This window comes from Schistocerca cancellata, chromosome 3, assembly GCF_023864275.1.
Source record: "Schistocerca cancellata isolate TAMUIC-IGC-003103 chromosome 3, iqSchCanc2.1, whole genome shotgun sequence".
NCBI classification, from domain to species: domain Eukaryota; kingdom Metazoa; phylum Arthropoda; class Insecta; order Orthoptera; family Acrididae; genus Schistocerca; species Schistocerca cancellata.
This window is the reverse complement of record NC_064628.1, coordinates 775,931,344-776,219,701: the sequence shown is the minus strand read 5'-3', so window position 1 is coordinate 776,219,701 and position 288,358 is coordinate 775,931,344. Positions and strand designations below refer to the sequence as shown.

General features: G+C 43.4%; 1 protein-coding gene and 3 pseudogenes across 2 annotated transcripts; 3 read left to right on the top strand and 1 right to left on the bottom strand.

Moving 5' to 3' along the window:
• The first annotated feature begins 29,060 nt into the window (after positions 1-29,060).
• Positions 29,061-29,178, top strand: LOC126177678 (5S ribosomal RNA; annotated as a pseudogene).
• A 54,266-nt stretch (positions 29,179-83,444) lies between these two features.
• On the top strand, positions 83,445-223,900 carry LOC126175818 (zwittermicin A synthase ZmaJ). 2 transcript variants are annotated; one of them, XM_049922810.1, is made up of 16 exons: positions 83,445-83,595; positions 169,005-169,140; positions 177,692-178,013; positions 185,299-185,478; positions 193,860-194,083; positions 199,364-199,631; positions 201,486-201,653; positions 207,533-207,729; positions 208,936-209,037; positions 209,179-209,269; positions 210,551-210,763; positions 211,168-211,330; positions 212,868-212,993; positions 216,392-216,529; positions 216,682-216,865; positions 223,568-223,900. In XM_049922810.1, exons 2-16 carry the CDS (start codon positions 169,021-169,023, stop codon positions 223,703-223,705), a joined length of 2,634 nt encoding a protein of 877 aa, XP_049778767.1. In that variant the 5' UTR covers positions 83,445-83,595; positions 169,005-169,020; the 3' UTR covers positions 223,706-223,900. The 2 variants fall into 2 exon arrangements, with proteins under 2 accessions (XP_049778767.1, XP_049778766.1); XM_049922809.1 differs by lacking the exon at positions 83,445-83,595 and adding an exon at positions 103,072-103,192.
• On the bottom strand, positions 169,877-169,994 carry LOC126177296 (5S ribosomal RNA; annotated as a pseudogene).
• LOC126177683 (5S ribosomal RNA) lies at positions 205,360-205,477 on the top strand (annotated as a pseudogene).
• Positions 223,901-288,358: the final 64,458 nt, after the last annotated feature.

Below are 288,358 nucleotides of genomic sequence, written 5' to 3'. Positions count from 1 at the left end.
CGACCCATCTCAGAAAAGCGTCCTCTCTCGTCCAAGTCTTCAGCAGCAGTTCACGACTCGGACCCACGCTACTGTTCTGCTCGCCTGACCGCTCACGGTGGGAGCGGCTCCCAACCGATCATCAGCTCAGAATTTTCCCAGTTTAAAGTTTCCGGTCAAACCTCCCTTCTATACAATGGGAAAACTCCCGCGCTTTGCCTCCCAAAGACTGAAACGTAAGTTTTGCAGACTATCCAACCTTCCTACACCTCGCTACAGCCAAAGGCTGAAGTTTCAGAGCTTCCATAATCGCTGCCTATCGACTCCCTGTCGTACACCCACAATCGCTAAATGTCGTTCGATCCTTGTTCTCTCCCCAAACATTCTTCCTTCAATTTTTTTCGCACATTCATTTCTTTCTCCCTCCTGCTGTGGACTCAATAGGATAAGGAAATATAGGAAACAGTGGGCATTCTTAACTTATTCAATCGATAAAATAGTTCGTTTCCTCTGGTCATTCTTTTATTACTTGGTGTTGGTTAGCAGACACCGACAGTACGTCTGTGCTAAGTAAATTAAATTAAATTATTACGATCAAAAATGATATTATTACGATCAAACTCGTGTTCTTAGAATAATACGACGATCAATTGCATTAAATGTTGTGGTGACATTATTAGAAATATAAGTGAGAGTTTCCATTGCTGAAGACAATGGCCACCTCTCACTGCACAGTATTTATTTTTTGGTGTTACGACCTTTTCCACGTCTGTGTGGCTCTAAAACTATACGGCATTTTACTCACCATTAAATTCTGTGTCTGAACAATTAATAACACGAGTATATACCAAATAACTTTATTACGTAATACAGCACTTAACGGTGTACAACGGAAATATTTACAGTTGCTAGGGAAAACACAACCTGAAGTCTGATAACAACAAAAACTGTAGAAAATTTTGGAATTTGCTTATGACGATCTCTTGTGTGCATTCCTTCTTGTGATTTTAATATCGGTCATTAGACTGAACTACCGACCAAGAAACATCTTGTGTTCTTAATTACAGAACCCTCTACATACAACAGTCTCCCCTACGTCCTTAATAACGTCATCGTTGACATATCAAGGGATAAGGAAAAAAGATGATATTCATTCACATAAATCTGAACTTTCGAGTACTCTCAGAAGTTGCAGTAAAAAATGTGAATTGCGTACTTTGACTTGAGAGAAAAGTAATTAATTTTATTCTCTCTTTTCGTAAAAGGTCAACGAAGCCATCTGTATACATCTTCTCTAATATGCAGGAAAATCTGTTGCTGATTCCCAGCGATTGTACTGTTCTTCCATTAATTTATGAAATACAGAAATACGACATCCGAACATCCCCTGTAGAACACAAAATGGCTTTTCTTGTATTTTGTTCGACAGTATTCAGACATAACGAAGATCTTTCGCAGGAGATCCATAGTGATAAAGTTGAAACGTGGAGCTGACAAATAGGAAGCGGCCTAACAACCTACAAATGTTTTGTTTTGGTACCTCTATCGCGTTGTTATAGTTGTCCAAACTGCAGAAAATAAAGGCGTGATTCATACCAGGCTGGAACAGTTTCCACTATTATATCGTCCAGTCTAAGGTCGCAAGGTATGTTCGGACTATTACTTCTGAGGGTTTATCTAGGATGTCTCACTGGCAGTCTAAAAATTAAGATGACACTGCCCACGAACAGCTGAAAGATTTAATTCGTTAGTGTAAAAATGAAAGGATGAGAAATACTAAATAATTGTTTATATATTGTCATTAGACATGTATGCGGTAGAATTCAAACTATCTGACCATCCTCATTTGGATTTCCATTCGAACACCTATGCACTTACAGTACGACAGTCCCTTCCACAGACTATTCTCCCATCACTTTTTCTCAAAGGTATCTTGTGTCAAATAGAAAAAACGTAGACAAAATTCTGCATGATCTGAAACAATAAACCCGTTTTTCAAATGAATCCACCTTTGGAATTTGAATCTCATCTTGACCTGGTCATCTGTCTGTCTGTCTGTCTCTCTCTCTCTCTCTCTCTCTCTCTCTCTCTCTCTCCTCTCTCTGTCTCTTTCTCCGGCCTAGTTACCGACTTCTGGCTCTGCAATTAGTGGTTGCTCGCTCATTACAGAATTAGCAGTTAACACTTTTCTGTGGGCAGATGTGATCCCTGTCTCCATATAATCAAGTTCCTAAACATCGTGTAAGCTTTCCTTTCTGTTATCGCGTTTTCACTATTTCTTTGTTTCGTTTTTGTAAAGAAGTAACTAGCCAAGAATTTGCACAGATTTGTGTGGGAAACCGCCTAACAATCAGTCTCAGAGCAGCTGATTTAGCAGACCAACCGTTGGGTTGGGTTGTTTGGGGAAAGAGACCAAACAGCGAGGTCATCAGTCTCATCGCATTAGGGAAGGAAGTCGGCCGTGCCCTTTCAAAGGAACCAGCTCGGCATTTGCCTGGAGCGATTTAGGGAAATCACGGAAAACCTAAATCAGGATGGCCAGGACTGAACCATCGTCCTCCCGAATGAGAGTCCAGTGTGCTAACCACAGACCAACCGTCGCTAACCCATCTTGTGTTAAGCTAGGTCTGATGGTTTTGATCCGTTCATCTGTTACTACATTCCCCACAGTTCTAAGGATAAGCAGAAAGGTTATAAATAATGATACAGACAAAAATATTTAGTTTTGTCAACCTTTAATGGTGTTAGTAAATGTGTGTTTTGCAAGAAACTGGATTTTCTTCCGTATGTCATGGCGTCTCTCTTTCTTCTTCTTATTGGCTAATAAATGTTTTTTAACTCACTATTTAGAAAAAACATTGCTGGTGTATGAGTGTGATAAGGTAGAAACATCATTATGTTGTGGAGTACTATTGCTCTTCACCGAGCGAGGTGGCTCAGTTGTTAGACACTGGACTCGCATTCGGAAGGACGACTGTTCAATCCCGCGTCCGGCCATCCTGATTTAGGTTATCCGTGATTTCCCTAAATCGCTCCAGGCAAATTCCGGGATTGTTCCTTTGAAAGGGGCACGGCCGACTTCCTTCCCCGTCCTTCCCTAATCCGATGAGACCGATGACCTCGCTGTCTGGTCTCCTTCCCCAAAACAACCCAACCCAACCAACTATTGCTCTTCTAAAATTAGAGGAAAACACGTAAGAACCATATGAGCATTTACTTCCATCTAGTAGTCCACTCGGCTATCCTACTAACGGCATACATCGGACGTGCAGTAATTTAGGGAATGTCACACGTACCTTCCTCTGTCAGTTAATTTATTTTTTTACGCAAATCCGTTAAAAAATAAAAAGCAAAGCGTAACTTCGGTCTGTGTGGGGAAAAAATCAAAAAGAAATAATATGAGTCTGTGCAGGATACTTTCTTTTCAGAGAACTAGGAAAATGGTGTAAATACTTTGCAAGAATATTAAATTTATGTCTGAGCTCTTTTTCTACTAAGTGAGGTAACCGGATGTACTAGTTATGTGTAACGTCATTTTAGAAGTTGTTTCTGTTTATAGTGCCACACTTCCAATTCGTTAAGAGCTAGTAATCCTTGAATTAACGACTCCATTTTTTTCTCCTTTATTGTATTTCAATTCCCCATCCAGGCGGGCTGGCAGCAGCATATGCGCTGCTCTTCAGCTGAAAGACATAGATCATACAATAGGAGATATTAAAAATAACAAAAGAGAAAATACGGTGTACAGAGATATGAAAAAGGGAGGAACATTATGAAGACAATAGACAGAAAAGGGGCGACTGTAAAACGGAGATTAAAACCAGCACACACAAAAAAACCACACACTGGGACAGTTAAAAGAACACAAGGCGAAGCATGACAGGAGCATAAAAGTATCGACGGACGGCATAACACATAACAGTCACTGACAGTAACAGTATGTACAAGTCCAGCACACAATTAAAATCACAGCTCTCGACGCACAGGAGAACAGCACCAAACACAACTGACGTAGTACACTGATGTTGAGCAAACATGATCTGCCAGGCGCGTGGAGATGAGGGGGAAGGGAAGAAGGGTGGGAGGGGAGGAGAGGGGGCAGACAGGTGGGGGCCACGCCGAAGATACTCCATGTTTTTTTTTTCCTTTATTGAGTTTCGATTCCCCCTAAAGGGGGCGGGCTGGCAGCAGCTTATTACGCCGCTCTTCAGCCTACAGAATTTGTTGTAAAAAGATGAAGATAATAAAAAAAATAATAATAACAGTTGGCGATAAAATCGGTGACTTAAAGGTAAAATGGCAGAAAATTCTGGAGCTTAAAACATAAAACACAGGGTGGATGATGCTAATAAAATACACAGGAAGCAGAAAAGTAATAGACAGACAATTAAGAAACACGGCGACAGTCTGCGTTCTGTTCGCAAGAGATATAAAAAGCACACCCAGCGACAGCATGATTTCTGTTCGCAACACTGTGGAAGGACGCACAACACTGAACACTCACTTAAATACTGCACGAAAAAATTGGCACAAATATGACATACCACACCCGAGAGCAACTGGGAGGAAACTGGTCAGATGACGGGAAAAAGGGGGGGGGGGGAAGGAGAGGAAAAGTGAAGGAGGAGGGGGGAAAAGGAGCCAATGGAAGATGAGGATACATAAGAGGGGGGGGGGTGCTGAGCAGCCGTGTCAGGGAGTGGGGAAGGCAGAGGAGGGGAGGACAAAAGGACTGGGGGGGGGGGAGAAAGGAGATAGGGAGAGGGTAGGCAGGGAGAAAACACAGGATGGAAGGGGGGGAGGAAGAGGGAGCCCAGGGAAAGGACGGAGGAAAGGAGGGGTGTGACGATCAGAGTTGATAGGAAGGATAAATGGAGGGAGAGAGGGCATCATCTGGGAGGGGGAGTTGATGGAAGCCACCTTGGGAAAGGAGATGTAGGGTGTAGAGATGGAGGGTAGGGGGGACACAACGGTGAAGACGTGGCAGGGGGATACTCCATGTTTTCCCAAAGCTTGTGTTTAGTGTAAATCAGTTCAGACATTCAATTGAGAAGACTTGAAAATATGCAAACTGTGTTGTTTTCAGAAAAGTATAGAAAACAATGTTGAACGATTTACACTGCGTAGACTCTATTTGGCACTGTTTTCTCAAGAAGTAACTTCTGATACTAATAACGAAAAACATCAGGCCGTGCGGAGTGGCCGCGCGGTTAGAAGCGCCATCTCGCTGATTGCGCGGACATGTCCGAAAGAACAGACACCATATCCACATAAGTATGTAGTTCTGACAATACCGGCCATGAGCGGATGCACGCATATTACCCGAACTCTTACGGGGCTTGGTAAGAATGTCTTCCACTACTAATGAGTGTATTGGGTAGGGACACTACGAATGTAGTATGTGGACATATAACGTGAGAATACGGGTGTCGCGGGAGGCGTGCGCGATATAGTCCCTGCAGTCGCACTTTCCTCTGTGCCCTCTGTGGCTCAGATGGATAGAGCGTCTGCCACGTAAGCAAGAGATCCCGGGTTCGAGTCCCGATCGGGGCACACGTTTTCACCTGTCCCCGTTGACATATATATCAACGTCCGTCAGCATCTGAAGGTATTAATATGTAATTCTAACTGTGATTCTTTCCGTAGCGCATGAAGGGATACATTCAACGGCCAATTTCATCGTGGCTTGCCTATCGTACACGATAGAAAAGAGAAACAACTACCTTTGGGCTACTACAGAAAGTCGAAGGTGTGTCTATTAAACAGGATCTGTGTTTATGAGTTGGCGGTTCTTGGAAATGTTATTCTCAACAGCCGTTCCCTTTTTCCCGGGAAAACCAACACTCACTGAAACACGACCGCCGCTTCAAACTGGTGCTCTGTCGCAACTTAACGCCTGACGAAGTCACTTAAAGCGAACAATTAATGAGAAGCCTGTAGTTCAAACTTAAGTATATAAGTTTCCAAACTAAAACCATTCCCCTGTGAAACCGCCTATTCAGCAGGTATCTCTCTTATTAATTTAATCACACAGGATAAAGAAATTAGGCATTGATCACGCTAAAAGCGTTAACACGGCTTTCAGCATCGATAATGGCCTTGATTCAGCTACGAAGATAGATCATAAGTTTCTTCAGGTTATTCAGGTAAGCTATATCCAGTTGAACATAAACATTGATGGTTAGATCTCATAGAGATACCAAAGTGGGAAGATGTTGAGAGCTACGTTTAACACGCTGTTCCAGATAGACCAAGACATTTTTTCATGGGATTAAGAAAGTGTGAATCAGTGGATCAGTCGAGAAGCGATAGTATGCATGAGTGTTCGCCAAACGTATTTCTCCCGCCTCCTTGTACATGCTCTTACCGTTCTACAGAACAGAACGAGTCCAACATTCTGGCGCTTGGACGCCCTCGCCGTTTCCCTACTCATACCTCAATAGCACAACACCAGTTAAGCCAAAACCTGTCGTCACTCCCTATCGCTCCCCTTCCGTTACCACTTAATAATCACAGTTGTAAACATTTTCCTCATGCACAGCGCAGACCTCTACCAGCTTGCCAATACAACATTGAGTTTTACTGTATGTGGCAGAGCGATTGTATAGGCGCTAAAAGACAATGCCTTTTATACGGTATGTTTGCTTTTCTGTGCTTCATATATGACTTGAAATGGCATCAGTCCGAATTAGAACATGTCATTCTCTGTGCTAGAAGCGAGAGTATGAAATTTCCATCAGCACCACTCCACATCCTGGCAAGCAATTACCAAATTCTACAACACACTTGATGAATAACGTGTCGAACTGGAGCACGAGGACTATCTTGGTTCAGTCCTGGGCTATTAAGAGTTTGTTCTACCTTTAAATTTTACTGTCCGTCTAGAATGTTTATCACGTACATCCAGATGAATGTGGGGTCTATGTTATGCTTTACGCCAAGTACCCAGAACACGTAGCTGTCAATACAAAATTCTTCAACTTTAATAATGTCGCTCAAGTTTAAAAGTAGAGGGCATGAAAACAACGTAATGCATCCATTAATACGATCGGATATTTTTTTGGAAGAAAATATCGCGATATAAAACGTGCGACAAATAAGTTAACTCTTGGAGACAGATTCCTCGCCCCAAAAGATGAAACGCAGACTGAAATATCCCCCTTTACGTATACACGCCATGGACTGTCACAAAATTTAAAAAACCTCCTGATTGCGTCAAACATCTTTGTTTGTATCCATGACGATTTGACGAAGTGTCTACACGTTAGGAACGTCCACAGTGTATACTAAGCGTCTTAGGCAGCACCACAGATAATATTGAAAAATATTGAAGTCGGCGGTAATCATAGCACTAGGCCTCGCCGACGTATCCACCAGTCATCGCAAACATTATCCTGTGCCTCTACAATAATATGAGCCCCACCATGCACAAACTGCATGTTTCATGTATTTCAGGGGCTCATCCAGTGGAAAGTCTTCAATACCTTCCCGTAAAGTTCTTTCAGACAGCTCCTGTAACACGTGCAGGGGTTAATGAACCTACCAAGCAGTGACCTACAATTCCCGCTCATGCACTACCCAAAACCGCTGATGTCTAGACCGATAAAAACACGTTTTTGTCTGTATCTCCTCTCCGATTGGAATTAGTAGATTCTCACCCCCATAGTTTTGACACTAGTGAGCTTTGCTTTTTGTGTACCGAATTTGGTTGAAGTCGATACAGGGGCTAGGGAGGAGATGCTGGACATACAGACACATGTGCTGCTTTGTATACACACCAGCTGACAAATCCAGCACTTTATGGGTATTCATTCTGCCAAGCTCCTGTTAGAAACAGAAACAAAAAATGAACTGTGGTTTTAATGTAATATCGAAAAAATTTCATTACTGTGTATTTGTGGAAATACCTTTCAAATTATGAAACAGTCGTATAAAGAAATATGCATAGTGCACAAATGTATAAGAACAGCTGCTTCACATATCTACAACGCGATTTTGAATTCGTCTCTATGGCAATGGGTCTTCAGAGCTCTGTAGATGGTTGTTTTTGCGCATACAACCATTCGTGCTCTCAGTCGAAAGCTGCCAAAAGTGCTGGCAGTTGTCAGAGATTTCTTAAGCTGGCTTGACTATACGAGTGTCTTAAGAGCAAAGAATAACTGCATTAAAACTTCATGCATGATGTTGCGTTTTTCACACACCTCAGCGTTTAATATGTCATATCTCTTGAACTATGTGTCGTACAACGATGTATTTGTTTTGGTACATTTAGTGGCATCTGCGGGTATTCTCCGAAAAATATGTTGCGAATAGAGTTGGTAGCACGGAAGTAAAAAATATAAACGTCATGCAGGGTGCGGCAGTTTTTCATGCATCTCATTGTTTATGACCTCATATCTCCTGAACTATGACAGATAGGTTGTTCTTACACCAACAGCGATTGTGACTGACAGTAAGGGATATGAGTACCAAATTTGGTTTAAAGCGATCCACTGCTTTAGAAGGAGATGTGTAACACACACACACACACACACACACACACACACGGTTTTGTAATATGCATGGATATTCAGATTTCATAACTTGTTGAGCGTTTTATTGGATACTTTCCCGATTTAATTATATATAAATACCACAAGAATATAATTTGAAATCATTTACGAATGAATCATAAACAGACAAATTAATTATTAACTAACCATCACTTTTATTATAAAAGCGTGTATTTAGCATATACCAATGATTCACGTTTTCCTTTTACATCTCACAATAATCTTCATATAATAATGGTAGTTTTATAATCTTGCCCCTTCCCCCTCCTCCCCCCCCCCTCCATAATATAATTTCTCAGCACACACATGAGAGGTTATACAGTCTCAGCACCCAAGGAAAATTTTTAAAACATGCAGCATTCCTTAAATCATATAGGGATTCAGTATTTTAGCAAGTTGTTGCAGGTGATTCTCGTAGATCTCAAGTTCTTCTAGACTGTTCAAAACATGTGAACAATATGATGCGAGCGACTCAGCAGGAACATTCATCTACATCTACAAGGATGCTCTGCAAATCAAATTTAAGTGCCTGGCAGAGGGTTCATCGAACCACCTTCACAGTTCTCTATTATTCCAGTATCGTAGAGCGCGCGGAAAGAACGAATAGCTATATCTTTCCGTACGAGATCTGATTTCCCTTGTTTTAGTGTGGTGATTGTTTCTATGTATGTAAGTAGGTGTCAACAAAATATTTTCGCATTCGGAGGAGAAAGTTGATGATTGGAATTTCGTAAGAAGATTCCGTCGCAACGAAAAACGCCTTTCCTTTAATGTACAGCCCAAATCCTTTATCCTTTCAGTGACACTTTTTCCCATATATCGCGATAATACAAAACGTGCTGCCCTTGTTTGAACTTTTTCGATGTACTCCGATAATCCTATCTGGTAAGGATCCCACATCGCGCAGAAGTATTCTAAAAGAGGACGGACAAGCGTAGTGGAGGCAGTCTCCTTATTAGATCTGTTATATTTTCTAAGTCTCATGCCAATAAAACGCAGTCTTTGGTTAGACTTCCCCACAAAATTTTCTATGTGTTTCTTCCATGATCTTCTTTGATCTTCTGATGACATTATTAGTCGATAAACGACAGCGTCATCTGCAAACAACCTAAGACAGCTGCTCAGATTGTCTCCCAAATCGTTTATATAGCTAAGGAACAGCAAAGGGTCTATAACACTACCCTGGGGAACGCCAGAAATCATTCTGTTTTACTCGATGATTTTCCGTTAATTACTACCAACTGTGACCTCTCTGACAGGAAATCACAGATCCAGTCACATAACAGACGATATTCCATAAGCAGACAATGTCACTACAAGCCGCTTGTGTGGTACAGTGTCAAAAGCCTTCCGGAAATCCAGAAATACGGAATCACTCTGAAATCCCTTGTCAATAGCACTCAGCACTTCATGCGAATAAAAGGCTAATTGTGTTTCACAAGAACTATGTTTTCTAAATCTGTTGACTGTGTCTCAATAGACTGTTTTAGTCGAAGTATTTCAAAATTTTCGAACACAATATATGTTCGAAAATCCTGATGCATATCGACGTTAATGATACGGGCCTGGATGACGCTGCTAATTTTCTTGAATATTGGTGTGACCTGTGCAACTTTCCAGACTTTGGGTACGGATCTTTCGTCGAGCGAACGGTTGTATCTGATTATTAAGTTGGAGCTGCGAGGTGTCTGCGGCGGTCTAAGCCACATCTGTGCCGACAGGACACAGCTTCAGAGATCAGGTTGGTTGGTTGATTTGGGGGAGGGGACGAAACAGCGAGGTCATCGGTCTCGTCGGATTAGGGAACCATCCCGGCATTGGCCTGAAGTGATTAAGGGAAATCATGGAAAACCTAAATCAGGATGGCCGGACGCGGGTTTGAACCGTCGTCCTCCCAAATGCGAGTCCAGTGTGATAACCACTGCTCCACTTCGCTCGGTCACAGATCAGGTCACAAGGTCTTAACTGCAACAGTATTAGTCCTCTGTGCATCAACTTAACTTGCACTATCAACTTCTTTCTTCTTGCATTTCACTTCCGCACAAGTACTCCCCTTTTTCCTTCTTCCAAGCATCTCGAAAGACCTCATATTCCTTATTCCCAGAGAAACCTACTGATGCTCGTTTTAGTCAACCATCATAAAGTTCTTTCTCCTTCCCCTCTGGGTGCTCTGGAGTAACTGTCCTGTGCAAAGTTATGTTCGTTTTCCTAACATTCACTTTCTCCACTATATCTGCCCACACCACTCCTATAGCCGTTATTTGCTTAGACACATTTGCAACTTTTTCCCCATGGCAGCCTCTTGTAGTGTTGACGACGAAATGATTGTCCCTTAAACATTTAGCTAGCACTTGATTAGAATTTAAAAGCAATACTGTTATAACACTCCTTACTGCACCTTAACTTCTGTGCCTGGGTGGGCTGCTCATATTTACTATTTATGCAGACTAATAACAATTCCCCTCACTCACGCCCAAATACACTACCCGTTCTGAACGGTGCAGTACCTCAAGGGACTAATTCCTTCCGTCTCGGAAACACCCAGTGTCTCAGACTATGACAGTGTAGGGACTTTATTAAATAGAAAGGGCGTTCAAAAAGTTTTGCACAGTCGTCTCTAATTTTTCTATTTTTTGCAGCAGGAGAATGAAAGTTTTTGTGAACATACATGGAACATTTAGCTATAAGTTGGTATATAAAAGTATTTTCTTTTATTTACAGGTGAGCCATAATGGACCATGAAGTATATGTCAGGTTACAGCAACGGTCGGTGATGGAATTCCTGTTCAAGACCGGCGATGACTCTTCACCATCGATACATATGAAGTTGCTCCCTCTTTATGGGGGGGGGGGGACACAGTGGACTGCAGCATTATCCAGCGGTGGTTCCCCTCGGAGGAAGAAACCAAGACTTTCACGAAAAACAGGCCGTAAGGTGGTGGCCTCCTTCTTCTGGGATCAGTGTGGTGTCGTTTTCATTGACTTTTTGGAACCTGGCTCCACAATTAACCGGGACCGTTACTGTTTGTCATTGGACAATCTGCGACTTGCCATCAAGACCCACAGACCATAACTTCAGGGTCAACTCATCAGACTACACCATGACAATGCCAAACCCCTACAGCTCTTACGACGCAGTAGAAAATCAGGAAAATAGGTTGGAAAATTGTTCCTGATCGTCTCTACAGTCTGGACTTGGCTCCGTCTGATTTTTACCTCTTTGGTCGTCTGTAGGCCCACCTGCGTGGTAAAGCATTTTATGGTGAGAAAGACATTATTTCGTATGTCAAGCGATGGTGTAAAAGTCAATCCCCAGAATTTTATCCAAGTGCATTTACATCAAGGAAAGAACGTTGGGCCAGATGCGTCACAGCTGATGGAGGCTACATTGAGTAGGCTCAATGTATAGCTAAATGTTCCAAGTGCGTTCACAAAAAATTTCGTTCTCCTCTTGCAAAAAATTAGAGACGACTGTTCAAAATATTTCGAACGCCCTTTGTAAATATACCAAAACAAATTTACAGGCGAAAAATGACAACGACACTTAATTGTAACCCTGTTATAATCCTTCTCGATCCAAGTCAGGTTCACCTCTGGAAGCAATATAAACAGTTATATACACTTTTAGACAAAAGTCACAGCCCTTGCCCATGGTAGGACCTGCTGCCCATACTAACAAGACGAAAAATAACGTTCATATGTACACATTCTCAGGAAGTTGTCTGAGTTTACTTGCGACACTTCATACATGCAAACGTAATTAAAACTTGGTAGAAGATAGACTAACATGACATGATACTTGCAGGCGAAAAAGCACAAAACAAACAGTCAGTGCATTCACCCCAGTGCGTTTTGATACTGGATGTTGTGGCTACAGATGTGGCCATGGACCCAGCTGCAGACGCCAGTCCCACATCTGACATCACATTAATGGCTGAGGGCGAGCGGCCGCTGCAGCGGGTGATGGAACTAGTGTGTGTGTGTCTCGAGTCGATAGTTCACCACCCTGGGCGGGATAGCAGTGGAGTGGTGGGTGGAAGCCTGGTAACTGTCCCATGTGTCGACATGAAAACATCATTGATTAAACATACATTTTATTAGTGAACACGCTACAACAATCCAAATGACGCTTTGCAGTGGCAACGCCCTTCAGGGTGGATGCTGCAGACAGCAGATGTGGAGGTGCTGGGGTAAGCGGGCTACCTGCGGTGTGTGGCAGCTGGCTGTGTCCGTCTTTGAGCTGAAATCTCACTCACTGGAGTAGGATTGTTTTCAGTGATGAGTCCTGCTACTAACTGAGCTCCAATGACCAGCCAAACTGAGTAGCTGTTTGCATAAGAGCCAGAGGAGGACTACCACCTGCCCAGAGAAACAGTGATGCCAGAGAGTAAGAGGAAATGATGGTGTGAGGTATGTGTGGCAGCCTTGGTCATATGTGCGCCAACTGGCTGCAGCATCACAGGTCAGGACAAGACGCACTGGGAGGTGTAGAAGTCTACCATGGACCCCATGCCGGAAGGCAGCTCTCAGTAGTAATCATCTCCCTTGCAAGCAGAGGTGGACAGCGACAGTATGCCAGCATAGGCAGCAATGGTTGGGCAGCTGCACTGTGCCAGTCTCAAACAGTGGCTCTTGAGTGCAGGAGGCTGACAGCGATGGGAAGTAGGCCGAGAAGTGGCCCTTCGGCTGGAAGGCAATGATTTCACATCAGCCTCAGGCTTGCAGTTACTGGAGACCAAGTCTCGTGCTGGCAACTTGCACATTCATGTCGACTTGTAAAGTAGAGTGGACATCTTCTCGAAGCTTGTGGATGCCAGACTGCATGCATCTATGTACAAATGAGGGCAATTTACGTATGTGGACTTGGTGAACACTTGATTTGTTAAGGGTTCGATTCCTGGCCCATAACATCAACAGAGCTTATGGCATGGATGTTGTAACGTGGAAAATTATTACGAGTTCCCATCTTGCACTGAAAGCGTAGCTTACCGTGGATCCAGGGGGAGATGATCTGATTGGATGCTTAACATATAGCTAATAGGAATTCAGCATTTCCCTCGCATTTGAGTAGGGCTTCGTGCCTCAGATCTATGAGTCGAAATACACTCCTGGAAATTGAAATAAGAACACCGTGAATTCATTGTCCCAGGAAGGGGAAACTTTATTGACACATTCCTGGGGTCAGATACATCACATGATCACACTGACAGAACCACAGGCACATAGACACAGGCAACAGAGCATGCACAATGTCGGCACTAGTACAGTGTATATCCACCTTTCGCAGCAATGCAGGCTGCTATTCTCCCATGGAGACGATCGTAGAAATGCTGGATGTAGTCCTGTGGAACGGCTTGCCATGCCATTTCCACCTGGCGCCTAAGTTGGACCAGTGTTCGTGCTGGACGTGCAGACCGCGTGAGACGACGCTTCATCCAGTCCCAAACATGCTCAATGGGGGACAGATCCGGAGATCTTGCTGGCCAGGGTAGTTGACTTACACCTTCTAGAGCACGTTGGGTGGCACGGGATACATGCGGACGTGCAATGTCCTGTTGGAACAGCAAGTTCCCTTGCCGGTCTAGGAATGGTAGAACGATGGGTTCGATGACGGTTTGGATGTCCCCTCGACGATCACCAGTGGTGTACGGCCAGTGTAGGTGATCGCTCCCCACACCATGATGCCGGGTGTTGGCCCTGTGTGCCTCGGTCGTATGCAGTCCTGATTGTGGCGCTCACCTGCACGACGCCAAACACGCATACGACCATCATTGGCACCAAGGCAGAGGCGACTCTCATCGCGACTCTCATCGCTGAAGACGACACGTCTCCATTCGTCCCTCCATTCACGCCTGTCGCGACACCACTGGAGGCGGGCTGCACGATGTTGGGGCGTGAGCAGAAGACGGCCTAACGGTGTGCGGGACCGTAGCCCAGCTTCATGGAGACGGTTGCGAATGGTCCTCGCCGATACCCCAGGAGTAACAGTGTCCCTAATTTGCTGGGAAGTGGCGGTGCGGTCCCCTACGGCACTGCGTAGGATCCTACGGTCTTGGCGTGCATCCGTGCGTCGCTGCGGTCCGGTCCCAGATCGACGGGCACGTGCACCTTCCGCCGACCACTGGCGACAACATCGATGTACTGTGGAGACCTCACGCCCCACGTGTTGAGCAATTCGGCGGTACGTCCACCCGGCCTCCCGCATGCCCACTATACGCCCTCGCTCAAAGTCCGTCAACTGCACATACGGTTCACGTCCACGCTGTCGCGGCGTGCTACCAGTGTTAAAGACTGCGATGGAGCTCCGTATGCCACGGCAAACTGGCTGACACTGACGGCGGCGGTGCACAAATGCTGCGCAGCTAGCGCCATTCGACGGCCAACACCGCGGTTCCTGGTGTGTCCGCTGTGCCGTGCGTGTGATCATTGCTTGTACAGCCCTCTCGCAGTGTCCGGAGCAAGTATGGTGGGTCTGACACACCGGTCTCAATGTGTTCTTTTTTCCATTTCCAGGAGTGTATTTTGGTTCTCACGATGGCACAGCTGAGTCTGGCTACTGGGCCGAGCGCGTCGTGTATTGCCTAATGCTTCGTACAATACGTTACACATACTCTCCGTGAATCTGAAGAAGTACTACTAAATATTAACTGATGTTTTTCATACTTAGTATACCAAATAGTATGGAAAACACGACTGCACTGCTAAAATTTCAAGTCAATATCTTCAATACTTTCGGAGATATAAATTTTGACCTGAAACATGTAATAACCGTGCCGACATTGTGAAACTGAGTTAGGGACTGTAATGCTTTCATCTACAGTACCGACAGAAACTACAATCAAGAGGATAGGTTCATATAATCTAATTTTCTATAGTTTCATTACCACAGATTTCTGACGCAATTAAAAGTACTTCGGAAAATTATTATTTCATCCTGTTTTGGTTTTGTGGGTGTTTTGGAGAGACTGTGAGAGTGAATCGAGGATATACCTAAAGTGAGAATGTGATGTTTTATTAACGCTACGTAAATGTACGCGTGAAAAAGTTGTTGTGCGATAGGGGAATTTATAACGTATGTCCGAGTGAGCTTGATTTTGTAAAAGGCAGCCAAAAGGGGCGTTGAGTATTAAATTTATTAGTAATTTATATTGTGGAAAGGAATCGTATTTTGTTTTCATTAAGTTTTATGTAGTTTGGGAATTACGAGATTTCTAGTCTAAATTACTTGTGGTAATCTGCTTGGCAGACATTAAAAATACCGCGAGTATAGAAATGCTCGAGATGATCTGATTGGATGCTTAACATATAGCTAATAGGAATTCAGCATTTCCCTCGCATTTGAGTAGGGCTTCGTGCCTCAGATCTATGAGTCGAAATAGTCGCCCGGGAGTCGTCTTCTGGTAAACACCCAAGTTAAACCGCGCCGATCAAACTTGTACCAAAATGAAGAAATTCGCGTGTTTCTTCGGTTTTCGTGTCGTTGGCGACGCAGTATTATTTTGTGGGAGTTTGAGCTTTGTGAGTGGTTTATTTTAGGAGATTCTCGCGTGTGAACATTTCATGTCGTACATAAGTTCCGCGTGGCGTATTTCATGCAGATTACGAGACATTATGGGGAGCACTTCTTTACAAGAAGCCTATTGAACGACTAAATGTGTTAACTCGCAAGTAGTCGTGGGTCAGTGACTGTTTAGGAAGTGCAAAATATCGGGTCGTACTGAATATCTTCTGGCTGCTTTCGGGTGTGAACTTGTTAAAGACACAGTCAGCAACATTACATAATTGATGTCGGGGTATTAAATACGGACTCTATAGCCATTTTCCGCGTTTTAAAGACAATAAACCAACTTAAAGAAAATTTTAGATTTTTTTTTTTTTTTTCAAACGACTAATGCAAGAATCCCGAACGCTCGATAGTTTAACAACTTTTAGCTTCTGCCCATGTTACGTGGAGTTACGTGGCCTTTCCGTGGTAGGTATTTAACGCTGCTTTTGTCGGCTATACAAGTGACTACCATCGCAGAGTGAAGAGGCAGACAGCCTGAGACCTATCCACGTAGGTGGACGGATTGTTTAAAGGATAGTGAGAGACCAACCCGACCCGCCGCAACTGTTTTGTGGTGTCTCTGGCTTTGTACTGTGTCGTCGTCGTCACGACGTTGTTCCTTGCCTTTTCTATTGTAGTAACAGCTGGCGACGTAGCAGCAGTACTTGTATCAGCATGTCGCCCCTGATGTAACAGCGTCTGGTCAGTTCCAGCCTCTTGCTTTACATCTACATGGTTACACTGCAATTCACACTTAAGTGCCTGGCAGAGGGTTCATCGAACCATTTTCATACTACTTCTCTACCATACCACTCTCGAATGACGCGTGGGAGAAAGGAACACCTAAATCTGTCCGTTCGAGCTCTGTGTGACAGAGGCGTTATTTTGTTCATTAGCGCCAAAAATTATTGGTAGCGCTATAATGTCCGCATGTTACAAGGCCTAAGTTTAGCTGCCGTAACACTTCCTAACAATTCTCGCTTTGCAATGTCCTCTGAGGTATTGTTTTCACTCATGCATGACATTGCACAGGGTGTGCCAAGGAAATGCATCTAAAGGGTACAAATGCAGATTTTTTTATATGTGGTACTTTAATATGTACATTCATCAGTGGATTGGTTGTTTTTTCTCTGCGTCGACCAGTGTTACCACAAACATGTCACAAATTTTATTGCCTGATGTCTCCTTCTGGGCCGTAACTGCAGCACTAAGTGGACTGTGCCTGTCAGTATAGACTAAACATTTTGCGTCCATGTGTCCACACTTCAACATTTTACCTGCTGCCCAGGGGAAAATAAGCGTTAACGACTTGATCTTACCATAGCTACTAGGAGGTACGAGGCCTGTTCGGAAAGTAAGGTCCGATCGGTCACCAAATGTAAACCCCTGTGAAAATCAAAAATGTTTTATTTGCAACAGTTAGCTGCACCATCCAGCTTCTTTTCTACATAGTCGCCGCTCCCATTTAGACATTTGTCGTATCGTTGTACCAACTTTCCAATACCCTCGTCACAGAAGGAAGCCGCCTGCGCTTCCTGCCAATTCTCTACGCTGGTCTACAGCTAGTTGTCTGTGCCAGAACGTTGTCTTCATAGCTAGCGCTTCATGTGATCAGAGATGAAACTCAGGGAGAGTCAATTACAGGCTCTATTGTGGGTGATTAAACACTTCCCACCGAAAACGTCGCGGGAGCATCTTCATTGCCCCTTCAGAGTGCGGCCGAGAATTGTCATGCAGAAGGAAATGCATGACAGTTATGTTATGTGGGCTGCATGATATCAGGCGAAATCTCACACCATGCCTTCGCACTTGGCTGGAGACACTAGTGTTCTAAGCATCTTTACGTGCTCACTGTGCGCTCAGAACTAAAAAGAGCGACATGACGCGATAGACGGGCATACTAGAGACATTGCCCAACACATCTGTGCAAAGCTTCATCGGATTTTCACTGGGGTTTCCATTTCGCACCCCATCGGCCCTCGTACTAACCAACTTAAAAGCATACTACTCCTAATAGCTGCTATTATTAGCCTGTAAATGTAGTAAATACTGATGTAATGTTGTTCAGTACACCGTCCTCTGTCACCAACAGAAATATTTGCACTTGTACCTGTTACATCCTGTATATTCTACATAAATGAAGATAGAAACCTGTGAATTTTAGTTTATGAATCGAAATTGAAAGTATACATTAGTGACTGTTGTAAGCTCCCAGATCATGTGGTTCCCAGTATATAAGTCTCCCTAATGCAGCTAGCAAACCAGTTTAATTGTTCGTTACCAAATGCATGTCAGGTCCAGATGGCAGTAACACTGCGACAAAAGACGTTTTCCAATATCCGTTTCGAGAGGCGCAATTCTGTTACGTCTATACCGCTCGATTTTCCGTCGAGAGCATGGTCCTGCATTTCCTACAGCTCATAGTACTCGACGATGGCACTGGCAGTTTCAAGACACCGGTTGTTTATGTAGAGAAATCTACAGGTCAACTCTGTGTGCTCGTTCAAGAACGAGAGCACATTCTACAGTTTTAAACCTAGACCAGTGTCTGGAAAGTCTTGCGCCGATGTTTGTGTTTCAAACCGTACAAGATTCAGTTGCTACAGGCCCTTCGTGATGGTGATAAGCAACAATGTTTTAGAGTTAGGTAAATTCATTATGAACGTGTGATTGAAGAGAACAACTTCATCTCCCGTTTAGCGTTCAGCGACGAGGCTACGTTTCATTTAAGTGGAGAAAACCGAACAGTGACAACGTAAAAATATGGGGAACACAGTAGCCAGGTAACATACTGGATTACAAGACTGACTCTCCTAAGCTTCATATGCTTTGCACCGTTTCATGAGAAAAGATCTACAGCCTGCTTGCCCGCATCTCGTGGTCGTGCGGTAGCGTTCTCGCTTCCCACACCCGGGTTCCCGGGTTCGATTCCCGGCGGGGTCAGGGATTTTCTCTGCCTCGTGATCGCTGGGTGTTGTGTGCTGTCCTTAGGTTAGTTAGGTTTAAGTAGTTCTAAGTTCTAGGGGACTGATGACCATAGATGTTAAGTCCCATAGTGCTCAGAGCCATTTGAACCATTTTTTTACAGCCTGCTTGTTTTTGCGGAAAGTACACCTGTAAATGCGGAAGTCTGTTTTTAGAAGCAGTGCCATCTGGCCAAAACACACTCCAAAGGAAACGTATCTTGCATCAATAAGTCGCTCTCTGAGAACACTTGGCGACGGAAAGTCCATGACCTTGCATTCTGTGAGAAGTGACAGACCTACATTGTGGATACGGACTTACATCCCTTCGTAATGCTATGAGCCGACTTTCCGGCGCCGTTTTTTGTAGGGTGAATAAAGTCTAATCTAAAATATTGTAAGACGGTTTCTCACTGGTTAATCTAAAAAACAGCATATTAGGAGAAATCAGGACGTCAGTTTCCAAGAAATGCGGACATGGAGTCGATGGTAATGGCTGAAGTAGAAGACTTAGTAGAGGAGGGGAAGAGTAACTCAACATTGTTTGAGAACTGAAGATAAGGGTCTGTAGCTATTGGTTACTGTTGTGAAACATTTTTTTGGAGAGGAGGTAGTTATCTTGTTAGTAGGAGTCTCATTGGCCAGCGTTTTGCAGAGCCTTTTTCATTAATGTATGAAAATTGCGTGGACTTTTAGAGAGAAAAAGGACTCTGTGTCGGTGGACAACGCACTTCGGCTTTGAACACGGTGGAGAAGACTTCACGTGGGGCCTGTGAAGAGAAAATTTGGGCCATACACTTCGTCCAGAGATCCGACAGAGAGCTGCTGTGTCGCAGTCTGCAGCAGAGCCCAGCGCCCTCTACATTCTATATAACTGAGTGCTGAATGTGGTGAGAAATCGCTCTTTAAGCAACCAGCATATGAGAATTACCGTTTGTTTGTAGGCGCATTATTAGGATTAGGTGTATTTCATGATCCTAATACTTTTCTTCACTAACTAAAGGCTCATTAATGGCTCAGTCAGAAATGTTATTTAAATGTGTAGTCTTTAATTCTTCTGACACTCATATAATCACTGCGTCATCGCCGCTGAATTGTTTTCTCGTAATTCACACACACATAACTGTCTTGTCTCATTCAACATAACTGACCAATCTTTACTGTGGATTAGTACTGTTACATGTCAACAACTGTCAATTATTTTTTTATTCTCTGTAATTCTTGTGATAAAATAGCCCTGTGCTAATTTGTTATTCATGTACGTCAGCAGGAAACTCTGTAATAAACAGGACCTTTGTTTCAGTTTATAGTTTTTATATTTAGAATACTACCTCGTTTGTTCTCCTTTTTTGAGCTACGCGGGGCGTTCAATAAGTAATGCAACACGTGTTTTTCTGAAAGCAAGTTGGTTTTATCCAGGATTTGAGTACACCATATTGTTCCCTATTCTTTTGGCTACAAAATTCTATTTTTCATAATCTTCGTTCAATGCGACGAACTTATGCCATCTTACTGGGAGGGCCTGTATGCCAGCATGGTATTACTCCACTGTTTTACGTCGGAGCCAACGTCTTGCTGCATCAATAACCTGCCCATCACCCACGTACTGCTTCCCTTGGACTGTATCCTCCACTGGGCCAAACAGATAAAAGTCGGAAGGTGCGAGATCCGGGCTGTAGGGTGGATGAGGAAGAACAGTCCAATGAATTTTTGTGAGCTCCTCTCGGGCGTGCAGACATGTAAGAGGCCTTGTGTTAACTTCGAGATGGAGAAGTTCGTTGGTATTTTTGTGGCGACGAACACACTGAAGTCGTTTATTCATTTTCCTGAGGCTCGCACAATATAATTCAGAGTAGATCGTTGCTCTGTGAGGGAGAACATCAAACAGAATAACTCCCTCAGAGTCCCAGAAGACGGTCGCCTTCAGTTTACCGGCTGAGGGTGAGGCTTTGAACTTTTTCTTCGGAGGAGAGGTGGCGTGGCACCAGTCAATGGATTGACGTATTGTTTCCGGTCCGACATGATGAACCCATGTTTCATCGCCTGTGACGATGTTCACCAAACTACTGTTACGATGATCCTCTTAACGAGCAAGCAATTCCACACAGATGGTTCTTCGTTACTCTTTATGGCCTTCTGTTAGGCAGCGAGCATCTCAGTGGCCACACACTTTTGAGTACCCCAACTGGCGGACGAGTGTATGAGCATTACCAACAAAGATGTCCAGCTGTGCAGCCATGTGTTTGATTCTGAATGATAGTGTCCCCACGTCCCAACATAACTCCTTGCAGCCGTGACAGCTGTCTGCGGCCGCCCAGCACGCAGGAGATCGGATGGGTTTGCGTGACATTGTTGCGGTGATGACAGACGCCTCGCCCAACGACTCGCCATGCTTTTGTTCACTGCCAGCTCTCCGTAGACATTCTGTAAGCGTCTACGAATATGTGCGATGCTCTAGTTTTCCGCCAAAAGAAATTCAAAGAGAGCTATCTACTTGGAACGCACCTCCGTTACAAATGCGATTTTGAAGGCTACATACTAAGTCACCTCCAGTCGGAATTTCATGAAGCTACACGGGCTCCAGAGGTAATATTCGACATTTTTTCAACTGAAATTGGCCGAGGACAATGTGTTGCATTACTTATTGAAAGCTCCTCGTACATCACCCAAGTCTCTTTTTTGTTGCGGTCCTGTCCTATTAGTTATTTGTTGCATGACGTATCTTTTGTTGATTGCTTGACTCCATGGAGAGGGACTGATTATGGGCCAGTCCAACCGATTTGGATCATTCTCACATCCACAGGAGTATTCCGGAAGCTCAGTTGGACCCTCATAATGTCACTGAAAATCGCGTAACGTTCCGACACAAAAGTTAAAAAAGATAGAACTAACACATCAACACGTAGGATATGCAATTGCCGTCGTCCGACCTTTGAGCTGACTAACCCAACCAATTATAGGAGGTTATACAGTTTATCGTACACTCGAAACCATGGTATAACTCGGCATTTTTCGTATTTACAAACATTGCTACAGGTAAAAGAAATGATAAATGACCGTAGTCTGTCGCAAAAGGCGCGGTAATTCTTCACTGTCTGGCCCTTTCCATAGTCCAGACGAATGCTTACACAGACTGCAAAGTAATGGCAGTTGAGAATGAAAGTGCACCGTCAGTTAAGTGAATTGTATATTCAGCACGACATTGTGAGACAGTTTCAAGTATATCCGAGCAGCGTGGCGCTCACAGTTCACCTCTCCTAGCTCTGGCAATCCCTTTGTGCCGAAGGCTAGAAATAGCAAATTCTTACCTGCAGTGACAGCGCCCTTGCGTCGCTTGCAACGTTACAGAACAGTGACAGCCAAAGACCCTAGAACTGACCGGGCATCAAATCTGTAGCATTTGGATCTGTAGTCAAAAGTCTTTTATTGTGCTTACATACTATTACACACAGTATGGTAGAAATATTGATCCATAGTTTAACCATTATCAACAGATTCTTCAAGTTTACAAAAGTCAAAAAGTCAAAAATAGGTGAACCATACGCGTGTTGCAATCGATTTCTGCCGCTCACGAAACTTCTTTGTTCGGCGTTTCCAAGCGATGGGTCGATCGGCATCTCACCAGAGGACGCAGAGTCGTTCGTCGAGCTCACATAACATCTGCACTCCTTGGTCTGAATTAGAGTTGTAAAACAACCACAGGCTACGACATGCAGGCTTAGACTACGGTAGCTTTCCTGGTAGCCTTGGTCAGTCAAGATCGTAACCGTGTTACCTGAGCGAAGGTGTGATGCAAACTCATCGGGCGTTACCTCATTTCGATCGCTTTGTTTGCGTATGCAGTCTGTGTCTTACAAGATTCCCCTAGAAACTGGAAGAGGTGAAATGTCTAGAAACTGAGTGAGAATATATAAAGAGCCGCGTAACACAGGGACCATGTTTCTTCTACGTAGTTATACTCCTGTCTGTTACTTAAAAATAAACAGTATTCATAGCAAAATTGAAATTGAAACTCCCGATGTTTAACTCAGGTTTTATTCAAAAAATGTTCATCTGTAACGTATTGGGATGTTGTTGGAAAACGAAAACAATACAGATGTATCATAAAGCCCTGTAAAACACAATTTATTCAAGAAAAGTAAAACTGAAAGAAAAACGCAAAACAAAAACATGTCAAACACACCTTCAATCCTTCTTTGTCTTATATAAAACATGTTTCTGTTTTTCATAAACAGTTTTCGCATTGATCAGTAATATTGTTTTTGTGCATGTAAACTGTACTCGCGTCAAAAGTAATTACTTTGGTTACATAATACCGCAAACGTAAAGCGATTAACTAATTTTTATTACATAGAAAATGCAATTTATATTTTATAAGGATATAAAATGCATAATGAACTAACACTGAACGATGTGCCTTTCTAATTATGTACAAAACAAACAAACAAAAACAATGAGAAGTTGTCGGTTCGCATTTGCTGTCTCAAACATTAATTTATGTTTCTTTCTTACCAGTGCTACCAATGCTATCGGTAATTCTACCATCTACTACGTCATTTATGTATGAAACCACCGAACCGTAGTTTTAACAGAGCTCAACTCCAGTCTCAGTGTTCGTCTGTCGTTACGTCACTGACGACGGTGGTCGGATGCGTCATGTTATCGGCGGCTGTGGAAACGACGTGCATAAGACAGTTGAAGAATCATTGCTTCCTTCGGCCTGTATGGTCGCGAATTTGTCGTCGGAGTTGGCACGTTTCTTATTCTTGGTGCCTTGGTTTTGGATGCTGTGCTGTCGGGCAGAACTTACAGCCAAACATAGGCGTACCAATCAGACGGTGAGTCTCTGCGATATGTATGGTTGAAGAGCCTAACAGGCTGTTGTCATTTGCGAAACCCCATGTTCGTTGTGCGAAATTCAGATTGGGCTCTCGCCTATAACGCAGCTCACCTTTCTTCAATGATTGTTACATTTGCCTAGATTTTTACATAGATCTGCATTCCGGCCGAGTTATTTTCAACCCACTTGCAAAGGGCAAACAGAATTTTTATTTTAATGTTGATTGCCTTGCGTAAGTCTTATGTCTGTATCTGTTCATTTACGAGAAATCGATTTTTTTGCTTTTTTTTAGATTATGCGCTTTTGTCTAAAGATCCCTGTGTTAAAATCGGCAATCGTTTTGCATTGTTTAATCCTTTTAAACTGATGCATTTCAAATTACTGTGCCAAGATGTGCAAACTGATATGGTCTAGTTAAAGTTGGAAGGGCCTTGTAAGATCCTTTGGTGTGATATTTTTAGTCATTTCGTTCGAATGGTTACGCTGTGTGTGTGTTTTATATTTAAAGGAATCTAGAGATATCTGAGATAGTTCAAGCTGGTAGCGTGATGTTAACAAACCGGTTGTAATCAGCTCTTTTGTGACTTATTTTTTAAGGATTGTTAACGTTGATTCTTTTGCTGTTTTTCGTATCTGAAAGTCATGTGTATAAGCTTTAAAGTGTTTGGCGAATATCATTTTCATGGTTGGAATTATTAACGATCTTATAGTGGCTGTTATAACGGCTCTTGTGACTTTCTCCTCGGTGTTAACATGATGTCCAGGCAAATAAATATTGTTTAAAGCGTTATTTTAATTTTAGTTCAACACTTTACGATTCTCAGACCAAGTTCCCTATCATTTCAGTAGGTGAGAATACCAGTGTACATTCTTTATCCATAATAATATAATTTTTTTAAACAACTTAAATATAATTTAATTTACAATTACAGAAGTTTTTCTCTGTGCTATGTTGATAGAGATGTCGTAGAAACGGTCACAGGTGTAAATATGGGCACCCCTCCCCCAAGGGTGTATGGAAGATACTGCAGACTGGATGTAACGATTATAAACAGTGCCATCTGTTGATAACAGTAAGCAGTTGGAACCTTTCTTTGAAGCAATGTGGATGAACCGTCAGTTATAGTGCGAACTGGTATTTGCTCTGGACTGCAAACGTTCGACGGCCATGCGAAATAATTTTCATTATATGTACCCTTGGTTACTTTAAAGCAATTTCACGGTGATACCCGGAGAACAGAATCCTAAGCCATTTTTAGAAACTTTGGTCACCCACATCTGTGAGTTAAAAATGACAGTGGCCTCTTACTTAGGACGGGTTGGTAGAAATATGGGCTGTCATTTCTACATCGCAATATTTCCGGCGGACTTTAGATGCAGATTCTCTGTTCGACATATCTCCCGTCCCCAATATTAAGAAGAGGACCACCACTCGGGAATCCAGTGCAGCAAATGCCAGCCTCATCACTGGAACGTCGTTGACCAAGTTCCTGGACAAAAGTGCTTTCAAAATGAGATCTTTTATTTTTTTTGCAGCTGGAGGCCGGTGGCGTAGCAGTGTTGGAAGACCAATGACCTACGGGAAAAAAAATTCAACCCACGAACCGATCTGATTATTCATCCGACTCCTGCAATCCTCCCCTTTGTAATGTATCAATTGTAAGAGTATGTTTGAAAAACGACGCAGTGCCAATCACGCGACAACAATGACAGAACAATTTTATTTAAAGGCAAATTCACTGTAATCACAGGTGTATATTCTTAGACTGAGAATACCGCTTACAGTATCCCTGGTGTAACAGACGCCAGCACTTTACAATCGCAACAGGGCGGCGAACGTAAAGAACATGTAAACAGCTGTTTATTTGCTGATAAAATTGTAGTAAGAAGTGGGGATAAACTGATATAACTACATTACCTTCAGAGTTTTGACATAATGGTGAATAAATGCGTCGCCTGTGGCTAAAATTTTTAGTATAGCAGACGGAAGATGCGAAGAAATGAATACGTCTCGATGCAAGTATAAATGGAAACATCTTAACGTATATTTGCTATTGTACAGTATGTAAGCCTAAATAAATACATTGCTTGTCTTATCTGAAATAGCGGCACAATGGTCAATAAATGCGTCGCCTTTGGCTATAACTTTCTTGTGGCAGACGGAAGATACGAGAAAAGGAACATGTCTCCATGAAAGTATAAATAGAAACATCTTACGTATTTTTGCTTTCGTACTGTATGTAAGCCGAGATACACTACTGGCCATTAAAATTGCTACACCAAGAAGAAATGCAGATGATAAACGGGTATTCATTGGACAAATGTATTATACTAGAACTCACATGTGAGTACATTTTCATGCAATTTGCGTGCATAGGTCCTGAGAAATCAGTACCCAGAAAAACCACCTCTGGCAGTAATAACGGCCTTGAACACCTGGGCATTGAGTCAAACAGACCTTGGATGGCGTGAACAGGTATAGCTGCCCATGCAGCTTCAACACGATACCACAGTTCATCAAGAGTAGTGACTGGCGTATTGTGACGAGCCAGTTGCTCGGCCACCATTGACCAGACGTTTTCAATTGGTGAGAGATCTGGAGAATGTGCTGGCCAGGGCAGCAGTCGAACTTTTTCTGTATCCACAAAAGCTCGTACAGGACCTGCAACATGCGCTCGTGCATTATCCTGCTGAAATGTAGAGTTTCGCAGGGATCGAATGAAGGGTAGAGCCACGGGTCGCAACACATCTGAAATGTAACGTCCACTGTTCAAAGTGCCGTCAATGCGATAAAGATGTGACCGTGACGTGTAACCAATGGCACCCCATGCCATCACGCCGGGTGATACATCAGTATGGCGATGACGAATACACGCTTCCAATGTGCGTTCACCGCGATGTCGCCAAACACGGATGCGACCATCATGATGCTGTAAACAGAACCTGGATTCATCCGAAAAAGGGACGTTTTACCATTCGTGCAACCAGGTTCGTCGTTGAGTACACCATCGCAGGCGCTCCTGTCTGTGATGCAGCGTCAAGGGTAACCGCAGCCATGGTCTCCGAGCTGCTAGTCCATGCTGCTGGAAACGTCGTCGACCTGTTCGTGTAGATGGTTGTTGTCTTGCAAACGTCCCCATCTGTTGACTCAGGGATCGAGACGTGGCTGCACGATCCGTTACAGCCATGCGCATAAGATGCCTGTCATCTCGACTGTTAGTGATACGAGGCCGTTGAGATCCAGCACAGCGTTCCGTATTACCCTCTTGAACCCACCGATTGCATATCCAGCTAACAGTCATTGGATCTCGACCAACGCGAGCAGCAATGTCGCGATACGATAAACCGCAATCGCGATAGGCGACAAGCCGACCTTTATCAAAGTCGGAAACGTGATGGTACGCATTTCTCCTCCTTGCACGAGGCATCACAACAACGTTTCGCCAGGCAACGCCGGTCAACTGCTGTTTGTGTATGAGAAATCGGTTGGAAACTTTCATCATGTCAGTACGTTGTAGGTGTCGCCACCGGCGCCAAACTTGTGTGAATGCTCTGAAAAGCTAATCATTTGCATATCACAGCATCTTCCTCCTGTCGGTTAAATTTCGCGTCTGTAGCACGTCATCTTCGTGGTGTAGCAATTTTAATGGCCAGTAGTGTAATTACGTTACAGTTTGTCTTATCTGAAATACTGGCAGTGTTTAAATAGTTTGTTTATATTAAGAGGTTTAATAAATCTAATATTAACACACGCAGTTTAATGCTGGCCTGACACGATTCTATAATATATGTGTTAAACTCAACTAGTACAGAAATATACCCTCAACTGCAGAACTTGTTCATAATTCCCTGTAAAGCTTACAACGCCATTTCGTTTCAGAAAATCGTAGTAGTACCATATACAATGTTGCGACTCGCCATCTTACCTCACTAAACGTCAAACTTCAGTGAAAGATGCGCCTTTACCAGTCTGATAATGTATGTCTTTGTCTGTAATCGACTATTCAGGTACAGTCGCCTAATTGGAAAGCTTTTCCTTTATCCTCCGAGCCCGTAGGCACCTTTGCGTCACGGAATATGAGAGCTGCGTATGGACGTGTATCTGTTAATTGTTGGTGATTGTAATGTTGCGTGTGTAGTGCAGACACTGCAGTGATGTTTGGAATTTAAACCAGAACATGGGCACGAGGACTGGTGATCAGGAACATTATGCCACCCCCTCTCCTCCATTTTCCGACCAATTACTGGCAGCGAAAATTTCATCCACCACCAGGATTCGAATCGGCTTACCCTAGAGTCGGGGGCCGCCGCACAGGTGGGGTAGCGACCTCTGCTATGGAGGCGCGTATTACACGTAGAGAATTGCTATGAATGCTACGAAACAATACTACTTGTGCAAATAAACAGAAATATTGTTCAAAGGTGAGACGATTACTAAAGCTATCTCGACGTATGGATTATCTAAGAGTTAGATGCTTGATTTTGGACTCCAGGAGAAGGGATCGCCCATACGAGCCTGCACGCTGTCTAGTTACGTCGAATTAGGAATTCTCTTAAGCGGAATCGTGTTTTATTTTGTCCAAATTCATGTACTCGAAATCGGATGTCAGTGATCATTATTCTGGAGAGCAAACCGTATTGCACTAAAAGGGTTCAAATGGTTCAAATGGCTCTGAGCACTATGGGACGTAACATCTATGGTCATCAGTCCCCTAGAACTTAGAACTACTTAAACCTAACTAACCTAAGGACATCACACACATCCATGCCCGAGGCAGGATTCGAACCTGCGACCGTAGCAGTCGCGGCTCCGGAGCACTAAAAGGGTCTCCGACGTATCTATCGTGCTGCTTTGAAGAGTCAATTTGAGTTCTAGAAGGTCAGAGAGTTCCCTAGCTGCAGCAGGGTGGAGAAAAAGAAGGTTTTCACCATGTAGCAAATCTCATTCCATCTAATACACTATGGTCGACTTGCATCTAGTAAGAAAGCATAGATCTGTTCATTGCTGAATCAGAGGCTAAGAGTGAACTTTTGTCACAGTTTTGATACCTAAGGACTTGTTATTAAGTCCAAACTTTTAAACTCCTTTTATACTCGTAAAACAGATTTGAGAGTGACTGAGTTTAAATTTCCAAGTTCAGTGAAAATACTGTAACTTTCTCTAAGTCTAGCTAACTTCATCCAACAGCCTTGCCGCAGTGGTAACACCGGTTCCCGTCAGGTCACCGAAGTTAAGCGCTGTCGGGGTGGACTAGAACTTGGATGGGTGACCATCCGATGTGCCCAGCGCTGTTGGCAAGAGGGTGAACTCAGCCCTTGTGAGGCAAACAGAGGAGCTACGTGATTGAGAAGTAGCGGCTCGGGACTCGTAAACTGACATACGGCTGGGAGCGTGGTGTACTGACCACATGCCCCTCCATATCCGCATCGAAGTGAGGCTGAAGGTGACACGGCGGCCGGTCGGTATCGTTGGGCGTTCATGGCCTGTTCTGCAGGAGTTTAGTTTTAGCTAACTTCAAGATGGTAGCCTCAGATAATTAACCCTGATTTTTAAGTAAAATTTTTATCCAGAGTCGTAGGTCGATTAGACCTTGCAGACAGAGATGACAACGTGGATATCAATGATGAGGATACACATAACTTGAACGATGCAATCTCCATCTGTTGTGATAATAAGTTTTCTCAAATAACATGCGGAGAAGTGAGGGATAAATGTGTTAAGTGCCAAATAAGGGTACACTCAGATTGAGTCGTGGCTGAAAGTGCCATTTACGTCTGCGATTTCTCTAAATTATTTTTCATTTCATGTTCAGTTAAAATGTTTATACCCAAGTTCCTCTTTGTAGACTGGCCTACCAACTATCATATTATGCAGTTTTATTAAAACATTTTAAAATATTATTTTGAGGAGGGCTCATATTTCCGCCCCATTTCAGTGCTATTTTACGACCTTTCTGTGAAACTTTGCTTTCGAACAGAAATAATTGAGAATATTCTTTGTCTTGTCCCCTACCATTTAGTAAACATTGCACAGCTGTTATAGAATTTTTTGCAAAAGAAAGTATTTTCGAGTAAAAAAAAGAGATAGTGCCCACATTTACACCTCTCTATACCGGGTTATTCGAAAAGGAAGAACAGATTTCAATTGTTTATTACAGAAAAACTGTGAAAGATAGAAGCACACCGCGCATGTCACTGGATAGATGAAGGATCGCCGGCCACGGTGGCCGAGCGGTTCTAGGCGCTTCAGTCTGCAACCGCGCTACCGCTACGGTCGCAGGTTTGAATCCTGCCTCGGGCATGGATGTGTGTGATGTCCTTTGGTTAGTTAGGTTTAAGCAGTTCTAAGTTCTAGGGGACTGATGACCTCAGATGTTAAGTCCCATAGTGCTCAGAGCCATCTGAACCATTTTTAGATAAAGGATCAAAGTTATATGTTCGCAAAGACACTATGCCATACACTCAACATGAGCACCATGCTTTTGCACAAGAAACTACGAGACGGTAGTCCATTTCATTACACACGAATCAAAACGTCCCTGTTTATTGAATCGACAGGTTCAAAAATTCGATTTCTCAGCTCTCAATGAGTAGCTGCCATAGGTGGGAAAATCTTTTATGTACGCGCCAGAAAAAATCTCAATGTGTGACGTCTGGTGACCTGGGATGCTAAAAGCAATCAACAAGATCTTGTTGTCCATCTTCTTCCAATCCAACGTTGTGCAATGGTATTAAGATAATGCCATACCTCAAGGTGAAAGCCAGTCGAGACAGGCTGTAATGCATAAAAATAAAAGCATTGGAATCTTCGTGAAGCTGAGGGAAGTTCAGGAAACAACCAGTTTTGCATCATGTCCAGATATTACATTACTGTCACCGTTTCCTCCACAAAAATATAAGGTGCATAAACGTTGTGAAAAGAAACGGCACAAACTACATTCAGTTTCGGTGAGTCTGTTTCATGTTCGACGATGACGCCAGGATTTTCTGACCCGCAAATGCTTACACTACGGCGGTTCACCCTACACGGTAGATAAAACGCCGATTCGTCGGAAAATATGAGTCGTTCGGAAAAAGTGTTCTCTGCCATATCCTGGAGAAATGGAATGCAAAATCATACCTTTTGTTATGGTCGCCAGGACACAGTTGTTGCAGAAACTGCAACTTGTCAGGCTGAATATGCACGCGTAGTTTCAGAACACATCCCACAGTTGCTTGAGGAAGCTCAAGATCCTGGTCTGTTTGTCTTGTCGACTTCCGAAGGCTCCGTGTGGAAAAATGGTTCAAATGGCTCTGAGCACTATGGGACTTAACATCTGAGGTCATCAGTCCCCTAAAACTTAGAAATACTTGAATCTAACTAACCCGAGGACATCACACACATCCATGCCAGAGGCAGGATTCGAACCTGCGACCGTAGCGGGCGCGCGGTTCCGGACTGAAGCGCCTAGAGCCGCTCGACCACATCGGTCGGCGCTCCGTGTGGAGGCATCTCGAATATGCTCGACATTTTCATCAGACGTGCGTGATCGATCACGCTCTTCTCTTTGCATATGCAACCAGTTTCCAAGAATTCTGTACGCCAGTCATAAATCTGCTTTTGCAGAGGCGGCTTCTTGCTGAATCGATGGCGGAATGCAGGCTGCACTTGAACAATGGATTGATTTCGCGCAAATTGCAACACACAATATGATTTCTCTTCTGGTTTAGTCACCATGTTTCTAAAAACAAACAACAGTGCAGCTGTGTCAGAACTTTGAACCTTCCTCTACCCAGTGACATGCACAATGTGTTTCTATCTTTTATAGTTTGTCTGTAATAAGTAATTGAAATCTGTTACTTCTTTTTGAATCGCCCGGTATTGGTTGAACGGCTTTAAGAGGTAAATTAAAGAAATCAAATAGCAGAATTGCAACAGCTACCTTACAATATATTTATATTATCCTAAATTAACAATTTCACGTGACAATGGTTCAAATGGCTCTGAGCACTGTGGGACTTAACTTCTGAGGTCATCAGTCCCCTAGAACTTAGAACTACTTATACCTACCTAATCTAAGGACATCACAGACACCCATGCCCGAGGCAGGATTCGAACCTGCGACCGTAGCGGTCGCGCGGTTCCAGACTGTAGCGCCTAGAACCGACGGACACCCTGGCCGGCCAGGTACCAATGAAATTGGTTTTTGCGTCTATCGTTACGCTGTTCTTCCGGTTCCCAGCAGTACAAGTGAAGCAGCGGCAGTTCCCACGTACACATGGAAAGCACCGGACGAGGCCTGGGCCTTACCATACAGATAGCGCAACGGCTAGAGTGAGTGGCCCACAATTCCAGGCCAGGGGGAACCACCGTTGCGGACAGCGGTACGTCGAGAGCGTCACCTCGGAAGCACGCTCCCGTGTTTACGCTTCTGACGCGTTGTGACGTACGAAGTCCTCTGGCGGGGAAGAGTTATGTCACACGCGGCCGCTTCACTCGCTGCAGCAGCCTGGCTCTTCTGGTATACAGAGTCAACCCGAACTTCACCGAAAAAAATTCACAGCTCATTCAGGGATGGTTACTGAGTGGTTTGGTACGAGGGACCAGAGATCTCCGCTCGCTCGTTACGGAGTATTAATGCAGTTATAATTTATTTGGTTTTCTATCCCAATTACATTTGTTTCTGTTAAAATACAAGATGCGCCAATGTAACTTCGTCATTTTAAAACGCAATTCAAATGGTTCAAATGGCTCTAAGCACTATGGGATTTAACATCTGAGGTCATCAGTCCCATAGAACTTAGAACTACTTAAACCTAACTAACCTAAGGACACCACACACATCCATGCCCGAAGCAGGATTCGAACCTGAGACGGTAGCAGCAGCGCCGTTCCGGACTGAAGCGCCTAGAACTGCTCGGCCACCACGGCCGGCTAAAACGCAATAAAACCCAATTTATGAATCATAATTTTCTTTATTTTTTAATTAAATAGCTACATATCTATTTAAAGTTTTGTTTTACACAGTTTTTAAAATCATATCAGGTAGCTAGCGACATAACTTCCTTGTTTGACATGAACGCCATTTAGGCTGTTGCGGTCATTGCGGGGAGGGAATGGTCGCATTAGACACCCGTAGTTCTCAAACGTTGTTCTCTTTTAGGTCAGTCACCATCACGTGCTGGAACAGTGAGGAGCGCAGGTTTGCCGTCGAGGCCTACTATTCGATCGGATGCGTTGGGACCGCACATCCAACTCCCCTTCCGAAATCGCTTCGATGTAGCCCCTTTTGGGCCTTGTCCCGGACCGGAAATCGGTTGTTACACGGGTCAGACAAACCGCGAGTACGATAAGACGAAGTTCCGCGGCCCATCAGAACACGTTAGAATATTGAGTCAGCCAGAGGTTCGATCTCGCAATCCCCACGACGTTCTGCACGCAGACATGAGTCTGCGCTTGGACTTCCCGTTCGTTCGGTCAGGCGAATACTTCACGATGACCTTCATCACCGTCCGTAGAAATTGACCGTTCTGAAGTAAGTCCGCGGACGCCACTTCACTTCTCGGAGGAATACATGTGAGGCACTCCTCGAAAACGTTCCTGAGAACGCAATTTTTTTTTTCCTGCGACGAAGCCCGTTTTCGTTTGATTGGATGCATCAAAAAACAGAACATGAGCTATTGGGCCGACAACATTCCCAGAGAATTCCATCAAACGGTCTGCAGTCATCTAAAGTCACAGTGTGGTGTGCAATTCCATCAGTTGAGATTGTTGGTCTCTGGTTTATTGAAGAAAATGGGTTTACAGTGACACTGAATTCAGACTGGTATGTGAGCATTTTGAGTAATTTGTTTTTCTACGACTTGGTGATTTGGTCCGCCCCGATAGCTGAGTCGTCAGCGTGGCGGTCTGTCACGCCAAGGGGCCCGGGTTCAATTCCCGGCTGGGTCGGAAATTTTCTCCGCTCAGGGACTGGGTGTTGTGTTGTCCTCAACATCATCAGTGGAAGGCAACGGGAAACCACCACTGGAATCACTTCCCTGGACGCTCATGCGGTGGACCTCTCTGACGAGGTTTCCCCCATGACAAGACCTAACGTACGGCAGAACACAACGTTAAGTTTGATGAATTGAACTTAGGGGATATTTGGTTTCAACAAGACGGAGCAACGGCTCTCACTTCAAGGACATCAATGGCTGTTTTGAGGGAACTCTTCCCAGAGAGCCTCATCTCGATAAGGGGCAATTTGGCATGGCCAGCCCGCTCCCCAGATTTGGCCCCTTGAGATGTTTTTTTGTGAGGTTCTTTGAAATCCTGCGTTTCTATCAATCGTCCAGGGGCCGTTCAAGACCTGAAGGCCAGCATCCGGGTAAAGGTGATGAGAAACGCCACAGATCGACTTGCTTGGTATGTAGCCAATGGGAGGTGTACCTACCCGACATGACTACAAAACTGTGTAATACAAATTTTAGTTATGTACCAACATTATTAAAGAAATGTAAAAAAAATCCGATTCATAAAATGGGTTTATTGCGTTTTGAAATCAAGAAGTTATGTTGCCAGACAACAATGAGAAACACTGTGATATTTTCCATTCTGACATGGAATGATCTCTTTCTCGTAGGCGTCTGTGCAGAGATGTAAAATTACTGTGATACATTTGCTGTCGATGAGGGAACAGCTCAACATAACGTCTTCGTTCAGCAGCTCCATTAAGTGATCCCATAAAAGATGCACATCGGCCAACTCTTTATCAGTAAACCTGTCTATATCTCTGTGTGTTACTGTTAACGTACAACTAACACAGCCAGAATATCAAATCCGAAACAGAACCGGGCAGTACCGAAAGCAAGCTTGAGGGTGAAGGGTAAAGTGGATATTAGTGTCGTCAACGAGTCAACGAGATGTGTCGCGTGAGAATAGTACCAGTTTATATCCGAACAAGTCACACTGCGTTACCGCCGACATTTTCAGTTCTGGATTATGAAAATGTGCTCAAAACAACATCTCTGGACTTTGGAAAGCACACATGGGGTGTGTCTGCATCGTACCAACGCTGTGAAAGCTAGGTTGTAAGTAGACTGTATAGGTTTTTTTATTGGTAACGCCACGTAGCGCTCTGTACGAAAATCACTGGCTGTGCTGTATGCAGTCTGTGGCTGGTTTGCATTGTTGTTGGCTATTGTAGTGTTGGGCATCTGGATCTTTAACAGCGCGTAGCGTTGCGCAGTTGGGGGTGAGCCGCCAGCAGTGGTGGATGTGGGGAGAAAGATGGCGGAATTTTGAAAGCTGATGATCTGGACGTGTGTCCATCAGAGAGAGTAAATTTGTAATACTGGATTCATGGACTGATACATATATTATGACTTTTGAATACTATTAAGGTAAATACATTGTTTGTTCTCTATCAGAATCTTTCATTTGCTAACTATGCCTATCAGTAGTTAGTGCCTTCAGTAGTTTGAATCTTTTATTTAGCTGGCAGTAGTGGCGCTCGCTGCATTGCAGTAGATCGAAGATTTTTGTGAGGTAAGTGATTTGTGAAACGTATAAGTTAATGTTAGTTAGGGCCATTCTTTTGTACGGATTTTTGAAAGTCAGATTGCGTTGCGCTAAAAATATTGTGTGTCAGTTTAAGCACAGTAATGTATAATTGGTCAAAGGGGACGTTTCAAGGTTGTATTCCATACATCAATTACACGATTTATATCGAAATTCTGACAACTAGATAGTTAACGGCCTACGTGTACATGACCTTTTCGTGTATGCGGCATCGGGGTTGTCTGCTTACAGATTATTAAACAACATAGTGGCTAAAATTTAGTCTGACACTACAAAACTACAAATGTAACAACAAAAGTAAAAATCTCTCCCTTCTGTAAGCGACATTCAAATGAAAACCGAACACCCGTCACAACGCGATCTTGGAATAGCTCCATTCATAAACGATCACCACACTCGTTAACAAATTCCCACTCTTGCACTTCCTCGTCCAACTGAAACCGACATCCCGCACGTCTTTCTTCAAGTCGCCAGAAATGTGAATATCACACAATGAAAGATCTGGGCTGTATGGAGGATGTTGCAAGGTTTTCCAGCCAAACCGCTGAAGTGTGGCATCGGGCGTTACCGTGCAACAGGGGGATTGTATTCGACAGCATCATTTCTGGGTGTTACGACTTTATGGCGCGTCGTAGTTTCTGCAAAGTCTCTTCATACAGCTGCATATTGTTTGTGATTTCAGTCGGAATTCGACGAGAGCACAGTCGCTGCAGTCGAAGAACGCCATCATGGCCTTACTGGAACTTGCTTGAACAGCTTTGAGTTTCTTTGGCGGTAAATGGAAATGAGCGTTTGGCGTCATTGGCCGGGAGTCGCCTTACGGTGCCCCCTACGGCTGCCTTGGTGCAGGTCTTATTACATTCGATGCCACATTGGGCGACCTGCGCGCCGGATGGGGATGAATGATGATGAAGACAACACAACACCCAGTCCCTGAAAGGATAAAATCCGCGACCCAGCCGGGAATCGAACCCGGGCCCGTAGGACGGCAATCCGTCACGCTGACCACTTATTTTTCTTTTTTTTTTATTTTTATTTTTTTTTCGTTATTGATCGTTGTGTTTGGTCGTTGCGGACGTCGCAAGACATCCTGTTCAAGTTCGGTGGTTGATCCTTCCACTCAGTTTTTTATTACAGAGGCCAACACGCTGAGCTACCGCGCCGGCAAAGCCACGTGTTCTGTTTGATCGTTGCGGACGTCACATGACAGCCGTTATAGTTCGTTTGTTGATCCTTCCACTCAGTATTTTTATCACAGAGGCTAACCAGCTCTCCGACCGAACACGCTGAGCTACCGTGCCGGCACCGCTAAGCTATCGGGGCGGACTCTTTGGTGGTGGATGTGTGGTATGTTTCCAATGAAGACTTTGCTGTTTGCCCTCGGGTTGTCAGAATGCTGCCGGGCGGAGTCATCCTATTGCACGATAACATCCGCCGCCACAATGGCAATTGGGCGAAGAGTACGCTTCAGCGATTTGCATGAGAAACACTGCCGCACCCTCCGTGCAGCCTAGATCTTTCACCGTGTTACTTTCACATTTTTGGCGATCTGAAGAAATACATGCGTGGATCTCTGTTTCAGTCGGACCCGTCAGCGGCCGACGGCGTTCTGCGAATCAGTAACTGATCTTCTCGTCTCCCAGTGCGATAAATGTCTAAACGCGTGTTGTGATTACTTTTGAATAGAACCATTTCACAGCCCCATTATAGCGGGTGTTTTTTTTTTCATTTGACAGTCCCTCATACCTTATGGACAAACTACTAGTTTCTAATTGATCATTAATGAATGTAATGGAAACAATTGTCCAGCTTAATCGACTCCTTCGCCATTTAACAGGCGATTCTGTGTTTGTGCGCAAATGAATACAGATTTTCGCGGCTCCATACCGAACAGTTTCTGGACTACAGTGAATTTTGGTACTGAGTAAGGGAGGTCATTTATTTCTTTTAGTGTTGTAGCTGTGTACGTGGCTATTCTTTTAAAATTGTGGTGTAGCGTGTATGGCGACTTTCGTTATCGAATATGACGGCAAGATTAGAACGCCTGACTCTTTGAAAAGGCAGCTATAAAACATGCATAGCTATCCTACAAGGCAGCAAGAAGTTTAACCTGTCCTAATGAATTATTTTCATAGGCGCTCCAGTTTACATGACGTACCGTTGGGACTTCAAGGCCTGTTCTGACAGGGCTTTTTTTTCTGTGTTAGCGAATCAGGGAAGCCGAAAAGCGACGACTGGTTAGAATCAGATATTTCAGCTGGGGTAGATACGAATGGGTAGATACGAATAAGAGATATTCTCCCCCTGTCGACAAATTCTTTTTCGTAGGTCTGAGACCATTCGCAAGTTTGGTTAACTGAAAATATGGAGAAGGGTTTAAATAAGTGCTGCGCACTACATCAGGGCTTTTTTAAGCTAACGCGAAATCGTCACAGTAGTTCTGAACAGTTGCCTGTGGGGGATGTTACAAAAAAGGCACTGTGCTACACGGAGAGCACTATTCTTAAAATTTAAACATGAATCGAGAATCTCATTACTTCTTCTAATTTATATCTCGCATAATGATCTCAAGGGTCAAACTGCAGGAATTTGGCAGTATGTAAATGGATAAAAACTACCTTCTTCTCGCACTGTATGGGAAATGATATAGAGGGAGGGTTTATATGTAACATGTGTTAAAGCACACGTTGTTCGCATTTTCTTATACATTTGCACGCGAACATCAGGATTTTGTTTCGTGATAAAAGCTACCGATGGACAAAAGTTAAAGATATTTGCACGTCATAGAAAGTCCCTGAGCTTTTGTGAGAGCACAGTTTCCTGTTTAAAATGACAAAGAAATGTAGAGCCTTTCATTAACATGAAAACTAAGTAACAAAAACAGTCTTTCGAAACTAAAATCATCATTATCTTTGATGCAGACTACGGAATCAAACTTACTGTTGTGAATAGAAATATCCCGTTGTGGATTTAAAGGATTGTGAACTAAATATATTTTTTTCTTTCTTAGACGATATGTAAAACTTTAACCCAGCTGGTAACCATATTTTAGCAGAAATATAATATTTATCACGAAAATAAATTTTTGCCCTGCCTGTGCTATGCGACTTTATCGATGGATCTGATTCAGTAATTCATCTCTTCTTGACATGTCGCCATATCTGCTACACGCAACTTTCTCGAAAGTCCGCCATTAACAGCTTTCTTTATCGCATCTTCCTGTGCCAAGCAAACTTCCCCTGATAACGGCTCAAAAAGATATCACTTCTTTCTATTATGTTTGAGTATAGACATCCTTCTTGTCTTAAGCATTCTAGAATCTCTTCAATTCATCCTCTAGCTATCCATTTCTTTTTTATAGTCCTTAAAGGAATATATGAGAAACGCCCAGAAAGTAATGCACCGTAATTTTTTTTCTCAGCCGAAAACAATGCTACGAATGCGAAACGTTACGTATGTGTTATTTGAAGTCTCCTGAGTGAGCGCGCCAAGTTTCCGTCACTTCCGACAGATAGCGTAGCCGCAGGACAGTCTCAAAATGGCGTCTGTAGGTGATGTACGTTACAAGCACTGCAGAGAAACTAACTGTGGGGAATATTCACAAACGCTTGTGCAAAGTCTATGGAGGATCTGTTGTCGGCAGAAGTACAGTTAGTCGCTGGGCACGGGTGGTGCGGTCATCAGAAGGCGGTTCGGCGGACCTCCACCATTTTCAGCGACCAAGGAGATCAGTGATGGCTGTCATGCTGCAGCGAGCTGATGCTGTCATTCACGAGGACAGAAACATTACGACTCGGCAGTTGGCGCCACATCTGTCAATCACCAAAGAACGTGTGACTTCACCGCCAGGACAAGGAATGGTACCTAACAGGGCATACACGCACTTGTTTCGCACTGGAGGAAGTCCATACAAGGTGCATTCAAGTTCTAAGGCCTCCGATTTTTTTCTAATTAACTACTGACCCGAAACCGATGAAACTGGCGTTACTTCTCGACGTAATCACCCTGCAGACGTACACATTTTTCACAACGCTGACGCCATGATTCCATGGCAGCGGCGAAGGCTTCTTTAGGAGTGTGTTTTGACCACTGGAAAATCGCTGAGGCAATAGCAGCACGGCTGGTGAATGTGCGCCCACGGAGAGTGTCTTTCATTGTTGGAAAAAACCAAAAGTCACTAGGAGCCAGGTCAGGTGAGTAGGGAGCATGAGGAATCGCTTCAAAGTTGTTATCACGAAGAAACTGTTGCGTAACGTTAGCTCGATGTGCGGGTGCGTTGCATTGGTGAAACAGCACACGCGCAGCCCTTCCCGGACGTTTTTGTTGCAGTGCAGGAAGGAATTTGTTCTTCAAAACATTTTCGTAGGATGCACCTGTTACCGTAGTGCCCTTTGGAACGCAATGGTTAAGGATTACGCCCTCACTGTCCCAGAACTTGGACACCATCATTTTTTCAGCACTGGTGGTTACCCGAAATTTTTTTGGTGGCGGTGAATCTGTGTGCTTCCATTGAGCTGACTGGCGCTTTGTTTCTGGATTGAAAAATGGCATCCACGTCTCATCCATTGTCACAACCGATGAAAAGAAAGTCCTATTCATGCTGTCGTTGCGCGTCAACATTGCTTGGCAACATGCCACACGGGCAGCCATGTGGTCCTCCGTCAGCATTTGTGGCACCCACCTGGATGACACTTTTCGCATTTTCAGGTCGTCATGCAGGATTGTGTGCACAGAACCCACAGAAATGCCAACTCTGGAGGCGATCTGTTCAACAGTCATTCGGCGATCCCCCAAAACAATTCTCTCCACTTTCTCGATCATGTCGTCAGACCAGCTTGTGCGAGCCCGAGGTTGTTTCGGTTTGTTGTCACACGATGTTCTGCCTTCATTAAACAGTCGCATCCACAAACGCACTTTTGACACATCCATAACTCCATCACCACATGTCTCCTTCAACTGTCGATGAATTTCAATTGGTTTCACACCACGCAAATTCAGAAAACGAATGATTGCACGCTGTTCAAGTAAGGAAAACGTCGCCATTTTAAGTATTTAAAACAGTTCTCATTCTCGCCGCTGGCGGTAAAATTCCATCTGCCGTACGGTGCTGCCATCTCTGGGACGTATTGACAATGAATGCGGCCTCATTTTAAAACAATGCACATGTTTCTATCTCTTTCCAGTCCAGGGAAAAAAAATTGGAGGCCTTAGAACTTGAATGCACCTCGTAGAACGGGATGGAAATTACGTGGAAAAATAGGGTGTGTAGATAAAACACCATTCTTTCGTGTGTTCAATAAAGAACTGTTGAAGAAAAAAATGTGGTGCATTAGTTTCTGGGCAACCTTCGTAGTAATATTAGAGTGGTCTGGTTCCAGATACCTACAATCGTCAAGAGAAAGCCGAGCGGTATGCCGTGGTGAAATCCTAGTTACGCTCTGGAGTACCAAGAAAACATCATTGACAGTGACACATCTATTATGCAGAAATACAGGATTATCTTCCGAAGCGCTGTGCCACGGCCAGGTCGGTGAAGTAGCGCCTTGTCAGCAGCAGAAGGCCAGCTTGCACTTGTCTTGCAATACAGTCAGCACAGCAAAGGATCGGATGGCAGCTTCTAGGTCATGGCGGCCTACGACTGCGGAATCTGGCAGCCTCCAGCTCTGCATTTTGATCTCCAAAGTGCTCTCATGGATGTCGAAGATTCGTGTTCAGGAGTCTGGCCCCAGGTCCACCTGAAGCACTCGCTGCCTTGCAGGGGTCAGTTCTTACCACCCATTTTGGAAATAGGAGCCGACAGCATCAGTGTCTGCCACAGAAACCGGATGAGCAGCAGCGGCGCCCACCCACTAGAAGGAGGATGATGGACGGCGTCCAAATGACGCAGGTCAACCATCCAGCAGGTCTGCAGGGTGATGGTGGCCTGCACCCCCCAATCAGTGTGCCGGCCGGTGTGGCCGAGCGGTTCTAGGCGCTACAGTCTGGAACGGCGCGACCGCTACGGTCGCAGGTTCGAATCCTGCCTCGGACATGGATGTGTGTGATGTCCTTAGGTTAGTTAGGTTTAAGTAGTTCTAAGTCTAGGGGATTTACGACCTCAGAAGTTAAGTCCCATGGTGCTCAGAGCCATTTGAACCATTTTGAACCCAATCAGTGTGGCCTCGGAAGTTGGCAGCGCAGGTGGCAGCAGCAACGTCATTCTAGCCAAATTCGTGGTTCCACAGACGATCGGCGACAGCTAGGTATCCCGAGGGTCGACCTCCACAGCCTCCCCTCTCACTGGACAGCTGGAACTGACACAGTTGAGACTATGCACTGGGCAGCTGGAAATCAGCGCTCAGTAATCAGACATTTGTTAAGAAGGTTGAGGTCTTTATGTCTGCGCTTCCCGTGTACTCTGTGGCAGTGGGGATGGCTATGACATCATGTGTCCTGGTTTTTCCTCGCTGTCAGCTCTCCTAATGACTTCAGACTTTTGCAACTTCGCCTTCAGAGGCTCTTCTCTGCTGGCTCAGCAGCAGAATACTGAAATTTGCGTTGTACCTAGCCTTCCTTACGAGATTCTGCTTTGTCACTAGAATGACAATATCTCTCGGCTTCCATGACGTCATTATCCTTCGCTTGCAGACTTGGGAGCTCGGCCGTTCTTCCATGTTCCGATAGCGTCTGTGTTTCCCGCAACTCGTTCAGCATTCCCCCCTAGCTGGCAGTCTGCTGGTCATTGACACAGGCAGTTCGCCTTCCAGATCTACCAAGGTAGCCCTAGCATGGGGAATAACACTACAGTAGTTGTAAAATCCTAAATAACTCTTTTGCTTTGCAGAAGTGTGCGCACCTTATGAACCTTACCGACAGCTTGTAACTGTATGCCGGATAGTACACTGAACCTGCACCTTTACATTTCCTGGACAATAATTTTGTTGACTAACCTATCCAAAAGTGCTACTCCAGTACGCTGCACAAGGAGAACTTTTCAGCAGGTTGGAAAGTATGAGAGAGGCACTGGCAAAAAATCAAATTGTTCAAATGGCTCTAAGCACTATGGGACTTAACATCTGAGGCCATCAGCCCCCTAGACTTAGAACTACTTAAACCTAACTAACCTAAGGACATCACACACATCCATGCTCGAGGCAGGATTCGAACCTGCGACCGTAGCAGCCGCGTGGTTCCGGACTGAAGAGCCTAGAACTGCTCGGCCACCGCGGTCGGCGGCACTGGCAAAAATGAAGATTTGAAAGCAGGTCCCGAATCGTTCCCAAGCAGCAGCTAGCGAATAAATATCTTGCGTGTTAACTACTGTGCCAAAGTGTTTGCTGTATTCGTTTGATATTACAGGTACTGTCGCGTGAAGACAGCCTTACTGAACTATTCGTTGGTGAACTTCGATCACATGGCTGTCTAAATGTCACTCACTAGTATTTCTGAGTATAAAACTAGCCCGCTCCATCCGTGATTTAGAGCTTAGTATTCAAACATTTCCGCAGTCTCATCACTCCACTAAGTGAGGAGCTGGAAAAGTAGTTTGGAGAGTTAATTCCTATTCTGGTGAGTTTGGATCTAAATCCCCATCCAGCCATACAGATCCAGGTTTTCCGTGGTTTTTCCACATCGGTTAATGGAAATGTAGGAATCGTTCCTTTGAAGAGGACACAACCGATTTCCTTCCAAATCCTTCTCCAGTCTAAACTCGTGCTCGGTCTTGAGTGATGTCGTCGGTGGGATATTAAACAATTTACCTTCGTATATTTTACGAAGTAAAGGAAACTGTTCGAAGTTGTTTCCGGCCTACACGTTACTGTTTGTGTTCGTAAAGGAAGAGAGACATTAGAATTTGTTCCATAGATGTTGAGGTCAACAGAGACGCAAGTATTAGGTGGGAGACAAGAGGGGAGCAAATCGGCTATGGCATTTCAAATAAACTACCCAGTCATTCTTCAAGTGATTTAGGGAGAGCTCCTTTCATCTGTATTAAAGCGCCCATGAAAGTCAGACCTTGACGATTGTGGGTAGCCCTAGGAACGGCATCAACATTCCACAAGCTGCGACATTGTGGCGAATAAAACAGTGACCCGTGTATACAATAAGTTTCCTTTAATTTACGTCTATGGTCACAAACTTTTTGTTAACAGATTACCGGTTTCGGTCTATAATGACCATCATCAGATCTGCAGCAAAAAATTGGAAAAACATAAATACACTCGCAGATTGTCTACAGCTTAAAAGCAATACATAGACCATAATGAAAAGTACTATTGACAAAGATATGCATTTGTGCACTTTAAGTATGAAGAGGCATACCTGTTTTATAAAAACAAAATCCTTATGTACTATAGCCATAGCGGCATCTTCAAATGTCAAATGTAGAATCAGCACCAGCATCGTCAAATATATATAAATAAAATCATATGCACGAGTCATGTTGTCAGTAGCACTACTGTTCAAAACAAGCTGCCGTGCAGTAGCCACAAGATGTTTGTGTTGTAAGTTGTCGCTATCAAAGGTGTTTGTTACTTATGTCATCATCTAGAATATTGGCACTAGAGCATATGTCAACTACTGTTTCTTAACTCTTCCTCTTTTTAACAATCTTACTTTGTCGTGTTCTTTTTATTGCTTTTTATTACTGTAATGCCTTTTAAACGTTATAAGCTCATTACAGACTTCAATTATTGTATCCCTCTTTATTTTCGATGTTCAATTAATTATTGAAAACTAGTGTATGCCGACATTAGCGACAACTGATGAACTTACAAGACAAACATCTTGTGGCTACTGCACGGCAGCTTGTTTTGAACAGTAGTGCTACTGACAACATGACTCGTGCATATTATTTATATGTATTTTACGATGCTGGCGCTGATTCTGCATTTAACATTTGACGATGCTGCTATGGCTGCAGTACATTAGGACCTTGTTTTTATAAAACAGGTATCCCTCTTCGTACTTAAAGTGCACAAATGTGTATATTTGTCAGTAGTACTTTTCATTATGGTCTATGCATTATTTTTAAGCTGTAGACAATCTGTGAGTGTATTTATGTTTTTCCCATTTTTTGCTGCAGATCTGATGATGGTCAGTATAGACCGAAACCGGTAATCAGTTAACAAAACGTTTGTGACCATAGACGTAAATTAAAGGAAACTTATGGCATCAACATTTCTGCCCGACACATGTGCAAAATGGCTTATGCTACAGTGAACGTGCTGCAGTGTTTGTAACCTGGTTTGTGTTCAGTTTGTGCTAGAAGACGCCAACAGACGATCTGTGCGCAGCATCGATGTCTCAGAGATGAGTAGCGCTCTGAAGTATATGAGAACTTTCTGTTGCGTCATGTGTTGTTTTATCACGCTGGACATCCGGGCCACACAGTAGCTGTGAGTCATGCAACACAGCTGTGTAACTTCTCTCTTCTTTTCCTTGTTGTTGTATACGGCGCCAAGACATCCATTGATACAGATAGAGCGCGTGTCACTGAACCACGGGTTGGTGCCGTGCGATGCGTTTACTAAACGACTTCCCAATGACCCGACGCATGGAAAGTCCGCCCGCCATTCTCGCGTCTCTCGTTTATCCTAGAGTACAAACTCGATCCCAAAAGAAGCTTATTAAGAAGCTCCCCCTTGGTACATAAAGTGTCCCAAACCCGCAGGTTCAAAAGTACATAGGTATCGGAGGATCTTAATCTGAGTACGTTGAGACAAGGAAATGAAATGAATATTTTTTTATTGACCACAACGACTTCAACTTTATAGCGAAAGCTTCAGCTCGTAGAATCTGTATATATTGCAGAAAGTTCGGCACCGCAGAACTGTGCTGGATAAACCACTGAGGGGCATGTTCCCTCTTCAAAATCATTTCGCGTCAATACATGTACACCGTAACTACTCTTGTTGGGGATACAAAGGCCCAAACCTCTGAAATCCTGGAGAGAAAACATCTTTTATTTGTCTAGCTCCGGAGTTTATGAAATAATATGACCGGCTTCGATTTTGAAATCAGTCATCTTCAGATAATAAAATATCATTGTAGATCGTGACGTGTCATATGTTGTACTGAGGCATTAAAATTACTTAATAGTAAAACAATAGCCACAGATTCGCACACACACACACACACACACACACACACACACACACACACACAATCACGCAAACGCAACTCACAGACACGTGTGTTTGCGTGATTGAGTGTGTGTGTGTGTGTGTGTGTGTGTGTGTGTGTGTGTGTGTATGTGTGTCTTTTGTTGACGAAGGCCAATGGCCGAAAGCTTTAATTGTGAGAGTCTTTTTGTTGCGTCTGTCTACGACTCAGCATCTCCGCTATACGGTGAGTAGCAACTTTCCTTCTCATAATATTGTTACATTCCACCCTGGATTTTCCATTGTTTAATTGTATAACATGTGACATGGTTGGATTTTAAATTATTTACGTATTCCGTATTCCCTTCTTTGTAAGACGGTGAAATAGTCGTTGAATTATCTCAGCGTGGGTATTTGTGCGTGCTAAAAAAGTCTCCTATTTACAATATGTTATTTATTACATGGTTGAAACTGCTGTTCCAGCTATGCTCGCCACACTGTGTTCTTCGAACAGTGTGTTTCCCAGACGTGTTGAGGAATCTCCTCCCACACGACTCAACACCATCTTCTAAAATTCTACTAGACGAACTATACATTTAACTACCAGCTCTCTGCGGTTTGAACGGCCTAGTTTCTAATAGAAGTCTATCTGCGACGATAAATTCTTTCCTGTTAAGATGACGCCTTTTTCGACTCTTGTCTCTCCACCTTCGTTCCACTTTCCAGGCATTACATCTACTGCCCTGTACATTAATCGAATGTTCGTATGTTCCAGTGACGATTAATTGTTCTGAGCTGAAACTGCAACCGCCATTGTTAATGTGGGAGTGACCGAGAGCTGAAACCAGAAGCGCGAACTGACATAGATGAATAAGCAGTAGAAACGTTCTAGCTGTGGGTTCCTCCTACTACAGTTCCATCCAAGTTACTGTAGGAATTGGACAAAAATATTAAAACACCACGAGAAATGCTTGCTCGAACATAAAAGCAAATGCTAGCCAAGTCTAGCGGTTCTGGCGCTGCAGTCCGGAACCGCTGGAATGCTACGGTCGCAGGTTCGAATCCTGCCTCAGGCATGGGTGTGTGTGATGTCCTTAGGTTAGTTAGGTTTAAGTAGTTCTAAGTTCTAGGGGACTTATGACCTAAGATGTTGAGTCCCATAGTGCTCAGAGCCATTTGAACCATTTTTGCTAACCAAGCCTGTAGGTTGCGCTGTTTGACCTGGAACATGCCCCCAATACGTTTCAAGTGTCCGTCGTGCTTGGGACAGTGTTGTGTGATTGTGACTGCATTACGTCGGAACTAAATGAGCAGTTTGTTGGAGCTCGTGTGGTGACTGGTTCCGTAACCAGTGCAGCCGAAGTGCTTGATGTTTCAAGAGGCACCGTATTGAAGATTTATACGGCATACAGGGAAAGCGAGAAAAACATCATTCGCTGAGCCATAACGTGGATGAAAGTGTGTGTTGAGTGATAGTGACAGACGGTTATTTAAGAAGGTCGCGACGGAAAATAACAGGACGGTACATGCGAAAGTCACTGCGGAACTGAATGTCGCACTCTCGCCAAATTGTTAGCAACTTCTGGCCAAGTTTGAGTCCCAAGAGTGAAACATGGCGGGGGTTCGGCGATGATTTGCGCAACCATACCGTGGTAACCCATGGGTCACATAATTACGAGGGTCATTCAATAATTAGACAAATTGGTCAGGGGAAAAACAGTTAGTAGGGCAAGTTTGGTACTTTTGTGGCTTTAAGTTGGCATCACTGGGATGAGCCCTGGCCAGCTGATGTATCAATATTGTTTTGTTTATAACCTCAAAAATACATTTCAAGATGGCGAGTCCGCTTGAAACGTCCAAATTAGTTGAACAACGTTCTGTTATTCGTTTTTTACTTGCTGAAGGCGAGAAACCAATGAACATACACTATAAAATATCTAAAGTTTATGGTGAAGGTTGTATGAATCGTGCAAATTTTTTCAAGTGGGTAGAGCAGTTCAAGAATGGTTGCGACTCAGTGACTGACGAACACCCTTCTGGCCGACCAGTTGCAGTTTGAACTCCCTCTCTTGAAAGCCGAATTGATGATATTATTCGTGCCGACCGCCCTGTGACTGTGGAAATGGTTCAAATGGTTCAAATGGCTCTGAGCACTATGGGGCTCAACTGCTGTGCTCATAAGTTCCCTAGAACTTAGAACTACTTAAACCTAGGTAACCTAAGCACATCACACACATCCATGCCCGAGGCAGGATTCGAACCTGCGACCGTAGCGGTCGCGCGGTTCCAGAGGTTCCAGACTGAAGCGCCTAGAACCGCTCGGCCACACCGGCCGGCAGCTAAAGGAAGGTTATGAAAGAGAAAGTGGGAACTTCCTCAACAAAATTTTAACTTGTGATGAAACTTGGGTTCTCTATTATGAGCCAGAATCAAAAATACAAAGCATGGAGCGGAGCCACACCAACTCATCTGTCAAGAAAAAATTCAAGACCCAAGCATCAGCAGGAAAAGTCATGTTGACGATGTTTTGGGATGCTGAAGCTACAGTTTTTGTGATTATCTGGAAGAGCAGCGTACAACGAACAGCTAATACAACTCGGATTTGCTTTTAAACAAAGTGAAGTCAGCCATGAGAAAGAGACGTTGTGCACCTCAGAGGAGAGGTGTGATTCTCCACCAACACAACGCATGTCCTCATATTGCTCAACTAACCCGTGAAACCATCGACAAAATGGGCTGGGAAGTACTGCCTCATCACCATTACAGTCACCATTACGTGGGAAGACGTTCCAGGACAACGAGGACGTGAAAAAGTTTTTGGGAAACTGGTTCAGACATCAAGATAAAGAGATCTTTGCAACCGGAATGAAAGAGCTTGTATTCCGTTGGAACAAGTGCATAAATGTTCAAGGAGATTATGCTGAAAAGAAGAAAAAGTTTTGTTTTGTAAAAAAAAAGAAAAGAAAAAATGCTTGTTTCTCCAGACAAATCTGTCTCCAATAATGACCCTCGTACTTAGCAAGGTCGCATTACTGCACAAGGATTATGTGACCATTTTGCTGATGCCACGGTTCTATGTTTGTTCCTCAATGGTGACCCTGTGTTCCAAGACGGCAAAGTCCCTATTCATACAGCTCGCTTCGTCCAGGCCTGGTTTTGCGAGCACGAGGATGAATTGTCGCGTCTCCCTTGGCCATCACGGTCACCAGATCTTAATATTACTGAGTCTCTGTAATCTACTCTGGAGCCAAGTGTGCATCATCGCTATCAACTTGCGTCATCGTTCTCTGAACTTCCCACTCGTTTACGGGGAAAATGGTATGAGATTCCCTAGAAAACCACAGAGGATCTGTATTTATCCCTCTCAGACGACTGGAAGCTATTTTGAGTGCCCTCGGATTTCCTACATCGTATTAGGCATGGTAATGAGTCGTGACTGTGGCGTTTCCGTATGCTTATCCACCCTCTGTACGTGGCTGTCTCACTCGGCTGGAACCGCTAAAGACAGCTCTTACTTTGTTTAAACCTGTAACTTTACTACTGTTTATTTTTCGTGAACTGAAACTGGAGTAAACTGACCTGTTAGTGTGATTCTTGAAGTTTTTCCGGCGTACTGAACGTTCGATGAGGTTTCGGAATTGCAGCCGGATCATGTTGACTACTTGCTACGATATTTCGGCTGGCAATTGTCCAGCCATCTTCAGGTGAGTGTGTGCCACTAGAGACTGAAAGTTCCCGTTTATAGCAAAAATTGTCGCGGAAAAGCATGCGCATTGGCGGCCGTCACAGGAGCGTCTTCTATCGAAATCTGCGCCCTGTGGTAATACTGTTCTATCCGTGGCGCGCGGGTGCATGCGTAAGGGTGAAAATTGCTAGTCCGCCCTCTGTCGGAATGCGCGCTCGTGTAACTAAAAATCAGACGTCAGATGTCGCCAGACGTGTCATTATGAAAAAAAACTGTCTTTTCTCAGAAAAAATTAGAGAGATCACTGCGTCCCAAGCCTTGTCCAGCTGAAAACCGCCGTCACGATTTATAAAATTTTGTGCTAGGCGTATTTCCACAGATTCTTTAATTACTGAATCCCAAAAAGTTCTCGCTGGGGCCAGGATTTTCATGGCACAAAAATCCATAGCGTGTCGTGTGGTAATATAATGCTCAGCTACGGCTGACTTCCAGGGCCTCCATCTCTGCGAACGGAAATCATACTGTCGCTGGGTGTGATTTTTTATATCTCTTCCGAACAGAAACCAGACTGCCGCCATGTTTTTAATTGTCTGTCTACTATTTTACCTGTCTGCTCCATTTATCCCTCCTATCAACTCTGATCCTCACCCCCCCTCCTTTCCTCCATCCTTTTCCTGGGCTTCCTCTCCCCCCCTTCCATCCTCTTTTTTCCCCGCCTACCCTCTCTCTGCCCCCTTCTCTCCCCTGAGTCCTTTTGCATTTCCCTCCTCTGCCTTTCCCCATTCCCTCTCCCGTCTGCCCTGCCCTCCCCCCCCCCCTTATGAGTCCTCTACCTCCTTCGGTTTCTCCACCCTTTCGGTTTTCCTCTCCTCCCTCCTTGTTTTCCCCCTCATCTGTCCAGGTCCCCCCCCCCCATCTCCCCTTGGCTATGGTGTGTCTTCTTTGTGCCGACGTTTTAGTGTTGTGTTTACAGTGAGTGTTCAGTGTTGTGTGTCTTTTCCGAAGTGTTGCGAACGAAAATCATACTGTCGCTGGGTGTGATTTTTATATCTCTTCCGAACAGAAACCAGACTGCCGCCATGTTTTTTAATTGTCTGTCTACTATTTTACCAGTCTGCTTCCTGTGTATTTTATTAGCATTACCAACCCTTTGTTTTATGTTTTAACTTTCCACAATTTTCCGCCGTTTTTTCAGTTGAAGTCACCGTTTTATCGCCTGCTTTTATTGTTTCCTATCTTCTTCTGACGTTTTAAAAAGTCTGTAGGCTGAAGAGCAGCGTACTAAGGTGTTGCCAGCCCACCCCCTTAGGGGGGAATCGAAATTCAATAAAGAAAAAAAAGACTTGCAGGGCTGGAAAAGGCGAGTGTGGCGCTCATGTTCAACGCACCTTTCATGTACTGTGCGTGTCGTCTGACCGATGTAAGCTTTGGCACACTGGCACCGAATTTTGTAGATCCCTGCCTTCCGCAGACCCAGATCGTCTTTTACCGGACCGAGAAAGGACTAATCTTCGCCAGTGGCAGGAAGATTACTTTAACTTGATGTTTCCTTAGGATCCTGCTTACTTTAGATGAAAGGTTGCCGATGTATGAAAGGAACGCCCTGGACTTGAACAGCTCCTTATCTTCTTGATGTTGTGGGTGGTCACGTTTCTTCCTTCTTATCGCTGTGTTAATCTGACGTGGAGAGTAACCATTACCTTTCAGCTCCTTTGTAGGGCTGTCTCCATCACAAACAACATGGGCCCGGTGCATCAAGGCTCTAAGGACGCCGGTAGTTTGTGAAGGGTGATGGGAACTCGAGACTTGCAGGTAAAGGTCTGTATGTGTGGGCTTACGGTAGACAGAATGCCCTAATGACACATCCACTTTCCTAGTAACCAAGACGTCCAAAAACGTGTGACCATTTATTCTTTATGCTGTTGTATCTGTGTTGTACTGAATAACGCAAGTGGTGTAACTACGAAAACTCTATTTGATAAAAAATGAGTCGCCAAAACCAACTGTTGTTTTACTTAACTTTGCCAAGGTGAATGGAAAACTTAACTGTATATAAAATAAGACGCCGTGAAAATCTATTGCAGTGCTACAGAGAGTGGCGTCACAATACGTGACTTGCAATTCCAACACACAAAGCTAACAGAATGAAACTGTTACATAAAATTACTAATTGAATTTTTAAAGAATGAATCACCAAACTGTTCCTCTAATATCGCCTGTGAATTTACGTACGTAATCTGACTGAAAAAAATTCCAAACCCTGAGTAATACGCACGCGAATTTAACATTAAACTGTGGGAAAAAGGTGTCTAGTTATAAAACGCATTCTGAAATAAACTTCACCTAAATGGAAGTTTGGAAGGCAAACCTAACTGAATGATCTAATTGTAACCTAACGTACTGTAAAACTGGCCGTAATAAATTTCGTGTGGCTTGCCTGTGGCAGCGGAAACTCGGTACTGCTTGACATGAACATAAAATATACGGTGCAGCAGCAAGTAAGCTAAATACGAGAGGAAGCGTTGCGCAGTGCAGTGCAAAGACATGCAACTATTCTAAACAGGTCATGCTTTGCTTCTAGCCACTGAGTTCAGGAGAGTGCAACGCTGCAACACACATAATCAGAAAACGAAGTTCTTTTGCGAGGAGACGGTGCTGGAATCTGAACCTGTTACATGATTGAAAGGAAACTGACTTTTAAACAACTGTATTGCAAAACAAACGTATTGTCTGACTACAACAATCAACTTCAGAAGATTTATCCTTTATGACAAATGCTACTCTGGCTTACTGAAATGGCAAAGGAGAGATAAATCTGCAGTTTCTGAGTGTAAGCCTGATGGACTGCTAGCTTTACTTACTTACTCACCTCTGAACAATGAAACTGACTAGCCGAAATCAATAAAGAGAGATTCCACTAAAACTTCGCGTTATAATTACGCGCAAGCAAGCAATGCAGCAACACTTAACATCAAAGAAACCTTCACTTCTCCAATAACCTTTACAAAATCATAATTCACAATTAATCCTTCTCTGTATCTTTATCTCTGTTTATTTGCACATTAGCACAGTCACCACCTCACACTCTAACTGCTCTTGGAATGTCTACTTGAACGACAGTACTAGAAACAACGAAAGAGCACAGTGCTTGTACTCCGAAACCCTGTGGCGTAACATATCGACTATCGAAAACTACTGTTTGGAAAACATCCAATATACATGAAAACAGAGCTTACATCACTTTTCTTGAGTACCAAAAATAACCCAGAAACGTGGTGAACGATGGGCCTCTGTTGATCACAGTTCTATCAGGCATGCTGTAAGATCGTGGCTGTTGCCTTCCACTCGTATGAAGTCATAATCCAGCAGTCCCCTAAGCCCGAGAAAGGTGATCAAACCATTCGAACAGGGGCTCCCCACTTTGGCAAAGGAGAAGTAGCTCAGCATCCCCCTCCCCCCCCAATCAAACGCCTTACAGGCAAGAATTGTTAATATTATTTATGCCGAAAAACAGTCACTCGTGGAACGTAAACAGTGATAGGCTCCATTGCAGACAAATCATACATGATTGTGTATTGTTTCTCATAGCAGCTGTACCAACGATGACGAGGCAAGCAGTTGTTTAATATGAAACGTAAGCGGTTCACCGCCAGGTCTGGTGTCTAGAAAGCGAGAGATCGCACAAACGGACCACAGAAAGTTCCAGGCTGTCTCTAGTCTTCAGCTCTCAACGCTGCGAGAAATCGGCAGGAACCACTACTGGTTCGGAGTCCACGTTAAACTGTAGGACTCCTTTTCCCAGTTGGGTAGCTGGGTTTGATTAGGGACATGGAAGTCCCCAAAGTGGCGTCCAATTGAGAGACTTGCATCCGTCCGTTAAGCCACACGAAATTACACTCCTGGAAATGGAAAAAAGAACACATTGACACCGGTGTGTCAGACCCACCATACTTGCTCCGGACACTGCGAGAGCGCTGTACAAGCAATGATCACACGCACGGCACAGCGGACACACCAGGAACCGCGGTGTTGGCCGTCGAATGGCGCTAGCTGCGCAGCATTTGTGCACCGCCGCCTTCACTGTCAGCCAGTTTGCCGTGGCATACGGAGCTCCATCGCAGTCTTTAACACTGGTAGCATGCCGCGACAGCGTGGACGTGAACCGTATGTGCAGTTGACGGACTTTGAGCGAGGGCGTATAGTGGGCATGCGGGAGGCCGGGTGGACGTACTGCCGAATTGCTCAACACGTGGGGCGTGAGGTCTCCACAGTACATCGATGTTGTCGCCAGTGGTCAGCGGAAGGTGCACGTGCCCGTCGACCTGGGACCGGACCGCAGCGACGCACGGATGCACGCCAAGACCGTAGGATCCTACGCAGTGCCGTAGGGGACCGCACCGCCACTCTCCAGCAAATTAGGGACACTGTTGCTCCTGGGATATCGGCGAGGACCATTCGCAACCATCTCCATGAAGCTGGGCTACGGTCCCGCACACCGTTAGGCCGTCTTCCGCTCACGCCCCAACATCGTGCAGCCCGCCTCCAGTGGTGTCGCGACAGGCGTGAATGGAGGGACGAATGGAGACGTGTCGTCTTCAGCGATGAGAGTCGCTTCTGCCTTGGTGCCAATGATGGTCGTATGCGTGTTTGGCGCCGTGCAGGTGAGCGCCCCAATCAGGACTGCATACGAGCGAGGCACACAGGGCCAACACCCGGCATCATGGTGTGGGGAGCGATCTCCTACACTGGCCGTACACCACTGGTGATCGTCGAGGGGACACTGAATAGTGCACGGTACATCCAAACCGTCATCGAACCCATCGTTCTACCATTCCTAGACCGGCAAGGGAACTTGCTGTTCCAACAGGACAATGCACGTCCGCATGTATCCCGTGCCACCCAACGTGCTCTAGAAGGTGTAAGTCAACTACCCTGGCCAGAAAGATCTCCGGATCTGTCCCCCATTGAGCATGTTTGGGACTGGATGAAGCGTCATCTCACGTGGTCTGCACGTCCAGCACGAACGCTGGTCCAACTGAGGCGCCAGGTGGAAATGGCATGGCAAGCCGTTCCACAGGACTACATCCAGCATCTCTACGATCGTCTCCATGGGAGAATAGCAGCCTGCATTGCTGCGAAAGGTGGATATACACTGTACTAGTGCCGACATTGTGCATGCTCTGTTGCCTGTGTCTATGTGCCTGTGGTTCTGTCAGTGTGATCATGTGATGTATCTGACCCCAGGAATGTGTCAATAAAGTTTCCCCTTCCTGGGACAATGAATGATTCACGGTGTTCTTATTTCAATTTCCAGGAGTGTATTATTGTTACGCTAAGATGATAAAAGTCATGGCATACGTCATAACATCGTCTATGATATATTTTTTCCCGGCGTAGTGCAGCAACTCGACGTGGCATGGACTCAACAAGTCGTTAAAGTCCCCCGCAGAAATATTAAGCCATGCTGCCTCTACAGCCGTCCATAAATTGCCGGTGCAGCATTTTGTGCACGAACTGACCTCTGGATTATTTCCCATAAATGTTCGATGGGATTTATGTCGAGCGATCTTTCTGGACAAAGCATTCACTCGAACTGTCCAAAATGTTCTCCAAACCAGTCGCGAACAGTTGTTGCCCCTGTGACACGGTGCATTGTCATCCATAAAAGTTCCACCGATGTTGGTAAAATGAAGTCCACGAACGGCAGCAGATGGTCAATGTTCGGTTCAGATGGACCAAAGGACCCGGTCTATTCCATGTAAACATAGCCCCCCACCCTTACAGAGCCAGCATCAGCTTGCACAGTGCCTTGTTGACAGTTTGGGTCCATGGTCTGCGCGACACTCGAACCTACCACCAGCTCTTACCAATTGAAGGAGGGGCCAGGCCACGGTTTTCCAGTCGTCTTGGGTTCCAACGATATGGTCACGAGCACAAGAGGGGCGCTACATGCGATGTCGTGCTGCTAGCGAAGGCACTCGCGTGTCGTCTTCTGCCATAGCTCATGAACGCCAAATTTCGCCGCACTGCCCTAAAGAGAACGTTCGCCATACGTCCCACATTGATTTCTCCGGCTATTTCACGCAGTGTTACTTGTCTGTTAGCCTTGACAATTCTCTACGCAAAGCCACTGCTGGCGGTCGTAAAGTGAAGGCCGTCGGTCACTGCGTTTTCCGTGGTGAGAGGTAATGCCTGAAATCTGGTGTTCTGAGCTAATTCTTCAAACTGTGGACCTCGGAATATTGATTTCGCTAACGATTTCCAAAATGGAAGGTCCCATGCGTCTAACTCTGTAAATTCCTGTCGTGCGGCCCTAATCACGGCGGGCACCTTTTCCCATGAATCATCTGAGAACAAATGACAGCTCCGCCAATGCAGTGCTCTTTTATACACTACTGGCCATTAAAATTGCTACACCAAGAAGATGACGTGCTACAGACGCGAAATTTAACCGACAGGAAGAAGATGCTGTGATATGCAAATGATTAGCTTTTCAGAGCATTCACACAAGGTTGGCGCCGGTGGCGACACCTACAACGTGCTGACATGAGGAAAGTTTCCAACCGATTTCTCATACACAAACGGCAGTTGACAGGCGTAGCCTGGTGAAACCTTGTTGTGATGCCTCGTGTAAGGAAAACAAACGCGTACCATCACGTTTCCGACTTTGATGAAGATCGGATTGTAGCCTATCGCGATTGTGGTTTATCGTATCGCGACATTGCTGCTCGCGTTGATCAGGATCCAATGACTGTTAGCAGAATACGGAATCGGTGGGTTCAGGAAGGTAATACGGAACGCCGTGCTCGATCCCAAAGACCTCGTATCACTATCAGTCGAGATGACAGGCATCTTATCCGCATGGCTGTAACGGATCGCCGGCCGCGGTGGTCTAGCGGTTCTAGGCGCTCAGTCCGGAACCGCGCGACTGCTACGGTCGCAGGTTCGAATCCTGCCTCGGGCATGGATGTGTGTGGTGTCCTTAGGTTAGTTAGGTTTAAGTAGTTCTAAGTTCTAGGGGACTGATTACCACAGATGTTAAGTCCCATACTGCTCAGAGCCATTTGAACCATTTTGTATCGGATCGTGCTGCCACCTCTCGATCCCAGAGTCAACAGATGGGGACGTTTGCAAGATAACAACCATCTGCACGAACAGTTCGACGACATTTGCAGCAGCACGGACTATTAGCTCGGAGACCATGGCTGCCGTTACCCTTGACGCTGCATCACAGACAGGAGCGTCTGCGACGGTGTACTCAGCGACGAACCTGGGTGCACGAATGGCAAAACGTTATTTTTTCGGATCAATCCACGTTCTGTTTACAGCATCATGATGGTCGCATCCGTGTTTGGCGACATCGCAGTGAACGCACATTGGAAGCGTGTATTCACCATCGCCATAGTGGCGCATCACCCGGCGTGATGGTATGGGGTGCCATTGATTACACGTCTCGGTCACCTCTTGTTCGCATTGACGGCACTTTGAACAGTGGACGTTACTTTTCAGATGTGTTACGACCCATGGCTCTACCCTTCATTCGATCCCTGCGAAACCCTACACTTCAGCAGGATAATGCACGACCGCATGTTGTAGGTCCTGTACGGGCCTGTCTGGATGAAGAAAATGTTCCACTGCTGCCCTGGCCAGCACATTCTCCAGATCTCTCAGCAACTGAAAACGTCTGGTTAATGGTGGCCGGGCAACAGGCTCGTCACAATACGCCAGTCACTACTCTTGATGAACTGTGGTATCGTGTTGAAGCTGCATGGGCAGCTGTACCTGTACACGCCATCCGAGCTCTGTTTGACTCAATGCCCAGGCGTATCAATGCCGTTATTACGGCCAGAGGTGGTTGTTCTGGGTACTGATTTCTCAGGATCTATGCACGCAAATTGCATGAAAATGTAATTACATGTGAGTTCTAGTATAATATATTTGTCCAATGAATACCCGTTTATCATCTGCATTTCATCTTGGTGTAGCAATTTTGATGGCCAGTAGTGTACCTTGTGTACGCGGCATTACCACCACCTGTAGACGTGCATATCGCTATCCCATGACATCTGTCACCTTGGTGTACTATTACTATTATTACTATTATTATTATTATTATTCACGTTTGGGCCCTACTGGACCACGCGAAGTACAATCACGGGGCATTCAGTTATTTTCTTTTAGACTTTCTCTCTGCCCAAATTGTTTTCATTCTCTCGGAATGAGCTCTTTTCCTTTCATCAGACCATGTGGTTCCAGTTTTCTTTGGTTTTTCAGCTTGACCAACTACCCAGTCATGAATTTTTTGCCTAAATAATTTTCTGTCTTGAATTTCATCTTGTTTTATATCTGCCTCTTTCATGTCCTCTTTTATAGCAGCAATCCATTTTATTGTCTCAAATTTAGCTTTACTTCGATTTTCGTAGAATTCCACTACTTGTTTAGTTAGTCTGGTAGCATCCATTCTTTTAATATGCCCATAAAATTTTAATCTGCGTTTTTTCATATCCGAATATATGCTGGTGTATTGTTGAATTTCACTATTTGCTCTTAGCCTGTATGTTCCTTCTTCAGTATATTTTGGACCTAGAATTTTTCTGATTACTTTTCTTTCTCTTTTTGGATTTCTTGAATGTCCTTTTTTCTGTTTAAAATTAGCGTTTCAGCCCCATAAAGGCACTCTGGTTTTATGACCGTGTTGTAATGTCTCAATTTAGAGTACCTCGAGAGACATTTTTTGTTGTAGATGTCTTTTGTAAGTCTAAAAGCTGTCTCCATCTTTTGACAACGAATTTCATTTCCAATTTTTTCTAGACCAGTCTCTGAGATTGTTTCACCTAAATATTTGAATTGCGAAACTCTTTTGATTTTTCCATACTTAGTTTCCAAAAGTTTGGGTGCCAGTTTGTTGCTAGTCATATACTGTGTTTTTTCAAATGAGATTTGGAAACCTACTCTTTCTGCTGTTTCTTTAAGAATTTCTATTTGTTTCTGAGCAATTTGGATGTCCTGCGTTAGAATAACCAAGTCGTCTGCAAAGGCCAAACAGTCTATTCGAATATTTGTTCGTCCTAATTTCACTGGTTGGTCAATTTTGAACTCCAATTTTCGTTCGCGCCACTCTTGTATTACTTTTTCTAGAACGCAGTTAAATAGCAACGGAGAGAGTCCATCACCTTGCCTCACGCCTGTTTTTATTTCAAAGGGTTCTGAAATTTCTCCTCTGAACTTTACTTTTGATTTTGTACCAGTTAGCGTGTCTCTGATAATTGCCGTGGTTTTAGGATCCAGGCCTTGTTCTTTCACAATTTGGAAAAGAGATTCACGATCCACTGAGTCATAAGCCTTTCTAAAATCTACAAAGGTACAAACTAGTTTTTTATTGTAAATTTTTTGATGTCTGAGAATTAGTTTGAGGACTAAAATCTGTTCTGGGCAAGATCTATTTGGCCTGAAACCTGCTTGATATTCGCCAATTTTCCATTCAAGTTGTTGTTGTGCTCGGTTCAGAAGACATTGAGAGAGGATTTTGTATGTGACTGGAAGAAGAGAAATTCCTCTGTAATTATTAACATCAGTTTTGTCTCCCTTCTTATGAAGTGGGTGAATCAAGGCGGTTTTCCATTCATCAGGAATTTTTTCAGTTTGCCAAATGTTTTGCATGATTGAAGTAATTTCTTTAACGGTTTTTGGACCAGCTGCCTTTAAAAGTTCTGCAACAATTCCATCTTCACCAGATGCTTTGTTGTTTTTCAACCTATGAATTTCTTTAATGATTTCCTCTTCATTTGGTGCAAGTGAAACTGGATTGCATTGTTGGGGAATTTTTGGTGGAAATCTTTCTGTGGGCTCGGGGCAATTTAGAAGATTCTTAAAATATTTAGAAAGTTCTTTGCAATTTTCTTGGTTGTTAAGAGCCAACTGTCCATTTTCCTTCTTGAAGCAAAGATTCTGGGGTTGGTACCCCTTTATTTTGGTTTTAAAAGTTTTATAAAAATTTCTGGTATTGTATTTCTGAAAATCTTCTTCAATTTCTAAGAGTTGACTATTCTCATATTGTCTTTTTGTTTGTCTAATTAGTTTTGAAGTGTCTTTTCTAGTTGTCAGGAATGTATCATATGTGTCTTCTGTCTTGTTGCTATTCCATGCTTTAAATGTCTCTTGTCTGGCTTTGATTGCATGATCACAGTTTTCATTCCACCAAGCATGTTTCTTGTGTTTTCGTAAAGGAATTTGATCTTGAGCTGTTTTGATAATCTTGTGTTTGAGTTGTTCCCAATTTTGTGCAATTGTTTTGTCAAATTCGTCTGCTAATAATGATGGTTGGATTTTACTGGTGTCAAATTTGGGGATTAATGGTGTCCTTTTGTTGAAATTTTGGGGTTTTAGCTTTAGTTTCACACGGGTTAAGTAATGGTCTGAGTCAATATTGGCGCCTTTACGAACTTGAACATTTAAAATTTCTTTGTGACATGGATACGAGATTGCAATATGGTCAATTTGGAATTCACCTATGTCCTTGTTAGGTGATCGCCATGTCTTTTGTTTTGAAGGTTTTTTCTTAAAATGACTTGACATAATTTTGAGATTGAAATTTCTGCAAAATTCTACCAGCCTCTTTCCATTTTGATTGGTCCATTTATGTGCAGGGAATTCACCGACCGTTTTTCTAAATTTTCTCTCTTTCCCTAACTGTGCATTAAAATCACCCATTAAAATCTTTACATAATTTTGAGGAATTTTGGAGACTGTATTCTCTAACACTTCCCATGACTTATTTACTTTTTCTGGATTTGTTTTATTCTCCTGGTTGATAGGCATGTGTGCGTTAATTAAACAGTACATTTTATTTGCACATTTCATGGAAATTGTCATTAGTCTGTTGTTTACTGGATTTACTTCGATTACGGAGCCAAGAATGTCTTGCGAAATTGCGAATGCAACACCCAGATGCGGAGTGTTTTTAAGAATTCTTTTGTCTGTTTTACTTTTAAACAATCGGTAGTTTCCAAAATCCATGGTATTCTCATCAGGCAACCTTGTTTCTTGCAGGGCTAAAATTTTGATATTTTGTTCTTTTAGTGTGTCTCCTAATTTATAGAGTTTTCCTGGTGTCAAGAGAGAGTTAATATTGATAGTTCCAAAAAATGTTTCGACCTTGGGCATGAGTCGGTCAAAAGACTTCGATTTCTTCTGGTTTGGGATATAGCGTTTCAGCCTAGTCTCCCCAGAATCCGATAGACTAGTTGCGCCACTGATGGCGGAGGATTTGTTACCACCTGGGGTAATTTTGTAATTACTAAAACGCTCCATAATAGTACTTAGAATCAAAGGGTTGAGCTCAGCAAAGCTCAGTGGTTAAGACTGGAGTGGTTAGTTCCAGAATTTGTATTACGGCCGCACCTCTGGTGAACAGACGCCGACCACAGTGCCGCTTGTTACAAGTCAGACGCAAGGTGGATTTATTGTATTATGTGCCTCTTCCGCTAGTTCCACCGTACCGAGATTCGTTCTCTCCGCATTCACTACCGTTGAGGTCTTCGCTGTAACCCTAGCAAAGGGGCCATGACAGAGTACTATCACCCGGGCCAGGTGAACTCTGGTTTTTTAAACGAGGTTGTTACTCCTCCCCCTCCTCCTTCCTCATCACTTGCATAATGAGGCCCCGGGCTTATTATTATTACTATTTTGTAAACATGTGGTTCAAACGCTTTGCTCGTTCAATTCTTCGGTCTGCCTGAAATGTTCACTATTAAAGAGTTCAACTAGAACTGTTTTTCAGTGTATTTTCATGGTGGATCACCTCCAGGTTAAGAACCTGATACTGGAGTAGTCGTTTCTGAATGCGGTGCACAACAGTCTGGACTACCATAAGTGAAATCTGCCTCTTTGACCGACTAAGGACTCCGAGCTGAAGATGTTTAAGCTTTGTTTATAGTCATTACCTGTCCCATTACTGTGGAAAGAGAAGACGCAGTCGAGAGGCGCGGGCTTCAAACCCAAGTCGGGTCAACTTGATCTACGTTTACCGTTGCTTCCTTAAACTGTTTATGTGTTTTAGTCAGAGTCAATACGTGTTTCGGTACGGTTAACCAATTGATGGCGCAGTCTCGGTCCATTGAGCTTCAGAAGCTGTAGTTTGGTCATTTGTTATAGCTATGCGCATTCGACTACCTAGTGTGACTTACCATTTTTCTACTGCTGACAATTTCAGACTTCCTAAATCACTCTGTGATAGTTTTCTAGATTCTTTGCAGATGTCATAACTTTGAATGGATCAGTGAATACTTTGAAGTTATCAAAAAGGTCACGTAAGTCTGGCCTCAGGATTCAGAACACAGACACGTATACTGAGTTCGAATGTGGAATACGGAATATGATGAATACGACGGAAAGAGCAATTGCTTAATCTAATTGTATCGCCAGTACCGAGTCTGTCGGCTCTACAGCGAACTGGTGGAGACAGTCGTAAATACGCAAAATTTTGCAGGGGCAACAAATTTTGCGCTAAAGTCTTGGTACAGGGTGACAATTATTGAACTATATGAAATAAAATCGTCATAACTTCTGAACGGTTTGCGTTAGCACGTTCAAACTGCACGGTCGGTCGCGGGGCATGACGGGAATTAGTATGCGCTTGCGAAACCCACCGTCATTTGGATGGGTTCCGCCCTTGGTAACTGAGTAGTCAGCTCGACGGAATGTCATACCTAACGGCCCGGGTTCGATTCCCGCCTGGGTCTGTGATTTTATCCGCTCAGGGAATGGGTGCTGTGTTGTCCTTATGATCATCATTTAATCCCCATCGACATGCAAGTCGCCGAAGTGGCGTCAACTCGAAATACAGGCACCAGGCGAACGATCTACCCGACGGGAGCCCCTAGCCACACGGCATTTCCATTTGGATGAGTTCGTCAATAAGCAAAATTGGCGCATTTGGGGGACTGAGAATCGGCATTTTGCGATCAAGAGGTCTCTTCACCCTCAACGGATGACTGTGTGGTGTGCAATGTCCAGTCACGGAATAATCGGTGCGATATTCCTTGATGGCAGAGTATCTATTGAACGGTTCGTGAAAGATTTGAAAAATTATTTCATCCCCATTATCCAAAGTGACCCTGATTTCGACAAAATGTGGTTCATGCAAGACGGAGCTCGACCCCGTCGAAGCAGGAGAGTGTTTGATGTCCTAGAGGAGCACTTCGTGGACCGCACTCTAGTAGTGCGATATCTAGAGGCAAGTGGCGTGGGCCTCGATTGGCCGAAATATTCTTCGGATCTGAACACATCCGACTCCTTTTTGTGGGGCTATATTAAAGACAAGGTGTACAGCAATAACCCGAAAACCATTACCGAGCTGAAAACGGCCACTCAGGAGGTCATCGACAGCATTGATGTACCGACACTTCAGCGGGTCATGCAGAATTTCGCTATTCGTCCACGCCACATCATCACCAATGATGGCAGGCATATCGAGCATGTCATAATCTAAACCGAATAGCTGTAGTGACGTTTACATGTTGAATAAAGTGTGTATACGCCGCTACGTTTTTTCATATAGTTCAATAATTGTCACCCTGCACTTGTTGATTGAGGGTGGACTATCTGTCACCAAGTAAACCGCTATTAATTTTCATCACAATCGGTTAAAAAGTACGCATGTATCCAGGTGTGCATCTTGACGAGAAAAAGTACGTTTGGACGCACATGGCTACTGTTATGGAAAGGATAGTCAAAATTATGCATGTGATAACTTCTGCCAGCGCTGCAGATTGCAAAATACCGCTTCACCTTTAATGCCATAGTCAGCTTTGAAGCGAGAATGGCATATCTAAAGATGTTCCGGCTTTTCAGCCGATCAATTCACCATCCGATATTTCGACTGGACATATGCTAGTCATCCTCAGACGAGCCATTGAAGACTGACGAAGACTGACCCGTAACACAGTTTGTTAGCACGCTGTGTGTATTTCGCGCATCCGTGAAGATCGTGATGACAGATTGACAACACTACCCGGCCGCAGGTCCTCAGTAATGCAGAAGTGCGGAACTCACTGTCCTAGTGTTGTTGCTCGGCACAGCAATCGGCGTGCTCTGTCGTCTTCGTTTAGAACAAATCGCAGAAATTATCGAACTGATATCCGCTATCACCCATTAACCATATTTTGCGCTATGCGTGTTTCCGTAGATTCTTTAACAATGGAGAACCAAAAAACATGTTTCTGTGGCCAAAGTAACTCTTTTGCCTTACTCTGTTGGATGTCAGTTGGAGATACAGTCTTCAGCAATAGCAGATTTGCTTGGTTGCAAAAGGTGAGTGCAGCGCTGGTGTCCCGTGCAGCGTTCGTCCACACATCGTTAATGTGAGAGTGCGAGGATCACAGTAAAGGGGCAGAGGATAATCGGTTACAAGCTTGAGAGCGGTATTAGTCTCTTGGAGACACGTCTGCAGCGAACCTGACGTATGCAGTCGCAAAGCAACTGCTTTGTCGCATCGTCAGTGTGAGGGTACGACGATCACAGTGGAGGGGCAGCGGTTCATCGATTTCAAGGTACTAGAGTCTTGAGGGTGGTATTAGTCGCCTTGAAGCACGTCGGCAGGGAGCCAGCAGTAAGCAATCGCGAAGCAATTTCTCTGTCGCATCGTCAGTGTGAGGGTGTGAGGATCACAGAAGAGGAACAGCGATTCATCGGTTACAAGCTACTAGAGACCTGAGAGCCGTATTAGTCTCTTGGTGATTCGTCCGCAGGGAGCCTGTAGTACACAATCACGAAGGAATTTCTGTGTAGCAATATCAGTGAATCGCAGGAAAGAGGCAGCTGTTAGTCGGTTACATGCTACTAGGATACTGAGGGCGATATTAATCTCTTGGAAGTACGTTGGCAGGGAAACTGTAGTATGCAATCGCAAAGTAGTTCCTGTGTCGCATCATCATCGTGAGGGTACGTGGATTACATTAAAAGAGCAGCGGTATATCGGTTATAAGCTACTAGTGTCCTGACGGCGGTATTATTGTCTTGGAGATACGTCGGTAGGGAGCCTGTGCGAAGTGCATTCAAGTTCCAAGACCTCCGATTTTTTTTCTAATTAACTACTCACCCGAAATCGATGAAACTGGCGTTACTTCTCGACGTAATCGCCCTGCAGACGTACAAATTTTTCACAACGCTGACGCCATGATTCCATGGCAGCGGCGAAGGCTTCTTTAGGAGTCTGTTTTCACGACTGGAAAATCGCTGAGGCAATAGCAGCACGGCTGGTGAATGTGCGGCCACGGAGAGTGTCTTTCATTGTTGGAAAAAGCCAAAAGTCACTAGGAGCCAGGTCAGGTGAGTAGGGAGCATGAGGAATCACTTCAAAGTTGTTATCACGAAGAAACTGTTGCGTAACGTTAGCTCGATGTGCGGGTGCGTTGCATTGGTGAAACAGCACACGCGCAGCCCTTCCCGGACGTTTTTGTTGCAGTGCAAGAAGGAATTTGTTCTTCAAAACCTTTTTCGTATGTTGCACCTGTTACCGTAGTGCCCTTTGGAACGCAATGGGTAAGGATTACGCCCTCGCTGTCCCAGAACATGGACACCATCATTTTTTCAGCACTGGCGGTTACCCGAAATCTTTTTGGTGGCGGTGAATCTGTGTGCTTCCATTGAGCTGACTGGCGCTTTGTTTCTGGATTGAAAAGTGGCATCCACGTCTCATCCATTGTCACAACCGACGAAAAGAAAGTCCCATTCATGCTGTCGTTGCACGTCAACATTGCTTGGCAACATGCCACACGGGCAGCCGTGTGGTCGTCCGTCAGCATTTGTGGCACCCACCTGGATGACACTTTTCGCATTTTCAGGTCGTCATGCAGGATTGTGTGCACAGAACCCACAGAAATGCCAACTCTGGAGGCGATCTGTTCAACAGTCATTCGGCGATCCCCCAAAACAATTCTCTCCACTTTCTCGATCATGTCGTCAGACTGGCTTGTGCGAGCCCGAGGTTGTTTCGGTTTGTTGTCACACGATGTTCTGCCTTCATTAAACTGTCGCACCCACGAACGGACTTTCGACACATCCATAACTCCATCACCACATGTCTCCTTCAACTGTCGATGAATTTCATTTGGTTTCACACCACGCCAATTCAGAAAACGAATGATTGCACACTGTTCAAATAAGGAAAACGTCGCCATTTTAAGTATTTAAAACAGTTCTCATTCTCGCCGCTGGCGGTAAAATTCCATCTGCCGTACGGTGCTGTCATCTCTGGGACGCATTGACAATGAACGCGGGCTCATTTTAAAACAATGTGCATGTTTCTATCTCTTTCCAGTCCGGAGAAAAAAAATTGGAGGCCTTAGAAGTTGAATGCACCTCGTAGTATGAAATCTCGAAGCAATTTCTGTGTCGTATCGTCAGTGTGATAGTGCGAGGAGTACAGTGAACGGGCAGCAATTCATCGGTTACAAGCTTCTAGAGTTCTGAGGCCGGTATTACTCTCTTGGAACTATGTTGGCAGGGAGCTTTTAGTATGCAACCGGAAAATAATTTCTGTGACGCATCGTCAATGTGAGGGTACGAGGGACACAGTAAAGGGGAAGCGGTTCATCGTAGCTACGAGTCCTGAGGGCGATCTTAGTCCCTTGGAGAGTAGTCGGCAGGGAACCTGTTCTATGCAATCGCAAAGCAAATTTCTGTGTCTCTTAGTCAGTGTGGGGGTGCTAGGATTACAGTAAATGGGCAGAGGTGCATCGGTTAAAGCTAGTAGAGTCCTGACGTCAGTATTAGTTACTTGGAGATAAGTCGGTAGGGAGCCTGTAGTATGCAATCGCGTAGCAATATCTCTCACACATCGTCAGTATGAAGGTGTGAGCATGATAGTAAAGGGGCAGCGGTGCATTGGTTAAAAGCTACTACAGTCCTAAGGACGGTATTAGTCTCTTGGAGAGATGTCGGCAGGGAGCCTGTAGTATGCAATCTCGAAGCAATTTCTGTGTCGCGTCGTCAGAGCGAGTGTGGCGGGATCATCGTATAGGGGCAGCGGTTCGTCGGTTACAAGCTACTAGAGTCCTCAGGACGGTATTAGTCTCCTGGAGGTTCGTCGGCAGGGAGCCTGTAGTATGGAACTGCGAAGCAATTTCTGTGTCGCATTGTGAGTATAAGGGTGCGAGGATCACAGTAAAGGGCAGCGGTGCATCGGTTAGAAGCTACTGGAGTCTTGAGGTGGTAGTAATCTCTTGGAGATACGTCAGCAGGGAGCCTGTAGTATCAAATCTCGCAGCTTTTTATGTGTCGTATCGTTAGTGTGATAGTGCGAGCATTACCTTAAAGGGGCAGGAGTGCATCGGTTACAACCTACTATACTTCTGCGGCCGGTATTAGTCTCTTGGAGCTATGTCAGCAAGGAGCTTTTAGTATGCAATCGCAAAGCAACTTCTGTGTCGCTTAATAAGTGTGAGGATGCGAGGTTCACAGTAAAAGGGTAGTGGTTCATCGGTTACAAGCTACTAGAGTCCTGAGTGCGGTATTAGTCTCTTGGAGATACGTGTGCACTGAGCCTGTAGTAGCAATCGCGAATCGCTAGGTCGACTGCTTCCGATGTGACAGTGAAGTGGAAACGTGAAGGGACACGTACAGCACAAAAGCGTACAGGCCGACCTCGTCTGTTGACTGACAGAGACCGCCAGCAGTTGAAGAGGGTCGTAATATGTAATAGGCAGACATCTATCCAGACCATCACAAGGAATTCTAAACTGCAACAGGATCCAGTGCAAGTACTGTGACAGTTATGTGAGTGGTGAGAAAACTTGGATTTCATGGTCGAGCAGCTGTTCTTAAGCCACTCATCACGCCGGTAAATGCCAACGCCTCACTTGGTGTAAGAAATGTAAACAATGGACGATTGAACAGTGGAAATACGTTGTGTGGAGTGACGAATCACAGTACACAATATGGCGATCCGATGGCAGGGTGTGGGTATGGCGAATGCCCGGTGAACGTCATTTGCCAGCGTGGGTAGTGCCATCGGCAAAATTCGGAGGCGGTGGTGTTACGATGTAGTCGTGTTTTTCATGGAGGGAGCTTGCACCCCTTGTTGTTTTGCGTGGCACTGTCACAGCACATTCATGTTTTAAGCACCTTCTTGCTTCCCACTGTTGAAGAGCAATTCGGCGATGGGAATTGCATCTTTCAACATAATCGAGCACCTGTTCATAATGCTCGGCCTGTGGCGGAGTGGTTATACGACAATAACATCCTCGTAATGGACTGGCCTGCACAGATGTGAATCCTATAGTACAAACCGAGCGAGGTGGCGCAGTGGTTAGACACTGGACTCGCATTCGGGAGGACGACGGTTCAATCCCGCGTCCGGCCATCCTGATTTAGGTTTTCCGTGATTTCCCTAAATCACTCCAGGCAAATGCCGGGATGGTTCCTCTGAAAGGGCACGGCCGACTTCCTTCCCTAATCCGATGAGACCAATGAACACGCTGTCTGGTCTCCTTCCCCAAACCAACCAACCTATAGTACACCTTTGGGGTGTTTTGGAACGCCGACTTCGTGCCAGGCCTCACCGACTGACATCGATACCTCTCCTCAATGCAGTACTCCGTGAAGAATGGGCTACCATTCCCCAAGAAACCTTCCAGCACCTGATTGAAAGTATACCTGCGAGAGTGGAAGGCGTCATCACGGCTTAGGGTGGGCCAACACGATAATGAATTCCTGCATTACCGATGGAGAGCGCCACGAACTTGTAAGTAATTTTCAGCCAGGTGTCCGGATACTTTGATCACATAGTATATTTTTTGACCTACAGCGTCCCACAATAGCGATTCGTCCTTCACAGATCCCACAAGGTCTGAAATCTTAGAAGGTATGCGCAAAACTAATGTAACCTAAGAGTTCCGGCGGATTCTGGCTATCTTTGACGAAAAAATGCCAACAAACGGAATAAAATTGATTTTGCCGGCGTACTCTCTTCTTTATCCTGGAATCTGGATTGAATTTATATTGCCCTGTTAATCTGAATGATCTCTCAACACTGTCTTTAGGTAGACCAGTTCTTTAGGTAGACTATCTGGATTCTAGACTGTATGAGTAAAGTGCGCAAGCGTTTTAAGCACGCTCATAATTTGTGACGGGTGATGACAACTCGGCAACTGAAAATACAAGTCGAAATCAGTGAGTTTGCTTTAAAATGAATGTCCAGAGCGCCATCATTCCATTTAACCAAAACGCCCACCAAAGGCAGACAACTTTTTGTTTTTAATTTCTATACTGAATTGGAAGTTTTTATGGATGGAGTTGAGATTGTATAAAAACTCCATTAATTTGTCTCCACCGTGAGGCCACAATATGTAGGTATAGTCGACGTACCACAAAAATACATCTTAGGTAGTCATAACCGCTTCAGCTGTATTTGGTCTTTTATTACTGGATCACTACCGGTTTCTTGGCACTAAAAGGCACATCTCCAGGTGAATATCTGTGTGACAATTCCAGAAGGAATAACAACCATGAAACATACACTTGTATGGTAAGTTATTTTTAGATTTAAAAAAAATTAAAAATTCTAAAAACTTTTACATGGGAGTACGAAAATGTTATTACTCACATAATTAAAACATTAGACTGGAAAATCTCGAAATCTTTTTTCCCGACATTCGTTGTCCCTCAAAACAAAACACCGGTAAAAAACGGTATGTCATACATCAAAAACTGCCGGATTCCAATATAGTGGATGGGTCCATATCAAATCGTAGCGTAGTGATCTATTGGTAAGGAGAAAATAAACTATTAAGACCTAATTTTGGGCCAGAATGAAAAACCAAGAAGTGGTTGTCGTCACACAATGGAGAGCTGCTCTACCTATACAAAAAAGGGGCGTTTGAAAAGTCCGTGCAAAGTCCGAGAGATGGCACCACCGGCGCCTATCGAGGTCATGTTTAGTTAGTAGCAGCTTACGAAAGAACGCACACCAAGTTTAGGCTGCATTGGTCTATTTCTTTGTGTTTGGCATTCGTGTGAATCAAGGAAATCGAATGATTGTCAAAAAACTGACGAAAAATAATTATGTGTCGTGATTAAATATTACTTTATGAAAAGCAAAACGCCTCAGGAGATTAAAGAGAAGCTTGATAAACATTACGGTGACTCAGCACCTTCGATTAGAACAGTTTATAAGTGGTTGCAAAATTTTCGGAGTGGCCATATGGGCACAAGTGATGCTGAACGTTCTGGGCCCCCTGTGGAGGTTACGGCTCCAGAAATCATTGATAAAGTCCATGATAAGGTGATGGATGACAGAAGAGTTGAGGTGCATGAGACTGCTAGTACTGTGGGCATCTCGAATAAACGGGTACATAATATTTTGCATAAACATTTGGACATGAGAAAGCTATCCGTAAGATGGGTTCCGCGACTGCTCACGCTTGACTTAAAACGGAATCGTGTGAAGTGTTGCAAGGATGGTTTGCAGCTGTTCAGGAAGAATGCGCAGGACTTTAAGCGTCGTTTCGTCACTGTCGATGAAACACGGATACATTATTATACACCTGACAGTAAACAGCAATCTAACAATGGGTTACCAAGGGAGAATCTGCACCAAAAAAGGCGAAGACCATTCCTTCAGCCGGAAAGGTTCGAAATGGCTCTGTGCACTATGCGACTTAACTTCTGAGGTCATCAGTCGCTTAGAACTTAGAACTAATTAAACCTAACTAACCTAAGGACATCACACACATCCATGCCCGAGGCAGGACTCGAACATGCGACCGTAGCGGTCGCTCGGTTCCAGACTGTAGCGCCTAGAACCGCTCGGTCACTTCGGCCGGCGGAAAGGTTATGGCGACTGTCTTTTGGGATTCGCAAGGGATAATCCTCATCGACTATCTGGATAAGGGTAAGACTATTACAGGTGCATATTATTCATCGTTATTGGACCGTTTGGAAAGCGAGCTGCTAGAAAAACGCCGGCGATTGGACCGCAAAAAAAGTTCTTTTCCATCACGACAATGCACCAGCACACACCTCAGCATTTGTGGTCGCAAAATTAATGGAAATAGGATTCCAACTCGTTTCACATCCCCCTTTTTCTCCAGACTTGGCTTTCTCGGACTACTATTTGTTCCCCAATTGGAAGAAATGGCTGTCGGGACCAAGATTTTATTCAAACGAGGTGATTGCAGCAACTAATAGCAATTTTGCAGCTTGAACAATTCCTATTATTCGAAAGGGATCAAGAAATAAGAATAGCGTTGGACGAAGTGTATAAGTCTAAAAGGAGACTATGTCGAAAAATAAAAATGTTTACCCCAAACACGTTAGTAGTTTTTATTTTTGCACAGACTTTTCAAACGCCTCTCGTAAATAGCCATTGGCGGAAAAGCAGAACCTGAAAAGCGCACTTAACCGCTTCTCCGATCTACATGGAAACGCATACAGGAGAAGCGGCCGCGTTCTCTGTCATACTGATGGCAATTTTTCTCCTTACCAATAGATCACTACGTTCAATTTGTTGTGGACCCAACAACTGTATTGAACTGTGGCAGTTTTTAATGTACAGGGTGTCCCAAAAGTCTTTCCCTGATTACATAAATTGATAACTCAGGCTAGAAGTAAGATACAAATATGAAACTTGTGTCGAATTGTTTACAACTATCAAGTTTTTTCTGTTTTAGGTTCACAGTACGTAAGTAGTGGATGAGGTGCAGTGCCCAAGAAGCCATGTTAACCAATCAGGAGAAGGCACAGTGTGTCCTGTGGTACCATGAGAAACGATCACCAACCACAGTGCAGAGACACTTCCAGACAACATTTGGAAGGAATCCACCTGATGCCAAGAGCATTAAAGCCTGGTATGAGAAGTTCAAGAACACGGGATCGGTTGCTGACCTTCCGAGGTCTGGTCGACCAAGAACCTCAGCAGACAGGGTGGAAGCTGTAAGGCAGTCTTTTCTGCGAAGTCCGAAAAAATCGGTGCGCAGGGCCTCACGTGAATTACAGATGCCAAAAAGCTCTCTCCATGACATTTAACACAGACGTTTATTGTTTCGTGCATACAAAGTGCAAATCGTTCAGGCCTTGTTGCCCAATGACAGTACATGTCGATATGACTTTGCGGTCGAAATGCTATCACGTATTGAGGACGATGATGGTTATCTCAGACGAATTGCCTTTTCCGGCGAAGCGACCTTTTTTGTCAGTGGAGTAGTGAATCGCCATAATGTGCGCATTTGGGGTTCACAACTCCCTGGCGAGGTCATGGAGTGCACCAGAGGCAGTCCAAAGGTGACTGTTTGGTGCGCGCTATTGCACGATCGAATTATCGGGCCATTCTTCTTTGCTGAGGCTACCGTCACATCTGCAGTGTATCTGGACATGTTACAACTGTATGCTGTTCCTCAGCCGCTTCTGCATCACTCCAATGTCTTGTTTCAGCAAGACGGTGCACCGCCTCATTGAGGTTTGGACGTCCGTGCCTATCTCGATATGACCTTTCCTAGGCGATGGATTGGTCGTGATGGGCCAACGGTTTGGCCTCCACGCTCTCCTGACATAAACTCATTAGACTTCTTTTTATGGGGTTATGTCAAGGACGAGGTCTACCGAACAAGTGTACCAGATCTTGAAACCCTGCGGCAACGGATAACCACAGTCGTTGAATCGATCCGTCCAGTGATGTTGGCTAATGTGTGGACGGAAATTGAATATCGCCTAGATGTGCTACGTGCTACCAAGGGTGCTCATGTGGAAGTTTACTGATGTGTGAAAAAAACTTCGATAGTTTGTAAACAAGTAGACACCAGTTTCATATTTGTATCTTACTTCTAGCCTGAGTTATCAATATATGTAATGGGGGAAACACTTTTCGGACACCCTGTATGACATACATGAAATGGTCGTATGGCTTTATTGACTGGGAGACCCCGTCTGCTGCAAGTCTTTCTATTTGATACCATTTTCGTGACTTCCGCGTCTTTGTGATGAAAATGAGGTGAAATGATTAGGAAAACACCCAGTGCCTCAGCGAAAAAAAGAGAATGACAGGCCAGTAATAGTTGACATTGCCAGAACTGCCTGCACAGTTGCCAAAATGAATCAACCGTTAAATGGTTCTGAGTCGGAAATTGATGTTCAGAAATTAAATAGAGTGGACGTGGGTCGAATTCTTAATTCTTCGCCCCGTACTGGTACGAGGTAAGGTGAATTCGTTGTACAGGTGAGCGCTGGAGGACAGACCCAGGTCTGTCAAAGCGCCGCGGCCATTCCAGAGGCAGCGACCATTGCTGGAGAGCCCAGGTGCGGACACAAAGGCTTGGCCGGAATGGGGGAAAATCCCAGTACGGGGAATTTTGACGCTTAAGAGGACAATGTTCCAAGAAATTGCGGAGTGTCAGACAAGCTGAAAGATGGCTAAACAACAGTATCAGAGATTGAGTCCGCCTTGATGAAAAACATCTTGTACTTCGTTTATTTCTTTATTTTCCCAAACTAGTTTCGGCAACAAATAACAGCATCATCAGTGGGTTTTTTTATCTTATTTAAGCATGTTTTTGAGAATTATCGTCGTTTTTTTTGCCGTTTTTACTCAGCGAACATCATGTCATCAGCAAGTTCGTTGGATGGTATGTAGCTGATTCTATACATATAAAAACAAAACTTCCGTACTTTGTTTATGATAAAGAACATCACGCCAAACGGAAGACTTCCAAGATAAAATTATTGAAAGATGGCTTCTTACAGCACTTTGAGCGTCAACAAAGAATGGTTCAAATGGCTCTGAGCACTATGGGACTCAACATCTGTGGTCATCAGTCCCCTAGAACTTAGAACTACTTAAACCTAACTAACATAAGGACATCACATACATCCAGGCTCGAGGCAGGATTCGAACCTACGACCGTAGCGGTCACGCGGTTCCAGACTGGTGCGCCTAGAACCGCCGGCCACACCGGCCGGCGAGCATCATCAACAATTTAGTCAAATAATAAAGCAAATCTGAATACATCCGCTACCTCAGATAAATGAGGTGTGTACAATAACACAACAATATTTAAATTTATTTAAAACTACAGAAGTTGATATTTCACAGCTAGTAAAAATTTTGACAATGAACCTCTGAATTAACAACACTTAAACATTTCATGCAGTTTCAACATACGATACCTCAGATGATAGCATTACACTATAGCTATCATCTCTGAAAACTGCTTATCTGTATCTATTTTATTTCTTGATTTATTACCTTTTTTATAACTTTCCGTTATGCAAATGTTTCTCCACATTTACACAGAGAATGAGCACATCATCATGACCTCATATTTTGTCATACTTGTGTTTTATTTAATGCACAGTTTACTATTATGCCAGTAATTTTATTTAAATGTTGATTGCAAGTGCTATTAAAAAGAGTGCTAACTTAAAAGTGGTCAATCGGAAGTGTTAGTGGACACCACAGTTGAACAGAGAACCAAAAGACGTTTCCATCAAGAAGACATAAATAATTGTTTAAGCAATACGTAATTATGGTCTCTTATCATTTATCATGAGCACACTTCCGCAAGAATACTGGCTTATGAACCAACTATTACTTATAATTACTGTAAGTTATGTGAGTGTAACCGAATGTTTATGACATTTCTTTATTTAAATATTGTTGTAACATATTAATCTGGGAAGCGCTCATGTTGAGTCAAATCACGTCTGTAGAGCTTAAGAACGATGTACTTCTGATGGGGATGGCCCTCAGTCAATGGAAAAGCAGACAGTATCAGAATACTGTGGGTGTCTGGGACTTTTAGAGTGAAGAGCTCAAGGGAGCGATTCTGACACTTTGTGTCCAGTGCTGGAAGAAGGCAGACCTGGCTATGGTAACGTGCATGATTCAGTTGGATAGGTGACTGACCCTGGATGGTGAACGATCACTGCAGCACTGCAACTTTTGAAGTGACTCTAACTCACGAGTCATCAAATTGTACCCCAGGGTAGAACTCTATTTTTTTTTTTCGCTTGTATTACAGAACTGAGAACAGACAGAATATGAGTTGCTATTCTTTGTATCACAGGTCATAATTTGTAAATAATCATGTTGAATTCTAAACTGTTTTGAGCTGGTGAATATTCCGTGTATTGTGATTACGAAATGTACCCAGTTTTCATGTATATTCAATGACTATTTAATCTGGGGATTTTACTACCATCCTCGTAATGCTCTCAGCATAATTTTGCTGCATTTGATAAGGGCATTTGCTATCTGCATTTCAGCAGAATATCGTAGGGCCACTTCCCATTTATTTAAGATGCCCTTTCTTGAATAAACGTTATTCAACATAATTCTCTGTCGTTTACATCAATTACCGATGATAGAATAAAGCCCTTGTTATCAAATTATTCATTTAACATTTATTTTGTATTTCTGTATATTTTATTAACTCACAATTCTAGTCCGTGCATAGACTATTTACTGCAGAGTTACAGCTACAGATTATTATTTGCAGCGAATTACACTCCTGGAAATTGAAATAAGAACACCGTGAATTCATTGTCCCAGGAAGGGGAAACTTTATTGACACATTCCTGGGGTCAGATACATCACATGATCACACTGACAGAACCACAGGCACATAGACACAGGCAACAGAGCATGCACAATGTCGGCACTAGTACAGTGTATATCCACCTTTCGCAGCAATGCAGGCTGCTATTCTCCCATGGAGATGATCGTAGAGATGCTGGATGTAGTCCTGTGGAACGGCTTGCCATGCCATTTCCACCTGGCGCCTCAGTTGGACCAGCGTTCGTGCTGGACGTGCAGACCGCGTGAGACGACACTTCATCCAGTCCCAAACATGCTCAATGGGGGACAGATCCGGAGATCTTGCTGGCCAGGGTAGTTGACTTACACCTTCTAGAGCACGTTGGGTGGCACGGGATACATGCGGACGTGCATTGTCCTGTTGGAACAGCAAGTTCCCTTGCTGGTCTAGGAATGGTAGAACGATGGGTTCGATGACGGTTTGGATGTACCGTGCACTATTCAGTGTCCCCTCGACCATCACCAGTGGTGTACGGCCAGTGTAGGAGATCGCTCCCCACACCATGATGCCGGGTGTTGGCCCTGTGTGCCTCGGTCGTATGCAGTCCTGATTGTGGCGCTCACCTGCACGGCGCCAAACACGCATACGACCATCATTGGCACCAAGGCAGAAACGACTCTCATCGCTGAAGACGACACGTCTCCATTCGTCCCTCCATTCACGCCTGTCGCGACACCACTGGAGGCGGGCTGCACGATGTTGGGGCGTGAGTGGAAGACGGCCTAACGGTGTGCGGGACCGTAGCCCAGCTTCATGGAGACGGTTGCGAATGGTCCTCGCCGATACCCCAGGAGCAACAGTGTCCCTAATTTGCTGGGATGTGGCGGTGCGGTCCCCTACGGCACTGTGTAGGATCCTACGGTCTTGGCGTGCATCCGTGCGTCGCTACGGTCCGGTCCCAGGTCGACGGGCACGTGCACCTTCCGCCGACCACTGGCGACAACATCGATGTACTGTGGAGACCTCACGCCCCACGTGTTGAGCAATTCGGCGGTATGTCCACCTGGCCTCCCGCATGCCCACTATACGCCCTCGCTCAAAGTCCGTCAACTGCACATACGGTTCACGTCCACACTGTCGCAGCATGCTACCAGTGTTAAAGACTGCGATGGAGCTCCGTATGCCACGGCAAACTGGCTGACACTGACGGCGGCGGTGCACAACTGCTGCGCAGCTAGCGCCATTCGACGGCCAACACCGCGGTTCCTGGTGTGTCCGCTGTGCCGTGCGTGTGATCATTGCTTGTACAGCCCTCTTGCAGTGTCTGGAGCAAGTATGGTGGGTCTGACACACCGGTCAGGAGTGTATTTGTGGGACATGTAAACAGATGAGCACAGCTCGACCCTATGACTACATCGAGCTATTCTTTTTAAACAGAGTCGTGAATAGCCAACATCACACACATCCATGCCCGGGGCAGGATTCGAACCTGCGACTGTAGCGGTCGCGCAGTTCCAGACTGAAGCGCATAGAACCGCTCGGCCACACGGCCGGCCGCGCAATATTAAGTCATATTCTTTTTAAACAGAGCCGTGAATAGCCAAATACGAGTAACCATACGTAGAGACGCAGGTAGTTTGCTCGTATGGGCTGCTGTTTCGAAGAGCAAGTCAGCTGCAGTAACCGTTCGATACCGTCGCAATATCAAGTCATATTGTTGCAGAAACGGAAGGCAGAGTCATCAAAAATATGACTGAATAGCATAGCAAAATTTCCCTAATAGTTTATGAAAGTTCAACAATCGGCCGATTGTCTTCATTGAGTATTTATATTCGAACAGTGGTACATGATACGACGGAACCAACTAATATTTTCCTAGATTTGAGTCAGACAGAATGCATGACAGCTGAAGGTATAACTTGTGCTGTAATGAATCACTTAAAGGCTTCAAGCTTTCACCAAGAGGTTTTGAATGAAAATCTTATTTATGTTGCCACTGATGGCATGGCAGTTATATTGGAGAAATAGAAAGGTGCCGTTGCCTTGTTGAAACAAGCTTTTCCACTAATTTTAAGTTAGCACTGTGCCAGCCATTAACTAAAGCAATCTATTGGTGATGTTAAAAAAAGATTTTCCATCAGAAATTAATATTTTTTATCTTTCCTCGATAATCTGTACACTCTCTGCCATCAGTCGGCCAAACGTGGCAGAGAACTAAAAGCCATGAAAAAGAACTTGAAATCCAAATTTGTAAAAGCTGCAGAGTCTTCGGTACTCAGTGGGTTGCCTCTGGCTTTGCAAGTGTTTTAGCAGTTTGGGGAAATTATGAGGCACTAGTTTCACATTTTACTGAGAGTGTTTTGACCAGAAACAACATTGATCGGAAAATGTTTAAAGGGCTTCTAAAAAAACTCACCAGTATTGACTTCATTTTGGATCTGGGTGCGATGTGCTACAGAAGTTGTCTGACCTTCGTTTATAACTGCAGTCTCATGATATCACACTTCATGCTGCTACCAAAAAAATAAAATCACTACTCAGAGTGTTTCATGTGAGTAAGGTAAATAGAGGTCCACATTATAAAGAAGCTCTCAAAGCAAAGGAGCAATTCCAATTCAAGGGAAATTCTCTTCAGGAAGTAAATGAAAACAAGTGTACTGTTAGGCATAGTTCCAGTAACCCAACATAATGTTATGAAAAATTATGCAACCGAATGGAGGACAGACTTTTAAATGGCGAATGTTATATTTCTCCATCAAATAAAGTATTGGTTCCTTCTTACTGGCGTCACAATCCTGCAGTAACTTTTAGCAAGGAAAAGATAAAAAAATGCCAAAGATTCAGATTTCCTGAAATCGGGAGTTTCCGAGTGTTCCTAAAAAAAAAAATATGCCCAGCTTTTCCACTGCCTCTGATAAACACTATTAACAACATACCATCGTCCACCGGTCAATGCGAGAGGAGATTTTCACAAACTGAAACGTCCCCTTAGAAAAAATTATGAATGACTGTGCTGATAAACCTCTTACATTATTTGATTTTCAAACAGCTGAGCAGAACTGAACGTACTCAGACATTTCGCTCTTTACCTATTCTGATCAACACTAAACTGACACACAATATTTTTAGCGCAACGCAATCTGACTTTCAAAAATCCCTACAAAAGAATGGCCCTGACTAACAATAACCTATACCTTTCATGAATCACTTACCTCACAAAAATCTTCGTTACTCAAACTACTGCAATACAGCATGCGCCAATACTGCCAACTGAATAAAAGATTCTAACTACTGAAGGTACTAACTATTGATAGGCATAGTTAGCAAATGAAAGATTTTGATAGACAACAAACAATGTATTTACCTTAATAGCGTTCAAAAGTCATTATATATATATATATATATATATCAGTTCATGACATCCAGTCTTACAAATTTACTGTCTCTGATGGACACACGTCCAGATCATCCGCTCCCAAAACACCGCCATCTCTCTCCCCACATCCACCACTGCTGGCGGCTCACCTCCAACTGTGCAGCGCTACGCGCTGTGCACATCCAACTACCAAACACTACAATAGCAAATATTGCAACAATGCCGACCAGCCTCAGACTGCACACTGTCAGTGATTTTCGTACAGAGCGCTACGAGTCGTTACCAACATAAAAACCTAAACAGGCTACTTACAAAACGAACCTAGTTTTAAACCCATTAAGAGCGTCACTGCACCTGAAGACTGTTGCCAACTTGATAACCATCAGACTAACAGTACCCCCTTTACATCTGTTCAACCCAGCTGTATGTGAAGTTGGTCCCTGTAGGGGAAGACTCCGGGCTACAGAGAACAAAAGCAAGGATCGGAAACATGAGAAATACGATAAACAACCAGGTTCCTCTGCAATGTATCTCTTTCAACCTTAATTCTAGGTATTATGTTCAGAGTTATTCTCATGCTGAACCGACGTAGATAACGCTGAGACAAGTAATTTAGTGTAAGATACACGGGGGCAAAAATGGACGACAAATGTTGGACGTGTGACGTTATCAGATATCTTTCGTAGCCACAAGTGTAGCTGTTGGGCTTGTCGACCCTACCTTCGCCGATAGGGGGCGGTGCTGCACATGGCTCCGCCAGATAACTCTCTTTTCGAACATCTTTTGTAAATGTAATTTCTTATAAACGTAGAAGTTACAAAATTATTGTCCTCGCCGTAACCATCAAAACCTTTTCTTATTTTGTGTTTCTTTCCTTTTGTTCCTTCCTCTTTTTGTTTGGGACTTTATTTATTAAAGAAAACATGAGTCATTTACTGACAGCGACGAAATTTAGGAGCTTGTACTCATTTTTGTGACGCGGTAAGCTAGGTTTTTGTTGTAGTGTTCTGTGCTGTAAACCAGTGGAAACGGGTAAGTAAAGTAGTAAATCTTACATCAATATAAACACATAATTGTCTAACGCAACGCAAAAAAAAAAAAAAAATAGTGAGTGCCACACGCAAGACACGAACCCTGAGACCTAAGCACTTAAGTTGCGCACGTGGACCTGGAGCCACACCGATGTGAATAACTTGTCTTGCTTTGGGATGATCAGGTGCGACAAAGGCTCAGCCGCTTCACGTGCGACGAGATACGTCATCTGGTGACGTCACGTGTTCGATATTTGTCATCCACTTTTGGGGTATTTCCCGACATTTGCCGCCTCATGTGCCACATATTAAATTACTTGTGGCAGCGTCATCTACGTCGCTGCGGCGGTTTTTAAACGTCCATAAGAATCACCACGTGTAAATCTGATCTATTTCCTTACTTTAAGGTATGCGTTAAAAGTGTGTTATAATTTCTTACAACAATAATGTGCAAACGTTTGACAGTAGAGACACGTCGCTCAAAGTACCACTTAACTTTTTTCCAGAAAAGCATTACTGAGTACAAATAATGATTTTAGGAACAACAACATACAGGAAAAGAAAGCCTGCTGGTGAAAGTTATTACAGCATTTATGAATATTTGTTATTGTTCTTGTGGTCTTCAGTCCAAAGACCGGTTTGATGCAGCTTTCCATGCTAATCTATCCTGTGCAAGCATCTTCATCTCCGCCGGCCGAAGTGGCCGTGCGGTTAAAGGCGCTGCAGTCTGGAACCGCAAGACCGCTACGGTCGCAGGTTCGAATCCTGCCTCGGGCATGGATGTTTGTGATGTCCTTAGGTTAGTTAGGTTTAACTAGTTCTAAGTTCTAGGGGACTAATGACCTCAGCAGTTGAGTCCCATAGTGCTCAGAGCCATTGAGCATCTTCATCTCCGAGTAACTGCTGCAACCTACATTCTTCAAAATCTGCTTAGTGAATTCATCTCTTGGTCTCCCTCAGTGATTTTTACCCTCCACGCTTCCCTCCTGTGTGGCAGTGCCTCAGAATGTGTCCTACCGGCTGATCCCTTCTTCTAGTCAAGTTGTGCCACAAATTCCTCTTCTCCCCAATGCTGTTCAGTACCTCCTCATTAGTTACGTGATCTACCCATCTAATCTTCAGCATTCTTCTGTAGCACCACATTTCAAAAGGTTCTATCCTCTTCTTGTATAAACTGTTTATCGTCCATGTTTCACATCCATGCATGGTTACACCCGATACAAATACTTTCAGAAAAGACTGACTGATACTTAAATCTACACTACTGCCATTAAAATTGTTACACCACGAAGATGACGTGCTACAGACGCGAAATTTAACCGACAGGAATAACATGCTGTGATATGCAAATGGTTAGCTTCTTAGAGCATTCAAACAAGGTTGGCGCCAGTGGCGACACCTACTACGTGCTGACATGAGGAAAGTTTCCAACCGATTTCTCATACACAAACAGCAGTTGACCAGCGCTGCCTGGTGAAACGTTGCTGTGATGCCTCGTGTAAGGAGGAGAAATGCGTACCATCACGTTTCCGACTTTGATAAAGGTCGGATTGTAGCCTATTGCGATTGCGGTTTATCGTATCGCGACATTGCTGCTCGCGTTGGTCGAGATCCAATGACTGTTAGCAGAAAATGGAATCGGTGGGTTCAGGAGGGTAATACGGAACGCCGTGCTGGATCTCAACGGCCTCGTATCACTAGCAGTCGAGATGACAGGCATCTTATCCGCATGGCTGTAACGGATCGGGCAGCCACGTCTCGATCCCTCAGTCAACAGATGGGGACGTTTGCAAGACAACAACCATCCGCACAAACAGTTCGACGACGTTTGCAGCAGCATGGACTATCAACTCGGAGACCATGGCTGCGGTTACCCTTGACGCTGCATCACAGACAGGAGCGCCTGCGATGGTGTACTCAACGACGAATGGCAAAACGTCATTTTTCGGATGAATCCAGGTTCTGTTTACAGCATCATGATGTTCGCATCCGTGTTTGGCGACATCGCGGTGAACGCACATTGGAAGCGTGTATTCGTCATCGTCATACTGGCGTATCACCCGGCGTGATGGTATGGCGTGCCATTGGTTACACGTCTCGGTCACCTCTTGCTCGAATTGCCGGCATTTTGAACAGTGGACGTTACATTTCAGATGTGTTACGACCTGTGGCTCTACCCTTCATTCGATCCTTACGAAACCCTACATTTCAGCAGGATAATGCACGACCGCATGTTGCAGGGCCTGTACGGGCCTTTCTGCATAAAGAAAATGTTCGACTGCTGCCCTGGCCAGCACGTTCTCCTGATCTCTCACCAACTGAAAACGTCTCGTCAATGGTGGCCGAGCAACTGGCTCGTCACAATACGCCAGTCACTACTCTTGACGAACTGTGGTATCGTGTTGAAGCTGCATGGGCAGCTGTACCTGTGCACGCCATCCAAGCTCTGTTTGACTCAATACCCAGGCGTATCAATGCCGTTATTTCGGCCACAGGTGGTCGCTCTGGGTACTGATTTCTCAGGATCTATGCACCCAACTTGCGTGAAAATGTAATCACATGCCAGTTCTAGTATAATATATTTGTCCAATGAATACCCGTTTATCATCTGCATTTCTTCTTGGTGCAGCAATTTTAATGACCAGCCGGCCGTGGTGGCCGTGCGGTTCTAGGCGCTGCAGTCCGGAATCGCGGGACTGCTACGGTCGCAGGTTCGAATCCTGCCTAGGGCATGGATGTGTGTGATGTCCTTAGGTTAGTTAGGTTTAAGTAGTTCTAAGTTCTAGGGGACTGATGGCCTAAGATGTTAAGTCCCATAGTGCTCAGAGCCATTTGAACCATTTTTTTTTTAATGGCCAGTAGTGTATAGTACTCGCTGAAAAATGTGCAAAAGGTCTAATTCTGAAAACCTGAAGTCAGCCGCTGGCCGCATGACAGTTAAACAATGACCAAGAAAGCCGGCCGGAGTGGCCGTGCGGTTCTGGGCGCTACAGTCTGGAGCCGAGCGACCGCAACGGTCGCAGGTTCGAATCCTGCCTCGGGCATGGATGTGTGTGATGTCCTTAGGTTAGTGAGGTTTAATTAGTTCTATGTTCTAGGCGACTGATGACCTTAGAAGTTAAGTCGCATAGTGCTCAGAGCCACAACAAGAAAGAGAAAGCACCTCGCTAGGACCCACGTCTGCGCATTAGCGCGTTGTTCCTTTCTGTTGCGGATGCGCAGATTCAGAAGAGCTTGGAAACGCAATTTCCGCGCGCAGGTAATGTGTCCGCTAATCCACTTCAAGCACTGGGCGCTGTGATCGATGTGATACATCAAGTACATCCCGTTAACGTACTTCAGCATCTACATCTACATTTATACTCTGCAAAGCACTGTAAAGAAGTGCTTCCCATTTCACCATTAACTAGAGCTTCATATCATCCAATTCCCCAATGTCTGCTTTAACACCTTTGTGTGCGCTGTAAATGTTATATTCTTTGTCTCGTGATTTGTAGTGGAGCGATAAAACGAAGAACGATTGGTGTTTAACGTCTCTTCGACAACGAGATTATTACAGTCGGGGAGTGATACGAAGGGGGTGTAAGCGACAACTGTTTACGCCGTACCACAGTGGTGTAGGCGAAGCCGAGACGAACAATTTGATATGAGACACCTGCGGTCTATCAAGCCAGAAAACAACCTCGGATTGGCCTACAAAAACCAAGTAAGCTACAGCGCATGCGCGCTGCGTGAGATTTAGAATATCCCCCAGCCCACTTACGCTACTGGCCTACCGTTTGAAATTCTTTTCTGGCTACAATCGTCGTTGAATATTGAACACATTTCGTTCTTACACTTACAAATTGTGAAATTGCCGCTTGTGTCAATTTTACTCAAAATCTTGTTAATTTTAAGAGCGTAAAACTAACGTTTAAATCGTTTGATTTCTCTGGGCTTCTTACCACGAGACCACTATACTTGCAGAGTTTAAATTTGGCTGCCAAATAACAGCCGCGGTAGGCCTGTTACGTTCGTGGCGGGTCTTCGTGTAATACCTCTTCAAACGAAGTTTTCGTGTCCCTTGAGAGTGACGTAGAGTGCAGTACAGGTGCGTAGCGGTCCCTGGAGATTCGCACGCGCCGGCCCGGCCGCTGACGCAGCGTGAGGTGGTGGGGACGGGGAAGGACGGACAGCCTGCGCCCCCCCCCCCACGCCGCCGCCGCCGCCGCCCCCCCCCCCCTCATCTAGCTGCACTGTGTTGTCTCTCGGCGCTCGTCCTGCCCCTGGCGCGCCTTTCTCCGCAAGCGTATGTCAGCTGCGCGCCGTATATAACGCGACGGCCGCGTGCGCGCGAATGCTTTGCATTCTGCCTCGCCGCGTGGAGAGGGCAACAGCGGACAGCGGCGCCGGTGACGACTGACAGACGGAGCGCTTCGCGGTGGTGGCCGAGCAGTGAGCACAGACCGCAGCTTTCTACTGTCCTACACGCAGGTAAGGCACCGCCGGCTTTGTGTAGTGTACGTGAACCTCACAGCATTACAGAAGCTGGGTCAACGGTGCGTGGTGACGCGAAGAAGACGCGACGAAAATTAGTTCAAGTGACAGAAACTTTGTATCTCGAAAAAGTGCGTTTGAAGTCCGCATACTACTGTACTGTTTTCAGCGGATGGTTCGTCGTGTGCCGGATCATTTGTTTCCCTCTCTCCTGTTCAACTCATTGTTGTTGCGCGAGGTGCAGCAGACGGTGCGGCATTTGACTTGCAGTTGGAAGGCCAATCATGTTAAAGCTTTCTGCAGTCACACCTAGTCGCTTAAGACGAATTCCGAAATTTTGGTTTCGTGAATGAAGGCTACTCTCTTTCTAGTTTTACTCCACAGTTATTTTTTAATTTTTTTAATCGATATCGAAGCGGCTACAGTTGCAGCATCAGGCACCATGGCGCTGTGATTGATGTGATATACTACGACAAGTATTATCTTGTTAAAGTACTTCAGCGTTATCTGATGCAGTAGCTGTACGACATACAAATAACAATTATAAACTAAGCTGAACTCCTCCCGCACAGGCCATGAAGGCCCAACGGCACAGACCGGCCGCCGTTATCATCCTCAGCCCATAGGCGTCACTGGATGCGGATATGGAGGGCAGGAACCGCTACTTCTCAATCAAGTAGCTCTTAAGTTTGCCTCTCAAGGCTTGAGTGCACTCCGCTTGCCAACAGACCGGATGGTCACCCGCCCAAGTGCTAGCCCACCCCAGCAGCGCTTAACTTCGGTGATCTGAAGGGAACCGGTAAATAACAATTATAGCTATCAGATATATAGCTACTACAACTGAGGGGTGTAATCGCCCCCCTCCTTCGTAATTCCAATTATTGTCCACAGTAAGCAAAGTCTTTTACGAAAAATTTAAGACGAGCCAAAATTACAATAAACTTTCTAGTTTACTTAGCTTTTCGTTTAGAGTTGGCTCCAGTTCTTTTTGTCCAGCCGTCTGATTCTTGAACCTGAAATTCTCACATTTTTGGTCCTCGGTTATGAATTGATCTAAATAAATTTGAAGATTGTTATTGCAGAATTTTTGTTGTTAGGTTAGTTTATTTTGTCACATTTTAGTATATCGAACAGTCTTTTGAATTTCGCATTGTTGTGTTGTTGTGGTCTTCAGTCCTGAGACTGGTTTGATGCAGCTCTCCATGCTACTCTATCCTGTGCAAGCTTCTTCATCTCCCAGTACCTACTGCATCCTACATCCTTCTGAATCTGCTTAGTGTATTCATCTCTTGGTCTCCCCCTACGATTTTTACCCTCCACGCTGCCCTCCAATACTAAATTGGTGATCCCTTGATGCCTCAGAACATGTCCTACCAACCGATCCCTTCTTCTGGTCAAGTTGTGCCACAAACTTCTCTTCTCCCCAATCCTATTCAATACTTCCTCATTAGTTACGTGATCTACCCATCTAATCTTCAGCATTCTTCTGTAGCACCACATTTCGAAAGCTTCTATTCTCTTCTTGTCCAAACTATTTATCGTCCATGTTTCGCTTCCATACATGGCTACACTCCATACAAATACTTTCAGAAATGACTTCCTGACACTTAAATCTATACTCGATGTTAACAAATTTCTCTTCTTCAGAAACGCTTTCCTTGCCATTGCCAGTCTACATTTTATATCCTCTCTACTTCGACCATCATCAGTTATTTTGCTCCCCAAATAGCAAAACTCCTTTACTACTTTAAGTGTCTCATTTCCTAATCTAATACCCTCAACATCACCCGACTTAATTCGACTACATTCCATTATCCTCGTTTTGCTTTTGTTGATGTTCATCTTATATCCTCCTTTCAAGACACTGTCCATTCCATTCAACTGCTCTTCCAAGTCCTTTGCTGTCTCTGACAGAATTACAATGTCATCGGCGAACCTCAAAGTTTTTATTTCTTCTCCATGGATTTTAATACCTACTCCGAATTTTTCTTTTGTTTCCTTTACTGCTTGCTCAATATACAGATTGAATAACATCGGGGAGAGGCTACAACCCTGTCTTACTCCCTTCCCAACCACTGCTTCCCTTTCATGTCCCTCGACTCTTATAACTGCCATCTGGTTTCTGTACAAATTGTAAATAGCCTTTCGCATTAACAGTGCTGAAATTAAATTGTTCACCCAAAGTACAAAAATACGTCCGATCACATGAGAGACATGCTACCACTGCCTCACTTAGCGGAAATAACAATATTCCAGAGGGTTCATAATTTTTCTTGACAAATGAATTTCTATTAGTTTCGATTATTATTTTATAAATGAGCCCAGAAATAAACATAATGAACAGCAATAGATTGCCTAATTAATAACAGAAATTTTAAGTGTGCCAAATAATTCGTAATTTCTAATATTTCTAAAAAAATAATTATAACTATACATTCAGAGCTAGTACTTATCGACTGTAACATCGAAAATAAAGTAATTTCTTTTCATAAATTTTAGCTTCAAATATAACATACTGTGTATAAAATTATATGAAAGTTTTCAGAAAAGGAGCTGAGATAATATTGACATGTCCAAAAATTCGAAAAATAATATTGGTATCGACAACTACTGTTGATGAAAAGTGACCGCTACGGTCGCAGGTTCGAATCCTGCCTCGGGCATGGATGTGTGTGATGTCCTTAGGTTAGTTAGGTTTAAGTAGTTCTAAGTTCTGGGGGACTGATGACCTCGCAAGTTAAGTCCCATAGTGCTCAGAGCCATTTGATGAAAAGCAATGCTAGAGGGGGGGGGAGGGGGGGTATGTACCATTACAGGGGGCAGGGGATACTGAACGTATTGAAAGTGCGGTAGGACGAATGGTCACAAATTTGTTGACCCAAGGGAGAGCGGCACGTAGATGCTGAAAAATCTGGACTGACTGACGCCTGAATGTAGACACAAACTAAAGTTTCAGGAACCGCCATTAAGTGAGCAACTATCGAATACAGATTGCAAAGAATGACAACTGCTTACGTGCCACGGTAGTGAAAGGGGAGTCGAGACGAAAACAGCCTATTCAGTCAGATTTTTAAAATTTTTCATTTCATTAAATTTAATAATTTAAAATTTCCCTTCAGTATTTAAAGAAAAAAGACTTTTGTAAACGTTTTGTAGAATCTAAATACTTTTACAATTGCAGCAAAGTGGTAAGAAGCCCACAGAAATAAAACGATTTAATCGTTAATTTTACGCTCTTAAAATTCACAAGATTTTGAGTAAAATTGACACAAGCGACAATTTTACAATTTGTAAGTGTAAGAACGAAATGTGTTCAATATACAACGACGATTGTAGCCAGAAATGAATTTCAAACGGTAGGCCAGTGGCGTAAGTGGGCGGGAGAATATTCTAAATCTCACGCAGCCCATGCGCTGTAGCTTACTTGGTTTTTGTAGGCCAATCCGAGGTTGTTTTCTGGCTTGATAGACCGCAGGTGTCTCATATCAAATTGTTCGTCTCGGCTTCGCCTACACCACTGTGGTACGACGTAAACAGTTGTCGCTTACACCCCCTTCGTATCACCCCCCGACTGTAATAATCTCGTTGTCGAAGAGACGTTAAACACTAATCGTTCTTCGTTTTATCGCTCCACTGCAAATCACGAGACAAAGAATACAACATTTACAGCGCACACAAAGGTGTTAAAGCAGACATTGGGGAATTGGATGGTATGAAGCTCTAGTTAATGGTAAAATGGAAAGCACTTATTAACAGTGTTTTGCAGAGTATAAATGTAGATGTAGATGCTGAAGTACGTTAACGGGATGTACTTGATGTATCACATCGATCACAGCGCCAAGTGCTTGAAGATGAAGCTGTAGTAGCTTCCAAATCGGTAGCAAATAAATAAATAAAAATAAACAAATCTCAGTGTAGGGAAATTCTATAACAAAATATTTATCAGCTTACATTCCCATTTTCCAGGGCTATGGAAACAATAAGAATCGCGATATGGTTCCTTTAAAAAAGGACATGGCCGATTTCCCTGCACCGCCTCGCATGACCTTGTCGTTGACGGGACGTTACGTTCCAGTCTTCATCTCCCTCCTTCCTGTCTATACTTCTCTGTATGTTACCATATTTATTTGACTTTGCGTCATATGTGTGTGGAAAGCAGTAATATAATAATTGATGAGCCTCAGAAATGGTTTCACTGTTTCAGGTTTCAGTTTCTCCTTCCGGCAATTGTCGAGGGTATCTATGCCACTCTATGCCTAACAACCCTGTAAATTTGAACAATGCCTGTTGTACATCTTGTTTCGTAAAGACTTCATAATCACTAGGAGGAAGAATACTCAAGAACAGTGCGTCATGTAAGCATTCCTTCGCTGCGTTTTCTAAAAAAAAGGAAAAGAAAGATTGGGCTAACATTATGGTAGGAATTTAGTTCCTCCTGTTATGGAAATAATTGGCCAAACATGTTTCGGCACGTTTATGCAATTAAACAATGGATCACGTTTTATTCAGTTCTGGAAAAGGCATGTTTTATATAATGATTATTGAAACGAAAATTAGGCCTAAAACATTGATGATCTACGTGGTTATTCTCCTGAAAGTTAGGTTCTGTAGGACTTTTCTTCCACATTATCATACAAATCGAAACGATGATGTATAGCCCAACATTTTCCTTACTCACAATTAGACAATTTATGTCCTCGTTTCTGTTTAAGTCTTTGCTGACAGCATAGCCTGAATTTTTCGAATTTTGGCTAATCTAATGAAGTACTGAGTATGGCTGGACAAACGTGTTATTTGTATAATCAATGTACATGACATTACGTTTGCTTGTGCTTGTAATTAATAGCAGTAAATGCTGAAAACATGCAGGATTTCAATTTCGTCGAAATTTTCTCCGCATATACCCGCGTTCTCCGTGAAGAACCCGAGATTCATTTCAATGTTTTCTCCTGAGCTACATACGTAGCAACGTTTCTGTCGTACTGTCTAGCGGTTCGCCAAACGGTGCGTTCCCTTCTGATGTCCACCCTACGGGAATGGTGTACTGGGTTCTGTCTTCACGAGAAACCTCTATGCCGACGGATGCCCGTAACAGATTCTACAAGCGTGTGTTTTACTAAGCGCAACGGGGAATGGAGCTGGGAGCGAGTCACGGACAGCAATCGTTCCAGCATTCGTGTGAAGCATTTTGTAGATACGACACAAAATAGAGAGCGCAGTAACAAGAGTGGTATATTCTACAGATGTGTTTTCTCGAATAGGAGACCGTTGCTCAACATCGAGCAAATAATTTCGTGCATGTTCAGACTATTATATTCAGTAATTTATCAGACTAACTGTGCAGTGTTTAAGATTCTAGACTTGCAGTAGAAAAAGTAGTTTCAGGTTTCACTGTTATTTAATAAAGCATGATATCGTATCAGTCGAGACTGTATGTCAGTTGAGACTGGGTTTTAGTGAAAGCTCTGGCGGTTATAGAGACGTTTTCGAGTGAACTGAAACGTCCAAACTCTACACAGTTACCAATATGAGTACACAACCACGGTATCTAATCGTGGATTGCACCTTGAAAGAACGATCTTGCACTATAAAAATCGGGATAAACGAAGCTTTTTGGCCGGCCGTTGTGGCCGAGCGGTTCTAGGCGTTCCAGTACGGAACTGCGCTGCTGCTACGGTCGCAGGTTCGAATCCTACCCCGGGCATGGATGTGTGTGATGTCCTTAGGTTAGTTAGGTTTAAGTAGTTCTAAGTCTAGCGGACTGATAACCACAGATGTTAAGTCCCATAGTGCTCAGAGCCATTTGAACATTTGGAGATTTTTGTACGAAAATATGGTATACAGGCTTAAAAAACTGGTTATTCCGATTTAAGTTTTTAAAGAGGCCTTTGGAGAAAATAGAAGCAACTGTATGAACATCAAAAGTTCAGATGGCAAGCCAGTACGTAGCAAAGAAGTGAAAGGTGAAAGAAGGAATAAATAAATAGATGGTGTAGTTAAGGGTAACAAACTTGAGGACTAGGTGAAGATGAGATGGGAGATATGATACTGCGAGAAGAAATTGACAGAGCAGTGATCGATCTAACTGGAAACGAAGCCCCTGGAGTAGACGACATTCCCTGAGAATTACTGAGGTTCTTGGGAGCGCCAGCCATTACAAAACTATTCCATTTGGCGTACAATATATATGAGACAAGCGAAATACACTCAGGGTTCGGGAAGAATGGAGTAATTCCAGTTCCAAAGAGGACAGCTGCTGACAGATGGGAATATTACTGAATCATCAGTTCAATACACTGATGTGACAAAAGTCGGGGTACACCACCTAATATCGTGTCGGACCTCCTTTTTCCCGGCATAGTACAGCATCTCTACGTGGCGTGGACTTAACAAATCGTTGGAAGTCCCCTGCAGAAATACTGAGCCATGTCGTATCTACAGTTGTCCATAAATGGTTCAAATGGCTCTGAGCACTATGGGACCTAACTTCTGAGGTCATCAGTCGCCTAGAACTTAGAAATACTTAAACCTAACTAACCTAGGACATCACACACATCCATGCCCGAGGCAGGATTCGAGCCTGCGACCGTAGCGGTCTAGCGGTTCCAGACTGTAGCGCCTAGAACCGCTCGGCCACCCCGGTCGGCTGTCCATAAATGTGAAAGTGTCGCCAGCGCAGGGTTTTGTGTACGAACTGACCTCTCGACTACATCGCATAAATGTTCGGTGGAATTCATGTCGGGCGTTCTGGCTGGCCAAATCATTCATTCCAATTCTTCAACCCAATTGCGAACAACTGTGGCCAGGTGACATCAGAACGTTCCAGAATGAGATTTTCACTCTGTAGCGGAGTGTGCGCTGATATGAAACTTCCTGGCAGATTAAAACTGTGTGCTCGACCGAGACTCGAACTCGGGACCGTTGCCTTTCGCGGGCAAGTGCTCTACCATCTGAGCTACCGAAGCACGACTCACGCCCGGTACTCACAGCTTTACTTCTGCCAGTATCTCGTCTCCTACCTTCCAAACTTTACAGAAGCTCTCCTGCGAACCTTGCAGAACTAGCACTCCTGAAAGAAAGGATACTGCGGAGACATGGCTTAGCCACAGCCTGGGGATTGTTTCCAGAATGAGATTTTCACTCTGCAGCGGAGTGTGCGCTGATATGAAACTTCCTGGCAGATTAAAACTGTGTGCCCGACCGAGACTCGAACTCGGGACCTTTGCCTTTCGCGGGCAAGTGCTCTACCAACTGAGCTACCGAAGCACGACTCACGCCCGGTACTCACAGCTTTACTTCTGCCAGTATCTCGTCTCCTACATCCCCCAGGCTGTGGCTAAGCCATGTCTCCGCTATATCCTTTCTTTCAGGAGTGCTAGTTCTGCAAGTTTCGCAGGAGAGCTTCTGTAAAGTTTGGTAGGTAGGTGACGAGATACTGGCAGAAGTAAAGCTGTGAGTACCGGGCGTGAGTCGTGCTTCGGTAGCTCAGATGGTAGAGCACTTGCCCGCGAAAGGCAAAGGTCCCGAGTTCGAGTCTCGGTCGGGCACACAGTTTTAATCTGCCAGGAAGTTTGACATGAGAACGTTATTTGGGAACATGAAGTCCATGAATGGCTGCAAATGGTCTCCAGGTTGCCGAACATAAGTATTTACAGTCAATGATCGCTTCAGTTTGAGCAAAGGACCCTGTTCATTCCATGCAAACACAGCCGATATCATTACGGATCCTCCACCATCTTACGCAGTGCCTTGCTGACAACTTGGGTCCACGGCTTCGTGGCGTCTGCACCACAATCGAACCCTACCATCAGTTCTTAGCAACTGAAGTCGGGGCTCATCTGAGCATGCCACTGTCTTCCAGTGGTCTAGGGTCCAACCGATATGGTCAGGAGTCCAGGAGAGGCGCTGCGGGCGATGTCGTGCTGCTAGCAAAAGCACTCGGGTCGGTCGTCTGCTGCCATAGCCCATTAGCGCCACATTTCGCCGCCCGCACTGTCCTAACGGATACGTTCGTTGTACATCCCACATTGATTTCTGCGGTTATTTCACGGAGTGTTGCTTCTTTGTAGCACCGACAAATCTTCACAAATACCGCAGCTCTCGTTCGTTAAGTCAAGGCTGTCGGTCACAGCTTCGTCCGTGTGAGAGGTAATGCCTGACTCTGTGGATCTCGGAATATTAAATTTGTAGTGTCGACAGAATTGCCAACACTGTTTTTAGAGAGGAGGCCGAAATGCACGCGTCCTCTCACGCAGGCTTGCGTTAGGTCTGAAACAGGATACGTAATGAATGCTATAAAGAAAAGTACGTAGCTGCGGGAATACTTAACTTTAATCCATCATTTGCATACAGCATTCTTGATGATACACGTGAGACTCTCTCTAGAAATGGTTAATGGCGCCTCGCTAGGTCGTAGCCATGGACTTAGCTGAAGGCTATTCTAACTGTCTCTCGGCAAATGAGAGAAAGGCTTCGACAGTGTAGTCGCTAGCAAAGTCGTCCGTACAACTGGGGCGAGTGCTAGTAAGTCTCTCTAGACCTGCCGTGTGGTGGCGCTCGGTCTGCAATTACTGACAGTGGCTTCAAAAATGGTTCAAATGGCTCTGAGCACTATGGGACTTAACATCTATGGTCATCAGTCCCCTAGAACTTAGAACTACTTAAACCTAACTAACCTAAGGACAGCACACAACACCCAGCCATCACGAGGCAGAGAAAATCCCTGACCCCGCCGGGAATCGAACCCGGGAACCCGGGCGTGGGAAGCGAGAACGCTACCGCACGACCACGAGATGCGGGCACTGACAGTAGCGACACGCGGGTCCGACATGTACTAATGGACCGCGGCCGATTTAAAGCTACCACCTAGCAAGTGTGGTGTCTGGCGGTGACACCAGAAAATTCCCTAACGATTTCCGGAATGGAATGTCCCATGCGTCTAGCTTCAACTACCATTCCGCGTTCAGAGTGTGTTAAGTCAGTCGTGCGGCTGTGATCACGTCGGACATTTTACATGAACCACAAGAGTACAAATGACAGCTCCACCAACTCACTGCCCTTTTATACCTTGCGTAAACGATACTACTGCCATCTGCATATGTGGATATGGCTATCCCATCAAAAATAGTTAAAATGGCTCTGAGCACTATGGTACTTAACATCTGAGGTCATGCCCCTAGAACTTAGAACTACTTAAACCTAACTAACCTAAAGACATCACACACATCCATGCCCGAGGCAAGATTCGAACGTGCGACCGTAGCACTCGTGCGGTTCCAGACTGAAGTGCCTAGAACCGCTCGGCCACCGCGGCTGGCCGCTATCCCATCACTTTTCTCACCTCGGCGTAGGTCTTGGCTACAAAACAATGACGCGAATTATTAACGGAAGAATGACAAACTGGTGGAGGTCGATCTTGGGGAGAATGAGTTTGGGTTCCGGAGGAATGCAGGAATGCACGAGGCAATACTACCCAACGGCTTATCTTAGAAGACTAAAAGGAAAACGTGGAAGATAGACAACTCGCACAAGAAGAATACAGGAGCTTCTGAGATGTTGTGCTACAGAAGAATTCTGGCGATTAGATTGGTAGATCAGATAACAAAGGAGTTTTGGAAATTTGTGGTAAGGACTATGGGACTAAGCCGGCCAGAGTGGCCGTGCGGTTCTAGGCGCTACAGTCTGGAACCGCGCGACCGCTACGGTCGCAGGCTCGAATCCTGCCTCGGGCATGCATGTGTGTGATGTCCTTAGGTTAGTTCTGATTAATTAGTTCTAAGTTCTGGGGGACTGATGACCTCAGAAGTTAAGTCCCATAGTGCTCAGAGCCATTTGAACTATGGGACTAAACTGCTGAAGTCATCGGTTCCTAGGCTTACGCACTACTTTATCTAACTTAAACTAACTTACCCTAAGGACAACACACACACCCATGCCCGAGGAAGGACTCGAACCTCAGACGGGGGGAGCCGCGCGAACCGTGACAAGACGCCTCAAACAGCACGGCTACCAAGCGCGGCAAATGAGGAGTTATTGAATTGAATTGGGGAAGACAGAAATTTATGGCTCAACTTAAGTAAAAGACGCGGTTGGTTGATATGACACATCTTGAGGTGTCAAGGAATTGTCAGTCTGGTAATGGAAGGAAGGCCGCTGTGGCCGAGCGGTTTTCTAGGCAGGCGCTTCAGTCCGGAACCGCGCAGCTGCTACAGCCGCAGGTTCGAATCCTACCTCGGACATGGAAGTGTGTGATGTCCTTAGGTTAGTTGGGTTTAAGTAGTTCTAAGTCTAGGGGACTGATGACCTCAGATGTTAAGGCCCATAGTGCTCAGAGCCATTTGAACCATTTGAATGGAATGTGTGTGTGTGTGGAGGGGGGGGGGGGAGTTGGAGGTGGAGGGTTTATAATTGCAAAGAAAAACCAAAGGTTGAATGCAGTAAGGAACTTCAAATGGATGTAAGTTGTGATAGTTAAGCAGAGATGAAGAGGTTCCCACCGGATAGAACAGAATGAAGAGCGGCATCGAACCTGTCTTTGGAATGAACACCACAAGTTTCTCCTTCATGTCATCGATCATATCAGCGGAATGCCGACATAGTTTCTGCAATAACGTCTTCCATTATTGGTATATGCTGAAGTTTATGAGGTCAGTTATAGCATACGTCAAGAAGTCGAAATTACTTTGAGAGTTTAGCACTTATATCAGAAAAGGAGATGAACTCGGTATTGTCGAATGAATCGTGTTGGAAAGCTCTTTCCCTACACTTCATTAACAAGTATTTCATTATATTGAGGGCAATGACATGCAAAATATTCGTGAGGAAAATTTGACGGTAATTTCGGATAATTTTATTACATCGTTCGACTTGCCAGTTTTTTTACTGGAACAAATATTTTCATATCAAGTTCTCATTTTTTTTGTAGAAATGTTTGCCTTTTTAGTGTTTCTGATTAAGTTCTGGTCTCGGAAATTATGTTAAGATTTCGCCGTACTTTGGAAATAAATGTGACCAAAAAAGGGAACTTCGCGGGCAAACGGGATAGAACCCAAAATCGCGACGACAAACGACGATCAAATTAAAGTGCTTCTAGTGGAAGTGTATTAAAATCGAGTGACGCTGATTCTTAAATCAGTTTGGAGAAGTGGTGACAAACTATTCTCAATTAACGGTTCACCTGGTATCACAAAGTCCAAAACTTCTCTACCAGTATTTTATGCATCGGTCTTTAAGTGATGCATTTGATGAGATGATTTAATGAAAGGAATCTATGTATCACTGTTGGGAGTATGACTGCCAAAAATCTTCATTTGTCTGCACGTCCTGTTTGTACTGACCGAGAAGACAAGACGAATATGCAGCTTAGCTCTAATGGCTTTTGATGTGAATGTGTGTCATTCGAAGGTATCAAATCATTTGATGTCAATTCTTTTGATTGTGCAGTTGCAGGGTACAGAACGTAAATATAAACAAACTGACTTTAGCGTCCGGAAACTTACTGAGTCGTAATCGAAAGACGCGGGTTATCTGTTGATTTATCAACCTTCGGCGATTTGGTACCACATTAAGGCGACAAGAAGGTCCTTAGTAGGAGAAAGACGTGACGCAAGACGGAGAACAAAGCTCTTTTTGATGGGTTTAACAACGCGGACATTAGGAAGTAAACAAGAAAGCTGATACACTTGTGAGACTTTCAAAATGTCTGTTAGTTGCAGTAAAACATTCCTTGGCACAGTGGCGCACAGAAAGGCCAGTAACGTGTGGGTTGATAATTAGTTACATTTACTAGCAAGTTACATCAACTTTGACTAGAATGGGGATCGTGTGCTCTTTAGACGATATTGTGCTGTATTGTTGTAAATGCCACTCCCAGTGTGATTCTTAACGAGTGGTAGACACCAATTCAGTGCCACACCAACGCTTTTTAACTTAAGTAAGATCATATGCGTTATCAAAAGAAAGTTGTGACTGCTTTGATCATATCATTGAAAGTAGACCGCAACATGCTATCTTGGATGAAAAGTCAGTGACAAATTTAGAAATAATCTCTGGGGTGCCGCAGGCAAGTTTCTTGGGACATTCTCTATTGATGTTATATATTAATAAATCAGCAGTCAATGTTAATAATAACCTCAGAGCTCGTGCAGATGATAGACTTATCTATAATAATGTATAGAGACGACATAGAAATTTAAAAACACACAAAATACTTCAACAGATAAGTAGAAAGAAAAAAGTTGGATAATTAGTCCATCTTAGTGCTACATAAAGCAACAGTGCCAAATCTTCTACTATATAGCTCCGTAACACACATCGGTGCGACTCCGTAATCTGTAGTAGCGGTCGGATGACGTCATAATCCGACCGTTGCGTGGTTACCGATAAACACTTCCGCAGTTTCAACTAACCAAGTTTACGTTTGAAAAGCACCTAACGTCGTCTTTTGAATCTCCTAGGATGCGCCATGTAATTGGAGATGAAAAATTAAGCAGAGAGAAACCTCTTAGACCATAGTCACCACAAAGCCACTGTCATCGAGAATATAATTAGGAGCCAGTGGAGATGGCTAGGACAACTGGGCGATTAGCAATAGCTCAATTGTAGATAGAGGTCACCTGGTCGCTCCAAAGCAACGAAGATACGCCACGTCAACCCATATCAGGTTGGCCTCTTCAATACTGTTAACTTCATTAGCGACGAGACATAATCGGCCAATATTTGCCGACCAAATGGTGTCGAGTCTTGCAGCAACCACGCTTTTTCTCCCACCAGGTGCTTCGGGCCACTGGTAATGAGTGTGTCTAATGCGCGGAAAGGAGAACCTGTCAAGATGCGTGGCGAATACGACCAGTGGACCGTGCCTCAAGGACGCCATGTTCTCTCCAACGAGGCACGACTCATTCTAAACACTGATTCGCAACTCGTGTTCTTCTGGAGAGGAAAAGCAACGCGCAACAGTACATGTAACCTCACAGAAAGGAACCAGTTTGGCGTCCGTAGTGTAATGACTAAGGTCACCAGCTTATTGAAAATACTTATCAAGCGCGGCACGTGTTACAGCGTTTTTTCCTTTTCAAGTTGTGATACTCGTTTATGGTACTTGCGACCATTCAACCTTGTGTTTATTGCGTGGACATTGGCCATCACACAATATAACATCATTAAACAACGCACTGACTTATTCCTTTCATTAACCGCAACAATGAAAAACTTCAGCTCAAGCGCGAACAGAACTGATGATGCAATGCACGCAGAACCTACAGCTGAGTATATGGAACACATACTTAATTTATATTAACAGATGGTTGTGAGCCGATATGGAGAAAAGTATGACGTTTGACGAGAAGATTGTTCAGCAACGCGAGGACAAGATTAGCTTACAATGCGCGCGGAGACATTTTTTGCTGTCTTTCTTCCCGCACTCCATAACACAAATTGAACGGTAAGAAGGTCCGCAGCTCGTGGTCTAGAGGCCTGTGGATCATGGGGTCCCGGGATCGATTCCCGGCCGGGTTGGGAATTTTTCTCTGCCCGGCGACTGGGTATTTGTGTTGTCCTCATCATCATTCCTGACAGTGACTACATTGGACTGTGTAAAAAGAAATCTGGACTGTGTAAAAATTGGAACTTTGTACGGGCGCTGATGACCAACCAGTTGAGTGCCCCAGAAACCAAACATCAAACCAAACCCTAACGTGTTACGATGATCCGTATCCTCTGCCGTGCACTTTTCGGTGGTTGACATCTGCTGATGTTGAGGAAAAGTCAGTAATGTGCAAAAGAAAAATCTGGACACAAAGATGAAACTTCATGGGACACCACATCTCATCTGTGCACTAGCATCACTGGATTCTAATAAGAGGTTTAGACTTGAACCAGTAAAACCTCATTCCCCGAGTCTTTAAATAATCGAACTACCACGTATAAAAGGTCAGATCTCCAAAACTGCACCGAGCAGGGTATCGCAGTGGTTAGTACACCGGACTCGCTTTCGGGAGGACGACGGTTCAAACTCGCGTCCGGCCTTCCTGATTTAGGTTTTCCGTGATTTCCCTAAACCGCTTAAGGCAAATGCCGGAATGGTTCCTTCGAAAGGGCACGGCCGATTTCCTTCCCCATCCTTCCCTAATCCGAGCTTGTTCTCCGTCTCTAATGACCTCGTTGTCGACGGGACGTTAAACACTAATCTATTCCCCCACCTCCAAAACTGTGCGTCGTGCGAAGAAGTAATTTTGCAGGTACATTTAGTGGTATACGTGGACGCTGTAGAGGTAGCACTATATAAGCAATAAATTCAAACGTCATGCCTAATGTGGCACTGTCAGTGCATGAACAGCGGAAATATAGTAAGCGATAGTTTTTTTTTCGTTTCGTCATTTTGTCAGGAGTGTCAGCGAGAAAAAGTTTTATAAAAGTTTGAAATCATGCGTAAAGTTTGTTGGAAGTAGCAAAATTCTCTCATTCTCAAATAGGGGATGAATATAATCTGAGTAATTTGCGCTCCCTGTTTCAAGTTATATACACTGTTTGTTAAGTTTCATACTCTATACATTCTCTTAAACTTTTTACATAAGATAATACCTCTTAATGAAATGACGATGCTGTCATAATCTTTTCATTAGGAGATACGAAGTAATGAAAGTCAAATTTAGCCCGTTTGGTACAGGTACTGTAAATTCTGCTCGCTGGTGTTCCATGTGGTGAACAATAATGTCGCATCACACGTCTATGTTTTCACTGCCGTCGTGGTCTTGCGGTAGCGTTCTCGCTTCTACATCTACATCTACATCCATACTCCGCAAGCCACCTGACGGTGTGTGGCGGAGGGTACCTTCAGTACCTCTATCGGTTCTCCCTTCTATTCCAGTCTCGTATTGTTCGTGGAAAGAAGGATTGTCGGTATGCCTCTGTGTGGGCTCTAATCTCTCTGATTTTATCCTCATGGTCTCTTCGCGAGATATACGTAGGAGGGAGCAATATACTGCTTGACTCTTCGGTGAAGGTATGTTCTCGAAACTTTAATAAAAGCCCGTACCGAGATACTGAGCGTCTCTCCTGCAGAGTCTTCCACTGGAGTTTATCTATTATCTCCGTGACGCTTTCGCGATTACTAAATGATCCTGTAACGAAGCGCGCTGCTCTCCGTTGGATCTTCTCTATCTCTTCTATCAACCCTATCTGGTACGGACCCCACACTGCTGAGCAGTATTCAAGCAGTGGGCGAACAAGCGTACTGTAACCTACTTCCTTTGTTTTCGGATTGCATTTCCTTAGGATTCTTCCAATGAATCTCAGTCTGGCATCTGCTTTACCGACGATCAACATTATATGATCATTCCATTTTAAATCACTCCTAATGCGTACTCCCAGATAATTTATGGTATTAACTGCTTCCAGTTGCTGACCTGCTATTTTGTAGCTAAATGATAAAGGATCTATCTTTCTGTATATTCGCAGCACATTACACTTCCCACGCACGGGGTCCCGGGTTCGATTCCCCGCGGGGTCAGGTATTTTCTCTGCCTCGAGATGACTGGGTGTTGTGTGTCCTTCTTCATCATTTCATCATCATTGACTCGCAAGTCGCCGAAGTGGCGTCAACTAAAAAGGACTTGCAGTACAGCGGCCGAACTGCCCCGCATGGGGCTTCCCGGCCAACAATGCCGTTTCATTTCTTCACTGTCGGCCAATTTCCGCGAAGAATATTTTCTTCCGCCATGGGCATTCGCATCTAAATCTGCACTACATACATATATACTCCACAAGCCACTGTACAGTGCATGGCGAAGTGTCTGTCCAATCAATATTACTGATTTTTCCCCTACTTCTTTAACGTATTGAGAGAGGGGAAAAATGACTACATGCCTCTCTGAGCGCCTGCGTCTGTCTCGTGCAGTTCCAGAGTGTCGTGAACGCAGATGTTCGTCACACTGAGCAACGTTTGTGAGCTGAAACGTAAACAAAGTAGGCATTTAACAAATGTTACCATCTCATGTGGAAAATGTTTCTTTCAGTAACTTATTGGGTTATTTCTCTTCTGCTTATCCTTATAAATGTTTCCACGAAGTTTCCTTGTCCTACGATAATTCGTTTTTCATGGGCGCCCACCCAAGTAGCGAAATTTTAACTATAACCATCTTGTACGATTACGGCGGCCTAATGGTAGCGCAGTCTTCTTCGAACAGAAATTTCCTAAATTCACCGTAGAGTGTTTCTTGTTTCATGGATTCCCATGCAAGTTCCCCGAACGTTACCGTTGCACTATACCGGCCAATTACGATCGTAGCGTCGCGTCTCTTAATTCGATGTTCCTCGTCAAGCCGACGTGATAAGGACTCCAAACACTGGGACAATTGTCCAGAATTGATCGCACTAGCGTTCTGCATGCGGTTTTCTTTTACAGATGCATTCCATTGTTCCAACAAATCTTTATCTTCCATTTACATTCCCTAATACAGATTTTACGTGATCGTCGCATTTCATATCGTTTATCTTACTTCCACGATATGACCCATTCCAAATATTGGCCAATAGTGTTGGAATCAGATACTATCGGGTTCTCTCTCTTTGTTACACTCATTACCTTACATTTGATCACATTTAAAGAGAGCTGTCACTCATTACAGCATGCGGAACTTGGTCCAGCTGTCTATGCAATTGCTAACGATTGTCCGAGGGCAGTGCTTTACTGCAGGCAATAGCATCGTCAGCGAACAGTTTTGCATTACTACTAAAACTGATCATGTCTGATAAATCGTTTATGTATATTGAAAAAAATGAGGCGCCATTGCCGGCCGCTGTGGTCGAGCGGTTCTAGGCGCTTCAGTCCGAAACCACGCGGCTGCTACGGTCGCAGGTACGAATCCTGCCTCGGGCATGGATGTGTGTGATGTCCTTAGGTTAAATTAAAAGGAAGGTCAGCGTTGGCCGTAATATTGATGTTTTATTGATAGCAGAATCGATTTTCGGTCACATAGTGATCATATTCGGTGCTGTACAAATTAAACTCAGACACTGGTATCAAGTTATCAATAACCAAAACTGAGAAGCGATCACAATAACCTCAACAGACGCGCATAATGCGTGTTTTAAACCCCCAAAACTGGTAACCGGATGCAACTCCATGGAGTCGCCAATCAAAGTCATTAGGTTAGTTAGGTTTAAGTAGTTCTAAGTCTAGGGGACTGATGACCTCAGAGATTAAGTCCCATAGTGCTTAGAGCCATTTGAACCACTAGGGGTCATTACTGTCGGACACCCGGTGTTATTTGTTTTTATGGAACATTCGTTATTCGGTATCACACACTGGCTTCTTCTTCTTTCTCTTTCAAAAGGCTGCAACCACAACTTTTTCTCTTCAGCAGCCCTCTCCATCTTCACGTTTTGTAAAAGAATATGATCTCTTAATACGTGTCCAATGAGTTTTGCTTTTTGCTGGCATGTAAGTTTCAGTAGTTCTTTTTTGTTTCCTATTTCTTGCAGAACCATCTCATTTGTTTTTCTGTCAGTGCAGCTAGTTCTTGTAATTCTCCTGCAGAAACTCATTTCCGCAGCTTCGACGTGAGCTTTCTCCTGTTTTGCTAACGTCCAGGTTTCACATACGTATCTCAGGACACTACATAATACACAGGTTTTTATAAGTCATTTCTCAGATATCAGAAGTTCCTTCTCATCCTGGAAGGCGCTCTTGGCAAATGCTATACTTCTTTTGATTTGCTCGAGACAGCTATTCTTTTCCACCACAGTAATGCCGAAACAGTCAAATTTGGTTACTTCCTAGAGCTGCTCACTGCATTTTCTTATGACAGTCTTACCTCCACCTCTTTTTGGCCAATAACCATGACTTCCGTCTTCTTGGTATGCACTTCTGATTTTAGTTTTGTTTTTCTCTTGATTTAAGGCGTTAAACATTTTTATTTACTTCCTTCTCTGGATATGCCACTATAGCAATACCTTCGGCGCTTCTCATGGAGTAAATATGTATATCATTTATTTTGATTCCACTCGTCTTTTCTTTCATTATTTTTACTGTTGTCATTGCCTCCTCGATGAACATATTAAATAAGTATGGTGGTAGAGAGCATCCTTGTCTCACTCCCTTTCTGTTTCTTTCTTGCTACCATAAACGTCCAGTTCAGTACTTTGACTTTTGTATATACTCAAAATTAATCGCCTGTCCTTCCTGTAAAGTTCTACTTTTCACATTCCTCTAACCAATCTCATATGCGAAAATGCTCCTTACGATCGTATCTTTTGTAGTAGTCGACGATGTGGCACATTTTCGAACGCCTTTGAAATCTAGGAAGACGAAATCTACCAGTTAGAGTTGTAAACCTATCATAGGCTGTAGTAGCACATCGTAAGTAAGAGTAAATTACGGTAGTATGTCTAGGGGCATTGGTGAGTTAACATCGTAGCCGCATCATCCGTACGTTAAGTGTGTTTCATGTCTGTCGGCCATTACCTCATTTCTATCGCTTTGTGTGCGTATGCCGTCAGTGCCTTACCAGATTCTCCTAGACACCGGAAGCAGTGAACCGTCTAGAGACTGAGTGAAAGTACATAAATGCCCGCGTAATCCACGGGATATTTTTGCTCTGCATAGTTATCCCCCAGTCTGATACCTACAAATAAACAGTATTCATAGCGAAAGTGAAATTGTCGTTGTTTATTTCTGATTTTATTCGAAAATTGTTCAGTTGCAAGTTGAAACAGAGTGATGTTGTAAAAATGAAAACAACACAAATTTATCATATAGTCCTAGAAAATGAAATTTTCTTAAAAAAGGGTAAAATTTAGAAAAAAACTCAGAACAAAAACATATCAAACATAGCTCCAATATTTCGTCTAGCTTATATGAAACCTGTTTCTATTATTAATACACAACTTTCACATTTATCAGTAATAACACGAAACTCTTGCCTTTCACCATGAAGAAGAACGGTCTATTGTGTACATAATGTGATAACAACAATAAATACACAGGTTTTGCTGTAGCTGTGCATGTAAACTGCTTGCCTGAAAAGTAATTGCTTTGGTTACATGATAAACTACTACTAACAAAATGCAGTTTATATTTTGAAAGGATTTAAAATACACAATGGATTAACAATGGATGATATGCGGTTCTAAATATGTTCAAGACAAAGAAACAAGAACAAAGAGAAGTCGTCGGCTCCCAGTTTCTCTCACACACATTCAATTATGTTTCTTTCCACACTAATACTACCAATACTATCGGTAGTCCTCCCATTTACTACGTCATATATGTATTGCACCAGAACTACAGCGCCATTGTTTCGATAGAGCGCAACTGTACTACAAGTTCATGTATTGTTTGCAAGTGTGGTGCGTGACATCGAATACGATACACCACAGCGCCATCGGCGTCACAGAAATCTGCCGGTTGGCGGCAGCACTGCAGCCTCCGCCAGGTTCCAAGCTTCGAGGGGCGGGCTCGCCGCGCTGCGAAGAGGCGGTTTATTCGCGGACCGCCGCAGTCTGCAAGCGAAGCGTCTCCCGGCGGCATGGCCCGTGCCGAACTCTATTTCCTGCCGCAGCTGCAATGGCGTTCCTGCACCGAGGAGCCAGAGCCGTGAGTCCGAACCTCCGAGCTGCTTACAGTCCGGTGTCAAGTAGTTGGCATTTCACTGCTATCTGGCTGAACTGCTGCTGCCACAAATACACCAGTGTGAACCTAGCTTTCGCCGCTCCAACTGTGCTGTCACTTCCACTGTGCAGCAACGTAGTCTACTTGTTCTCAAACAGGAGAGTTACGGACGCTAAATTTTCGCCTAGTTCAAGAAAAACGAAACTCCAGCCGTAATTAAAATTAAAAGCAGACCCTTGACATGTTTAAAGACGCAATAGATTTCTCTAACATACGTGAATGTCCAGTTTTTATGTGATTTTTTCATTTTATTTTTATTTAGAGGATAGAGACAATAATGCGAGTTTGTTACCACTGAGAGCGGAAACACAGTGGTGGCTGCCTGCAGACAGTACTAATTGAGACATCGTGTTAAACTTTGGATCCCAGATCTCAGAAGGCAACTAATCTCTTTCGCTACAATTTGAGTGAAAGATATTACTGTAGGATTATTTTAATTAAATTCGTCGCCAGAAGTAAACAACATGAAAAAATATAGTTATCCCCGTTTTGTTTTCCCTCGCGGGGAGGAGAGGATACATGCGTCCCCCAGGTACTTTGACGTGGAGCCTGTATACTCCAGTGATGATCAAATTTTCATTTATGATGTATAATTTCGAAAAAGCATTTCCATCATATTTATGATTACAAATATTTGACATTCGGTAGTTCATGCGAAATGGCGAGCTCTTTTATCATTGCGTATAAATTTGAGAGTCTAATGTGACAGCACCTCGATCCTCTTACATGTGATATACGATGTGGAACAGTTTTGGAACAAAGCCATTTGACACAAGCTACATAACAATAACGTGCAGCAAATTCCCATTGGTTGTCTGATAATCTACCGTGAGGCATAAACGGTCCAGTGACAGCGAAAGCATTAAATCAGACTATAGTATTTGCAAGCTGGCGAATGTTCACGATCGTTCCCAAAACAGTTTAATCCGAAGAAATATGTCTGTGAAGGACACCATTTTGAAAAAGTGGCCTCACATCTATATTTACATTCCGTCTATTATTTGAAAGCCTCCTTAAAGAGTCTGATGGAAGATTGTTGGTGTACCAACGTCACTTCCCGATTTTTCTTTTCCACTTGTCAATGGTGCGCGGGTAGAACTGTTGGGAAGTCTCTGTATGACTTCGAATCTCTGATTTTTATCTTCTTGGTCGCTCTACGAGATACATGGACGAGCAGTGTATGGTCTCGGAATTTTAAAAGTGAACAGCTACGCTTAGCGTCTCGTGTGCCACTGAAGTCGGATAAGCATCACGTTGACGCTTTCGGGCTTACTAAACGGGTCCTGCTACGAAACACGCCGCTTGTCTTCTCGTCTTCCGTTTTTCCTCTCTGCTATATAAGGGTAACTGAGGACCAATTTTAAAGTATAGGTCGAACGAGGGTTTATAAAACCTTCTTCGTGGTTGGGTTACCGTTCCTAAGGATTCTTCCAATGAGTCTGTCTGGCTTCTGCTTTTTCTTAGGGTTTATTTTATCCTGTCATTCTATTTTATATCGCTCCTTAAACATACTCCCAGATATTTAATGGATGTTTCTTTCCACTGATTATGCGACAACCTTGTAATCAAACAATGTGGCTTTCAGCCTATTCATGCGGAATTAGATGTTTATACTGAGAGTCGAACGCCACAGCCTCCAGAGTTTTGATCCTTTACAGGTTGTCAAGCTAAAATTAACTAGGCTCCAGAGCACTCTATGTACGACAAAATCACATGCGAACAGCCTCGGAGAACTTCGGATTTACCCGTGTGGCATTTATACATATAAAACTAGCCTTTTTGCACAGCACCAATTTAACCAGAAATCGAAAATTGCAGGTAACATCAAACATTTGAGAAGTACATTATGGTGTACTTAGTGGATACAGCAAATGAAGTTTGAAGCCAAAGTAGATATTTAATTATGTTCTGTGGTATTTGTAGAATCTACATAGTAACTGCAAATTTAAAAACCAAACTTCCCACTTAACGCGAGTCAGATGTACGTCTGTTCTATACATATTACTAAATTAATCACAAGCCGTGTTTTTCTGTCTGTAAGTTCACTTTAACTTACAGAACTACTAAGGAGATTTTGATACGGTTTTCAATAATACAACAGACGATTCACGAAGAAGGTATATACATATATGAAGAACAGCTTATAGACTGTAGTCCTACTCATCTTTTCCTAAATACTGAAATTTTTATGTTTTGTAGGTGTACTTTCGCGCTTTGTTTTGACCTGGATGTTGAGGAAAACCAGGAAGCCATGCAGTTGGTAAACACTTGGCGTGAATACTCCAAATACAGGATGAATCAGGAGGAAAGATACATGCTTTGCTGGGTGATTCTATTGGTGATTCTGAACAAAAGCTTCATACGGACAAATGCCCTATTCCGATGGTTTAAGAGAGAGAACAAATTTAATGTACATTGTTCCTTATTTTCTGTATTCAAACACTGTCATTGTTTACAAGTACCACAGTAGTGTAGACAGTTGAGACGAACAATTTTATACATAACCCTTGTGGGTTGTCAGTACGGACAACTGCATCAAACTGCCCTACAAAATTTTCGATAGTCCCTCGTTCTCTTATCGCAAACTACTAGTCTTGGAGAAAAAAAGGAATAGGATCTTTTTTTGTAGGAAATTTAATGTGGTTTAATTTTGTACTATTGCACGTTTCCGTCGGAAGGTGCGGCTTTAGTTATTAAAGAAAAATGTACAAAAGTAATATTAAATGTGTTCTGTCTCTGAAACCATTCGGAATAGGGCATACGTCCACACGAAGTTTCTTGTCAGAATCAATGTCACTCCTCAATGCATGTATCTTTCCTCCTCATTAATCCTGTACGGCATGGCAGTGTAATTAATCCACGAACGCGACAGGTTATAAAACTGTAATCGTCGAACTAGCACAATAAGTTGTATTAACGTGAGACAGAATACTCGAAGTAGTGCGTGATTCAGCACGCTATTGTTGGGCCAGTGCCAAAGCGACACAGAAATGCTCAGCTAACCATAAGGTGGTGATATAAGCAAGGCGTTGCGCCATTAAGACTTCGAAGTTTGCAGGAGTAATAAATGAAATTTCTGCGACCATTGTGAATGTTTTGTGTATAAAGCCGTGTAGCTCGCTTAATACGTGTGTTTATAACGTCGTTTCGGGTGCTGTAATCATCAGATTAGAACTTCGAACTTGTAAAACCGTCAAGCAGTTGACGCTCCGATTAGGCACACGTTCTGACACTACGCATTATTTTACAGGTTGTAGTTTCTGATGTGCTAGAGGTAGCTGAAACGACGATATAAACAAACAACGTATTAAGCGATCTATGCGAATTTATTCACAAAATATTTCCGGGACTAACACAAGTCAGGGAAGATATTACCTCATCCCACATGTAGTTCTTCAACAAATCGATGTTTAGATCCCTCTGCTAGTATTTTCTTCAGCTGTCTTCTGGTGTCGGTAGGCGGGTGAACGGACGGATGCTGTTTAACAAAATTGGTCGCAGAATCTGTTGGTAAATATTCTTCTCCAGATTACCACTTTCTCGGTTTCGCCATGGATAAGGTGCTAGAGAACAGTACGATAGCAATAGAAAGGTTAACTTGAGGTTCACCATACGTTACCTCAAGAGAAGCGAGTAATGCGTGTTTCAAAATTCCTACAACTGGTAACCGGATGCAACGAACCGCAAATAACGATCGTAAGTTTCGTCAAGAACTAATGAAGGTATACATTTTTATGATTGTGTCAATTTTTGAGTCTCCGATCTTGTCATGGAAAAGAATTTCTGACAAGTTTTCTTGAACACTGTTCTGAGAATATGCTCCATTGTATATATGTGGAAAGTTAAAATATATGTTCGACTAGACTGGATCCCGGATCCTTGGCTTTTCTGCATAGTGCTCTGAGCACGCCTCGCCAGTACACCTAAAGGTTAAAATTAACACAAGTTTGTATTCTTTTTTATTTTTTTATTTTTTTTTGCAAGAACTTTATAACTATTCCTGGTCGAACGAAATAGTTTCGTTTGGATACCAGACTATTTGACGAGGCATAGTCCTCTTGGAGATAGTACGCACTTGCCTTCTTCTGACCAGTGGCGTAGCGTGTCTAGGTAGCTACAAGTGGAACAGAAAAGATAACTGGTAGTCGTACAGGTCCGCAGCTCGTGGTCGTGCGATAGCGTTCTCGCTTCCCACGCCCGGATTCCCGGGTTCGATTCCCGGCGGGGTCAGGGATTTTCTCTGCCTCGTGATGACTGGGTGTTGTGTGATGTCCTTAGGTTAGTTAGGTTTAAGCAGTTCTAAGTTCTAGGGGACTGATGACCATAGATGTTAAGTCCCATAGTACTCAGAGCCATTTGAACCATTTGGAAGTGGTACAGGTTACCCTCCGCCATGCACCACACGGTGGCTTGCGAGATGTGTAGCTACAGTTTAGCGAATTTACGAATTACGGTGCCCAGTTTCGAAAGAAGGGACCAGAGATCGAAATTTGTGCCTGATTGCAACGCTAAACTGTCAATGTCTACTAAAGTTTTTTCGTAATAAGTGTAGAAAAGATAAAAGGCGTTAATTACTGGTAAAATGCTTAAAGAAGCAGTTGGTGACTCAGTGCATCAGAATTTGCGTATAATTAAGAACAAAACAGCTTTGTATACAATACAGACGCGTCTTTTCTGTATCGCCAAAACTTACTTCCTTAGAGGGAGCACATCCACATCACCACAAAATCTGAAAATGTTCCCGTCGTGATTTTTTTCACATTTAGTTTTTCATATCTCTCTCTATATGTAACCTTTTTCTTAAAAACAGGAATGAAGTGTGCTCTAAATGCATATTTATTACAAAAAATGGTTCAAACGGATCTAAGCACTATGGGACGTAACATCTGAGCATCTGAGGTCATCAGTCCCCTAGACTTAGAACTACTTACTAACCTAAGGACATCACACACATCTATGCCCGAGGCAGGATTCGAACCTGCAACCGTAGCAGCAGTGCGGTTCCGGACTGAAGCGTCTAGAACCGAGCGGCCACAAGGCCGCCCCATATTTATTACAGGGTTATCATTATGGCCTCACCAGCAAGCGTTCTTTTTTACTCTTTCCTGTCCTTTAAGCGGCAACAGTTTACTATCTGAACTACATAGTGTTAGTTAAAAACCGAGCGAGGTGGCGCAGTGGTTAGCACACTGGACTCGCATTCGGGAGGACGACGGTTCAATCCCGCGTCCGGCCATCCTGATTTAGGTTTTCCGTGATTTCCCTAAATCGCTCCAGGCAAATGCCGGGATGGTTCCTTTCAAAGGGCACGGCCGACTTCCTTCCCCATCCGCCCCTAATGCGATGGGACCGATGACCTCGCTGTCTGGTCTCCTCCCCCAAAAACCAACCAACCAACCTGTTAGTTAAAATGTCAAGTAACTGTTCTGCGTTCTCGGGCAACAGTACATAACACACCACACGCTCCATCTCGCGTGGACGGCCAACAGTCGCGCCAGCTTGAATGAGTTACCGTCTGCATCGTAGTTACTCGAGCGTTAACTATCTCCCTCTCGGCTCCTTTCTAAGAGAATATGAAACGCTAGAAATCAACGTATAATTGGCAGAACGAAAATCTTGTGGGGCTAAGACAACGGACTGTTAGAAACAGCGGCGCGAACACCGTGTTTGTCGGGAACTTGGCGCAATTTGAAAGTTTCTGGACGCTGTCAGATTTCTCTGCACCGCGTTGCATCAGCGTTGTTCCGCACGTGGCTCGCTACGGCTTTTCCTTTACGCTACATACAGGTGAAGCAATGTTCCGCTTTAGCAAACAAAAGGGAACGCAGTTTGTGGGGCTGTCTCTCAGACAAAGGAAGTTATATTACTGAATCCTGCACTTTAGTCCGTGACGGCAATTTCATATCCACGTAATTATCTAAGCCCTTCACCACCGACAAAAAGAAATTGGAATACGAACTTTCTATTACTTCTTTGAAAGTTAACAGAATATTGCTATTAGCTGTTTTATACGATTTCTTATTTACTTAACACATTTCTTAGAGCCGTTTTCCGTTTTAAATAGTGAATTATGTTTGTTTTGAAAACTGCGTTACATTCTTAGTATGAGAAACTTCATTTTTAGAGCTTTTACGCAGCTGCAACTCCAAAATAGTATAAAATTCACTAATTATAAAGTTCACCAGTACACTGCGAAACTCAAAGCTACGGGGCCTCCTTACAGCTGACACCACAGTGACATAAACTCAGCAAAACAGACTACACATTTCGGTTCTTTCGTAGCAGACGGCGCTTCTTTCCAAAGACTGGATTGTGTAAAACAGTATCAGGGAACCTCAATGGGAGAATGAAGTGGTGTCAATGGCTGTTCTTCGCTATTTTGTAACGGAACTTGAGTAGAGTTACCGTTTTTCTGTTGCACAGCGCACTCCAGCTTTGTAGATCTTGCAGTTTTCCATTGCCTCAGACTGCAGTCGCGAAATACTCGTCAAATGTGACAAAAGTAGTTCACACAGTCACTTTGTGCAAGTAAAGATTTCCAGTCGAAACTGAACGCAGACCGTAGCATCCAGAAATATGAACCGCCTTTATCATTATTTTGTTGTGTAGTAGTGCTAAAATAAGTGTGCATTTGCATAGATTTGAGTTAATCACACAGAACCTCGATTGTTTTCTGCACAGTTATTGTTTCAAGTAATTGTACAGTAGCAAAGTTAGTTAAATTTCAAGAGTATCGCCCATTCCACATTTTATGTGCCATACCTTACGGTTAAGATAAAGCGCCTATATACCAACTCCCTAAATAAAATATTAAATTCTGAAGTTTCGTTTGGAGTGAAAAGTAAAGAAAAAACTGATTTAATTTTAAGGGTAATTGGTTTGCAGTCGGGTTCATAAAACCTCTTACGGAAATCATTCGGATAAAAACAAGTTTATGCACCTACTAAAAATCACAAACTAAGCTTTTCACTTTCCCTGAGGATGAACTCATTTCAAGACACCATTTGAAAAATTTTAATGTTAAATTCCTCCTCACTAGTCTTTTGAAAAACTTCCCACATACGAGTACATGATGCATTTTCATCGCCTGAACTTTTTTCGTCGAAGAAAGCCAGTGTTTCATATTTGAAATCGCTTTAAGATAAAAATATAAAAGCTGTTTACCTCATACGAGTAGCTGAGTCTGGTACATACAAAATTGTGGATCTATCTAAATCTCTCCAAATTTTGGAAATTAGCTAAAAGCTATAACTTACCCTTGCTTCTCAGTGTATCGGATTCATCACCACCTAATACATTAGCGTTGCAGCCTCGTTCGAACGCTTCGATCTGTATTATCTTGCTGCCATTGATACTACCTGCACAGCTTTTTCCGCAGAAGCGCAAAGCATTTTTCGATTTGAACAACCTGATGCGGTTCTACTTCCAGAAAGCGAAGTGTAGGGACATCGATGTTTCGGTGCACCAGAACGTAGTGTTTGGAAATTAACTTCATTCCACTTACTTTCTGCTGTAGTCCTTGACTCATGCTACACGTATCACTTGGAGACACCTGGACATTGTGTGAGTCACTGTACTTTGTTACTGAGCCGAGATAATAGCCCCTTATCACTTACTGACTGGTTATTTTCGTTTAAGCGTTGTTACAACGCTCCTGGTCCTATGGGGATTCGTAGAGGGAACTGTGTAAAAGAGAGAGCATTGAAAAACTAGTTACCTTTGTGCAGCTGAGAATGTACTCAGTGCTATGATTAGCCACCGCATTTCGGTTGCAGTGCGCGCCGTTTCGAGTGGGGATTTAGCCGACAACCGGCATAGAGCTTCTTTTGTTAGAGTTAAAAGCTTCTGCTGTAGAGCGAAATGGATGGCAAGAAACTGCAAGCACACGAGGACTTGAAGGAAAAGAAGAGCGCATTTTAGGAAAGACAGGTACGCAGTATTTACTAAAGTAGCACGGCCGCGAATTCGGGAATGCCCACCAATGTTTCGAACTTTCTATACTTCACTCTTTATTTGGGTAAAACATTAGTTTATCAAAAGTGGACATATTCGTCATAGTGTTATTTCCTGATTAAGTAAAGAAATAGTCAAAGACAAGTCATGCATAGTGAAGAGCACATACAAGAAAGTAGCAGTTTGCGTCATATATTGTTTCTTCTTCATCTCAAAATAGAAATCACGTGTTTCTTAGCCGGACTGCTGCAGTAAAATGGCGCTAATAGTAAGAACGTAAATGCCTAATTCTCAACTCGAATATAGTGGTATGAACCATTGAAACTTGTAGTACTATAATCAACAAGTGACTGACGCAGAAAACCGTTCTATGTATACTCGTATGTCTGGTGAAACAGTCACTTAGAAGCTAACGGGAGAACATTCGGGGATGGACAGAATCGTTAAAATTTGATAAGTCTCCACTTAAAACAGTTTAACGACCGACACAGCGGTGTAAACAACAGCCACATCAGATGCCGCGGCATTCCTCATGAGGCACTGACGTCAGAACTAAAAAAAAAAGCATTCCGCTCACAAAAGCTCGCCTGTAAACTCCCGTTCTTTCTGACTCGTGGGGAGCTGTTTATGAAGTTGGCCAGTAGCCTTTCTTCCAGCGTCTCTTCACTCTCTGATGCTCACCACGTCGCTATTGTTGCAAGGCTTACTTGGAGGCAAGGTGATGAATGACGGACGAAGCAAGGAGAACAAAAAAAACCACACTTGCACTAGCTAAGGGCCCATTTCTCGCCAAAAGAAATCTGCTGATATTGAACATAGTCCTTAAATTGAAAAACTCAGGCATTTCGCTCTTTACCTATTCTGATCAACACTAAACTGACACACAATATTTTTGGCGCAACGCAATCTGACTTTCTAAAATCCCTACAAAAGAATGGCCCTGACTAACATTAACCTATGTTTCACAAATCACTTACCTCACAAAAATCCTAGTTACTCGAACTACTGCAATACAGCGAGCGCCAATACTGCTAGCTAAATAAGAGATTCTAACTACTGAAGGCACTAACTACTGATAGGCATAGTTAGCAAATGAAAGATTTTGATAGAGAACAATGTATTTGCCTTAATAGTGTTCAAAAGTCATAATATATATAGCAGTTTGACATCCAGTCTTACAAATTTACTGTGTCTCTGATGGACACACGTCCAGATCATCCGCTCTCAAAACTCTCTCTCTCTCTCTCTCTCTCTCTCTCTCTCTCTCTCTCTCTCTCTCCCCCACATCCACCACTGCTTGCGGCTCACCTCCAACTGCGCAACGCTACGCGCTGTTAACATCCTGCTGCCCAACACTATAATAGCAAACAACAATGCAAACCAGCCACAGACTGCACACAGCACAGACAGTGATTTTCATACAGAGCGCTACGTGGCGTTACCAATATAAAAACCTAAACAGCCTACTTACAAATGTATGTGTCGATGACAGCGTTGCATAGTAATGACACGTGGACTGTGGGAAAATAAAAAGATAATCGAGGAATGTTAGATGTACTGTTATGACAGGAAGCTCGTGATTAAATGTACTAGAGAGGTGATAAATAGGGAGGCGCTTAGCTGAATCGGCAAGAAGGCACATGTGAAAAATAACTGGGAGAAGCGACTGCATACTGTGACCTGTGCGTAGACATCAGCGAGTAAGTAACATAGTACCAGATACCTAGAGGTAGTCGTAGAGGTCAAAAACTGTAGCGGAAGATAGTGATTAAAATATATACAAGAAACAATTCATGAATTTGGTTTTAAGTTCTACTCTGAGATGGAGATTTGCTTAGCAGAGTAAATCGTTGCGATTGCATGACACTAGTCAGGAGACAGCAATTGTAGAAAGTGGATAGGGACAAATGGTTTATACCTATCACTATTTCCAAAAGGACAATATAGCCTATTCTATTATAAATAAACAGCAAACATGTAGCAATCAGGAAAATTACATGGATCCCGAACATAGCGTTTCTAGATATTTTGGTCACAAACCCATAAATGATTAAATATAGCATTTGATACTGGTACCACGTGAAGGCAGTATGACTGCAGCTGATGTTGGAAAAGGAGTCTCTACTCGGACGAAGAAAAAATTGTCACGAACGTACACCTGCTGCATGATAATGTTACGTGTTTGTCAACGTCAGCGGTGGGCCATCTCGTTCGGTGAAGTTATAATTGTGGAAAGCACATATCTTGAAGATATGATACTCGTTTGGAGTGGTGGCCTATTTCAACAGATGTTACCTCGGAAGGGGCATTTTGGAACAGGTGGACATTAGTTCAATTGGAAAACGACAAACTAGGATTCGACTATGACCTTGGTGACGTCGTCATACAGGCTCTCGTCGGAGGCGAACTTCAGTAAAGGTGCCAAAAAAAAAAAAAACTCGGGTTGGCTGTACGAGAATTGTAACACCGCTCCCTCGCGGTTCTGAAGCCAGTACCTCAACCGCTCACGCAGCAGAGCATGTTTCAGCAGTAACCACTTATCAGATAAGATGAAATAATGTAACAGATGCAACAGCGGTGTAGTTTTATGTGACCCCTTTTGGGGAGAGTAATGTTGGTTTTGTTGAGTCTCTGTAGATAGTGAAAGCAATTTCGACGAGAGGCTGGCTCTTCCAGTTTGAGTGTTCTTTCTAAATAGTCGTATTCTGCTCCCGCTCTACGTACATGCTGACTCAGTGCAGCTGTCCTTACGTACAACACGACGAGCAGGTCGAGTATTAAGATTTCGCTCTCCAGCGACGTGCGCGAATTTTCGTAGCTCATATCCCGTACCAGAGTAGAAAAGTCATTCTGGAAAACTCTGTTGTTGTTGCTGCGCATTTTCTCCGCGACATTTCCTACGAATGCTAGTTCGGGAAGGTCCACAGAAGGGCTCACGGAAAAATAGGTACAGGCAGGTATCGTTGTGGGGATGGTAGTGACGTGCATTTGGATAGTTCAGTTGGTTACGGCATGGGCCATGAAATGTAAAATGTTCGTATACAGGTGCGACATATGCCGTCGTCTGGTCCCCGGTCCGCTTCGGGATCCTGGGAATGAATTCGTTGATAGCCTGGCCAAACTGGCTACCAGTAAACCGGTTCTTGAGATCGGTATTCCGGAAACAGACTTCCGATCGTTATTACGCCGTCAAGTTTTAGGAATCTGGAATACAGAATAGGTCACTCTGCCTTCATCAAATTAACTACGGATGATAAAGCAGACTACGAATCTGTGGAGGTTCTTTTTGCAGGCCTCTCGCAGGGATTCTACCGTGCTTCGGCGGCCCCGCATCGGCCGTAATTGGCTAACTCACGGTCATCTCCTCCCACTGTCTCGTGGTTCCTGGGCGATCGTGGTCCACATTTTTGCTGAACTGTTCCAACCTAACCCCCCTGCGGCGGACTCTTTAATCTTTGACTCGCTGCCCATGGTGTTAGGAGACGATGCCTCAGCGGCTGACTTAGTTTTATGTTTTATTCGCGAAGGGGGCTTTTACCACTCTCTTTGATGGTGGGCACCTTAACCTTAGCGGCCCACTGAAAGGCTGGCAGAACACTGTTGCCTCCTCTGCCCAGACCGAGCTGCAGCTGCCTGGGCTCGGTGGTCCAGCCTGGTCCTCACCTTACTTGCTCTTTTTTCTTCCTCCCTCTCGCGTGGCTTTTTAGACGTGTTCATCATTTCTCTCTGTGTTCTTCTTGCCCTGTCCATGGTGCTAGTCTTTCCTAGGCAATTTCTGAGTGTGGTGGTGGTGGTGGTGGTGGTGGTGGTGGTGGTGGTGGTGGTGCTGGGAGGCGTGGGAGGTAAGGGTATGGTGGGGGGAGGGAGGGAGGGAGGGTGTAGTGGGGGACGATTATGTCCTCTCAGTGTAGTTGCTCTCGGGTGCTTCCTGCTTCTTTGCCTGTCTTTCTTCCTCTGTCTTTCTTCCTCTGTCTTTTTTTTCTCTTTTGTCCCTTATTTCTCCTTCGTTGAGCTTTCGCAGACCTTGGGGTTGTCTTCCTATTTCTGACCTAAGATCATGAAGACTAATGACGCACTAGTTTGAACCTTTTGAACATCCAACCAATAAAGTGCAACGTACTATTTTAACCTGTGATAAAGTTGAGAGGAGCTTATTTTGTAAACGGTAGTTGTCTAAGAAAGAACTACCTGTACATTTTATGTGGCCCCTTAGCTAACGTACGTGAAAGCCAGCACAGATGCGATATGTACCACCCCACTATGAGGCCATAGGGATGTCGAAGTACGTATGGGGAATCGTCTTCATATCAGAACCTAACGCTAGGAGTGAACGGCATTCCATTATTCCCTTTGCTTATACGATTCGCAAAACCGGAATGGATCAATCAAAAATAGTTTCCATTCGAAAGCCGTACAACCCAGAATCTGTATGCTAGTCGGGCAAAATCGTCGTGAGCACTGAGGCAATCATCCCACCGATTTACCAAGTTGAAGACACCCTGCTAGCTAAAAAATTCCGTAACTGCCTGCTGCACATCCTCACCCTACAGGAATCGTAGACCCTTCCAGGCCCTTAAGGGACCGAAGGCGTGATAATCGCATGGAGAGAGATCACGACTATAGGAAGAGTGCTATTGTACCTCACTTGTGTTGGCGTTGACTTGTGCCTCCCAGGTCGACGGCGTCTTGTCGAATCGCGACCAGCACGGAACTTTTACGTCAGAGCGTTTCTGACGTACTTTCGCTAACGCCAAATCTCATGCCAAGCTAAACTGTAAACCGCTGCCCTGGTGACAAAATCGTCGTGTACTTTTATATCCATTGCGTCTTTGATAATACTCCCAGAACACGTTGGCGCGGCACAGGACCTTTGTCCAATAACATAAGCTACACTTACCTACGATCAGTTAAGTTTTCTGGTCGTGATCAGTTGTCCGTTGAAGTACATTTTTAAAATTTCACTCTAGTCTTCACGGAATTCGACTAACTGCAGTGATCCAGCTAAAGTTATTATTAATTGTTCTCAACTGCTATGTCACGACTGCATTTTACTGCCGTAACTGGTGTTTTGCTTACTGTGGTGGTGGTGAGATTATTAGCTGTAATCCTTGTCCAAAATTTTTTTTATATCCGGATTACATGACTTTCGATCCAGTAATTTTTTTTCATTTTAGTTGCGATAGTATAAATTCTAATTCAGTAAAGATTCCATTTACGTCACAAGAAATTAAGATATTTTTCTTTCAAGGTTTATTGTTCTATCAGATTTGATGCAAATAAAAGTAAACTTACCATCATCCTTTTTTCAATTTTGCAAGAGGCATATGGGCCCTAATTTTATGAGTTCCACTATTTGGCTGTTGTAATACCTCAAATTTCTTTGCACATGTCTCTGGATTAAAACATAGCTTAGGAGAATCTTAAATTTGTTTCCTGGGTTACCAGACCTTACCACTCCCTAGTTCTTGCTCACATTTTACCACCAACTGACTGGGTACAATATGGTGTCCCTTTCCTACCAAATTTCAGTGGACAACACATCATGACCACAAAACATGATACATAAGCATAGCCTGTGTTTTTCAGAATATACAATACCAACAGCTCACAGAGAAGGAGCAGTTTAATTAACTGTAAGCGCAACTGATGAGTGGCTATAATCGGAGGCCGACAAGGAGCCAACTAGATGTCAGGGGACACTGCTCAATGTTTTCACCAGTAACAAAGAGCGTGTACAGTCGCTCTGATGTGCTTGTCCTGACTTTTAACATGGTCCTTAGGCCAGCAACGAATCAACTTCAAAACGATCACGGGCGTGTATAACAGAAAACAAGATTTCTTCTCGAGACTGAACCTCCGTGCAAGGTCCCGCTACCAACAGTCACAGGTTACGCATGCGTTGCTGTATCTAGCCGTACCAATAACCTCTGTCAGTCGCCTCCTGACAAAACTCACACTTCTCTCGTAGGCTCTGCCGGAGTGCCCTCCTGTGGTCAAAGAAAGCGAGCGAGGCGCGCTACCCACAGAGCCTTGATAAGAGATCGATTACTTTGATACAATGGGACTGATCCGAGCCCATCCAGGTTCAGCGGCTACTTGGTCTGAGGTGAACGCTCCTCACACGTTCTGAACAGCGCTGCGTCTGGCCGATGTAGCAGATGCCACATTAGCAACAGATGCTCTGTTTGCAAAGTGCTGGAATGCGCGAGCCATGACCGGTTGGTATGGTGGCTCGAATCTCGCCATCTGCTGACCACTGCACGATGTGGATTTCGAGCGCGTCATTCTGCAGTTAACCATCTCTTCACTTTGTCGGCCCATGTCATGAATGGTTTTATGCGGAAATACCAGACTGTGGCCGTGCACTTTAATTTGGAGAAAGCCTACCACACCAGCTGGAGGACTGGTATCCTCCGTACACTCTACACGTGGGGCTTCCGAGGCCGCCTGCCCCGTTTCCTTCAGGAGTTTTTAAGACAGTTTTCAAGGTATTGTGGATTCGACCTTGTCGGACATCTTTATGCTGGAGAACAGGGTGCCTCAAGGCTTCGTCCTAAGCGTCGTCCTCTTTGCTACAGCCGTTCCCGCAGGGCCCCTCCGGCTCCCTTTTTGTCGAAGATTTTGCGATCTGTTGCAGTTCTCCGCTGACTTGTCTCCTTGAGCGGCGTCTTCAGGGATGTCTCTATCGCTTCTACGCGTGGAGTATCGACAATGGTTTTCGCTTTTCCACCGACAAAACCGTTTGTATGAATTTCTGGCGGCGCACTGGGGTCAGTCTTTACACCTTGGACCTGTTGCTCTTCCGTTCGTTGTAACTACGAAATTCCTGGGGCTCATGCTTGGTAGAAAATTTTATTGGTCCTCCCATGTCTTCTACCTGGCCGCACGCTGCACACAGTCCCTCAGTGTCCTACGTGTTCTGAACAGTACTTCCTACGGAACTGACGGACCACCCTCCTGCGTTTTTAATAATCCCTTGTCAGTTCGAAACGGTATGTGTATCTGCTGTAAACTAGATACCATAGGTATCTAGTTTACTCCTCTGCCCGTCCGTCCATCTTACGCCGTCTAAATACAGTCCACCATAATGGAATCCTTTTGGCCACTAGCGCCTTCAGCACTAGTTTGAGAGTTTCTATACAGAAGCTACCGAACTAGCGCAGTCATGTCGGCGTGATGTTCTCAGCAGATACACATACCGTTTTTCTGCCATGCCTTGGCACTCATCCTTTGCCTCCTTTTTCGATGACTCCATTGATGGCCAGTTTAAGGAGCTTCCTCCTTTTGCTACCTCTCAGTTAGCTTTCGGTTGTTGCTCCGGCAGCTTAACTTCACGCTACCTGCCACGTTCCCGATGTGTGTGTGTGTGTGTGTCCTTCACTACTTTGGCTTCGTGCAGCGGCCTGTGTTAATCTCGGACGTCACTAGCTTCCTAAGGAAACTACTTCGGATTCTATCTATCGCTGTTAGGTTTCTCGATCTTCGCGTGCCTTCGTCATTGGCACTGACCATTTTCGGTATCGACTTCCAGAACACTGCTCAGTATTTACAGTAGAGCTCTTCTCCTTCTATCAGGCCACCCAGTACATCTGGCGACACAGGCTTCATAATTTTCATATGTTGCTAGTCTCTCTGTACCTTTCAGAGCCTGTGTGTACTGTACACAGTCCATCCCTTAGTGCTACGGGTCCAAGAAAGCTTCCACTTGCTCGCTGTTGAGGGAGCCGCTGTGATGTTGATGTGGGTCCAGGTCACGCCTGTCTGATGGGAAACAAGGCTGCTGACGCTGCTGCCAAGGCTGCAGTCGTCCTACCTCGGTCCGCTAGCTCTTCCATTGCTTTGGATGATCTTCACGTTGTCGTCTGTCGGCAGGTGGTCACTTTGGCATCGCCACTGGTCTTTTCATGAGAACAAGCTCCGGAGAATTAAAGCTCTCCCAGCGGCTTGGCCGAGCTCCTCTCACTGCAAAGAAATCATTTTTAGCTAGGTTGCGTGTTGGGCATTGTCTTTTAGCCATCGCCATTTGTTAGGTGGTGATCCCCCAACACTTTATGCTCATTGTCGTCAATCTTTGACGGTACACCATTTCCTGACTGAATGTCCTGTTTTTTAACCACTTATGTTCTAGAGCGTGTTCGCCGTTTGAATTATCGGCATTTAAAGCGAACTATGCGCGGGTTATCTATAGCGTTGTGCTTCCTATCCGTCGTAGCAATATGGCGAAAGATATTTAATCTTTAGTTCGGGACCTCCACTGTCTCTACGGGTTATTTTTTGGACCTTCCTTCAAGTAGTAGACCTTATTCTTAGCTCTTTCCATGCGTCAATTTGGCTTAACGAGTACTCGCTTTTAGCTTCTTTTTTCGTATTAGTGTTCTAAGATTGACATGGGCGCCTATGACCTTAGTTCTTGTTTCACAACAAAACAAAACAGCAACTGATCTGTAGGCACCAGGTATCCGTAACCTTTGGCAGTTGTTTGCTGAGTCACGTACATTCTTGATTTTTAACTGTTGAGCGGCAAATGTTTATCTTGTGCTTCTCAATCACCCTGGTAGTCTTAGTTTCAGGTGGTACATCTACTTCCATACTCCGCAAGCCACCTGACGGTGTGTGGTGGAGGGTACTTTGAGTACCTCTATCGGTTCTCCCTTCTATTCCATCTCGTATTGTTCGTGGAAAGAAAGATTGTTGGTATGCCTCTGTGTGGGCTCTAATCTCAAGCGCGAGCTGTACGAAAGCCAAGTGCTTGGTTTCTTCTGCTGGGTTGGTTTCTATCTTCTCGCTCGGCCGGGAGCTTATGTGAGACACCGAGTAGTCGCTCTTGCGAAATATTTCGTGCATATGCTGCAACTCTGTAGGCAGACTTTCTTTTCGCATACAGCTCGCGCTCTGCGTACAAAGGTACTGAGTACAGATCTGCGTTGCGCTGGATGGTGGCAGCTGTTTAGGTACAGGTGCGTCTGCGTCGTCGTGTTCTTCTAGGCACAGTGTCCCAGCGTACCATTGTTTATCAGAATGTCTAGGAACGGCAGGCACCTGTGTCCGACCACCGCCACGGTGAACCTGATGAGGTCGTGCATGTTTAATCGGACAACTCGCTTGAAACCAACTAGTAGGAAACTAGTGTGCAAATTGTGACAAGCCCATATTTTACAACGAACTGGAGTTGGTTAACTGTAACAAGTTTTACCCACCCAGTTGTTGGGCTGCTGTTGGGCTATTGTTGCCTTAACTGTGAACATTTGTTAGCCCCTGCCAGTTCAGTTGCGTGCTTGTATGTGTAACAGTGTGTGTTACTTTGGTTCTCGACAGGAAAACTTTCAATTAAAATTGACATTTCACCTAAGAACTGGGCAAAAGTAGTTGTTCTTCATGAACACACATCTATGACTGAGACATTGCCTCTGTTGTTAGTTTGGGAAAACCTATCGTTTCAAGGCCTATTAGAGGACATAGTAATACGGCCACGTTATCTGCAAAGAGAAAAGACAGATGTGGGCAAAAGCGGGAACGACTCCCTAGAACGTACAAAACTCTACTTAGAAACAGTGCTCATCCTCAAAAGACAAGCAAGGACCTTCAGAGAGATATATTTAGCTATTGGGGTTCAAATTGACTCTTCAGTGATACGGCGTAGGTTTATTGATCGTAGGCGAAAGCCAATAAAGAAGTAGTTGTTAACACCTACCATGAAGAAAAACTGTTAATATGGGTCAAAATATATAAATCTTAAACCTCAATGACTGGAAACGAGTAATTTTCAGTGCTGACACATTCTATTGGTCAAGGATACAGACTAAGGGTTGTCAGATGAAGCACCCATAAAGTAGTAAGAGCTGAGCATCCTCAACAGACTGTAAAATACGCTCCCAAAAAATGTTTCTGGGTTTCTCCACTGGAAGTAGTAGGGGCACTAGTTTGAGCTTACGGTGATAAATTCAACCAAATACATGGAAACCCCTAGGCACAGGATTTTGCATTTTTAAAGACTGTGTCACACTTCTAAAGCAACCAAGACGTTCATGGAGGAAAAAAGCATCAGTGGCCTGGTAATTCACCAGACTTAAATCCCATCGGCAATTTGTGGAGTAGCGTGAAATTGCGTCTTGATAAAACGGACTGTTCAACAAAAGAACGCATGTTAGAAAATGTGGTAGAAGTGTAGTTTCTTGACGGCCAACTACGAAACATGTGCTCTAACTTGGTCGAATTCATGACACAAGCTCTTTAAAGCAAAAGGACAAGGCACTTACTCATAGTTCATTCAGTAAGCTACTGACTATATTATATACGCAGTAATACATTTGTACAGTTGAAGTTTGATATCTTATCCCAATTAATTAGCACACTACTGAATTTGAAACGCTGTGACCATACGACACCACGACTCGGTGATACACAGAAAAGATTTGATCAATGAAATTACCCCAAAAAGCCTGCACTCCTGCGTAATCTCACTCCCTACCCCGTAGCAATGTTCAACACGCCTGGAAAAGTGGGGAGTGTAATTCGGTGGTAGGTACGGCACGGGCTTCCGAGCACATAGTGGCAGTGTGTACAGTTACCGCGAAACAGTTCTGCAGCTGATGAGGAGACGTCAAAGCAAGTACCAGACGGGCTCCCTTACTGGGAAGTGTACTGGTCGTATCTGTCTCTTGTACATCATACACGACCTCAACAGTGCACGCATACAGCAATTCCTCTACCAGTTAACACACTTCTTCAGTAGTGACATAACAGGTCTTCCCGCTCCATCCAGACTCGTAACGATGTCAACAGTTTCCCACGCCACGCCGCGTGCGAGAAGGTGCCCTTAGTAGCTAGTAATCAGACAGACCGCCGTCCATATTTAGTCGGACATGTCTGGTTTTTTATGATCGCTTATGACTAAGTATATGCAAGTCCGGCCTGTGCGGCTTTTGTTGGCATTCATAGTAATGAAGTAGAGAACGTACAAATAAGACCCCTTCCAAGCTAATGACGGAAGCGCGAGTAATACGCGTAAGGATGAATGAATAATTTCGTTCGGAATTATTGAAATTGGCATAATGCTGCTTCAAAATTCCGGGCTGTAATGCTTACGCTGAAAATGTTCCTTCATAAACGCCAATGTACAAAGGAAATCAAATTGCAAACCGACAAAACCGCAACGATGTTGTTGTCATTGTTTAATTTAAAATTATGCTACCAAGAATTCTATTGCGTTCTTGATAGAGGGCTCGAATGAGAAATAGTAATACTTACTGGCAGACTCCGATATTTTTGAATAAGCCTAACTGAAATAACCAAAAGTTATTGAATCTTTTCGTTTTTCCGTCCCAGAAGAATTGATAACTGTTCACTTTGTTTAATGAACACTTTTAGTTTGTTTTGACACGAGATTATCTAAGAAGAGTGAGCAATTAACAAAAATGGTTCAAATGCCTCTAATCACTGTGGGACTTAACATCGGAGGTCATCAGTCACCCAAAACTGACAACTACTTAAACCTAACTAACCTAAGGACATCACACGCATCCATGCCCGAGGCAGGATTCGAACCTGCTACCTTAGCAGTCGCACGGTTCCGGACTGAAGCACCTAGAACCGCTCGGTCACCGAGGCCGGCGAGCAATTGACAGACTGAGCACTTAATTGCTACCTTAACTGCCAAATTATAAGGCTGTTTACTTCCTTTCAGTTTAATCACTTTTAAAGTTTAACTCTAAAAAAAAAGGACTGTAATTGATTATTATTAATGAACGATTGAAAATACCTAGTCAACTTTATTTCTACTTAAAATGGGTTGTTCGGCTTTTAGGGAAAAAAGTTGAGCTTTTCAATTTTTGGACCTGGCAACCCTACATGCAGATGACATTTTGCAGCTGTCGTACAAAAGGCTTGTTCACCGTACATAGGCTCGCACTACATTTGATTTCTTGCACCGACGGCAGACTGACAGAATTGCAGCTTGCAAACATACTGCAGAAATTTATTTTTCCCTGGTGAATGGTCTCCAATAGCTCTGCAACGAACGTATATCAGTTGCCGCTGCCAGCACCTTCATGCATGTACGTCACTGCAATAGACAGACGGGTGTGAAAAATACATTGTCTACTTGTCGTTGCCAAGCTAAATAATTCTCACGTTTTGTAATTACACTACTTGATCAAAAGTATCCGGACACCCCAAAAAACATATTTTTCATATTAGGTGCATTGTGCTGCCAGGTACCCCATATCACCGACCTCAGCAGTCATAAGACATCGTGAGAGAGCATAATGGGGCACTCGGCGGAACTCACGGACTTCGAACGTGGTCAGGTGACTGGGTGTCACTTGCGTCATCGTCTGTACGGGAGGTTTCCACACTCCTAAACATCCTTAGGTCCACTGTTTCCGATGTAATAGTGAAGTGGAAACGTGAAGGGACACGTACAGCACACAAGCGTACAGGCCGACCTCGTCTCTTCACTGACAGAGACCGCGTACAGTTGAAAAGGGTCGTAATGTGTAATAGGCAGACAAATATCCAGACCATCATACAGGAATTCCAAACTGCATCAGGATCCACTGAAAGTACTCAGACAGACGGTAGGTGAGAAAACGGATTTCATGGTCGAGCGGCTGCTCATAAGCCACACATCACACCGGTAAATGCCAAACGACGCCTCGCTTGGTGTAAGGAGCGTAAACATTAGACGATTGAACAGTGGAAAAACGTCGTGTGGGGTGACGAATCACGGCACACAATGCGGCGATCCGACGGCAGGGTGTGGGTATGGCGAATGCCCGGTGAACGTCATCTGCCAGCGTGTGTAGTGCCAACAGTAAAATTCGAGGGCGGTGGTGTTACGTCGTGGTCGCGTTTTTCGTGGAGGATAAAAAATTCAGGCATTACCTCTCACCACAGACAACGCAGTGGCAGACAGCATTCAAAGCGACAGAGGAGCGGTGTTTGTGTAGAGTTTTCAGAGCTAACAGACAAGCAACCCTGCAGGAAATAACCGCAGAAATCAGTGTGGGACGTACGACGAACATATCCGTTAGGATAGTGTTGCAAAATATAAAGTTAGGGAATACAGCAGCAAGCCAGCGACGCGAGTGTGTCTGCTGACAGCACGACATTCGCTGCAGCGCGTCTCCTACGCTGGTGACCACATGGGGTGGACCCTAGAAGACTGGAAAATCGCGGCCTGGCCAGATGAGTCCCAATTTCAGTTGGTAAGAGCTGTTGGTAGGGTTGGAGTATGACGCAGACCCCAAGACGCCATGGACCCAAGTTGTCAACCAGGGCAGCCATGGTGCGAACTGGTGGTGGCCCCATAATGGTGTAGGCTGTGTTTGCTTGGAATGGACTGGATCCTTGGTCCAACAGAATAGATCATTGACTGGCAATGGTTACGCCCGGCTACTTGGACACCATTTGCAGCCGTTCATGGACTTAGTGTTACCAAAGGACAATGGAGTTTTTTAGGAATGGCGGTGCAGCATGTCACCAGGCCACAGTTATTCGTGATTGGTTCGAAGAACACTTTGGACAGTTCGAACAAATGATTTGACCACCTAGTTCGCCCCGACATGAATGCCATCGAATATTTATGGGACGCTTTCGAGAGGTCAGGCCGCGCACATCATCCTGCACCGGCGACACATCCGGAATTAGGGACGGCTATAGAGGTAGCATGGCTCAGTGTTCAGGCAGGGGCTTCCAACGACTTGAGTGCATGTCACGTCGAGTTGCTGCACAACGTCGGGCAAAAGGAGTTCAGGCACAATACTAAGAGGTCTCATGACGTGCGCCACCTTAGTTTACTATTTCGTCCTTTCTCTCGGTCATGATGCATGTAGCTGAAGGTCGTGATGTATGTTGAGATGTCGGCAAGAGGCCACGTTAGGGTGGTGGTGTGATATGCCTGAAGCCCCAGATCAGACAAAGTGGCCATCTAAGAAATATTTTATCTTGAAGAAAATAAATAAGAAATATAGTATATGAAACTTCCTGGCAGATTAAAACTGTGTGCCCGACCGAGACTCGAACTCGGGACTCCGCTGCAGAGTGAAAATCTCATTCTGGAAACATCCCCTAGGCTGTGGCTAAGCCATGTCTCCGCAATATCCTTTCTTTCAGGAGTGCTAGTTCTGCAAGGTTCGCAGGAGAGCTTCTGTAAAGTTTGGAAGGTAGGAGACGAGGTACTGGCAGAAGTAAGGCTGTGAGTACCGGGCGTGAGTCGTGCTTCGGTAGCTCAGATGGTAGAGCGCTTGCCCGCGGAAGGCAAAGGTCCCGAGTTCGAGTCTCGGTCGGGCACACAGTTTTAATCTGCCAGGAAGTTTCATATCAGCGCACACTCCGCTGCAGAGTGAAAATCTCATTCTGGAAATATAGTATATATTAACATATCCTACATATTTAGCTACATAAGGCAATTTTATTTTTATTTTGCCTTTATCTCGGCAAATTTATATATATTACTCTATCCCTAGCCATGAGGTGGCCATTTTACCCGATATGAAATACAAAAATTGAAACTGAATTTGTATACTAAATGAAAGTGTATATTCAAAATAAACACACATTACCATCATAGAAAAAGAAAGTTTCACACTGAGTTTATTTACAAACGTCACAAAGTCATTGCCTTCTTCTTCACACCCGGCACAAGCATCATGTGCCCATCATAAACAGCCCGAACACCTTATCCATCCTTCATTTTCCCTTGACGTGGAATATAGGTCCCCACAATCAGTATCACTCAAGTCACTGTCAGTCATTAAACAAAGCACACTTCGCTGATTCTGATTTCGTTTTCTGCTTTCTTTTAACTTTTTCTTTGCTTCCTTCATTCCTCTTCTGATTCTGTTTTTCCTTTTTCAGTTGCAGCTTTATTTTCTCAAGTCTTTCCTTTTCTTCTTTTTCTGCTTTTGAGGCTACTAGTTCCATCTTGAAAGAGCTTGAGGTCAAAACTGCAGCTGTTCCTTTTTCTTCGTTTATTTTCTCGTTTGATAATATTTGCTTTAGGGATTGGAACAATATCCTGTGGGCTTACAGCAAAAGTATAGGGCCTATTGGTCTTGGAGATGCTAATTAAATCACATGAATTACTGCAATGAGGCAGTGGGCTGGGTTGTCTGTTTGAAACTCTGAATAGTTCTGTAAACAACATACAATACTATTATTATTCAATGAAAATATATTTTACTTTATCGGGCAAAGTGGCCACAGACGAGGACACTTTGCCCTCTTCGCCGCCATTACATAAATGCCACACTACCGGCTAAACCAGGGGCGGGCAGGAATTCTGCACGTGTGCGGTGCACATGCACGTGTGCAGTTAACAGGTGTTCTGCGTGCACAAAGGGGCAAGCTGACCACCCGCTTCTCACCCCTCCCCACCATACCGTCTCTCCGCTTCTTCCCCTGTAATGCGTTTTGTTTCTTGGCCTGCTTTATTAAATGAAGGAATAAGGTTAGTAGGAGTGTTTGAAAGTAATCATGGTTTGAAAGAGTACCTATTACCTACGATACGTTTTAATTATCACAGGTGGAGTTTACAATACGTTTAATGTCTGGAACAAAATTTCTACATACAGACAAACGCAAACAGTTACGTAAATCTTCATTACTGATGTTTGCTCTTAACCGAGACTTATTAATTTTCATAACAGAAAAAAATCTCTCACAAAAGTATGTCGAGCCCTATCTTCATGGCTTCACGATGGAGACGAGGAAACTCTAGCTGTGGAAAGTCGTGATAAAGATCTATTACACGTCTTGCCAAAAGGAACTTGTCTCTGACGAGAATTACACTGTAGATCTATTAATTCCATTTGCAAACTGAGATGAATATCATCTACAGAAACCAGATTCTCTCGAGAACTATTCAAAACCTTGGGATAAGTAAGATATATCCCCAAATCGCTTGAGAAATTCCTCTTTCATTGCACTATGAACGGCAGCGTACTGAAATTTATAATAATGGCGTTCAATATTAAACTTCCGCTCACCAGCGAGAATACTGTCACATATTATACATTTCCAATTTTCACGTTTTTCCACGGAGAACAAATGATTCTCCCATTCCTATTTAAAAGATAGCAAATCTCCAATTCTCCGTTTCCTTGATTCACTCTGCATTTTCCGGTTCTTGAAATACAACGTTCACTACGTGGTGGTCGCTTCGCTTCAACGTCCGCAGCTTAGCCTGGTACTACACTGCCGCAACCTGCCGGCTGTCGCCACTGCCCCAGTCGACGATTGCACGCGAGCAGCACACGTGCAGCGCTGTGCGCTCATGAGCCGCGTGCAACGTTTGCCCGCCCCTGGGCTAAACGAATCGAGCAACGCGTTACACACTCCTCTTTTTGTAGCCTAAATACAACTCTTTTAAGATGTTACTGTCAGTTGCCTTTATTGTGAATAAAAGTTTTATTATAATAGTTAAATACACCTACCTTACATCAGGGCATTGAAAAACACGAAAATATTCAATAACTTTTAAACAAGTCATCAGAACAGCTTCCACCTTCAACACATCTGACAAGGGGAGATCACGACGTTTGGAACGCGGATTTAGCGCTAACTTCGTACACTCTTAGTGCTCCATGAGGACAACAAAATGTGTAAGCAGTAGCGCGTACTTCTCAACCGTTACTGAGAAAATAGCAAGATAATTTCGGGCGTCAGATATATATCTGTGAGTGGCCATCTTTAACCATGAAGCGGCGGCAGCGGAATGGTGCCGGCACGGTAGCTCAGCGTGTTCCGTCAGAGCGTTAGCTACATTTTCTAATAAAAGACTGAGCGAACGGATGATCGAATAAACACAACGGGTGTCATTGGACGTCCGCCCTGAACTCATTCAACGAACAATATAGAACAAAATGATTTTTAAAAAGAAAGTGGTTGGCGTTCAAGCCGCTAGATCGCTGGATCGAGTTCCCTTCGTCAGTTTTTTCTTTTTATTTTCAACAGTCATTTTCTTTACTATTTACATTACAATTGATATAATGGGAAAAATACGTGTAATCGGATGAACTTTTATTAAATTTACAATGTCATTTGGCAGTCTACTAGTTTTTATTATCACAAATAATATAATATTCATAACTATCGACTAGTAAACGATCAAACGCATAAGGTGATACTGAAAATGTGTGCTTGTCCGTGTCTTCAAAACTGTTCGTATTTAATACAAAGAGAACGAGAAATTGCTTCTCGGAAGAAGCTATTAAAATACACTCGATACTGCATAACAAATTATCAACGCCGATTTTTAAGGAAATACTGCGCTATGCATGGTTTGCTTCCAAACTATCGTCTGAAAGAGAGGTTTTTGAAAATGTTAATGAGGTTTGTATTTCCACGGAAAACGTCAAAAGATCATGCGTATGCGGAAACATAGCATTCATTCAATGCACCTGGTGCCGTTTAACTTTGTTTTCCATGTTTTTACGAAAAATACCACCATGGAACTTGTACTCGTTATGTCGAAAGTGACGATTAATTGTACATCTTTCGAAAGCCGTCTGTGCCGGTCAAAACTTGGAGGTAACAAGTCGTTCCGGGCTCCTTCCAGGTATAAGGGATTTCTCAAATCTGTTCACTCAGTTTTTTTATTAGAAAATGTAGCTAACGCCCTGACGGAACAGGCTTTGTTTTTTTAAATTCATCCCATTTTGTTCGTTTTTGTTCGTTGTATCTGCTCGGTGCGGACGTCGTAAGACACCCGTTCCCGTTCGTCGTTGATCCATTCTCAGTTTGTTTATTTCAGAGGGCAGCTAACCCTCTGCCCGAACACGCTGAGTTACCGTGCCGGCACCATTCCGCTGCCGCCGCTTCATGGTTAAAGATGGCCACTCACAGATATACAGGGTGTTTCAAAAATGACCGGTATATTTGAAACGGCAATAAAAACTAAACGAGCAGCGATAGAAATACACCGTTTGTTGCAATATGCTTGGGACAACAGTAAATTTTCAGGCAGACAAACTTTCGAAATTACAGTAGTTACAATTTTCAACAACAGATGGCGCTGCGGTCTGGGAAACTATATAGTACGATATTTTCCACATATCCACCATGCGTAGCAATAATATGGCGTAGTCTCTGAATGAAATTACCGGAAACCTTTGACAACGTGTCTGGCGGAATGGCTTCACATGCAGATGAGATGTGCTGCTTCAGCTGTTCAATTGTTTCTGGATTCTGGCGGTACACCTGGTCTTTCAAGTGACCCCACAGAAAGAAGTCACAGGGGTTCATGTCTGGCGAATAGGGAGGCCAATCCACGCCGCCTCCTGTATGTTTCGGATAGCCCAAAGCAATCACACGACCATCGAAATATTCATTCAGGAAATTATCGACGTCGGCCGTGCGATGTGGCCGGGCACCATCTTGCATAAACCACGAGGTGTTCGCAGTGTCGTCTAAGGCAGTTTGTACCGCCACAAATTCACGAAGAATGTCCAGATAGCGTGATGCAGTAATCGTTTCGGATCTGAAAAATGGGCCAATGATTCCTTTGGAAGAAATGGCGGCCCAGACCAGTACTTTTTGAGGATGCAGGGACGATGGGACTGCAACATGGGGCTTTTCGGTTCTCCATATGCGCCAGTTCTGTTTATTGACGAAGCCGTCCAGGTAAAAATAGGCTTCGTCAGTAAACCAAATGCTGCCCACATGCATATCGCCGTCATCAATCCTGTGCACTATATCGTTAGCGAATGTCTCTCGTGCAGCAATGGTAGCGGCGCTGAGGGGTTGCCGCGTTTGAATTCTGTATGGATAGAGGTGTAAACTCTGGCGCATGAGACGATACGTGGACGTTGGCGTCATTTGGACCGCAGCTGCAACACGGCGAACGGAAACCAGAGGCCGCTGTCGGATCACCTGCTGCACTAGCTGCGCGTTGCCCTCTGTGGTTGCCGTACGCGGTCGCCCTACCTTTACAGCACGTTCATCCGTCACGTTCCCAGTCCGTTGAAATTTTTCAAACAGATCCTTTATTGTATCGCTTTTCGGTCCTTTGGTTACATTAAACCTCCGTTGAAAACTTCGTCTTGTTGCAACAACACTGTGTTCTAGGCGGTGGAATTCCAACACCAGAAAAATCCTCTGTTCTAAGGAATAAACCATGTTGTCTACAGCACACTTGCATGTTGTGAACAGCACACGCTTACAGCAGAAAGACGACGTACAGAATGGCGCACCCACAGACTGCGTTGTCTTCTATATCTTTCGCATCACTTGCAGCGCCATCTGTTGTTGAAAATTGTAACTACTGTAATTTCGAAAGTTTGTCCGCCTGAAAATGTACTGTTGTCCCAAGCATATTGCAACAAACGGTGTATTTCTATCGCTGCTCGTTTAGTTTTTATTTCCGTTTCAAATATACCGGTCATTTTTGAAACACCCTGTATATCTGACGGCCGAAATTATCTCGCGATTTTCTCAGTAACACTTGAGAAGTACGCGCTACTGCTTACACATTTTGTTGTCCTCATGGAGTACTAAGAGTGTACGAAGTTTGCAGTAAATCCGCGTTCCAAACGTCGTGGCCTCCCCTTGTGAGATGGCGTACCAGTGGAATAGTTGACACGTCCGCCGCTGTGTAGCAGCACCGTACAGTGTAGTAACAGCCAGTGGCCACTATGCCCACCCTTCCCCTAGTTCTTTTTACTTCTCTGGCCGGAGGCCTTAACGAGAAGAATGTAGGGGCCTTTGAGTGTCGGCTGCCGTTGCTCCTAGCATGTCCTGCAAGGTTAGCAAGTAGCCGAAATGGTGGCCACGCTGATGCAGACCGAAGGCCAGTGACGCCGCCAAATGCAAATACGGGTGACCGTGCGGGACGCAGCGGCCGGATCGGCGCAGCGCGCTTCCGCTGTCGCCACTCGGAGCCAACGGCCTCGCCCTCTCGAGTCACCTGCTACAGCCGCAGCGGGCGGAGCCGCCGCCTGGTTGCAAGGTCGACCGGTGGTCAGCTGGAGCCGCCGCCAGACCAGAACAGCCAGCCAGCCGGACCGGCAGAAGTCACGTGGCGTCACGCCGAGCCCGGCCGCCGTCACCCCACCTGCCGCGCTTAACGGCCTACTGCTTTAGTGGCCCACACTTACTGGAAGATTCGATGGTCTCGTCTCAAGGTTCCTACGTAGTCCAGCACAAAGACAGTGGAGCAAGTGGTTCTACAGCCCGCAAAGGGGGGACAAAAGTGTGTTACACCTGTTACCAATAGTGAAGTAAACACCATTGTTGGATAGACCTCGACTGCCTACGAAGCAGTACGAGAAGCGAACTGTGATTGTGGGACACTTTATCAATATATCGCCAAGCCAGCTACTGCCAGTTAGATGATGCTGCCAGTCTTTGTATTCGAACAACTTATCTGGTCTGACAAGGACTGATAGGATCCTGCAGCAAACCACCCCACGTCAGAAAATATCAGAGATACCAGGAATAGAACAGAGTTCTTACGCACCAGAGGCAGGGACGCTGACCATTTGGCTACGGAAGCGGTCGCTAGCAATAGACTCGATGTTCCTAGTGCCACCAGATAGGCAGGAATTAGCAATCATTACGAAATAGTGTCAGAAGTTCCGTACGGCTATTCGCGGATGATACTGTAGTATACAGAGAAGTTGCAGCATTAGAAAATTGCAGCGAAATGCAGGGAGATCGGCAGCGCATAGGAACTTGGTGCAGGGAGTGGCAACTGACCCTTAACATAGACAAATGTAATGTATTGCGAATACATAGAAAGAAGGATCCTTTATTGTATGATTATATGATAGCGGAACAAACACTCGTAGCAGTTACTGCTGTAAAATATCTGAGAGTATGCGTACGGAACGATTTGAAGTGGAATGATTATATAAAATTGTTGGTAAGACGGGTGCCAGGTTGAGATTCATTTGGAGAGCGCTTAGAAAATGTAGTCCGTCAACAAAGGAGGTGGCTTACAAAACACTCGTTCGACCTATACTTCAGTATTGCTCATCAGTGTGGCATCCATACCAGATCGGGTTGACAGAGGACATAGAGAAGATCCAAAGAAGAGCGGCGCGTTTCGTCACAGGGTTATTTGGTAACCGTGATAGCGTTACGGAGATGTTCAGCGAACGCAGAACTACTTAAACCTAACTAACACCTAAGGACATCACACGCATCCATGCCCGAGGCAGGATTCGAACCTGCGACCGTAGCAGTCGCGCGGTTCCAGACTGCGCGCCTAGAACCGCTAGACCACCGCGGCCGGCAGTACTCTTAGTTGTCGGGTCGTATGGTGGGCGACAGTCAGCTTACTATCCCACCGCTGTCTGGGGCGTCTCCATACAGGTCTTCGGCCTGTAGTATCATTGGCTGGAGTAGAATTGTCTGCGGGGATCAGTCCCACTTAGGGTTGAGGCCCGATGACCATCGAAGGCGTGTCTGGGGATGCCCAGGGTAGTGGTGGGATAACGACCTGACTGTCGCCCCCCATATGGCCAGACAACCAGGAGTGATACTTTGGGGTGCCATTTGATTTCATACAAGGACCCCTTTGGTTATCATCTACGGCACACTACAGCGCAGTATCGACGCCCTGTTATCTTGCCCTTCATGGCAAGAAATACTGGGCTTACATTTCAGCAAGATAATGCCCGCCTGCACAGGCGAGATGTTCTACTGCTTGTCTTCGTGGTTGCCAAATCCTACCTTGGTCGGCAAGAGCGCTGGGTCTCTCCCCGGTTGAGAACGTTCGGTGCGCTAAGGGCAGGGCATTCCAACCATTCCGGGATTTTGACGATCAGACCTGCCAATTGGGCAGAATTTAGCACGATATTCGTCAACTTGACTAGAAGAAGGGATCGTTTGGTCGGGCATGTTCTGAGGCATCAAGGGATCACCAATTTAGTATTGGAGGGCAGGGTGGAGGGTAAAAATCGTAGAGGCAGACCGAGAGATGAATACACTAGGCAGATTCAGAGGGATGTAGGGTGCAGTAGGTACTGGGAGATGAAGAAGCTTGCACACGATACAGTAGCATGGAGAGCTGCATCAAACCAGTCTCAGGACTGAAGATAAAAACAACAACAACAACAACAACAACAACATTCCTCAGGAGGACATCGAACAAATCAAGTAATCAATGCCAAGCCGAATGACTGCTTTCACAAGGACCAGAGATGGACCAAAGCGTTATTAACTTGCTCTCCTGAATAAATCATCCAATTTTCCTCGAAACTTAATCATTCGTTTATGTGTACTTTTCCATCACATCTACCGGTTTCCGCACCTTTCGGATAATTCCTTCGTGAGTACCTAGCTACGAACAGCATGTCATTGTGAACTGCAGCATCGAAAGCGGCAGCATATGGTTTTAAAATCTACCATATGTTAAAAAAAATACTATGCCACAGAGACAAAAATTTGTAGTATTACAAATAATACTGCGATCGCTAAATACGGGGTGCTCAAAAAGTCCCTGTGCAGTGCCGCACGATTTAGCCGCGCGTGCCGTTTGCCGCAGTGAATACACCGAAATGAAACTCAGTGAAATACAAGTTACTAATTTACTGAATATTCATTTTTACTGAGGTAAACGAAACAGTGAAATTTGGGAGAGTCCACTTGAAGGGAAGTAACCCAGGCAGGCGAACAATCATACGGCACTGCGGAGAGACTTTTTGAACACCCCGTACAAGTGACGATGTCGCCATTTCAAATTAATAACAATCTTTTTTAAAGTGCGACATAAGAGTAATTAGTTCAAATCCATAAAACGCACAAGAGTTGTGGTTCAAGCTAAAATGTATCTTCGAGAAATACGTTCCAAGTAATGTATTAAAAGACGGCAAGGACACTCTATGGCTTAATTCTATTATTCAGAGAATGCTGGGAAAACAGTTATACTGAAGACCACAACAACAACATACTCTATCTGGAAAAGAGGATTTAGGGACACTGGTAAATGGAAACCTAATGGAAAGCTGTGCATCCGTAAGAACAGCTATGTGTGAAACTGAAAGGAACTTCCGCAATAAGAACTAGGCGAAAGAGCGCTCAGAAAATTCCCGGAAATTTTGGAAGTCCATGGACGGATCGAAGGCTTCTATCCAGTATCGTGGATTAGTTTGATTTTGAAACTGAGAACAGACAATGACGAAATATTAAAATCTTAAGTTTGTAAAATGGATTCACGAATGAGGATACTACCTAGCAATATTTGACTGCTAAGCATGCTCGCAAACGAGGAATTTCGAACAAGCAACCAAAACTGCGACTTCTCAAAGCCAGGGAGACATCAGACCCTAGAGGGATCCCAATCAGATTTTTCAGGTACTTCTGCAGTGACTGTACACATTCAGAATTGAGCTGTAAATTTATAAAACGTAACACTTTCTTAGTGAGTTGTGGTTTGTAGACGGTGCTGAAGTATTTTTTACTCTTTCCTTTGACACGAAAATTGTTCTTCGTGGTATCGGTAAAGAGCGTGAAGCGCAAGTGGTAACCTCATTGTGTAAAGATTGTTTTCACGCAAAGACTTACACAAATATCCCAGTGATTTCAAGGTCAACGGAGTCCGATATGTGACGGTAGATAGCTCTATAATAAACATCCAGCCACTGTGTAACAAAGTTAGCAATTGTAGTAAAACTTTAAACACGTTTTTTTAGGGATAACATTGACAAAATACTTCGTGTCAATCTACTTCATGTCTTTTTTGAAAATGGTCAGTGCCCGAAAAGTGTCAGCAAATTAATAAAAAACTTAGTGCAAAGAAAAATTAGAATTCAATTATCTAACTTCAACTATGACCCTTCTCTCATTTCGCGTTCATGCAGTGTATTTCCAATGTAGTAAGATTGCTTTCAGCTGACTAATTAAAAATATTCATTCGTTCGGGATATTACCGATTCGAACTCTACGTAGAGCGTACCATGCACTGCACTTCTTTAGTTTCACTTTGTTAGATCAAATTGTTCTTGCGATTCGGATGAAAAAAAATCAAATGACAGGTATAGATGTAGTGACATAGCAAAGCTGTTTGTTGTATTCGCTGTAATAGCATAGTGGAAAATTGTAAACACGTTATCATACTTGAAGAAAGCAACATATAATTATTTATCTAGTACGTCTGGAAAGTCCGCCTTTTGTGCCCCAAATACAGGCGGTATCAGATATTCCAGAACAGATTTAGCAACAATGCTCATATGACGCTGAAATCAAAGAAGTATCGAGAGATTCATACAAAGTTTGTCCCACTCGTAGAGTTTATCGTTTATTTAGGTATCTGTATAGAGTTGTTTCTCAAAGCTACGGTTGTGCTAGTATTTTTCGTAGGTCTTGTCGCTTTTCGACGTGTACTGAACTTAGGACTCAAACAAAATCTGTGAATCAAGCAGCTGTCTGTTTGCTGTTCCCGCCAGTCTAGTGGATGATAGAAGCACTCGAGGCAGCGACTGTACTGTTCTGGATGGCCATATTGAGTTTACTCTGCCTGGGGCAACTGAGCGGCTCACGCAAGCCGACACATAAATGTCAGTCCTCGTTGATTTTATCAGCGCGACCTTCTGCAGGCAGTAAATCTTGCAACGGGATTGCTGTACAGTTCGTGTGTAGTACCCGTCCTTCTCGGGCAATTATATTCATCAAAACAAGTGTGTTCCTTGCTGCTGTCCCTGTTACAGCGTAATTATAAGGCACAATTCTTACCTTTCCCATTATAAACTGCTTGCGTTCTGTTCATACAAGGTTATAAACCCTGCTTACGCTCTGAAATAACCGTAGACCCACTGAATATGGCCCTTCAATAACGGAACCTGGCTTCGAAGGTTGAGTTCGGACACGGCAAAGATTATGTAAAGCGCAACAAATAGGTCACTCGGAAGTAACAAGATTTAGTTTTAATATAGAATGTTAACTACAGATCTCTTATACTATACGCCCTCGGAGTGCTTTAAAATCGCGCCTTGTAAGACAGGTTAGTGCACGACGAACGAATCGTTAGTTTCACAAACTCGCCAACTGCACTTCGTGAAACTTTCGGGGACCAAAGAAAAAGTTTTATTGTTGATAATTGTTTAGTTTCAAAAATCCGTTAACAGGCTTTCGAAGTAGATATTGCCTATTAATAAATTATAACACAATTTAAAAAAAATATATGTATACAATTCAGTTAAAGGGCTTTTGCAACAAAAATTTTTCCGAACAAATATTTTGAGCCTAAATGACTAATCTTGGTGCTCTATTTCTGTACAACAGCAAATTAGAAACTATCCTTAGAGGTTCTTTTATTTAGTGTGAAGTTTCAGTTACAAATCATCAAATTGACTTTGGCCTTTGTTCGTTTTACCCCTACAATGTACTTCCTCTGCTTACATTAATCTTCGCAAATGTATATTGACTTTTTAGTAACTAACCCAAAAAAATAATTCAAAGTCTTATTTTTTGCTTCATGATCATTTGATAACCTAAATTTACGGGGTTCTGTGGCAGATAACTGCACCAGGAAGAAATTTCGTTGGCACCATTTTTACCTCTGCATTTCGTTTGTAATTGCTTCCATTATTTCATCCTCTACCTTTTTGCTTGAAGTTCATACTCACAGTTCCTATTAGACAATGTAAACAAATTGTGGAACAGCATAAAATTGGAACTGCGCTAGTTATTATAACAGCTCTAGTTTAAGCGGCACACAATTCAGTGATTGTTGAGAAATGACGACAAAAGGTATAGGTGGCCCAACTGGGGAAACAAACAACCAAAGTCGCTAACAGTGCAGTGTTGACAACAGACGTGAAACTTGACTGCAGAAAGACGCTATGTGACATTACTTCATGGGTTTCTACGCTAAACTCAGTATTATGTTTGTATAATCACCCATTAAATGTAATGACAGCTGACTGGTTTCTGCATTAAAATGTGTATTTACAGTATGAATTATCGATACTGTAAAAACACCATTTTGTGAACGTCAGTTGACGGGTTCCCGAATCAAACCATTGCAATGTGTTTACCATCTGTTGCCCGCACTACCTAATAACCTGAAATTTGAGAGCTCGAGTGATAAAAGTAATAACTGACGACGGCGCCATCTTAGCCAACGTATAGCTCGAAGTACTGCGTCAACGTCACCTCACTTGGATTGCTGAAAATGCCTTAGGTGGATTGCTTAAAATTTCTTACGGAAAATAAAAGCAAGCACTGCAAGTAAGCGTATCGTAACCGCTGAAGAAACTGCAATAAAGGTGAATGGAGTACATGTTATATGAAACAGGTATCAAACATTCAAACATGGCGGTAAGTTCCACATGGTAGAATTTGTGAACAAATGAAAGATTTAAGACAGCGAATTCACGAAGTCCATATATATGAAAAATCCTGGGTAATAACGTGGACGTATCCGATATAGTCTCCATCGATGTGTGGTCGGCGCGGTTGACTGCTATGTGCCGGACCCGGGTTCCATTCCTGGTATTCTCAGGAATTTTTCCTTGCCGGGACGACTGGTGAGCGGGGTGCCGACCACCGGCATCTCCATACCGTATCTGGTGACTCCAATGGCAGAGGATGACACGGCGGTCGGTCGGACCAGAAAGCGGAATCTTACTTTTTTTGCCTTTATATGTTGATATACAAAGTCAACCTGACGGACACAATGGTGCAGAATTAGGTAAAAATAATTTTAAAAACTCTCTACAGTTTGCGTTGCGAGTAGGTAAATCTACACTCCTGGAAATTGAAATAAGAACACCGTGAATTCATTGTCCCAGGAAGGGGAAACTTTATTGACACATTCCTGGGGTCAGATACATCACATGATCACACTGACAGAACCACAGGCACAGACACAGGCAACAGAGCATGCACAATGTCGGCACTAGTACAGTGTATATCCACCTTTCGCAGCAATGCAGGCTGCTATTCTCCCATGGAGACGATCGTAGAGATGCTGGATGTAGTCCTGTGGAACGGCTTGCCATGCCATTTCCACCTGGCGCCTCAGTTGGACCAGCGATCGTGCTGGACGTGCAGACCGCGTGAGACGATGTTTCATCCAGTCCCAAACATGCTCAATGGGGGACAGATCCGGAGATCTTGCTGGCCAGGGTAGTTGACTTACACCTTCTAGAGCACGTTGGGTGGCACGGGATACATGCGGACGTACATTGTACTGTTGGAACAGCACGTTCCCTTGCCGGTCTAGGAATGGTAGAACGATGGGTTCGATGACGGTTTGGATGTACCGTGCACTATTCAGTGTCCCCTCGACGATCACCAGTGGTGTACGGCCAGTGTAGGAGATCGCTCCCCACACCATGATGCCGGGTGTTGGCCCTGTGTGCCTCGGTCGTATGCAGTCCTGATTGTGGCGCTCACCTGCACGGCGCCAAACACGCATACGACCATCATTGGCACCAAGGCAGAAGCGACTCTCATCGCTGAAGATGACACGTCTCCATTCGTCCCTCCATTCACGCCTGTCACGACACCACTGGAGGCGGGCTGCACGATGTTGGGGCGTGAGCGGAAGGCGGCCTAACGGTGTGCGGGACCGTAGCCCAGCTTCATGGAGACGGTTGCGAATGGTCCTCGCCGATACCCCAGGAGCAACAGTGTCCCTAATTTGCTGGGAAGTGGCGGTGCGGTCCCCTACGGCACTGCGTAGGATCCTACGGTCTTGGCATGCATCCGTGCGTCGCTGCGGTCCGGTCCCAGGTCGACGGGCACGTGCACCTTCCGCCGACCACTGGCGACAACATCGATGTACTGTGGAGACCTCGCGCCCCACGTGTTGAGCAATTCGGCGGTACGTCCACCCGGCCTCCCGCATGCCCACTATACGCCCTCGCTCAAAGTCCGTCAACTGCACTTACGGTTCACGTCCACGCTGTCGCGGCATGCTACCAGTGTTAGACTGCGATGGAGCTCCGTATGCCACGGCAAACTGGCTGACACTGACGGCGGCGGTGCACAAATGCTGCGCAGCTAGCGCCATTCGACGGCCAACACCGCGGTTCCTGGTGTGTCCGCTGTGCCGTGCGTGTGATCATTGCTTGTACAGCCCTCTCGCAGTGTCCGGAGCAAGTATGGTGGGTCTGACACACTGGTGTCAATGTGTTCTTTTTTCCATTTCCAGGAGTGTATGTCACTTGAATTTACAGATGGTTAACTCGGTGACAGATACACATCGCCATGTACTGTGAAGCAATTGTATTCCTCGACAAATACACAGCAGTATGCACACCAATTTCACATGCAAAAGGCAACACGATAGATAACTTAAACACCGTCGCAGTTTTCAGTCATATGAATGCAGCCCGAATAATAGCAGCTTGCTGCAACCCAACCTTCTGCTGAAAGTTACTGGTCGAATGCGCTCATGGGTAACACTCATTTTACGAAACTGTCTGCAAACTTGACATTTTGTCACACGCAGTAGACAACAGCAGGAATAGCGATCGACTTTGTGACGAGGAAGAATATGAATGTTATTAAGCTGTCCTCAAGTTCCAGCGTAATCTACTTATTTCATCCTTCGTAGGTAACATCGAATATTGCAGAACATAATTGTATTACATTCATGAGTCGCAGATGTGTTAACAACGCTAAGATAAAAAAAAAATTGCTATTGGGCACGAACCTACAGCACTAGACTCCACAAACCACGACGTTATTCATTACGCTAGCACTTGTTCATGCGGTGTTATTCTCCTATTTTGGTTATCATACTTTCTCGTCAAGGATTATATCTTTGTGTTATGAACTGACTTTTAATAATAAGTTTGTCATAAATTTTCAATGCGCCGTCACCTTGAAACAGTGTTCTGCAAGTTATAATGCAAGCATGTTTCATGCTTAATTTGTAACTTATTAACGATAACAACTCACTCCTGAGAGAGCACTCATATGAAAGCATTAACCGTTGATAAATCATTTTGACGTTTGATTATAACAGTAATAGTAATAAATCTTACCAATAACGAAGAGTTCTTATAAATCTCAAATACATGGGCATGAAGTCTGGTTAGAGACCCATATCGAACGCTAACGAAAGTCAATAGCAGTTCTGCAGTAGTCTGTTGAGCATGACGTCACGTTTGCTGAAAGTCTTCAGAAATGCGTGTTACCCGTATCACACAAGACAGTCTGAAACTTTCTGCCTGGGTATGCTGCCTGGGTCGAGAGACGAAAGGAAAGGGCTTTTGTACTTCAAACAACACGAGACGAACAACCAAACTATGCCTATCCAGCATTCTCACTGGGCAGCACCAGGCAAAGACCTAGCAGTGCTACAGCAGATTCCTGTTTGCAAAGATATATCGCTCTCTGACAGTGGTGACTGTTGACTGAGTCGAGTGACTTAAGGCACCCATACACAGGTGGACAACTCGACCAACTTGTTCATTGAGCTATTAATCTGCCCCGACCCATTGGCCTAGGTGTGAGCGACGGGTTCGAAGTCGTGACCATGTTCAGGTGCGTCATTTTGACCAGCGAACCTCAACCAGCCATACGCCATCACTGTAGGCAGATCAGGTCTGACTGAGAGAGACGGAGCAGTGGTTAGTACCCTGGACTTTGGGAGGACAACGGTTCAAACTGGCATCTGGCTATCCTGATTTAGGTTTTCCGTCATCCCCCTAAATCGCTTAGGGCAAATGCCACGATGGTTCCTTCAAGAGGGAGTGGCCACTGTCCTGCTCGACCCTTCCTGCTCGACCCTTCCTGCTCGACCCTTCCTGCTCGACCCTTCCTGCTCGACCCTTCCTGCTCGACCCTTCCTGCTCGACCCTTCCTGCTCGACCCTTCCTGCTCGACCCTTCCTGCTCGACCCTTCCTGCTCGACCCTTCCTGCTCGACCCTTCCTGCTCGACCCTTCCTGCTCGACCCTTCCTGCTCGACCCTTCCTGCTCGACCCTTCCTGCTCGACCCTTCCTGCTCGACCCTTCCTGCTCGACCCTTCCTGCTCGACCCTTCCTGCTCGACCCTTCCTGCTCGACCCTTCCTGCTCGACCCTTCCTGCTCGACCCTTCCTGCTCGACCCTTCCTGCTCGACCCTTCCTGCTCGACCCTTCCTGCTCGACCCTTCCTGCTCGACCCTTCCTGCTCGACCCTTCCTGCTCGACCCTTCCTGCTCGACCCTTCCTGCTCGACCCTTCCTGCTCGACCCTTCCTGCTCGACCCTTCCTGCTCGACCCTTCCTGCTCGACCCTTCCTGCTCGACCCTTCCTGCTCGACCCTTCCTGCTCGACCCTTCCTGCTCGACCCTTCCTGCTCGACCCTTCCTGCTCGACCCTTCCTGCTCGACCCTTCCTGCTCGACCCTTCCTGCTCGACCCTTCCTGCTCGACCCTTCCTGCTCGACCCTTCCTGCTCGACCCTTCCTGCTCGACCCTTCCTGCTCGACCCTTCCTGCTCGACCCTTCCTGCTCGACCCTTCCTTCTGGTGCCTAGCTTGTACTCTCTCTAATGACCTTGTTGTCGACAGGACGTTAAACACTAATCTCCTCTTCCTCCTCCTCCTCCTCCTCCTCCTTCTTCTCCTCCAGGTAGGGTCTGCCAAGCAGTGGGATGGGTTGGCAAGCGAGTCAGTGGACTGGCCGGGCTGTGAATGGGAGGCTTTCTTACACATAGCGCGAGTGCGATCGTGCCACAGTGACTACCTTTCAGTGTGTGTTGCACATCATTAAACGCGTTTGCCAGGGATTGGGTGCTGCGACCTCATCATCTAGCAGCCTGTTTCACCTCCGGTCATGCTGTATCACTATGTCGCTTCCGTACCTGCTATAGTGTAATCATTAGGCATATTTTTTTACCTCGCCCGCTATAAAATGCTTGTTTCTTAAATCGCGAATCACTTTTTCCAGGTATTGGGAGGCTAGGCACCACCACCACCACCCAGCACCTTGTTTCACATACGATCATGAAGTATAAACATCGACTGAGGTGGCACTGGACTCCGTAAATTCGTTAAAATGAATGCCTGGGTGTTTCCCATGAAAACGATATGAGAGATTTTCTTTGCTATACTCGTCCTGTCAGAACTTCAGCTCTGTCACTAATTACCTCGTCATTGGGATGTTTGAGTTTGACAAGATACTCTGATACTAGATGATACCCACTGGTTCTGTCTTTGCACCACACTGATTTATTGAGCTCTTTTTTGGGAAACACATTTCAGATAAGAACTTCAGTGCATTAGCAAATGCACTGAATGACTTCCTGGTTGTTGGCCGGCCGGGGTGGCCGAGCGGTTCTAGGCGCTACACTCTGGCACCGCGTGACCGCCACGATCGCAGGCTCGAATCCTGCCTCGGGCATAGATGTGTGTGACGTCCTTAGGTTAGTTAGGTTTTAGTAGTTCTAAGTCTAGGGTCTGATGACCTCAGATGTTAAGTCCCATAGTGCTCAGAGCAATTTGAATCATTTTTGAACTTCCTGGTTGTCGAATTCAAAAACAAATTTCCCCCAGTTTCTTTCACTAACATGTAAATAAAAATATTCACCTTTCATCTGAAGAAATGTGCTTCATATTTCTTTTACTATCTTGCGTGTAGATGAATTTGTACATTTAATACTGTGTTGGTCTGAAAGACCTAAGTTTACATTTAGAGCCTATCCGTCTTTAAATACAGTACAGTTTGTACAATAATAAATTTCCTCCACAGGCAGGTCAGCGGTGTTTGGACTATAGGCGTATAGTGTATCAGACGTTACACATCTCATAACAATGGAAGCCGAAACGTTCACAATTCGTATTTCCCTGAACACAACACTGCACTGGCAGTAGCGGTCTTCACAGCATTGCTACTACTTCTGATACCAGTTGCGTGAAATAAGATGTGCTAGTAGACTGCTATTGTCCGTTAAAGTTGTTGTATGGCGACAGTTCTTAAACTATTAGGGGAGTTTGTGCTACGAATCCGTGAGAATTTTTTACAGGTCATGCAAATTACTAGAACAGCAGAGTTAAGCTACTATACTGCTTCTGTAGGCATAAGCAATGATGTGATACTGTATGTTACAAAGGATCACAAATTAAAGGTGATAACGTCCAAGAGTATTGTACTGGGTGTCCTAGGAGAAATGGTAAATATTCAGGGATAAGACAGTCCAGTAACATGGGGTGTAAAACGCTTACCTTTAGAGCTTTGGGCACTTCGTAATCTTTGACACTGTGAAACAAAACTGTTCTACAGCAAACTCTTTGCTTTCCATATTTTGAGAGCAGATACGGACCAAAACAAGAAAACGTTGTCTAGTAAACATGGGCTCCAAAATGAATACCTTAAGAGCTGCGAGCATTTCTTCAGTAGAAATGTATTTCACAGTAGTGAAGATGAAAAAGTACTCATGGCGCTTAAGGTATGCGCTTTACTGCCCATCTTTACTGGATATTTTTTCTTGTCCCCTCTCAAAATGTGGGAATCAAAGAGCTTGCAATAAGAGATTTGCGATACTGATTCATATGTCTAAAGAAAAATTTAGTTATATAAGATCTATAGAAGAGATTTCTTTCGCAGTATAGATGATGAATTGTCCATAGCTCTTCAGCTATGAATTTTTACAGCCCATTTTTACTACGCTTCGTTTCGAATAAACGTCCCTGTCATACCCCTGAATATTGATCATTCTTTCTGGGACACACTGAAGAAATCATAATTTAACATGTACAGAATAATGTCAGTATGAGCGGAAAATAGGCTTTCTTATACAGTTCCCAGATATTTCTCTTAAGGAATGCGTTCAAGGATATTAATTTCCTTTTACTTCTTGTCAACTTACTTCCTTTTCGTTCTGAAACAATATTGGCATTAAAGAGACAGGTAAATGGCTTAGCGTATAAAGCAAGAAGTCATTGAAAATGTAGATATCTGATAGCTTCTTGACTTGGGAGCCCCCAAGGGGCACAGCCGCTTTGATTGGGTACAAACACCTTGTTCGCACCTTTCCATTTCGATGTGTATTTCTTTCTTGGGTGTAACTATTGTGTATATACGACAATGCTTACTTGAAGATTGTTAATGGCCATAAGAAAGACGAACACTTACCTTACTCTCAGATATCACTGAGAGAACCGCCGAGCCTAACTTCCCAATCCGATGGACGGATCACCAACAATAGCAACATTACTGTTCCTTACTTTCTGAGATTACGCACAAGAGTTTGGATTTAACCTTGAATGTTGGCATGAAAGTTTGACCATGCAATTTGCGCCGTAATCTATCCGACCAATGATGACCAATTACTTGCGATGAAAACTTTTCATACTCTGCGATTCGAACGGATTGCTTCTAGGCCGATCCTGAACGCACGTGCGTGCTTAATCAACATTAGTTCCAAGGCGAGTGGCATCTCTCTAAAATCGCACATTGGTTTCGTGTAGGCCTCAGTTTAGTTGTTACAGTTCTTATTCTTCTGGGAAATCACAGAGAATTCGAAGAACTACATTCGGTAGAGGGTTCAAATAACTATCGTGCGTGACCAGTCTGCGGTAACATAGATTTGTATGCTAAATTTTGGACGAAATTACTCGAAATGCGGAAGAGATGAGAGATATGTTGATTGGGTGTCTTACGCCGCGGAGGCTGCAGCCTTGGTCAGATAAGTGGTCACCTGTCTGCGCACGTGGCGCCCTCCAGCCGGGTTTGTGACGCCTCCAGCGGGCATCCAGTGGTCACAACGTGGAGGGTAGCTGCTAACCCTTCCATCTTTCTCAGTCTTTTTTTTTTCAATTTTAACTCATTTATTTCCTGTCTCCTAGTAGTAACCCATTCAAACATAATTATATTCCTCAGAGAGTATCGAAACTTGCGTGTAGAAGAACACATTAAGCCCATGTCGTAATTGTTTCATTCTTTGTGTTTCATAACTGGTTTCTTATTCTTTCTTTTAGTGTGTGTCGGTGTTGTAACGTGAACCTGAAAAGTGGCGTGCTTACGAAAAAGCTATCTGATAGTTGCCAAATCCATCGGAAACAGTAATTGCAGTGAACTTTCACCAAAAATAATTAGAAAACGTAAAACTGTATGTGAAATAAACTGTATTGTGCAGTACAAAAAATTGTTCCAATGGCTCTGAGCACTATGCGACGTAACTTCCGAGGTCATCAGTCGCCTAGAACTTAGAACTAATTAAACCTAACTAACTTAAGGACATCACACACATCCATGCAAGAGGCAGGATTCGAACTTGCGGCCGTAGCGGTCGCTCGGCTCCAGACTGTAGCGCATAGAACCGCTCAGCCAGTCCGGCCGGCTATTGTGCAATACAATGAACAGTGCTACAATGTGTCACGTCGTAGTGCTTGTCTCGGTGACAATACACAAAACTAACAATAAAAATCCTACATAGAAGCACAAATAAAATTCGGAAAACAAATCTCCAAAATGCTTTTACTAAAATGCTTTGTAATTTTACGTATGCAAACTGGCTAGATATAGTGCCAACTATTAAGTGATGCACTGTAAGAATAGGACTGACTGCCTAATAAGAAAATTAAATCTTAACTGAACTTTACCTAATCTCGACCCCCCCCCCCGTGACAATTTTGAAAGACAGTCTTAACTGTGGGTGGTTCTCGTGTGTCCTTACTGATGTTAAAGCGACCCTATCAAATTTTCACCCCAGGTACAGCGCAGCAGAAAACCAGCTAAAGAAGAAGACTAAGCCTTGCTAAAGCGGAACGCAAGGACAAACAGCAATGCTATGAACATAATGCTTCACTTTGCGTGTGTTCCGCTAATTCCATTGCGGCGACACACAATCACAAAATTGTTTTCCTGAGACGGTGGTAAACACTGAACTTACTGAATTGAATTGTGTAGATGAGATTAGCATTCAAAAACTGCATTGTGAAATATGAAACTCGGTCCTTCAAAATTACAACCATCTTTTTAACAATCACTATTTTATAAATAACTCTGCCATGAAATTAGTTAACGGAATGATAAGAGTGGAAAATCTGTATTACTGAGGCCAAGCTATGTGAGCAGATAGCCAAGATAAATAAATGAAACGTGCCACCCTAAGATTGCTTATGCCTTAGAGTGGAAGGGATTACGGAAACGCCAGTCACTCAAACCCTAAAAATTGGAACTGTTGCAAGCCTTAGGAGAAAGTGACAAAGAAAAACGGGCTATCAAGAAGTGCAGACTTCGCAGAATTTTTACCAGTTTTGAGAGAATTATCGTTGGCCATAAACCTGCCAAGAAAAAATTGACAGCGTATTCATGTTTATCCATAGGAGCCAAAAATATCAAATTCTACTACCTAGACAAAAACCGTTCAAACAAAACCATTGCGCAGATCAAATTTATTGTTGAATTCCCGCCAGCCTTAGCAATGGAACTTGCCAGCCCGCGAATGTTTCTACCTTCCCACCGAAATTGTCGTCGCGTGTTTTACCGTCTTCGCTGCAAACAATGTACAAGTTTCAGGAGCAGTAATTGTCAAAACCGTCCGCTGTCGCTTAGATACAAAAACAGAACAACTTCGAAAGTACTGCAAGGCTTGCCTTGGAATGCAGACCTTGTTAAATCCACCTGTCGCCACGCAAGGAAGTCACTTTTTCGCGTAGCACTGCTATTACTTAATCGTGTAGGAATGTTGTCAAGAATTTTCAACGAAACGTTTTATGTCGCTATCGTTCACCTCCAAATGTGCTGAGTTCCTTGTGCACCACTACATTTTCTCCCATCTTACTTTACGGGAAGGAAATTGTATTTCTACAAAGCTACATCAACTTTAATCCATTTCGAAGACATATTATTCTCTTTCCAGTATTTATACCATTATATGAACTTCGGTATTTTCCTCGTTTGCCCCTATTCTTGCGTCCGTGTGCAGAACTTAGATGGCATTCATATTTTGACTATTTTTTTGTTGCAAGAACTGTTTATTCAGCGTTTGTCAAGAAAATAAACATTTCTTAACAACAAATAGCGCCGCAGTTCCCGTAGAAAATCACACCGGCAGTGAAAAATTTCCTATCATTTAATCAAGGCAAAATACTGTGAAAACAAGAAAACCATAAGCTATTGAATATATATGTAGAGTTTTCATAACTGAAGTGGAAGTGCGTTCTCTAACATATGACCAGATGAGACGAAAAGCAGATTTTGGCAGGACAGACAAGCAATAAAAAAAATCAGTGACGATACTTTAATACAAAATGTGAAACGCATCTTGAAAGTAAATACAGGGTGATCAAAAAGTCAGTATAAATTTGAAAACTTAATAAACCACGGAATAATGTAGATAGAGGTAAAAATTGACACACATGCTTCGAATGACATGAGGTTTTATTAGAACCAAAAAAACTAAGTTCACAAAATGTCGGACAGATGGCACTGGACAGCAAAACTGCTACCGTGACGGGTGAGAGGTTTGCCGATGTTACAGAATCGCATCATCCCCAGCCTGGCTGATAAACACCTGCTGGGCGTACGATGTTTATGCAGGATGGCGCTCCACCCCATATTGTTAGACGCGTGAAAGATCTCTTGCGCGCGTCGTTTGGTGATGATCGTGTGCTCAGCCGCCACTTTCGTCATGCTTGGCCTCCCAGGTCCCCAGACATCAGTCCGTGCGATAATTGGCTTTGGGGTTACCTGAAGTCGCAAGTGTATCGTGGTCGACAGACATCTCTAGGGATGCTGAAAGACAACATCCGACGCCAATGTCTCACCATAACTCCGGACATGCTTTAGTGCTGTTCACAACATTATTCCTCGACTGCAGCTATTGTTGAGGAATGAAGGTGGACATATTGAGCATTTCCTGTAAAGATCATCTTTGCTTTATCTTACTTTGTTATGCTAATTATTGCTATTCTGATCAGATGAAGCGCCATCTGTCGGACATTTTTTGAACGTTTGTATTTTTTTGGTTCTAACAAAACCCCATGTCATTCAAAGCATGTGTGTCAATTTGTACCTCTATCTACATTATTACGTGATTTACTCAGTTTTCAAATTTATACTGACTTTTTGATCACCCAGTATTATGTTGTTAGGGGTTTTCAGTCCGAAGACGTTTGGTGCACCTCTACACGCTATCTGTGTTACACTCTCCATCTCTGCCTGATTACTACTACCTACGACGTGTGTGAGAAAATAATGAAGCTTAAAACATTGCGAGCTATATGGCGACGCTGTGTTCTACTTGTGTTCTACTTGTGTTGACATGTGTGTTCATCCCCTACAGATGCTCAGTCAGTTCCAGCTCCGTACAGCCGTCACATACTTTTTGAGAATGCCATCACTGAAGTTGTGTTTTTGTTGGGTTACCAAAATGGAACAGCGGAATTTGAGCAACGTCATGCCTTAAAGCTCTGTTAAACTTGGGGAGCCCGCGGGTGACCTTACAAAAGTTGAAACAGACCTATGTGGGTCCATTCCTTATCAAAAGCACAAAAGTTTTCGCTGGTACAAATCACTTTCGCAAGGCCGAAAACCTCGCTCAGTGATATCAACTGAAACTGACGAAAACGTCGAACGTGTGCGTGCCCTTGAGAGAACAGACCAATATTTAACAATAAGGATGATGAGTGACCTGTTATACTCACGGGAGGGATGTAACGGAAACTGTAAACATTTATTTTAAAAAACCATTACCGCCATATTTATTAATGTACAAATCTATAATTTTTAATCATTCACGCACCTGTACAATTCTCCTGTCCAAAGTGTCGATCCTGAAGCTGAAAGCTTATGTTCTTCACTTCAAACTGCTTCCTCTCTTTTGCTGGTAAGCCGATTTCCATGAAATCTTTGTTTCCTAAAAACAGTTTTTCCTCCGTCCATTATGCATAAATCTTGATTGCCACGTAAAGGTATGAGATTCAACCTTCCACCTACTAGGTATTATCATAATGTAAATAAACCACATGCAAGAAAGTTCTCAGGCAAAGATACAGATGTAAGCCAGAGATATAGATGTAAGCCAAAGATATCGAAAGAAAATAGCCTTCACACTGACAAAAATTCCGCTGAAGCAAGCATTTTCCCAAATGTCGGAAGAAGTGAGAGTGGCCGCTAGTGCAGAGTTAATCAGTTTAACAATTTAAAGACATTTCTAAAGCTGCTATCACGATAAAATTCATACACAACTTAGATTAAACTGTGTAGATCAAAAAAACATTCTCGAAAAACGGATTTTGTGGACCAAAGTCCATTGCATCCCCCCTTAAAAATTTTCACTGTACATGAAATTTTGAATGAGGTTTTGCATTTGCGAAAGGTCTGCGCCAAAATGTTCCTGTAAAAGTCACAATTAGGCAGCAGGACAATCGAAAAACATGTACGTTGATCTCGACATGGCCCCATCCGACTTTCATCTGTTTCCAAGACTTAAAGAACACGTTAGTGTTTCACTTTGACAGTGATATAGACGTGCAAGCAGGTTGTGGTTCCATCAAGTCAATCTACAGTGACTGTCAACAAATTGCTCACTCGTTGGCAGAAATGTGTTCGTTGCCAGAAGGACTGTTGAGAAATATATTGACATGAAGAACAAAGGTGTAGAATGTTAACAATATTTGAATTATATAAAAATCTTTGAGTTTTCACAGGAGATTTGGAGGCATTACTTTTCAGCACACCTTCGTAATTCCCTAAGCGTTGTCTGATTTAGACTGCGTTCCTTTTACTCTTGTTCTTCTTTTATCCAAAGGTTTCATTTCTCCTCCTCGAACCTTAAATTCTACTACAAATTTTTCTATAGTTTCCTTTACTGCTCTCTCAGTGTACAGATTGAATAACATCTGAGTTTGGGTACAAGGCTCACTCTTCTCAGCACTGCTTTCCTTTCATGCCCATCAGCGGAACTGCAGTATGGTTTCTATAAAAGTTGCAAATGACTTTCCGCTACCAGTGTTTTAGCCCTGCTATCATCAGAATTTTAGAATGTGCATTTCACTCAACATTGTCTGAAGCTTTCTCCAAATCTGCAAACGCTGTAAATATGTTTGCCTTTCTTCAGTCTGTCTTCTAAAATAAGTCCTAGGTTCAGGACGGCCCCAGGTGTTACTGCATTTCTCAGGCACCCAACTGCTATTCCCCGAGGTCTATATCACAACAAGAAAAACCGGTTTGAATTTGTTCTGAAGAAAAGCGATACGCACTCGCGAAACAGTTTACAGATTTGTAGAATAGCTGTTTATCGCGGTCAGTGCTATAATTCTACTTTCCCCCCTCCGGGACTCCCACCCTACTTCGCGATTAAAGAAAGTAGGATAGAAAAACATACTTTCTCTCCTCTCAATTTGTGAACAGAATAATGCAGGAAGTGTTTAATGTCGGTGCAAAACAATGTACTGTGCAATAGCTAGCACAGCGTTTACTAGAAGTGGAATGAGAATTGTATATTCACAAAAAACCAAATGCACTGAGATCAAAGCCACTATAAAAACACACCAGTATTCAAGCATGCTGTCACAGTTCCCACATAAAAGAATTTACAACTATAAAATAAAAAAACTGTAACCACCATATGCTCTGTGTCCGTCCCATGTGTGTTCAGAATCTGTCGCGTAACTTCCCGATAAACAAAGAGTAAGAAGTTGTCATATGCGCGGTTATAAGTCAAAATAAAGACAATTATCTGCTTTGTGTGATTGACAGAGGCATCTGTTTTGTTTCGTTGTAGACCGCTATTGTTTCCGCTGTCTAAAGGTTAGTTGGACGGAATTACGTTATTCGGCCTTTCATTTTATTATAATGGACCAGCTGATATTAAGCTGGGATTTCTCTAATGGGATAGAGGAGCAACATCTATTTACACGAGAGCAGCTCCCAACGCCTTCTTCCTTCCCCCACCCCCACACCCGCCCCCTCCCCCTGCCGCATCATCTTAACGGCTGGAGACCCCACATCTGTCGGCGCTCCCAAAAAAAAAGGGCTGCACCCTCCTTGTGCCGTAGTTCCTCTCCACGCAGCTTGAGGGCAGCACCGTCAGTGCATCACAGTGCAGCGTGACAACGTGTTGTAAACACGGAGCCATCAGCAAGTTCTGCGGTGCATCATGCTGCCAAACAGGTTATTATGCTATAAGCAACCTTATAAATTTTATCTCTAATATTCCAATAAATGCGCTGCAACGGTAGAGTGTCAAGCCTTGGGAGCAATCCTGCTTGGGTTCCAGAAGTGAGATTCTTTTGTTCAGTGAACCATCGGCTCGGACTACGATGTTGCAACTTCCATTTACATCCTATGCGGGAGGAGCGTAACTTGCCATCAAATTGTCGTGTGCGACGCGCGACCAAATGCGGTTCGTTGGCTATGTGATTTAATTACACTCGCATACCTTACCCTTCGACGAGCTCGATTCAGCTTCGACGCAGAAGCGTGGTGCCCTAAAAGTGTTAACACATACAGGTAGAATTTAAGCGATGAAAATGACTAAGAAACTAGCACACTACAGTCATATCAGTGATTCAAACGCTCATATTTTCGTAACTACGGAAGTACACTTTCGCCTTGAGCAAACACAACTTCTTGTTTAACGCCCGAGCGTGGTTTGGCGAAGTTTTACCGTCAGTGGTTCAATTTTTTTTTTTTTCACTGATTATGTGGCTGCCTGATACTTGCAGTACAGTTGATATCTTGTTCCAGTATATCATTTTCCGTTCATTCCACTTTCTCATGCCTCTGCAGGATACGTAAACTGTGCTTTCTAACAATTACTGTCACTGTTTATCATATGTTCACATGTTCTTCCCTGTCTGATAAGCAATGGCTGTGTGTCTGAGTCACAGTTTACATAACTTGTCGAAGCATGAATAAGCGGGATCAACAAAAAAATAATTACTGGAACAAAATGTGAAGCGTACTGCAAAATTATTTCAGACTGAAAGATCTGGTAGAGGTAGGCAACCGTCATGACAAATATAATACAAATTATTCTAAAAATGCTGACTGGTTGCTAAAAATATCCCGTAGCTCTTTTTGGAGATATTTTATTTCCACATTCACAACATGATTCCGGCCCAGCTCATCGACTAGCATACTGTCAGTAATTAAAATCTGGGATTACAAACTCTTCCCATAACACAAATGCAAGTACGTAAATTGTGAGGTTTAAAACGTACAAAAGCAACAAATCAAAGGTGTCAGAACAGGCAAAAAATGTACATGCCATATGCAATAACATTATCTCAAGACGCAGTTTTAAATGCCATACATAAAGAATCCCATATGGTATATCAGATGCAATAATCCTTCACTCGCACAGACAAAAACCAAATATATCAGCGCCAGAGCATCAGATAACACGCGACGTGGCCGATAAAGGGTATCCTGGGCTAGCACAATGCTATGTTTCGGAGCCACCACCAGCAGAAGGAAATTTAATTATTAGTATATCATTACTGACAACGACAAATTTATTTCTCGTTCGATCTACCAGATACATTTTACAAAGAACAGATAAGATTAATATAAACCACAAAAAACGTTTGGAACTTACAATGTGGAAACAAATTGTATCAGTTATTACATTCCAATTATGTCAGGGAAATTACATTATTACATTAAATGGAACAAAAATCACATAAATTGAAGACAATTAATTGCATAGTAACATTAAGATTATGGAGCGATTTCCTGGCATTGTCCGTTAGCTTGTGGAGCGACATCAGAGAGCCGTCTCTGAAACCATGAACGTTACAAACCAGAAGATGGTCCGACCCCACCACAGTCACAACACGAATCGTCTGTATAGCCCCATGTGGTTGTATGCTGTCTGCATTTTCCAACTCCCGTGCGAAACCTGTTTAGAGCTGACCAGTGTTTCCTGTTGAGACTGAAGCCTTAAACCCTTTCGGTTGGGTCGTGGATTAGGTGATGGTTTTCCACGACGCCTCTTCTCAGAACCTGCCATGCATTCTTCCGTTCAGCATCGAGGCCCTCTGTGCCCAATGTTCTGCTCCAGGCGATGGGTTTCCTGGACTTGAGTCTCGTGGGTCCTCCCATGTCGGCATCTATGGGTAGCCTTGGGTTTGCTTCAGTTTTTTCTACTGTGTCCTGGGTTGCTTTCTCTCTACGTATGGAAGCAGGAGCGATGTTTGCCAACACCGGAAGCCACTCAACGGGGGTTGGTCTGAGAGTGACGGTGACGGTTCTCAGAGTGACATTTAGTTGTACATCCACTTTCAGGTATGCGGGCTTCTGCTCCAGACTGGGGCACAGTATTCTGCAGCGCTATACACCAGGGCCAGTGCAGCAGTTCGTGGAGTGGCAGCATCACAACCCCGAGTGGTGCCTGCCCATCTGTTGAGCAGGTTATTTCTCGTCTTTAGCTTTGGAGCAGTATCAGTTAGGTGTTGTCTGAAAGTCTTGCTGCGATCTAGCTTAATACCGAGATATTCTGGGATATTCTCGTGGCTGACAGCTTTACCATTCATAACCACGCTGTAGAGTTTCCTTTCCTCGGGGTTCTGCCGTGAAAATATAAAATAGAAAATCTGATTGGGTTTTGAATTTTGATGGTTTCAGTTACGGATAAGGTGGACTTCGTATTATTGATTGAGATCGTGCTGTAATTTGACCGTGCATGGCAGACCGGGTCGGCAACACTACAAAAAGCGACTGTACGGAAATAGCATCAGAAACTAATTGAAATTTACCTTATAATCTTGTTAGATACGCAGTATTAATTACAATATAGTCTTCATGGCTGTCCTAATTTCTCTTGTAGGACGACCCGTCTTTCACTTTTCTCCGTCTGTTGAAAACTTCAAGTTGTCACTGTCATGGCCAATTTACAAATTTAGCGATAACCACCTCGAATCACTATTGAAACAACCTCGCTTTGTAATATAATTTTAATTTCCACCCAAAAGCACATTCAACACAGCGCCGAAAAATACACGTCTTTCGTATATAGACAAGAGTGTGTCATCAATTAGTTGATAAAAACAAAAAACCTACGCAAAAGTAAAGAAGACGAACAAAATTATTTATAAAAATCGGTCGCAGGCGCAGCGCTCTTCCGCGTGCGCGATCGTAAATTATATGTTTGTATTGGCGGAGGCGCGGTAGTCAAAGTACCATTACAACGCGCAGTTCCCTTCTCGCTTCCTTGTTGTTTAGATGCATGACTGTGCTCACTGTTTGTCACATTGATTTTTAGATGCCATGTGTCATAGTATTTTTTCAGTGTAGCTAGATCTTCGTTTAGGTTTTCAAACAAGTAACTTTGCGCTGTAATAGCTAAATCATCTGCGTAGGCAAATTTACGTGAGTGATGTTGAAGAGCCAGGGAGCTAAGACTGATCCTGGCGCAAGACCATTTTTTAGGGTATGCACTTGCTGGTTTCACCATTTAATTTGACCCTCAACTTACTTTCCCTCAGCATGTTGTTCATGAGGTTCAACGTTGTTTTGCATTTGACAACGACAAAAGTAAAGCCCAAAGACTGTCAAAATATGACAGCAACTATTACAAATTTGAAAATTAAAGCATATTAAAAAATTAACTCTGAATTGCGGCAAACGTCACCGAACATTTGGTGTTATAAACAATTGCCACAAATAGCACACGGTTTTTACTCCCAATAGCAATTTAAGAAATTATCAAAAATATGAAAAAACCAATCTCTAGTTCCGCTGATGTGCTCAGTAAATAATCGGTTATGGAAGCGCCGCCAGTGGCTTCCAAAATATCCAAACAAACACCGTTATTCTCATAATGGAGAATCTGTAAACTGTTTCCGTTGTCATGAAGCTGAGGTGTGCTCTGGCGTAAATGAGCTCCTAGTGCACCATCACAGCTAGGACAACCACGTTCTCTATTCGCGTTCTGAACTCACTCCCAGTCTGTCCGCTGTAAACTTGTCACAGGCCCCACCACTTACTACTCCTCCTCCTCCTCCTCCTCCTCCTCCTCCTCCTCCTCCTCCGGAACTGCTAAACTTAACAGGCCGCTCTAGACTATCGGAGGAGCTTCCTCAATTTATAAATAGCATTAAAACCTACCACCATATTATGCTTCTTAAACCCATTTCTAATCTTCACAAAGGGTGGGCCAACATACATCATAGCAACATATCTAACTACTTCGTTGTTTACTCTGGTCCCTTCGTGAGTTTGTGATACAACGTTTTCACTCATTTTTCATATCATCACTTTCTCTAGGCCCTTCTGCAATCGCTATCTGTAGAATGGCGGCTATTTCCCTATCGGTGGCTTCTTGATAAAGTGTAAATTTTTTTAACCTTTGGAACATAGAACGAAAAGCGCTCTTCTGTGATGGCAGATGATTAGAATTCGCAGCAATAATAGCAGCTGTTATCAATGTACGAAAAACCTCGTATTTTAAACACTGGCCATTCCTACTTACCTCTAAATCCAAAACGTTTGAGCCCTTAACTTCAAACTCCAAAGCTAAATTTATAGTCATCATTGCTGCGAATTCTAATTATCCCCATCACATACGAAAACATTTTTTCGACCCGTAATCCACAGGTTAAAAGATTTGCACTGCATCGGGAGGCCACCGATAGGGAAATAGCCACCATTATACAGATAGGGGTTGCAAATGGGTTTAGATAAAGTGATATTAGGAAAATGGGTGAAAAATTTGTCAGGCTCGCGGAGGGAATGGAGTAAACAACAAAGTAATTACATATGATGCTATTGTGCATGTAGATGCACCCTCTCTGAAGATTAGTATAGAGTTTAAAAAGCATAATGTGGTGGTAGTTTTTAATGCTATTAACAAATTGGTTCAAAAATGGCTCTGAGCACTATGGGACTTAACATCCGAGATAAGGCTCCTAGACTTGGAACTACTTAAATCTAACTAACCTAAGGACATCACACACATCCATGCCCGAGGCAGGATTCGAACATGCGACCATAGCAGCAGCGCCTAATAAATTGGAGACGCTCCTCCGGCACAGTATAGAGCAACCTGTTCATAAGTTTTGCAATGGGGGTTCTGTAAGATTAAGCGTGGAGCTTGTCAAGCTTTATACCGGCAGACAGGAAGGAGTTCAGAACGAGATACAGGGAAGGCGGTTATGATAGCTGTGGTTGTTCACCAGAAGCTCATTTACGTTAGTGCAATCATCAGCTTCGTGCAATCGAATGAGAGTAAAGGTGTTTATCTGGACATTTTGGAGGACCTACAAATTTTCGTACACAGACGGCGCTTCCAAGACTGATTACTTATTGAGATTGCTGGAACAAGATGTTTTTTTCATATTTTTGATATCTTCAGTTGATACTGGAAATAAAAATCGTGTTTTCTTTGGACCAATTTTATAACACCAAATGTTCGGTGACGGTTGCCGCAATTTAGAGTTAATTTTTTAATATGCTGTTACTTTCATATTTGGAATTGTCATATTTTGCACGACTTCATCTTCAAGCTTTACTTATGTCAGCAATCCTGATATACAACTTTCACTAAATATCTTAAGATAATAGAGATTCCGCCACACAGCACCGTGCTAGCGCAAGGTACCCCGTATAGGCCACGGCGCATGTTACCTGGCGCTCTGGCATTGGTACATTTGGTTTCTGTCTTTGCCAGTGAAAGGTTATTTGCACCTGATACACCATACGCATGTCTCGATATACGGCATTTACTACTGCCTCTTGAGCTTAGTAATCGCACATGGTATGTACATTTTTTGCCTGTTTTGACATGCACGATTTCTATTATTCTTGTGCATTTTTGAACCTTGCAGTTGTACATATTTGCATTTGTATTATGTGAAGAGTTAGTAATTACAGATTTTAATTACTGACGGGTCACCAGAAGATGGGCTGGGACCGAAACATGTTGCGATTGTGGAAATAAAAAAAACTTCAAAACTAGCTACGAGATTTCAGAAACAAGCATTTCTATTCTATTATATTTGAACTGCAAATTTCAGACAGCCACATAAACGTCAGTATGTAATACTAATAAAATAAATCAACCCACTGAAGATGATTAAACTTCGCGGAAAACTGTATGGATGTTAAACAAGAGTAACTTGTCTGCTCAAGACAGAACCGTATTTCCGTTGTTAAGTAAACTCGAGCAAAAAGTGAGCTTCAACCACAAGGTGAAGTCGTATTGTTGTTATCGCAGTCGCGCACTGTACAATTTTAATTAGTGTATTTTCTACCGGCTGCATCAGGGGAATATTAATGTATTGGCTTGTCGGAATGAATAGCAGTAGAATGGGGCTACAAAGTTACACGTTTTTGCCCTGCTACGTCTACTGACGAGATCTTAGTGTTGAATCGAAATTATAGTGTATGATTAAGAGTGGGAAAGCAAATTAACGGTTTTAAATAAGAGCTTTTTACTGTAATGAAATTACAAATAAGCCTCTGACTGCAAACATGGTTTTCAATTTCTTTATTGCATTATTATTACACATCTGCGTTCGGCAGCAGACCACCCTCTGCCGATCGCACAGGTGGGGTTTTGTGGGGTTTTGTGGGGTTTTGTGGGGTTTTGTGGGGTTTTGTGGGGTTTTGTGGGGTTTTGTGGGGTTTTGTGGGGTTTTGTGGGGTTTTGTGGGGTTTTGTGGGGTTTTGTGGGGTTTTGTGGGGTTTTGTGGGGTTTTGTAGGGTTTTGTAGGGTTTTGTGGGGTTTTGTGGGGTTTTGTGGGGTTTTGGGGTTTTGTGGGGTTTTGTGGGGTTTTGTGGGGTTTTGTGGGGTTTTGTGGGGTTTTGTGGGGTTTTGTGGGGTTTTGTGGGGTTTTGTGGGGTTTTGTGGGGTTTTGTGGGTACAGGTTTTCTGAATGTTGTTAGGAGGTGAAAGCAATCTGTGAACCTGAGGAAGTTATACCTGACACCGATTAGATGTACATTACAAGGTACATCTGAAGAGGGGGGCGGTAGTCATGAAATCGACAACGCAATAAAAAGGATTGAAAACCATGTTTGCAGCCAGAGGCTAATTTATTTGTAAATTCCTCTCGTAACAAGATTGTTCCCACCTTAAATTACGATTGAAAATTTAAACTTTCATACTGAAGAAGTCACGAATCTCTTGAGCATGGCAATAAATAAAGAAATAAATATTCTGGTGCAATAGTTCGGGTAACGCCGTTGATAAGGCACTAGAATTTTATTCGAGACTATCTTGGCCCATTCAGATTTTGGATATCCGTTCTTTATCTACTGTCGACCGGATGCCGAGTCTTAAAGACCACAGCCTATTCATTTGCAGATCATCTCGCATTCATTTGTCACAGCCTCGAACTCATCAGGACATTAACATCCTTTTCTTCTTGCATTGTTTGTGTATCAAAGATGAAAAACCATCAACTCCCACAAAGATGTTCAGACAGAATCACCTAAACCTTTTAAAGAGGCGTGTACGTCGTTCATGTAAAAGAAAATTACAGACGCTTCAACGTTTCGTTGCATGAACAACTTAAGAGCATTAAGCATACATTTCTCTGTAGCATCGTCTGTCGAAATGGTTGCTTCAGTATCTTCAACCGTCTGTAAAAGAAGCGTCCGGTGTGCGCCGGACTGACGTACAGGAGTCGCCGCCTGAAAAGTTCGTGGTTAAGCAAAGATTCCAGACTTTCCGAATGGCAACGAAAATATTAAATTGTAAATTTCTAAAATTCTGAGCGGTCTTACCTTACATAATTCACGCTTCAGATTCTATTGGAACTGCCTGAAGAATTTCCCTATAATCGGTTTCGCTGTCTGAAATCGCGGCTGTTGATAGAGTAGAGGGATTTGTTGGTTTTCCGCAGTCGTCGTATGCCAAATACTGTGCTCGGAGTTTTGTTGTGGCACCAGCCTACATCGACGGCACTGTCTGCCCGTCACATGAGCTGATGTTTTGTCAGCACCGCCGCGTAAACGCGACCACTTCAGCGTCCGCCAACGCTGCAAACCCAGCTCGGCAGCGTTCGGCATGCAGTTAGTTTACTTTGCGCTGCTGATTGAGGTGAAGGCGGCCGGGTACCAGTCGCTCACGCAACCGGCCGCGTAAGTTGTTAGTGCTGCCTGATGGGCGGCCTTCTCCCGGGAGTACATCTTACGACGGGATTGTTTGTCCAGTTCTCCTTCAATGCCAGTCACTTTACAGACAACAAAAGCTCTCGGATATTTGTTTTTCTTAATTGTTAATTCATTCCCTCGTACGCCACGGCCGGGGTAGTCTAGCAGGGGTACGTAGTCAGCACATTTCTAAAATCAGTATATCTATATTCACAAATATTCTAAAAGTAGATGTATGTAATGTATGTATGTATGTATGTATGTATGTATGTATGTAATGTTATGTATGTAATGTTATGTATGTAATGTTATGTATGTATGTAATGTATGTATGTACGCACGTACAAATGTTTCCCATCTCCTCCTGAACAATTGGACCAATTTCAACCAAACTTGGTACACGTATCACTTACTGTCAGTCGAGAATCTCTATGGGGGTGAGAACCCGTTACCTGTCAAAGGGGTGGGGGTGAGGCTGAAAAAGTAGTGTAACTCACGAGAGCACTTAATAACTTGCGGCAAACTTGACGCATAATTTCAAACTTTTACGAAACTTTTTCTCGCTGACAAAGCGCAGAAAAAGATGAGAGGAAAAACGTTTACCGCTTACATTTTTGCTGTTCATGTTATAAAATTGCCGCCTCAGGTACAACGTTTTAGTTTGTTTCTTTACGACACATTTTGCAGACAATATTCGCATGTACCCCTGAACGTTCTACCAAAATTATGTCATAAATTAGCTGTATGAAATCAAAACTGAAGGACGAAATTCGCTAGTTACATGTGAAATACGTCTACAAATATGTGCGAAAGCTGTTAAATATATGTGAAATACGTTACATGTGCGTACTCTGGCAAAGCCGCGAGTAAAAAGTTCCTAAGCCCCTGGATAGATTTCAACCACTCTCTGTACACATATTACAGTTTGTGGGTGTAAGAACCAGCAACCTCCCATTGGGGAGGGGTGGTAACGTGGAGAAAGAAGGGGAGTAGAAGAGGGGTAAATAGGACATAGCCACAGATATGAGGGAGGAAGTGATGTACACAGTTAGGGATGGCATCTGCCTTACTGCGATATGCTTCATGGGGTCGTTCCTTTTTTCCAAATTGCTCCGTGCGTATATTCATAGATATTTTAATGTAGTGCCTGTTTGCAGTGGTTGTTCTGAAATTGTGTAATCATACAAGAATCATTCCGTCTATGTATTCGTAATATTTTGCACTTGGTTATGTTGAGGGACAATTGCCAACACCTGCACGAAGCGTCGATCCACTACAGGTTTTCCTCCATTTCGCCACAATTTTCTAGCCTTTAGACTTCTGTGTATACAACAGAATCATCACAGAGTGACTCCGGTATAAAACAGAAAATCAGCAAAACACTCTTGACTGTAACGAAAAGTAATGTTTCACTATGAATGAAACTTCTATAGATGTATAAACATGAAAACACCTCTTTATTATGTAGGTACTGTGTCAGTTGGCTTAGACTTTCTTCTCCTTAAAGCACTTACCACGTTGCAGTTATGTGTTTTGATTAAGCTGTATGGTATAAGATAGACTTACTGCTATGAGCTGAGCTGCACCTCCCATGGGTTCATTAGGTGGCAGTATGGAAACGTGTCGAACGCGATCCACAAGTCAAGCAGCATGGCAACAGTCTGTGTACCGGCATCTACAGCTTTCTGCTGGATCTTGTGGGTGAACAGAGGGAGCTCGGTTTCACTCTATCGTTGCTTTGGGAACCCTTGTTGATCCCTACTGAGACGATTTTCGATCTCCAGAACAGTCATACTACGCGAGCATAAAACTTGTTTCAAAATTCAACTGACCGACGTCCGACATATAGACCTGTAGTTTTGTGCGTGTGTTCGACGACCCTTCTAGTTAACGGGAATGACCAACGCTTCTTTCCAATTATTGGAAATGCTTCGCACCTCCAGCAGCCTACGGTACACTGCTGTTACAAAACGTGCAGGTTGTTTCGCATCCTCTACGTATAACCGTATTGGTATCCCGATCTGCCCCCCCCCCCCCCCCCACGCCCCCATGAACCATAGACCTGGCCGTTGGTGGGGAGGCTTGCGTGCCTCAGCGACACAGATAACCATACCGTAGGTGCAACCACAACGGAGGGGTATCTGTTGAGAGGCCGTTGAGAGGCCAGACAAACGTATGGTTCCTGAAGAGGGGCAGCAGCCTTTTCAGTAGTTGCAGGGGCAACAGTCTGGATGATTGACTGATCTGGCCTTGTAACATTAACCAAAACGGCCTTGCTGTGCTGGTACTGCGAACTGTTGAAAGACAGGGGAAACTACGGCCGTAATTTTTCCCGAGGGCATGCACCTTTACTGTATGGATAAATGATGGCGTCCTCTTGGGTAAAATATTCCGGAGGTAAAATAGTCCCCCATTCGGATCTCCGGGCGGGGACTACTCAGGAGGACGTCGTTATCAGGAGAAAGAAAACTGGCGTTCTACGGATCGGAGCGTGGAATGTCAGATCCCTTAATCAGGCAGGTAGGTTAGAAAACTTAAAAAGGGAAATGGATAGGTTAAAGTTATATATAGTGGGAATTAGTGAAGTTCGGTGGCAGGAGGAACAAGACTTTTGGTCAGGCGAATACAGGGTTATAAATACAAAGTCAAATAGGAGTAATGTAGGAGTAGGTTTAATAATGAATAAAAAAATAGGAAATCGGGTAAGCTACTACAAACAGCATAGTGAACGCATTATTGTGGCAAAGATAGACACGAAGCCCACGCCTACGACACTAGTACAAGTCTATATGCCAACTAGCTCTGCAGATGACGAAGAAATTGATGAATTGTATGATGAAATAAAAGAAACTATTCAGGGAGTGAATGGAGACGAAAATTTAAGTCATGGGTCACTGGAATTCGGTAGTAGGAAAAGGGAGAGAAGGAAACGTAGTAGGTGAATATGGATTGGGGATAAGAAATGAAAGAGGAAGCCGCCTGGTAGAATTTTGCACAGAGCACAACTTAATCATAAGCTAACACTTTGTTCAAGAATCATAAAAGAAGGTTGTATACATGGAAGAAGCCTGGAGATACTAGAAGATATCAGATAGATTATGTAATGGTAAGACAGAGATTTAGGAACCAGGTTTTACATTGTAAGACATTTCCAGCGGCAGATGTGGACTCTGAATACAATCTATTGGTTATGAACTGTAGATTAAAACTGAAGAAATTGCAAAAAGGTGGGAATTTGAGGAGATGGGACCTGGATAAACTGAAGGAACCAGAGGTTGTAGAGAGTTTCAGGAAGAGCATAAAGGAACAATTGACAAGAATGGGGGATAGAAATACAGTAGAAGAAGAATGGATAGCTTTGAGGGATGAAGTGGTGAAGGCAGCAGAGAATCAAATAAGTAAAAAGACGAGGGCTAGCAGAAATCCTTGGGTGACAGAAGAAATACTGAATTTAATTGATGAAAGGAGAAAATATAAAAATGCAGTAAATGAAGCAGGCAAAAAGGAATACAAACGTCTCAAAAATGAGATCGACAGGAAGTGCAAAATGGCTAAGTAGGCATGGCTAGAGGACAAATGTAAGGATGTAGAGGCTTATCTCATGAGGGGTAAGATAGATACTGCGTACAGGAAAATTAAAGAGACCTTTGGAGAAAAGAGAACCACTTGTATGAATATCAAGGGCACAGATGGGAACTCAGTTCTAAGCAAAGAAGGGAAAGCAGAAGGGTGGAAGGAGTATATAGAGAGACTATACAAGAGCGATGTTCTTGAGGACAATATCATGGAAATGGAAGAGGATGTAGATGAAGATGAAATGGGAGATACGATACTGCGTGAAGAGTTTGATAGAGCACTGAAAGATCTGAGTCGAAACAAGGCCCCGGGAGTAGACAACATGCCATTAGAACTACTGACAGCCTTGGGAGAGCCAGTCCTGACAAAACTCTGCCATCTGGTGAGCAAAATGTATGAGACAGGCGAAATACCCTCAGACTTCAAGAAGAATATAATAATTCCAATCCCAAAGGAAACAGGCGTTGACAGATGTGAAAATTACCGAACTGTCAGTTTAATAAGTCACGGCTGCAAAATACTAACGCGAATTCTGTACAGACGAATGGAAAAAGTGGTAGAAGCAGACCTCGGGGAAGATCAGTTTGGATTCCGCAGAAATATGGGAACACGTGAGGCAATACTGACCCTACGACCTACCATAGAAGCTAGATTAAGAAAAGGCAAACCTACGTTTCTAGCATTTGTAGACTTAGAGAAAGCTTTTTACAATGTTGCCTGGAATACTGTTTCAAATTCTGAAGGTGGCAGGGGTAAAATACAGGGGGCGAAAGGCTATTTACAATTTGTACAGAAACCAGATGGCAGTTATAAAAGTCGAGGGACATGAAAGGGAAGCAGTGGTTGGGAAGGGAGTGAGACAGGGTTGTAGCCTCTCCCCGATGTTGTTCAATCTGTATATTGAGCAAGCAGTAAAGGAAACAAAAGAAAAATTCGGAGTAGGTATTAAAATCCATGGAGAAGAAATATACTTTGAGGTTAGCCGATGACATTGCAATTCTGTCAGACAGCAAAGGACCTGGAAGAGCAACTGAACGGAATGCACAGTGTTTTGAAAGGAGTATTTAAAGTAGTAAAGGAGTTTTGCTATTTGGGGAGAAAAATAACTGATGATGGTTGAAGTAGAGAGGCTATAAAATGTAGACTGGTAGTGGCTAGGAAAGCGTTTCTGAAGAAGAGAAATTTGTTAACATTGAGTATTGATTTAAGTGTCAGGAAGTCGTTTCTGAAAGTATTTGTATGGAGTTTAGCCATGTATGGAAGTGAAACATGGACGATGAATAGTTTGGACAGGAAGAGAATAGAAGCCTTTGAAATGTGGTGCTACAGAAGAATGCTGAAGATTAGATGGGTAGATCACATAACTAATGAGGAAGTATTGAATAGGACTGGGGAGAAGAGGAGTTTGTGGCACAACTTGACAAGAAGGGACCGGTTGGTAGGACATGGTCTGAGGCATCAAGGGATCACAAATTTAGCATTGGAGGGCAGCGTGGAGGGTAAAAATCGTAGAGGGAGACCCAGAGATGAATGCACTAAGCAGATTCAGAAGGATGTAGGTTGCAATATTTACTGGGAGATGAAGAAGCTTGTACAGGATAGAGTAGCATGGAGAGGTGCATCAAACCAGTCTCAGCACTGAAGACAACAACAACAACAACAACAACAACAACAACAACAACAACAACAACAACTACTACTACTACTACTACTTTATCATTCTGTGACAAGACCGTGCAAATATGGATTCAGTGTCCCAAAAATGTTTTGTCGTTTGTCTGAGCTATTTATTCATCCTACGTTTAACGACTTCCGTACTACGACTGATGGTAGCTCGGCTACTTGACCTTTTCGGTCTTTAAATTGGTGACAGCTAAGAGTGAGTAGATTAAATTATTCCTGAGGCAGCGCTAAGAGGCCGACGATCTGGACGGTGAGGGGGAGCGGGTGGAGATATGCAGTGAATGGAAACCGGAGTGTCGTTCTTTAGAGTACGTAGGCGAGGAAAAATGGCGCGGTAGTTTTACAGGCGGTCAAGGCGACGTTTTGAAGCACTCAAGAACGGCTTTTAGCCACCAGTTGGGCAAGTTCCACAGACCGACTGGCACCGGGCGAGCCTTCGACAGCCAGGCGTAAATGCAGCCTGCGGCAAGTTGCCTGATAGCCGCCTATGACGGATTAATTCCTTTTGCTGCGCAGGAGGCATAAAATTTTGACAGTAAGAAACTTGGACTTGCCTACTTCGGTACGGTTTGTGAAACGTTGAAGACCATTCTCTGTATATGCGTTCCGGGTCTGTTTTTTCTATATTACAAATGGTTTCCTGAAAGGCTGCGACTGTGAAAACAATAGCTTTGTTTACAAATAAACTTTCTGCTCTAAATTACGATTTTCTTTTATTAACATTTTACACGATGCGTTTCGGGGGAAATGAGTATGTTCAACTGTGTTTTCTTTTTGTGCTAAAGTATTTCTACGCAATGTTTTCAAGGTGCTAAGTTTTGCTTTTAGTTGAATTTACTGCAATATATAAAAACCGCACGATTTTTATTTAGTTATCGATTTTATGTATATTTAGGGGCAAAATATGGAATTACTTGTACTTAGTTTCCTTATGGTCCTTCTGTGCAGTCACTCACACGTCACGCACACCTTTCAGTGCACAGTATACGTCGGGAATCTTACATAAACACAGTTAAAAAGAGGTTTTTAAATGCAGTTTTCGGAGATAATGCTATAGGTCATCCTCAGAGTATTTGCTTTTGTGCAGTAGGTATTTATCTGAACAATATGGATTATAATTTGCTTACATTTATTTTACAATGGTGCTTATTTCTGTGTTACTATTTGTTTCGACAATATACTTACATAAAAATGACGTAAAAATAAGCGCACCATTGTAAAACAGACGTAAGCAATTTATAATAAATATTCTTAAGATAAATACTTTCTGTGGGAAACCTCTAACATTCTCTTTCAATTACATATAAAAATATTTTTTGTAACTTAATGTGAGTTATTCTTGACGTACATTGTGCAGTGAAAGTTGGATATTACTGAAGAGTGCGATAGAAGACTTCGGCTTTGACCAATGGCGTCAGATGTTGTTAGAGCTGATGTAATGCACAGATTAACAGCAAAGACGAATTTTGAGAAACACTAGAATCCAGGGCAGAGAAAACAGATGGTAAACTTATGACGTACATCCATATTTCGAATATGTTAGGTATATCGCTTCTTTGAATCATAGTGTCCCAGTCTTCAGTTGACCTGCATAGCCCAATTGAAGAATGGGATACTAGTGCAAAAAAGAAAAAGGCAGACGTAATGCCAGCATGGAATACCTCAGTTGAGATGTGAGTTGTATCCCGAACTTCAGCTGATCTACGTAGGTTAACTGCAGTATCGGATACAAATTTAATGTACGTAGACTTTTTCGCCTTCGCTAGCACAATATCCTATTCTTCAGTTGGCCTAAGTAGGTCAACTGAAGTACTGGGTACAAATTTCACAGGTGTTGCTTTTTTTCGCCTCCACTACTACTTGCGTTCTATTGTTCAGTTGATATGAGTACTGGCGAAGGTGGAAATACCGACATGAGTAAAATTTGTGTCCCATACTTCAGTTCACCTATATGTATCATCTGAAGAATGATGATGCAAACGAAGACAAAAAATATCGACGCATCTTGTACCTCAGATGAACAACGTGAACACGGAAAAAAAGCGACACATAAAATTTGTAGCACGTCAACTGAAGTATGGGATACAAATTGTTTTTCGCCTTCGATATTAATAGTATAGACTGAAAATTATCATAGTACTAGCGACTGCGAAAAAACTTAAGGCAGTAAAATTTGTGTCCCATATAGGTCAACTGAAGAGCATGATAAACTAAGGTACAGGATGCCATTGTTACATATGTCGCTTTCTTCGTCTTTGCTAGCACTGGTGTCCTTTTCTTCAGTTGATCTACACAGGTCGACTGAAGTACGGGATACAAACTTTTCTTATGTCTTCGTATATCCATAATTGAAACGGACGACTTGGGACGTCAGCTAGTATAATATATGTTAAAAAAATGATGAAAGTCCTCCAGCTGTATTAAGGTGTTGGTTTTATTGGCATCTAGTTCCGATGTTGTTAAATCATCATCTTCAGGCCCATACTTGTCGACAGCAACCGTATGTGTCTAACAGTAGTAGTCAGTGGTGAGATAGGCGTGTTCCATGCGGAAGGAGTTACTACCTGCCTTCCGTATGGAAAACGCCTATCTCACCACTGGCTACTACTGTTAGACACATACGGTTGCTGTCGACAAGTATGGGCCTGAAGATGTTGTAACAACATCGAAACTAGTTGCCAATAAAACCAACACCTTAATACATCTGGAGGAATTTCGTCATTTTTAATATATTATGTCGTCTTTTCACCTTCGATAGTACTAGTATCGACTGAGAAATATCTTAGTAAATTTCGAAAAACGCTGAAACATGTATTTTTTTTATTTATAACCCAGAAATCAAGAACCAGTTCTCATACATATAGCTTTAAAAATATTTTAGTAGTGCTTTCATAATGATTTATATTACAAAAACCGTTTCGTCCACTATTTCACTCGTAGCAGGTAAATTTCGAAAAATGCTGAAATACAATTTCTTTATTTCTGATAGACACAAGATACCAACTTTTGTTTGGATAGGTTCAAAGTGCCTTAACAGCGACTAATTTTCAAAAAAAATCTTTCATCTCATATACACTCCTGGAAATTTAAATAAGAACACCGTGAATTCATTGTCCCAGGAAAGGGAAACTTTATTGACACATTCCTGGGGTCAGATACATCACATGATCACACTGACAGAACCACAGGCACATAGACACAGGCAACAGAGCATGCACAATGTCGGCACTAGTACAGTGTATATCCACCTTTCGCAGCAATGCAGGCTGCTATTCTCCCATGGAGACGATCGTAGAGATGCTGGATGTAGTCCTGTGGAACGGCTTGCCATGCCATTTCCAACTGGCGCCTCAGTTGGACCAGCGTTCGTGCTGGACGTGCAGACCGCGTGAGACGACGCTTCATCCAGTCCCAAACATGCTCAATGGGGGACAGATCCGGAGATCTTGCTGGCCAGGGTAGTTGACTTACACCTTCTAGAGCACGTTGGGTGGCACGGGATACATGCGGACGTGCATTGTCCTGTTGGAACAGCAAGTTCCCTTGCCGGTCTAGGAATGGTAGAACGATGGGTTCGATGACGGTTTGGATGTACCGTGCACTATTCAGTGTCCCCTCGACGATCACCAGTGGTGTACGGCCAGTGTAAGAGATCGCTCCCCACACCATGATGCCGGGTGTTGGCCCTGTGTGCCTCGATCGTATGCAGTCCTGATTGTGGCGCTCACCTGCACGGCGCCAAACACGCATACGACCATCATTGGCACCAAGGCAGAAGCGACTCTCATCGCAGAAGACGACACGTCTCCATTCGTCCCTCCATTCACACCTGTCGCGACACCACTGGAGGCGGGCTGCACGATGTTGGGGCGTGAGCGGAAGACGGCCTAACGGTGTGCGGGACCGTAGCCCAGCTTCATGGAGACGGTTGCGAAGGGTCCTCGCCGATACCCCAGGAGCAACAGTGTCCCTAATTTGCTGGGAAGTGGCGGTGCGGTCCCCTACGGCACTGCGTAGGATCCTACGGTCTTGGCGTGCATCCGTGCGTCGCTGCGGTCCGGTCCCAGGTCGACGGGCACGTGCACCTTCCGCCGACCACTGGCGACAACATCGATGTACTGTGGAGACCTCACGCCCCACGTGTTGAGCAATTCGGCGGTACGTCCACCCGGCCTCCCGCATGCCCACTATACGCCCTCGCTCAAAGTCCGTCAACTGCACATACGGTTCACGTCCACGCTGTCGCGGCATGCTACCAGTGTTAAAGACTGCGATGGAGCTCCGTATGCCACGGCAAACTGGCTGACACTGACGGCGGCGGTGCACAAATGCTGCGCAGCTAGCGCCACTCGACGGCCAACACCGCGGTTCCTGGTGTGTCCGCTGTGCCGTGCGTGTGATCATTGCTTGTACAGCCCTCTCGCAGTGTCCGGAGCAAGTATGGTGGGTCTGACACACCGGTGTCAATGTGTTCTTTTTTCCATTTCCAGGAGTGTAGTTACGTGTCTCAAGACTTTCAATCGTACTGGCAGTGACCAGTACTGAGTTCGCTCTACAAACGTGAGTGAGCAGTCGACTTGCTGCGTGTGCCCACAGGTTCCACGGTCACGCGATGGGGTCGGTGCCGCAGCTGTCGGTGCTGCGCGGTGAGGTGCGGGAAGACGACGCGTCGGCCGGCGCGCTTCTGCACCGCATACTGGAGGAGGCGGCGGCCAGGGCAGACGCTAACCAGGTCAGTGCACCACGCTGTCTCACGTCTCCACGTGTTACTGCCTTCCCAAGAACTGACAAACACCCCACACCAAGAAAGTCAAACACAAAAGCCACATGAACAAGAGCACAAAACTGTGTGTGTGTGTGTGTGTGTGTGTGTGTGTGTGTGTGTGTGTGTGTGTGTGTGTGTAAAATTTACAAAAAACATAAGATTCAATCGACAGTCTGATACGTCTTTGCCCTTCGAGGCATATGACAATACAGCCCATATAAACAATCTGCGAGAACAGATAACCATTACGTAGTCGAAGCTCTTTCCTCGCCCGCGTTTGCCTCCTAATGTATCATAAGAAAATGTGGTTCTGCCTTGAGTAAAAAAAAATTCTCTTGTTTTGCTACCCATTGACGATGGAGTAACTTCTCTGAAACGTGTGGGTAGCAAAACGAGAAAAATTGTTTGATCAAGACGAAACCACATTTCGTTAACGTGCAGAACAGTTGAAAGGAGCATACTGGGGCGCACTTCTATGTGGCACCAGAATAAGATAAAAACCACTCCGCCTTCAGGCCACAAGTGGCCCATCGGGGCCATCCGACCGCCGTGTCATCCTCCGCTGAGGATGCGGATGGGAGGGGGCGTGTGGTCAGCACACTGCTCTCCCGGTCGTTACCATTGTTGTCTTTGACCGGAGCCGCTACTATTCAGTCGAGTAGCTCCTCAATTGGCATCACGAGGCTGAGTGCACCCCGAAAAATGGCAACAGCACATGGCGGCCCGGATGGTCACCCATCCAAGTGCCGGCCACGCCCGACAGAGCTTAACTTCAGTGATCTGACGGGAACCGGTGCATCCACTGCGGCAAGGCCGTTGCCCCAGAATAAGATAATATTCTAGTTCTGTTTAAGTAGTTCTAAGTTCTAGGGGACGGTTGACCTCAAATGTTAAGTGCCATAGTGGTCTGAGCTATTTGTACCATTGTGAATTTCCTTTCATGATTCCAGGTGTAGATATACGGGTACACACACAATCTCTTTCCCCGAAAGTGGAGTGACTTCTGGCGCGCTGCTGCTCTCAGTAGTAAACTTCGCTCAGTCAAGGACACTACTGCAGTTTGGAGGTCTTCCTTCAGCTTCACTGTCTTCAGCCGTCTGCGCATCAGTCATACTAGGTTCACCCATCGTTTTCTCTTGTGTAACGAGCAATCCCTACAATGTGACTGTGGAACCAGACTGACTGTATCCCATATATTTTTGGGATGTCCGCTTCTTTTTGCCCTTCGTACTAAGTGTAGCCTTCGACATTGCTTGTCTTTAATTTTAGCAGACGATTCACGGATAGATGAACTGGTTCAGTTTCCTACGTGAAAGCGACATTTATTTCAAGTTACAAGGTTTTGCTTTACTCCTGGTAGCAGGATGGTTGTGGTTGGGGCCTCCCTTCCCGTTTCCTGCGCCTGGGACCCATGACCACTCCTCCTCACAAAGACCACTCTCTTATCCTTCTGTTATTAGTTTCCTCGCATTATTGTTTCACTCCTCTGACTGGATCCGCCCACTTTCAGTTAATTTTTGAATCGCGGGACCGATGACCTCGCGGTTTAGTCCCGTAGCCCCCTAGACGGTCGATGCAAATTTCGTGGTGGTCTCGATGCAGAGACCACCTGCTGGTGATGGTGCGGGCACACACTGGTTGCACCCTCGGTTGGCAATGGCTGCGAGCGATACGGTATCGCACATAGCAAGGGTTTCGAATGAGACTCAGGCTGAAGCATTGTGGGTGCAACCAGAGATCGACGGAGTGGCATTGCACCGCCCTAAATACCCAACCACATAGACACCATAGGAACTGCTTGCGATCATGTGGCCTGCAGAAGCAAACGGGCCCAAGGAGTTGGTGGCCTCTAGCCATGCTTGCACTGCCGCCTGCTGACCTAGTCAGATCAGAGTACGTGATGGCTGACGAAACGCCTACCGCTTTAGGCCGCACGCATAACACGAGTGTCAGAGGGATTGCAGTACTGTCGGGCGTGTGGCTCATACTTCACAATCTCTCCTTCCCATCCTCGAAGAATAGTTTAATCCGAAAACTGACCTTCATTGCCGGGAAGGATGATTTGCGTGTTGCAATGAAGCTGAGAGCTGTGTCGATGGTAGTGTAGCTACCTGCAGTGTCTCCTAAGCTAAGCAATAGGGACAGAGGAGCCAGACATTGTCGTTTAACATACGGCAGGGGGGTGGGGGGGGGGGGGGCTCTGGAGGTGTGCTGAAGCCAGTTTTCCTAATGGAGACACTCCAACAAATCAGGCAGGTCACGATATCTAAGAGGTTGCAGCGTAATCACGCGACTTGCAGCGCTCGTAGCCCAGCTGGGATTTTAAAAATTACTGGCAAAGTTACATACTGTATATTTTGACTGAGTTTGGGACACGCAATAGCTTAATCCTTGAAAGGACGACGATGACCTTAAAACTCTAAATTTAATTCCACAAACGCTCACCAAAACAAGTCACAAAGTGAAATTCACGGGTGAAACATTTCACTCCTACCTCATCGAACTGGCGTCCCATAGAATGGTCGTCTGTTCAGGGCGGCAGAAACATAACAAAACTGTGTGCCTTCTCTTCGCAGACGGTTTGGCAATATCAGGCAATAACGAGACCACTCCAACTGAACGCAGTTCCTTTCGGGATGTTCAGTCGGAGACTCTTAGAGGTCGTGCATTCTCTGACAACGGCACATGCTGCCGGGTTAAAAACAGATTATAATTTACAAAGCATGGTATCTGTTGGCAGGATCTTTGACTACTGTTCTTAAGCCGTGTTACATAGCTGCGAGTGATACACCATTCCTTGTAGGCACGCGTTGATACACCAGCAAATAGAGCAGTTTTATTGGTGGTGTGGTCACGGATACGTCCGATCACTATAGCTCCTTTTGTGGCTGTTCAACTATACTACTCGCTCTAAAGTTCGTCGGGTTCAGTGGTTCGATCAACTGACTGACCTGAGGAAGTCTGAGTGCTTAGAGATGTAGCTACTGACTCAGGGGAAGCTACACAAAACGTGGCTTTAATAGAAATTACCGTAATTACGATAATACTAGTCTTTAATAAACCGTGACCAACCTCGCTGAAATCTGACTTATCGGAAGTAGTAGAGGGAAAAAATTTGTAACTATGACAGCAAGTGGAAGATTCACGAAAGTGAGTAATCTCACTACCAACTGCTCTCAATCCCGTATCAACGTTTATAATTAAGCTAGAGTCCAAATCACAATAGAATACTACATAACCCTACAATAGGAGGAGGCGTCCACGTCAAAAAATGGCTCTGAGCACTATGGGACTTAACAGCTGTGGTCATCAGTCCCCTAGAACTTAGAACTACTTAAACCTAACTAACCTAAGGACATCACACACATTCATGCCCGAGGCAGGATTCGAACCTGCGACCGTAGCAGTCGCGCGGTTCCGGACTGCGCGCCTAGAACCGCGAGACCACCGCGGCTGGCATCGCCCACGTCCAAATCACTAATCACTTCCAGCAAAATTCAAAATCAACATTGCTATATTCTCTGGGAAGGAATACATCAGTGCGCCACTTAAAATATGTAACTGGATCTCAGTTCTAGCATAATGTTGAAGAATAAATTCACAATTACATTGGAAGAGCAGGAGCAGAAGATGAACTGGGGGTTTACGTAAAAGACCGCGTTTTTACCCCCCTCTGCCTGACACTCTTGAAATCCTGCAACATCGCACTGTTGAAGGTGTGAATTCCATAATGAGAAGCCAGCTGCTTTGTGTGGGGGCAGGAAATGAGCCACAGTTTTGATATTTGTCGTGTAACACACATGGTGCTCACATTAAATGCATAAAAATTACAACTTTTCTCTTTCTAGGTATTTAGGAATTGTTTCTATCTTTCATAGTTTGGAAGCAATGAATGTTCGAAATTTATTCCTTCTTTTTGGATATCCCTGTACATTAGTAGCAACACAGTACTGATTTTTTAATATTTTGTAAAAGTTCCACCTACGGCTGTCGCAATAACGCTCTTTGTCTGGTGCATTCTCATCCAGTCGTCGGCTATACTGTACTGGCCAGTTGCTGGTCCTAAGACTGACAGTGGTGCCTAGCAATACATATCGTGCTTTGTACAACATACTTTTCACAATGATCAAACATAGAATTGTCCCCATTTTTGTCTAGTAGCTGCACTGTCATCCGTCTCTTTATCCGACATATCCAAGTAAGCTGATCACGGGTTTGACTTACGAAGTAAATTACCACGGCAGGAATAACCGATCCTATACACTTTATGCAATTCGTACGTCTCCACGTGTACCCATTTTACAGCGGTGGTTCTGTGCAACCTATTGGTACACACTTTCCATTTTAGTGACGTGCGGGATCGTATGACCGGCAGGCTCTTGCCTATAAAGTGCCCAAAGCGGTCACTGTACTGTTAAAGGGGTGTATGTGGAGGGGGGGGGGGGGTACATAACACTTCGTCCAGTGAGCTTATTTGGAAACCCAAAACTTGGAATCTGGTATTGCTACTGAAGAGTTTGACAGGACACAGAGGAAACACTTGCGTGCGAGGTCACAAGTTCATTCTTTAGTAAAGCTCATTTGAGTCTTGTGTTAACATTTATTACAGGAAAAACATATCTGCTAATGACTCCCCATGTCTATCAGGAGAGCAACAGAAAAGGATTGTCTGCGAGTTTCACAGATCAACTTCTATAGGATGGATGTATTACACCTCACAAAACAGATTTCGTCACGTTCAAGAAATGTTCAAAACAAACCATTAACTTGCACCTTTAACACCGAATCAAAAATAGCGCGCCTCAGTGATCACAAATGTTCGCACCATCAAGATCGATGGTGAACTCTTCGGGAGTTACAAACCATGCAAGATGTCGAGTTAGGTATCCACTGTTACAGAATGCATATAGAATTCTGTTGGGGTAACGGGGTGAAGAGAACTGATGGAATGTCGTGGAATGCAATGAATGAGGAACAGTTCGTCGTGGAGCTTATCGTGAAACTAGATACCCTTTAAGACATAGCTGTAGATAGTGCGATAATATCTTATAGGCATGAAAAAACAAACATCCAGAGGATAAACTTGTGCAATGGTTCCAGGTGGTATGCAATGCAATGTCACACACTTTACAAGACGTATAGTTTGCTCCAAAGGAGCAAGATTTTTACATACCGTCCAGGAACCAAGCACAAGCAACTTATTTTGACCAGCTACTGGCCAAAACCAATGATAGTACCATATCTGTAGTTCCATTGCACCCATTTTATCACTCTTGGTTGCAGTGACGTTAATGTGCCCCACTGCCCTTGCAAGATCACGAACACGACCAAGAATCGTAGAGGGCAAAGCACCTCAAACATCCTGCGGGACAGTAAATAACTTTGCAGCCAATTTGCCATCAAGCACGGATGACGAACTACATAGCTACCCACCTGTTTAACTATCACTTTCATTTGTTCAACACCTACTGATGACGATCGCACCAGCATAGTCTGAAATTTTTATTCAAATTCTATTAATCCATCTGCTGCTCTCCCATCGATTTGTTCCTTCCCCCTCTGTCAAACTACTACTATCTCTCTCTCTCTCTCTCCCTCCCTCCCCGATAGGATGTTGCTGATTCTTATACCCCACAGTATTTCGATGTAGACAGTAAGTTTGGTCGAAATAGATCAAGGGGTTTGTCATTTTTTATCCGCACCTTTACTGTGGATATGTATGTCAGGTGTAATTCACATATTTATTTCACACACATTCATACGTACCCTACGCGCGTGGCTCCAGCTGCCACTGCGCGTTCAAGGTCTGTTAATTCCCGTCGCGCGGCCATAATAAAGTCGGAAACCTTTTCACATGAATTACCCGAGTACAAATGACCGCTCTGCCAGCACAGTGCCCTCTTATACAATGAGTACGCGATAATGCAGGCATTTGTATACGTGCATATCTCTATCCCATGACTGCCACCTTAGTGAAGAGCTTAGGTATTTGCGCGTCATGGGCTACACTACTTTTACATCCCCACTCACCCCGTTTTGGCAGTTAGGTACCTCTTACTGCCACAGCGGTTCCTTGCGAACAGTAAGTAATGGCTGTACACAGTTTGGATGAAGTCGGTCCAGTGGTTTAGAAGATGTGGTACATACATACATACATATATGCGTACTATATACATATATGCGTACTATATACACTACTGGCCATTAAAATTGCTACACGACGAAGATTACATACCACAGACGCGAAATTTGAAAGGAAGACGATGCTGTGATATGCAAATGATTAGCTTTTCAGAGGATTCACACAAGGTTGGCGCCGGTGGCGACACCTACAACGTGCTGACATGAGGAAAGTTTCCAACCGATTTCTCATAAACAAACAGCAGTTGACCGGCGTTGCCTGGTGAAACGTTGTTGTGATGCCTCATGTAAGGAGGAGAAATGCGTACCATCACGTTTCCGATTTTGATAAAGGTCGGATTGTAGACTATCGCGATTGCGCTTTATCGTATCGCGACATTGCTGCTCGCGTTGGTCGAGATCCAATGACTATTAGCAGAATATGGAATCGGTGGGTTCAGGAGGGTAATACGGAACACCGTGCTGGATCCCAACGGCCTCGTATCACTAGCAGTCGAGATGATAGGCATCTTATCCGCATGGCTGTAACGGATCGTGCAGCCACGTCTCGAGTCAACAGATGGGGACGTTTGCAAGGCAACAACCATCTGCTCGAACAGTTAGACGACGTTTGCAGCAGCATGGACTATGAGCTCGGAGACCATGGCTGCGGTTGCCCTTAACGCTGCATCACAGACAGGAGCGCCTGCGATGGTGTACTCAACGACGAATGGCAAAACGTCATTTTTTCGGATGAATCCAGTTTCTGTTTACAGCATCATGATGGTCGCATCCGTGTTTGGCGAAATCGCGGTGAACGGTCATTCGAAGCGTGTATTCGTCATCGCCATACTGGCGTATCACCCGGCGTGATGATATGGGGTGCCACTGGTTACACGTCTCGGTCACCTGTTGTTCGCGTGGACGGCACTTTGAGCAGTGGACGTCAAATTTCAGATTTGTTACGACCCGTGGCTCTACCCTTCATTCGATCCCTGCGAAACCCAACATTTCAGCAGGACAATACACGACCGCATGTTGCAAATCCTGTACGTGCTTTTCTGGATACAGAAACGTTAGACTGCTGCCCTGGCCAGCACATTCTCCATATCTCTCACCAATTGAAAACGTCTGGTCAATGGTGGCTGAGCAACTGGCTCGTCACAATACGCCAGTCACTACTCTTGATGAACTGTGGTATCGTGTTGAAGCTGCATGGGCAGCTGTACCTGTACACGCCATTCAAGGTCTGTTTGACTCAATGCCCAGGCGTATCAAGGCCGTTATTACGGCCTGAGGTGGTTGTTCTGGGTACTGATTTCTCAGGATCTACGCAACCAAATTTCGTGAAAATGTAATCACATGTCAGTTGTAGTACAATATATTTGTTCAATGAATACCCGTTTATCATCTGCATTTCTTCTTGGTGTAGGAATGTTAATGGCCATTGTTGTTGTTGTTCTCAGTCCAGAGACTGGTTTGATGCAGCTCTCCATGCTACTCTATGCTATGCAAGCTTCATCTCCCAGTACTTACTGCAACCTACATCCTTCTGAATCTGGTTAGTGTATTCATCTCTTAGTCTCCCTCTACGATTTTTGCCCTCCACGCTGCCCTCCAATGCTAAATTTGTGATCCCTTGATGCCTCAGAGCATGTCCTACCAACCGGTCCCTACTTCTTGTCAAGTTGTGCCAAAAACTAATTTTCTCCCCAATTCTATTCAATGCCTCATTAGTTATGTGATCTACCCATCTAATCTTCAGCATTCTTCTGTAGCACCACATTTCGTAAGCTTCTATTCTTTTCTTGTCCAAACTATTTATCGTCCATGTTTCACTTCCATACATGGCTACACTCCATACAAATACTTTCAGAAACGACTTCCTGACACGTGCTGTGTACATGTATACGTGCTGTGTACATGTATACGTGCTGTGTACATGTATACGTGCTGTGTACATGTATACGTGCTGTGTACATGTATACGTGCTGTGTACATGTATACGTGCTGTGTACATGTATACGTGCTGTGTACATGTATACGTGCTGTGTACATGTATACGTGCTGTGTACATGTATACGTGCTGTGTACATGTATACGTGCTGTGTACATGTATACGTGCTGTGTACATGTATACGTGCTGTGTACATGTATACGTGCTGTGTACATGTATACGTGCTGTGTACATGTATACGTGCTGTGTACATGTATACGTGCTGTGTACATGTATACGTGCTGTGTACATGTATACGTGCTGTGTACATGTATACGTGCTGTGTACATGTATACGTGCTGTGTACATGTATACGTGCTGTGTACATGTATACGTGCTGTGTACATATATGAATACATTCATATATGGATAAATTTTTATAACATTATGCATTATTGTCAGGTGGCGCTGGTGTGTCCCGGCTCGGTGGAGGACGGTGAGGCGGGCAGTGCGGTGGTGACGCTGCGCGCTCTGGACGAGGCGGCGTCGCGCGTGGCGCGCGCCCTGGTGCGGCGGGTGCAGGGAGCCACTGGCGCGGGCCCCAACAGCGACGGCGACTGGTTGGTGGCGGTGGACATGCGGCCGCGCGCTGGACTCGTCGTGGCGCTGCTGGCCGCCTGGAAGGCGGGCGCCGCCTACCTGCCTCTGGGGCCCGGCTTCCCGGCCGCGCGAGTCCACCACATCCTGCGTGAGGCGCGGCCCGCCCTCGTCATAGCCGACGCCGGTGAGTCTCGCAATGACGCGCGTCAGCTGGAACTCGCCGCTGTGTTCCTTGAACCACTCCTCCACCATCCTGACCTTGGGATATGGCTCATTATCTTGCTGAAAAAGCCACTGCTGTCGGGAAACATGATCGTAATGAAGTGGTGTACGTGGTCAGCAACCCCTTGGCCATCATGGTGCCCTACACGATCTCCACAAGACACATGCATGCCTAGGGTGACCAGACGTCCGGATTAATCCGGACATGTCCTTTTTAGCTCTTTGTCCGCGGTCCGGGCGGATTCTTACAGTGCCCGGCTTTTTCGCAATACAGTTAAATTTAAAATTTGGCCCGTTCTATTGCTCTTTTCTTAAATACTTTAACTATTGGCACAGCCTTCGTGATAAACAAGCACGAAGGCGGTGTTAGTAGGTGGCACCAGGATCGTCGATGCTATCGTTGATCTACCTATAAACGAATGCAAATATCGATTATTTAAAATTTTCGTTTCGTATCTTCGCTTTTTTATTGGCTTGACTTCCTGTAGTGCATGTGTGATTTGTGAGTGCAATTTTTAACTGAGTGAGTTAGGTAAAATATTTGGCTACGCCTAAACGAAAGTGTAAATTTTCTGATGTCCTTTCCTGCAAATATCCGGCTTTAAGAAAGGGAGAAATGAATCTGAAGCGGAATTTAAGATATGTGGAGCTGGAACGTACGTCTCAGTGGCCAATAAAGGTAAGAAATAACTCGACAGATTAACTGTCATGGTTTTATTTCATTGTTTCATAGTCATACAATTTATTTGTATTCGGAAGGTTAAAGTTCAGCTTACATGTCGTCAGCTGTTGCTTGAATTGTAGATGTTGGTAGCGGTGCGTCGAATGAAGGGAGGTGAATGGTCTTACGTTTTTCGCTTTGTAAGCAATTCCGTGTTGTTGACATAACAAAACAATTGACGCCACACTGTCACCACAATCAATGTTTTGAATTTTTTTATATTGCTCAGTTAACCACCACCTGACCATCAGTAACAATTAACTACTAGTTTCACCGGTAATCCCCGGCAGTCACGTGACTCGTCCAGAGCTGACGGGTGGTATCCTCATCTGCAGTTGACCCGTTTGATGTGTCCTCTTTTTTCTTCGTTTGTCCTCCTTTTTGAAGCTGTTTGTTCTCCTTTTTAAACAACTGCATCTGGTCACCCTATGTCCACGTGAATGTTTCCCAGGGCACAATGGAGCTACCGCCAGCTTGTCTGTCCCACAGTACAGGTGTCAGGAAAGGCGACGGATTGACCCCTCCCGTCGGCATGATGAAGAAAGTATCTGGATTCATTAGACCGTGCAACGCTCTGCTACTGTGCCACCGTCAAGTACCAATGCTCGTGTGTTCATTTCAATCGTAGATCCCGATGTTGTAGAGTTAATAAAATAGGTAATTGCTCAAAATTGCCCTGAGGGTAGCTCGCTCTCGGCAGTAGGGTGACTGCCCTCGGTGTGCACCACGCCTTCGCCGTGTTCGTAGTTCCGTTTCTACTGCGTCTGGAGAATTTTCAGTGACGGAGCCCACGCTCCCCTAACAAGGATAAGTTCCTAGCGGTGGGATCGACATTTTGAAAAAATTTATATGGTGATGTAACTTAAGGTCCAAGGAATAGTACACTGCAGCCATTCACCATGGTAGGCCCTGGTTCGCGAGTAATTGACAAAAAAAATCACGGAATATTTTTTCGTCGATTACTCGAAAACGAAGTCTTAACCTAATGCACCGTAGGTTTCAAAAAGTCGATCCCACCGCTGGAGACTTCTCCTTATAACTTGAAACACATTTTCGGCTGCCATTCCTAGATGTTCTCGAACGGAGAAAAACCGGACGGAGCACTGCGGCAACAGCGTTCATCGGAAGAGAACCCACACGGACCAGTACCCTCACGGCTCTAGCTCTCATCACCCGCCACAAATGGAAGGGGTGCTAAACACTTTGCTTAACAGAGGTCGTGTGCTCTGTGACAGAACCTAAAATCCGAACTGGACCACCAAAGGAGCGTGTTGGAGGAAAGCGACTGTAGCGACCGCCAAATTCGTCGCGCCTTCAAGCAAACGATCACACCACAGCCAACTCCCGATGAAGACAAAGCTAAAAAGATAGTCTACATGCCATACGCGAGCAACTTGCCTAGAAAAATCGGTGCAATTTCAATACTACAAAATGTCTGTCTACCGCCCACTGGCGAAGAGCAATTGCTCTTTGAAGACAGCAAAAGACGATCTGGGACTCCGGAATTCTGGAGTGTATTACATATCGTGCGAGTGCAGCTGAAGAAAGGTGCACTAAATACAAACGGCACACAGACCTCCAGCAGCCCTCAAAACCGGTAGTTGCTGAAAATTGCCTTGAAACTAACCACAAAATGAAATACAAAGATTCAAAAATTCTGCACAACACACCCAACTATTGGGATCATGTAGACAAAGGTAGTCATCGAAGTCCGGCTACATGAGAACAGACACGACACATACAAATATAAGCTCCTTGACGGCGTTTAATGACCATTCAGTGCAGACGCACTCCTCGCCCGAACTCTTGCGGGAATCAGCTTGAGGCTGCGAGCAAAGAGGGTAATGGCCAGGAGATGCTACGTATGTTGCGTGCGACAAGTTGGGAATTCGGGATAGATGTGAAGCGTCCTGGGATAGGCGAATCGGGTAAGGTGACCACTCGCGTAAAGCGAGAAATCTGAATTTGAGTTCTGATCCGGCACAAATTTTCACTTGTCGCCATCGAATTTGTATCAATACCCGATAGCGGCTAAGATCGGAATTTCAATTTCCTCATAAAAATATGTTCACTATTGTTAACACTAATCAGATACACCACATACTTTCGATAAAATATTCAAATAATGTCTATGTTCCTGAGACATTTTGAGTCTCAGCTTTATCCGCGATAGTGATGTAGGCTGGTACAAATTTTAATCCATTACTCCGGTCCACACTACTATCATGGATAAATTAATCGTGCAAATGATCTGCGGAACATATAACCGAAAGGTTCAACCGTGTCTCACGGGTCAAAGCGAAGCTGCTGACCCCAATTTAGACAGTTTAGTGTAGCAGTGTAACAAATTAATCTGGATCCGCCAATAAGCTTTTCCGATTAACGTAGCACGTCCCGTAGTTGGTCTGGCGCGCCCACAGTGCGTCAGTTCTGACCGCGGCGACAAGGTTGACTTCGCGCAACGCTAAGACAGCTGCGAAGCAAGGAATGAAGGAACGTTTCGAACCGGATGGACTTCTGACTATCCAATCTTGACAAGCAAAATAGTTTTCCAGATGAGTAAATACTTACGGTCTCTGTCACAGACTTCCCTAGTACAACTGAATTATACTACAATGCACTGCGCGGCCTTCTCTTTCGTCTTTAACCAACTGTGTGTTCATCTTGAGTTAATAGCTGAGGTCCTGCTTCACAAAGATTGTGTAAACTACTTCGTTCTGTGGTGTTTGACGCATTACACTGCCGGAAAAAGAGGAACACCCTCAAAGACACAATCATTTTACTGTCAAGTGAAATGATAGGTAGTTAGCTATTTTAAGAGCACACGATAACAGTTTCAGTCCAAATGAAACAGTCGCAGTAATGGGTGTCCGAACAGTCGCATCAGCCCAGTGTACGCGCCTGTGGCGACGACGCAGGCGTGTATTTTCGCATGTAAACGATCATATAGTTGCCAAATGGCATCCTGCGATAGACTATCCCAAACATCTCGTGCCTTTCGTTGCAATTCGGCAATGGTTCTTGCAGGCGTTGGAAAACGAATAAGTTTGAGACTTTTGCGTCATTTGGTTCTGAAACAACTGAGTAAAACTGAAAGTACTGTGCCTACTTTCTTTACTTTTTCTTATCATGTCAACACTGACCCACAATATCCTAGCGCAACGCAATCTGACTGCTCAAAAAAAGACAATCTGACTTCAAATAATCAATTCAAAAGAATGGCCCTGACTAAAAAGAAATCGTAACAATAACCTATACATTTCGTCAAGCACATACCTCACAAAAATCTTCATTACGCGAACTACTGCAATACAGCGAGCGTCAATATTGTCACCCAAATAAAAGATTCTAACTACTAAAGCCACTAACTACTAATAGGCATGTGGTTAGCAAAGGAAAGATTTTGTTGCAAACCAAATAATGTATTTTTTACCTGAATAATGTGAAATCCGGGTCAAACACGAATATAAATTGTCATCGACATCTAGTACAAAGGTATATAATCATGAATAAAATTCAATCTCAAAGTCAAACATGTTCATATCGTTAGCCTATGCTAACACTTCAGACCTCTACCCTCCATCAATGCCAGCCTCTCACATCTAACATCCATCACTGCCGGCTGTTTAACTCCAACTGCCCAACAGTACTTCCATCACTGCTGGCGACTAACTTCCAGCTGCGCAGCACTACTGGCGATTAACTTCCAACAACGAGTCCAAGTCTCTTACAAAGAAATCGGTCAGAGATCCAATGCCAAGCGCTACACAACGCTGCCATAACACAGGAGCCCCTTAGAAGTTCTCACTTCATCATACCCCATGTATGTTAAATGGGTGACTGATATGGTCGGCTTTCTGGCCAGAGCAGTTGTGTACACCACGAAGAGCACGTTGCGTTGCACCAGGCTATGTGGACTTGCATTGTCCTGCTGAAAAAGCACATCACATTTCTCCCGAAGAAATGGCAGTAGCACGGGAGTAACAACCTGTGGAATGTAGCGGACACTGGTTATTTTGCCCTGCAGAAACACCAGTGTGACCATGAGTTGTAACAGATGGCCTCCCAACAGCATGAAACCTGTAGTGGCACCTGTGCGTCGTGAGTGAATGCATTCTGGCGTAGGTAGCTCAGCAGGTCTACGGCATATGTCTTGTCACCCGCATACAGACGGGATCTACTCTCGTCACTGAAGACAAAAGAGCACCATTCTACTCTTCAGTGAACTCGACAACACTACAGTAGCCGCGCTTGCCGGTGTCGTGTCCGCGGTAGCCTGGCCAGACGCACGCGTGATTTTAATACTGTCGCAAGCAGACTGGTTTCCAAATGGGTTCTAATGACATACCTGGTGTAACATGTGCCCGGATATCATCGATAGATCCACACTGTGATCAAAAGTGTCAGGACACATGGCTGAACATCACATAAAAGTTCGTGGCGCCCTGCGTCGGTAATGCTAGAATTCAATATGGTGCTGGCCTACCCTTAACCTTGATGACAGCTTCCACCCTGGCAGACATACGTTCAGTCAGGTGCTGGAAGGTTTCTTGGGAATAGAGGCGCATTCTTCACGGTATGCTGCGCTGAGGAGAGGTATCGATGTCGGTCGGTGAGGCCTGGCACGAAGTTGGCGTATCAGAACATTCCAAAGGTGTTCTATAGCATTCAGGTCAGGGCTCTGTGTGGGCCAGTCCATCACAGGGATGGTATTGTTGTGTAACCATTCCGCCACAGGCCGTGTGTTATGGACAGGTGCTCGATCGTGTTGAAAGATGTAATCGCCATCCCCGAATTGCTCTTAAAGAATGGGAAGCGAGAAGGTGTTTGAAACATCAATGTAGACCTGTGCTGTGATAGTGCCATGCAAAACAAGGGGTGAAAGCCCCTTCCACGAAAAACGCGACCACACCAGAACACCAACGCATCCGCGTTTTACTATTGGCACTTGACGTCTTGGCAGATGACGTTCACCGGGCATTCGCCATACCCACACCCTGCCGTGGGATCGCCACATTGTGTACAGTGATTCCTCACTCAACACGTTTTTTACACTGTTCAATCGTCCAATGTTCACGCTCCTCTCACCAAGCGAAGCGTCATTTGGCATTTACCGGCGTGATGTGTCGCTTATGAGCAGCCGCTCGACCATGAAATCAGTTTTCTCACGTCCCGCCTAACTGTCATAGTACTTGCAGTGGGTCCTGATGCAGTTTGGAATTCCTGTGTGATGGTCTGGATAGATGTCTGCCTAATACACATTACGACCCTCTTCAACTGTCGGCGGTCTGTCAGTCAACAGACGAGGTCCGCCTGTACGCTTTTGTGCTGTACGTGTCACTTCACGTTTCCACTTCACTATCGCATCGGAAACAGTGAACCTAGGGATGTTTAGGAGTGTGGAAGTCTCCCGTAGAGACGTATGACATAAGTGACACCCAATCACCTGACCACGTTGGAGGTCCATGAGTTCCGCGGAGCGCCCCATTCTGCTCTCTCACGATGTCTTAATGACTACTGAGGTCGCTAATATGGACAACGTGGCAGTAGGTGGCAGCGCAATGAACCTAAAAAAACGCATGTTTTTGGGGGTGTCCGGATACTTTTGATATGTTCAAATGTGTGTGAAATCTTATGAGACTTAACTGCTAAGGTCATCAGTCCCTAAGCTTACACACTACTTAACCTCAGTTATCCTAAAGACAAACACACACACGCCCAAGCTCGAGGGAGGACTCAAACCTCCGCCGGGACAAGCCGCACAGTCCATGACTGCAGCGCCCTAGACCGCTCGGCTAATCCCACGCGGCGATACTTTTGATCTCACAGTGTACATGTATATCATACTCTGCAACCCACCTAATGGTGAATGGCGGAGCGTATTTCTGGTACCACTAACTAATCCTTCCTGCGCTGTTCCATTCGTAAATGGCGCGTGGGAAGAATTATTGTCGGTAGACCTCTGTATTGGCTCCAGTTTCTGGAATTTTCTCGCCGTGGTCATTACACGAGATGTATGTGGGAGGAAGTAGTATGCTGGCAGACTCTCGAAATTTCAGTATTGAACCTCTCTGTAATTCACAATGCCTCTCCTGTAACGTCTGACAATGGAGTCGGTAATGCTCTCGCGCCGGCTAAGCGATCCCGTAACGAAACATCTTTCTTCTATCAGTCCTACGTGATAAGGATCCCATGTTGATGAACAATACTCAGGATTAGGTCGAACAAGCACTTTAGAAGCTACTTCCTTCGTGGATGAGTTAAATTGTGGACGAAACGTTGGGTTTAAATGTGAAGGCCTTTAGAGCACGGCATAGTAGCCCGGAACATTTTAGTCATTGCGTCGTTTCCGGAGTGAAAGTTTACGTTTTACGGATGAGCCACTAACATTACATTCCCTGAATGTTGCACCCTGGTACCACTGAAAAGTCCTTGAAGGCTGTTGCATTTATTCCTCAACAGTGCATAAGCTTGTTGCTTTCTTCCGTCGCTCTTGTGACTGTGGCCTCCGTGTGGTGTGTTGCAGTGGACACGGACGTGCTGGGCGGCTACAGCGCAGTGAGTTTCAGCGAGTTGGAACGCGAGGCGGCCGAGCTGTCTGGCGACCCCCTCAGTGACGCAGAAACCCTGCAGAGCAAGGATCGCAGACACGAGTCGCCGCTGGCGTTGGTCCTCTACACGTCCGGCAGCACCGGCGTCCCCAAAGGTACGTCACACTCTACATTTACACGCGAAGTGTCTTTCCTGTGCCTTGTCTTCGGGTCCACTAAAATGACAACCAGACGAGGAGATAAAAGTTTCATCCACGTAAACACATTCTGTGGTGTGGGGTTGAATTCTGCGCAATGGATTAATCTGAGATGTACCTTTACCCTGTGGCTCCTGCAAGATGCAATTTCCACCCCCACACTACTACAGAAGTCAGACAGACGCTCCTAACGTTCTAAAGAGAAATGCCTGAAACTTTCAGCAATAAATATCTTCTGCAGTCATCCGCTGTAAGGAAATGACACAAAAATTCACAAAATTTCTTACGTAACTAGTGGGATACTTGGGTACTCGAGTAGTGCTAGTTAGTGTAAGAAAAACATGAAACTAACGAAAGTTATTATTTATTTTGCAAAAATTCTGAGAAATCACAATGGCACTTTTAGTTATGAACTGAACACGTTATTTCCTGGTTCTTTTCGGAATGTGAAGTTGCCTGTCAATGATAGGATTCGCTAATGAAATTTCTATACAGAGTTTAAGATGGTTGTTGACTTGGCAGAATGGCTGAGAGGCGCGCCTACACAACTTCAATAATTATCCTTTAGAATGTTGCTAGGTACGGTCGAGGCTGTCGCGTGTGAAATGCAGTGAAGTATACTGTTGTGGAGGAAATATGGGGCTCGCAATAGCTGTAGTGCACAATACCGTAAGCTGCGATGACTGCTGTCTGCGCCGCTCAATGCTGACAAATAAGATAACTCTCATTCTATCTGGGTTGACCTTCGCCAATCACTCTCCATACGCCTTGATGAAGCGAAGTCTAGTCTAGTCTATTGGCGTGGTACACCGGTCAGATAACCAGTCCACCGTGATGCCACTCAAAAATTCGTTCGCAGGCGTTTAACTATAACTCTGTCCATTCACACCCCACAATAAGTGTGTCGGCCAACACAGTGAACAACACTTAATCGCAAGGACTAAATATAGAGTGTCGCACTTCGATTCGCTCTCGACAGAGGTGCTCTCCCAGTGAAGTACTGAGGAGAGACTTGTTCTTCGCTCCAAGAGCGGCAACAGAACGGCCCCTCTCCACCCCAGACGTGAAGGGGTATATCTTTCGGTCTCTTCCATTACTCCTTCAGCTCAAGGCGTCAGAAATATCGTCTGCCAATCAGCATTGCTCTTCTAAAACGGGAGACTTACGTTTTATTTAAGGCGACCAATCTGGAAATCTGTAGTATCGGCGTTTGCTGTCTCGCTCTGAAAGTCTCTGAAACTGCGTGCTATGTGTAAAGAATGCGTAGGCTGGCCGCTCCCACGCATTGTAGCGGAATCTGCTTTTAAGCCAAACACGGGGTCGTTCCTCCTTTCCCTCAGGCGAACGCTGTCTGCTCCACGGGCGTCCACCGGCCGACGTAGATGGGTTGGGACTGGCCTCCTGGCGTGCGGTTGTAGAGTTTGGGTTCGAATGAAGCGTCTTGATGTGCGGAATATGATTGTGAGGGCGGAATATGTAAACAATGAAGGTCAGGAGACCATGACGTCTTAAAACATGACAAAAATTGTCATCTTCGAAGGCATTCGAATTATATTGTACTAGCTCGACTAACTAAGCAGTTCATAACACTTATCACAGCATATAGGGGAATGAATATTCGAAATATCATCTGCCCCAATACGTACACGGGAATGCATACTGATATTATGTCTGATTTACCGATCAGAGTACAGTGTGTACACCCCCAACTTCTCACAACCAAACTGTAGCCAACTTGCTTCTCGTAGACGTTGCCCCATCTGGTTTCTTCTCCGTCGGTCGCGAGCCCTAACGCTTTTGCAATAAAGAGTGGATAATAATGTGGCAAGTTGTTAGATTTAAATGCTAACCATAATAAGAATCGTAAGATCTTTATGATGCCAACTAATTTTATTTATCCAATTGCAGAATTAGTTAAAAGATTTCTAGGGCCAATATATCGTTATTATTCAAAACAAGATTCCTGGACATTAACCATTAGTTTGCGAACACCACAAAAGTCACAAAATGCTTCACACGGTCTTGGAATCCACACGAGATCGCACAAATGTTTCCTGAGGCAACTTACACAATTAAATCCGTCTATACGCGGATTTGCACTTCATACACTAGTTCACTGCTCGAGAACTTAACACATCGCCCAAGTACGTAACCCGAGGTAATGTTTCAACAAACTGTTCAGCCTTTACGCGAGACTAGTAGGGAGTTATTTTAGCAGTTTGGCGCCTGCCCCCTCAGGGCGATCTTGATTGCTCAACCCTTTCCATCAATAAGCAATTACAGTAATTAAAATGTGTAATTATCGTTTCCTGATGAATTGAGTGATTTTTAAATTATTATTAAAAAGTTCTCAGTGCAAGTGACGTCTTCAGTACGGTTAGAGCCGTGTATCAGTATTCAAACAGTAAATCTAAATGACAGACTACCTTCTCGGCGCCCATGGTTGTAGGTAAATCCCCACTGACTCCCTCTCTGCTCCCGTAAGATAAGACGCTTGCTCTCCCGGCCGTTCTCACGCTATGTGGGCATCTGGCGCGTCGTTGGATGAGTCTTATTTGTGTGGACCTAATACTCGCTAGCCGGCCCCCCCCCGTCTCCCCCCCCCCCCCCCCCGTAACAAATTTTTCCTATAGTGTGCGTTAAAACATGGCAATAAAAATTAAATAATCGTGGGCAGGGATGTGGCAAAATCGCACAAGTTGTCTCTTAAGAAATAATCAGATCATGATACTAACAAACGTTTAAAGGCAAGATTCTCATTTCCACTTCATGAACTATTTTGTTTCCCGCAATAAATCATTGCAGACTCAGTGACCTAGTGGTTAGCGTTATTAGGGATAAATATGTAACTGAAGTTGGTTGGTAAAATATGAAAGTTTCGCTCAACAAAAGATTTGTGGTAAGGTCACACGTCATAAAACAAGATTCGAGAGCAGCGATCTTTAGATAAAGCCTACAGCATACTTCAACAATGTGAAAAGCAGTGAAACTTCAGAATATTGACTATCTTCTTAGGGTTTCGTGCCTCAGATGATAGGAGCGCAGTCCTTATACGATCTCTTTGCTGTCTGTAAGTCTGTCAGACCGTTGAAAACCTTTTCCTCAAGAAAGGGTCGGCGGATGAAGTTCAAATTCATGTCACACACTTATATCTACAGGCCCGTGGCACTGTAAAAAGTTCAAACTTCTAAGACAATGCAATCAAAAGATGCGTCCATTTGTCACATTTTTTTTTTACACTCTGTCACTCATCAGGAGCTATAGGGTACTTTCCGTCGGTCTAGAATCATGAAATTTAGCATAAAGATTTAACAGCAAAAGTAAAGGAAAAATCCGAAAATTGTTAATCTGTAATCATATCCCACGAAAACCAAAGTTTTCTATTCATTTATAACTATCTGAATTGTCAGATTCGTAATTGAAGCATTCTAAAATGTCTCGAAATCCCTGGGACCGATATCTTGTCAGTGTCAATGTCAATGTCGATAACAGACAAAAAAGTGATATTCTCGACTTGAGGAATGGATGAAAAATATATAACTAAATTTGTAAGGGTCGTACTCGCACGTGGCCAATTTAAGTTTTTTCTAAGTTTTATCTGAATATAAGAGCCTACTCTTGAAACGTGTCGTCTGACTAGTGACCTTATTGCAAACGGTGATTGTCAGATTTTAATACTTTACTAATTTATATTTCCATACGGCTAAAATGGTGTTCATCTGCTGTTGCAGTTGCACACCCAATGTTTCCAACAAAAATTTGATGTTCTACATCTACATTTATACTCCGCAACCCACCCAACGGTGTGTGGCGGAGGGCACTTTACGTGCCACTATCATTACCTCCCTTTCCTGTTCCTGTTCCAGTCGCGTATGGTTCGCGGGAAGAATGACTGCCGGAAAGCCTCCGTGCGCGCTCGAATCTCTCTAATTTTACATTCGTGATCTCCTCGGGAGGTATAAGTAGGGGGAAGCAATATATTCGATATCTCATCCAGAAACGCATCCTCTCGAAACCTGGACAGCAAGCTACACAGCGATGCAGAGCGCATCTCTTGCAGAGTCTGCCACTTGAGTTTGCTAAACATCTCCGTAACGCTATCACGCTTACCAAATAACCCTGTGACGAAACGCGCCGCTCTTCTTTCGATCTTCTCTATCTCCTCCGTCAACCCGATCTGGTACGGATCCCACACTGATGAGCAATACTCAAGTATAGGTCGAACGAGTGTTTTCTAAGCCACCTCCTTTGTTGATGGACTACATTTTCTGAGGACTCTCCCAATGAATCTCAACCTGGTACCCGCGTTACCAACAATTAATTTTATATGATCATTCCACTTCAAATCGTTCCGCACGCCTACTCCCAGATATTTTACAGAAGTAACTGCTACGAGTGTTTGTTCCGCTATCATATAATCATACAAAAAAGTATCCAGTTCGTGATAAAATTATCGACCGAATTTAAAAGTTTAAAATGCTGTCATAATCCACTCATTAAGATGTATAATCTTACCTTCAGTGTTTAACACAATAAGTTTTGAAATTAGGAAGTTCGTATATCGTTTCCGGCATCGGAAATCGCGGCGCTCAAATGAAGACACTTCATTTATCTAATGAGAGCACTTAGCTACGTCAAACAAACTTTACAGATGCTTTAAAATCTCGTAGAAACTTTCTCTCGCTGGCATCCCTTCATACAATGATGAAACGAAAAACATTTATATATTGCTGGATTTTCGCTGTTCACACTGTAAAACTTCAGCATCATGCATGACGTTTTAATCAGTTACTAATTCACTTCTCTTTCGCAACACATTTTTTCAGACATTATCCACCTATACCACTGAATGCACCTGCAAAATTACGTCACTGTAAGACGCACTTCAGGCTCTGACATCATAAATACTGAGATGCGTGAAAAACTAGCTTTTCTTAAAACAGGGTGCAAATTACCCAGACTATACACGTCTACTGTTGTGTAATGAAAGCACTTATCAACTTCAAACGAACTCATCTGTAAAGTAATGAGACGTTTTGAACGTGTTTCATATGTGGGAGTTTTGCCTCCAGCTGGAATGGGAAGTTCTAATGTAACGAAATTGACACGCAAGCTACTAAAGTGGAGTCAAATAGAAAGGCTTGTACCAGACTGAGTCATGACATCTATTAATTTATAAACAAAAACATCTGTCTTCGCACACACCAATTTTTTAAGTTATGCAGTAGAAGCTCCGGAGCAGTAGATAAAACATACGGTGATCACCACAGACCAGTATAATGATCCTAGGCTAAATAAACTCTGGTGGAGGAACATTCCAACCAAAACCATTCCGTAGCACAAGTTTCAGTATCAGGAAAGCAAGAAAGCAGTCGGAGTGCAGTCCATGAGAAGGAAAACTGCGTAACGAGGAATCAATAAATGGCGTAGCAGCTGTTAATGAGATTCACGGTGAACACAGCATTGGCTGTAAGTTAAAGAACTGATCAATCGGTTTGTACATCGCAGCCAGACGAGCTGACCACACGACGCTAAGAGAGCAACACTCGCAGCAGCAACTGGAAGCGCACACTGGTGGTAGTCAAGACATTGTAAATATAGCACCGAAACGATGGGAAAGAGAGCAAAGAAAATTGGCGCTTGTCTATTCATTGGCGCTTGCTGTGCATACCAAGTAGCCAGCATCATAAATAACAACCAAGTGCTACATCTGCGATTAAAACAGACTTGAATATATACAGAGCACGGGGTAGCTGAAAACAAATCATAACATTATGGTAAGCAGCAACGAATCCAGTTCTTGTAGATCATTGATGACAAAACGTAAAAAACTGTACGGAAACACCATTTTAGTCTATAAGCGTAGTTTTTTGTGCACAATACTATAACTCAACAACCTAAAACTGCAGCCCCATTAGGGTTATATAGTGTGGTAGCGTTTCATCCCTCATCCGTTAAGGTTTCGGATTGCACCTGCAGGAATTGCGCTCAATGACACGGGAATGAAAAGAAGGCATCACAGCAACGGACTTCTTATGTGAAGTCGGTGAAGCAGCTAGGATTAGAGCGCCGATGTGTCTGCGACTGGGTTGAATTGCCAAGATTGGTGGAGAACGATCCAGGATGTTCTAAATCCTTAAAGACGTTAGAAAATGTCCCATCAAGCTGTTCTAGCAGGTATACGTTCCAGTTCAGAAAAGGCGTTGTCGAGACCTATGTGTCAGTATAATATTGGAAACAGATTACAGCGGATCAAGGAAAAGTGGAAGTTACAGAAAGTGAAATTATATTAAAGACTATTCTCACAGAAAACATGAAAATAAAGAGCAAGCGAAAATGGTTTCTTTCATCTCGTATGTCGATAAGAACTTCTGGCTATACTATGGCTTCCATGAGATAAAGTGCTATGTAGGTATAGTAACATTGCATCAGAATCTACGGGATGGTTCTAAAGTTGACTGTGGGAATATACTCAATTATACCTGCGGCTTAAAATTTCCAAGTTCCGTGACGACTTCGTAAACTTGTCTTTTCTGATGCGAGCATAGCTGTGAAACAAGGGGAAAGTACGTGTTATTTTTGCTTATTACTTGCGTAGGAAGCGCTTGCTTATGACGAACGTTCTGTGCTGTCTACTGCATGTCCAGTACGTAAAACACGATCTTCTGGCGACCTCTGTGCCACTGTGTATATTGTCTCTTCTTCCTATGCGGTATATGTCCTGGCTTTTAAGTTCAGGGATAAGGTCAGACTATTGAAATCCTAACTAAGTGGCCGATGGGTACGGTGCGACCTTTCCATGTAGGTCTATTACGCGTACTCATGTTATCGAATGTGTTCTGGTACCCAGAGAAAGTTCACTGGAGTTCTACAGTAACTCAACCATCTTCAATACTATGTTCATAAGATGAATGTTGTATCGCTGCAGTGTTGAGTCGATACTGCAATTAAGTCAGATACAGACATGATCTTGATCAGTCAGTGTCCTGGGCTGAACTCCTCTTCTACTTTCTAATTTATGATGTCCATAGATCCAAGGATAATAGTGTAGACCGAAACTGATTACCCTGTAATTACCACATAACTGATGACAAACACGGGAAAAAATTAGTCTTATGATGGAGATTGAGTCTGCTCATTTATGTTCTATCTTCTTCGGCACAATCATATGTGTACTTCACATTGTCGTACCCGGTTTCGACCAGCCACTAGTCATCTACAGACTCAGTAGATAAGAGATGACAGAGTCGTTATGCAGTTTACATATTGTATACTGATTGTTCGTCGCCTCTTTATGTACAGTCAGTCTGAAAATGACCACTGACTGGTCGAAAAAGTATGAGAGATTGTTAAATATCATGAGTGTATTGTAAAATATAAAAAAATTAAAGGCAAACTTTTGCTGAGCTAGAGTATAGTCGTCGAAGTTGTTGATATATTTATCAGCAATTCCTTACAACTTTTCAAAATTTTTGTCAAGCGTAGTAATCTGTTAAACCGAGAACTATTTTTAGTAATCGTAAGGAATAAAAGGTGTAACTTCAGCACAATAATGATTAAAGTCTTAAAGAGAGGACATGGCTGCAGCTTTTGTTGAAACTGTACCTTACAATGGATCAGTTACCAGCTAACTGGGACTTATTATGGCTATTTTTCTCTGTAAGAGGGTAGTCAAAAAGTTTTAATTATCACCTCGAAAAAATAAAAAGTTAAAAGTTTCTAGATACTTGTCTATTATCGTGGTACACACTGAAATGTCTACACCACAGTATCATAACACGCCGCTAGATGCCAAAAAAATGGCGCAGTTCTATTTTTATCAATGGACTGCGCCATTCTGTTGCAGACTACTGTAGCGGCGTGTTATGATACTGCTGCGGAGGGATCTCAGTGTCTACCTGAGTTACAGAAGAGTACCTATAATCGCCGGCCGGTGTGGCCGAGCGGTTCTATGCACTTGTCGGGGCGCAGGTTCGAATCCTACTTCGGGCATGGATGTGTGTGATGTCCTTGGGTTAGTTAGGTTTAAGTAGTTCTAAGTTCTAGGGGACTGCTGACCTCAGATGTTAAGTCCCATAGTGCTCAGAGCCATTTGAACCATTAGTACATATAATAAGTTAATTATGTAGCTCTTTCTCCTAGGTCACAATTAAAACTTATTGATTATTCCTAAAGAGCAAAGAGTAGGTACTTTGTTAGACTTCCAGAAACACAGAGAAGAGAAATAATGGTACGTTATTTTAAGAGAGCACTGAAATAAGTTGTCATCTGATACTGCAGAACTGTGAGCGATGGGTGGAGAACAGCATGTGAGGTGTGCGGCCTCTGTTTTCTTGCAGGAGTGCGCCTGACGCACGCCACGGTGCTGAACCGCCTGCGCTGGCAGTGGCGCACTTTCCCGTTCTCTGAGGGCGAGACGTGCGCCTTCAAGACGGCGCTCAGCTTCGTGGACCACGTGGCCGAGCTGTGGGCGCCGCTGCTGCAGGGACGGCCTCTCGTCGTCGTGCCCGCACCCGTCACAAAGGATCCCCAGCGGCTCGCGCTCCTGCTACACGACCACCAGGCAAGGCACACGATCACTTCCCTTACCTCCTCTTCTCTCCCTCTCCTTGTCCGATCCTCTCCCTCATCTCCCTCTGCTTGTATCTCTGATCAAGATCTGTCTGATGTTCGCTGTACAAGCACTAGATAAGAGACGGTCGTATCAACAGTTTGCAAATGAACTAGTCCAGATTATTAATGGCTCTGTGAGCTTTGTACACTCAATTGTAATGCTGGTCCCCTACAATCTTGGGATGAAATGTAATCTCAGATTTTTTTTTCTATGTTTGAGGACCTGTCGAGGCAAAAATTTTGTTAGTGTTTCTGGGTTTCCTTATAATCGTCCACCGACGATACTTGGCTCTAAACAATAGCGTAGACACCGAATAGTCTCATAGTGCTGCTAATCCTACCTGATAATTCGCTATGTATAGTCAGATTCTATTACGCTTCCATGGGGAATCCCCGATGTTTCTTTAGTTTCTGTGGAACATTTGCTGTCCAATGTAACATACCGGGTTCTATTAGGCACATTTGTTGAGCCAATCACGTGTGTGTGTGTGTGTGTGTGTGTGTGTGTGTGTGTGTGTGTGTGGAGATATTTCGTATCATTGTGTCTTGGTCTGTAGTCGACAATATGGTACACAGTATCACCTTGTGTTCTCTGGTGGTGGTGGTGGTGGTGGTGGTGGTGGTGGTAAGTTTAAACTCATGGTAGAAAATTGTGCATTGGTAATAATACTTGTTGCGAATATATCCATTTTTATTTGCTTAAAAGAGAGAAAATGAGAGTTGAAAAAATATTAGACATCTAGAACAGATTAAAGATAAATTTTACATTTAGTCCTTAATAAGATACATACACTATGTGATCAAAATTATCCCGACACCTGGCTGAACATGACCTAGAAGTTAGACGCGGCCTCCATCGGTAATGCTGGAATTCAATATGGTGTTGGCCCAACCTTAGCCTTGATGACAGCTTCCACTCTCGGAGGCATACCGTTCAGTCAGGTGCTGGAAGGTTTATTGGGAAATGGCAGCCCATTCTTCAGAGTGCTGCACTGAGGAGAGGTATCGCTGTCGGTCGGTGAGGACTGGCACGAAGTCGGCGTTCCAAAGCACCCCAAAGATGTTCTGTAGGATTCAGGTCAGGACTCTGTGCAGGCCTGCCCATTAAATGCAGGTTGTTGTCCTGTAACCACTCCGCCACAGGCCGTGCATTATGGACAGGTTTTCCATCGTGTTAAGATGCAGTAGCCATCCCCGAATTTCTCTTAAACAGTGAGAAGCAAGATGATGTTTAAAACATCCATGTAGGCCTGTACTGTGATAGTGCCACGCAAAACAACAAGGGGTGCAAGTCTCCTCTATGAAAAATACGACCACACCATAACACCACCGTATCCGAATTTTACGGTTGGCGCTTACACACGCTGGCAAATGACGTTCATCGGGCATTCACCATACCCACGCCCTGCCATCGGATCGCCATATTGTGTGCAGTGATTCGTCACTCCACACAACATTTTTCACTTTTCAATCGTCAAATGTCTACGCTCCTTACACCAAGTGAGGCGTCTTTTGGCATTTACTGGCGTGATGTGTGGCTTATGAGCAGCCGCTCGACCATGAATATGTTTTCTCACCTCCCGCCTAACTGTCATAGTACTTGCAGTGGATCCTGATGCAGTGTGCTGGTCTGGATAGATGTCTGACTTTTACACATTACGACCCTCTTCAACTGTCGGCGGTCTTTGTCAGTCAGCAGACGAGGTCGGCCTGTACGCTTTTGTGCTGTACGTGTCTCTTCACGTTTCCACTTGACTATCCAATCGGAAACTGTGGAACTAGGGATGTTTAGGAGTGTGGAAATCTCGCGTACAGGCGTATGACACAAGTGTCTCACGTTCGAAGTCCGTGAGTTCCGCGGAGCGCCCCGTTCTGCGCTCTCACGATGTCTAATGACTGAGGTCGCTGATAAGGAGTACCTGGCGATAGGTGGCAGCACAACGCAGCTATATTGGGGGTGTCCGGATACTTTTGATCACATAGTGCACGAGTGTGTGAATATGCTCTGGAATGGTGTTGGAGCACATTAACGTCTGTCATAAGAATCATTGTTTCGTGTTTCAAACCAAAAATAGCTATCGATAAGGCAGAGGTATTTGTACTTGTGGACACTTAAAACATTAATATTTATTTCGCGTAGATATTTACTTCGCGTAGATATTTACTTCGCGTAGATATTTACTTCGCGTAGATATTTACTTCGCGTAGATATTTACGTCGCGTAGATATTTACGTCGCGTAGATATTTACGTCGCGTAGATATTTACGTCGCGTAGATATTTACGTCGCGTAGATATTTACGTCGCGTAGATATTTACGTCGCGTAGATATTTACGTCGCGTAGATATTTACGTCGCGTAGATATTTACGTCGCGTAGATATTTACGTCGCGTAGATATTTACGTCGCGTAGATATTTACGTCGCGTAGATATTTACGTCGCGTAGATATTTACGTCGCGTAGATATTTACGTCGCGTAGATATTTACGTCGCGTAGATATTTACGTCGCGTAGATATTTACGTCGCGTAGATATTTACTTCGCGTAGATATTTACTTCGCGTAGATATTTACGTCGCGTAGATATTTACGTCGCGTAGATATTTACGTCGCGTAGATATTTACGTCGCGTAGATATTTACTTCGCGTAGATATTTACTTCGCGTAGATATTTACTTCGCGTAGATATTTACTTCGCGTAGATATTTACTTCGGACGCTAGTATGGCTTTGTTATCTTCGGGTAGCTTTGCCATTGAAGCTGTGTCCCTTTTTTATGCCGCAGGGCTATCTAATTAAATATATTTTACGAAGTAAAATGGGTCGACTCTGTATTTCGGTTTTTATTTTCAACGAGTATTTCAACAGGGTTTCCAACATTCACATCAGACTTCTCATCATGAGCTGGTGAAGGTGTCACACTCGAGGGATGTCTGTATTTATATGAGCCTCACGTGTAGTGTGAGAGTTGGTGGACCTCTACGATGGGTGGTCTAGGAGTTGTTATTCGGGTTTGCCAAGATGGCGTTCATCTCGCCCATCTGGGCGTTACGGGTTCAGTAGGCTAGCGTGGACTTCTGTAATCAGTCTGGAGTATAGCTGGTTGCAGCAAGACAGACAGCGTTCAGGATAACTCGTCAGTGCTGACAGGGTGGCTGGCGATGTAGGTCCCCGCGATTCGGCTGTCGTTAGCCTCGGCGTACAAATGGCGGCCGACAACTGCTGTCCAACTGATGCTACAGGGTTCACCATCTCGGCTGCCATCGTATTATGGTCACCTATTCGAACCTGCCTGGAGGCTCGATCAGCGCCTATGAGTAACGCCCCATCCTGTCTGGCAGCGAAGGCGTGCACAGCCGGTTGCCGCAATGCTGCGACGACTGTTCGCCACCGGAGTCTTGCCACACGTTGACGCAAAGTGTGGGGAGCATCGCAGGTCGGATGCGTAGTTAATCGCGTGGCGTTTAGGACGATAAGTATTACAATGTGTCCCGAATTTTCTTGGCGTCGCAGCGCTCCGTCCGCATAGCAACAGTTGAAAAGAAGCTAGCGCTAATAAAGAGAAACTATATTTAACGATTTTTCCTTCGTTAGACCAGTCATACAGAACTTTTTGAAAGAAATTTCTGACATTTGATGTTAGATTTGTATTCATTCATTCATTCATTCATTCATTCCATCATTCCACACAAACATAATTTCGGGTTTATAGCCATTCTCAAGAGCAATTTGGAGTCTCAAAAAAATGTACGCCTTGACTAAATATTTCATAATCAGAATAATATTTATTTATTTTGTCTTATAAACCAGTAGTCATATTAAGAGAAGAGTGCATATCGAAGACACATAATGATATGGACGTGATGAATGCAGGTTACACAAATCTTTTGGCTGTCAAATGCACATTGCAGTTTGTTTACTATGCGCCATTTGTCGTATTTTGTGTATTTATGTATTCACAGCCTTTAATACAACGACTGGTCTACAAAAGACCGCCTAAATATCATCTCAACGATGACTTGGCATTTAGACAGGTCGGACACTTATTTAGATTACAAATTGTACTTGAGAATGGGTATAAGGCCGGAATCATTATGTGGAATAAATGAATACAAATCTACAGTCAGATGGGAGAAACTTCTTTCAAAACAATCTATAGTGCTTTAAAATATCTCCGTATGGTTAGAATCTCAGGACTCACTAGTGATACACGCTTTCGCAACAAATTTGCGTTAAAGGTTTAACACAACGCGGCGCCGGCCGAGGTGGCCGAGCGGTTCTAGGCGCTTCAGTCTGGAGCCGCGCGACCGCTAAATCGCAGGTTCGAATCCTGTCTCGGGCATGGATGTGTGTGATGTCCTTAGGTTAGTTAAGTTTAAGTAGTTCTAAGTTCTAGAGGACTAACGACCTCAGAAGTGAAGTCCCATAGTGCTCAGAGCCATTTGAACCAGCCACAACACGGCAAGGATTAAATTTAGAAACTGTGTATATGTCTCGAGGAAGCGTAACTCTTCAGTATTTGAGAGTGAGAGCACGTAGCGATTTCCAACTAACTTTACACACAATTTCAAACTTTTACAAACCTTTTTGTCGCTGACAAATAATGAAAGGTTATAGCTTCCTACATTTTCGCTGTTTATGCAGTAAAACTTGTTTCAGGCCTGACATTTTAAGTTATTGATTCTTTATTACTAAGTCCATTCACAACAGTTTTCATACAGTATCCAAATACACCCTAGAATGTACCTGCGGAATTATATCATTCTACGACATAGTCATACAGTTTAGGAGATATGACCTCATAGTCACAGATATCTGAGAGAAAATATGTACTGTTCGCCAAAAACGTCTTACATGAACATACAAAAGGTACAACTTTTCTCGTTTACTAGTTTTCGTTTTGCTTTTGTTTATGGTTCTATAACCCAAAACTATAGAAACCTGGATAGAAGTAGGGTTTTGCGTTCATCCACGGAGTTTTTACAGTCTCAATTTCAGATATTTAACATTCATGCATGTACTGTAATGAGACGTTTGAATGTTTTTTTTTCTCTGCACTCAATCAGGGTGGGGATGGTGGATTTAACGGTACGGTATATTATGCTACTGATCTATTCTTATATCTTACGCATATTTTCCTAAGATGTACGTATCCAGATCTTTCGTAAGTCCTGATTTCATTATGGACTCACAAAAAATATAGCTTAGTTTTCAACTACGACGCATGCGCAGGTGGGCCGCCTGGTACTGGTGCCATCGCTGCTGCGAGCGCTGCTGCTATACTTGGAGCTGCAGCCGCGAGGGGCGCTGCTGTCGCAGCTGCGGCTGTGGGTGTGCAGTGGCGAGAGCCTGCCCGCCGAGCTGGCGCGGCTCTTCTTCCGCCGCTTCCCCGGGCACACGCTCGCCAACTTCTACGGCAGCACCGAGGTCATGGGTGACGTCACCTACCACCTGCTGCGCTCAGAAATGGACCTGCAGCTCTTCGACAAGGTCCCCATAGGTAATACAGGCTCCTCTAACAAGGGAACCTCCCCATTGCATCCCCCCTCAGATTTAGTTATAAGTTGGCACAGTGGATAGGCCTTGAAAAACTGAACACAGATCAATCGAGAATACAGGAAGAAGTTGTATGGAACTGTGAAAAAATAAGCAAAATATACAAACTGAGTAGTCCATGTGCAAGATCGGCAACATCAAGGATACTGTGCGCTCAAGAGCGCCGTGGTCCCGTGGTTAGCGTGAGCAGGTCCGTAGTTCAAGTCTTCCCTCGAGTGAAAAATTTACGTTCCTTATTTTCGCAAAGTTATGATCTGTCCATTCGTTCATTGACGTCTCTGTTAACTATAATAAGTTTAGTGTCTGTGTTTTACGACCGCACCGCAAAACCGTGCGATTAGTAGACGAAAAGACGTGCCTCCCCAATGGGAACCGAAAACATATGATCGCAAGGTCATAGGTCAACCGATTGCTCAACAGGAAAACACGTTGGGTTGTTTGGGGGAAGAGACCAAACAGCAAGGTCATCGGTCTCATCGGATTAGGGAAGGATGGGGAAGGAATTCGGCCATGCCCTTTCAAAGGAACCATCCCGGCATTTGCCTGGAGCGATTTAGGGAAATCACGGAAAACCTAAATCAGGATGGCCGGACGCGGGAAGAAAACGTGTCTGACATAGTCTATAAGACACTGGCGACGCCATGTGCGTCACATGACAGGAATGTTGTCGACCCACCTAACTTGTACACTTGGTGAATGGGTAAAAAGATTCTTCTACCTTGCCCGATTTAGGTTTTCTTGTGGATGTGATAATCACTCCCAAAAAAGTGATGAAGACATAAGAGTTTGTCACATAAACTGCAACAAATGAATGCAACAGTTTCACAGTCGCACAGTTTTCCCTGTGCTCTGTCAAAACATATGTTTTTAACGTTTCCAAATTTTTCCGTGTGTAGACCGTCAAATCCTGAATATGTCCAAGCAAATCTGAACATGTCCTGGAATTTTGGAGAGCGAAGTTGCTTATGTGTGAGTGCCTGCACTTTGAAAATTGACACATGATCACGTAAACAATACTGCTCTGTGTACCTGTGCAGCTTCGCAAAATAATTGTCTGAAAATAAAAAATCAAATTTTCCACTCGAGGGAAGACTTGAACCAAGGACCGCTCGCTCCGTAGCTGCTCACGCTAACCACGTGACCATGGCGCTCCTGAGTTCACATTCTCCTTGATGTTGCCTATCTTGCACAGTTTGTATATTTTGCTTATTTTTTTTCATAGTTCCAGACAACTTCTTCCTGTTTTCTCGAGTGATCTGTGTTCAGTTTTTCAAGGCCTATCCACTGTGCCAACTTGTAAGTACACATCGGCTGGTACATCCAAAGCGGTAACGCTGTCACCAATCACTCACCCAGAGTGGAATCCAGGATTTTGGTCTGAGGGGAAGGGGGACTGAACTCGTAGAACTTTTTTTCGAAGTGCCATCTCCAAGCTCTCTAGAGTAAAGCAAGGCGTTATCCTAATGTGTTAAAATTTTCGAGACTGTTAAGTCTGAAAATTATTTTGCAAAGAATCCATGTCTTTTAGATTAAGAAGAAACAGACGAAGTTCTTGGGGAGAGGGAAGGGAGGGGGTATGCGCGCTGCAGCCTCACAGCACCCCCCCTCCCCCTCTCCCTGGATTCGCCTCTGCACTCATCCAAAATCCTGAACTCCTTCCGTCTCGGTGACGTCACGTCATAAAGCCTCGGAACCGACTAGCAAATACAAGGTGATGACTTAAGTGTGGATGAAATATGCGCCAACAAAACAGCTTGTGTGTTGTGGTGTTTACAGAGCGGCGGTATCTGATCTGCAGGTGTTCCAGTGGACAACACTTTGGTGTACGTGGTGGACACTCAGTTCCGGCCGGTGCTGGCTGGTGATGCAGGGGAGGTGCTTGTGGCTGGGCGCAATCTGGCGGCTGGCTATGTGGGCGGCAGAGACCCACACCGCTTCGTCGCAAACCCACTTGCTGTCGACAGGGGTGAGTGCATTACGCAACTCTGATGGAGCTTCCACCTTTCCAGCTCAGTGCCAAAGACAGAAAGACAGAAAGAAAGAAAGAAAGACACAGATAGTGTGTGTGTGTGTGTGTGTGTTTGTGTGTCCTCAGAACTAGACTTGTAGGTAGCTTCTTTTGTGGGCATGGATTTACATAATCGCCTATTTTTAAATACAACAAGACTTTAACTACACTACTGGCCATTAAAATTGCAACACCACGAAGATGACTTGCTACAGACGCGAAATTTAACCGACAGGAAGAAGATCCTGTCATATCCACATGATTAGCTTTTCAGAGCATTCACACAACGTTGGCGCCGGTGGCGACACCTACAACGTGCTGACATGAGGAAAGTTGCCAACCGATTTCTCATAAACAAACAGCATTTGACCAGCGTTGCCTGGTGAAACGTTGTTGTGATGCCTCTTGTAAGGAGGAAAAATGCGTACCATCACGTTTCCGACTTTGATAAAGGTCGGATTGTGGCCTATCGCGATTGCCGTTTATCGTATCGCAACATTGCTGCTCGCGTTGGACGAGATCCAATGACTGTTAGCAGAATATGGAATCGGTGGGTTCAGAAGGGTAATACGGAACGCCGTGCTGGATCCCAACGGCTTCGTATCACTAGCAGTCGAGATGACAGGCATCTTATCCGCATGGCTGTAAAGGATCGTGCAGCCACGTCTCGATCCCTGAGTCAACACATGGGGAAGTTTGCAAGACAACAACCATCTGCACGAACAGTTCGACGACGTTTGCAGCAGCACGGACTATCAGCTCGGAGACCATGGCTGGGGTTACCCTTGACGGTGCATCACATACAGGAGCGCCTGCGATGATGTACACAGCGACGAACCTGGGTGCACGAATAGCAAAACGTCATTTTCGGATGAATCCAGGTTCTGTTTACAGCATCATGATGGTCGCATCCGTGTTTGGCGACATCGCAGTGAACGCACATTGGAAGCGTGTATTCGTCATCGCCATACTAGCGTTATCACCCGGCGTGATGGTATGGGGTGCCATTGGTTACACGTCTCGGTCACCTCTTGTTCGCATTGACGGCACTTTGAACAGTGGACGTTACATTTCAGATGTGTTACGACCCGTGGCTCTACCCTACATTCGATCCCTGCTAAACCCAACATTTCAGCAGGATAATGCACGACCGCATGTTGCAGGTCCTGTACGGGCATTTCGGGATACAGAAAATGTTCGACTGCTGCCCTGGCCAGCACATTCTCCAGATCTCTCAGCAATTGAAAACGTCTGGTCAATGGTGGCCGAGCAACTGCCTCGTCACAATACGCCAGTCACTACTCTTGATCAACTGTGGTATCGTGTTGAAGCTGCATGGGAAGCTGTATCTGTACACGCCATCCAAGCCCTGTTTGACTCAATGCCCAGGTGTATCAGGGCCGTTATTACGGCCAGAGGTGGTTGTTCTGGGTACTGATTTCTCAGGATCTATGCACCCAAATTGCGTGTAAATATAATCAAACGTCAGTTCTAGTATATTTGTCCAATGAATACCCGTTTATCATCTGCATTTCTTCTTGCTGTAGAAATTTTAATGGCCAGTAGTGTAACTATGGTAATGCTTACATATACATTACGCCCAGTGTTGTTGTTCTTAGATCTTTAACATTGGCAGTGATCATAAAGCACAGACGATCGGCCAGAAATCCCGGCTACTGTCGACTTCTAGGGATTTTATGTCTTCAGGACTAGGGAGCTCAGTCCTGAAGATAACCTGACATAGTATTGTGTGTATGAGGGGCAGTCAAATGAAAGACATATGGAAAACAGTATGTAAACTGTTTATTATTTGAAAAGTAATCGCCGTTATTAAGACATTGAATCCACTGTGAGAGAAGACGATCAGTGCCTTCATGGAAAAATATTTTAGATTCCCTAAGGAACTAGGGTTGTACCTAGGCCTGCACATCTTAGTTCAAAGAAAATAGACGACAAAGACTGTCTTTCTTGAGGGCTTCAAAAATATGGAAATCGCCTGTGAACAGATCGTGACTGTGGAGGATGTGTAAGGGATTCCCAAGCGAAACTTCTGCAGCGTACTCGAAACACGTTGGAAACACGTTGGCAACATGTGGGCCAGTCCAAATGTCTGCTCATAGATGCTCGTACACGCCCAAAACACCCAGGTGCGTTCCGAATGCATTGACAACCAATCACAATTCGTTCCCGAAGTTCATCGATACTATCAGCAGGGCTTCATGAAAACACCAAAGCTTTTTAAATATTCAATCATAAAAAAATTCAGCGGGCTCAGTTAGGAGGATCATGACCGATATACTTGCCGTCGAAACCATTTACTAGATGATAAATTCAAACGAGAGGAGTTTATCGGTGTGTAATTTGCGTCTCACTTGCGGTGCTCCGAAACAAACATCGTTAGATGTTAAGTGTTCTAATATCTGCATGACTGTGCCTGTGTGTGCGGCGTATCGAGAACACCATTGGTTTCCGGATTTGTTTATTAGGATCATTTGTTAGATTCATTGTTCTCTATTCGCCCCCCTTCGTTTGCACCTCAAATGTAAAAAATCCTGTACATGTAGATGCTGATTGTGGCCGAACGGTTCTAGGCGCTACAGTCTGGAACCGCGCGACTGCTACGGTCGCAGGTTCGAATCCTGCCTCGGGCATGGATATGTGTGATGTCGTTAGGTTATATAGGTTTAAGTAAGTAGTTCTAAGTTCTAGGGGACTGATGACCTCAGCAGTTAAGTCCCATAGCGCCCAGAGCCATTTGAACCATTTTTTGATGCTGAGTGTCAACAAACGTAGGATATAAAGCCGACGGACGGGTGCCTCTTTTTATGAGGAGCTCTTGTACTTATTGCATCACACAGGGATAGCGCAATACTCTTACAGCTACGTAACCTGTATGCTTTGTGCGAGGTGAAAGCCGACGAATACGCGTCCCCATCTCTAGCATCATTGTCGTCTTAGTTCCTTGACCTCGTAACACGTTAGAAGAATTGCCATGTACCAGACAGCGCCGGTTGGACAACATTTTTGCACACAAGCTGCCCCCCCCCCTCTCTCTCTCTCTCTCTCTCTTTCTCTCTCTTTCTCTCTCTCTCTCTCTCTCTCTTTCTTTCTTTCTTTCTCTTCCCCCCCCCCCCGGTTCCTTTTCCGTCGTACACGTTCACACGTGTCAGTTTTTCACTACTAATTGTTAAACGCACTGTATACAAATCTTGCACTTCGACGTCCTTTGTGCCTTCTTTCAACTTGGCGCTCCAAGCGGCCACTACTATTATTGCGATACGTCCCGTACAGAAATCTTAAGAATTATGGCGCGTCTGGCGCCCTTTCAACTTTGCGCCTCCAAGCGGCGGCTTTTGTAGCTTGGATCTTTAACCACAAGAACGTACTCGACATCTGAGCTAATTCGTGTCAGTTTCACGGTGAACGGTGAAACAGTTTTGAGATATCATGCAGATGGTTCTTGGCTCACGTGCTAGTAGACCGTACTAGTTACATGTTCTGGCTTTCTTCAGTCTGAGACTGAACTGATACATCTGTCACTTTGGCGGAGCAGACTACGTCTTCGCTTTATGAAGGTATTTCTCTTCCTGGGCGCGAGAGAGGGTAATGGAGGGGAGGAGGAACAGCTGCCCCCTTGCTCCCCAAGCTGGATACGCCCTACTTAGTCAACGGCCTTGCCGCAGTGGTAACACCGGTTCCCGTCAGATCACCGAAGTTAAGCGCTGTCGGTCTGGGCTAGCACTTGGATAGGTGACCACCCGGTCTGCCGCGCGCTGTTGGCAAACGGGGTGCACTCAGCCCTTGAGGCAATCTGAGGAGCTGCTTGATTGAGAAGTAGCGGCTCCGGTCTCTGAAACGGACATACGGCCGGGAGAACGGTGTGCTGACCACATGCCCCGCCAGTGACGCATTGGGCTGAGGATGACACGGCGGCCGTCAGTCCCGTTGGGCCTTCGTGGTCTGTTCGGGAGGAGTTTAATGTAGTCATACGTTTTTATTTTATATTGTGTTCTGGAATACTATGCTGATGACCGCGTTGTTCGTTTGATTGCTATACGTCACTGTGCAGTGTGTGGCAGAGGGTACTTTTCACCGTTGTGTGTATTCCCGCTCCACCACTTGCGAATGGAGCACAGAGAAAATGACTCTGTAAGCTTCCCATGAGCTCCATTATTGTCTTATTCTATTCTTGGGGAGTTTACACGAACGAAACGCGTTAAGTACCAGCTGACAAAGTGTGCCAGGTGCAACCGCGGCGAAGGTAAGATTGCGTTCACAATGGCACCGACAACGCTCGTCAGAAGCAGTCGCCAGAGGTAGCCTGATAACATCGGCGACGGCTTGGTCACGCCATTCGTCATTTTCTGGCAGGGTCAAGCAGATTAGGTTAGGTAAGACTCTAGTCCATGTATGAAGTAGATTAGATTTAAACCTCCAAGTGTCGGGTGGACACAGACACGTCTGTTCTTGGAGAAGAGCGCAGCAATGCGGCGTTTGCTATTGAAGAGATGCACACTCCGCTGCAGAGTGAAAATCTCATTCTGGAAACATCCCCTAGGCTGTGGCTAAGCCATGTCTCCGCTATATCCTTTCTTTCAGGAGTGCTAGTTCTGCAAGGTTCGCAGGAGAGCTTCTGTAAAGTTTGGAAGGTAGGAGACGAGATACTGGCAGAAGTAAAGCTGTGGGTATCGGGCGTGAGTCGTGCTTCGGTAGCTCAGTTGGTAGAGCACTTGCCCGCGAAAGGCAAAGGTCCCGAGTTCGAGTCTCGGTCGGGCACACAGTTTTAATCTGCCAGGAAGTTTTTTATCTCGAAGTTAGTGCTGCACATATCGATTCTTTCGCTGCGACTCAAGTGCATCGCATCCGTTTGTTACCGACAACAATAGCAAAGAAGAAACATTTTTGAAACACGGTATGCGTCCCCATTTTGCAAATTTTTAGAAAATAATCCCAGAAATGCCCCCTTCCAAACCTCTACCAGAAAGTATTCAGAAAATATCAGCGTTCTAACAGTGAAAGTAAATAACTGTGAAACGCAAATGTAGTTTCTCTATACCTTCGATCTTCCCATCATAAAACTGGAATGTTTCAGTTTACCAGTGGTAAACGGGGAGTCACGTGCTTTAAACGAGTGGCAGTGACAATGATTTGGGTTCTATTGTGGTTGGTGTATTGACTTGTTAGAAATAGGAGTAATATCATAAACGCAAAAACTGAACAAATCCAAAATGGCAAACTTTTGCGAACTAAATTGACCAAAATTCCTTAAAGGTTGGTTAAGTTAGTAAATGGACAAGTCATCTACCCAATCAATCAATCATCATACTTAGACAGTGAGAGGAAATGACAAATCAAAATCTGATTGAATTCTCTTCTGAACTTGTTTCATTGCACTAGGTTGTACTATGGATCCTCCTTTCCATCATCATTCAAATGCCAAAATGACAGATATGAGATACATCAAAGAATAAAATCATTCAACAAAGGAAATGAGACTGGAGTTGATGCCAAAAACAGACGATTACTATGGAGATGTAATCTGAACACTCATAAAAACTAAATTAGTGTAATTAATACTTATTTTGATACTACACCACATTACACAACATTGACCTGTTGTTTGTTATATGCTCTGAATTTTCCACTATGTACCCTAATGCAGATGCCCCATACTTCACTGTCTCAATAAATGACACTATTTCTTATCATTCAGTACCTTCGGATGTTATAAGGCAGTCATACAATAATTTAGTTCTTTAAAATTATGCTGATTTATAATGTAAATGTTGCAATGTTTGCACACTTGATGACACTAATAATGGTTTTTCATTGTTTAGATTATTCTCGTCTCTATCGAACTGGAGACTATGCCAGAGTCATTAAAGGTGTGCTCATCTATGAAGGAAGAACAGATTCCCAAATAAAAGTCAGAGGACACAGAGTTGACATTTCTGAGGTTGAGAAAGCAGTTAATTCTGTTTCAGGAGTAGATAAAGGCGTTGTATTATGCTATAAACCTGGAGAACTTAATCAGGTAGGTAACGAAAGAATCCTCCTTACTAAAACAATCATAATGTGATGATGTCTCTAGTTTCTGCAACAATTTACATAAACACTTCTAGTTACTATGAAATGGTCACACCACTTATTTCAAACTTCATGTAGCCTTGTATGAATATTTATGTAGGAATAAATGAAGCTGTAGAGATTTTCAGGCATTTCCTTTCTTTCCTTTCTTTCCTTTCTTTCCTTTCTTTCCTTTCTTTCCTTTCTTTCCTTTCTTTCCTTTCTTTCCTTTCTTTCCTTTCTTTCCTTTCTTTCCTTTCTTTCCTTTCTTTCCTTTCTTTCCTTTCTTTCCTTTCTTTCCTTTCTTTCCTTTCTTTCCTTTCTTTCCTTTCTTTCCTTTCTTTCCTTTCTTTCCTTTCTTTCCTTTCTTTCCTTTCTTTCCTTTCTTTCCTTTCTTTCCTTTCTTTCCTTTCTTTCCTTTCTTTCCTTTCTTTCCTTTCTTTCCTTTCTTTCCTTTCTTTCCTTTCTTTCCTTTCTTTCCTTTCTTTCCTTTCTTTCCTTTCTTTCCTTTCTTTCCTTTCTTTCCTTTCTTTCCTTTCTTTCCTTTCTTTCCTTTCTTTCCTTTCTTTCCTTTCTTTCCTTTCTTTCCTTTCTTTCCTTTCTTCCCTTTCCTTCGTAACATCTATGGAAGAACTTGGCTCTTAATATTGTCTCACCTTCTGCATGTAAATGTATTAATTAAATTTCAGGGCATATTATAATCATTCTTTCTGGCTGGCTTTTGTCTATATTTGGGACAGAAGTACTTCGCAGTTGTCACATAAATGTACCTGGACAGTATATGCATGAGAGCACTCACAATCAGCTTCTATTTTATGTACGAATGAAGTTTCAATGCACTGGAAAGGCTAAGACATGTCCTATCTCAGAATAGACTGAGAAAATTTCATGGGGAGAAATTAATAGTTGCCTCCTCTCACTGTCTGTTACAAACAACTGAAACTGGTGAAAAGTCTGTTTACTGTATAATATTCAATGAGGCAAGCAATAAGAGAGAAATTGCTACAATGCACACTGTTTGTCATAGGAAAGGGTCTTTCCTTTGGCAGTAAATGATACACAACTTTGATAAATCAATTTTTATGGAAAACTGAAGGTATCCTAAAATGTAAATCGGTGTTAATTTAATAATGAATTAGAAAACTATAAGTAATTTAGTGTCTCCTTGTTCCAGGCCCTTCTAGCATTTGTAACAGTTAGTGAAGAAAATCCATTGACTGCAAGTGAAATTAAGGACACCCTAAATGGTTATCTTGCCCCATATATGATGCCAGAGGTAAAAGCAAGCTTCACTTACCTACTTACATTTTGATTCTACTTTTAGTAATTTGCAGCAAATTCTCCCAAGTCAGTTTTATTTTTAAAGATCTCAATTTTCTCATTAGGTTTTTGCATATTTTTTCTGTTATTTTCACAGGTTTTAGTCATTGACAGCATCCCGTTACTTGTGAATGGCAAGACGGACAGGCAACAGCTGCTACGTGATTATGAAGAAATCTGTGTTAATGGTAATACACAATAAAATCACATGTATTGATATTGTTATGGTATTTCTGGGATGTTATGGGTAAATAGAAATACACATTGTACAAAAAAAATTAACATACATTTCAGAAAATTAGAAAGTTGAGAGATCTATTAAATTTGTGCGAACTTAAGATGGTTAATATTAGGCACCTCTAGTTTTCTCAGTTACTACACATGCACAAAACAACCATCTCCATACACACGTAAGACTGTTGTGATTGGCAGGCTTTTGAAGCCAGTGGTTCCTTAGCCAGGCAGAAGGGTTGAAGGGGAAAGAGGAATGGTGAAGGAAAATGACTGGAGAGGTCTAGGAGAAAGGGTAGATTTTGGAAAAGTCACCCAGAACAGCAGGTCAGGGGAGACTTAGCATATGGGATGAGAAGGAAGGAATAGTTGTTGAGGACTGCATCAGGTGAGATTTGAAAACCCTAACAATCAGTCTTTCCTTCTCATCCTGTACGGTATGTCTCCACTGACCCGGATTCTGGTGGATTTTCCCAAACTCTACCCCTTTTCCCAGACCTCTCAAGTCTCTTTCCTTCAGCCTTCTTCCTTCCCCTTAAACTCTTCTGCCTGAAGGAGGAGCCACTGGTTCCGAAAACTTGCCAATCGCAACAGTATTTAATGTGTGTGTTCAGCTGCCGCATGGGATTTATATCTTTCATCTATCCCATTAAATAATTTCATTAATAATTGATTGTTTTCATTGTTATATGTTTATAACAAGTAACATACATTTATTTAACAACATTATAATTTTGATCTCAAGCTAAGAAAAATGCAAGCAACCTCTGTCTTAGTGCGAATGACACTCAACTGCTTTGCACTTTAAAAAAGAAAGCTTAAAATTAAATTTCAGAAATTGTTAGAGGCTTTAAGCTGACCACAGAAATATTGATAAGAATGTAATAGCAATATTATTTTCCTTATAATTCAAGATACACAGGAAAAAATTGATAAATTCACCTGACACCTCAGGACACTTTTTTTACACAAGAAATACCATATTCTGAAGTACATGCAATGTGAACAGACATCTGGCTTCTAAAATGAAAGCATGATACAGATATTAGATTTTACCAGGATAAAACAAATTTGGATCAAATATTGGTAATTATAACAATGACATTTTATCACTATAATGCTGCTGAAGCAAAGTCCCATTTGCTTAGCAAAACAGCAAACTGACTTATGTCATTTGTGTCAGTACATTAAACAGCAAGATAACAACTTTTGAAACAATTTTCTTTTTCGTTTCCCAGGTTCCCAAACCATCACATCTGAAATTGACTACTCAGGAGTACCAGAGAAACAAATGAATGCAGCAGTAGTGCTTTTTGAAACTGTTGCAGCTGTTCTTGGCAATCCTGTAAATGCAAAGCTGAGTCTTGAATCAAATTTTTATGAAGTCGGTGGAAACTCTTTGAATTCTGTGTACCTCGTAACCAGGCTGAGAGATCGAGGATACATTATTGGTAAGTGAAAATTCAGGTGTATTTCCTATAAACAGGTGATTCTATTACTGAAGTTCCAAAACATTTCTTCAGTAATACAGTTAAACATTGCTATGGAGAGCTCATAGTACTATACCGTATGTCATTCATGTTGGACTGCTTTGACAATAAAAGTTCAAATAAAAAAAAAATTCATCTTTGTCACTGAGGTTACATTTGCACAGTGAGGCAGTGGAGTAAGTCATAATAAAGTGCTATTTTTGTCATTCCACTCACTCTTATGGCATAATACGAAATAAATCTGTTAAAAATTCTTTTGTGTGTGTGTGTGTGTGTGTGTGTGTGTGTGTGTGTGTGTGTGTGTGTGTGTGTGTGTGTGTGTGTCACTACACAATAAGTGATATTAAAATCCTTTGTTTCTGAAGGTATCTCTGACTTCATTTCTGCCAAGAGCTTTGCAGAAGTGCTAGACCGTATGTCTCCAGAGGATGAAAGCACTAACTCAACTACTTTGGCTACTAAGTCCACGGTACTGTCAAGATATAGATCAAGAATGCTTGCAAATCCATACAAAGCCGATGTTGCCAGGTTAGTGGAGCACTTTTAAGAGATTAAAGGAATATTAAAATTGAGTGTGATGCATAATCATCAAAGTATTGATAGGCCTGGATCATTTTTCTATGTAGAACTTGAACCCCATACTTGTGAAAACAGTTCCTTGTTTTTTAATTTTTTATAAAATGACAGGAAACAAAAATGAGTGAAGCACAAGTGTTAGGTTTATAACTTAATGCATGTCAAAGAGAGGAAGAGGAAAACAATGAATGGGTTATAAAAGGACATTTTTCTAAGAAACTTTTTCCCGTGCTAGAGAGTTTAGATTTTATGGTAGACAATAAGCTTCTAAAAAGTACCTCAGCAACTATATTAGCCATATTATTAACATATTTTTCCATGTCCAGTGTTACATACTCCATAATGCACCCTGAAGCAAAATGTGATATTTGCACACATTAGAATCAGTTTTGAAACTGTTCAGATCTTTCTCAACACTTTTTTCTCATAATGGTAGTTTTCTTACCATTAAGATAATGAAAAAATTATTCCCATTCAAAATTAAAGGTCTTTCTCCTACCAATGTGTGCTGATTGCATGTAATTTCCTTTTTCTCCTTTTGTCTGACATTTTTCTGTTTTCAAAATGATTAATGGAAAATCTCATATAGAGATGTGAAACAAATACTAACAAAGAGATAGAGGGGCTGGCCAGTACTTACCTCAGCTCAGTACAGCCGATAGATACACACAAAACAAAACCGAACATTTATGTTCCTAGCTTTCGGAACAAATGTTCCTTCATCAGGGAGGAGAGAGGGGAAAGAAAGGGAAGAAGGGAAAGGAGATTCAGTTACTCACAACCCAGGTTGTGAAGCAACAGGGAGAGGAAAATAGTGAGGGTAGCAAGGATGGAGGCATGGTTGTCAGAGGGAAGCCAAAGATATTCTACTGTAGCCAGCTTCAAACCAAAGAGGATGCATACAGAAGTAAAGAGGTATATAGTATAAAGATAAACACAACTATGCAGGATGAAAAGATGCGTGAATGGCTAAGAGGAAAGGGAAAGAGGAGAAGACTGAAGAGTAAATGGGAGTGAGGTTGTTTAACGTAGGTTCAGTCCAGGGGGATGGCAGGATGAACAACCATGCCTCCATCCTTGCTACCCTTGCTATTTTCCTTTCCCTGTTGCTTCATAACCTGGGTTGTGAGTAACTGAATCTCCTTTCCCTTCTTCCCTTTCTTTCCCCTCTCTTCTCCCTGATGAAGGAACATTTGTTCCGAAAGCTAGGAACATAAATTTTCGGTTTTGTTTTGTGTGTATCTATCGGCTGTACTGAGCTGAGGTAAGTAATGGCCAGCCCCTCTCTCTCTTTGTTAGTATTTTTCTGTTTTCATAAATTATGTCATACCTAATGTTTCCAACTTAATGAGCAATTTATACTTTCTCATTTGCAATTTGGTAAGGTTTTGTTATCCATGGTTTTGAAATAATTTGTATTTTACCATTTTTTTCCAAAATTGTATTATTTATGGTGTGAAAAATTCTTCATATCTGCTTTCCATTTTAGGATGGTCACTGACAGTTTTTATGAAAAAGCTGACTTGGAGCAGTGGCTAGTGCCACGCATTCCTAGAAGTGATTACGAGAATCTAGTTGATGCCTTGTGGCAACCACTTGTAGAAAAGAACTTCAGGTATGTGTTTCATTAGATTCAACAAGTTATTTCTTTCACCTCTAGAAAGTATAATGTAATTTGAGAGATAAAAAAATCTACTCTCAGAGTGCTGGCAGGGGTACACATATAAAAGGTATTAAGTGTGCAAGGAGAGGGTTCCTTCTTATCATGTCCGGCAAGTCTCCCCTGACTAGGGACTCCAGGTGACCTTTCCAAACTGGACCCGTTTTCCTAAATCTCACAAATCCTTTTCCTTTGCCCCTCCTCCTTCCCCTTCAACCCTTCTACCAGGAGATGCCACAGGCTCTGAAAGCTTGCATACATAATACCTTTTATATGCGTTCCCCTCTGCCACTTAGTGAGTAGACTTTTGTCTATCCAGGTACATTATACTTTCACAAATTCATTTTTTCTCCTTTGGGATGACAGATTAGTATGCACTGTCTAAAATAAGATATTCTAAACTATCAATTATGTTCAAAACATATGCTTAGTAGCTAACACACCGGACTACCATTCAAGAGAAGCAACATTCAGAGCCCAATGTGCCAGTTAAGATTTATGTTGTCCTTGGTGTCCTTTAAATCAATTAACATGAAAGCCAATATGGTTTCTTTGATTGCACAATTTCCTTCCTCACCATGTTTCAGTTAAAACTGATTCAATTTCTATTAATCTCAATATCCATAGTGTCTAAATTCTAATGTTTTGTTCCTCATTAAATGAATCCATTAATATAATAGAAAACCTATACAAAAGTTTGGGCACTTCATAGTATTCTTTTTCTTGTCTCTTATTACTTTGAGGAATCCAAAGTCATAAAATAACTAAGAATTACAGAAAAAAACATGTGTACGTAGTACACTGTGAATTTTCAAAAATTGTTATTGTGAAAAATAATTTGTAATAAAAGGACATTGGGACGTTGATGGCACCACACAGGAACTGCTGCTGTTGGTGCTTCAGCTACTACTCCCAACACATCCAGCTACAACTACAATTTTCGCCAACACCATAAACTCTGCTCAGGCTGCGTAATTCATTATGATAAATGTCATAGAAATCATTCTCATTATTGAGAAATGTGGCAAAGTGTTTAACAAGCTGAAATCAGTCAGGAGAAATGTATTGGTACCCTGTCAAGTTGTATAGATTTTCTGTTGCATACAAAATAATTCATGTGAATATAGTAATTGTTTCTTTGATAAGCTTATGAGCAATTTCTCCTCAAATACTTCTCCAGCACAGGTAGTGCCCCAGCATGGCACTGAATTTCAACTCAACTTAACAGATGAGTTAATAAGGAAGAAACAGAGAGAACATAATGTGGCAAACAAAATATAAGGATGATTGTTTACATGGCTATTGTCCCTGTTTCTCCAGTAAACATGGACTTAAAAACATTAATATGAGAAAAGAGCAGGTCTGCCTTTGCCATATGGAGAATTAGGTTGATTTGAGAGCCAAAATTTTGAGAGAATCTGTAAAATTTTGGGTGTAAAGACAAAAATGTCAACAAACTGGGATTGACATTTATTTACGTTGTCAGCAGATTGCCTCCTGAGCAGTTTAACTTAGTTTTTCTCCACACATGCACCAATTAAGTGCAACCCCACTCAACAGGTATACACTGATTGACAATCCTCTGATAGCAGCAGTCTTTTTCCCCCATTCTTCTTCTTTTTTACAATTAAATCTCATAAACAGTTAATGAACCATTGTATGACATGAAGTGAACGTTGTATTATCCATCTAAACAACACAATAGTTCAATTTAGAACGATTTTTCTTTTTCTTTTGTGGGGGTGGGAATATAATGGGTAATGAAAGATTCCACAAATCATATTACTCATCTATGGGTTGTACATACATAGTGCTGTCTGTGGAACAGACCCAGGAACACGTTTCATAGTTAAAGCCTGTGGAACACAAAAGCTGTCAAATTTTTTCATTCTTGTGCCATGCAGCCTTTGTGCAACGCATTGTGTGTGTCTACATAGGTTATTCTCCTCACTTGCCATATTTAAAATTTATATGTACCAGATGCTATGATGAAAAAGTTTCCCTTTTGCTTCAAAATTTGCTGTAACTTTGACTTCACATTTCTCAATTTTTCTTAATTATGATTAAGCAATAACTCTGTGTTTATGTGAATGGGTTACATTGTATAAAAATTTTGTTTTCTGAAAAATAGTTTCAATTATACTTGTAACAAATGTGAAATGCACATACATATCATCTCACTATGTCAGTGCTTCTATGGCTATATGAAAGACTAATTTGTTCCAGCAGCAAATAATAATTTCTAGTTTCAACAAGAACACACATTACTAATAATCTGGCACTGAAAGAACTTAAAAGCATGATATCTGAATACATTTCTGATATTCACATACATCACAAACCATTTTAACATACTTTACTGTATTGACGCATAAAAGTTAAACTGTACTGCTCTTTATTCATATGACATCACCAATTACTTCTCCTTGCTGCTCCCATTTTTTTCCTTTTTTCTTCCTTGATTGTAACCACACAGTTAGTTCCTTATCTCCATCATTCCCATTTCATTTTCTGGCACTTCTGCTTTTCACATGCTACTTCACATTACCCACTTTCAGGGTTTTTCCTCAAGTCACCATTCTACCCCTAACCAGTGAACAGCATCACTATATCCTGTATCTGGCAAGTTTCATTTTGTTTGTAATGTTCATTATCAGCCATTCAATAAATTTTTACAACATTGGCCTCGTGAACATGTGAAATACAGTTAATTTCAAACATCTCTAAGTAATGAAAAGTAAGAGGAGCAAAATGCCAGTTACTAACATCTATGCTCACTGTACAGCAAAAAAGGATATATGGTATCTACAAAATGTACTAAGTAACTAGCAAGTACTTAGCTTCAGGATAAGAAATTCTAAATACTGCTGGTAGTCGCATATGATAATAGAAAACTGTCCTCTGTTCAGAAAAGAGAGGAACAGACTGGAGAAGGTTAGGGAGAAGAGGTAGGTCACTCTGACCCTAGACTTGGAGGGAATTCAATACTATTATTCTAGTAATTAAGCATTACAGCAATAGACAACATGAGGACTAAGAATCTTTGTCCACCCCTCCTCCTCTCTAACTTTCTCCAAGCTATACCTCTTTCCCTCCTGAATAAGAAAATAAGTTCTGCTGAGGGGTAGGATAGCTTTTTCTAACTTTCATTTGTGTCTGTCAGCAGTACCCAGAATTTTAATTCCTGAAGGTGTTAGAATGGTTGACTATCTCCTAGTAATGCTATAGTTTTATCAACTGAACTTTCCTTTTAATACTAAAAGATGTTTGCTCACTCTAAAATTTGAAACAATATCTCATTTTCAAAGCAAATTTAAAATTTAAATCATGACAATACCAAAATTATGTTGCAGTTTCATTGTTGAAAACGAAAATGGTGAACCAGTTGGAGTAGCATTTAACTTTGATGCACATGACGAACCACCCGTTGAAATACATAGTGACCTTCTTATCGTATTTGATTTTCTGGAATATTTAGAAGGGCCGCTGAGGTAAGAATGGAAATTTTGAACAATATTTGTCATACATTCATTAAATACAAAACAATAAAATCTTATGTGGCCAAGTGACTGACACATTTAGTTTACATTTAGTTCAATCATACATATCTCTTTACAAATAAAATAATTTTTTCTCTACCTAGGGATCAACAACTACCACAAGGTAAGGGTCAAGTACTGCACAGTTTCATGATGGCCACACATCATTCCTTGAGCTATCAACAAAATGTTGAAGTCATACAATTTATGGAAGAGGAAGTTATGAGACTAGCCAGGAACAGAGGATTTGCTGGAGTATTTACAACCAACACAAGTCCACTAACACAGGTATGTTCTTATGTAGTAACAGTTAAGATAGCAGTATCACAAGTTACATATATAACTTGAGCTGAAATACAGTTGAAATACATACTGCTAATCACTTAAAAGAGACATGGGATTTCAACTCGGGAACAAGCATTGTGACACTAAAGTGGCTTTGGCCCCAGGCAAATGAAAGTAATGAGTTAACAGATAATGCATCGAAGCCAGGACTGTGAAGCTGGTCACAAACACCTCACTCGCACATATATGTCGAGGTTCTTAGCTGGTGTCTCAGGTGTCCTGTACTATGCATGTGGAGTCTGTGGTCTGTTTCTCCAGCAAATGCCCCATTATATCGCTGCCTTTTCTGCCAAACCAGTGCATAACTTGGTGAGCCACAGCAGCAAACATTGCACCTTACGATAATGGTGCAATTATTGGGAAATGTTGTGCAGTTTACACATCACTAACATAGGCAATAAATGTGAACCATTCAGGGAGTTACTATGTCAGAAAGGCCTCAGACAGCACATAAAAAAAATTGTAAGCTTCATGGATTAAATTGGAGAAAGCAAGGTTGAATGAAGAGGAAAGACAAGCTGGGTGAAGCAAAGAAAAGTTCATTCCAAATATTTTCTAAACCTCTCCAAAGGGTAGGGAAACAGTCTCAATTGCAACAGATAAATGTACCAGAAGTTGGAGAAAGAAATATGTGAACTGAAATGACAGCTGCCCTGAATAGTGTTACGAAACAAATTTTAAATTGTGTGTAATTGTGTAGACATTAGTAACAAGCAACTGAGGCGGCAATCTTTCACTGTTTGTTCAGAGTAATCTTTGACCAGCCATGTTCCATTAGCCCAGCATACACTCCGCAAAGACTAAAACAGTTCTGTCTCATTAACTGTTCTAATCCTGTTGGTGAATCATAATTTCCATTAAAATCTATTCTATAACAGGTACTGGCCCCACAGCATCATGAAAGGGTTTTAGTGGAATTTCGAAGTAGTGGAGAAGAGTTAGTATCAAGCAGTACCTGTGAAATTGTTTGGATGGCTCATCTGCTAAAAGTAATACCTATTGAAATGAGGTCTTGGTGAAGGCTGAGTCTAGAACACAGTTTCATGATATTTGGTCTGTAATGAGAATGTCAACTGATGTCTGACAACTTTCATTCTAGTTTCAAACCAATGAAATCTGATATTCCAGTAAATCATTGCAAACCCTCGACCATGCCAGTATCTCTATTTATGCCATTATTTTAGTACAGAAAATAACTGCAAAAGGAGAACACAGCTCGATAGAAGTTAGACCCATGCCTGATTCAAAATCCAATGATTATATATAATGGTATTTCTCTTCTCATAAATTGTATTTGTAAGATATTGAGCTTTTAGAAATCTCCTTTCCTGAAAATAGTGAAACGAGAATAGATGTGCACAAATTTAAATGCTTGAATTATATAGCAAGCCATGCCATATAACACAAAAGTTGTAGGAAATGACAGAACAAAAAAATTTACTTTGGTGTGAGTCCCATCACAATTATTCCCCAATGATCATGGCATCCCTTCCATGCTATGCTCTCTTGTCCTAAGTAAATGTCTTGTTTGAAGTTTCCTCTTTATTAACCTTTACAGTTACAGCTTGTTAATAGGAACCTTATTGTTTGTTTTCTTCTTTTGGCTCTTTAAAGCTTTAAACAGCAGACTGTTTCTGTTGAGAAGCAGCAGTATTTTCCCCACCTTTGATTTGAGATGTATCACAACAATATTTTTCTTTTCCCAGCATTCGATAGTTACAAAAGCTAAACAATATTGATTTTTGATGCTTTGTGGGACATCATAGCCACTTGACCCATTCTTGACAATGCTACAGACAGCACCAACAAGTTATACACAGTAAAAGCATAGCCAGAAATAATTCTAATCACGCCTTAGAGAAAGACTTTCATGTAGTCAAAATATGTGGACAGTTTTTGTATTCCAGTACCTAGAATGCAGAATGTGGGCACTATAAACTGGCAGGTGGCCATGGCTGTAAAAAACATACAGGAATCGAACTACATGGGGAGAGGAGCAGTGTGGGGAAACAAACCCCACTTCCCCCTCACACTACAGCCAGCCTGCACTCAAGTTTGCTTTTTCTGTGAAAGCAGAACACACACATGGTCTCATAAATCGCCAAGCCTTTCTACTGATGTGAGGATCCTTATCAAACTATGTGATGGACCAGGACTGGTCTCTCCACTCCTTTCAACATAAGAAAGGAAAAATGAGTAACATGCAGCAAAAATAATTCTGTGATTGCTACTATGCAATTGCTTGCTCAGGTTGTCAGTTTCATTAATGAGGTAGTTCAAATGTATGTCTACTGGTATTTGACCAAAACACCCACCATCCAAAAGTATCATGTTAAAATATCAGCTAGAAATCAAACTTTTGAACTTCAGCTAGCAGACATACGCATTTCCGTGTTCTAAGGTGCTAGGTGCCAGTGTTGGATCTCGCACTGCATTAGCCGTGTGTATATTGTACAGGCTATTAAACTGGCCATAACTGGTATGGCACCAAGGAGTCTAGCACACTGATACATCTTTGCATTCACACATTTTTTATTTTGCAAACAGTTTCCTATGCACATTCTTTCCAATTGAGCTTTAATAAATGATGTGCAATGTTGTTGTTGTTGTTGTTGTTGCCTTCAGTCCTGAGACTGGTTTGATGCGGCTCTCCATGCTACTCTATCCTGTGCAAGCTTCTTAATCTCTCAGTACCTACTGCAACCTACATCCTTCTGAATCTGCTTAGTGTATTCATCTCTTGGTCTCCCTCTACGATTTTTACCCTCCACGCTGCCCTCCAGTACTAAACTGGTGATCCCTTGATGCCTCAGAACATGTCCTACCAACCGGTCCCTTCTTCTTGTCAAGTTGTGCCACAAACTCCTCTTCTCCCCAATTCTATTCAACACCTCCTCATTAGTTATGTGATCTACCCATCTAATCTTCAGCATTCTTCTGTAGCACCACATTTCGAAAGCTTCTATTCTCTTCTGTCCAAACTATTCATCGTCCATGTTTCACTTCCATACATGGCTACACTCCATACAAATACTTTCAGAAACGACTTCCTGACACTTAAATCTATACACACTGTTAACAAATTTCTCTTCTTCAGAAACGCTTTCCTTGCCATTGCCAGTCTAAGTTTTATATCCTCTCTACTTCGACCATCATCAGTTATTTTGCTCCCCAAATAGCAAAACTCCTTTACTACTTTAAGTGTCTCATTCCCTAATATAATACCCTCAGCATCTCCCAACTTAATTTGACTACATTCCATTACCCTTGTTTTGCCTTTGTTGATGTTCATCTTATATCCTCCTTTCAAGGCGCTATCCATTCTGTTAAACTGCTCTTTCAAGTCCTTTGCTGTCTCTGACAGAATTATGTCATAGGCGAACCTCAAGGTTTTTATTTCTCCTCCATGGATTTTGATACCTACTCCGAATTTTTCTTTTGTTTCCTTTACTGCTTGCTCAATATACAGATTGAATAACATCGGGGAGAGGCTACAACCCTGTCTCACTCCCTTCACAACCACTGCTTCCCTTTTGTGCCCCTCGACTTTTATAACTGCCATCTGGTTTCTGTACAAATTGTAAATAGCCTTTCGCTCCCTGTATTTTACCCCTGCCATCTTTAGATTTTGAAAGAGAGTACTCCAGTCATCATTGTCAAAAGCTTTCTCTAAGTCTACAAATGCTAGAAACATAGGTTTGCGTTTCCTTAATCTTTCTTCTAAGATAGGGCGTAAGGTCAGTATTGCCTCATGTGTTCCAATATTTCTACGTAATCCAAACTGATCTTCCCTGAGGTCGGCTTCTACTAGTTTTTCCATTCGTCTGTAAAGAATTCGTGTTAGTATTTTGCAGCTGTGGCTTATTAAACTGATTATTTGGTAATTTTCACATCTGTCAACACCTGCTTTCTCTGGAATTGGAATTATTATATTCTTCTTGAAGTCTGAGGGTATTTCATCTGTCTTGTACATCTTGCTCACCAGATGGTAGAGTTTTGTCAGCACTGGCTCTTCCAAGGCTGTCAGTAGTTCTAATGGCATGTTGTCTACTCCCGGGGCCTTGTTTCGACTCAGGTCTTTCAGTGCTCTGTCAAACTCTTCATGCAGTATCATATCTCCCATTTCATCTTCATCTACATCCTCTTCCATTTCCATTTCCATAATATTGTCCTCAAGTACATCGCCCTTGTATAGACCCTCTATATACTCTTTCCACCTTTCTGCTTTCCCTTCTTTGCTTAGAACTGGGTTTCCATCTGAGCTCTTGATATTCATACAAATGGTTCTTTTCTCCAAAGGTATCTTCAATTTTCCTGTAGGCAATATCTATCTTACCCCTAGTGAGATAATCCTCTATGTCCTTGCATTTGTCCTCTAGCCATCCCTGCTTCACCATTTTGCACTTCCTGTTGATCTCATTTTTGAGATGTTTGTATTCCTTGTTGCCCACTTAATTTACTGAATTTTAATATTTTCTCCTTTCATCAATTAAATTCAATATTTCTTCTGTTACCCAAAGTTTTCTACTAGCCCTCGTCTTTTTACCTACTTGATCCTCTGCTGCCTTCACTACTTCATCCTGCAAAGCTACCCATTCTTCTTCTAATGTATTTCTTTCCCCCATTCCTGTCAATTGTTCCCTTATGCTCTCCCTGAAACTCTGTACAACCTCTGGTTTAGTCAGTTTATCCAGGTCCCATCTCCTTAAATTCCCACCTTTTTGCAGTTTCTTCAGTTTTAATCTACAGGTCATAACCAATAGATTGTGGTCAGAGTCCACATCTGCCCCTGGAAATGTCTTACAATTTAAAATCTGGTTCCTAAATCTCTGTCTTACCATTATGTAATCTATCTGAAACTTTCCAGTATCTCCAGGCTTCTTTGATGTATACAACCTTCTTTTATGATTCTTGAACCAAGTGTTAGCTATGATTAAGTTGTGCTCTGTGCAAAATTCTACCAGGTGGCTTCCTCTTTCATTTCTTATCCCCAATCCATATTCACCTACTACGTTTCCTTCTCTCCCTTTTCTTACTACCGAATTCCAGTGACCCATGACTATTAAATTTTCGTCTCCCTTCACTATCTGAATAATTTCTTTTATTTCATCATACATTTCTTCAATTTCTTAATAATCTGCAGAGCTAGTTGGCATATAGACTTGTACTACTGTCGTAGGCGTGGGCTTCGTGTCTATCTCGGCCACAATAATGCGTTCAATATGCTGTTTGTAGTAGTTTACCCGAGTTCCTATTTTTTAATTCATTATTAAACCTACTGCTGCATTACCCCTATTTGATTTTGTATTTATAACCCTGTATTCGCCTGACCGAAAGTCTTGTTCCTCCTGCCACCGAACTTCACTAATTCCCACTATATCTAACTTTAACCTATCCGTTTCCCTTTTTAAATTTTCTAACCTACCTGCCCGATTAAGGGATCTGACATTCCACACTCCAATCCGTAGAACGCCAGTTTTCTTTCTCCTGATAATGACGTCCTCTTGAGTAGTCCCCACCCGGAGATCCGAATGGGGGACTATTTTACCTCCAGAATATTTTACCCAAGAGGACGCCATCATCATTACCCATACAGTAAAGCTGCATGCCCTTGGGAAAAATTATGACTGTAGTTTCCCCTTGCTTTCAACCGTTCGCAGTACCAACACAGCAAGGCCGTTTTGGTTAGTGTTACAAGGCCAGATCAGTCAATCATCCAGACTGTTGCCCCTGCAACTACTGAAAAGGCTGCTGCCCCTCTTCAGGAACCATACGTTTGTCTGGCCTCTCAACAGATACCCCTCCATTGTGGTTGAACCTACGGTACGGCTATCTGTATCGCTGAAGCACGCAAGCCTCCCCACCAACGTCAAGGTCCATGGTTCATGGGGGGGTGATGTGGAATAAGAGTTACAAAAAACTGGGGGGTACATTTTTGGTATTTATATACACAGGAAATAAAGCTATGATGTACTGTATCCGATAAAATAGTTCATCTTCTATAAAATAGCAGTTATTAAGTAATTATCCATATTTCCTTGTATATTCACATTTGTCCCAAATTGCAAAATTTTAAACCCTCTACTTATTAATAATAATTTTTTAAGTTTTTTTCCTGTTCTCATTCTATATAGGTTCTTGTTTTAAATGATTTGTTAATTTACAGTTCACCATTTCATTTTATGTCATTTAACTTTCTCCCTTGACCTATCATGGTTTACTCAGACTTCTGTTAACATTTTCTTCCTTGCATGGCACCTGACTCACTGATTCCAGTTTATTTGCTGGTATATATTTTAAATATTTAAAACACGTCATTGCTTCCTATTGAATTCGATATTCCAGCACTTTATCTACACTTACAAGCTGAATTCCAAGCAATTTTTCTTTCTCAATTGTGTACACATTATATTACTTTCACCTGAAAGGACAAATGCTCTCACACTGTTTTCTGATTTTGTGTATAATGTGATCATGTTCTCATTATCTGGAGAACTCTCAATACTCTGCATGTTCTGAGTTACAAATGGGCATTCAAACTATTATTATTGGTGATGGCATATGATTGGATGCCATATGAATTTAATTATAAATTTCAGCTCATTTGTAGCTGTGAAATCTAAATAATTAACTGTATTGTTTCAGCAACTTGGAACTGATGTGTATGATTACAAAGTCCTACTAGACTATCAGGTAAACACTTACGTGGCCCCGGATGGGTCAAAACCATTTGGAGAGGCTCCTGACTGGCAAAGGGCTGTCTGCTCTTGGAGACCTGTTTGAGGAGCAGGGTAACAACTGCAGTTTTTGAACAAAGCTTCAGAACTCGCACAAAAAGACTGTACTGTGCATCATCATCATTGTAAATTACTCCTCCTCCATAATGTACATACAATAAAATATTAGCAGTGATGAAGCAGTATACTGTAGACCTTAGACAAATTGACAAAGGAACTAATTAAATGTATCCTGCACAGATGTATACACTTGAAAATCTTCAGTAGTTTTTTAAATATGTTTCAAAATTGTGTGACAAAGTATTTGTAAGTACAAGTTAAGGACTTCAGCATGCCTGTAATTTCACAGTGCCTTATTTCTGCTAATATTTATCTCAGTGTAAATACTCAGTATTTATTTAAATAGTATTATGTGACTGACTGAGTTGCTTGCAGTGTACATGCAACACCATAAGAGAAAACAATTAGACAAGAACGAAATGTTTTTCAAAGTGACCATAGTGCACTTAAATGCTGTACAATAATATATGTGATATGACTTGCAGCAAATGATGGCAATAAGCAAATAGTTCACTATTTTATACTTGAACTGTAATGTAAATAAAATATTTTCAAGTAAAGGTATACACTTTTATTAGCAATGCTTTCCCCTGTGAAAAAGTGTTTATTTCAAGCGAAGATATAATACAAAACTTCTCTCTTAATTAACAAATAGCTTCTTAACTGACTGCTTACAGTCTGAACCTTCCTAACAAATTAATTATACATATTGTGTGAATCCAGAGTTAAGACACACATTGGTTGGGTGAAAAAACTCAGTTAAGTACCTTCTATAAAAATGTCAGCATTCTGCATAAGTTCTCTCTCTCTCTCTCTCTCTCTCTCTCTCTCTCTCTCTCTCTCTCTCTCTCTCTCTCTCTCTCTCTCTCTCTCTCCCCCCCCCCCCCACCCCCCTCTCCCAGTCTCCCACTGCTTCCTCTCCCTCTCATGTGCCCTTTATATCACTGTGAGGGACTGGTGGTTTTCATTCCTGTTTTGTGTGTAGGTCAATGACTCAGTACTACTGGTAGTCCATGAGTAATCTCCTTTACTCCTAAATTATTTACATTATGCCAGAATTTCCCCTACCGCTTTTACATAAGAATAATGGATCATCTTGGGTGAAAACAAGTACCAAAATGGGGAAATGTAACACATCATTTGCAGCTGCATAGACACAAGTAATATTAGAGAGTAGCTTTATCCTTCACGTTTTTACACTCTTTCTAGTGTAAGTACACTTCCTCTCACATGCAAACACACAAATATGCAAACACTTGGCCTTGTGGTCACTACAGCTGAACATCATGGGATGAAATAAAGTGCTTCAAATTCAGAGGTTTGGAGGGTAGTTACACTGTGCCATTCAGTTGCATAATAGGCCATAACTGTGAGTGGTAGAGAAGAGGAAAGAAGCAGAAATAGAATGAATGCAAAATGGAAAATTATCTGTAAATAAGAATAGGAAGACTGTGACAAATATATGACAAGAAGTTGTGTTACATGAATGGAAGAGAGCCAAATGAGCATCATCACAGTAATGGGAATTAACTGTTTTGACTTGCTAAAGGAATAGTCAGCTTTTCAGCATCATACTGGCTAAGTAAATATTTCTGATTTGTAAACACAGAAATAAGGATGACACCACTTCCAGCAGAACATTGCACATGCATGCTGCTCACATAACCAAAAACACACTCTGAGATGTTTGTCAGCTCCCCTGGACAACATGGTAATGGTACTTTTCTCCAGTTTAGCATGTGTGGAATATTTTGTTGCAGTATTCGGGTTGATTATATTTCTAGCAACGTCAAAATACCAGGTGGGTATTTTTTCAGGAAATGAAGAAATCTCAAATATTATGTAATGTTTGTTTTCCACTAATAACGATTTTATTTGACCATAAATACAAATGTAACTAGTACTGGAAAGGAAAACTTTCAAGTTGTTGTTGTTGTTGTTGTTGTTGTTGTTGTTGTTGTTGTCTTCAGTCCTGAGACTGGTTTGATGCAGCTCTCCATGCTACTCTATCCTGTGCAAGTTTCTTCATCTCCCAGTACCTACTGCAACCTACATCCTTCTGAATCTGCTTAATGTATTCATCTCTTGGTCTCCCTCTATGATTTTTACCCTCCACGCTCCCCTCCAATGCTAAATTTCTGATCCCTTGATGCCTCAGAACATGTCCTACCAATTGATCCCTTCTTCTCGTCAAGTTGTGCCACAAACTCCTCTTCTCCCCAATTCTATTCAATACCTCTTCATTAGTTATGTGATCTACCCATCTAATCTTCAGCATTCTTCTGTAGCACCACATTTCGAAAGCTTCTATTCTCTTCCTGTCCAAACTATTCATCGTCCATGTTTCACTTCCATACATGGCTACACTCCATACAAATACTTTCAGAAATCTATACTCGATGTTAAAAAATTTCTCTTCTTCAGAAACACTTTCCTTACCATTGCCAGTCTACATTTTATATCTTCTCTACTTCGACCATCAGTTATTTTGCTCCCCAAATAGCAAAACTCCTTTACTACTTTAAGTGTCTCATTTCCTAATCTAATACCCTCAGAATCACTCAACTTAATTCGATTACGATTCCATTATCCTCGTTTTGCTTTTGTTGATGTTCATCTTATATCCTCCTTTCAAGGCACTGTTCATTCCATTCAACTGCTCTTCCAAGTCCTTCGCTGTCTGACAGAATTACAATGTCATCGGTGAACCTCAAAGTTTTTATTTCTTCTCCATGGATTTTAATACCTACTCTGAATTTTTCTTTTGTTTCCTTTACTGCTTGCTCAATATACAGATTGAATAAGATTGGGGACAGGCTACAACCCTGTCTCACTCCCTTCCCAACCGCTGCTTCCCTTTCATGCCCCTCGACTCTTATGAATGCCATCTTGTTTCTGTACAAATTGTAAATAGCTTTTCGCTCCCTGTATTTTACCCCTGCCACCTTTAGAATTCGAAAGAGAGTATTCCAGTCAACATTGTCAAAAGCTTTCTCTAAGTCTACAAATGCTAGAAACGTAGGGTTGCCTTTCCTTAATCTTTCTTCTAAGATAAGTCGTAAGGTCAGTATTGCCTCACGTGTTTCAATATTCCTACGGAATCCAAACTGATCTTCCCCGATGTCGGCTTCTACCAGTTTTTCCATTCGTCTGTAAAGAATTCGTGTTAGTATTTTGGAGCTGTGACTTATTATTCAGTAATTTTCACATCTGTCAACACCTGCTTTCTTTGGGATTCGAATTATTATATTCTTCTTGAAGTCTGAGGGTATTTCGCCTGTCTCATACATCTTGCTCACCAGATGGTAGAGTTTGGCCAAGACTGGCTCTCCCAAGGTCGTCAGTAGTTCTAATGGAATGTTGTCTACTCCCGGGGCTTTGTTTATTTATTTATTCCATGTGATCTGATAGTACACAGTGTTGCAGATGTCATTTAACATTGTTAACATGTATTAATGTAAGCCTATAGTATTCTATTGTATTACATTGCTCAATGTTTTCAATTTAGCACAAACAGCAAGATTACTGATCTAAGTATTCATTTACAGAGTAAAAACAGTGACATAACAAATATGACTTCACGGCTTTGCTAAATTTTATGTTGTCTTCGATGGACTTAATACTAGTGGGAAGATTGTTGAACAGTTGGAGGCCCATGTCGAAAACTCCCTTTTTACAAAGTTGAGTGTTTGTACGTATAACATGCAGGTTTGCGTTTTTCCTGGTGTTGTGTTCATGTATTTCATTATTTTTTACGACCCTGGGGTCAGTTGGCACTATGTTTTCTGAAGAATTTTAGAGTCTCAAGAATGTAGAGGCAAGGCAGTGTAAGGATTTCTAACTTTCTGAAGATGGGTTTGCAGGAGTCTCTGGGTTTGCTCCCATTAATAATCCTCAATGCTCTCTTCTGGATTCTGAATGTGCTCAGAGCAGTTGGAGCATTTCCCCAGAATATTACACCATATTTTAGGTGGGCTTGTATATAAGCGTAGTATGCACTGGTTAATGTTCTCAGGCTAGCACATGTTTTCAGTACACTCAATGCATAACAGCCAGTACAAATCCTGGCATTTACCTTTCCTGTATGTGTATTCCATTTCAGGTTATCTTGAACCCACGGACCTAGAAATTTGAAAACAGTGTCGGTATCTATTGACTGGTTATTTATAGTGACAGATGGCTGAGAGGAATTTGCATTTTGTGTTGTGTGGAAGTTCATGGAAGCTGTCTTTTTGGTGTTGATAGTTAATCTGTTGATTTTTGCCGAGTTGCTGAGTTGATCAGTAGCCATGTTCACAGCTTTTTGCACCGCCTCTGTATTCTCCCCTTTGAGGAGTACAGTTGTGTCATCAGCAAAAATTGTTTTGTGTGCATCAACATTCAGGCTCAAGTCATTGATATACAGGAGGAAAAGTAGCGGTCCCAATACTGAGCCCTGTGGAACACCTTGCTTTACAGTTTTATTACTTGATAGTATTTCGGTTATTGAGTTGCTTTGTCTATTAGTATATTTCATGCTGACTCTCTGCATCCGATTGTTTAGGAATGTAGCAATCCAGTTGTTTGCAATTCCTCTGATACCGTAGTGTTCTAATTTTTCCAGTAATATTTTGTGGTCAACAGTGTCAAAAGCCTTTGACAGATCCAGAAATATGCCTGTTATGGGTTGTTTTCTATCTAACAGTTCTAAAAGCGTATTTATGCAATCATATACTGCAGTTTCTGTAAATGTGTTGCTTCTGAACCCATGTTGAGCTAAACTTAGTAAGTCTTTTTTTTTTCAATGAAGTACATCATTTTTTTTGGACATTATTTTTTCAAAAACTTTAGAAAAGCAGGATGAGATTGAGATAAGCCTGTAGTTATTCATATCTTTATCATCACCTTTTTTGAAGACAGGAATTACTTTAGAAAGTTTCAGAGCTTCAGGGAAGATACCTGCCTGGAAAGAACAGTCACAGAGGTGAGTTAATGGTTCAGCAATTGTGTGTTCACAATTTTTGATTACAGCTGCTGGGATACCATCAATTCCAGCTGAATATGAATTTTTTAACTCTCTGAGGGCTTTTGAAACATCATTTTCAGTGACTTTGGTAATGAAAATTGACTCTGCACATGTGTGATATTTTTGGTTTGCTGGTTGGTAATTTGTGTTAGGATTATTTTGGACCAGTTTTTCAGCTATGCTTGTAAAGAAATTGTTGAATGAGTTCACTACTACTTCGGGATTAGATATAGATTCATTGTGGAGTTTGATTTCTATGAAGCTTTCATTTCCCCTCTTTCCTTTTTTATGATATTCCACATTGCTTTTACTTTATTGCTGGATTTGTCAATGTACTCATCATTCTGCATCCTTTTTGCTTTTCTTATCACTCTTCTTAGGATACATGTGTAGTTTTTATAGTATTCTGTTAGTTGGGGGAGTCACTACTTTGTTTACATAACATGTGGAGTATTGACAAGCTGCCTATTGGCTTCTGTCTCGGGTTCTTCGGCCGACGTTCATCTAATGACTTTTCTGACGTTTCGCCAGCACGAGTGGCTGGCATTGTCAAAGCTTCACCCTCCATTGCCGGTGGTGAACTGGAGGCGAGCTCGCGGCCGCAGACTATATGTACCTGGCGCGCCAACGTCCGAGGGCTTCTCCGCGGTCATTTCCGGTGCGGTTCTCCTCTTGCTACCTGCGACGGTCGTTCGCTGCAGTACGGGAAGCCAGGATCCGTTTACCTTAAGGCTTTCCTCTTTCTTGTTGAAACTGTTCGCGTGTTTTTGGATTTCTACAGCTTCTCTGAACAAGCGCGTGTGGTAGTGCTTCTCTACAGCCAGAACTTCCGCGTCGGCGAATTTTATTACGTGGTCGGTCTCATTCAGTGCGTGCTCTGCCACGGCCGATTTCTCCACCTGCCCCAACCTGCAATGTCGCTTATGCTCTTTGATCCTGGTGTTAATGGATCGTCCAGTCATTCCGACATAAACTTTTCCGCATGTGCAAGGTATACGGTATATTCCCGACATTGCAAGTGGGTCTCTTTTCTCCTTCGCCGATCTAAGACACTCTTTGATCTTCCTTGTCGGTTTCAAAATCGCAATATACGGCCGATTCTGTCCGTCACTCTGGGAATGTATGGCAGAAAGGCCGTACCCGACATTTCTTTTTCCGGTTCCTTACTTCGCCGAGTGTTTGGCTCTGTTACACTTCTAATGTAATTTGTGGAGTACCCATTGCTCCTCAGAACAGTTTCCAGGTGTTGCATTTCTCGTTTGAGGTGTTGAGGCTCACATATTCGTCCTGCTCTCGTTACGAGCGTACTAATCATGCCTGTTTTCTGGCTCGGGTGGTGGTTTGACAGTTTGTGCAGGTATTGGTCCGTGTGTGTCGGTTTTCGATACACGCTGTGTCCCAGGTTTTCGCCGTCCCTTGTGACCAGCACATCTAGAAATGGCAGTTTCTTGTTCTTTTCTACTTCCATGGTAAATGTTATGTTGGCATGGAGGCTGTTCAAGTGTCTCAGGAATTCACCGAGCTGCTCTTCACCATGGCTCCATACCACGAAAGTATCATCGACGTACCTGTACCACACCTTAGGTTTGCAAGTCGCCGAGTCCAGCGCCTGTGCTTCGAATTGTTCCATGAAGAAGTTGGCTACCACTGGACTGAGAGGACTACCCATGGCGACGCCTTCCAGCTGTTCGTAGAAGTCGCCATTCCACGTGAAATAGCTCGTGGTGAGACATGCATGGAAGAGCTTTTTGATGTCTTGCGGGAACATGGAACCGATGTGCTCCAGAGCGTCGCTAAGTGGCACTTTCGTAAATAACGAAACAACATCAAAACTGACCAGGATGTCGTTTGGCGCAAGTTTGTTTCTTCAGCTTCTCAATGAAATGTCCTGAGTCCTTAATGTATGTGTCGGTCTTTCCCACGTGTGGCTGGAGCAGAGAGGCCAAGTGTTTCGCCAGTTTATACGTTGCTGAGCCAGGAGCGCTAACGATCGGTCTCAGTGGAACGTTGTTCTTATGGATCTTGGGTAATCCATACAGCCGAGGTGGTAGGGCTTCTGTGTTGCGCAGGTTTCTCTGTATGTCCGCCGGCAGAGAAGATGCCTTGATTAATCGATTCGTATTCAGAGTGATACACACGGACCGATCCCTGCACACTGTCAAACCACCACCCGAGCCAGAAAACAGGCATGATTAGTACGCTCGTAACGAGAGCAGGACGAATATGTGAGCCTCGACACCTCAAACGAGAAATGCAACACCTGGAAACTGTTCTGAGGAGCAATGGGTACTCCACAAATTACATTAGAAGTGTAACAGAGCCAAACACTCGGCGAAGTAAGGAACCGGAAAAAGAAATGTCGGGTACGGCCTTTCTGCCATACATTCCCAGAGTGACGGACAGAATCGGCCGTATATTGCGATTTTGAAACCGACAAGGAAGATCAAGGAGTGTCTTAGATCGGCGAAGGAGAAAAGAGACCCACTTGCAATGTCGGGAATATACCGTATACCTTGCACATGCGGAAAAGTTTATGTCGGAATGACTGGACGATCCATTAACACCAGGATCAAAGAGCATAAGCGACATTGCAGGTTGGGGCAGGTGGAGAAATCGGCCGTGGCAGAGCACGCACTGAATGAGACCGACCACGTAATAAAATTCGCCGACGCGGAAGTTCTGGCTGTAGAGAAGCACTACCACACGCGCTTGTTCAGAGAAGCTGTAGAAATCCAAAAACACGCGAACAGTTTCAACAAGAAAGAGGAAAGCCTTAAGGTAAACGGATCCTGGCTTCCCGTACTGCAGCGAACGACCGTCGCAGGTAGCAAGAGGAGAACCGCACCGGAAATGACCGCGGAGAAGCCCTCGGACGTTGGCGCGCCAGGTACATATAGTCTGCGGCCGCGAGCTCGCCTCCAGTTCACCACCGGCAATGGAGGGTGAAGCTTTGACAATGCCAGCCACTCGTGCTGGCGAAACGTCAGAAAAGTCATTAGATGAACGTCGGCCGAAGAACCCGAGACAGAAGCCAATAGGCAGTTTGTCAACAAGTGGCCACGAAAGCCATAACAATTATGTGGAGTTTTCTTTTCTGTTTGCAAGAGATTTTTATAGCTGGTGTAATCCAACTCTTGTTTCTATTATTATTTATTCTTACTGGTTTTTGCGGAAAGGCCTCTTCAAAGTGGTGGATCATTTTGTCAAGAAATATATTGAATTTCGTGTTGACATCTTTGACTGTGTACATCTCTGTCCACTTTTCTTTACTAAGGAGGGCATTTAGCTTGTTCAAGTTCTCTTGGGTGAAAAACCTTCGTAAAGTTTTAGGTGGGACTGGGTTTGAGGTATCTTTGCTAACATCGACCTTTAGAATGACAGCTTGGTGGTCACTGAATTCTTGCATTGTATACTTCTAGAGTTGGGTTAAGTTTATTTCTATTTGCAAAAATTTGATCTAGAGCTGTCTTGGATGAGGGTGTTATTCTAGTGGGCTCGTTTACAAGGCCATGCAGATTATAAGTTTTTGCAATGTTAATCAATGTTAATCAATGTTTCCCTGTTTCTGTTGTGGGTGAGAAAGTCTATATTAAAGTCACCACATATAATCACCTCCTGTTTCCACTGACTTATTATGGATAGAAACAAGTCCATTTGTAACAGAAAATCATTAATGCTACTGGAGGGGGGACGGTAGATTGTAGCTACAATTAGATTTAGATCTGTAAGCTTTATGGCTGCACATTCAAAGATCTTATCTGTTCCTATTTCCTTTAGGGTAGGAAGTGGGCTATTTCAATGTGTTGTTTGATGAAGATGGCAACCCCACCATGTCCATCATTTGATCTGGAGTAGTGGTCACACAATTTGAAGTTGGGTAGTGAGATTAGCTTCACCACATCGGTGCAGAGCCAGTGCTCTGCTAGGCATACTACTGAGATATCACTGAGTTCACTGGTCAGCAAAATGCTTAAGTCATCAGTTTTGTTGCTCAAGGATTGGGCATTGTGATAATAGATTTTCAGGTTTGAGTGGGGTTTACTCAGGGGGCTCGAAGTCATATTTACTGTGTCACTGATCTTTAGTTTAAATTGTGCTGTATTCCAGGTATGTTGACTTCTGAGCAGTTGTGCTGGTTCTGTTGGTCGTCCTTGGCAGCCATCTCATCTTCCAGGTGGGCCTGAAAAGTATCCACATGCACTTCACACTGTTGAGGCATAACATTGACGTTTTGGAGGGATGTCTCGATAATGTTCACCATCACATTATTGATCCTTTCAGGTTCCTGACCTTTTTGAGGGGTCAGGGGGTTTGTGTTTCGTCTCTGTGACTTCGTGACCCATTTGTCTAGTGTAGTTTGCACAGTATGGCCACTATTACTCTTTTTATTTCCCATCTTGTTTATCTTTATCCAATTGCTTATTAGCGTCTGTTTATGGTTTCTGACTTTCGGTTTCTTATTGTCACCCATAGTTGTCAGGAAGGCCAGTCTATTGCAGATAATCTCCTTGCCACATTTGTTTAGGTGTAAGCCATGTGTTGTGAAGTGGTTTCTGGCTAGTCTCTCATTTCAAAGTTCACAGCAAATTTTTTTTTTTTTTTTTTGGTACACGTGTTTAGCTAAATTCAGAGCCTGAATTAGGTGGAGGTTTGCAGTATTAATTTTACTATTTAAATTTTGAACATCATATCTCCTGGGTATAGGATGGATAACGATATTCATTTTGTGACTTAGAGCGACTATTGGTTCCAATGGTTCTACCACATGCTTCAACATTAGATCGAGAGGTTTGTCTATGTCGTTAGAACCCCCTATTACAATCAAAGTATCACGTGTACCGCAGCTTCTTGTCAAATATTCTGCGTTTTTATCACTTCTTTTAGTGGGGCGCCAGGTTTTACTATGCTTTTTACCTGGTATGAGGGCCCTAGTTTGTCTTGCAGTATTTGAGCACAGTCTCTTCCATGACTGTCACTTAATATTAGTACTTTCATTTTTTCCGAGATTTTCTTGCTATGTAACGTTCTGGAATTTCTTTCGTTTTTGTCCTGCACATATATTGGTGCTTGAGAGATTATTTCGTCGGCGGATTATTCATACACTTTGTGGCGGATTGTTCACTTTGGGTTAATTTTTGCGTAAGATATTGAGCAAAGTTAGACTGCAAATTGACCTTGCTAGCATCTTGCACCCGGCGGTTATCAGTAGTTACACTTTTAAAATCACTTTCTGGATCCATTTCACGTAGGCGTACCCCCACATTAGCTTTGTTTTCAGTTGCAGTTTGTTTACATTCAGATTTTACAGGGCTACGATCACATGTGGCGCTAGACAACACACGATTTCTGAGCATTGCATTCTGAGCACGATTTACGGCTTGACTATTTCTCGTAGTACGTTGTCCCGTCAAACGCCAGTTTTTGTTACCGATATTTACGTTAGGTGTGCGGATAACGAGTTCATTGTTCGTGGTTTTATTGGTTACTGCCACTTAAAGTACATTACACTTCACTAATAGTTCATGATACTTCACCAGTAGGCTTTCAAGCTTCAGGTTGAGGTCCATTATTTCTTGTTTCAACGACGTAATTATGTGATCCTGCGTTTTGAGAGTATTGTTTACTTTGGATTCAGTTGCTTGTATGATGCACTGGCGGCATGTCCACTGTTCTTCACTGTTAAAGTATTTCAGGTTACCTTTGACGCATTTTTCGTGATACCAGTAATTACAGTTAATACACAGAATACCTCGTATAACTCTTTTCGAACATATTTTGCACTTATTACGGTCGAAATTCGTAGGAACTGCGGGATCGGCAATTTGTACACTTTTACCCGGCGCCATCTTTACCAGAGGTCTTTCAGTGCTCTGTCAAACTCTTCACGCAGTATCATATCTCCCATTTCATCTTCAACTACATTCTCTTCCATTTCTATAATATTGTCCTCAAGTACATCGCCCTTGTATAGACCCTCTATATACTGCTTCCATCTTTCTGCTTTCCCTAGTTAAGATACAGAAAAAGAAAAAGTTAAATGAATTAAAAATGTAATTCCAATTGTCTTTTTAATTAAAGTGGCTCAAGAACATGTTTCTGTAAAAATGACATTTCTCATACATATAAGGAAGTACAGATAAAAGATCTTTCTTTTTTGGCAGATGTTTTAGGTGATGGATTTAACTGAGGAAAATCCTCCAGACAGATCACATTTTGCATTGTATAGCATTTCTTGAAGATTCAGTAAGCATTCCATTCTTCAATTTCACTGAAGGTTTTACTGACCAGAATTTTGTTGGAATTACTCACTGTAATTTAAGAGAATGGGGTCAGCATGAATTTGGATATACTGATGTGCAGATCTGCTAGAGCACCCACATCATAAAGTCTAGAAATACTCTTTTTATTCATTCTCCTTATGTTTGTACTTGCATTTGCATGTCACCTGCAATAAAAAATACAGGGTGTACATAAAGTCTGAGAACACTTTCAATTATTTATTGCACAAGAACTAAACGTTTTACAGATCAGACATATGTCATTCTGAAGAGACCCTGAAAGTTTTTTTCTTTTCTTTTTTTTTCCCTGTATACCACCACAGCATAGTTTGGTAATTTGCTGATAGTGAGCTTCTTTTGAATGTATCTCTTATCGCTCCAGGACGTCCACTACTCTTTGCCAGGCACAAGCAACCTGTCGTAACAAATTTATTGTGCCACTGGTAAATGGCCTTCCTTGTTGGTGGCTTCCTACCATGCTTGGTTCTAAACATCCATTGAAAACTGGAACACACTTGTTTTTGTCAAACTCCAACACATAGAAAGCTCCCCCCCCCCCCCCCCCCCCCCTCCCCCCGGTACCTGAACTCGCCACGTTTGCAATTAGTGCTGACTATTGGAAAATTACTAATCCATGCTGTGGCGGTATACATGAACCCTGTATAAATGTACTACATAAAATAAGTCATACATTTCTCACTATTATGACATTTGCAGGTTTAATTTATAACAGCAGTATGAAGTAATACAGTTCAAAAAACATATTTTGAGATTATAAAGATGGCATGTACTTACCATAATGGAGTTTTTGGTGATTCATTAACCCTGCTGATGTAGTGTAAGCATTTCCATGACCTCTGAAGTCTTTCCTAGAAGCTATTTATTGCACTGAACCATGTAATTGTTCATGCACAACGTACAGAGAACAGAATGTACAGAAGACCTCTACACTAACAATCTGTGTAGATGGCACTTAATTGGTCTTCATGGAAAGTGTAAATAAGCTACTCTGCCACCATTCAAGTATTTGAACTTAAATGAAAATGGTCTGGCACTTGTATTGTTTCCTAGAGCATTAGCAGCAATACATAGAACAATTTTGATACAAAATCTGAATTTGGTTATACTGCCACTTACACCATTTCCCACAAATGGTTGTCAGTTGTTGATATTCCAACCTGGACTTTCCTTTGTTTAAAGTTCCAATATAAACATCCATATCGCTTTGACTTTGACTATATAAAAACATTTGCCATTTGAGCATTGTTAGGTTTTTTTCAGCCTATTGCAATAAACTTGAGATGCATTAATATAAGGTTGCTGAGAGATTTTGAATTATTCTCAAGGACCTGTTTCACAACACTCTTTCATACAGGTCACCTACCACCCCTGTAGAGTCTTCTAAATAAACCCAAAATACCACCATACATTATTAGCTTCCTCACTTGTTTCCTCCAAAGTATTCATTGAAAATTAGCCTTATACCACTCACAGGCTCTGAAGAATTGAGCAAAGAACAAAATTATTAAAGACCAAATAAGTAAGTAAATTATGCAATTATTTTTTAGGAGATTTGATTTACTTATGCGACTGAGCTAAAGTTGCAACAATAACTATACTTATATCACTTCATATGGATTGGTTGTCATAAGCTGATCATTTCCTCCTTTCCACAACTTTCGGACTCAATTTTTGTCTATCCATCAGCTAGTATTTGACTCCATCTGAACAGGCCGAATGGTCCCAACCAACTGCCATGTCATTCTTGGCTGATAGGTGTAACTGGCAGCACACCACTCACCTGAACTTTGTCACTTTTCATGACTGGAACCTGTACTTCTCACTCAAGTAGCTCCACAATTGGCCTCACAAGGGCTGAGTGTATCCTGCTTGCCAATAGCATTTGACAGACCCATACGGTCACATGTCAAAGTGCTAGCCAAGCCTAACATCATTCAACTTGAGTAATCTGACAGGAACTGGTGTCACCACTGCAGCAAGGCTATTTACCAGTTAGCCTTTGCAGAGCACTTAATATATCCACGTCATTGTTATAGTCACCCACCTTTCCAATGGTTCCTCCTGAAAAACAATGTCTGCCCTCCATGATGGAAGCCTTAATTTGTCTCTCTTTAGTGTCTGACAATTGTTCACTATACAAATTTTCTATCAATCTGGGCTTAACGACCAACTCTGCCACTGTATGAATTGCCGCTCAATGCCTGGCTTAACAAATTATGCAACAGGAGAGTTCTTTGTATACACAGCAAGCTCTACGTTATTCAGATGTAGATTATCCATGCATAATTCAGTGATATTTGAAAAAGTAAAAAAAAAAATGAAACCTGAATATTGTTGTTGTTAGAATGAATATTTTCATTTGCAAAACAAATTTCTGGTTGTGAAGATGCTGATGACCAGAACATCTGCGAGTGGTTAAACAAGGCCTATAAATCAGGATTTAAGCAGGTATTTGGTGAACAGTGTATTCAAAAAAAGAAAGTGAAGATAAGGTGATCAAAGAACTCGTTACCATGCACAGTGAGGAAACAAAATGCATGGACTAGATAAGTATTTTGACTTTCCGGAAAAAACAGCCTACATCAGGAAAAAGGTGAGTCAAAAACAGAAACAGAAAAAATGAAGCTTATTTCCTGAAAGTGAACTGAAAAACAAACATCAAATACTCCATTTTCAGTGTAATTTTGTAAAATAAGTTATTTTCTCATGAGTAATGTACAAGTGATTCAGCAATCTTTCAAATGTGACACGTATAATATTTTGTAAAAGCAGTAAATATCAGTTTCTGGCAAGAGCTTGTATACTTCGGGTTATCCATGTTTCTTAGTTTTCCTTGCAGGGTAGGATCTGCTTTAAGTAGAGTTTCCACATGCAACAAACTGACACCACTTGAGTGGCATCACCCAATTTCCTTTAGTGCCACCTGAACGACACCACTTTTAGCCATGCCACAGAAATTAGTAACTTTAACTTTGTAATGTCACTTTGCTTCCCCCGGCATCAGTTAATGTCCTTCAATTGCCATTTAAGGCTGAATTTTAAAGCACAATTGAAATGTTTCAATTTTTGTGCTAATAATTTTCTGTGTTTATATTTCACAGTTGATGAACATGTTTAAAAAGTGGTTGTTAGTAATTTTACAGCTTAACAAACTGTATGAAGAACAGCCTTGTTGACCATTACTTGACATTGTGAATAGTGGGTAGGAAACCATCCATGGTCCTGATTTACAAATTGCAAAAACAAAAACAAGAAGTGTTCGCTATTCTCACATCAACGAACACAACAAAGTGTTAAATCTTATAAGAATAGTGTGGCTATAGGTCCATCTGGTACACAAAAAGATTAATGAAATTTGTGTATAAAATAAATTACAGCCTACTTAAAAAAGACACTACTTTATTTTATATGTGTTTAGGAAAAATATCCTGCTTTTTCTTTAAGATACAAGTGAGGTAGTTGTGAAAGTGATAAAAATGCCATTATTGTATGTAAACAAATCCAGAAAAATTATTTTATCTCATAACTTTATCGAACACAATGTTTGCATGCGGTTAAATTCAGCTACGCTTTAAACTGTCTCTTCTTGTTGTAGTTAGTGGTTGAGTTCTGCTTTCACATTTCACTAAATAGTATCTAGGGACATGGCTTATTGCATATCTCAAAGGTGCAGTCATCAGTATGGTCGTGATGTGATCCCTTCTGGAATATCTTCCTGTGTAAAATGTGGGCAGTAAAACGTGTGTACAGATGATGGAGTTTGAAGTTTGGTCTTTTACAGGTATCCAGATTCATCACTTCTGTTCCCAAGAATTCCTTTCACACCGCCCTCTGTTCACGATGAGGTTCTTGTGTGCTAGACTGTTTCTCAGTATGTGGTGCCTGGAAGCGGTGGGGTGTAGATGATACAGTACCAAGTGAGTGGGTGGTTGCTGGGCTGCTGAAGAGGAACATGCTGGACCTAAGTGGTCACTGTGGGTGTGACAGCTGAAATGGTACCTTGGGCAGTGTCTAAGGCAGAGGCAATAGTGTTGTGTGAGGTAACAGTTCGTGGAAAACCAATACCAGTGCAGTGATGGTAAGCACACAGTCACTGACACATGGGTCAATAGCTGCACAGTCAACATGTGCCAGTAGTCTGTAGACATGAGTGAGGTGGCTGGTGGCTGATCCAGTGCATGTGTTGGGGGAGGGGAGGAGGCTGCAGTGTTGCAGGATGCATCTACTAAGAGTTTATTTTTTAATTTAATGCAAAGTCATGGACATAAGAGTGTCATGACTGCTTGGTCATCAGATTGTGATACAGTGGCAGGGTTTTGACTGAAGAGTGGTCATCTTGTGGGGCATCTGGATTTGTGCTGCATGTAGCACCAGGGTCACAAAGAATCCAGTTTGAGCCTATGCAAGGACACTGTCATTTTCCCATTGAGCAGGATGTTAAAGGTATGTGGACTGCAGTTGATGACTGGAAACATACGAATATGGTGGTTGTCCTGCTGGCCAGATCGTGTCACCACAGAACATGACATAGTCACGGTCTGATAGCACCTCTCTCTCTCTCTCTCTCTCTCTCTCTCTCTCTCTCTCTCTCTCTCTCTCTCTCTCTCTCACACGTGCATGTGCCATGGCATGTGAGTGCAGTTTTCAAAGTGCGATGCCAATGCTCTGTGAGCCCACTATTCTGTGGGTTGTATGCAATTGTACAATTACAGAGCAGATCAAACAGAGGATTTAAATTGCCTCTCTTGGTCTGTGGTAACAGTTTCTGTACAACTGAAGCAACATATCCACGCATCAATGAAAACTTTAGTAGATTACCACTGTGATGTCTTTCACAGACACAAATTCAACCTAGTGTGAAACTCAATCAGTTGTCAACAGTAAATATTTGTAGCCTTTAGATGGCAGGGAGGAGCCAATGAGGTCAAGGTGAATGTGGTGGAATTGAGTTCATGTTATATAGAAAAAGAAAAGGGGAGGCTGTGCATGGCAGCCAACCATGCTACACTGGCAAGCCAAGATAGCTTGTGACCAGGTGCAGCAATCGCATTGGACATTCGGCTGAAAGCAGCATTCAGCTATGAGCCATACCTTTGGTTGAACATCTGGGTGAGCCAGGTTGTGAAGCTGGTCAAAGATCAGGTGGTGCATGGATGGGTGGGATGAGATGTCATATTCTGTTCTGGGAGACAGCACAGAGAATTCAGGGATCAGTGATGAGAATCTCTCATTGTTTGATGCATAAATTAGGGGTGTCAGGGTTGAGTAGGTCTATGAGGGATGCTCATGGTCTTGTTCATCCACCAACTTGGCGTGGTCAAGATGAAGTGAAAGTACACTGATGTGCGATAGGTATTCGGTCTTGTTGGCTCCATGTAAATGATAGACATCCATTGTCATGTTACACAATTAGATCAAGGTAGCAAAAGTATTGTGGGTTGACATCCTTCATTGGGGAGCATGAACAGTCACTGCAGCAGGTAAGTGCAGCAAAAGTTAAGGATGTCTAGAAAATTTAATACACCATGATAAGTCTGTGGAAGTGATAACTGTCAGGTATGGTCTGTTTGTTCAGACATGGACTCAATGCATTGATGTTAAGGATGTTCCTGAGAAGTTGCCTCAGTTCTTCACAACTCTCTATGAGCACATTATTCTGTGGGTCATATGCAATTGCATGATGGCAGATAATGCAGCAGTGGCACAGTGGACTGAACTGAGAGGATTCTGTACAACCAATGTATCAATGAAAGCTTGTGTGGTAGATATCTTTCACAGACACAGACATCACACTTCAATCCATAGGGCATGAAAAGAAACTCGGAGGCCGAAAAAGGTGTATGATAGCCATCTTAGAAATGTCGTCTGGATGCATACGTATTTGAAGATAGGCCTTTCTGAAATTAATGACATTACATACTGCCACACCTGTGAGAGAATGTGTAAAGTCTTGAGTGTTAGGGACAGGGTAACTGTTGTGCATCTCTAATCCGCACAGACTAACAGAACTATCCTCCTCTGGAACTAGTTTGATAGGTGAGACCTGGAAGCTGTCCATAGATTGCACTATACCTAACTGTAGCAGTTAGACTGCCACTTTTCCTGCCTGTAGACTAGTCAGAGCCAGGCGGTGTGATTCGTGGTGAAATGGATATCTGGGAGTCACGAGAATACAGTTCATTGTACTGTTTTGGATGGCACACTGCTGAATGTTTGCTCATGTGTGGTAGGTGGTACACATGGGCAACTCTGTGGGAACCAGTGCAGTAGATGCTGTTTTAACCTGTGCGTGATGTAATGTGGTGTGGTCAAGAATGTTGGTGGCATAGTTGTCTGAGGTGGAGACAAGTCATGTTGGTCATATGTGGGGGTGGCAAATCATAGGGGTAGTCGAGAGCCTCTCATACAACTTGCATGCATGTATGAGTGCTACGGGTAGCATCCATGACCATAACACATTCTTTCATGACAGAGCATGCATCGTCGTCGTGACTATGTAGCCCAGTTGAACATGAAGTAGTGTATGTCAGGGACGTGGAGTCGAAGCAAAAATCACCAGAATGAGAAGACAGGTTGTGTTGTGTAAAAGTGCTGTATGATTCAGGTCCAGGAAGAGGTGAATAGATCAGAGAAAGTCGATTCCCAACACCAGTTCACTTACATCAGTGAAGGTTCATGGGCGCTGGGATCCATGCTGACAGTGAGTTGTAAAACATGATGTACACTTTCATACACAGACATTGGAGAATTGCTGGTAGCATGGAGCAGTAACCCAGTTGCCTCGGTGTGCAGTGTAAACATGCCCTTCGGTATGGTGCTAACATCTAATCTAGAGTCTACGAGGAAGTACATGCATGAATAGTGATCGAAAACAGTCTTCCGACCATCAGGCTGGCCAGCATGGAGAACGTGCGTCCCACAAGGCCCAGGTTAAGGTGACTTGATGAGACGGCATGCACTGATAGGCCTATGGTGGCCTGTATTTAAAATTTACTACAGGGAGACCAGCAGTTGCGTGCGGTGTCACCAGACAGGACATCGTACCAACAGGGGTGTGACACAGAGGCAACAGTGATGGTCAGTTTATTGTTGCCAGTTGCCGGAGTGGTGTTGAGTGCAGACTGCAGGTTGGTGCCCATGCTGGAGATGAAGTCATTGTCGGTTGTCATTGGCTCTGGTCAGACTAATGTTGTGTTTGAGGCAGTAGGCCAAGATCTAACACTCTGCATGGGGGAAGTGTCCTGGTAATTAATGCACTGTCTACACTGCAGCACAGTAAACATGCTATCTGTGAGCAGTTCTGCTTCATGTGTAACCATAGCAAGTAGTAGCTGAGGCAGAAGTTGGACAATCAAAAGCATCCATTATGTAGTATCTGTTACGAGATTCATCTCGAGTGACGTTCTTAGGTGGTTCCACAACTGAGGTGGAGTCTTATTGGCGAGTTGGTCATCGTAGTAGACAGTTACTCAAAAAAGTGGTTGAAATGGCTCTGAGCACTATGGGACTTAACATCTGAGGTTGTCAGTCCCCTAGAACTTAGAACTACTTAAACCTAACTAATATAAGGACATCACATACATCCATGCCCGAGGCAGGATTCGAACCTGCAACCGTAGTGGTCGCGCGGTTCCAGACTAAAGCACCTAGAACTGCTCGGTTACTCCGGCCGGCAGATAGATAGTCAAAGCTGTTGTTCTGTGGTGCGAGATAGCACTGAAGGGAGGCTAATTTGGCAATTGTATATTTGTGGTGCACAGGGGTGTGAGTATGACCCCACTGACGTCAGCACGTTTAGCCAGGTGATAGATCAAGGTCATGAAACTGGAGTTGTCATCAAGAATTCCTGTGATGAAAATACATATTCCACTGTCGCAAACCACAGGTAGTTTGTTCTGATAGCTTGGTTTAAGGAGCAGTCCCTTGAAAATGTACAGTTTGAATGTGGTTATACCACCGAAGAAATGCAAAACATTATTTTGCAGAAAGTCTCGTGAAGCACTCATGGAACGGCGTAGATTCCATAATGATGTCCAGGTACTGCATAGACTGGTGTGTTTCATCATGCATGGTCGCCATGTTGTTGAATGGCAGTGGTGATGTGTCTGGTATGGGTATTGCAGTTGTCAAAGAAATGGTCATAATGTATGCAAGTAGAGAACTGGAATCCGAAATTGAAGTATGTGGATCTGAATCTTGCGCCAAGCCAAATAGTAGGTCGCTTGATGGCAGCCAATGTTGTGGCACGTCTGGAGATAATATTTTGTGCATGGATGCATGCATAATAATCCAGGGTTCAGATTTCATCACTTTGTCGATTAAAGCACTGTTAATACTGGCAATGCACATCAGTCGACAGAATCCATGATACATGGTCACATGAAGCAGTTGGTATAACAAGTATAGTTTAAAATGGCTGCATTGTTAGTGCATATGAACTTGGAATGGAAGGAAAAGTGCTGCTGGTGAGGTTGTCGTGATAGTCATGGGTCACCAATGTGCAGATTTCCTAAACCAGTTTACAGATGCATACCATAAATGTAGACAACACAATATAGTGTAACTCACGTTTATTAACACAGAGGACAATACAATAAAACACAATCACATTACATCAGGTTCCAGACCGAACTGTCTTACTAATGTTGGTGTCAGATACTCCACACCATCGTGGAAACTATCGCTGGGGCTGATATTCCCACGCGATTATAAGTGTGTCCATCCACCGTTGTGGGATGGAGTCGTTGCTGAGGTATTCGTTGAAAAGGCATACTAGGTTCTGCCAGGTCTTGGATTGTATGCTTGAGGTGTTCCACATATATTCCATCTAGCCTGGCTGCCTTGTTATTCTTTGCACTTGTTGTAAGATGGGTGACTTCATCAGCTGTAATTAGCTCCACGACTTGCATTTTTGCCATGTACAGGGTGAAACACTCTGATAGTTCGTTCCCCTCTCCAGGGAGGCTATTGAAGTGTAGTCAGCCATTTCTCCATTTATACTGAGGGGGTTTGATTCCAGCTTGTTTCAGGACTTTGAGATTGTATGGTTTCGTTTCTCTCTCAGCAATTAATTTCTCTTCTGCGAGGATATCATATGTTATCTTCAGTTTTTTCAGTGGCATTTCTATTTCCGACGTTCTTCAGAGTGCATTGCTAGCGCATCATTTCCGTATTCCCTGGCAGTGTGGAGAGGCCGTCTTCTGTCGTTCGATGACTTCGCAGTGCGTTTGAATCTGGTTACTTTAGTGCTGTTGTGCATGATAATGTCGTGTGTGATGCATGATTGTCGTCCAGAGCTGTTGTTGCCTCATCTATGTTTCCCTCCTTCATCTTGTGAATTATTGTTGGTAGCTCTGCTTCGTGCTAGCCATATTTCTTCATCTATGTACCTTGAAACCAGGGACGCCGACTTATAAAAAACATTGGGGGGGGGGGGGGGGGTGGCATACTGTGTTTTAATTGAAAAATAGTGAGTTTTAAAGTTTTTTCAAAGCATTTTAGTCATATGATCAACACTAGAACCCCGAAAACTGGACTCTTAGATAACTCGACACTCCGGGAAACTCGACAAAAACTGACACACTTTTGGCTTTGAAAAAAGAAGCAAGACATACACATGTTCGGTATTTTTGTAAAAATCTAATTTAATTTACAGTAATAATTATGCTTATAGACTATTACAGAGCAGTGAATATATAGCTCTGAAAAGACTGTAATTATATTTAAATAAATCCTAAACTAATTAAAAGAATAAAACATGAAATATTGCTGTTGCACAGTAATAGCACTTAGATTAATAAGTGAAATAGCTAATTTAAGTTTACTTTGAATAAGACTCAGGGTTCATTAAATAAAAACAATATCTCGAAGTTAATGCTTGAATACAGTTGATAAAGTTAATACAGTATGCCTAATAGTTTCAGTCAAAAAGTATGTAAATAGCAGGTTTTGATTGGGTCTTACACCCTAAAAATATTTAAGTATTTGAAAATAACTAGTACAGTACTATAGTAATATAGTAATACAGTACTAAACTAGTACTAATATTTCGAAATTGAAAAATTAACATTATTTATGTATTTAAATCTCTATTTTATAAAGATTTTTATTATTGCTCTAAATGCTATTATTAGGGCTAGATTGTCTTTAGAAAGGTGCAAATGTCGACTGTCTGACTGGATTACTGAATATGAATTCGTTGATGACTGGTCGGATATCCAATTCATCCAAACCACGATGGGCATGAGGATCAGCCAAGTCGTTCAATCGCTTGCCCCATTGTTGACCGGAGATATGACCATACGTTTAAGGGCGCTAAATGACCGTTCTGCTGTTGCTGTCGTGATTGGAAGTACTTGGAGAAGCTTAATGCATTTCACTACTTCACATAACATTTCTCCAATTGCAGGGTCTTGTGTAATGTACTTTCTTACATCATGCATGTTTTTTTAAGACCATTTGTTTTTTATTAGCGGTATCAGCTAACATATTCAAGTGTAAGCGCAGTCTCTCAATGTCTAGGACATTTTTGAAAAACTCAGTTAATTTTTCCAAATGTGTTTCACCTCTGTTTACTAAAAGCAAGCACTCTTGTTCAATTGCGATGAACTGTGTGAGTCCAGTTGAAGCAAACCGCTCAGTAATGCAAAACTGCACCGTTTCACAAACTCCAATGTAAATAGCTTTGTAGTATTCCTTTGGGGTTTTGAAAGTGTGTGGTTAGCTGGCTTTGTTGTTTTCATACTTCTTTGGTATACGTCGATTCCGAGGAAGTGAAGGATCATCAACTCGTGAATGTTTTTCTTTTAAACACAATTTCCAGAAATGTTCAAAACTATCACGCCTTCCATTCAACATACAAATCAACCCCTCATACATTTTTTTCCCCATCGGCAACACTTAGATGAGGGCATTGAATTTTTTTCATTGACATCCTCTACTTAGTTCATTGCATGGTAATAAAGTTGTAAAAAGAAATAAGTCTTGAATTGTAACATTGACTCAAGGTAGCTGCACATTTGTGACCTGCCTCTATTTTGCCCTCTGCAGAAAATGTTTCAAAAAAACTCTAGAAGTTCTTCAAAGGTTTTCAATATTCTCAAGATACTACTAGCTCGCATAGTCCACAGAGTCAGCCAATGGGGGTCGTAAGCGCTCTCACAGCGTATGCTTCTGAAAAGTCCCATCCTTTTGTTGGATTTCCTTACGGTGTTTATTAAGCCCTTGGCTAAAGCCGTAATATCCCTCATAGATGTAAGATGGCAGAGACTGTCTACAACTGCCAAATCTAAACTGTGAGCAGTGCAGTGCACATAACGTACTTCTGGTTCTTTATCCAAAACTAACTTTTTTAGTCCTTTGAAATTAGCTCTCATATTCGAGGTACTGTCCTCTTAAGTTATCCATTGACCAATCAAGATGAGCAAACGTGTCTTTTAAAATACTAAACAGTTTGTGATTCAGTGTCGGGGGTCTCGTATAAGCCAATGAAGTCTTTGTCGATGATTAAGGAGGCAACAGTACGAATACAAAATGACACTTGTTCGTGAATCGAAGAATCACTTGTTTCGTCAACCACAACAGAAAAATGTTCAGTCTTCTTGAGTGAAGCCAATATCTTTCTCAACACAGACTTTCCTAGTAGATCAATGATCTCATTCTGAATATAGTGGGACGTCCACTTATACCGCAAGAACTCTAACCAATCTTTAAACTCAGGTATGTCATTCTTTCAGAGTTCCAACAACTGAAAAAAAATTGAGTTTAAATCTTCGTGCTTTCTAATTGCTAACGGTCCTTGTCCTTGTCGGCATAGAAATTGCACGGCAGTAAAAATTGTCCCAAGAGCTAAACGGCCTTCCTTCATATCATTGTCTAACTGTTCATTCAGTTGGGAGGCCACACTTCGGTTAGTGACAGAATTTCGTATCAGAACACTGTCTTTATCCGTAAACGTATTTTCATGAAGACGGATTTTTTCCAAAGTCTTTTTCCAGTTAGAAAACCCTACGGAAGTAAGTGCATCTTTTTTTGTTTTTTTAAGGAAACTGTAATAGTTTTAGCATCTGCCACTTTGTAGGTTTAGAAAAAAATACCTTTTCGGGAGATCGTTCATATTCTAGCCATGTATATCTGATGAACCAAGACTTCTGAAATGATCTGCCCTTACCAGTTGTCCGGGTTTCGGCTGTAAACGGTTCTCGCTTGAAGACGACGAAGCAATTAACGATCAATAATTGTTGGAGATTGACTTGCAGTATCATCAACTTACAAGCGCGCCTTTTTGGTTCAAAATTTATCCATTGCAAACTTAATTCACAATACACAAAGAGACTAAAGTAAGCGAATAAAATATAGTCATATAAAATAGTCCACTAGACACTAAAGTCGGAACACTAAACTCACCTGCAGCATGCGCTGAATGAAACTATCTACATTGAACGACTGCGACAGCAGGGTGAGCTTTATATAGCTGTGGAGTCGTAACGTCTCGAAGCGTCAAGGCGACGCGAGGCGGAGGGTTCCAGGCGCTTCTACTGCAGTCCTTTTAATGCCGCCTCGGCCGCAGCGCTGGCCCGCCGGCGGCAGACTTTACCTGAAGGTTCGCGCACCGGAACAAATTTAAGTGTGCCCGTAGCACTGTAACACTATCATGATTCACACCACTCGTTTTCAGTTAACCTGCTTTCTACCATAATAATTGTTTTAACTCATTACTGAATGTATTTTTTTAAGTGTAACTATCGTCAAACAAGGAAAATAAAAATTCCAACATAATTTTGTGATTTTACAAAGCATAAAATAACTAATAATTTTCTTAAATTAAATATGAATTTGCTTCCCTCTGAAATTGCGCCTGGGGCAGATACCCCAGTTTACCCCTCCCCCTCCCTCCTACCCCGACCCTTCTAGATCCGGGTCTGAGAGCAGACGCCTCACATATGCGTACGTAAAAAAGCTTTCTGTTCAGTAGCCGCCATCTTTGCTACTAGCGCTTTCGAACGGCAGACACACAAAAGAAGGCATGCTCATGCACACACATACAAACAAAACAGTCTGAGTTGCTTCTTCATGTATCATTAGTAATAAAGTTGAACGTAATAAATACTACAAAACCTTAAATCCCGATATTCATTTTCAACATCCGGTATAATTATACATTAGTTGAGAAAGAGCACTGAGTGTCTTCCTACAAACAATACATATAATTTCAAACCTTATCGAAACTTTTTCTCGCTGACACCCCGCATGAAATGATGAAATGATGAAATCAAAATGGTTTCTCTCTTACTACCTTCTGCGCTAATACTTCTGCATGACGTTTTAATTTACTACTTCTTTGGTGCTAACCTTGTTCGCAAAACATTTTGTAGACAGGATCCACATATACCACTGAATGTACCTGCAAAATTATATAATTGTACGACACATAGTTCAAGAGATATGACATCATAAACATTGAGATGTGTGAAAAACTAGCTTCTGCTTAAAAGAGAACGCAATTTGAAGATATTATTTGATATAGAGAGCACTTAGCGACTTCCAACACGTTAAACACGATTTCAAATCTTTTCTAAACATTTTTTCGCTTACATGCTTAACGTGAAATATTTAACTCATTTTCTTCTTCTTAGCATGTCGATGACAACCATTAAGTGCAGTGTAGCGCCTACCGTTGTTGGGCTTGCTGATACCAGATGGTGTAAACGTAACAATGAAGGAAATCTCTCATCTGTTCAGCACTACATGCACAGGACACATTTTGGTCATAGTAGAGTCCCCACTTGTAAAGCAATCGGACATTTGAACATTTTTTGTAGATGGAAGTTAGATTCTTTAAAGAATCGCGGGTTTACTGGCAGGTACGTAATGCATTTGTACACATTATTTTGATTTCAGGTAGATAATGTTAAGAAAGATGCAAATACTCTCCGCACTCACATTTGTGGTAGTTTTTGCTGCTAACACGAGAAAGACATTGTGAGCTGAAGGTACAGGTGCTGTATAAAACTTTTAGAACCCAAAGCTATTTGGCGTTTCCTGTCACAAAGAGAACAGAGGAGAAGGCGAAAAAGTTTTCATTTTTCATGACGAATTGCTCTGGTTACATTTGCTTCTAGCCACAATACAGAACATGGGCTCGCTTTCCTTATTCTGATACTGAGTAAAACAGGAGTAACAATCTGACGTGCCCCAAGGATATGTTATAGGCCTTTTGGTGTTCATAATCTATATAAACGATTTAGCAGACGACCTGAGCAGCCCTCTTACATTGTTTGGGGATGATACTATGATTTATCGTCTGGTAAAGGCGTTATAAGATGGAAACCAAATGCAAAATGACTTAGGAACGATGTATGTGTGATGTGAATAGTGGCAATTGCCCCTGAATGAGGAAAAGTGTGAGGTCATCCACATTAGAACTAAACGGCATCCTTTAAATTTCAGTTACACCATAGATCACACAAATCTGAAGAGTGTCAATCCAATTAAATAACTACAAATTACAATTATGTGCATCTTAAAATGAAACGATCACATAGATAATGTTGTAGGGGAAAGCAAACCAAAGAATATATTTTATTAACAGAACGCTTAGAACCTGCAACAGGTTTACTAAAGGGGCTACTTACACTACACTTGTCCGTCCTCTTCTAGAGTACTGCTGTGCAGTGTGGGATCCTTACCAGGAAGGGATGACGGAGGACATCGAAAAAGTCCTAAGAAATACAGCTCGTTTCGTAGTATCGCGAAACAGGGGACAGAGTCACGGATACGACAAGCGAATTAGGATGGCAGCCTTTGGCGTTGCGACGAGATCATTTAAAGACATTTTTGTCACCAACTCTTATCTCTGAATGCGAAAATATGCTATTGACGCCAACCTACGTAGGGAAAATATCACCATAAAATAAGAGAAATCAGGGCCTTTATGAAAGGATTTAAGAGTTCCATTTTCCCGTGAACAGGCTGAGAAATAGTCTGAAGGTGGTTCGATGAACCCTCTGCCAGGCACTTAAATGTGACTTGCAGAGTAATCATATAGAGGTAGATGTAGATCTCTGTGGCGGAGCAGGCTGCGGGTTCGGTTTGTGATTACCGCGCATGGGCGCAGCACGCTATTTTAGTCTGTCTGTCTGTCTGTCTGTCTGTGTGTGTGTGTGTGTGACAGCTGCCCTATACATAGTTGAGTAACAGGGTCGTAACTACAGGCATGGGGGTTCCGGGGCTATAATCTAAAGTACCCCTCCCCCCTTCTTCTCTAAACTTGTTCCTTCTCCCGTCTCAACTCATTAAGACTTTTCCATACCTTGTTTAACACATTCACAACCATCCCACCTCTCTCCAAAACTAGACGATCACCTACAGTCAAATAGTAAAATATGGTACAACGAGGAGAGATGACATATTTCGAAAACATTCTCTGGATACCGTGAAAGCACATATGTTAAAGTACAAATGCATGCTAAATGTTAGACAAACATTTCTTGTCTTCGAGAAAAAAAATCACTTCTGTAAATGTACCAACGAAATTCAAAATTTAAACATTATCTAAAAAGACTGTATTCTGCCAACGTAACGTAGGTACGATAGCGCACCATGGGTAGGAGAGATGCCTCATGATTGTACTTTGGAAATAGTTCGTTTAATTATGACAAGTCTAGACTTCTGGTTTCCAGCTAGCTTAAGAAGGTTTTATTACAATTCCAAGCCAATGGAAACAATGAAGGAGTCAGAGTAACACTCAACTATTGTAAACGCATGTCGTAGCTGATAAAAACGAAAAAGTTGAATAAAGTATTAATAAAAAGGTAACTAAACAAACAAAGAAATTACAAGATTGGAAGTATTTTACTTAAGTATAACGGTAATTTTTGCTGCTTTTTCTTTTCATTTCTTCCACAAAGGTCAAACATACTGTTATAAACTGAACAATCTCCATGCAACTACCGTTTCGACACTACACATTGTAACCAGTCAGATTTAGATTGAATTTCGGGTTAAAGTTCCAGACATTCTACACTTAATTGAATTCCTCTGAGCCATTACAGCGTTGGCCGCATTTCACTGATCATCTTCATTCCCATAAGCTAGATTCGTTATCCGATAAAAGGTATTCAGTATGATGTATCTAGCATGCAAGCATAAAACAACTGTTTTAGACAAACCATACAACACTGTAAGCGCGAAACTGGCGCACAATACATTGATAACCTTTCAGGTTTGCCTCTTTTTGTCCTGCCGCTTTCATTAGTCAACTGTCCTAAACCAGCAGTGAAGCAGATGCACCTTTTCTCTCCGGTGTAAAAAATGTCTGACTAGCATTAAACATTCCACACCTCGATATCATTAAGCCATCTGTCGCTAGTATCATTCGGTTTTCCTTTAATTACTTCGATGCCCGTTACATAACAATATTACACTGTGTTAATAAAACATCAGACCCTTTTCTCGCTCAGTCCGTGAGAAAATTCCCTTCTAAAACTTGCGAAGATGCTTACAATTTCTACAGAATTTGCAGCACGCCTTCCCCCTACAACTACTAACTTGCTACTAAGACTTGGTACCACAAAAGGCAAGTCTAAAAGTGGAAAATGCGTCTTCGCTTCTACCCGCGTCAACTTTGCGTGCCTTACTCTACGTAATAAAAACATTTTCCACAGAGGTTATTTTCTGTATCGTGGTAAAATGAAATATAAACTTGATAGCATTTTTCCCAGATATACCGATATTTGAAACAGCTATTCGTCGACAGATCATTACACATAACAAACACTGTACTCCGTCCAAGATAAATACAAAAACTGTTTTTCTATAAAAAATCTGTATACCACAAAAAATCAGAATAATGTATAGTAAAAAATTTCAAGACCAAAAAGAAACGAAAAAGTAAGTTTAAAGAATACTTAAAACATAAACTGTTTATGAATTATGTGTGATTAGTAACCTAAATCTTTGTCATATTTAAATGACATTTTCCTTCTTTTTGTTTCTGCAAAATAGTCTCTTATTTTAGAAAAACTAACATTATTTGCTCCTTCATTTTCTGTTGATAATATTACCAATCCAAACAACTGTTCCTGACTCATTGTAAAACAAAGTATTATTTTTAACTAATTTTAGGAGAAAGAACGCTCAGCTTTTCCTGCAGTCATAGGTACTGTTAGATACATCAGGACGGTTGTGTCTTTCACACTAGTGCGTTTCGACATTTTGTCTCTGAAATGAAGTTCTTGTCAACATCAGTTGTGCTGGAAACAGAGGACAAACATCATCCGCAAATGTTTTCACATTTATAAGATCTTCATCAGCTGCGGAGGACATGAACTAAGGATGTATTGCTCTGTATGCGTCTATAACTGCTCTCATTCCTTGAAACTGCATGTTTAGTTGCGAATAAAAAGCTGATACAGCTGCCGTCAATAATCCCCTTCCTTTCCGTTCTCCTCTGTCATCTCCTTCTTCAATTTAAATCGAATAAAAAGGTGTCAATCACTTGGAAAATAGTGTTACCCCAATCCTGGTTACTAGCTCTATCAGCTTCTGGACCTTACAAACCTCGACGAAGTAGTTACTTACTTCTTTTTATGAAGCATTTATATTCGATGCCCAATTTTCAGAGATGTTCAGGTTTCGTCAATCAGTTTATCGAATGATACATTCATGCTAATTCTAACGGTGTCGATTGTCATATGCAGCTGCAGCAAAATTAGTCTCTAATTGCAAGAGTTTCATGCTGTACTGGTTTTTCGACTGTACTTTGGATTAAAAGACTAAAAGGCTAATAAAGCTGTACGATTTAGTGACGTTCTTAAGACAATCTTGGAACCACCCATGGAATTTTTTTTAATGTTATCGGTTACTTTGAAAAACAGGGTGGTTGTCTGAGAAGCCTCTACAGCGCCTTTAAGTACTAAATTTAATTTGTGACAAAATAGACATGAGGTGCTAATTTGCTGATTCTGTTTTGTGCGTCATTGTACACGACACCGATGACGGATGCTGCGTCATAGAACTTGGCGGCGACATTTGCTCAGGTCTAGTCCGTTTCATTCTATACAGGGCTATTACAAATGATTGAAGCGATTTCATAAATTCACTGTAGCTGCATTCATTGACATATGGTCACGACACACTACAGATACGTAGAAAAAGTCATAAAGTTTTGTTCGGCTGAAGCTGCACTTCAGGTTTCTGCCGTCAGAGCGCTCGAGAGCGCAGTGAGACAAAATGGCGACAGGAGCCGAGAAAGCGTATGTCGTGCTTGAAATGCACTCACATTACTCAGTCATAACAGTGCAACGACACTTCAGGACGAAATTCAACCAAGATCCACCAACTGCTAACTCCATTCGGCGATGGTATGCGCAGTTTAAAGCTTCTGGATGCCTCTGTAAGGGTAAGTCAACGGGTCGGCCTGCAGTGAGCGAAGAAACGGTTGAACGCGTGCGGGCAAGTTTCACGCGTAGCCCGCGGAAAATTGGCTCATGCCACAACTGGAGACCGACAGCGCCGACTTCATCTTTCAACAGGACGGTGCTCCACCGCACTTCCATCATGATGTTCGGCATTTCTTAAACAAGAGATTGGAAAACCGATGGATCGGTCGTGGTGGAGATCATGATCAGCAATTCATGTCATGGCCTCCACGCTCTCTCGACTTAACCCCATGCGATTTCTTTCTGTGGGGTTATGTGAAAGATTCAGTGTTTAAACCTCCTCTACCAAGAAACGTGCCAGAACTGCGAGCTCGCATCAACGATGCTTTCGAGCTCATTGATGGGGACATGCTGCGCCGAGTGTGGGAGGAACTTGATTATTGGCTTGATGTCTGCCGAATCACTAAAGGGGCACATATCGAACATTTGTGAATGCCTAAAAAAACTTGTTGAGTTTTTGTGTGTGTGTGCAAAGCATTGTGAAAATATCTCAAATAATAAAGTTATTGTAGAGCTGTGAAATCGCTTCAATCATTTGTAATAACCCTGTAGATTCAGTTATATGATGGTCGAGTCCTACTACATTTCGACCTAGGTACAATTTGTAAATGATTTCCTTGTTTTCACGTCCGAAGAATTTTCCACGTCATCTTTGATCGTTTTCGCCCAACCCAAGAGTTCACTTAACTGATCAGTTTTACTAATGACCTGTGGTATCATAGAGCACAAAAAATATTATGCACTTAGAATTCCTAGTATTCCTTTGTGTGATTTCTCTTACTGTCAAACAAATAATTTCTTTCTGAGTTAGGAGACTTCACTACTTTACAGAGCATATAGCTACGGCAGTTATTTCAGTAGAGAATCACAATTACCAGAAACTTCAATTATGGAAAGAAAATTACCCTGCTTAGTCCGTAATATTTCTGGTTCTTACAGGGAAGGAAGGACTGCATGCTGCTAACGTCAATGAGGCTATAATGATTCTTTCTGAACCATTACTCGAAAAAAAATCTTTGTATACTTTTTAGTATAATTTCATCAGCTGCTACATATACACTGAAGAGCCAAAGAAACTGGTACACCTGCGTAATTTCGTGCAGGGCCTCGCGAGCACGCAGAATTGCCGCAACACGACGTGGCATGGACTCGACTAATCTCTGAAGTACACTCCTGGAAATGGAAAAAAGAACACATTGACACCGGTGTGTCAGACCCACCATACTTGCTCCGGACACTGCGAGAGGGCTGTACAAGCAATGATCACACGCACGGCACAGCGGACACACCAGGAACCGCGGTGTTGACCGTCGAATGGCGCTAGCTGCGCAGCATTTGTGCACCGCCGCCGTCAGTGTCAGCCAGTTTGCCGTGGCATACGGAGCTCCATCGCAGTCTTTAACACTGGTAGCATGCCGCGACAGCGTGGACGTGAACCGTATGTGCAGTTGACGGACTTTGAGCGAGGGCGTATAGTGGGCATGCGGGAGGCCGGGTGGACGTACCGCCGAATTGCTCAACACGTGGGGCGTGAGGTCTCCACAGTACATCGATGTTGTCGCCAGTGGTCGGCGGAAGGTGCACGTGCCCGTCGACCTGGGACCGGACCGCAGCGACGCACGGATGCACGCCAAGACCGTAGGATCCTACGCAGTGCCGTAGGGGACCGCACCGCCACTTCCCAGCTAATTAGGGACACTGTTGCTCCTGGGGTATCGGCGAGGACCATTCGCAACCGTCTCCATGAAGCTGGGCTACGGTCCCGCACACCGTTAGGCCGTCTTCCGCTCACGCCCCAACATCGTGCAGCCCGCCTCCAGTGGTGTCGCGACAGGCGTGAATGGAGGGACGAATGGAGACGTGTCGTCTTCAGCGATGAGAGTCGCTTCTGCCTTGGTGCCAATGATGGTCGTATGCGTGTTTGGCGCCGTGCAGGTGAGCGCCACAATCAGGACTGCATACGACCGAGGCACACAGGGCCAACACCCGGCATCATGGTGTGGGGAGCGATCTCCTACACTGGCCGTACACCACTGGTGATCGTCGAGGGGACACTGAATAGTGCACGGTACATCCAAACCGTCATCGAACCCATCGTTCTACCATTCCTAGACCGGCAAGGGAACTTGCTGTTCCAACAGGACAATGCACGTCCGCATGTATCCCGTGCCACCCAACGTGCTCTAGAAGGTGTAAGTCAACTACCCTGGCCAGCAAGATCTCCGGATCTGTCCCCAATTGAGCATGTTTGGGACTGGATGAAGCGTCGTCTCACGCGGTCTGCACGTCCAGCACGAACGCTGGTCCAACTGAGGCGCCAGGTGGAAATGGCATGACAAGCCGTTCCACAGGATTACATCCAGCATCTCTACGATCGTCTCCATGGGAGAATAGCAGCCTGCATTGTTGCGAAAGGTGGATATACACTGTACTAGTGCCGACATTGTGCATGCTCTGTTGCCTGTGTCTATGTGCCTGTGGTTCTGTCAGTGTGATCATGTGATGTATCTGACCCCAGGAATGTGTCAATAAAGTTTCCCCTTCCTGGGACAATGAATTCACGGTGTTCTTATTTCAATTTCCAGGAGTGTAGTGCTGGAGGGGGTGGAGATCTCTTCTGAACAGCACGTTGCAAGGTCTCCCAGATATTCTCAATTATGTTCACGTCTGGGGAGTTTCGTGGCCAGCGGAGGTGTTTAAACTGAGAACAGTGTTCCTGGAGGTACTCTGTAGCAATTATGGACGTGTGGAATGTCGCATTGTTCTGCTGGAATTGCCCAAGTCTGTCGGAATGCACAACGTCCATGAATGGCTTCAGGTGCTCAGACAGGATGGTTACGTACGTGTCCCCTGTCAGAATCTTATCAAGACGTATCAGGGGTCCCATATCAATCCAACTGCACACGCGCCACACCATTACAGAGACCACACTAGATTGAACAGTTCCCGGCTGACATGCAGGGTCCATGGATTAATGAGGTTGTCTCCATATCTGTACAAGTCCATCCGCTCGCTACAATTTGAAACGAGACTCGTCCGGCTAGGCATCATGTTTCCCGTCAACAGCAGTCCAATATCGGTGTTGACGGGGCCCAGATGAGGCGAAAAGCTTTGTGTCCTGCAGTCATCAAGGGCCTTCGGCTCCGAAAGCCTATATCGATGACGTTTCGTTGAATGGTTTGCACGCTGACACTTGCTGATCCCCAGCAATTTGCGGAAGGGTTGCACCTCTGTCACGTTGAACGATTCTCTTCAGTCGTCGTTGGTCCCGTTCTTGCAGGATCTTTTTCCGGTCGCAGCGATGTCGGAGATTTAATGTTTTATCGGATTCATGATAATCACGGCACACCCTTGAAATGGTCGTACGGGAAAATCCCCACTTCGTCGCTACCTCGGAGATGCTGCGTCCCATCGCTCGTGCACCGACTATAACATAACGTTCAAACTCACTTAACTCTTGATAACCTGCACTGTAGCAGCTGTAACTGACCTAACAACTGTGCCAGACACTTGTTGTCTTACGCATGCGTTGCCGATCGCAGCACCGTCTTTTACCTGTTTACTTATCTCTGTATTTGAATACGCATGCCTATACCAGTTTCTTTGGCTCTACAGCGTATTTTGCTTTGCTCACACGTAATGCAGGAATTCGGGAATTCCCGTCAGACTGTCAATAATCGTGCATCAGAATAATTTAGGGTAAATTTTTCTAGTCTATTACTGTATCATAGCTAAGAGCATTCTGAGGTCTTGCAGCACTCTTTTCAGGAAACAACGAATAAAGCTGACATTTAAAGATGATGATGATGATGTTTGGTTTTTGGGGCGCTCAACTGCGCGGTTATCAGCGCCCGTACAAATTCCGAATCTTTGCTCAGCCCAATCTCGCCACTTTCGTGATGATGATGATGAAATGATGAGGACAACACAAACACCCAGTCATCTCGGGGCAGGTGAAAATCCCTGACCCCGCCGGGAATCGAACCCGGGACCCCGTGCTCAGGAAGCGAGAACGCGACCTCGAGACCACGAGCTGCGGACTGACATTTAAAGTAGTCATGTTTATCTGTACAAGCAATCAGCTTCTGTTCATTTCGATACCCTTTTCCTAAAGCTAAGCAGTGTGCTTGTTTCTTGCCTGCGGTTGTATACTGAGGTACGTCAAGCGTGTCACCTGTTTATTAACTATTGCCACAATCCGAACAGATTGAAATCAACTCCTCTGGCATTCAGAAGACTAGTTCCGCAATACAGCTATTGATAATCAAAATGTACATTCGTGAGCAAGCATCGCTGACTGTCAATTTTTTATTTTTTCACTTTTCCTTTCCACTCATTTTTCTTTACGTTTCCTTTTCGTTCTTTGTTTTGAGTGTATGAGGGCTAGTTACGCCAAAGCATCTGGCTAAAGAAGGCAGATGATTCGCATATCTTTATCTAAAACGAATCCTCTTGACTGATAAAATTTATTTTACTTTTTTTTCCACTCTTCTCTTTTCTTTTTAATTTTTCCTGCTTTCCTTCGGGTGATAGGCGAATTTTTTCCTCGGGCGCAAATCCCTGTCTCCTCCAGAAAAGTGACACCTGTGCTATTACCGCTGAGTAGTTTCCGTAATTGTGCGCTGGTTAATTTACGCGTATCCGCTTAGAGTAAAGAAATAAATCACGACGTGACGCAGTTCTCAACAATGAGAGTGTCCCTGTGCTGGTCTACGCCGTTGCTTAGCATCAGTTCGGTAAGAGTCAATGGGAGCATCATCAACGTTTCCGTCATCATTCTACAGAATCTTAAGAAAACCGTGAAACGCAGTAAGAGCACGGAGGAACGAGTGTCGGAAGGTAAGTCATCAACAAACGCCTGCGTTCTGCCAATCTATGGCGCAGAAAACACGGAAGTCAAATCGACTGCATTTTTTCTGTGTACAGGCATGTTCGTTTAAATAATATAGAGATTAGCGTGTGGAACAAGTAAGGAAATGACCTTTAGTGGTACGTGGTACCCAGCGTGTGGAACAAGTAAGGAAATGACCTTTAATGGTACGTGGTACCCTCCGCCATGCACCTGCGATGGCTGTATGGGGATGTAGATGTAAATCTTCAAGGTAATTTGAATTTCCAAAATAAGATCGCTCGTGTAGGTAATATCCGACAAGTCGAATGTTCCACCATGGTGTCTTGGAACACACATTATCCATGCACGTATTTTAAGAAAGTATGTATTTTTATTTTTATAATATTATAAAGGGCTTTCATGAATTATGCCGTACTTTGACCAGAAACTTAAATTCCCATTTATAGTGTAGGCGCCCTACTAACTGTAAGACACTTTATTTGAAATTATTGTTCGTGCTTACGCATGATCAAATAAGATCTATCAGTTTTATCGCATTTGTGTTAACGCAGGTCGTATTCTGTCTCGTTACGGCGCTCCCACATTTCATTGACATGTCGTCTCCCCAGTACTGAATCGAAAGAGGGCTATGGAATATTTTAATTCCTCCCGCTGCCGACTTCGGAGATGAAACGATTCTGTGAACAATTGGCGAGGCACTATAGTCATCACTGCTTAATGCTGTCTTCCATTTAGGTGCTAAGTAATTTATAGCAGTGAATATCATTTGTATGTGACCTCTATTCTACTGTGTTCCTCTTGATCGGACACACTAAATACTTCCGCCAACGAAGAGTTAATTAAGATCATCAGGCATGTATCGCTAGCAGTCGTGTTCGTGATATCGACTGCCTCCGGTCATTCTCTTCGTTCCTGCCATTCATGAGGAAATTCACTAAGCGACTTCAACCAACATTTCCAACTCAATGTGTCAAAGTTTCATGAAGCTAGTTTTGGAATTTTTTCTTGGGAACTTAAATATGTCCAGTAAGAATGTGTTCAGAATCAAATTATCTACTACTTAAATAGAAAACTTATTGAAAGTGGCAAGCTGTTAACAATGCATCGAGCAGGCAGCGGGTGCACCAGGCCACAAAATATAAAATGCTATCACAAATTTCTTTTATTACCAAAGTTATAGACGTAGGAAATATGGCACAATTTAAAATGACAATTTTCAAGCAAATTTAACGCAGATTAAGAGAAATAATTTTCAACCAAGGTTAGCGCAAATGAGAAACGCGTTCTTCGCGGATACTTTATACAATTAAGAAAAACAATCTTCAGTTAAACTTAATACTGTTACGAAAGTAGTCTTCAAGGACATTTAGCGTGGTTAAAAAATTTCGTCAGTTAAAAAGTCAAAGGAACAGCAACTTGATTTTACACTCGGCAAAATGATTAAAAGAAATAAAAGTATTGTAGTCTGCTTCTCTGTAGTAAGCCCATCGACACTGCACATCAGTCAAAGTCGGGTTATTGAGATTCACGGTGTGGCTTACAAATTACGAAAGCAGCGCGCGCTAATCGCCCACTTTACTACGACGACACAAGGAGAACAGAATTTCACACATGCCATATATGAGTGGTCAGCGCGACGGAATGCCGTGCATAGGGGCCCGGATTCGATTCCGGGCTGGGTCGGAGATTTTCTCCGCTCCGGGACTGGGTGTTTGTGTTGTCTTCATCATCATCATCTCATCCACGGGGGTGGCGACAGGAAGGGCATCCGGTGACCCCTTAAATTATTCATGCCAAATCCGACCATAACCATGCTGCCCCTGCGAAAATGTGATATAACCGTGTAATTATCATGTTTATTCTGGGAGATGATGTGATTCTACTTGTAAATAGGAGTTTGGGAGCATTTAATCTGCTTATTCGGGTTAATTCTTCAAGAAAACTGTTTTCAATGTCTTTGTTACAGAATACACTATAAGAAGCACTCCGTCTTCAGGCTGCAAGTGTGGTCGGCACACCGCTTTCCCGGTCGTTATGACGGTTTTCTTTGACCGGAGCCGCTACTATTCGGTCGTGCAGCTCCTCAATTGGCATCACGAGGCTGAGTGCACCCGGAAAAATAGCTACGGCGCATGGTGACTGGATGGTCACCCATCCAAGTGCCGGCTACTCCCGACAGCGCTTAACTTCGGAGATCTCACGGGAACCGGTGTATCCACTGCGGCAAGGCCGTTGCCAGAATACACTATAAAGGGTGTTTAATAACGTATAAACAAACTTCCTGGCAGATTAAAACTGTGTGCCCGACCGAGACTCGAACTCGGGACCTTTGCCTTGCGCGGGCAAGTGCTCTACCATCTGAGCTACCGAAGCACGACTCACGCCCGGTACTCACAGCCTTACTTCTGCCAGTATCTCGTCTCCTACATTCCAAACTTTACAGAAGCTCTCCTGCGCATCTTGCAGAACTAGCACTCCTGAAAGAAAGGATATTGCGGAGACATGGCTTAGCCACAGCCTGGGGGATGTTTCCAGAATGAGATTTTCACTCTGCAGCGAAGTGTGCGCTGATATGAAACTTCCTGGCAGTTCTGCAAGGTTCGCAGGAGAGCTTCTGTAAAGTTTGGAATGTAGGAGACGAGATACTGGCAGAAGTAAGGCTGTGAGTAGCGGGGATGAGTCGTGCTTCGGTAGCTCAGATGGTAGAGCACTTGCCCGCGCAAGGCAAAGGTCCCGAGTTTGAGTCTCGGTCGGGCACACAGTTTTAATCTGCCAGGAAGGTTCATATCAGCGCACACTTCGCTGCAGAGTGAAAATCTCATTCTGGAATGTATATACAGTTTTTAAGGCTTTGTAGTATATACTACATTTGGCTTGCAATTATAAAAAACACGTCAAATGAAAGAGCAATTCAAGCAGTTTTGTCTGTGTACCAGTGCAGAAAGGGAAGAATATGGAACGACCAAGAGTTATTCAAAGACGTGTCGAACGAGTGAGAGAGCATTTCAAGCGCAGCCCCAAGCAATCTATTCGGAAGACGTGAATTAGCAATTCCAGTGACGTCAGTGTGGAGTCTTTCAGGAAGATGCTTACAACAACGCCCTTATCGTTTGCAGTTGTTACAAGTTCTAAAGTCTACAGACCACGTTTATGTGCCAGGTTTGGAAACAAATTGTTGCAGCATGACGATGAGGATTTTCTGAATCGTGTCGTCTTTAGTGATGAATCGACATTTCGCATTAGCAGGAGTGCGCGCATCTGGAGGTCAGCAAATCTCCACGAGATGGTACACTTGCAACGAGATCCCTCTTAATTGAATGTTTTTTGAGGCATATCCCGGAGGAAAGTAGATGAATCTTTCTTTTTCGGTGAAGCAACTTTTACTGGTGTTTCTTATCTTGATGCACTAGAACTATGGCTCTTTCCTCAACTGAAAGAAGTTGAACCACGGAGCTTCATTTGGTCGCAAGATGGTCGCGCCACTTCACTGGCATAACTCAGTAAGCGATTGGTTAAACGACGTTGTACCTCGCCGCTGGATTGGCCGCAGGGGGCCGGATTATACAGCTTGTATCACATGGGTTCCATCTTCACCCGATCTGACGCCATGCGAGTTTTACCTTTGGTAGTTCATAAAGGATCATGTCTTCTCGCTCCTCTGCCGGCTGATCTACCCGAATTAAGAAACAGGATTCAAGCATATCCTCCAATTGCTCCAGACACACTCATCAAGCCCGCATCTCGTGGTCGCGTGGTAGCTTTCTCGCTTCCCACGCCCGGGTTCCCGGGTTCGATTCCCGGCGGGGTCAGGGATTTTCTCTGCCTCGTGATGGCTGGGTGTTGTGTGCTGTCCTTAGGTTAGTTAGGTTTAAGTAGTTCTAAGTTCTAGGGGACTTATGACCACAGCAGTTGAGTCCCATAGTGCTCAGAGCCATTTGAACACTCATCAAGTTGTTTTGTAGGGCGGGCAACCACAGCCAAACCTCGACATTTTTTCAAAGAAAATTCCGCACTGGCTGTATGAATAATTTTTATTAAATCTGCGACCGGTTTCGCACCACTTATCGGTGCATCTTCAGGCAATTTGTACAAAAAATAATATAATAAGAGCTCATATGAGCTATTCGATCCCTCAATTCTGAGGTGTAAATTAAACTTTTAAATAGCCAGTTTTTTGAATGAAACAAGAAAATACTCACATACGCTATTTATAACATAGTAACGTTGAACATTGCCCTGTAGCCACTCCCCACCATTAACGTCCAATATACCGTCATCTGGTGAAAGCGGTAGTTAAAATTTAAAAATCTTTTTTAAATGATGGAAGCGGCAATGACCTAGAAAATAAAAATAAAATACGATGCTGATAAAAGGCCGTAAACACGAACGATGTTGAGCGGAACATTAGCATGAACAAACAGCGGAATTAGGGCATGTAAACATACCAGAACATACCTTGCAAATTGAGAGGAGCCGCGCGACAGCCGACACGGCCTGACTGACTGGCCGAAACCCGGAAACCGCTCACGCAGTGGGGCGAGAATCGCCAGAGGGTGGGGGGGTGGGGGGGTGGGGGGGGGCGGGGGGGGGGAAGAGGGGTGCTGAACATTTGATAAACAATTCCTTATGTCTATTTTTTAAAAAAAGTCTAATACCATACTAGGTGGCCAATATAAAAAATGGGCTGTTAGTTAAAACTATAATAAATGTGGTTCTGAATGCGTCTAAGGCACGGACGACGCCTATAAATATGTATATTGGACAGAACCTACTAACAAGTAAGCTATAGGGGTAAGGCTACCTGTTTAAGTAATCAAAATTTTCTAAAAGACCCTTGTGCTTCAGATCGGTCTGGGCATTAAGTGAGGAGCGAGGAAATTTTTAAATTTTAACTACCGCTTTCTCCAGATGACGGTATATTGGACGTGAATGGTGGGGAGTGGCTATAGAGCAATGTTCAACGTTACTATGTTATGAATCGCGTATGTGAGTACTTTCTTGTTTCATTCAAAAAACTGGCTATTTAAAAGTTTAATTTACACCTCAGAATTGGGGGATCGAATAGTTTATATGACACTCATCAAGGCTTGGGAAGAACTCGCCTATCGACTCGATGTGTGCCATGCAACGAATGCTGTTCACATGGAACACTTGTAACAAAAACTGTTTGAGCTGCTCTTCCGTTTGATGTATTATTTATAATAGTAAATTGATTGAAATAAATACTAGGAAGCTTTAAAACTAGTAAATTCATTGTGAAACACCCTGCATTTTTCATTCGCACTAAGTGTGTAGACGTTTCCAGTCTTTACTTCGTAAATACATCTTTAATTCTATAGCGTCACAGCCTTGACTGCAATATTTGCTTATGTCTCGTCCCTTTCGTTGTATAAGTCTAATTAACCGATTTTCGAGTTCTAATTATTGAGATTGATCTTCGACCTAGGTAAAAATGATCTGCATATCTTTATCACTGAAGAGTTTCTGAAATCGAATTTGATGATTTTAACATAGGGAAATGAGACTTCGACTGACTGATCGATTTTACCAAATGTTTACGCTTTTTATTTTCATATATTTCTCCCGTTTAGTTGCGTCGGGTGCACGGGGCCCTTCTTCTCTGGGGCCCTGGACAATGCCCCAGCGTAGTTACTGCCCTGCTGAGTACGCCCTTGGACATTTCAAGTACCTTTCCTGCAGCCTGTCTTGATATTTTTATCTGTTAGCATACTCGATACGATGTATACAGGGTGAGTCACCTAACATTACCGCTGGATATATTTCGTAAACCACATCAAATACTGACGAATCGATTCCACAGACCGAATGTGAGGAGAGGGGCTAGTGTAATTGGCTAATACAAACCATAAAAAAATGCACGGACGTATGTTTCTTAACACAAACCTACGTTTTTTTTAAATGGAACCCCGTTAGTTTTGCTAGCACACCTGACCATATAAACAAATACATAATCGGTGCCGTTTGTTGCATTGTAAAATGTTAATTACATCCGGAGATATTGTAACCTAAAGTTGACGCTTGAGTACCACTCCTCCGCTGTTCGATCGTGTGTATCGGAGAGCACCGAATTACGTAGGGATCCAAAGGGAACGGTGATGGATCTTAGGTACAGAAGAGACTGGAACAGCACATTACGTCCACATGCTAACACCTTTTTATTGGTCTTTTTCACTGACGCACATGTACATTACCATGAGGGGTGAGGTGCACGTACACACGTGGTTTCTGTTTTCAATTACGGAGTGGAATAGAGTGTGTCCCGACATGTCAGGCCAATAGATGTTCAATGTGGTGGCCATCATTTGCTGCACACAATTGCAATCTCTGGCGTAATGAATGTCGTACACGCCGCAGTACATCTGGTGTAATGTCGCTGCAGGCTGCCACAATACGTTGTTTCATATCCTCTGGGTTGTAGGCACATCACGGTACACATTCTCCTTTAACGTACACCACAGAAAGAAGTCCAGAGGTGTAAGATCAGGAGAACGGGCTGACCAATTTATGCGTCCTCCACGTCCTATGAAACGCCCGTCGAACATCCTGTCAAGGGTCAGCCTAGTGTTAATTGCGGAATGTGCAGGTGCACCATCATGCTGATACCACATACATCGACGCGTTTCCAGTGGGACATTTTCGAGCAACGTTGGCAGATCATTCTGTAGAAACGCGATGTATGTTGCAGCTGTTTGGGCTCCTGCAATGAAGTGAGGACCAATGAGGTGGTCGCCAATGATTCCGCACCATACATTTACAGTCCACGGTCGCTGCCGCTCTACCTGTCTGAGCCAGCGAGGATTGTATCGGTAAACAGGTAAAACTGCAACGCATTCTCTGTTAGTGCCCATTGACAGAATTGCACTCGATGATTAAAGTCATCACCATGTAATTGCTGATGTAGCGACACATGAAACGGGTGAAAGCGGTGACGATGCAGTATGCGCATGACACTACTTTGACTCAGTCCACCGGCTCTCGCAATGTCCTGTGTACTCATGTGTGGGTTCATGGCAACAGCAGCTAACACACCAACTGCACCCGCTTCTCCTGTGACGGGCCTGTTACGGACCCGTTTGCGTGTTACGAGCATACCTGTTGCATACAGTTGGCAGTAGATGTTTTGCAATGTGCGGCACGTTGGATGCTCTCTGTCCGGGTACCGTTCTGCATACACCCTGCAGGCTTCAGCTGCATTTCGTTGACACTCGCCATAGATGAGTATCATCTCCGCCTTTTCAGAGTTCGAATACACCATGGTCACAGTTCCTACAACACTATACTATCACAGACGTCTGGTAACACGGTGTACTACAGTTGGTGTGCGTGCGGAGACGAATGCAGATTAACAATAGCAGCAAGCGCTACATGCGGACACTGCGACAGCTAGACCAAACCACAACAGTGCATTACAGCCACACTCGTAAACACGGTCGTCATCGTAAACATGTCCCTGCAGATGCTGCTCGCCGACCGTGGCCCGTGTTTGTTACAACACGCAACTGAACGTCGGAGGTTTCAAGCGTCAACTTTAGGTTACAATATCTCCGGATGTAATTAACATTTTACAATGCAACAAACGGCACTGATTACGTATTTATTTATATGTTCAGATGTGCTAGCAAAACTAATGTGGTTCCATTTAAAAAACGTAGGTTTGTGTTAAAAAACATACTTCCGTGCATTTTTGTATGATTTGTATTAAACAATTACACTAGCCCCTTTCCTCACGTTCGGTCTGTGGAATCGGTTCGTCAGTATTTGATGTGGTTTACGAAATATATCCAGCGGTAACGCTAGGTGACTCACCCTGTATATACATACAGGGTGTTACAAAAAGGTACGGCCAAACTTTCAGAAAACATTCCTCACACGCAAAGAAAGAAAATATGTTATGTGGACATGTGTTCAAAAAATGGTTCAAATGGCTCTGAGCACTATGGGACTCAACTGCTGTGGTCATAAGTCCCCTAGAACTTAGAACTACTTAAACCTAACTAACCTAAGGACAGCACACAACACCCAGCCATCACGAGGCAGAGAAAATCCCTGACCCCGCCGGGAATCGAACCCGGGAACCCGGGCGTGGGAAGCGAGAACGCTACCGCACGACCACGAGATGCAGGCGTGGACATGTGTCCGGAAACGCTTACTTTCCAAGTTAGAGCTCATTTTATTACTTCTCTTCAAATCACATTAATCATGGAATGGAAACACACAGCAACAGAACGTACCAGCGTGACTTCAAACACTTTGTTACAGGAAATGTTCAAAATGTCTCCGTTAGGGAGGATACATGCATCCACCCTCCGTCGCATGGGATCCCTGATGTGCTGATGCAGCCCTGGAGAATGGGGTATTGTATGACAGCCGTCCACAATACGAGCACGAAGAGTCTTTACATTTGGTACCGGGGTTGCGTAGACAAGAGCTTTCAAATGCCCCCATAAATGTAAGTCAAGAGCGTTGAGGTCAGGAGAGCGTGGAGGCCATGGAATTGGCCCGCCTCTACCAATCCATCGGTCACCGAATCTGTTGTTGAGAAGCGCACGAACACTTCGACTGAAATGTGCAGGAGCTCCATCGTACAAGAACCACATGTTGTGTCGTACTTGTAAAGGCACATGTTGTAGCAGCACAGGTAGAGTATCCCGTATGAAATCATGATAACGTGCTCCATTGAGCGTAGGTGGAAGAACATGGGGCCCAATCAAGACATCACCAACAATGCCTGCCCAAACGTTCAGAGAAAATCTGTGTTGATAACGTGATTGCACAATTGCGTGCGGATTCTCGTCAGCCTACACATGTTGATTGTGAAACTTTACAATTTGATTACGTTGGAATGACACTAAAATGAGCTCTAACATGGAAATTAAGCGTCTCCGGACACATGTCCACATAACATCTTTTCTTTATTTGTGTGTTAGGAATGTTTCCTGAAAGTTTGGCCGTACCTTTTTGTAACACCCTGTATATATAAGAAATAACTTTGTGATAATCGAATAGATTACACCAAACCTCAGTCTTACTTGGTTCATATTCAAAGCTCAGACCCAAGAGACAGCGTTTTATCGGTTACCCTCATTTGTTAGAAGTCAGCAATAGCACTGGGCAAACGATATTCGCGTTCGAAAATACTCGTCATTTCTCTATAGTCCTCAGCGGTCGATACAGTATCGATCCTGCTCGAACAATCAGGTGTCATTTGATTTTGGCTGCGCGAGTTTTAAGTGATAGGCAAGAAACTACGAACTGGACATACAAACAAGCCATAGATCGGCTTAAAATTTGGCCAGTTCGTGAAAAACAGGAAGAAATAGCATTAAATCCTACCATGGCACTAACTGCTGCTATATTTGAACAAATGCGCAATATGAGTTGTCATGGAGTACGTAAGGACGTAAAACCGTTTTTGCTGATTGTTAAGGTAACAGTCAATAGCGAAAATGTTATCCTTCAAAAAAAATATTGCTTGACTCTGAACTCATTACAATATTCACTTGGGTGCTATGGAACTTTATCATTTGTCGAGTGAGTTTCTAATGAGCATTTCGATCCTTGTTCACATATTAGAATAACATTTAAAAAAGCTACTACATTTTAATCAGCTTGAAAACAAAATAGTAACCTTCATTCAGATGACACAAGGAAGAGAGTCAATCAAGAATGAAATGACTTAGGGAAAACTAAATAATATTAATTTAATTGTAAATGTGATGGCGAAAATAGATCACGGTGTGCAATACACGTCGTTCGGTAGTACCAACAGTTGTCACTAGATAAGGGGACGAGAGAAAGCTAGAGAATAGGACTGAAACTTGATTGCGGTATTTTATTTGTTTCTTAGTTGCTGTAATTAACCGTAGAAGATATTGTAGTCCGTGTTACACAATTATTTTTATTGCTAAAATCCAAATACATTAATAATGCTAAGATACGTCGTGGAGACAGCAGCGACAATAGAAGTCATTAAGAGCGCTAGGCGATTGGAAGGTCGAGCACAACTAGAGATGTCAAACCGTGACATAAAATGCGCGGGCTGATTGAATCGTGCTCAAGCATAGCACTAGTTAGTAGTACTGTACTTGAACAACTACTATTTTGCTTTTTTAAACAAAAGACATATGCTTTCATTCAGGAAAATTGCAGAACTTATGCAGAGTAGAATGATCTATGGAATGAGACTAGCGTACTGCGCATGTTGCCAACACCAAACGGTAAATGACACATTACGCTCTAAGATGGAAATTGTAACATGATACTTATTCGACATGTTCTTAAGCATTTAATTCTAGTACTGGTAGTGGTAAATAATTGTAACTGATATGGATGCAAATCGAAATTAGTGAAGAGAAAAACAGTCTATATCCATAGATAAGTGTCACAGTCACGTGACTTCTACGAAATGTAATTCTGCGCATTGGAATGCTCAGTCCAGAGATGTTTTTACTGTACGGGGCCATGTGTAGCAATCAGTAAATCTGCTCACCCAAGTATTCCGTGAGAACAAGTAATAGTTCGCTAATGTACAAATTTGCCAGAAAAAGTCTTTGTATAATGTAGTATGTCCTTTTCTTAAGGAAAAAACTGAAACAGAACAAGCACAAGTGAAAAACCAGTGAGCAGTAACGGCAGTATGAGTGTCAAATCGAAATCCAAAGGTAAAGAACAACAACCTAAAGATAAAGGGGACGACTACAGGGCGTTCTTAACAGAGGGGATACTGCGACCAGCGACGTCGGTTTCAACGGCTACAGATGAGAACCTCGCATCCTTCCAAATACTGCCAGAATATTTGCAGAAGTGGGCTGCTTCGAGCGACCAATTGCCAGCGATCAGCGATCTTTCTCTTCCTAACATATATCCGTAAGTATTGTCATTACTTTGTGTTCAAAATGTCTTGTAGTAATATTATTCGTCCTCAGATAGCGGTGCAAACGTAGCACCTCCTTTGAACTATGAGGTATGTTATTGTCAATGTGAGAACTTTAGCGTGTCTTACGAATTGCGGGGGACCTAATATCAAGAGCTTAGTTTGCGTTTTCGATCAAATTTTTAAGATTTGACCACTGAGACAATAAAAAGTGCCGGAGTTTATAGGCCAGTTACGATGGCAAAGGAACGCAATACAGGGAAAAAGTAAAAGATAACTTCCTAACAGCATTAAAAAATATCGTTACTGTGCCTCCAGAAACGCATTTTTGCTGTACCAAATTTTTCAGTGTATTACTTTCTAGACTTTGGAATACTGTTTACTTATTTCAAACGGTAAACGATTTACGAGCATTTCTGAAACCAAACATGTAGTCAAGAAGTACACCGCTTTGAACGTACAAAACTTACCGTAAACTTACAACGGAAATGGTTTTTTGAGAAAATTAATAAAGAAATACGGGATAGTAGGTCACGACGGATGATACTGACTGATTACATAAGATGGCGGAACTGATGAGAGAATTCGTCAATTTTATCTGGTCGTTCCTTAGGTCATTCTCTATTATTATTATTGTTGTTGTTGTTATTGTTGTTACACAGCTCACAGCCAAAAACAATGGACAGAAGAGCCTTACAATACACAAACTCATTAACAATATCTCAACACAATCAAGGAAAAATGAAAACTAGCAGAAGACGCGAACACCACAAAGCTTCACACCCAATACTGACACTACAGTGCACACAGAACAAAAACAGTCATGCAACGACAAACAAAAATAAATGTTACACATTAACGTACATATACAAATCAACACACAGCATAGCAAATATACTGAAGAAACAAGGACAATACATAGCATACAGAACAAGAAACACACCAACAGTAAGCCCAAATACTAAGGAGCCAGTATTTACCAGTTAGAATGTCAAGATTGCAAACCAGTGTTCCTGGGGTTGGCAAGTAGAATTGTCATAGCAAGATACAAAAATCACACAAGAAGCTGGAAGTATAAAATTAGCCATTTTACCTTTGTACAGCATCTGACAAATTATGGGCAAGATCCATTTATCATGGAACAGGACACGAAAATTATCAGAATGAATAGTCGCAGCTGAAAATTCTTAACTTTACAAGATGATTTCCACATACAAAGATCTCTTGCAATAAACAACAAAGTAATAAACGACCAAATCAACATAAGCAAGAATTTACTGATTATGTTAGCCACTAATACAAAAACGAACAGATGTGGAACGTAACCAGAGGAAATAATAACTTTCTCAATCTTTTCACCACTGACATTAAAAAAACGATGCGATGTTTTGTCCGCTCAAATTTCCCCCCTTTGCCCAAGGCATCAACAGCCAAGGAGTTTGGAATAGGGGGAACTGGCGTAGCCTACACTGAGAACTATGGGGCTATAATTCTAAACACATTCTCCTACCACACACCGTATCGTATGCAGCTACGTGAAAGAAATCAATATCAGACCATACGCATACACCACTACACAAACAAAAGATGATCTAAAAACACACAGCCACAATTGATAACACTACAAACAGTAAACGCACATTACTAACACTTTTTTTTTTAAACTGCAGATAGTGAATGTGAAGTGTCAGGGTGAAAGGTGATCTCAGGTATCTGAAATTGGGCATCCTTGTCTATGCAGGCCAAGGAGGTACTGTTCCAGGGAAACATACATGTAATAAAATAAAAAAAAATTGTAAGTCGAACAAAAATGAAATTTAACCTAAAGAATTTTCGTTTCAAAAAGCTGTTCTTTGTCTAACAATAACAGAATGAAGAAAACTGTAAGGTAGTAAAATATCTGAAAACGCATTTGTTATATGCATACAATAAAGTTGTATTGCAGACCACTGACAAGGGAACCTCCCCATCGCACCCCCCTCAGATTTAGTTATAAGTTGGCACAGTGGATAGGCCTTGAAAAACTGAACACAGATCAATCGAGAAAACAGGAAGAAGTTGTGTGGAACTATGAAAAAAATAAGCAAAATATACAAACTGAGTAGTCCATGCGATAGATAGGCAACATCAAGGATTGTATGAGCTGAGGAGCGCCTTGGTCCTGTGGTTCGCGTGAGCAGCTGCGAAACGAGAGGTCCTTGGCTCAAGTCTTTCCTCGAGTGAAAAGTTTACTTTCTTTATTTTTGCAAAGTTATGATCTGTCCGTTCGTTCATTGACGTCTCTGTTCACTGTAATAAGATTAGTGTCTGTGTTCTGCGACCACACCGCAAAACCGCTCGATTAGTAGACGAAAGGACGTGCCTCTCCAATGGTAACCGAAAGCATTTGATCGGGGTCATAGTTCTACCGATTCCTCCACAGGAAAACACGTCTGATATATTCTATACGACACTGGTGACGGCATGTGCGTCACATGACAGGAATATGTTGTCGGCCCACCTAACTTGTACACTTGGCGAATGGGTAAAAAAGACTCTTCTACCTTGCCCGATTTAGGTTTTCTTGTGGATGTGATAATCACTCCCAAAAAAGTGATGAAAACATAAGAGTTTGTCACATAAACTGCAACAAATGAATGCAACAGTTTCACAGTCGCACAGCTGTCCCTGTGCTCTGTCAAAACATATGTTTTTAACGTTTTCAAATTTTTTCGTGTGTAGACCGTCAAATCCTGAATATGTCCAAGCAAATCTGAACATGTCCTGGAATTTTGGAGAGCGAAAATGATTATGTATGAGTGCCTGAACTTTGATAATTGTCTGAAAGTAAAAAATTAAACTTTTCGCTCGAGGGTAGACTTGAACCAAGGGCCTCTCGTTCCGCAGCTGCTCACGCTAACCACGGGACCACGGCGCTCCTCAGCTCACATGATCCTTGATGTTGCTTATTTTGCGCATGGACTACTCAGTTTGTATATTTTGCTTATTTTTTTCATAGTTACACACAACTTCTTCCTGTTTTCTCGATTGATCTGTGTTTAGTTTTTCAAGGCTTATCCACTGTGCCAGCTTAAAACTAAATCTGAGGGGGGTGCGATGGGCAGGTTCCCTTGTGAGTGAACTTCTGAAATAAGAGGAAGGGAAACGCATATGGCATCCTCTTACAAACTGCGTTTTATTTGGTATTCTTCACGGGTTTGCAGCCGGATCATGTCGTCGTCCAGACACAATATTTCGGCGAACCAGCTGGCCACCATCTTCAGGTGAGTTAATGCTAGTGGACTGCCTCGCCGGAACTGAATTCCAGCCATTTTTTTTTCTTTATTGGCATTTTGAAACCTGTATTACAGGCAGGCCATGCAGCAGCAGACGACGCCGCTCTTTAGCCGCAGAGAACACAAATATACAAATGAAGACATTTAAAGAAAAAAACATGGTGGACATATAAACGGAGACAAACACTGTTTAAAATACAAGGTGCCGTTCACGGGCGGAGAGTCCAGAATAAAATTGTTCAGACACTTCGACACAGACAGAGACGAAAATTGTCACACGTGAACGTAGGGGCACAAAACGAATAACACTGAATCACTGAAGCACAAAACGACGGCACACACAGAACACGAGGCGTTGATCTCCGGCGCGCGAATGTTCACTATCCGTGTACGAGTCCGGGGACCTGCCAAGAGAGGAGGAGGGGGGTGGGAGAAGGAGAGGGGAGACCAGATGCCATGGGCAGGGGAGATAGGGGGAGGGAGGAAGGGGAGGGGAAGCCCGGGGTAAGAGGGAAGGAGGGAGGGGATGGGGAAAAAGGAAAGAGAAGGGAGGGAGGGTGCCTAATGGAAAGGACACAGGATGTTGGGGGGGGGAGGATCAAAGTTGATAGGAGGGGTAGATGGAGGGGAGGAAGACATCATCAGCGAGAGGGAGCTGGCGGAAGCCACCTTGGGAGAGGGTAAGGAGGGTGGAGAGATGGAGACCGGGCGGGACGTGGGAATATAGGCGCGGCAGCGGGCGGGGGTGGGAGAGGATCGGGGAGACGAGTGGGTGAGGAGGATCGAGTTTACGGGAGGTGTGCAGGATCCATATCCTTTCAAGGAAAAGGAGGAGGTGGGGGAAGGGGATGAGATCGTACAGGATCCGTGTAGGGGAGGGGAGATGGATGCGATAGGCGAGGCGGAGAGCATGACGTTCAAGGATTTGGAGGGATTTGTAAAAGGTAGGGGGGGGGCGGAGAGCCAAGCCGGATGGGCATAACAAAGGATAGGACGGATGAGGGATTTATAGGTGTGGAGGATGGTGGAGGGGTCCAGACCCCACGTACGGCCGGAGAGGAGCTTGAGGAGACTGAGTCGGGAGCGTGCCTTGACTTGGATTGTCCGGAGGTGGGGAGTCCAGGAGAGGCGACGGTCGAGGGTGACGCCAAGGTACTTAAGGGTGGGGGTGAGGGCGATAGGACGGCCATAGATGGTGAGATAGAAATCAAGGAGGCGGAAGGAAGGGGTGGTTTTGCCTACAATGATCACCTGAGTTTTGGAGGGATTGACCTTGAGCAACCACTGGTTGCACCAAGCGGTGAAACAGTCAAGATGGGATTGGAGAAGGTGTTGGGAGCGCTGCAGGGTGGGGGCAAGGGCAAGGAAGGCGGTGTCATCGGCAAACTGGAGAAGGTGGACGGGGGGCGACGGCGGCGGCATGTCCGCCGTGTACAAAAGGTACAGAAGGGGGGAGAGGACGGAGCCTTGGGGCACACCGGCAGAGGGGAAAAAGGTGTAGGAATCTGTGTTATGGATGGTGACATAGGAAGGACGGCGGGAGAGAAAGGAGCCGATCAGACGGACGTAGTTAATGGGAAGGGCGAAGGTTTGGAGCTTGAAGAGGAGACCGGAATGCCAGATGCGGTCATAAGCACGTTCGAGGTCCAGGGAGCGGAAGATGGCGGAGCGACGGGAGTTTAGCTGGTCGGAAAGAAGATGAGTGAGGTGAAGGAGAAGGTCATCGGAAGAGAAGGACGGCCGAAAGCCACACTGGGTAACGGGAAGGAGGCGGTGCTGGCGGAGATGCTGGCGGAGATGCTGGTGGATGCGGCGGGTGAGTATAGATTCCAGGACCTTGCTGAAGACCGAGGTAAGGCTGATGGGACGGTAGGAGGAGACGGCGGACGGCGGTTTGCCAGGTTTAAGGAACATGAGGATACGGGAGGTTTTCCACAGGTCGGGGTAGTAACCGGTGGACAGGACTACATTGTAGAGCCTGGCCAGGGTGGAGAGGAAAGAGATAGGAGCTTCACGAAGGTGACGGTAGGTGGCACGATCGTGACCAGGAGCGGTGTTGCGTTTTGTGCGGAGTGTATCAATGAGATCCTGTGTAGTGATAGGAGCATTGAGTTCCGTGTATGAAATGTTGTCCAAGTACTGGAAACCAGGAGCGAGGGGAGGGACAGAGGTGTCAGTTCGATCGCGGATATCCGGGAAGAGGGAGTAATCGAACTGGGGATCATCGGGAATGGAAAAGACATCGGAGAGGTAGGAGGCAAAGTGATTGGCCTTACTAAGGGTGTCAGGTAAGGGGTGATCATCATGGAGAAGAGGATAGTAGGGGGAGGGTTTAGTTCCGGTAAGGCGACGGAAGGCTGACCAGAACTTGGACGAGTTGATAGGGAGGGCAGCATTTAAACGGGTGCATGTCTGTCGCCAGTCCCGGCGTTTCTTAGCCGCGAGCAAATTTCGAATGTGTCGCTGTAGTTGCCGGTGGCGTCGTAGTGTGTTCAGGTCACGCGTGCGGAGGAAGGCACGGTAGAGACGGCGGGATTCACGGAGGAGGAGGACGGCCTGCGGGGGTAAGGTAGGACGGTGGGGGTGGATGGCGACAGTAGGGACGTGGGCCTCCACGGCCTCAGACAAGGTCTGCTGGAGAAAGGAAGCGGCATGTGTGACATCGTCGGGGTGGTAGTAGGTGAAAGGGTGGCTATCGGCCTGGGTGGAGAGGGTATCCCGGTAGGCATTCCAGTTGGCACGGGAATAGTCATGGACGTACTTAGGGGGAGGGTCAGTACGAGGGTCGGGGCGGGGGCGACGACCGTCTGAAACGGTGAGGAGGACAGGGAGATGGTCGCTACTAATAGGCTCCAGAATTCCAGCCACAACGACGGAAACCTTTATACACCATGAACAGAGCACCGCGTGTGCGCGAGATGATGGGCAGCGCTTCCAGGCGGCAAGTAGACACGCAGCGCGCTGGTGGGAGAAGACGGCAGAAACGATAAATCGCAACAGCACTAGTTGGAAGAATCCAATGATCGGAAAGAAGACCGTTGTTGTTTAATGTGGGACAAAATCGTATTCAATATCTTACTTAGAAGAAAACCTTTATCCCTGTTAATAATATTACTGGGTAATCTAATTTCAATGGATTCTTTAAGAACACATTCCCAATAGCGAGAAACAGGAGAGATCAATTGTGTCTTGTCATACATCATCCTGTGTCCTTCGTCAAGGCAATGTTCCGCCATTGCCGACTTCTCAGGCTGGAACAATTGAGTGTGCCGATGACGTTCCACTCACCGGTCCTGAATAGTTCGAATAGTTTGACCAATATACTTCTTTCCACAGTGACACGGAATTTCATAAATCCCGGGCCTCCTCAAGCACAAATTATCTTTAACTGAGCCAAGAAGGGCTCCAGTGTTGGCCACCGGCGTGAAAACTCTTTTAGTATCATGTTCTCTTAAAATTCTTGAAATTTTGGATGGTATACTTCCCGCAAAGGGTAAATAAGCAACAGATTCAAAAGTATCCTCTATTGGCTCACGTGACGGACCAAACTGAAGAGCACGGCATATTTGTTGTTCCGTATATCCATTCTGTTTAAAAACAATCTTCAAATGATCAAGTTCTTCTTTCAAATGTTCGTCGTCCGAAATGGCATAAGCTCTTTTGACAAGAGTCCGCAAAACTCCACTGCATTGGTGTGGCGGATGACAGCTGGTCGTATGAAGATAGCGGTCAGTATGAGTGGGTTTCCTATACACACCATGTCCAAAAGTCCCATCATCCTTTCTTTGCACTAAAACATCAAGAAATGGAAGTTTACCATCTCTTTCAATTTCCATAGTAAATTTAATAGTTGGATGTAGACAATTAAAATGATCTAAGAAACGATTCAAAGCATCAATTTCACGTGGCCAAACCATAAAAATGTCATCAACGTATCTCAAAAACACTTTGGTTTAAGAAACAAAGTTTTGAGTGCCATGTCCTCAAAGTCTTCTATAAAAAGGTTGGCGACTATGGGGGAGAGTGGACATAATATTAAAAGTGTTTTCACATTGGTGGCCAACACTGGAGCCCTTCTTGGCTCAGTTAAAGATAATTTGGGCTTGAGGAGGCCCGGGCTTTATGAAATTCCGTGTCACTGTGGAAAGAAGTATATTGGTCAAACTATTCGAACTATTCAGGACCGGTGCGTGGAACATCATCGGCACACTCGGTTGTTCTAGCCTGAGAAGTCGGCAATGGCGGAACATTGCCTTGACGAAGGACACAGGATGATGTATGACAAGACACAATTGATCTCTCCTGTTTCTCGCTATTGGGAATGTGTTCTTAAAGAATCCATTGAAATTAGATTATCCAGTAATATTATTAACAGGGATAAAGGTTTTCCTCTAACAAGGGAATGGTCAGACTTGTCATGTCGAAACCTGTGTTGCTTTTTTTACCACTGTGAGTTAACATTGCAAGAAGTCTGTATGCAGAATTTTAGCTGCTGACATGACCTGGAAGTCTGTAAACAATTTTATGAAGTAAGACATTATTGTCGCATGGTTTCCACGCTTATAACTGCCTCTTGTACAACCCTGACCTCTCTCGCTACGTCATACCAACGCCATCTAGGGACAAGGTGGCGTTAGCTACGCGCCGCTCTCTTGCCACAGCGGTGAGAGAGCTGATTCCCCCAGTGAAAGCGATCGTATGATAATTAAACATTCGTTGACAAATATGGCTGATATGTTATCTACGACATTCTTTCCAAATAGCTATGAAATAGACACAAATAAATATACGGTTTAGAACACGTCCAAATTTTATTTCTTGTAATTACCGCAAAAATGCGAAACATTGATACATTGTTCAAAACATAGGTTTTTTGTGCACCAAGAACATACAAGTAAAGACGACATATGACAGCCCTGCGAATCACAGACGTTGTTAGATGTCCGTAGACAAAACTGGGCTGGTGTTAGGAATGAATCAGGCCTAATATCAGCATATTTCGAGGAGTGCCACGCATATTTAATCAAATTCTGAAATCGTGGGGAGGAAAATTGCTAATGTACTACTGATTGCAGCTTGAGAATATTGTCACGGTGATAGACAGGAAATTGCAGTGATCAGCACACAATAATTTTCTCTGTTAGTTTTCTGTAAAATGCCTTCCACTGGCGGAAAAATTCCCTGTCTACAGGTTGAATTACGTTGGTCGTGCCGGGTGGAATCTGAAGCATCTCTACTTCTTTGTCAGGGTGGGCTCGAAATACAGCTTTTAATGAGTCAGACCTTTTATGACCTGACCACGAATCTAGGAGAAGAGATTTGTTCCCGCAGAACGGAAAAAAATCATGACGCATGAAAAGTGTAACGTTTTCATTTCCATTTTTCCAGACTTCGATGCGTCTACCACAAGATTGTTTGTGTAGAACATTGTTCTTTTGACACGTGGTCCAAAACATCCAGTTGGTTCTTGAAGACACACATAAATTTTAGGCAGCAATGAACGATCCAGACTAATTATGGGCATTATAGTGTATGAATGGGTGAGTGCAGTCGTGGACTGTGCAATCGCCTTAATATGTTTTTCCCGTTTGAATGACAGTGTTCTTTTCGCATGCATTTCTTTTTGAAAACCTGACTGATCTGCATTGTACACGTATGATTCACTAAAACTAGCGATCTTATTTTTTGCATTCGTAAGAAAAGCTTATATCATTTCGATTTGTGTCACTTCATTTTCCGATCTGTTTCTCGATACAAATTTTGTTATTTTTCTTGCCACAATTTTATGTGATCTTTTGAAGCGACTAATCCAACTTTTAGAAGCTGTAAATTCTTTAGCGCCTATCGCGTTGGCAATCTCTAACGCCCAGTCACTCAAAGTTGTATTGCTCACACCAAATGACTGTTGTCTGGCATCGGTAAATAACTCAAAAAGTCGCGCAGTTATCTCCGTCGCAATTTCCAGTCGACTATTACGTCGTCGAGCGACTTGCTTTTTCCATCTATACAATTCACGTTCAGAACGGACAAAGCGATACTTATTTTGAACAGTACTGACACGTAGGCGTTTCTTACCACTTTCGTTCAACCAATACGCCACCGCTTTTTCTTTGTCTGAGAAGGTAATTGTAGTTGCTGGTGTTACTTTCGGAGATAATTGATGATGGTACGCGGCACTATCACTCGAAGAGTCTTCACGAGTGCTACTTTCGTCGGTGTCTTCGTCGTCTGTATAGCCACAGTCTGCAATATCGAGTGTTCCAGTTGTTTCTAGCCACATGTCTACGCCATTTACATGCTCGTCAAGAAGTTTAACAACCATGTCGCACAACACATAGTCTTCACGCGTTTTTTCTGTTGATTGCTTCATTTGGCGTCTGTGGTATATCTCTATGGCAAGCAGCAAAACATTTACAGGGTTCGCGATCACTTGTGAGGGGAGATTGAATGTTCACCGTAAAGTGGTTTGCGGAGTATAGATGAACATGTACAGAACATTTTTCATATCTCTAACCAGTTTCACGACGGTATGTTTCGAAATACGTACCAGAAATTAAAAGGACGTGCATGCCACAGAAACGAATATTCGTTCCCCCTTTCCACCAAAACCTTGCAGCGATATTCCTCTTTAGTGAACGCCGCGGTAAGACGGCCGCTCTTCCCGACCATGCGCACAACGCTCGCGACTCGCCATTTCCAGGGGTGGCCAGCCGTCACTGCAAGCGCCAAGCAGGAAACACAGACATGTTCGTGATTTTTTTTTTTTAGGGACTTCCAGTTCATGTCAGCAGCTACAATTTTGCAAACGGACCTTTTGCACAGTTAAATAACAGTGCTAAAAAAATCAATACATGTTTCGGCATGACAAGTCTGACCATTCCCTTGTAAGTAAGATATGGAATACGATTTTGTCCCACATTAAACAACAACGGTCTTCTTTCCAAATCTTTAACATATTGCAGCGTGTCAGCAACTGTGAAATGTACAGCAAATAAACAATTTTTTCAGCCTTCGGTTGCAAGGTAATTTTACTCGTTTACCTAGGTTTCGATTCCAGTAATGGAATCTTCTTCAGAACAAAAATGAAATTATTTTGTGAGCCAAACACTGGCCATGTCACAGATTAAAAATTAAAACATTAAAGACGCATAATCATAAGATTATGTCAGTCAAAATTAAAACCATTAGGGCGAACGTAGACGGAGCTGCGCCGGCCATCTTCTTTTCGACCATTGGATTCTTCCAACTAGTGCTGTTGCGATTTATCGTTTCTGCCGTCTTCTCCCACCAGCGCGCTGCGTGTCTACTTGCCGCCTGGAGGCGCTGCCCATCATCTCGTGCACGCGCGGTGCTCTGTTCATGGTGTGTAAAGGTTTCCGTCGTTGTGGCTGGAATTCAGTTCCGGCGAGGCAGTGCACTAGCATTAACTCACCTGGAGATGGTGGCCAGCTGGTCCGCCGAAATATTGTATCTGGGCAATGACATGATCTGGCTGCAAACCCGTGAAGAATATCAGTAGTTATTACGCCGGAAAAGTCTACGAAATCAGTGTTTTATTTGGGTGCATAGACAGACCATATTTATAAGAAGATGACAATAACAAAAATAATTATACGAGAGAATTGGGTTTGACGAACGGTATCACGAATTCATCTGTTTGATAACACGAAAATAAAGCTGAGTTGTACTAGAAACGATTATTAGATAGACGGCGAAATAATAAAACATAATACTGTGAGATATGATATCCTGTGGAATGCTGATACATTTAGCTGTACCATAATCTAACCATGATCTCAGAAATCGCTATATATTTCAAATGTTCCGCTGTTGTGTTGTTGTTTTGCTGTGTATCATCTGTATGCCACAGTAGTCACACCTGACAAGTTATATTGTACTTTTCCGTCATTTTACATATTCGAAACCTGCACTAGTATTAAACATGACATTTGCATACAATCATTAGTCGTGGAGCAGACGCCATATGAGCACATTGATGTTTGATATCTTTGACCTTTGACCTTCAAAGTGACAGTTCAAGGTCACCAATGTGACATGTATCAAGGCCACTGCCTCTAGGGTAATTTACGACTTCAGAATGTGGGGAAAATCATGGTCATCTTAAATTTGCATGTGTTGAGGCCTGTAGGCCAATTGTATTACTTAAAAGTGGTGGGAAATCTTTAAAAAATTATGGGGAATTGAAAAATTGGCTTTCTATTGGCTCGGGATACGAAGACAGTTTGCGTGGTTGCCAGTTGAACCCATTAAGGTCAGTTGTGAAGCTTAGAAAAAGATGGGAAAAACAAAACAAGTAGGTGCTGAAGTGTCTTCTTGGTTTGGGAGGCATGAGGCCACACAGATGTATCCTCCCCCACATTTCTAGACAAACTGTGTTGCTTAAAAATGATGGTAAATTCCTCCTTTTGGCTGGTGGAGTGATGACAGATAGTTCTATCTTCTGCCTCCCCTTTCCCCTTCTTTTTCTCACTGCGCCAGTTTCATGAGGTCAGTTGTGTTCTCTCTGCCACAGTGGAAGGTTCAGCAGCATGAAGTGTAATCAGAAATCAGACACTACCACACCCAGGCAAAATAAGGAGACTGTTTGTAAGTATTAATCCACTTCTCTCTCTCTTTCTCACTGTGTATGTGTGTCTAATTTCATGAATGTTTACGATTTCCTTTCTCAACAGCGCAATGACCCTCTGACGAGATATGTTTGAGCAGGCAAATGCAGCGCCACTTGTCAAGCCACAGTAGAACATAATGGGCTACCTGATTATTCGGTTCTACTATTTGAGTTTCCAGCGTCTGCCCAACGTCCCACAGCAGGCCTGCCTGAAATATGAGATCAGGAGATGCAGCCATTCAAGCTTCCTCAACCCACTGACCCACAGCTAAGGAGTCCCAGTGTGCTGCTGTTCGTCATTACATATAATTTGACTGACAATGGCTCTAAACATATAAAAATAGATGTAGAACCAGACAGAAATTGTTGTGTCGTCAGAGAAAACGAGAATGCTGACCATTGTGTTAAAGTGCAGTATACATGATTTGAGTGGGATATCAATGCAGTATGAAGGAATACACTGGTGTTGATATGACAAGTAGATATATAACCCGTCCCATACTCCTGTCAACATATGCTGCTTTGGCAAGAAGCTATCTTCATTGACATGTATGAGGATGTGGCACCTGATGTAACATCTAAAGACTCGTCTGCTTAGTTATATCATTCGAGTGCAAAGTACATTATGTTTTGTGGCAGCCAGGCGGTCTTGGTGGCACTTATATGTCTTTAGCTATTCATTGTATGTCGTCTGCATGATCTGTGTGGATGAGAACGATTTAGAATTCAAGCATCCATGCAGTGCCCAAGTCTCCTACAACCCACCTCATTAAATCCATAAAATCTAAATTTATGGATGGAATATCTAGAGATATCACTGCCCCTACAGCTTTGGATACGATACAAGCCAAATTTAAGGCAAAGAAGAAACAATTATTCGCAAAATATTGCACCGCTGTTGATGTAGTGAAACAGTGTCATCAGTGAATTGTTTTAAAGACAGTGATTTACTACACCCAATGTACGGTTACTAATGTGCCTTACTGTCCCTATCACTTTGGATCGGATACAAGCCAAATTTAAGGGATACAAAACAATTATTCACAAAATACTGCACCGCTATTGGTGTAGTGAAACAATACAATCAGTGAATGATTTTAAAGATGATGATTTAGTGCACTCAACATACGATTATTAAAATGTCAAAAAATATAATAAATAATAATGTTCTCTACAAAATTGCTTTCATTTTTCCCAACCCTGCCTTTCATTCAGTGCGATCGAAGACTTCATAAAGATGTGCAGTCATTGTATTTCAATCAGTAAGGTGTTTGTTTCTAAAACAGAGGTTTATACAAAAATCGAGTCATTTACCATCCTCCCACCAACTTGCTAAGCCACAGTGACTGCACATGTTTTAGTGTACTTATCTTTTATATAGAAAGAAAAGAAGATATATGATACACATGTGTTTTAAAGTCTCTGCTAATATAATACATTTACATAGCCTGACAAATTTAAAACCTAGTTATGTAAGAACTCTCAAAGTGTCAACAAATCAAAACATGTAGCATCACTCCCAGCCTCAAGACAGCTGTCACGTAAGTATTAGTGATGATGATAAATAAGAATATAATTTTTAAAAAAATCTGTAAATCATAAACTTTTTTGCCTGATATGAAAATTATGCTGTTTCATTCTACATATACATGGTCCAATCACGTTAATATGACCGCTGCATATGTTTGACCTTACAGAACCTCATTGACTCTCTTCTTGCATGCCTTACTGTGAGCGGTACTGCATAAGGTGGTTATTCAGGCTTTTGACAGGTTGTCACAGTACTGTGACTGGACAGTGTAGTTTAAACAGTTGCTTCAGTAAAGGCCTCATTGTAGGAATATTGTTTCGGATTATGAGCTCTGCGAACTGATTGCTTTCAAAAATACTCGATATAGTAGTAAAAAATGGTATTACCCCTGAATGAGTGGATTCGCATATGTGAGACCTCAATGCAAATTGCTATCCTGTTCCACAGAAATGCTCAGTACCCATCAGTGATGCGAGGTGATCATATAGTCTCCATAGACAACTTTCTGCAAATAGTTAATCTGTTTAACAAGAGAGATAGCACTACGTACAAGAGTATATGTTTAAAAATCTAATGTGTGCCAGTTATGCGATTCAGCATGCTGTAGACAAGCAGATAAGCTTGCACCCCGATGTGTACAGATTCTACTAGAATATATAGACCAATTAGATAATGTACAAGCATGTTAGGTTCGATATATCAGTTACAGTTGACTCACCAAAATGGTTCAAATGGCTCTGAGCACTATGGGACTTAACGTCTGAGGTCATCAGTCCTCTAGAACTCAGAACTACTTAAACCTAACTAACCTAAGGACATCACACACATCCATGTCCGAGGCAGGATTCCAATCTGCGACCGTTGCGGTCACGCGGTTCCAGACTGAATTGATTCACCAAAAAAGAAAGGATCGAGATCTTGTTACATCTTACAACGCAAAAAACATTATCCTTAGGCGACTCCATACATGTTCGATTACGTAATGTGGTTTCTGTTCACCCCATATCCGAACATTACGCCGATTCACTTTACCGGAGTTATGGACGGCGGCCTCGTCACTGAATAAGCTTATATGTAACACTGGGCATATTCAGTTCCAAGCTGACACGCGTCGCGTACTGCAAATACAGGAGGAGTGAAAAGGTTATTACGGGGCTGCGTTTCAACCTCAACGTATTTACGAACACACATATCCGCGTGCACTCTTTCAAAAACATCATGCTTCATCGGTACACAGTCAAATGTACCATTTTCGTCTGGGAAAACAAGTTATTTTGGCAGTTTGCCGGGCTGGATTGCTCCATAAATGCTTCCCGTTTTCACGGTTGAGAAGTACTATTAGTATTATTTTCGTATGAACATTGAACATTACTTCATGAGTAACAGATGCATAACATATAGACAAACAGTAATTGTACAAATATGGTAAAACGTGGATATAAAGAGAAATTTAAAATTTGAAAATGAATACAAATGTATCACACACACGGGTTACAGTTTTTCAGCCATACAAACCAACAGGAAGTGTAGAGACAATGTAAAACGCGAATACAAATACATCGCAAACACAGGCTACAGTTCTTCAGAGAATCCAGGGCTGCAGGCGTAAAATCGTGGATTTCTTGCAGCGACCCTCCAAGTCGAGTATATTGGCACTAGGCTACGTGGAAGATTTTTTTTGAGGATACAGTTTCTGACTTATTGTCTCTGTTGTGCTTGCCACTGCTCGTCTACAGTGAAGTTTCGAAGTTGTGTCGCTGTGCTCACTGGGGGATTTCTTGATTTCGGTCTTATTTCCGTATGTTCGTTGGTAAGTTGGACAGAATCGGCGTAGATATGCAGTGCTGGCTTATTAGAGGAGTTATGAAGCCGACATTTTGCAGCAGCAAGATCTCTGGTCTGGGGTGTTGCTATGTTGCTCAGAACGGAGAGCCACCGAGTGGGAGTAGTTCTCATGCCTTGGTAAAGCTGGACGTCAACAAGATTTGTGTGGTGGCTGTTGATCCTAACAGGGGACACAATACTCAGAAACAGAGTAAACCAAAGAGAAGCTGCTGGTTCTCAAGATTTTTGACATCAATTCCCCAGTACTAATTTGCTAATTTTTGGATTATGCTTGGTCTGATTTTTACTTTAGTGGAGACATTTTCCAGAAGGTATTTGTAGGACAAACGTCGATCTAACGTCACTTCCAGATATTTAAGATATAGTCTGTGTATTAAGATGATTCCTTCGGAATAAATTCTCAGCTCAGTAACCTCCAAGCCGATCGGCTGCTGTATGTGAAAATCAAATTCTCAAGTGTTTCCTTTTATCTGGTTGTTCTCTGTTGCATAGTAAAGAGTTGTTCGCCAGTATCTGGTTCCCCTGTTCTTTCATATTCGGCGTACAGCTCCTTACATTCCCCGCTCCAACATGGTTTGTATGATTTTCTAACACCACATAGTATGTGCCGATAATTAGTGCAGCGAACCTGGAATAGTTGTTGACTTCTGGTTCTATATGCCTGATATCATGTTCTAATTGTGTTTCGAATTGTTACCATCTGGCTTTCCTAAAATTCTATCTGAAAGGAGGAAATGTGTGGGTTACAGAAACAGTTGTATCTATTATCGTGATATTGGTCTATGCTGTGATGTAGGTAATTCGTGAAGGACTTCTCTATGAGAGTAGGTCCTGCTCGAGGTGACGGTTATGAAAGTAAGAGCCCGGTTGTATCCCATATTTCATCTCGCGGAGTGGAAGGTTGGCTCTTGTTTTGCGTCATAGAGGCGGCTGAAGGTTATGCCTTCATCGCTTTCGTTGTAACACCAAAACAGATGATGGGACTTAAAGTCTCCAGTATAAATACAGGGGTTTGAGAAAGTGGGAAGCATGTCTTTACCCCATCCGTTGTTTGGAGGCTTGTATATATTGACGATATTACTTCTTCCACATTCACAGACTAAAATAAAATGCTTTGGGCTGAGAGGGAGTGCATTTACCACTTCAGCTCTAGTATATGTGGCGATTCCATATTGTGGGGGCTTCATTGAGGTGACAAGTTTGTATTATGGTACTTTGCCTTTGGAATGTATTTGTTGCTAGCCTGCTGTGTGGGTCTCCAGGATCGTGACAACATCAGTTTTGTCATCTGCTAGAAGTTTGCCAAGACATTCACTGTTACTACAGCTTATGCCTTCCATATTTATTTGGCATACACTGATATTTGGCTTCCAGGAAAACCTTTGTTTAAAAGGTCAGCATCGCAATGTGTTTGTTAGAAGGAATGCACAGAAAGAAAGCAGGCTATCTGTGCGGGGAACATCGCGGAAAATATCCACTTGTTGTCGAACGAGGCAGCGCATAATGCCAGCAGGGTGATGACGGCGACTGGCGTGGTTACGCGGCTGCCAGCGAAACGGAATGAACGACACATCCTTTGCCCACTTTCGGCGCGTCGGCACTAACAGAATCGACGCGCGCTCCCTGCAATCTTTCTCAAGCGATTTTACAGACACTAATCGGTAAAAAAATGATTTCACGTTACTTACAGATTTATGTGTCAGCTTCTTGGTGAAATACCCATCATCTCCTTAATGGTCATACGTACAGTGATATTTGCATTTACTTAAGACACTGTGCGAAATTCGTCCATGCCTTCAGGCGTGTGGCCCAAATTATCGGACCGAGATACCAGATCCCTCCCTCTCTGAAATGGGTGCATAGGGCATGAAGCGCCCTGGACGATGTTCTGGGAAGTGAACAGGTGGTGTGACATCAGTGGAGACCACCATCTGGGAGAAGGAATGCGGGACTTCAGGCACTGTACTGGGGAATTGCAGAGAGGGCGATGATTTTGGAGCAGACAGAGGCAGTGGTGATGTCTCGACCTCCATACCCATGCCTATGGGAGCTGCCGAAGGTGTCCTAGAGTTCAAATGGTCCTCATCAGGCAGAGGTGCGTCTGAGGGCGAGGACTCCAACTCAGAGCAATCCACTGCTGGAGGGCTAGGCTGGAGGCGGGGATGGAGTTGGTTGAAACCTTTTGAGGTGTCAACTGTCATAAGGCGCCGCCCATGAGTGGCCACTACTGTGGCTGGCATCCATGAGGGTTCTGACCCATAGGAATGTACCCAGACAGCTGATCGAGGAGGGTACCATCCAGCATGTCGGGTCTGGGGTTCCTTGGGTTGGGGTGCCAGGAGACAGAGGTGGGTACGCGGCTGTCAGCCATGAAGGTGTTGTGCTGGGCTGCAGTCATGGACAGGGGTGGACCTGTAGGTGCTCAGAAATATCATGAGTGCCATTGTTATGATAGATGCACCAATGGCATTCAACATTTATTACTCAAATTTGTACACCACCTGCCCTGTTTTGCCATTGGAGGAAGCATGAAATAGAGTGCTACATAGGTGTTTGATGCCATTAGTGATGCAACGCCGTTTGAAGGCTGTAGCTGTGAACTGGGGCCCATTCTCAGTTATGATTGTGTGGGAAATCCCTTCAATGGCAGGAGTCTGTAGAAGGGCATTAAGTGTGGCAACTGTGGTGGTGGATGCCATGCTGACTACGGAGGGATGGTTTGAATAAACGTCTACGACAATAAGCCACACTGAGCCGAGCAACAGGCCAGCAGAATCTGGAGGAATGCGACCCCAAGGGTGATAGTGGGTAGGCCAGGGGGCGAAAAATTCAGGTGGAGGAGTTTGATGGCAGTCACATGCAGAACAGTGGCGCACTATAGTTTCCAAGTCCTAGTTCAATCCTGACCAGTAGATATGTCACCTGGCAAGGGTTTTCATCCTTTACATACGCCAGTGCCCACAAAGGAGGAGTCCCAAGACGTGTGTATGTAAGGTAGTTGGGATGACAACGTGGTGGGCACCCATCTCTGCATCCAGCAGGAGCTCATTGGAGATAGCAGATGAACGATGAGAGTGGCAAACCCAGGCATGGAGCTTCGGAGTAGCCAACTTCGAAAAGTAAGTGGGCCCCACATGGAATACATAGTTTTTTTTTTTTTTTTTTGTGGCTAGGGCATCCCGTCGGGTAGACTGTTCGCCTGGTGCAGGTCTTTCGAGTTGACGCCACTTCGGCGACCTGCGCGTCGATGGGGATGAAATGATGATGATTAGGACAACACAACACCCAATCCCTGAGCGGAGAAAATCTCGACCCAGCCGGGAATCGAATCCGGGCCCTTAGGATTGACATTCCGTCACGCTGACCACTCAGCTACCGGGGGCGGATGGAGTACATAGTGTACGACACGCTGTAAGAAAAGGTCGCAGGGTGTGTAAAGGTCGCAGGGTGTGTCTGCCCCAACATGAGTGGTGATAAATGGTTCAAATGGCTCTGAGCACTATGGGACTCAACATCTTAGGTCATAAGGCCCTAGAACTTAGAACTACTTAAACCTAACTAACCTAAGGACACCACACACACCCATGCCCGAGGCAGGATTCGAACCTGCGACTGTAGCAGTCGCGCGGTTCCGGACTGAAGCGCCTAGAACCGCTCGGCGACCACGGCCGGCGGTGGTAATGGGAAACCGCTCAAGGTGTGTTGTCATTCCTCATCAATGTGAAAACACGAGAGCTCCAGTTGGTCTAATGACGGATCTATTCCTGAGGGTAAACGTGAGAGAGTATCCGCATTTACATGTTGTGCAGTAGGCTTGTGCTTGATGGTGTAACTGTAAGAGCTAAGAAAAAGAGCCCATTGCTGGAGCC

Bases quoted from the DNA above. Each gene is read 5' to 3' on its own strand.
- LOC126175818 (XM_049922809.1), top strand. From the start codon at position 103,125: ATGGCCCGTGCCGAACTCTATTTCCTGCCGCAGCTGCAATGGCGTTCC. The intron at 185,479-193,859 runs GTACGTCACACT...GTTTTCTTGCAG, and splicing joins CAGCACCGGCGTCCCCAAAG to GAGTGCGCCTGACGCACGCC. The intron at 212,994-216,391 runs GTATGTGTTTCA...ATTATGTTGCAG, and splicing joins CTTGTAGAAAAGAACTTCAG to TTTCATTGTTGAAAACGAAA.